The 221610-nt window shown below is 44.4% G+C and overlaps 1 protein-coding gene and 3 long non-coding RNA genes across 4 annotated transcripts; 3 read left to right on the top strand and 1 right to left on the bottom strand.

Annotated features, from left to right (window-relative positions):
* Positions 1-43775: 43775 nt before the first annotated feature.
* On the top strand, positions 43776-67068 carry LOC138189048 (uncharacterized). The gene is made up of 3 exons (XR_011175835.1): positions 43776-44026; positions 66524-66735; positions 66802-67068. It is a non-coding gene; the product is annotated as an uncharacterized LOC138189048 (long non-coding RNA).
* On the bottom strand, positions 57296-221262 carry LOC138189033 (Homeobox protein abdominal B). The gene is made up of 11 exons (XM_069131208.1): positions 221126-221262; positions 220759-220938; positions 204914-205255; positions 204722-204817; positions 182297-182362; positions 166133-166303; positions 141341-141433; positions 140882-140925; positions 133581-134557; positions 126219-128924; positions 57296-57307 (listed from the first exon to the last, which is right to left on the bottom strand). Exons 3-10 carry the CDS (start codon positions 204944-204946, stop codon positions 128437-128439), a joined length of 1968 nt encoding a protein of 655 aa, XP_068987309.1. The 5' UTR covers positions 204947-205255; positions 220759-220938; positions 221126-221262; the 3' UTR covers positions 57296-57307; positions 126219-128436.
* Positions 98468-101043, top strand: LOC138189083 (uncharacterized). The gene is made up of 3 exons (XR_011175869.1): positions 98468-98690; positions 98805-98945; positions 100736-101043. It is a non-coding gene; the product is annotated as an uncharacterized LOC138189083 (long non-coding RNA).
* On the top strand, positions 103930-153343 carry LOC138189051 (uncharacterized). The gene is made up of 3 exons (XR_011175838.1): positions 103930-104069; positions 104150-104275; positions 153228-153343. It is a non-coding gene; the product is annotated as an uncharacterized LOC138189051 (long non-coding RNA).
* Positions 221263-221610: the final 348 nt, after the last annotated feature.

Genomic DNA, 221610 nt, shown 5'->3' with positions numbered 1-221610 from the left:
GCGGTGCAACTCCTCCGGGCGCACGTACAGTCCGCCACCTTCGCTCACACAACTGTGAAAACTCGTTCGCGAACGCACACGTTCGTAGTGGAGAAGGATAGGTACAACGTAGGTTACACGAGGGGCGGCAATTCGTACGCGCGCCCACCTTCACCCTCCGTGATTTTGGGGGTGGAAACGATCGCGGGGGTGGAAACGGTCGCTGGATTATGCTCGTCCGCGGTCGAACTCGCGTGCAACGGCGTGCAATTATGCACACGTTATTGTGCCAGCACTCTCCGTTATCGAGCTAATGTCACCGCGCTCAAACTCGTTCCCTGCCATTGACTATATCAGACAGGGGTGGCGCGGTGCACGTTTACTCCGCGATGTCGTCAGATTCCGTGTACTCTACCTTCTGATGAAACGAGCTACACCGAGGATCTTCTATTTTGTGCTCCGGTGAATTTGATCTGTGTGATACGATGAAGCAACGATAACTAAGTGACGTTACGATACATAACGAGGATACGTAGGAAGCATTTTGTAAAATTAGAATTTAACGGTATCAGCTTCCGTGTACCTTGGTTTCAGCACCGGAAAAACCAGCCAGAACAAGAAGATTTTACATCGCGCACCCGTGTACTTGATTTGTGTGATACGATCGAACAATGATATTTAAATGGTACTATGACACGTACGACGAAGATGTACGTATACACAAGTTGGCAGGAATTTGTAAAGTTGGTGGATTTCTTAAGTGAAGCACTTAGTGAATTGCACGAGACGACTGTAACGAGAAACGGTCGAGAAGACGGAGCAAAGTGGTTGAAAAATATGTAATTGGAGCTATGTAAGTCGATGGTACAGCGAGTGGAAACTTGGAGGAGCGAGGATGGAACTCATCGTGGAAATGGAAGGGATTAATCTGCAAAGATGATCTCCTGGAACAGATATCCGACGTACAATTGGGATGGTTCCGAGCTGTGACCGCTACATCTTGTTACCGCGAGGTAAACGAGCGATACGTGACGATCACAGGGGGAACGCTCCGACAAATGGCCAGGGCTGGTTGTTTACAAGGTAACTTTATGCTTCTTTGCGTGGATATTAGAACGGTCACGGCGAGGCTAATACGAGCCCCTCGCGGGGTGCTCCGAGCGTTTGCTTATTTCCTCTCTAACAGAAGATTAGAAGACAAAAGCATAGGTGCCCTTTCTTATTTGATATTTTCTTATTTCTCTTGGGAAAGGTACAACTATTGCCTCGATTAGAAGGAACGCCTATCGATCGAGTCGCTCTTTTTATTAGGAATTTCGAGATTGGACCTTGATTAAGGCAGAATATGTGATTGTTCGGCTAACATTTTATCGATATTAGTATCGCGTTTTTGTTTCCAGTTATACGATTTCGTCTTTGCGTTGTTCATGACACGCCACCATCGATAGATAGGAAACTTTTATCCTCTCGTTTCGAGCAAGTAACGTCAACTTCCTCCTCTTTGATTATGTAAGTAGCGTTCTGTAAAAATACCGATATCGCGCTTTCGTTGCTAGTTGTACGATCTCATCTTTGACTTATGAAATCACGTATACAACGTGGCACATTACTATTAGTAAATGAAGAGCTTCTCTATCTTCGCGTTTCGGAGCTTAATCTTTTTTCAAATTTCATCTCCACTTTAGCCAAGTTGTTGCCAGTGGAACTTAACTCGCTAGTCCCGTCACGATCGCTGCGAACGTAAAACATCTGGCCGCCCCGTCCGGCCGCGTAACATCCGAAAATAGCGCCGTGAATCTAATAAGCCTCGTGGCGAGGTCCCGCGGACGCCTCCGCGTTTCGAATCTCCGCAGAAACTTTGATTACGCTCCGGCAATCTCTACCGTGCTCGCCCTAACCGTCGTAAATTTGTCGGAAGACCTAACCCGAACCTACAAGGAATGGCTCTTTGTTTCCTTTGCATCGATCGAATTACTCTTTTTGAGCTTAGGCTCCAGGTCGTCGGAGACTAGTTACCGAGGTAGATCCACTTCGTAGCAGCGGTATCCATACCAGCGGCGAGACAAGAAGGCCACACCTTCGAAAGCAAGGGTTCCTCTTCGAGCCCACGTAGTCGCACGCGCGCCTGGCGCACCTTCCCTCCGCCTTCGATATGCTGCCTCCGCAGCGCTACTACGCTCGTTGTTTATTCACGAGAAAACGCGTTCCTCCCCTTCACGATCTCCACCACCGTGTTCCACTCACTTTCCCACGTTGTCCCATAATGTCACCGGAGACTCCTTTCCCTTCTTATTCCTGCACCAATACCGAACGATAGCGAGGTCTGCAGAGAGGAATATAGCTTCGTCGAACCCCGTCGACTTTTATAAAATATAAGCAATTTCATACTTTCGGCTCTCGAGACTCGACTTGGGACCGTGTCGTTTTTACGACGAGCCACCTCGGATTTTGTCAGGTCTTCCTCTCGTTTTAGCTACCCCTCGCCGTCACCAGGATCGGTTGGTCTTCGTCGCACGTGGACGCGACGAGTAGTGTCGGATGGTTTGAACAAGTAGCCTCTTTATGCAGCGCAGTTTATTAGCCCCGAGATGGGCCAACCAGAGGAGCCAGGGAGCCTCGTTGCGGCACGTTAGTTATTATCCACCAGCGCCGTTTAATTATTCCAATCGCCATTGCGCTGCTACTATCGTAAAAATGTCCACGCGGCATTACCGTTTCTTATAATTTTCATTGCATTCTGCGCCGGACCCGACGGACGTTGCTTTCTCGAGGATGTCGTACCGCTACGCTGCCACCGTCCGCTTTCGTCCAAACGCTAAGGCGTAGAGCATTCGTTTTTCCGTAATTGTCTCTTCACGGTGGTACTACAGGTTCCGGACAGTTTATTACGGAGGAGACGACGTTACGCGTCCGAATAAAATCGTTGGATCAGCGTGCTTCTATCTTTGTAGTTTGGAAGCAGTTTCATGCAACGAGGTCAAGTCGATACGTAATTAGGAGTAATTTGGATTTTGTAGTGTAAGTTTCGAGTAATATATTTCGAAGTATACAGCAGCTACGGAAAGTGTCTTTTATAGGCACTTAATCATCTTCGTAACGTCGAATTTGCGTAGCTATATACCATTGAATGACGTGAAATTTAATATACTTGGACTTAACTAATTGTACGTAAATGCTACAATAAATATAGCGATGTGCGAATACATTTTGCAGGCAGTTTATTTTATAAGATATATGTACAGTATACGTATGGTAATGTACAGCAGAATATCGTTTACATGAATTTGCCAGAGGACAAACAGTTTAAAGAAGTCGCAAAGCAAGTTGTAACAAATAGCCTAATTTGAGTCCGCTGTTGGACACGGTTTATGCGAGCGAATTCAACAGACAGAAACTCATTTACTCGAGAGTACTGCCTCAAATTTCCTTCGAACAGATCAACTTCGGAAAAACGTGGCTCTACTGTACGATAATACGCTCGATCGCGTTGCCTGTTCGCTGTTCGACATCCAAAAGAAGAAACAGGAAGGTGTCGGACATTGCGTTGTAACGAACAGGCATGAGATTGCATGGTCAATCGGTCGTATGTAAATTTACAACCGCAAATGTCGCGATTACATAACGCAAGGTTTACGTTCGCTCATAAACAGAACTGCGAGAATCTATATTCAGCCAATTCGTTCTATGCAAATCACGACACCGTCGTTAACGACAATCAAAATGTACGTACGCACAGTCCGTTTTAATAACGCGCCAGGGTTAATCGATCTTTTCTTGGTAAACCAGCGAACCTCGTTTCCTCTGGTGGTTAACCAAAGCCATCGAATTCGTTTGTTCCGTTAGACGAAGCAAAATTGACTTCGTTGACCATGCTTATCGACGTCGTACCACGAAATCGCCTAGGACGATGATTTACGAGTCGCACGCGCGCTTCGTGACTCGCGCGTGCACGTGGTGCGGATAAACGCGACGAAGCCACCGGCGTTAATGTTCCATTCCTAGTCCCCCTCTGACGAACCTCGCCTCCTCCTTTTCTCTTTCTTTCGCTATCTTTATGCAGATGACGACGGGTGCAGTTAATTTGCGCTGGAGGCCACGGATGGTCTCGTTCGTTCTAATTTACCCTGAACGTCCATGATTGGGAGTTTGCCGGCAGACGATTTTCTTCCCCGCTGCTGCACCTGCATTCACGCCCACGCAGAACAGAAGCACGTATCGCGACGCGTTACGGATACATGGGAGGAATTTCGCAAGCTCCGTCATTGTTCAGCCGTTTTTCATCATCGAGCTCGCACACAGAGAATTCGTTCGTTCGTTCGATTATTTTTATTCGAGGAATGCTACGTTCCTCGGAATAACGAAGTATACACAGCATAGATAAAATATGCGGAGAGAACGTGGTATCGTACTCGTACAACTTCTATTTGGTTTACGAGTGTACAGGTAGAATTTGGAATTTTGTTTCCTCGGTAATTTTCCCGCACAGAAAGATATCCATACGTAGACGTTACTTGCGCCACGTTCAAGTATACAGCGTACGTATATAAGAAGCTTATTCTGTTCTGGCATTGTTTTGTGTCTTGGTATTTGTCTAAGATATTTCATATTGTATGGATCAGCGGTGGTCCCCAAGATGGCCGTAGTCGGTTACATATCCACGGTCGAATATTCAGACAGAAATATATACGAGAGATGTTAATATTCTTCCGCTGTATATTTCTCAAATGATACAGCGACGCAACGTTCCATTCACCTTTCGATGTGCAATCTTTTTCAGACGCAGAAAGTTGCTCCGGCTGCGCGATGGAACGCCCCGCGTCCTGCAGAAATATGGCAACTCAATTTCGTCGACGGAGCTCTTCACACTCGGAGGCTGCCGGCGTTATATCTGCCAGCATCGTTTCAGGAAGAAAGTCGAGTGTGCTTGCTTAATTTCCCGTGCAGGTTCCAAAGAATTGCTGCCTTATTTCCAGACCAGCCGTTCCGCCGCACCTGCACCCGCGTTCGTAAGGAAAAAAAGAAAAAAAAAACCATGGACGAGCGGGCGAACGTTCGATAAAGGGGAAGTCGAGAGGGAAACGACAGAATCGCGACGAACGAAGCTCGATTCTCGTGGAAAGTGTAGGTGGAGTCGAGTAGATTATCTCACCAGACAGCGAAACGGTAAAGTTCTCAGCCGACGGTTATGCGTGGCAGGGCAAAAGACGAGGCAAGAGAAAGCAGACTGTCTTCGAAAGAGGGAGAGACGGAGAGAAGAAAAAGGAGACGATCCAACGGGAAACAAGGGGAGAAAGAAACGGAGAGAAAGCTTTTTAGGCCTTTCCTCGGAACACTGCAGACACAGCTGTGCGAAAACTGCAATGACACGCCCCCTCGCCCCTATTCTCACCCCTGTGCCCTCATCTCGTTTCGTCTTCCACCCTCGAGACGTCGATGGTCAGGGATAGGTTCTCTCCTGGAGCTCGACGAGCTTTGGCTAGCGAGCCAGGGTCGATTCGAACCACCGTCGAGAGTTTCGTTCAGTGGTGGGGGACCGACATACGTGTACGTACATACCTCTACACCGACACATAGCTAAATATATATATAGAAACAAACCTGATGGAAGATCACAGAGGATCGTATTTTTGTTGAATTCCTAATTTTAACGTCACTTTATAACTGACCGGCAGAATTTTAATACGACACACTCGAAGATGAAGATTCGTTGATTTTGTAACTTTAACGTCGCTTTATAATTGACCAGGAGAATTTTAACGATACATTTGAAGACGAAGATAAGAGACTGGCTGCGCGAGAGAGGCTGGTAACACGATAACGATCTTACCGATCAAAATCTGTGGATATCTAATAAACTGTAGATACATAAATGTCATTTTAAGGGTAATCTTTGAAATTTGCGCTTAACCTGCACGGCTCACAGCCACCATTCTTCCCATCCATCGAAAGCTATCGTACGTTCTAAAAAAAAAAGTAACAAATTCACGATATCCTTTAAACTTCATTCTTCATACGTCCATTAGTCGTATGCGGCCACCGTTCACTGGCGTGTCGACGCTTTCCGGCAACGTCGATGTTGCCCCCAACGGTGTATTCCTCTTGGTCGGGCTGCTGGTCCGGTCTCGAACGTCTACGACCCATACAGTTTCACACGAACGCGCAGCACCTCTCATCGGTGATGCTACATCTCCGTGGTGACGGCGGATGCCGGAGAATGGCGGTGGTGGTGGTCGGTCGAACGTGGTGGTGTTTCACCCCTCCGGCAGGCACTGGCTGCTCCGCAGCATCACGCACAGATCGATACGCGGCCGTTGGCTTCACCTATTCTGCCAGACTCTGCCCGGTGCGAGCGTTCCCTCTGGCTACCACCAGCCGAGGGTTTCGATGCCGGCGATTCGTGTAATCGCGCCTCTTCCATCGATTGCGACCACCGCTCTCCGCACAGACGATCGTTTCGAGAGGCCAGCTGCTGCGCGAGAAAATTACGCCCCGAGAATTTCGCGCGGAAACTCCAGCCGATCGCTTGGCCGATGCTGCCAAGCTGCTCCATCAACGTGCATTCTCTCCGGGGAATTTCTACTTTTCTTCGGGTCTTGGCGTTCGTTATTGCACTGTTTCAGTATGAATTTGGCTGAGTCTCAACTTTGACTTTAAAAAATGGATCGGGGGACTGTTCGCCGAGACGCGAATCGAGGAGGCTGTGGCATCACGGAGGATTCGTTTTCCAGTAACTTTAAGCGACAGACATCGACTCAAACTCGATTAGAATTAAGTCATCTTCCCGGACGCGATACAAATTTATGGTTGATTAATGTTCGTGGTAATAAAGTTTTGGCTGGGTATCGAGCTTAATTTCAAGAAACGAATCGGCAGAGAAGGCTGAAACAAGGAGACTTAACTTTCTCGTAATCTTAATAAAGCGATAGATAGCAAATCAATATCGATAAGGATAAAGCGAATATCAAATTTTTCGATACAGAATCTCGTTGCTGCAGACTTGGTGCAGATCCTACGATCGTAGAGACGATAAATGGACGGATCGTGCGTTTGTCTGTCAAACGAGAAGTCCGATTTTAGCTTGCAAATGGAGCGAGATCGTCGATGAAGGATTGATTTACCGTTTTGCAGTAACTGTGTCATCAATGACGTCAGAAGAGACTCTTTCGTTACTTCGCTATTACAACTTTGTTTTCGAAACGTAGCGATACAGCAGCTTACCGATGGATGAATCATTTGCAGTTAACAACCACGAAGCAATAAAATCTGTACCAACCATCTTGTTTATGATTTCATCTTAAAAATCTCTTTCCACTCCATCTCCATTACCATACCATAAGAACTCGAACAGATGCCGCATCACATGTCGAGCTCTCCATCGGTGACGCAAAGTCGTACAAGTGTCTACTTCCGCGAATGACACAAAAGAAAAGAAAAGAAACGTTTTTCTACATTTTCCAGATTGCTGTCGGCGAGCACGACGTTTTCTCCCGAAGCCTTCAAGGATATAATAAAACGACGAATGAAAGATTTGGAAAATTATAGAGATCGACTAATTATAGAAATTAAATCAACGTGATAACAGTTAATAATAACGTTTAATCTTGCGGCGGTTGTCGAATTTTTACAATCCAACTGTTATCTATAAAACAACGTTTGACTTTCATTAACGATTAATTTTTCAAAATGTTTTAATAGACACTTGAACGAATAAAACAACGTGGAAAAGATTATTAAACGAATGCTCCCACTTCCTCGTCACAGTTGCAATGCCGAGAAGCAGCACTCGGTGATGTAAATCGAGCGAAATAAATAAAAAATGAAACGTTGCGTTAGCGCAAAACTGGTGCCTGATAGATATAGGAGTTTTATTAACAATAGAAAACACTTCTGCATGCGAACGGATCTAAAGGACGAATCAGGCCATAGATACGAATGGATAACTTCGTTGTACGATCCATATCGTTGCTGCATTGTGTTTAAATCATCGCAAATGCAACACACGCTTCGATTTGCTAATTACCGCGATATGCAGTTACACGTCGTTAAATAAACTCGCCAGGTGTTCACGGTGAGAATAATCAAGTAGTACAGTCAGCCTTGAAGATCGGCATGCGTTAATATCGCAATTGCAAAGAAAGGGAGGAAGCACTGATTTAATTAAGCCTCGCGTTATGCGTATCGGTTGCAAGAGCGCGTCTCGCGATTATATCGCCCCGAGCAAAAAGACAATTCTCTCTATCGAACCGGTGACTGCTTATCTAACCAGTGCAGTGGCCACCAGGAAGTGCAACTCCATTTACAAGTCACCGACGTTATCTGTTCCACCAAAAACTGCCGAGTGTCTTCGTTAAGCGCGGTTCGCTCGTCAGAGATAAGCTATCGATTTTTTACGACGCGCACTTCTTCGTACGATCTGCTATCGAATCGACTGAAAACGTTTCGTATCGTAATACGTCTACGTTCGAACGAAAGAGTTCATTTCGTAAGAGGCAATTTCTCGTAAATCGTTAAATGTAAAGTAACGTTTTGTAACAGTTAGCGACACTCCCTCTATGATATTCGAAGTACATACACGTATAAAAGCTGTCTTTAAAAGATTTAATTAAAATTCTGTACGTCTTAATCTCCTTTTCGTTTCGACGAATAAAAGGATTTTTAATATCGTAAGGGAATGTTCAACGTGAAATTGAAATGAAAAATTATGCGTACCAGTGACGATTCGTATTTCAGTATTTTTTAATATTACGTTAAAATCTGACAGATTCTTTATACGTCTAACGTGTAACCAAGACGACAACTTGTTACGTTTTATCATCATCGACCGAACAGGCGAGTTCTTAAAGTTCGTCAGGCCGCGGGACCATTAAAAAGACACGAAGAAACTTTACAGACGGCAGGTAGTCTAGGAAGAAGGGAGAAAAGTTTCGTTAAATCCACCCTTCTTTAAGGATATTTTTCCTTCCAAGCTGGGCCAAATAGACCATACGTGCGTTTATGCGCTTGTCCGACATCGGCGTTAAAAGCATTCGCTGATAAGTCATATCCTTCGAGAAATTTAACGAATCTCGACAATGAAAAATTGCTATTAAAGCATCGAAGATAAAGGCTGGCAAAGTTTCTTTTTAACTATGGTCAGGCATTCGTGGAAAAGATTCGTATTTATTGGGAAAGTTCATCGGGATATTTCTTTAAATCATCGCGCACTTTGTAACAGAACGTCACTAAACAGACTTAAACTAGGCTCATCTAGATAATGATCGGTCGCGTAGATTTTTCCAGTTTTCTTGCCTCACGATCGCTAAACCTTCGTCGATGAATAACGCGTGACTCGATACTGGAAAACTGACGAATCCGGCTGATAAATCAACGCGAAACAAATCATGCAAAGTGTCTTTACTTTCGATTGTATCGTTACATGCGACGTTGTAATGTGTTATTTTTATAGTTGACGACGTGTCTTGTGGACGATTCAGCACCTCGTTTTCCCAGCTGTACATAATGAATTTGCATTGTTTCGATAACGAAATGGGAAAAGAGGAAGAACAGTTATGCAAATTAAAAGGTTTCAGGTTGTAATAATTGGCTATCGGTTGCTGTAATAACAAATTATCAGTTACTTCGCGGTAACCGCGTATCGCTGTCGCGCCACGAGTCGCGCAAACTTTCGTCGGCATCGCGTGTTTAAAAGAGCGAATGTATTGAAATTTTGAGGTCTATGGGCAGCTGGAGCACGCGAGACGCATTGTGACGAATGCTTCGTTCGTCGATTTCCTCGATGGAGATTCGATTGTTCGATTTAGATGAATAAAAATCGATCGATAAAAGTCTCGAAGGACAGGAGGACAACTTCTGTGAGCGGAATATAATCCCTCAGAAAGGAAGATATTCCAGAAACTCGCGAGTAATGCTTTTTATTTCTGTTGCGGTACATAGATCCAGGAAAATATTCGAAGGTTTGTAAACATCTTCTATGGATATATCACGCGCTTTATAGGAAAACAAATATAATTTGATGCTCGAGTCTCGGTAACGCAACATGTACGATAAGGACATAAAGTTCTCTATGATACATATATTTAGTTCGACCTCGCAGTTAAGAAATGGGACATAGTTTACAAAAAAATTGTAAGCCTGTGCATATTCATTTCGATATTTTCCAGATAAGAGTTTTTGCTATGCCGCTATATAATTACATACTCGTCAACACGCTTATTACATTCGACCTTGAAAATGTGTCACGTAGCTATATAGGGGCACTTGCTCAACGTTGTACAATTAAACGTATCTATTTCTTTTTTCTTCTCTCGCATTCGAGGTAGCTCGAATTTAAACTCGCACCTCGTATTCCTGCGATACGAAAACGATCGGGGTTAACGTCTGTGGATCGACGCGAGAGCCGCGAAAAGGAGAAAAAGAAGAAAGAAGAACAAAGGGAAGAGGAAAAATCGCGTAATCGAAAGCAAAGGTAAAACGCGTTAATTTACCAAGGCGATTCATTAAAGCACGCGAGCAGCCTCGCAAATAGCCGACTGTTAGTCCTTTTTTTTACGGGCCAGGTTCTCGTTGCACGCGTTAAGCAGAATCGCGCACGATTATACTTTCAGATACAGCGTCGTTCGACTTTGTATTTTTCACACGTACCAGCGTTGTTTTCTTATCACGGAGCCGGAGTGGCTCGTAAGTCGTGCACAAAATCGCTTCGTGGAACTCGTCTCTCACACCCTGTCTGCTCGCCATTGTTTCACCAACCCTCCAGACGCGATTCGAACCGTCGACTTCCGCAGGAAGATCCTGACAGGGCTGGCAATCGAGGCAGCTTTCCTATCGTTTTTCGAGATCACATAATTTTCTACCTTTTCTGTGTTTTTCTTTTTAAGCTTGGAAGCTTTATTCGTCAAATAAGAATGCGTTCGCGAGCTCGTTATTAGCATTGGAACGTCTACTTTTCAAACAGAAATACAATGATATTGTAGCGATATTAATTGTTTTTTTTTTATTATTTAATTCTTTACATTCACAATTTGCCCAGTTTGGACATTTGGTAGAATTTTTTAGCTGTATATTAATTATTGGATAGGAATAGGATACGCAGCTAAGATTTCTGTTGTTTCGAACATTAAACGAAGTTACCTAAAATTTGTTAGAGTCCTTCAATGAATATAACGAGCAAGTGTGCCAATACGCCTGACGATATTATTCGTAATTATTCGAACAACAAACATTTTATTTTTTACTATTTATCAAAAGTTACGTAAGAATTTCTTGCCACTTTTAACACGTATTATCCTTTATTGGAACGGTGAACATTGATCGTATCGTTGGTTAGAAATTGCACGTGTCTTAAATGTAAATTATTCAAGAAATATCAATCGAGTATCGATGTCGTTCGAATATGTAATTACGAGTGGAAATATATAGGTGTATCGAGACGAAATCACGAGCGTTGCAGCACGACAGAAAATGTTGTACAACAGGACGTTATATAAGACGAAGTTGAAGTGCAGTTTCATGGCTAATCCGAAGCGAAGATCCGCGCTATCGATCGTATTTTGAAGTTGTTACCGAATCTATATATATAGGTATTTAGGTTTCCCGTAGTTAGACTTCGTAACTGTAAATAACATTATAATTTATACGATAAAAGTGCGAAGCATGTTGGAAAGAAATTCGTACAAAACCAGAGTCGTGTTCTCTCAATTTTCTTCCTCTTTTTATTAAATTCGAGATATCCGTTCGATTTGTGCCGTGGCATCGATCGATCGAACATTAATACGTTTAACGGGACCCGAAACGTGTCGCTCTAACGAGATAAAACAAGGAACGAAGGCAAGAAACACTAGAAATTGCTTTTTCTCATTAGGGTAAATAAATGAAGAGAGTAACGAATGGTTTTCATTCACGAGAATCGGAGGATGGCTCGATAAGTGGACGGCCGGTTTGATCCGCTTGAAAACAGGTTCAAGTAAAAAGGAAACGTTACTCGCGTAATTGACAGCGCTCTCTGGACACTCAGAAAAGGGCACACGCTCCAAGAGAAGGAAAAAAAGGAAAGAGAAGCAACTAGTGAAAAAAGGCCGACTTAATTCGTGGACAGATAAGAGCGGCGATTCGACTCTGAAATCGCTACCGCTCTAACGACCGGACGATCTTCCGATTCACGATGATCGTTAATAATAGAGAGCGTCGTATATAAATTTCACGTGGCGGAATCAACGTTACCACGCTCGTGTATTACGAGAAGCCGATTTTATTCCGAACCTTCTTTCATCGTTCCGATAGGCCACACGGTCTCGCATTTAATTATGCAGAGTCGATCGAACTCGATGTTGCCTGGAATGAACGCGTGGAACGTTCATCCGATTTTCGGTGGAATAAAATCGGTGAATCGCGCGAAAGATCGGACATAAGAATCGAGAGGCAAGCGAGTATCGTGAGTTTAATCCATTCGAGAAAAGTGCTGTCTTATATTTTACGAGAATGGTAAAGCATTTCGCCGAATGATCGAGATCGTCTCTTTCCCTTCGAGTGGTTTCCGCTAAAAGTGTTTAGCCGTTTTTGAACGGTAATTACGTATGCGCAATGGTACGACGATGAGTACGGCTTATATTTCCCGATGATATAACGTTAGAAATGACGTAATCAACTTCTACGTTGGATTTACTAGCTCACTACCTGAAGCTCAGAGCCTGAAGATACACCAACTTTCCAAACCGATCGTTTCTGCTACGTTGAACGAATTGAATTACTTCTATGGACCAAACATTCTCTATGCAATTGAGTACAATTGAGTATGGCAGACACATTTTTGTCGATTTTCTGACGTTTATGTCATATATACGAACTAGACGGATAAGGGAATAAATACGAAGCTTTTGAAGACGGATGATAGTTTCAGGATGTTTTCTAAAGGACAGGAAATATTACGTTTGATATCGCGTTAGCTTAACTGGACCAATAATAATCCGCGTAAGCGACGTTACCAACGTTCTTGAAATATTGAAGGAGGCGACAGAGACGCGTATTTAACCGCCAAATCAAGTGGTAACGCAGTACTTTGAATCGAAAAGTTGCCCTTTCATAGAACACAGAAAATATGACTTATCGCGTTTGTCACCTGCGATGTTCGACTATGGCCAGGTCCACCTTGGAGCGAAGGAATCGGCATAGGCAAAGACGAAAAGAAGTGGGTTGGCAGAGGTGAGCGACGAACACCAAGTCGGCGCAAACAGAAGAAATCGAGCGAAGCGTGGTCGACGCACAATTTCCGATCGCGAAGACAGAAACGACGGGGACCATGGACGCAACAGATGGGGAACGTGGGCGGCATCGCGGGTCCCGGAGTAAATAAACGAATTAGTAAATAACGAATTTTATCCGACGGCATTGGCCAGCAATCCGATAAGCTGGCACCGCACCGGTGCGCTGCGTCACCGTCACAGGGAGTAGGGGATCGCGCGTATAAAAAGTGCGCGTTATGCGTACCTGTCCGTCCAATGGGGTGGCTTCGCGAACCGGAAAGGGGGAACCAGCCTGGAGGATTATCGAACGACCGTGCAGCCAAGAATCGTGGAGGTACGAAAAGGTAAGAGAAAAAAGAAGACGAAGAAAAAAGGGGGAAAGGAAGAGGAAGGAGTATAGAGAGAGAGAGAGAGAGAGAGAGAGAGGGAGGGAGAGCGAAAGAAAAACGGCAGGAATCGAGGCATGGTTCCTTATGGAGAACGGGTTCGAGCGTCGGCGAAACGTACTGGGAAAACGAAGAAAACGAGCCAGTTCGACCGACTATCCGCGCGAGCAACGCACGAGAGGGGAAAGGGGATGAAAAGTGCGCGAGAACGCAAGCAACCGAGCCAACGACTCTCGCCGAAGCCTGATAACTTTAGAACCCTCTCGAGTCTTTATTGATACTTGGCCGTTTCCACTTGTCCCATATACATACCGGTGTGCGCCCCACGGATCCAGGCCTCGAAACGCGCCATGGAATGCCGGGATTACGTGAAACGCGTCGAGTCCTTCGCGAGTTCCTCTTCTCTCCTATCCTCGCGATAAACGGTCTTTGTTTCATCCGGGGGAAAGTTATCGGAGATGGCTTCGATATTTTAGCGACCATCGCGCTACGACCGCGACCAGTCGTTTCGATAGATATTCCAAATCGACAGGTTTTTCGCATATATCTGTCGTTTGCATAAAAGGCTACGCATTTGGAAAGCGAAGGTTATTCCACGAACGAAAAGCAATTTTTAAACCCTTTGTACTCGCAGGTGAAGTGTCCTTAATTTCGTTTATGCAAAACTTCGTACGTACTCGTTTTACGAATACGAATAAACGTTGTTTCACGTAACAGGAAGGCTAAACAAAAGATACTCTTTCCGAAAGCGCAACGAATTTAATCGTCGTTGTACGCGTACAATTACTGCGTATTGGTCTCGAAATATCGAAATATAATGACACACGAGGATAAATTCTTTAAAGGGAAGACATTACGTCAGCAGATATCCGCGTAAGTGGTGGAAGAGAAAGATTAAAAATAGAAAAGATTAGAAGGGAGAGTTCAACGTACCTGGCGACGCGGACCGCCGACCTAATTTCCTTCGCGGTACGGTAGGACCCGCAAAAACTCTGCTTTACGATTATTACGCGTTCCAGCGTCGGATCTCGATATAAATAGACGTTCGTTCCACATGCTCGAGAGAGCGCCGCTCTAAATCACGCTCTTCCGCGTCACGCGGCTAACCTCGACTCGCGTGCCTCGTTATCGTAATTCAACCCTCTTGCAACGAAGCCCGGATTGTCTCCGAGAGAACGTTTATGGGGCGAGCTTGCGGCTCGGTTTTTGCAACAATCGGCTGGGAAATGGGAAATCGAACGATTTGCTACGATTCCGTGGAGAACGAATTCTTCGACGATTCGCGAGACTTTAAATTTCGTTGAAACTGGTTAGGGGGTTGGTGAAATCGATTCTGATTCGAAGCTGAATGGTCGTCTTATTTTAAGAAGCGAAGAAATGGTTTTCAGTATGGATGAATACATTGAGCGTGGTTAAAAACTATTATCGAGTTTTCAGTCGTAATTTGCAATTTGGAAAAAGAAAGTAGTTCTCGTCCGACGAACTAGAATTATACGAATACAGCTATTTTTTATACAGGGTGGTTGGTAACTGGTGGTACAAGCGGAAAGGGGGTGATTCTAGGCGAAAAAAGAAGCCAAAGATATAGAGAAAAAATTAAAAAAATTTAAACACATAACGTCAATCGAGACAACGATCTACAGTGAGATCCGTTCTAACGAGACGCGGTAAAGTGCAGGCGTACCGAGCGAAAATTCAAAGTCGATTTTCTCGAAAACAAAGCCTCGAACGAACAATTCTTATTCTATATTTTTGACTTCTTTTTTCGCCTAGAATCACCCCCTTTCCGCTTGTACCACCAGTTACCAACCACCCTGTATATCACACACGATAGAAGATCGTAATTCGAGTCTCACGGTGATAAATATACTCGACATAAAAATACAACGATGTACTTCACGTAATTAACAGCAAACATGACGATCCATTTATCGTTTCCATTTCGTTCTTCCACCCGTAACAATCTTGTATCGACTCATTACGAAATTTCCCCTGCACCCATTTCCCCTCTAACACCATATTTAATATTTTCGATATTATTTAACACGTTCGATCAAATGGCGCGTGCTCGTACAATGTAAAAGGCGCGAGTCTCTTTCGCTCGCATCTATCACAATGTTATCTTTACTTCGCTTCGAGACGTATCGGCTCGTACTTGACCGAAAAGACTGGAATTCCTTCCTCCGGCATTTCCATGGATTCGCAGCGAGCCATGGGAACACGTATATACCCGTCTGCGAACACCCCAGGGACCGATACCTCCTGTCTTCATAAGACTGGCAAAGTTATGCCTACGTTTGCTTACCCTCGTCGCGAAGCGCTGTGATACGTTATCCCTTGGAACGACACGTGTTCTCCTTGTGATTCTCTCGCCAAGAGGATGCATTCGATCTCATTCTCTTTGCAAATTGCGTACAGGTGAAATTCAGGCGTCAACTATAAACTTCGTCGATGTTCCGATACCAGCGACAAGGATATTCTTCGTATGATCGTACAAGGCGTTAGAAGGTCAATTTCCAAGAGCGCAGTTCATTTCCTTGGAAAGAAGGAACCAAGCAGCGTGGCGTGGTTTGCATCGATAGATACGATTCTTGGATTGTGCGCACGGACGAGCAGGTAGAAGGAAGAAAGGGACACGTTAAAGTCGTCGCACGTTCTTTCGACATTAGACGAGCAGGTAGACGCGCCTCGTTAGACGACCAATGTGCGTAGCGAACGCAAGTGGCATCGTGCCAACGAACACCGTCTGGTAGCAGCCACGTGCGACCGATTCGTGGATCGGATCGAGCTGACACTTAATATGATCGATTGGATCGTCAGAGTTACGACTGCAATTCGTTACGAAAGATTTGTACAACATTTACCGCCTTTTCCTTCCACTCTCTATCGTTGCTGTCTCCATCAAACAAACGCGAAACACGACAAGTATAAATGTACGTATTACGAATAATAATTTGACACGATGATTTGACAAATATATAATATCAGTAAATTCACAAGCTACGGGTTACGGATTACGGGTTGACAATTTTGTCCCAGTAGGATTACCGTAGTAGCTCCGAAAACAACGTTTCTCGTTCTCAGACGCTTTTCCATGCGATGCGGAAATATTTGCAAAGTGTCGTCGTTCGAGATGAACCTTGGTATGTGACCAACGAAACAATCGACCTCGACCTCGAGATACCCACAGTCGAGGAGGAAATATACGAGTTCAGAAGCGAGCAAGCTAGGTGCAATAGATAGGCATAAGCATTATATAATACTAGAAGTGCTAGAGTAAGAGAAATATGAGATGTAAGGGCATTATAAGAGATGTAAACCGGAAGTCGTCCAAAGCCGAAAGGCATGGACTAAGAATAAATAAATAATAAAATAAAATAATACAAGTTCAGAAGCGGATATAACGCAAGAATCGACAACCACCACAACCCCAATAGTCAGTCAACTACTCGACGGACCAGATCCGCAGAGTGAAAAGAAAATACCCTTTAGATTGAAGCATTACATTAAACTAGAATCAACATAATGTAAATAATAATAATAATAATAAACCAAGTTATTGTACCGCGTCAAACGAAGTTACTTAAAATTCTCAAAATTGCAAATAGCCCACCAAAAAAAAAAAAAAGTGTCGTCGCGAATAAATATCGCGAATAAACGTACGTTATTCGATATTAACCTGTCCCGTGGTGGCGTCTCTATCGATAAAACCTAATCTGGTAGAAATATCGATACAACGCAGGGAGACTCGGTCTTCGTAATCCGTCGAGGTCCTCTTATCCCGAGAATGGCGGCGGTGGAACGCGTGTCCCGTGACTCGGCGCCGAAAATCGAGGATTCGCATGAAATATTCGGCGGTCAGGTGGGCGCTTCGACGTTTCCAAGAGGCTGCACGCGCCCAAGAGGCTCGCGCGTTTCACCCCCGTCGTTCCGACAGATTTCAGTTCCGAGCATCGAGTCGGTAATTTTATAACGTCGTAAACAAGACGCGCTCGTATCGAGTTACGTGTCAACTATCTTCCCCATTCTCCTTTCTCTTTCTCTCTGTCCCTTCAGCCGATCTATTCTTACGTCTGTTACGCGCGAGTCCCCGATACCCGAAAGCTTCTTTCGCCGATTTCCGCGGACAAATCGACCGAGTTTATCGCACCCTTCGAACGTTTTATTCGATCTGTGATTCGATGGTTTAACAGGCCGCGGATTTCCAAGTTTGTCCGCTTTCTAGGTAATTTACAGACCGTTAGTTTTGTATTTTAGGGGAGCGAGGCAAGGTTGACGCGATATGCCTTGAATTAGTAGAGTATTTATTTATGCAAATCTGTACGAACCTGAGGAAAAGTTCGTCTCATCTACGCACTGAGTAGATGTACAGCTACTATATTTTATTTTCCGTATTTTTATCGTCGCTTGAACCTGCCATAAACGCACGAAAGTCCGAAAAATCTAGCGAAGAGAACTTTCTTTAGACTATAACGTTGTTAATTAATCAGCTTTAATTAATTGGCTACCTCGAAGAACGAACTCGCCTTTTTCCGACCTTACGTCGTGCACCAGGTATCAAAAATTCGTTATATTTTCCGCACACATCCAGACAAACGTCTTATCTCGCTCGCTGCGCTTACCGTTAGACTTACAAATCGAGGAGAACGAGATTCGTCCAGTTTTTGCCCCGTAGAATTTTTCTTAATCGTTACACCGCGGCGCGATAAAATTCGCTGTAACGCGGAATTAAAGGGGAAATTAAAACGGGAAAATTACCATTTACCGGACCCTCGTCGGGGACTCGGCGAGATAGGAAACTCGGGCGGAATTATTCCGAATAGAGTCAGCTCGTAAAGGGGTAAATGAAGGAACGTACACGGCCGTTCTAACTCGCAAGGCGAAGTTTATATCGCGGGCTACGTTTTACATACAATCCTTGAGGGGGAATAAAGGTCTCTCCGAATTACCAATTCCGCGCAAAGGACATCCCGCTCGAAACCAAATCCCATCGAGGGTTGCTTCAGAGAATCCCTTATTTTCATACTTTTGGCGATTCCAAGTTCGTGGAAAATCTCTTTGGGAAACGACTTCCTTCGACGCGAGACGGATACGTTTTTTTAACGTTCGCGAGCTTCGCGATTTCGTAAGAAACGAGGACACGACGTTTTACTTTGTCCGAGGCAGGAGGTTCGAGAGTTCTAAACCTTGTTTTTTCTCTTTTTTATTTATTTAAATTTTACAATTTGTCCAGTAGGACATTTGGTAAAATATTGTAGCTTAGTGGTATAATAATATAACACGTGGATGGTTACCCCCAGCGGGGTTCCAAGTTGTTTATTTTATTTCTATTGCGAGGTCTGCGGAATGCTTCTTCTTCGGTCTATTCCTATTCCGAACTCGTACAAAATTTCTAACTTTACGAGAGAAAATTCACCATGCATATTTTCTAGCGCCGCTAAGATGCATTTAGCGAATGTCCAGCTGGACGAATTGTAAAGTACAAATTAAGTGATAAAAAAAGGAAAAGGGTAAGATGCTATCCAAGGAGTAAACAGGAGACGCGTAACTATCGTTTACCTGGCAAGGGTTTCCTCGTCGTAAATTTCGATCTTAGCAAGTTTAGCCCTCGCAACGAGAACGACGTGGCTTCTTTCGACGTTCCTTCGAAGAGAAGAGTATCGATTTTTTATTTACGTTCGAGTATCCGCAAGACCTTGAAAAATAGCGTGGACCAGTGGCGAAAGGCAAAGTCTGCCCTATTTCGGCTCGTTTCGTCGGGCATCGACGTCAAGGTCGGATTAAGGCCGAATTAACTTTGACTTAGGTCTGGGTTAAGGCCGTAGGAAACGCGTGCGCACCGCGTCTCTCCTCTTCGGGTCTGCCTTTTTCAGTCTCTTCGTATCCGCACGTGTTTCAAATTCACATCGGCGATCCCTCGATGCTTTCGAAATCGCACGGTGTTTCCATTCGCAACGCGAACGTTGCTTTCGAGACGAACGTTGTCCGATAAGGTCCCGTACGTTGCACGTCCAACGAGCCACCCTCGACGACTTCCCTTCCTCGCGATCTTCCCTCGACAACGCCATAAATCGACCCGTATCGCGCCGCAGGAAGCAAGAAGACCGCGACGTCGTCTCGAAGAGGAGAATAATTTTGCCGGTGCACGCACGGGACGAACGCTACAGCCAAGTGCAACGAACGACGATGAATTTTTCTCGGCCGGCCACACCCTGGCTCGAGCTCCGAGGGTTCGAGAACGAGAGGCGAGCACGACGACGCATCGGCCAGGTCCGCGACGCGAACAAAGAGATAGGAATTTGCATGGGAAAAGCAGCCAGCGAGAGACCAACGGTGGAGGATGGCGAAGCGAGAGGAGAAGAGCGTGGCGAGAAATTATAATAAGGGATCGATCGTGGGTCGATTTTTTCGCCTTTTCCAGGCTGGCCGAGTATCTGGCATCCGCGAAACCAGTCGAAATGGTCGAGCGGAAGGTCGGTCATCGGCAATTCCACGCACGGTCTTCTCTTCGTGGTCCGCCAGCGAATCGCGTCTTTTGCTCTCTGCCTGGTCGTTTTGCCAGAGAGCAACAGAGTCGCATAACCGGCCCTAATAAACACAGCGACGTAATTATCCCGCCACGGGATAAGACTCGCGTACCTGCGACTCGTCCCGACACTCGGCACAGTTGCTTCGCAACGATAATTTCGGTCCTCCTTCGACCAGAGTGTTTTATAAACTCTACCGAGATAATGTACGAATAATAATAGATATAACAGGGGCAAACGAGTGAAACGGTTTACGCGAATAATATATTTTATCTATGAGAATAACCGTGGAATGTTTCTAGAGACTCGTGCATCAGGTAAATATCTCAAGATCTTTACGCGATCGGCTATTATTACAACGTCGTTCGTAACGATAAATACAAGTAATTCGTAACACGGATTTCTAGCGCTTATGTTACTAAATTATTCGAGTAATTCCTTTCTATCACTTCGCGATATTAACAGTAGGCACATTCGTATAGAACGTAATCTCGAAACTTTCACTCGTACAGCATTCTTTTATATCAAATTGCCGAGAATCGTGGATCTTAATCGGCGAAATAACGGCGAAGGAACATCAAGGTTACGCCTGGAATTCATATTAAAGTAGTTTTAGATTCATTTGCTAAACGATCTCCAGGATCTTTGTCGATTTCGTCGATTTGTCTCGTCGTCTTCCATACCGCGCCGCCGAAGGGACAGTTACGTTCGTCCGTTTTCGCTGATATTCGCACACGCGTGTCACTAGCGCGCGGCTGATCCAGCGTAGCCACGCGAAATTACATTATTTGCAAGGAAATATAGGGCAGTTGATTACGCTAAGCGAAGCAGCGGAAGAAAAGAGTTTGCCGATGCTTGAGATTTCTACGTGAACGTTGTCTTGCATCGCTGGCAGAATTATCTTCTCTCAGCGAAAAACTTCGCATTGTCAAATTGTTCCGGGTATCGTAAGTACTTTGATTTGAATTTTCCCGCGCGATTGCATCGAGATGGGCGATTACAGTGAATGCGGTACGTAGGAAGAGTCGAGCAAACTGATAATATTTTTCTATCCGACAGGAGAAGTCTTGGCTCGCGGTGGCGGCTACGCGCGTCCTATAAATCAAACCTAATGAAGCTTAATGCGAGGCGTTGGACGAACTATCCGGCTGAATCTATTCGTTTAACGGCTGAGATTTACGAGCAGATTTAAGCGGCCAGATAAAGCGAAACGGGTTCTCGTGGCTGGAAGATTTAAACAGGGACGCGACTTCCCGCGGATAAAGGCGTACGAATTAGACGATTAGAAACGAGGCTCCGCGTGTAACGCGATTACGGCAATTTCTAATTGAAACGTTAATATTCATGAAATTCTTTCGAGGAAAGTGCTTCTGTGACTGTTTCGTCGTAAACGGGCAAGAACGGAGGAGATTTACGCGCGATTTCGAGTATCCAGGGGAAGCACAGCTTTCTTTCTTTCATTTCTCCACCTATGAACTTGCAAATTTAATTGCAAAGTTAATATACAGGGTGTCCGTAAGAGACGAAAGCTGTTAACGATAGAACTACCAGTCGAATTCACTGGTTTTGTAATTTCATTTTTCAATTCGCATAGTTAAAAGAATAACACGACGAATTTTATTTTGTTTCATAGGAATTCGAATTTAAAAGAAAGTTATAAAAATAGCGGTCGAAGTGACCGGTGCTCGACGAAGCGTAAGAGGGTCCTGCGATCTGTTCATCGAACCCCAATTTCTTTATTTATTTATTGATATTTACAATCAATTCTCGCGTTGAGAATTTTCAGTAATTTCTTCTGGCGTGGCGCAGTGACACGGTTACATATTTATAATAAGTCAATGCTTATTATAGATAAGTATAATTTATAATTTAATAGTATAGTATACAGGGTGGTTGGTAACTGGTGGTACAAGCGGAAAGGGGATGATTCTAGGCGAAAAAAGAAGTCGAAAATATAGAATAAAAAATAGGTAACCCTAGCGCGAACAGGTCGGTCGAATTGCCTCAAATCGGGATCACTGGCGTGCTTTCAAGGACGAAGGCAAGTTACACACGCGAGAATAACTAAAACAACGCGAAACGTGGTAGAATGGAAAATTTGCGAAATTTGTACAGCATCTACGGGAAGAACGATAAATTTCTTATCGATATACCGCGTATATTACGGGAAAATATGGTAGAAGAAAAGCGTGCAATGGAGGAATTTTCGAAGGAAAGCGTAAGCTTCGCGTTCAGAGCGCTAGGGGCATCTGTCGGTGAGAGAAGGAAGCTACGAGTTGCGGATACGCCCGCTAGAGAGCACGCTCGTCCCTCGTTCGTAATGGCTGCCGTCAGGGTCGCCGCTATTGGTCGAGAGCGCGGCGGCCATCGCGAATTTCGGGCATGAATTACATAATGAAAATCATGATGGCCGACTCGGCTGGCCAATGACACGACGAGGGTGGCGCTCGGTGAAAGTCGGCCGAAAAATGGCGTCCCTTCACCGCGCCACGCGTTTCTGGGGGAAAGCGATCGCTCGTTCCACAAGGCGATGGGAAAATGGAAAATGGCCGAGCGATCCGAACGAGAATCGACCTACTTCGTCGACTATTCGAAAAGAGAAAAATTCTCGCCGAGGAATAAATTACACGCAGGTTTACCACGGAATGGACGAAACGTTCGACGCGGACGTTCACGAAAACCTATCTGTTCTTCCCTCGACAATCGTCGAAAGGTCGATCGAAAATGTACTGGAAAAATTACCATATAACGACAATACGCGAGCGACTCTTACGTCGATACTCGATACGATTTCGCGGCCACGGACGATAGGAGAAAAGGCGAAGGCGAGGAAACCGAAAGGCGTAAACAAAGACGAGGAAGAATCGGCTCGTAAAGGACGCGGAACGCTCGGTCGACCTCGAGCTTGGCCAAGAAACAGCTAGCGCGAGGAGGGGCGAGCGGCCAGCAGGGACGCGTGTAAAAACTTTTATGATCGCGGTCGATAAAGTGACGTAACCGGAGTGTTGTACGAGCGGCGGTGTTGTGACGTCAGGGACGACCGGAAGTGGCGCGCGTAAACGCCACGCGCCGCGACACCGACCGTGCGGAGGCAGACGCGGAGGAGGCTTCCGCACGGGGTGGGTGGAGATTCGCGCGTGGACGAGGAGAACGAGGGACCGGCAGAGAGCGGTTAAGGGTGACCGTGGAGCGAAGAAGAACGCGGTAAAGAGAGTCGCTTCGGCGGAGAGACGGAGAAAATGGGCCGTCTCGCAGGACAAAGAGCGAGGGAGAAAGAAGGCGAGAACGAGAGGCGGAAAGAGAGAGAGAGAGAAAAGGAGCGAGAGCAGCTCGATGGTTTACGACGTTCCGTTGATGGCCGTAGCGGCGTAGTTGCGGCGTCGAGCCCATAAAAATGTAACGAGCCTGTAAACGTTCGTTTATATCGGCCTGCCTTTACACTCGTCCGGATTGGGATAGGTTACGGCATCGTCCTCTCCGTTCTGACGTCACGTAAGACGAACGTGAGACACACGGCGTTCAAACGCGTCCTGCGCCGCGTCACGCGGTTACGCGATTCCTATTAGGCGAGTCTAGCGCGATGACGAGGACGAGAACGAGGACGAGAACGAGGACGAGGACGAGGACGAGGCGGATGGCCGGACGAACGTTTCGGTGCAACGCCTCCGTCTGCCTCGCGAGCGTCGTCACGACGGAGCGAGCAGAGTTCCGTTGCTCGTCTACCAACGCGACCTTGACCGAAACCCGAATGAAAGAAACGTCTCTCCTGGCGGCGTGGCGGATCGTAAACCGGCGGCAACGAGTCCGGCGAACGAGACCGGGCTCGTCGTCGACCTTGTTAGCCGCGCAACGCCGTCTTCTCCTTTCAAATTGTCGCTCTTGCGCGTAGAGAGCGCGTAATACCTGGACGTCCCGTGCGTGCAACGCTTTCGCGGAACGTCTCGCAGGTGCGCGAAATTCTAGGTAAATCCGTGCGTGCAGATTCGATAGATTTACCGACACGCGTCTCAGCGTTCGCGGGAACGTCCCTGACGATCGTCTTTATCGCCGCGGTATCTTACCTCTCGAAATGTACGAATTGATCGTTATCGAATTGTCATCGAATCGAACGCTACGAATTGACGCGAGTTACGAGACCGGACGTCTCGTAGAACGAAGGTTCGTCGACGACGAGGAACTCTCGCCTCGAGAACACGTGGTCGACAAAAGCGACGGACGACGGCCGACCAAGCGGCAGCCTGTTTTACGATTGCTTGCGTAACGTTTTGCGGCGTAGCCGACGGCGACCTTGACATCGATCCACTTGCATAGGTAAGACGGACCACGCGTGATTCACGCTGCGACGAGAAGCCGCGTTAGAGGTGTTCCGCGGCCGCTCGTTTTACGAACGCTTAAAAGTTTATAGGCGGCAATAAACGGCGGCGTTTACCTTTGTTTCGCCGCTTCTCGGTCCTGCGGACGTCTCGTTTGCGGGCAGCCGCCAGCATCGCGTCTTTCTATCCTACGATTGTACGTTTCTACCGTAATACGCCGGATCCGCCTGTCTCTGACGGAACTAGATCTCTAGATATCGTTGGAACAACGAGCGCACAGTAGCGGCGAACGAACAAAGGATCGTTAAACGCGTAATTAGCTGTCTCGTTATCGGTGTATCTAAAGAGGTGCGAAAATGACGGACGATGGCCCATAGCCGAGCTGATATAGCGTGGCGCGAACTTTACGTCATAACGTGGAACGCGAGACGAAAGATGGTGCCAAGAAAAACGTTCCTGGCGATACGTGTAACGTTATTCCGCAATGTTACTACGTGTCGTTCGATCGGTGCGACCAGTGTCACCGAGTATCCATAAATTCGCTTTATTTCGTCCCGCTAGTAACTTTACCCAACGTAACGCGTTTATCGTATTTCATACGAAAATTTGTATAACGTCGCGATCGCTGGAAATTTACTTCGAGTAACGCGTCGTTCGATCGATTTAATCGTCGTCGTTAAATTCGCCTTGCCTCGCCTCTGCAGTACCACCTCCACCTCGATCAACGTAACTCGTTTGTCGTATTTCGTATTAAAATTAGCCTAACCACCTTCGATCCCAATTACGATCGATCGAAATTCACTCGGGGGAAACGCGTCGTTCGATCAGTTGACGAGATCGCCAACGACCATAAAAACTGCTCGACGCCACCTTAAATATAATAACTAAGAAGGATGGATGGAAAGAAGCGGTGGAAAATACCAGTTACGAAGCATAAATTCCGCTTTATTTCGTTGCTCTATCGACTCTACCTAACGCGACGCGTTTGTCGTATTGTATATTAAAACTCTCGTAACGTCAACGTGAATTTCGAAAGGTCGGTGTATCCGTATCCGAAAACTGTCGGTTCTTAGCGAGGCTGTGGCTCGTTTGGTAAATAGCCGCGTCGATCCAGCCTAAACCGCGGCGTTTAAGGACGAGCGCACGAGCTCGTTCGACCGATCGAATCACCGTTGAACGACGTGAATTATTGCCGCGGTTGGAGCGGCGCAGCGAGAATGATCTACGACGATCGTAAAGCCGGTGATCGTAAATCGCCGCGGCGCATTCTAAAGCCGTCACGTAACGACGGTAATGACCGATCGAAAGTAGACCGATGCGATTGCCATTCAGGATCCGCTTGTAGCATCGCGACCGTACCAACGAAACAAGTAGCAGCTCCGATCGAATCGCTGATCTCATCGATGAATCACCATCTTCGATCGAGCTTATTTTCCTTTTTGCGTTCGTTAACTGGGCCATCGCAACCGTCGTCTGGCCACTGTCTATGTCTAAACGTTGTTGCTCGTAAAAACGACCCACCGTGTAGCCGTTTGTTTTGCTCCGAGCTCGTTCCACAGAATCGTACGCGTTTCGTCATTGACAAAGATTTTTCTTTCCGTTCGAACATCGGTTACGATAGTTACGACACAGTTACGTACATACGTTTGCAGCTTTCGAGGTTTATGGTAATGGCACGTATCGTTTGTTAAAAATAAGAAAAATAATTTGTTAAAAATGAGAAAATAAGAAAAGATACCGAAGCCTCGTCGAGAAGATGCGAATTTGTTTGTTCTCTGTTAAATATAATTCGCATTGAGAGATCGTATCTACCGCGATTTTCTATTAAAACGTGCGAATTTATTTGCCATCGTCCCAACGATCGGTAATTAAGACGATATAAATCTTCATCGCACGTGTCGTTCTTCTGATCGTAATCGAGAGGAATTTAAACGTCGGTCGAAGGATCGAGGAAGTCCTGACGACGACCATTCCAACGATAGAAATTGCTTTCATTGCCAAAGACGCACAGGCAGACCTTTAAGCACCTTTCCTCGCTTCTTCCTTCCAAGATTTTACGCAAACGTTCGACAGATCGCTGTATCTTCTTCGCAAGGCGAAAGACGCGAAAAGCGAGAAAGAGGACGAGTCGTGACACAATGGTGACGAGAAATTTCCCGTGGAACGACGGCTGGCCATGAATGAAGCCCGGATACGTAGGATCGTAGAAACGGCAGTGAGCCGTGCGACCGAGGAAACGAGCGATTACGCGAGCTTTACGAGCAATCGCGAAATGGTATCTCCCGGAACAGCGAGACAGCCAGCAGACGATCAGACACGGGCCAACGCAACGACCTCGACACCCCGATAATGTTCGTCACGAGAGAATTCGTTGCGTATAATTCGTCGATGATCGACGATACTTTTACCACGACGTTATTCGTCGAAAAAATCAACCCCTATATGTATAAGCACATACTATAGCAGTTGTTTATGGCAACGATATGAAAGTTGCGGAAGAGATACATCCACCGATCGATTGGTGGCGGAGCAGCTTTGTTACAAACTGGGTGGAAAACTGACTTTTTCATTTCGGTGGCTTATTTTCTCCCCGCGTGTATGCGTCTCGTTTTCGTGTCCGAACGAACCGCTGATTCGTCGGACGGCCACTTAGGAATATCAAAAACAGGGAGCAGGAAGTTTTGCAAGGTCTCGTTCTCTTTGCACGTCGAGAAACTTGCAGGACGAGTAGATCCTCGAGAACGAGATTACTGCGGAGTGTGTAAAACGAACAAAGACGATGTAAACGAATAACGTCGACGTCTCTGGTTGTCGGAAAGAAAATTCCATACATCGGATATCCCGCTGCGCAACGAATTCTAACGTACTCGTCCTCAAGATCGTTCGAATAACCGCTGGATCGTTCACGCTCGACCGTTTTCAATCGACGAACTTTGTAATCGACGAACGTTGTTTTAGTGCGTGCGAAAAGGTTTCGACTCGTCGAGAGCCGAGCAGCGAAGGATCGCCGCAAATCGCCGAGCGTATTACCGTGTCCTTAGAGGGAGATCAACAACCCGTGGGACGCGTCTGTCTATCGCGTCGATGAAAATAACCAGAACTCGAAGGCTGGCGAACGTAGCAGACGTACATGCAAATTCGAGTGGCGATAAGTCTGGAATGGAACTTGAAATAGAAGAGTCGGAGGAACAGGGGGGAAGAGGTACTTTCGATCGAGTAGAGAAGCGCGTCGATAGAGATAGCGAGAAGCAAGAACCGGCAGCGTGATACCGCATTGCGTATAAAAGGGTTTCAAGGTGAATCGACGATAAGACGACTGGTTCGCCCCGCAGTCGCTTTGTTTTCTGGAAGAATCAAATTGGCTTGATGGGAAATTCTATACGCGGAACGCGTAAAAATTGCTCGATCTCTGACCGATGGATCGGATAAAATACTTGAAAAGGGGAAATCTGAAATCGATCGTTCCGATATCTCGAAATTTTCGTACATTAACGGATAAAGAATTCGTCCACTAGAAAACTGACTCACATACGCGGTACGTTTTAGAGCAAGGGAACTTTGTAGTCTAAAGAATTTAATAAACTCGTTTCCACGATCTTTATGTCAATTTTGTAGCTCGATTTACGGACTGACGGAGATTGCTATGAAATGTTTCTCCGTTTTCTACGTATAAAAAGAATAAAGTCCCTCGAGAGCCACTGCAAGTATCGATTCAGACTACTGCTAGATATTCTCGAATTTTCTTAATTCGATTCGCTTCGATCTTATCTCGCGAGTCATTTTTCCAGAGAGCTGCTCATTTATAACGCGAGTAGGATCAGGGCAGGATCGCGAAATTCTATCGAATATTCTTACGAAGAAACATCGCACGGTTTCTGCATATCTAAACGATCTACAAAATGTTTCTATATCAATCTCGATTCTTTAAATTCACGGTCATATACATATAATCGCACACAGTCGCGTTATTTTCATGTTCTGTATGATATAGTTAACAGAGTTTTCGGATATTATATTCGCCTCGTAAAGCGCTCTTTTTACAGTTCTTATTCTGCGCGGTGCTGCGTAATCCACGTCTCGGTCCGCGATGTAACGCGACTCTGAAAACTGTTCTCGGCGAGATAACGCGATATCGATAACGACGGTCGTTAGTCGCGATGTCGTTGAATTTACGAGCCCTGTCGAACGGTCCTGTATGCTTGGGCCAGTTCTCGAGCTAAGTAAGAGGAAGAGGAGTGAAACCGCGCGGAAGAGGACGCGCAAAGATTCTCGTGCAAGCGTCTACGTAATTGCGTCGTGTACGGTTCATTAGTCTACTCGAAGTTGGTGGACAGAGAGGGAAAGAGGAAAGCATCGATGAGAGGCAAAAGAGAGAGAAAAGAGAGAGAGAGAGAGAGTAGAGGGGAGAGGCGAACGTTTATTCGCGGAGCCAGCACGCTCGTTATCCGTTCGGTGCCTCGTAATATTTTGTGATTCCCTTGTCCCCATCCTTCTCAGCTTCTCTTCCTCTCTTTTTCTCTGCCAAAGGTTCTCTGCCGCGAGCACCCTTAATTAGAAACTTTACTTTGCGCGTTTAAATGCATTACTCGCCGTAATATTGCACAATTTATGCTCCCACGAGCTGTAACCGTACGCGCTGCAACAGATACCTTTTGTGAAAAAAAGCCGCACACGTTTCGCCACGATATACCAACCTGGCCGATATTAATTAAGCGTTAATCGAGCGTCTTTCTGAGATGCTGCGATCGAACCTTTTTAATAGGGTATGATTTAGTAATGGAATGGAATATATAAGTATTCATTCGGACGATGATCTACGCTCCGATTGATCTATATGTATTTTCGATGCTTCAGTAGAGTGCCAACACCTTTTAGAGTCGCCATACGAAACGCAGAGAATGAGAAGAAACGGGAGAAATTTTCAGCAAGAAATTCGATCAGCTTCTTCTCTTTCTCCCTCGATTAAAATTCACCATATCTTTTCATAACCCAAATAAAGAACACGAATTTCTATATACGTAATGTTGCCGGGACTTTGCTGAAACGCGCGAAATTCTCGTTCGATATTAATAAATTAGAGGAAAAAATCACACGGCGATAAGATAAGATCGATGTCTATGCCAGGCTCGCTGGATGACATCGTATTTTATTCGAGTTTCCATTACGGGGCCAGAATCTGCCCCCTCGGACTTTCCTTCGATCCTTTCGTTCGTTCCTCGCCCAAGTGGACAGAACGTTTATTGGCCGGTTCGTTTTCCAGGGCCGGATTCTCCATCGAAACGCCGAGACGTCGAACCGTGAATAACAATTTTACGCGAAGATTTGCCCCGAATGCACACCACGTCGGATATTCCCTCGCCATCCGAGTTAAAAGCGTTCACGCGACTGGCCTTCGAGTCTGCGGATTTCGCCACGTTTCGCAGGATAAGAATCGACTACTTTGATTTCGACCGCTTCTACGATTCTTTTCGTTACGTATGCTAACCGCTCGAACATTGGAAAAAAGGAAACACGGCTAACTGCTCGAGCAGAGACACTTGTACCTTTTTCTCGGCTAGATCGCCGGTTCGTTTGGAATAACGAAGCCTCGAAATACCGAAATGACGCTGTGATTTTATTGGAAGAGAGGAACTCCATTTGCTCTCGACGCGCGAGCACGACGAGCTTCTACTTTTGTCGGGCAAATCACCAGGAAGCGAGGAATGTCGACGAGCGTCGTGACGAGAGAGTTACGTTCCACTCGTCTCGATCGTCGTCCAATCCTTCCTTCGTTCGACGTGCTAATTGCTCCGGAGGACAGCTACGATTCGAATTCACGATGGTGTGCAGTTTTATGTCGCACGGTAGTCGTTTCTTCGAGATACCGGTCGCTTCGGAACTTTTTCTCGTCGTTTGGTATCCCCTGCTTGCGAAACTCTGTAGTCTTCCAAGGTGCAGAGTTTGTTTTTTGCCTCTTATCGACCTGGTTAAACGGGTCATTTTCATAAATAAATTTGAGTACGCTCATCTCGAATACCATTAACGATTCCATTTAGCAAAATGATACATTTTAAAATCACTGTCATTTATAAATAAAGTAGAAGCATCAATGTAAATATATTCTTGCAATATCGAACACTCCGTGCCACATGTGCATTATCATATGCGCATCTTTTAATCAAGAAACGACGTGAAACGACAAATTCTTAGAACGTATCGTAATTTATTCGAACAAAATCGTATCGTAACATCGGTACTGAATATCGTAGACCGTAAAGCTAGCAGCTAGGTCTTATCAGCCTCGCAAAATGGATCCTATCGAAGGACCATTGTACGTGCATCTAAGTATAAACCACACGAGTACCTATGCTCGTAGTTCGAATGGACGAAATATATTTCTAGAGACCGACGAGCACGATGGCCTCTCAGGCAAATGTCCTTGTTTCACGACGGCCACAAATTATATTACTCCTAGAAATGTACAGCTCGGTCATTTCTGTGATACGATTACTTCGCGTCCTTCAAAAATTCCGTATGACGCATGAAAATATTTATTGCACAGTACACTCAATTCTGATATTGATTTTTATGGTAGTATCTCTTTATCGAGGCTTCAAACCAACGTTGGTCCAAAAGCGTCTCTTCTGTTCCCTTCTATAGAAATAGCTCTCTGTGACACTCGGTCGATTATTTTTATAAATCAGAATCCTCCTGCACGATTGAACCAACATCGTTGATGAAATTTTACGAATCGTCTGTACTAGGAAATTCTTTCAAGTGAAGGTAAAACAATGGCTTGGCGATAAAACAAATGAAAGTGTACATTTAGTTAAATTTCCACAAATTAGCCGAATATCGTATTTAGCGTAATGCCATAAGTTTACAAAAAGTAGTCTATGACCTAGCAATCTATAATAACCATCTAGCCTTTTCTAACTCACTAATACAATTATTATAATTGTTATAATTGCTAAATCATGGCGCGAGAGGACCCTTCGAATACTAACGAATACCGATAATTACGTTGAACCTTGCGTCACATTGGTAGCTTTAGATCAAAATTGAAGAGACACTCTGTGCACCGTTGCTCCGCTGGTTTTTCGGATCTCGGAGGGAAGTAGCCACGTCGCTGTGCACCCAGGCCCACGGAGTCCGTGAACGCTCATAAATATTCCTTCGGAGTAAGACCCATAAAGAAACCGCTCGCGGGCCTCGAAAGGGTTGATTTTTTCCTCGGTCAGAAGCGAAAGAGGGAACGTGGAAGGAGAAGAAAAGAAGTCGGTCTCGCTGTCCGAAGGAGGTAACCACTCTCTGAGGTAATAACCGAGGAAGGACAAAAGGCCTTGCTGTTCGTTTATACGGCTGGTCACGGCAGGATTAAAAGGGTTGCAGCACTCACACGGATTCGCTCGGTGCACGCTTGAAATCCACTTCGCTTGTCTTCGGACCGAAGGAAAGAAAGAAATAGAGAGAGAGAGAGAGAGAGAGAGAGAGAGAGAGAGAATGAAGTAGAACCACGGTGAAAAGAAGTCTTTCAGCGGAATTGGAACGCGACGATCGAGAAACCGCCCCGTGAAATGAAATAGAGCTGGCGAAGAATCGAGGACGCGGGGTGAAAATAATTTTCTAAAGAAAGGAAGCTGGAACGAGCGGACCAATACCGAGAGTGAAGCACCATCGGCTCGAGATCCTGGGCCAGATCGAGTTTCGGAGAGGGAAAAGAAAAAAAGAAAAGAAAAGAAATATCGAGAGGGAAGAAGGAAGAGCTTGGTTGGTTTCGCTCGGTGAATTCCAACGTTCGGCTTCTGTCTACTAATTAGCCTCGGACCGAGGCTTCTCGAGCTTCATCGGTTCAGAATGTATTTCCATTACGATCGCTTCGAGAATATCGTATAGATCTACTCGGAAGGTAAGAGGAATGGAAAGATCTAATTAAGTCTATCGATCGTGGTGGCTGTAATTAAACCGTATGAATCCCTTGACGCGACCTCATTCGCTCGATCATCTTATCGAACTTTGCTATCTGTCATGTTGGCCTGACGTTATCTCTGCCATGCTCGATGTTTGACGAGCTCTCGGCCGTATTTCCCGCTTCACTCAGGGTTTAAACTGTGCAAGATTCTGTCGCTATCCTAAAATAATGGCGATATAATTATGTGTGGGTCTGACTGACTTCTCCATTGCTCGTGATGACAACGATAGGGTGCGATGATATATGTAGATATAGATATACTCGAAGCCTAGACCCTGTTGATCGGCACGATAGAAGTAATTGTCGAAGTAAAAAGCAAATTAAAAGTACGAGGCTCGTATCAGAGGAGCGTTACGTTCAAAAATACATACAAGACTTTACCCATACAATTTACAAGAAACCATCCAAATCTCCAAAAATACATTTTCGTAAGACCATAAGATTTTAAGATTTATTCTGATAATTTTAAAGTCAAACTACCGCATCTAATTAACTACGGAAATTAATTAGTAATACGATATCGAACTACGTATCTTCTTCTCATACAGCGGAAGCAATAATATCTAATAAGATATTTTTCCCTTTCGATTCGTCTCGAGCCGCTGAAATTTCCAATAGCAAGTAGAATCTCACGGAGAAACGCAGTCAGAGGATTACGCGGTCACGCAGCAGATGATGTTAATCGCACGCGACGAGAAACGTTAACGACGGTTCGTTGTGTAAATATTCACGAAGCTTCGGAACAATTTCCTAGGCTGGCTAGGTGGTACAGCGACCGGGCGCCTAGACGATTCTGGAAGACGCTCGAAGGGCAAACGTGACCGGCTTCATTGACTTTACGACCACTAAAGCAAGTCTTTATAGTTCGCGCTGCGAGTGGCCTGCAAAAGCCGCGCACGCTCGCACCACATTGTGTCATCGTATTCGGAGTTACGTTCTTAAATATGCGACATGCTGCTCCCGTGCGCCAGTCGATAGACACGTCGCTCCAACCATTTTCTACGTCTCGTTGATTTTTTTGAAAATTCAAAATCGACCGCGATCCTAATGAATTTGAGAAAGCTCGAACACGAAGCGATTAGACGGTGTATTTTATTATATCTCTTTTCTTATCGATCTTCGATAAACCGCGAACGTCTATGTATTTACGAGAAACTCGAAGAAAGAGAAATGCGCGGAATAACGCGAAAAAATACGTAAAGTATCGACAACATGGGTGAAATAAATTTCTAAGTTTCCATTTTCTAAATATTCATAAAACTATAAGAGTAAATTATAGTAACAAAGTGAATAAAATGGCTGACCAAACTTTTCATGGAAAAGGTACATGAATATCCCGATTTTCGTTTATTAATATATCATGTATTTATCTTTTAAACTAAAATCATTCAAAGTTTATAGGTTTCTTTCTATGGACTCAGATATTGACTATTCGGCAGTTACTTAAATTTACTAGAATATCATTCGCAGATATTTTCATTATCGGAATCGTCCCTTGGCGTTTCATATGCGTCGACCTAATCGTTTGATTAAACCGACGGGAGGTCGTAGTAGAGAAATGACCGCGCGAGTTGCATAGGATGTCACAACGTTCGATGCAAACTTTTCGCCGCAGGATTATATATATCGCTGTGTAATATGCGACTATCTTGAGGAAAGTTACAGCAACGGCGCAGCGGGTCCCCTAAACAGCCAACTGCCGACTAAGCTGCGGGTATTCATCAAACTTTGAAACTTTGACGGACTTATGTTAAACCGTCCGACATCATAACACGAGATCCAGCCAACTTTGTTATCTGCGACTTGTACAGCGCTCTCAGAATTCGCGATTGCAGTCGAGAGATGGGAACAGGAATCTTCCTCGATTAGAAGGAAACCACGTTGCTCAACCTTCTTCACCTCGATAACGTCCATCCAACCGTCAAGAATAATCAGCAACTCACGATCGTTCGCGAATTTGAAGACCCATAATCTTTCGTATATCTTATTCACGATTTTTTAGATTTCCACTTTATGCCACTTTGACTAATCTTCTCTGAACTTCTAGACTCCAGAAATCATAAGTATCAGGGTATCCGCTGTCATTTAGATGTTTTCTCACTGCTTCTGTTATTCGATTGTTTTATTCTAAATCGAACGTTTCATTCGTAATATAAAATTCCCTTACGAAATAAAATATTAAATAGAACAGACTTTGTTAACGTTTTCTGATAAATGTAGCGGATAAGTATGTAATTATTCTAATATACATGGCTCACAGTGTACGAGTACGCATGCACGTTACTCACAGCTTTGTAATCGATCAATCGTGAACACGCGATACAATGTAAACGTTCTATCCGCATGTACCACGGAAAGTACATCGCGTACAGCAGTGAGAGGATAATGCGCAAAGTTCCACTACGCTCTATCTGTCCAATCGGTTAAAAAGGATTCGTGGGAAGGATACACGTCCTTCGGTTTTTCGGGCTAAAGAGTTAAAATAGGACCCTCGGTTAAACTACCTCGCGCCGAGGTGTCCGAAAAAGCTATAAAACTATAAAGTAGCTAGCCAGCAACGGAAGGGTTGTGAATAGCCGGGGTCGCGCGCCTCGTTTCGACCTGCGCTAATTCCATTTATTTGTGAATTGCTTTTCAACGCAAGTCCTTCAAGGATTCTGTGCCGAGATGCGCTCGAAAACTCAGTCGGTAGTCGAGCAACTAGGAGGAAGGGTGCACAGATATACGCGGAACACCATTGAAAATAGCGAACGAAACACACGCGGCTCGCTTCCAAATTTCATCGTTTCCCTTCGATTGCGCAACCATAAACGGAACGTAGGCTAGCGTGGCGGAAACTCGGGTGTTTTTAAACGAATTCCACGGCGAGTCGATACCAAGAGAGAAGAGACGAGGGAAGAAGTTGGATTCGTCGAAGAGCTGAACGGTTCGAAATATTCCATTGGATCGTGGTCGTGCTTTCTTTCCTCGCGCGGCGATAACGATAACTTCCACGCGGCTTGCTCGCGTCGTCGAAAAACCGAGGCCTCTCGAGGCTACCGTCGATGGGATGGTTCGTTGGGATACGCGGGGTTTGCACAAATCCCTCGATTCGATCGCTGACATCCGACCCTGTCCTGGAAATAGGACCGGACGATGGCGTCATACCCACAACGCTTCAAGATGGCGAACAGTTGCTTCAGACTCCATCTAATTATAGCCAACCTTCGAGCAAATTGTGCGGATCGTTCGATGCAGAAAATAGAGGAAATAGCGGATAAAGACATTTTCAATCTGGTATTCTTTTTTTATAAGTACAAGCGGATCAGACAATCGATGGTGATTTAAAAGAAGACGTCGTTCACGGGCCAACCTATTCCGTTCCGGGATGGAACAGTGAAATAATTGAACGGCTGACTGAGTTTCCAAGTAAACCGGGAAGGAAAATTACCCGGGTCCGGCATTCTTGTTAACACGGGAATTCTTATTACGCGGAACCCTCGTGGTAACGAGATCCTCCACTTAGCGAATGCAGCCTCGCGCGATTTTACACTCGTCGCGCTTCAGAAAACCTTCGTTGTGTTAATGATGAACTCTCGGGCCAAAAATACCCCGCTGAAACTCGGACACACACGGCAACGCGAAGGCGAATTCCACGAATTTTTCGAAAGAAATTGCCCTTCTTGCAATTAGCATCGCGGCGAATTTTCGTTCGTTACTTATGCTAATTTCACCTTTTACGTTTACGTTTCTCTTGCACGATGGAAATCACGAAAGTGGAACACCCCTCGTGAATTTAATTTTTTTTTTCTTTTTCGACTTGCGTATAACCAACGCAAAACATAAAAAAAAAAAAAAAAAATAAAAAAGAGAAAAAAGAGAGAAGAACGTTATATGAAAAAGTAAACTTTAAAGGAGCGTCGTAAACAACGAATGGAGAGTTTGGAGAAACAGCGGGAGATTCGAATGTTTAAATTTGAAAAGAATCACGGGCATTAATCGATATGCAAGCGGAATATTTTGCCACTTGAACAGCTTCTCTCTTATTTTCTCTTTCTAGAGATAACGCACGAATCGCACGATTTTTAAACCGCATCGTGACGTATCTGCTGGTCGATATATTTTAAAACGAAACGAACGTACGAGAATATTTGTTATTTATGCCTGTTATTTATGCGCAAAATATCGCGATATGACGCGAGCCATTGTATTTGCAAGTTAATTTCCGCGCGATTGCAGCAAAATGAAACGTTCCATCGGGACGCCGAATTTCGCAGTGAAATACGTCCCGATCGTTGCTCTCTTAATCTCTGCGGCTATTTTTACAGTGCCGACGGGAAACAAGGATATCGCGGACACGATGACAACACTCGAAAAGTTTCATCTCGCGAATCGACCGTCGCACGCGCGTAACGCGTTGCAATCGACTCCGCAATGGAAAATTTACGAACCACCGAGGGTCGACGAATTTTCACTCCGGAGGAATATTTTTATTTTTTTACTCTTCTCCGTTGAACAGACGAAAGCTACGGCCACACTGGACCCTTGTGGAAACCACGTCGCACGACGTAATCCCTGGGGAGTTATGGGAAATGAATTATAGACACGGAGACTGACGCGAGAAGGGAGCAAAAGCATACAAAATGGAGCTCTGAAAGGAATGTCGACTCCATTCCTGCTTATGTTTCCGACGATGCCTTTTTTCTCAGTGTCGAAAACTTTTCATATCATTGGATATTACTTTGTCGAAGAAGAGCTTCCAGTTCGCACAGCCGTGAGAGATAAGTTTGATTGGAAAGCAGGGAGACAGAACATTTCGGCAAGTAGTAGATATATTTCCTGTTTTTTTAATCAGCGAGTCTGTGTTTTATCTCGCGATAAACCTTGCAATATCTAAGCTGAAATCCGAGAGATCGTGGATTCCTGCGATTTCGGATTCTATTTAGAATTGCTCCAGGGCTCCTCTTTCATTTTTCATCCAAATGCTCAGATATTTTCCAAATAGCCCACCGTGTCCGATATCGATCCCTACATTCTATCGCATACGATTTACATTGTGTATTTGAATGAAAATTCAACGTACGCGTAAATGCTGATATCTTGATCGTGTACTTACAGGCAAGGCGTGTATGATTTACTCGGAGTAGTTTTTGAACGAATAAAAAATTAGCCATTGGGCAAAATAAGCTCGCAACTCCGGCGAAGAAGAACCCATTTTGATAAAAATTCAAGGGAAAACACAGTGATCGAGTATCTATTTCTTTCTATTACTATTACTATTACTTTCGAAATGTAAAATTCCTTCAATATGAATTTAACACAACCGTTAACCCAATCATCGAAATTCTAACACTCTCCCATATCGAATTGCCAGATTTACCCAACCATATAAATAACATCCACCGTTATGTAAGCTTATCATTATTTTTCACTCTTCTCGGCCGACATTCCTTAACAGATCAAAGTAATTCCCGCCCAGAGGATGGCTATTTAAGACTATAGATCGTGGAAAAGGTGAACCGAACGAGCAACTAACCGGGTTGTCACTTCGATCCGATGGTTTGGTTGGAAACAGTCTCGGATGGGGTGAACCGTTCTACACGATGGACTCTCGCATACTCCCCAAGGACAGGTACTACGGAGAGGTAGACCAGTTACCGGCGGAACTGGCGCACCAGCTAATTAGGACTTGATTGGCACTCATCCCCGCCACTGCCGCGCCAGAACACAGCCGTTAGAAACCATCAACCTATTTTCTCTTCGCTTACCCTTCGTATTGCCTGCCTTCTTCGTGCGACTCGTCTCTCTTCCTCTCTTCTTCTTCTTCTTCTTGCCTCTTCTCGCCTCCCCCTGTAACTGGCCTCCCATCACGAAGCGGCCATCGGCGCGGTGTAGCTCGCTCCGGTCTCGCGTATAATTGTATAATTTACTCGGCAATTTGGCCCACGGTTAATTTGTATAATTTCCCCGTGGCCGTGTACGTAAATTCGACGAACCCCCTTTGTAAGTTGGCGCACCGCGCCGCGTTCGAATACCGTGGCCAGTAACGGGGGAGGCTGTTTCCACCCGGGCCGCTCCCGGGGGATTATTTCGTGAGATATCTCATCGTTGACCGTTTCTTTCCTCCGCCGTTCGATCGTTTTATTGGCCGACGCTTAGCTACTCGACGTGCTGCGTTTGGCCATCGGGTTCAACGACTCGGGATGATTTCATTCGCACAATGAAGAAGCTTCTTTTACTTTGACTTCGGTTACTTTGATCGATTGTATCGATCGGTTCATAAGAGAGAAGCTACATGTTCGTAGTTTTGAAAGAAAGTTTCAGCTCCGTCTTCGGTTCTTCTTGCTCTCTTTCCACGGATTCCCGACGGGGCCAATTTCATTGAAATTCGCCAACAGACTCGTATCCGATGGAAACTTATAGAGCTAAGACGAACCTACGTCTCTCCGCGAAAAAAGAAATTTCGGTGAGCTACGGCTCTCCGTTCCTGATACGTGCAACTTTATCGAGCAGAAATTTTTCGATTTGCCTAACCTTCGCTACGTGAAGATATACATGGTAATTTAAAGTTTTTAATTTAATTTAAGAAAATGAATAAATTTTGACGAATATATATGCATATTTTTAGGACGTGACATCTCGAGTGACATATTGGAAATTGCTGCACGTGACCAAATGAGAACGGAGTGCACAGATTTTCAAATCGAATTTTCCCAGAAGTTCAAATTGGCTGCAGATGCAAGGAATTGGCACGGAGCATTGCGAAATTTTGTTTCCGTGTTAGAGGACCGAGCCAATATTATCCGAAACGATATTTTTCATATTGTATAACGATTGTTGCGTGAGATTATTGAACGAGCAAAACTTAAAATTACATTTCTTTTGCATGAATGTATCAGTATTGCGTCATTCATAAAAACAGCTCGACTCCAGTGTTTTATTATTGGTATTAAATAAAGATTATCTCGATAATAAATCTTAGTAATAGGTCTTGTTCTTTAATCTTAGTCAGGTATTTTCAATTAAAAACTCGAGGTAGAGCATGTAACGCCATCGCAATAATAAAAGTGATCTATGAGGACCACGTGAACAACGTTGATCTCATCACTGGATTTTGTGACGATCATCTAGACGAATGGAATGACAAAAAGTAGATTTTACAGTTCTTTGCTACGACGATATTAGGCGAATAAAATTTATACCGAAAGATATTTAATCCAGAAGGAACAAAGCAAAAGCGAATACTTTAATCTCTGTAAGTTTCATAAAATTCTAGTTTCTGTGCGCGAATTCTTGGAATTCTTTCTCACAACTGCAAAAGCAGAATTTAACGAAACGATGGAATAAAATTTCGAATGCCGTTTTGTACCGACGTGGAGATATTTTCGAAGAAAATCCAAGTTACAGTTCTCGAAGCTTCTAACAGCCCCAGTAGCTCGATGATTCGAGTTCCAAATAAGCTACCTAAAAATGTCTAGGCTTGGTGTTTTCGTGTGCCGTCTCTCGTTTTCCAAAGTCTCCTTTTCCCTCATCGATCCTCTCATAAAGACCAGATTGTCGTATCGACCCATGTCACGTCGAAGCCGAAGGCAAGAATATCCGACGAGAACACATCTCGCTTGCTCTCCATCGTTCGCTCGTTTCTCCGTTCGATCTCTATTCCTCTGTCGGATATTCACGCCGCGTACCAGGAAAATATGGAACGTGACAGAAAGGGCGAGATTTACGGTGGCACGGCACCATGAACGACGCTTAACGTCGCATAGCGGTCGCGACCACTACAGATTTCTCTTATCTGGCGTAGCTAGTCGTTTCCCCGACCGTGCACATAGACGAACAACCTATCAGCTAGTGCATACGAAAGTGCACCTGCTTGAGCGAGTTCAAAAAATAAATAATATACCTACACGACGCGATTTACCCACGAGGAACGCATTTTCTTCGACGATGCAGGAAAATCTTTGCGACACTTTATTCCATCAAGTTACGCACTCGCGCCCTTTTCAGCGTGTACATATCAGGGTATTTACCGCCTATTCTTCTACTCATATTTGGATTCCTGTCGCGTTTCGTTTATCAAAGTAACCGGAGGATATCGCGTAAACCTGCGAATCCTCTGTAGTCCTTAAATCGATCCACGATGATCGTCAGTTGGAATCGCAATTAAGAAAGAAAGGAAAGGGATTCGTCACGGAGAACAAGTACCTCGCGGCTATATCCTTGGTCTGACGGTAATATTCGTTCCGCGTTAAGGTCTCTCGTCGCGGAATCCATTTCGCTTTAATGCAACTTGCGTATAGATACCATGGACGTTGGAAAACTGAATGGCCGTCTCTTTCTCTTCGTCTTCATCTCCTTCCCAGCAGTGTCTCTATCACGAGGACATTAAAACTTTTCTCATCTTCTCCTAATCTTGAAAAATGGTCTCTTTCGGAGGTCGAAGAGGAAGAAAGTAAGTAAGTATGTATATGTATACATATCTATATGGAGACTGTGATCGTGGTAGAGCAACCGCCGAGAGACAGAGACTCGGACGAGATACCTATGTAATTATTCACTGGGGAGTTCGCCTCGTTTCGCGTTATTCCCGTTGCACAATTCCACCCCTTGAAATCACTGCGCCGTTTTCATTTCGGATTCGTGCAGCTTTTCAGCCAGCGCTTGAAATATTTACCTACCAATCTAAATTCAGATTGATGGAAAGTCGTCGGTCGAACGAGTTTTAGAAAAATGCGGCATGTATTCATGAGCAATCACTGCCAGATTCGTTTACCAAACGAAGGTAAAATATCACATGTCCCGCGGAGCGAACAACGTCCATCCTCGTGGTTCAGTTTCTTCTCGATGAAATTCGAAGCGGTCCGTGGAAATCCTCGCGTTCTGGCGTAACGAAGAACCGTACAGGAACAGGAAGGAAAGAACGGGGAAGACAGAGAGGCAGAGAGGAGCGTATTATTCGAGCGACGAGAGGGATCCATCGAGTGCAGATAGAATGCCTTCCCTGGGCTGAACGTGAGGAAACTTCGTAGGGCGGTCTGACGATGGAAGAAAGGCCGACGAGGGGCATCCGGGCGGAAGAACCAGCATCGAGCAAAAGAATAGACGGGATGCATTTTCCTGGATAGGAGGTTCGGGGGCAATCCACGCTGCTGGATGGCATGCACACACGTGGTCGAGCAACGAACAGGAGGCCGGGTTAGAGCGGCGGTTGGTATTGAGCCGGTGCGCGCGCACTCTGCCTTCTTTTCAACCCCGAAACCTCACGGGGGCGACCATCGTCTCGATCTCGAGGCACACGGCCGTCCGCCCCATTGCGTCGCTTATGCATTTCGCGTGCGTTCGATCGCCTGCCTCAAGGTCGTTCGCCGTGCGAAGAATGGAATCCAGACGCACCTCGAATCGACGTATAAGCGAGAAATTGCTAGCCAACGTGATATCCACTTTTTATTCTACTAATATCGTAAGGTTATTCGTAATATGTATTTATCAGTCGGGATGGATACACACGGGCCGAAAGTTTAGTAGCTACCGATTCGTATTAAAAAGGGATACGTGTATGGATTTTGACGAGAGAAATCTTCTCTGTTGCTCTAACGAGAGGGTAGCCAAGGACGGAGTATCGGTATTCTTCAGGGCACGTCGTTCGTTTATTGCGATCTCCATTTTTATGTGGATCTTCCGCTTCATAAGCGGAATCTCGTTGGCGAAACGGCTTTCTACCCTACGAAATATTAATGTCGTTCCAGAAGACTGTAGTCACATCCACCTATGTCTCTGTTTCCCGATGCCCCCCGCTATATTTTCGTTAGCTTTTATATTCCGCCCTTTCGTCCGGTGTTCGTCGTCGAATTTCCACTGGAAATATATCTGCCTACCGTTGCAGTATTACCTCGACACGTGTCTCGGGTGCAAAGGGTTTAAAAACGCTTATAATAAAGCAAGCGAGGCCGGCTAAACGTTGACGCGTTGACGAACGGCAATTTAAGAGAAAAGAAAAGAAAAAAAAAAAAGACAAGGAGTAAGGAAGGAAAAAAAAAAAAAGACTCAGGCGAGTCGAAGGTCTCCGGAAAAAGGGGTAGACAGAAGAGGCAAACTTTTATAACCCTTTCCACGGCACGCCGCGCCGTTGGAAATAGCAATGCAACGACTGTTGTTTACCTGATGCTCACCTTGACAATAAAACATCGTCGAAAGGGTTCAGCCTGAACACGCGAGGTATAATAAACGAATTTAACCGGACCACAACACGAAGGCTAACCAGGAAGGACGTCTTTTTTAGATGAAAAAAATAGCCATCCTTTCGAAACGAAGCAACGAAAGGGGTACGATGACCATTTTACTGTTATCTGCCTGACGAATCACGATGGACTGCAAAGCCATCGGAATGACAGGTGAAGGCTTCGAAGACAGTCTTTGCTCAAGGTCTTGAGACGCGACTACGCGAAAATCTCTATCCGTGCTCGTTCAAAGTGATATATTACGTATCAAGGTTCCAGGATAACGTGCTTGCTTCGTATTTTTTGGCTGCGTCGCGCTTCCGTTCGAGGTAAGTTTCATACTCTCGCGAAATTTGCATATACATAGGTGTCCTTGTTTCCCAGTGAAGCGTAATTTTACCATTTATCAAATAAATTATCGAACGATGCGAAATTCAATGTATTTTGTCCGCGCTAATTAATGTAACAGTGTGCAAATATTTTCGGCAATTACCGTATACGTTGTTGCTAGTGCTACGAATCGGAAAACTCGAAAGAAAAGATAAAACGGATAAGCTGATAGCTAGTCTGTATCCTAATAAGTAAAAATTTCGAATCATTTTCTCGTATCTGTTCGTTTCCAATCTCGTCTGTCGAAAGGTCCATTACGGCGGAAAAGCAAGGAGACATTTTCCGAAAAACGGAAAACCATCCCACTATGGATGTTTACGATACCGCGAGCACTCGAAGCTCTGAAACAGAGAACATGCCTGCCAGTTATCTAACCACCATTAGCCTCCTTACGTCATGCTGTGTCCGACAGCTCGATCTCGAAGCTGCTGGCTGTTGCCGTACTCGTAGGTAAATTACACGTAGCCATTGCAGTTGTGTTACGTTACACGGTCTCTAATGTTCAGAATATAATGCGGAGTTTATTATAACGTGGCTTGTACAAGCTACACCGCACGCGGCAGCCTATCTAGGGACTAGGGAAACTTGTTATCGCCATGGATATTCAAAGTTGCACGTCCGTGCGCGCAACACGGGACACGAGAATCCTCGTAAATTGCAATTCCACGCGTGGGCAGCCATTGGCGCGGATCACGCCGGGGAAATTTGTAAATTCCCTTTGTTACGGCGCTCGTTCAACGATAAGTTCCTCGGGCTATCTTACTTTGTTTCCACTTGGACGTCCGCATCGACGGAGTGTTCGGACGTTCGACGAGTTTCATCAAGAAGTGGGTGTTATTGCCGATTGTTTTTAGTCTTTTGTAAATTTTCTTTTACATCCGATGGAACTTTACTTCACGAGTCGAATAGACACTTTGGAATTGTTTCGAAGAGCTGCGATGTTGCAACGTTAAAGTGGAAGTTAGGTGTTGCAGTGTATAAATAGAGGCACGAAATGGAAGTTTGTAATTTATATCGCTCGAAATGGAATCAGCGTAGAAGCCGAGGTTCGTCCGTATTCTATTTAAAATGAATAAAATATTTCTAAAATTCCAAGTCTTCGAAACATCTATGAAAACGTACAGAAACCAGACGTATCCTCCAGCGTCTTAACGAACGTAAATTAATCACGCGTTAGAAACTTGCGGCAGAAACATTCCGCGATATCTCTTTGTCCGTTTCCCTAAAAATATCCGAAGTGGCTATTACGCGACTTCTCGAATCCTCGCGAGACACACGTGCCTTTTTAAGAGCGCGGGAATAGCAAGAAAGTTTTCAAAGTGTCAACCAGCCACGTGAGCCGTCAGCTTTTCGTAACTCGGCTGACGAGAGAACAGCGAAAAATTTTCGCAGTTAGAAAACTTCTAGCAGAAGCTTCTTCTCGTAGAATTTAGGGCGAGGGTGACGCTAGCGAGAAAAGACGATGATTCGCGCACACGAGTACGCACGCCAGCGTGACACAGGGTGAAACGGAAGCATTAAAGGACATTCTACCATTCAGGGATGAAAGGGGAGGGAAAAAGCAAAGGTGAGAGGAAGATACGGCGTCGAGTGTGACTCGGTACGATGGGGTGAGACAACAAAAGTTCAATTCCGAGGAACGACGGAGAAAAATCTTTCCCGTGATTGCATTTTCTCTTCTCCGGCTGTGTCACCCGTGTCTGTAATCCGCTCTCCTCTGGACGGAAATCGCCTTGGCCCTTTCTGTCCAAGATATTGGAACTCGATCGCGACGAAATTGATATAAATATTTAAAAAGAAGAGCCCCTCTTCCTATTTCTTATATCCGAGAATCAGCGAATATACTAATACGGTTATGCGATGGAAAGAACGAATTTTCCTTTCTCTTCTTGATGCAATTCGCACCACCGTTTCGGAAGTGTCACAATTGAAATTTTGTTAGGAAGACGACAAATTATTTAGAAAATTACGAAAAATTATTCGTGGGTACCGAACACAGAATCGGCAAAAGGAATAGCCTGCAGGTCGAATATTACTTTCGTAATCTTCCATTCTTGGCTCTTGCAACGTTCCCGCGACGATTTTGATCTTCTTCTAGCGCAGAATCGAGTTGCTTCAAGCCATAAAGCTTCTCAGCGAACACGTGCGAATTTTCTATGCCAAAAGGAAACTAAATATCTACTTCTTTCGGCTTATATTAACAACAGGATATAGAGCACGTTCTACGAATTTTTTAAAACGCCGAGAAACACCGGTCGAGACAAAGGGGATGCATAAGCGGGATTCGGCTAAAATTTAGCGAGAGGCAGCGTTGTTATTTGCGTACGGCGTGGTTGGAACAATATTTCTCTAGTATCGAGCTATAAAGGGGCGCGTGTAGAGAGATCGCGAGGAACGACGCAGAAACGAGATTCCATCGACCTACGAGAATACCTTGGAAAATAATTTGACAGCTGTGTACGTTCGCCGATAACACGGCGTTTTCTCACTTTTCCGTTTTAGACAGGAAGCATAGCATAGACCGGAATTCTCAGCTCCTGGATTTTCGGCTGGAATTCGCGTCTCGACAGCTTCGCCCGAGAGTTACGGCGGCTAAGAATTCTATACGCGCGACGGCGAGGAATCTCGAAGAACGTATCATCCGCGCGGTATTCTGACGCGATACTGTTAGGGGAAGGAGAGAAAAAAGAGAAAAAGAAGCGAAAGAGATCGAGATTGTTCGACGAACTGAGAAGATTCGACTGGATTTTGAATACTGCTTCCTGTATTATCCCGAGAAACTATTTTCTCGTTTTTTCCTCCGTAGGTTTCCACCTCGATTTCCTTCCTGTCGAGTATAACTGGAATCCGACGGTAAGTCTCTGCACGCTGTAAGCTCCGTTGCTCTTTGAACGTTAGCGTTTTCTTGTCGATAGTAGATGGAAAATTAAGTTGGAAAATTGCTGGCAGATTTCCGAGGACAAAATAGAAAATAGCCATCGAGTAGGTATGTTAATATTCCGTCGTATAAAAGGTTTAAAAGAGCAAGATACTATGAAGTGAAAAAGCGTAATATTCCGTAAAAAAATCACGTTACGTGACGGTAGATGTTACGGTAAGCTGTTGACTTGTTTCAAAAAATGGACCAATTTTTATTTTTCCACGGGTTTCCTTCTACTTCTACCTCCATTTCATTAATCTGCGTCATCCGTCGGACGCTACTCACTGCCGAGTGCAATAACTTTCCTTCGACGTTTGCCTCGATCAACCCTTCTAATTACCTTCTCGTTAGACAACCCGAATCGCCTATGCAGATGAAACAGCTCAGTGTAAAATGTAATTCAATTGGGAAAACTACCGTCTACAGTCTCGAGGTCGTGTCGCGCGAGAAACAACAGAAGAGAAGAATCTCTGAACGCTGTGCTGGAAATCTCTTCGACGAGATTCTTCCGGGATGCAAGATCGTTTAGTATTCGTAGAATATGTTCTCGTTGCCGAGTCTCCTAGCTGGCAAGTTTCTCGCAGCGATCCAACGCCAGGTGTTCTCCGATCCGACGCCCAAAGAAATTCACCACTTTTGGCAGATTTCAGAATCTTCTGGATTAAGAATGCAAATGGCGCGGTTCGCAGGCGACTGCCATCTTTAGCAAGAAAAAAAAAAAAAGAAAGGACGCAGGTGTACACGTGGTGGGGTGAGGAAAGAGAGGGGCTAGTCGACGTGGAATTTTCTATATTTTCGGGCTGATGTTTGAAATCCGGTTCTCAGGGAGGATATAGGATATGCGTAGCGCATAGCTGATGCGCGGCGCACAGCTGCGAGGATTATATTTCTCGGCGAGCAAATTTTTCTTCGGGGGCGTCGCGTAATCGGACGTATATAACGAAGTAAAGCTGCCGCGACATCTGCGACACCGGCAGCGAAATCTTTTCCTCCGCTCGCTTCCGGTTAGTTGGCTCCGTGGCTGGAAATTAATTAAAGGCGATTCCCTTGCGACGAGCTTGACCTCTTTCTATCGAATTTTCTTCCAAGAAATACTCGGTTGCTCGAGGTAGCGTTTCTAGCTCGGCATTTATTTTTAGGGAACATTGGATCATGCAGGAAGGTGCAAGAAACTCAGCGACGAGTTAATCCGTCCGCGTTGATTAACAGATCATCGATGCTTCGTTGACTCGTGTTAGCAGATTCACTAAAAATTTCCTCGAAATTTCACGCGCGATTCGTTTTATCGCTTACTTTAAGGGCAATTTTACAAATACGAGAAATTCCAGGCGAATTAGAGAACGAAATAGGAAGATGTCGATAGTGTTTCGACTAAATAATCAGATTCGTTTGGATATTACACCGACAGTTGCACGCTTCTGTCGCGAGTAACCGACGATTAATCCGTAAGCTTCTCTCAGGATTTCTTGTTCTAAGAACTCCCTAGAGAAGAAATTCTCAGCGAAAGTCATCAGTGCGGGTGTAAATTCAAGCAATCGCCGCTCGATCCATCTATCGCTTGGTTCCTCGACGCACGTCCTTTCAGTTCTGTTACTGGTTTTCAAACGCGAATCCGTAGACACGTATTCTCCATGACTAAAACCGCGCAAAGTACGCAACGAGACTGCGAATGAATCTGTGACTCGCGCGGAGTTCGTTCGGAGCGAGTAATTTACGTCGGGCGCGGAATAATAATTTCTTCTTTGTCGTGGGGCGCCGCTTTCGCCTAATTACGCATATTCGAGAGGCGCATCGACGCGTGCAAGTTTTTAAAACCAGCGAAACGAGAAACACCGTTGCAACGAATTAGCGGCAGACGCGCGTTTCATCGTACATTCGAAAAGCTCCGTTCGAGCGAGTTACAATTTCCGTTAATACGACGAAACAGCTTCGCGGCTTTGTCTCCGGCTTCGGTCCAACGGCTATTTATAAATAGGATTACACTGGCCATCGTAACAAGAGTAACGCACTCATAAATAACGCGCGAGCCTATCTCTTTAACCGAGTACGCGTAATCAGGCAACGTTAATTAGCGATTCTGCCTCGAGATCCCACGAATCACTCCGCGTATAGGAAAAAAACAGCATCGGGTCTAAATGATTTTAGTATTCAGGTCGTTACACCATAAACACATCTTAACCTTGTTCCATAGCGTAATTGGTAAGAATGTAGGGAAAAATGTAAATTGCGGGCTTCTTACGATTTCCAAGAACAAAACACTAGACGATTCAACTTTGAAATTATCCCGTATATTTAAAAAGTTATCCAATCGAGGCTCGTCTTTTATTATGGATCCTTTTGTAACAGCGAAATTGTCTTCGAGAAAGTTTTAAACGATACTCTTCCACTTTTTTTCTCCGTTTTTATTATTTTTTATGTTACTAGTGCTTATGCCGGACGGCACGTAGATGACCCCACTGGACGTTAGGGTAATTGCATTCAGGTTTCGGGAGACTGAAAGGATACAGCGGTCGCCGAGCAGCGCAATAAAGGCGGTCGAAACTAATAACGGGTTGAATTAGGGGTAAGCTATGCGGGCTATTTCGTACCGAAGGAATTCTTTTCACCGTCAGCATAGCGTACGGTTTTCTTTTTAACAAGAATTTACCCTCGCCAACATGATCTTTTTGACCGAGCTTTGCCAGAAGCCAGATACGAAGTTAATTTTCTTTAACGTTCCTGGTCACAGGTATTTTTGTCTTCTATCATTTTCTTTTCTTATCGTTCTTTCATTCCAAGAGCAAGAAAACAGAAGGTGGTGAATAAGAAATGATTCGTTTACAGGCCGTTTCAAATCTGCAAGTTGGATGTTCCTAGGTATTACAAAACTTATACGTATCTATCTTGCAAGAAAGATTTATAGGTATCTTCAAAATAAACGAAACTACATTTAGGCAGCTATTTCGATTATTTAGTCTGACAGCTTCTAACATCTACCAGGTTGTACTGAAATTAGCGTGTGTATCGAACGAAACGGAATGTCTTTGAATTAATTAGACACTAGTAGGTATATATTCTACTCGTTTAAAAGCTAAGAATCAACGACCCTTCGTTTCAATTTCAAACGACTGGGGCGATCGATGGCAAATCATTCAGGCTCGCGATAATTAAATGACACCGCTTCGATATCCATTTCGGAAAGAACTTCACCACGAGGATGTTCGATCCCGTGAGAGAGAACCTCTGAAAAGAATGGGAACGCGTTAGGCAAAGCGTTTACCGTTCGTGCGTTTCCTACGTGCGTGAGGATTCCTCGATGATTCCTTCGTTACCTAACGCTGGTCGAATAATTTCATCGAAAGGACGCACGAGGAGAGTAGAAAATTCGTTTCGAGTCCCAAGGCAACACGACATCTGGTTGTTACACAGCCGAGATTAATTAACCGAGATTATTGACCGGGAGAAATTTATTCGATCGTGAAACGTCGGCGAAATCTGAACGTAGCGATGAAGTACGTAATCAACGTGCGTGACAAGGCGGAGAGGTTTGGTTCGGCGGGTTTCCGCTAGCGGACAAGTTTTCGTAGCTCGCGCAGCACGTTTGTACGGACAAGGTCGTTAAACGCGGGCCAGGCACGCGTTAAACCTAAAATCAAAGCTGACCCAGGCGAATGCAACTACCCTGAGCCGTGTTTGCGAATCGCCAGAGGTGAAAGCGGTCCTATTTCGAGCCGTTTATAAATACTCGACGTGGACCGGTTACAGTTAGAGGACGGAGGGACCAGAGAAAGACGAAAAATTCGATGGAACGTTACGAAGGCGGATAAAACGAGCGGAGAGGAGGATCGCTCTCTCGACGCCATGTCCGAGCGCCATGTCCTCGATCACGGAGCACGCGATTCGAGCTACGGCTGGACCACTCGGCTCCCAGACATCGACTGATTTGTGTCGCCATCTAGCAGCCAAGCGGCCAACTTCGTAGCCGAGCCTCTGTCACACGAGGCCAAGCGCTTCTATATGAACTCGCTGCAATTCGGCCGCCGATCGATCCGGCAATCTTTTTCGGCACAGACTTAGCAGCGAGCACGCCCGAGGAATACTTTTCCCTTCCATTTTTGACCCTTTCGCTCCGATATATCGTGGCAACTTTACTGCCACCGTCGGACCAAACCAACCCCGACTGGATCGATGGAATTTCTTCGCGGGATCCAGGCATTCCTTATTCGTAGAATCGAGGTCGGATAATACGAAGGGACGAACGGGCATTTTTGCCAAGGGATGATTTAAATGGCCGGGATAGGAAACTGGAAAAATTTCAAATCCGCGATATGGAAGTAGAATTACGAAGGGCAGGAGTCTCGCGTTTCTAGTGTATCGCAAGGCGATATTTGATCCAATAATCGGGCTCGATGGTAGGGTCGATAAAGCATTGCAGATCGTTGGTTACGTTTATTCTCTGACGAGAGATTCCAGAGACGATTTGCGAAGGATCTCGCGACAAGGATTTCTTGGAATTAAATTTCCTTGGTTTTATAAAATCTGGTAGCTATCCGGCGTAACAAACGCAGGGATGATGTTATTAATTTCAAAGGTACATCTAGTAAAGTAATTTCAAAGAATAAATTAAAAATCCTATTCACAGCTGGCTCTTACATGGGAATTCAAAATTTTCCCCATCTTTCTCTGAAGCCACTATGCTCGGCTCAACGCTCCAACCATACCAAAGTCTAGTTGGATCTCGCTACCACTCAACGTTCGAGTTTCCACTAAAAAACTTCGCTAGCATCGATATTAATACCGTTTCGGGTGATGCGATCTCCGAGGAAGACCGCAGCAAGTAGCCTCGTTGCTTCAACCCCGACGAAATTATTCCAAGTTGGTTAGGAGAATCTCGTCGGTGTTTGGTCAAACCATCCATATACGCAGACCCTTCCATCGTTCGAGACACTAAGGCCTCCTATTAATTTAGATATTTTTTTAAATCGTCGTTCCTCCTAATTTATTCCTCTTCGCAGATAACGAATCTTGCAGCGAGAACTGGTTCTAACAGATCTTAGAAAAAGTCTGTTGAAAAATGTCCAAAGAAGATTCTACGTTTCTTAATGACAGTATATTTACACGTATCGACGTAGTATGCAGTAGGAATTGTTATAATCGGATAATTAGTTATGAAGCCAATAGAGTAATGGAAACTATCGTCGCGTCGTTCGACGACGAGCACGAGAGACGGCATAGTTTCTCAATCGTTCGTGCGTCTGAAACCTGAATTTTGGGACGACGATTTCGTGTAACATGGACACAAGGGATCGATACTGACGTACTTCCCCGACACCTCTCGGGTCATAGTAGTGGGATCGTAAGGGTTGGGCAGGGGTTGTAGGGGCGCGACCGACTGGTCTCGACTGGTTGACCCGTCTCGCCACGTCTCAACCCACTTCACCCTGATTCCGAGTCTCCTACCCTGCGGCTGGCCGTCACCACCCCTTTCGTTCCGTCGCCACCACCCCGCAAAGCTTCCTTGAAAATTGACTAGAGAGCCCGTCCAAAGATGGCGCCACGTGCTCCGGCCAGCAAAAGCTTTCGGTTGCTAATCAATAAAAGTCCCTAGCAAGGGCGTGAATGGCCATGTAGGACTTTCAGGATTTTTGGTACGATTCGCTGTTATTATCGCGAGTCAAAATCGTTTAAACGGCGCCGGCGATTATCTGTTATCAGTCCCGAAGCTTATCGAACGAGCTTTTGATTTTGCTTTTCGAATTTGTCTACTGTTGCTGGCTTCGGGTTTACGCACCAAAGGTACGAAATTAAAACTAATACGATTCGGGTTCCGTTTTAAAATCTTTCCTAGGAAGCACGTGATAGAATCAAGTTGTTTGAACTTGAGCGTTTTACTAGATCGAAACGACGAATGAAAATAATTAATCGTCGTTACAGGTACTCGCGTTTTAGATTTTTGGTAAATCAAAAGAGCGACAGGACTAGTCCACGTTGGCGATGCGGCATCGATAGAATCCAATTTGCGAAGTGAATGCAATTTCTCGCCTTTCCGCAGGCCGATCGCTTCGTCTCACGCACGGGGGGAAGAGTCGCTAATCTCCTCGTTGCTCCGTTCGACGCACTAATAAAATCCTTCAGGCTCGAAACGGTTTACGATTTCTTAAAGCGGGCGTTCGGACGCGACCATCGAAAAATCTTAATCGCGAGCCGCATAAAGAATTATAAGACGCCGCTGCCGACTGGAATAGCCGCGGTATAAAGGATTAGTTGCGTTGGAAATTGATCTGCCGCGCGTTATGAACAAGCCTTTTTATGAACTGCCCGACAGCACCGATCCTTCGATAAAGCTTCGCGATTAACCGGTCCGGGGTGGTGTAATAATAAACGCAGTCGCGTCGTCGCGTGGTTGTTCAAGCAGACCGCGATCAGAAGAAATAAAGAGACGCGGGAGAGCAGAAAGAGGGTGCAGAGCAAAAACCAGAACGGAATAGAAGCTGAAGCTGTATCCAATTAACGTTTCGTGTGTTGTCCAATCGGTAGCAGGCATTTAAACGACGATTCATTGCGATTAATTCATCGGAGCAGGTTTGCAGGATCCATCTAATTAGAATTCTCAGCCCCCTGAACGAAATTTCGCGGAGTTCGATGCAAAAGCAATCGCGTTCAGTGTCGTAGATTCTTGTTCGCGTCTTCGTTTTATAAACATTTCGTCACGGTAACCGTTGGTAAGCGAACCGATCTACATTTTGCATCTTTCCCTTCCCAAATTCTGTTCTTTTTTTAGGTTGGAAAGGCTACTGGTAATCTGTAGCATTCGTGCTGTAAATCCTATAGATCTTAAAAGAAAAAAGACAATGCCGAAGTATACAGGAAAGGATAAAACTAGCAAGAATAGCGAACGAAGGGGTGAGGAAATTGTTTGAAAAGCTGGCGGAGTCGGAGTAGGGATAAAGTTCTGCCGGTGCACGAGTTTCATTGGTCGGAGATAACAGAAGGTTACCAGAGTTAACTGAAATGCTGATTTTCTCCATCTTTTCCGTGCACCTCCCTTCGCAAGAATATAAAATATCCCGTCTAATAAGACGAACCGAAAATGAAAATTTCGATTATTACGCTCTACATATTCACTTTATGTAGAATAATTTAGGTAAATATTTTCCGAAAAAAGCACTCAACGCCGTATTAACGAAGCTTCGGCTTGTCGAACGTCTTTGAAGAGATTATATAACGTTACGTAACAATTAGAAATTCGCCGAAACATATGTAAAAGAGAAATTTTGAAAAGGGAATGTCTTCGATAGTAGGATTTTAATTTTTTAACCTTTTCAGTGTTCAATCGAGGAAACGGAAAGAACGAGCAATAAATTCGAAAAGAATTCCCAACAAATCAACCGGAGAAAGTGACCGCGTAAAATCGGTTCGCTGAGTGACGACAGACGCTTGAACGTTCCTCTAAAAAAAAAAAAAAAAAAAACGTCTCGAGGGAATCCTTTTCACGACCGAAACAGCGACTCGAGAAACGCAGATAAGAAACAATTTCCTGCCATCGTCGATACGCGATCCTTTCGACTTCCCTACGCTACTATTTCCATCAAATCGTTTCACTAAACAGCTCTGGTTTCTTTCTTTCCCTTCGACGCCTCCTTGTCGATCATCCGGGCGTCTCGATAAGAGTTTTCCGGAGAAAAAAAAGGAACGCCTGTTCTCTATGGTCATTGATACTCCACTGCAACTTTCGACGATTTCTTCTTTAAGTATGTTCTTAATCTGTCGACAAGTTTTAACCTTTCAACCTCCTCTCGATTATTCCTCGAATTATATTCTCATATAGTTCCAAAGAATACGATAACCGCAAGGACGAACAAAAGAAACGAACGAAATGAACGCGGATAAACGAGGTGTAGCAAGTGAACCAGAGGTGGTAGCCAAAGGTGATCGGATGGTGATAAGGGATAGACTCGTTCCAAAGTAACTGATAAACCTTTCCTCTCTCTCTTTTCCTCCCTCGCTAGTCGAAAGTAATTCCGTCTCTGACCCATCTTGGTACACGACCTACGCACTGAAGCAATCCACTGGTTTTCCATTTTGTTTACTATGTATTCTCCGTGTCTCGCCACGAAACGACCCGCCCGTCTATCTCTCTCGCAAGTTCGAGTTGGTTCGACATTTTCGTTTTACCGTTTCCCTCTTCCTCCCTCTTGCGCGTGTGTCTGTCCGTCGTCTCTGTCTATCCGAGAGCAAACTCCCTCCTCGTCGGTCGTCCGTTTTGGCCGGGCTCGTGGTTGCTGTTCAACCAGCGGAAGCCAGCTAGACAGCTCGGAAGTTCGGCTCTCTTCGTTCCGCCTTGCGAGAAAGCCGTCGACGCGACAAGGACGCGCGGTCTGGGATAGCCAATCAGAGCAAGGCTGTTCTCCTGGCCGCCGATCAATGCGAAACCCCTCTGTACCGACGTGCACAGGGTGTATCCGTGCTCTTTGTCGGGAGAGAAACCCAGCCCAACCTCTGGCTCCTCCGGCCAGCGGAAGCGGCGCTCCTACGTTTCGACACGCTGCCCGATGCATCCACCATGTCACTTTGTATTGTCGTCCGACCACGTCGTGCCGGGCAAACTTTTGTTCCCTTTTTCGCCGAACGGCGTCCTCCCTTTCTTTTTCTCCTCGTTCCTCTTTCCCTGTCGATCCCCGCGATCGCGATACGTCGGTGTATCCACTCGCTCGTGCGAGCGGATCCCAGCCTCGGCCATATATACACCCTTTCGCGTTTCCCGTTCTTTCTTGTTCACTTACGTGATAGGAACGCCGATGCGATTCTTGACTGGCAAGCGTTTCCAAGTACATCGAGGAATGCGTCGAAAGCCGCGTTGAATTTTGTGTTCCTTGTTCTCTGCTCGGCGGGAAGTCTTCGCCTTGGTAAGAAGTGTAAATTTCCAAACGGACGAGGAATAAGATTCGCGTGGGAAAATAAGTGGATTTCGACGATCGAAGGGGATTGGAACGATCGCAGTAAAGGTCTGGTATCTTACCTAATATGGACACCGTGTGTACTTACAATGATCATCAAAGGTAAATGACGATTCTTCACGGTAATTTTCGAGTTACATGTTTAACCCGGGCGTCGTTCGGAAGTCGAGGAATACCGCGGCATCGTGAACGACCAGTTCGTAAAACAAGGGGACCAAAGATTACAGGAAACCATCGCGCCGGTCCATTCGTCATGTTCGAAAATTCCGCAGTCCTTTACCGTGGCTCCATCAAATTTTATTCCGGGTAATACGCAGCGGCAGCGTCGTTCGGAATACGTGACCTTTCCAGGCAACTCTGTATCCATCTAAATTGGATATCGCACCGAGTTGTTATCGGCGTGACTCGACTGTGTTATGCTATAGAATGCACCGAGCGGGACAGCGCGCGCGGTCCGAACGGATATTCCATGTGCTTCCTAAACAAACGTATCCATAAAGGCTGCAAGCTGAAACGGTATAACCGCTTGCGCTTTCAGCTTAATTAAACGAAGAGTTCCGAAAGTGGCCGCGATCTTATTCCGAACCCTGGCAAATAGACCGAAGCGGATCTCGCGAGTTCGAAACCAGCCAAGATAACGAGATCCTTTCCCGTTTTCTATATCTCCGCCCCTTCCTCCCTTTCCTTCTCCCTTCGTCATTGTTATACGAGACATTTTTTTTATTCCTTCTTTTCCACGTTTCGCGGAGTTCCAGCGATCGGTCGCGAACCGATACCGTCGGACGATTATTCCTATACCTATCGTAAAGCAATTTCTGAAAAGCTATTTCGCGAAGAATATTTTCAGCGCGATGGTTCGTACGGATAACCGACTCTCTCTCTCTCTCTCTCTCTCTCTCTCTCTCTCTGCCTCGCACCAGCGATGACCTATCTATATAGAAAGTCGGCGTTTCGCCAGCCCCCTGGACCGGTCTTTTATACACGCGTGCACCTCTACCTCGACGTGGCTGGTCTTGCAACTTCCTGACCTATCTGTTCCACGGAGATAGCCTCCTTCCTTCCTCTCGATTGTTCCTCGATGAAACTGTTCCTAAAGTAGCCGAACGTCTTCGTGCTACGCCTGATAACCGACTCCATTAATTCGAACAGGGCTCTTCCTCTTGTTCTCTCCGCTTCTCTCTCTCGCTATATAAGCTTTTCATGCTTCTTGAGACGCTCGGTTTTATTTGCATTTGCAATTTTCGAGATTGAACCGTGTTGGAAAGTTTGGAAACTCGTCGCGGATATCGTACTTGGACTTCCGGACGGTATTCTTGTTATTTGTAACTTGAATAAATTTCGTCGTTCGTGGGAGGACGGCGTAACGCAGAGTCGAGGCGAGGAAAACGTTCATCGCAGACATCGAGGAGAAACGTTATCGCGTCGAGAAAAATAATGCATTTCCAAAAACAGAGTGTCGCCTCGTTTCGAATTCCTTTGACGTTTAAACGATCGCTTTAACACGCAGTGCTTTACGTTTCGGCGCAAGACTTTCGATTCCATCGAAAAACTCTAGCAAGAGTTTGCCAAAAATAAGATTCGTTTTCGCGAATTTACGCCAAACATTGTCGCGGATATCTAGCTTCGTATACACGATAAAATAGTTATCGCGTCTACTCTACCTGACTAATATAGATATGAAAACTTACCCATTGGATGCTGAGCCGTCGAATCCTCGTTTCCAACAACCTCGTCACGTACCACATCTGAAACACTGGACCGAGAAACAAAACGTTAACGCTCAGTCTAAAATAAATCTGAATGTTTATTTCAATTTTATTGATAGAAATCTTCTTCAAAATGGACAGTATGCCGATATAAACTTGTACGTATAATATCTTAGTTAAAAGAAGGGAAAGGTGAAATTTGTATAGCTCGAGATTTAAGCAATATATCTGTTCGTTCGACGAAAAGAAGGACCAGAGAAAGCGAATTCCCGCGACACGGCGGTAACCATAGAACCAAGTTGAACAAGACGCGCATCTTTTCCATAAGAATAAACCGCATTCTATCACGATCCTTCTCCGTATTATCTGGAATCTCCACTCGACAACAAAATATTTGCGATCGTCATCGAGGAGATTTCCATCATTCGTACGATTGTCTGAAGCCATCCGGAGCGACGTTCCTCGACCATCATTGACACGCGCTATTTTTTATACATTGCGAATACATAGATCTTGTTTGGATTCCTTTTAGATACGAAAACCGAAAAATTCAGCAAGCTTTATCCAATCTGCAATTTCTATTTTGAGATCTAGTTGAAACTTAATGGAAACTTACGAAGTTCGATGCGCCGGAAGCTCACCCTCGAACAAACGAATGTTAACGATCGGCCGATCGACACGAACGAAAAGTATTATTTACTTGGATACGCGGGAAATCGGCGCGGGGAGAAGCAACCGGGTCGAATACCAAAGCATCGATCGATGCTGGCCAACTCGATACATCACGATATCGCATAGGCCACACGAAACACGATGCGCACGCGTACATCGGGCCGTTCATTACTCCGATTCAGCATGGCGACTTTGCCACTTTTTCTATCCCTACTCTGTCCGCTGGCAACTGTTACCAAACTGTGTTACACCCAGCCACTCAGCCGCGCCATACACACCATGAATATTTAGTACGCGTGCCGGTTGTTGCATGGGCGACGCACCCTTTCGTTAACCTTGGAATTCTGATTCGTCGGACGGTGAGCTTCCCGCAGATGATATCGAGCAAGAATTTCGATTTCCTGTGAAACGGTGGCACAGCGGCGAGAATGTTCAAATTTTCATGGAGGAAAACTGCACCGGCTGAGAGTAGAAATTACGACCTGTGATGCAACGTTGCATAGAAGAGGTGACGCAAAAATTTTACTAGAAATTTAGTACGTATTCTGGTCGTACGTGAAATTATCTATTTCTCAGCTATATTTAGAAACGAAAGATAATTAAAAGTTGAGCAACGATACGGTATATCTTTCACGTTGCTTGCGATTATGCGAGATGCGACAGCTTGTTTCCTATTTAGATAACGAACGAGATACGACAAACATTTGTTCGACGTTCGGTTAATAGCACAGACATGCTAATAGAACTGGTTCTATGAATGAAGGAAGATGCAGCGATGGAACGCTATAGATACGGTACATTTTATCTCTCGCTGTAATTACGCGAGTCGTTTGATCCGAAGGCTCAGCGTATCCATTGCAATACGACGATACTACGTAACCAGAAACTTTGAAAGTAATCTCGCGTTAGACGCTACGACTGGGAAAGCTTGGCAACTTGGAGAAATAATCTCTACAGACTGTAAGTACATGGGAGAAAGCGCGTAACGCAACCCTGTGCGATTTAACATTTATAAGCGACGTAAAATACGCGTATTAACAAACAGTCGAGCAAACTCTGGCACAATTTGGCTCGCGATAAAAAAAGAGTACGCACGCCCACGCCAGGAAACGGGACATGAAGAAAACAGACAAACGAGCAACGACGAGACAGCGTGTCAGCTCGTTAAGGCGGCCATCGCGTCGAGAGGGAACGCTAGTCGATCGTTTTCGTCCAATTTCGTCACGATGCAACGAAAAAAGCGAACAGCGCCGCTAACAAGTTCATTTAGAACGTGAATCGAATCGATATTTTGCTTTTCCTGCTTATTCCAGGCGAATTGTAGAAAAGGTGCGGGTAGGCAGTCTCGTCGAGGGAGTATAAACTAGAACGAACGGTGACACGCTACACGTCGAGTGATTCGGACGCGTCTCGTGTCATTAACTTTCTCGCGCGGCTAATAGAAAAGTCCGTTTCCATCGATCGGTTTCGTCTCGTTGTAATATCCGAAAGCGTACGATCGAAAGGACTTTAAGAGAATCACAATACATCGTCGAAATGTTAGAAGAATTGTAATATATTACATTGTAAAAATTCCTTGGTCGTCTATTGATCAAAGTTATATATACACAGGTATTATTGAAAGCAAAAGTTAACGAAGATAAATCGTTTTGCACATGTAGATATTATGTAAGAATGACTAAGAGGCTAGGAATCCTCTAGCGAGACAAATTAACTTGTCTTCTCCGGTTAACAGATTGAAAAAAAAAACGTGTTTCCATTTGGAAGTCCATAAAAATCGATCGATAACGATATCCAGCCGTTTTGCTATGGCGCGACTCGCGAGCAAAAGGACCAAAGGACTAATTCATTTTCAGTCGGTCGTTCTGTTTCGTTTCAATTGGTTCGATATCGGAGCGGAGAGCCAGCGTCGAACGGCTGGAGAGCAGCGGATCGCTTTGATATGCAGGTCGGCTAAACAGCCAGCGTATTTAGCCGCGCGGACGTACCGAACATAGTAACACATATATCGGCAATTCTTTTACCTCTTTGGCCGTTTCGCTTTATGCACCCTGCGAAAGTGCAGGAGCCGCTTTACTGCTGGAGAAGTTGCCGCCGGGTCGGCGGTGAAACGGCCAGGGCAGGGGAGGCGAGCATCAGAGAACAGCAACCACTAGAATTCGCCCCGTGCAACGGCCACGGCCGCAATATCTAAGCAGGAAATTTCCGTGCGAGCCGGGAAACGTAGCCAGAAGTGTACGCGAATCCGGCGAATGTAAAATAGATGTAAATGCGCAGCCGGAGAGATGGACTGCGGAAGCTGCATATTTAAATGCGGATAAAAAGCTCCTAATCTCGAACGGCGACGTCTTTGCCCGAGGTAATACTTCTTCTGTAAAATTTGTCGCAATTCCCCGGCTGCCAATGGTGACACGCATCGGCCAACAAGAAAAATATCAAAGGACGAAGTAAAAAAGTACCAAGAGTTGATAGGAGCCAGGCTTGAGAGTTTTCACGGAGTACCAGGTACTCGGTTGCGAGCTTATAATATACGGACAGGCTGAACCGACACTCCCACCCCGTGGATTTTAATAAGGTGGAAACAGGGCCCTCGGAGAAAGCTGAAGTTTAAGTTCATCCGTAACCTGGCGTCAACGACCAAACGACCTGAACTTTGACTTATTAAAAATATTCTCGCATCCCTGCCACCCGTTCTCGTTAATTCCGTTTTCCAGCTCTTGCCGGTTGCTTCGAAAAACATTTCCCGTCATCGCTACGGAATCACGTAGCCCGACCGACCCATCCCTATAAAAACCAGCCGGAAAATGTATACGCCGTGTGCATACACGTTCGTGCGCCGACATGGATCTGCCGGTTTCTGCCGAGAAGAAGTTGCTGGATGGAGGATACAGACTTAGAGATGGATGTTGCTTTCTCGCGTTCGCTTTACGAGAAACGCGTTCCGGTTTTTTCGTTAGGTTCGAGCTGTAATAGAGGAAGATGGGTTTCCAGTGTTTACAGGTCGAGCCACGAGCCCCAAGATCCTCGTTGCTTCGACCGAGAAACAGTCATAGCTAAGATGTATCATCGGAGCAGGTCAATTGCCTTCCAAAACCCCACCTCCGGCCGCTCTTCATCGGCAACCCACCCTTAAGTCGACTCTATCCGGGCCAAGAGAGCCAAATGTCGGCGTTGGTGGGGGAATGGCGATGGGCCGAGTGCAGGGTCGGGTAAAAGTACGGAAAAGCTAGCTAAGGCAGCCATCGTTCGACCACACCAGGTGCCGCCATGTTTATTTCCGAGCTGTTGCTTCTCCTACCTGTATTTTTCTAGCTTCGTAGAATCTGTTATATGATCTATAATCTCTGCCTTTTCTTTCCTCTTCCCTTCGTTTAGGACGAGACGTTCAGGTCTTATCCCCTTTTAATTAATCGTTTTTGATTATCAGCTTTTATCGACGTAGGTACGGAAACGTATAATGCGCGAGAATCGTGCACAGCGCGACGGTTTTACTCTCTTCGTGGAATAATAAAAAAAAATTTGCTGGAACTGCACGCATTCAGCGACTTACCAACATGCGACTCGCGGATGTAACGATGCTATCGGCCGGCTCGGGAAAAAATTGTTACAGCGGTGCATGTTTCATTAAGACTTTTTACCTTGAAACCGGCACCAACGTTCATCCACGAATTAACGTGCATGTGATGGAAAACGTAACGTCAAAGTGCAAGATCATTAGCCGCTGCAATTTAATAAAAACAGTTGCTATTTTATATATCGCTACATAACGAACTATATACTGTATGACTGAAAGAAAAAGAGGGGAAAACAGGGCTCCCTATTTCTATATAAAGGGTCAAGGTTTTCTCGGAAAATCTGGCGAAAACTTAGCCAAGATAAATTGTTGGTAGGGACGCGTAATTGCGTGGGGGACTTTCGTAATTCGGCATCGAGTTGCAGCGTGTATTTCCTTCGGTGTTTTCCGCGCGCCATCAAAGTAACAACCGCGGTCAGTAGTTCGACGTATTTTCTGCTAACTTTCCTACATACCGTGCATTTCCAACGACGACGAATTTTCCACGCGTGACAACGAGCGCGTTATTCGTGCCGGGCGCACACGCGTCCGCAAAGTGCAAGACGAAACGACTGCACCTTGGCGCATGCTTCGAGCTGCCTGCATTTCGTACGGCCGATAGGTACATACATACACGGTGTTACGATAATCACGAGTCAACTTGTCCTTCGAAATGAGCACTCGAATGATCAATGAGATGTCCTTGTTGATGAGAGAGGAATAATTTCATGCTTATAGTTTTTTCCATCTGTACAGAAGTTACTTCATGGTGCGTTGAAATTTATCACTGGAAAGCAACGGGACGAATCAACTGAATTTCGAAGGTTAATCAACATTTTCAACTTTGAGAATGTTTACGTGATTTTGAGAAAGAAAATGTGAGAACAACTTTTCAAAAACACTAGAAATATTCATGGCTTGGGAACAAGGTTAAATAAGCCAAACATTTACACAATTTTTCTTCTAACTTTGAATCCTTTGTATTTACAAACTAAATGAAAATGTCTTTACTTTGCTAGAAAATGCACTCGACATCTATTTACAAACAGAGGCTTTCGCGATAGGTCTATGGATCCTTTTTTCAAGAAGTAATCTAATTCCATCGTCCTATTGTCTTCGGTTTTAGCCAGAATGTACGATCCAAAGAAGAGTCAAAAAACGAGATGGGACACCTTGTATATTGTAGCTCGAAATAGTATTTCACAGGTGTGGGTTTGCAACAACTGCGTGAAAGTAAATTGATGTAATCAAATGGATGTGTGTAGCTCACCGCGCGCGCAGCAATCTCGCGCAATATTGCGCATGCAAAATTAATAAATTGGAAATTCGACGTGGCGATTCGCGTGATGTTGTCGGAGCCACACGTATCTATGCATCTATGTACAAAAGCATCGATAAGAGACAAACCACCGGTGCTATATCGATCCACGGCCCGGTGAGCGTTGCATTTTCTACCTTCGATCTGAAATTACTCTGCTGCTGCTCTTCGTTACACCGCGTTCCACGGAATCGCCGCGTTTCGCGCCTCGTATTCTTTTTCCCGTCAACCACGTTTTGCCGATTTTACGAGCTCACTCTATACGCCCATCCGCGAACAGACCAATCTCTCTGTATATACAGTTGCATTTAAGGCCAAACGTTTGCATACTATACGTTTGTTTGATCAACCGATTTTAGCGCAAATAGTTTCTCAAAAAGCAGATCAACTCGCATCTATTATTCTGACTTCTTTACAAGCGAACGTTCTTTTAAATTATCGATCGTAGGGATACATTTTTCCGGTCTCTTTGCAAACGAACTTAAACGCGCTGAAATTAAGGCCAGTTTTACCGAAAATAAATACATTCGTCGTATAAAATACAATGTTTATACGCAGCATCGAATGTGAAATACATTCTTTGGAAGTCAACGAAGAAGCGTTATATCGTTCCACTTATCTAAATCTCTCAAAATTTTGTAAAACATTCACCGATGTTCCCTGTAGAAAGCATCTCCGGCTGGCGAATTTAAAACATCGCGCAGTTTCTGTTTGATAGGAGCCCGACCAAACGCAGGATTTTTAATGAGAGTGGGTAAATGTCATTTATCCTTTAATTACAAAGAAATACTTTTATTCCCGGATCGAAGAGACGCAGATAGCCGTGCGCCTCGAATGAAATCTCCGCGGAATAATTTAGCGCGCGCCACGACGAATAATTTAATTATCGTGGAATCGCTGCGCTTCGTTCTTCGTGTTTCTCTGTGTGAAAGCTCGCTCACAAATTCACTTTCTCTATCTCTCTCCATCTTCTCGAATCAGTCTTAATTCCTGCGCGTTTCGAACACTTTGCCTGAATTACGACCGACGTTCACTAACGTCCGCGGGATAACCTCGATCGTGAAAACTCGGTAACAAAAGCGACGTACGCGATTGCATTTGTTGCAAAATATCGTTTAATATTTTTGGAAAACATATTATTTTATGTATCAATTATTTATTACGTACACTAACGTTCCAAAGACATTACATATTTGGAATTCGTAATTGTTATTTAATATTTAGCAGAAGGAGCAAATTCGAGAAAATTGTATGGAAAAGCGTACAAAGTTGCGTGAACGAATGAAAGGAAGGTAATGTGAAAAGCGAAGACTCGGAATTAGCCACGATGTATAATACTCACGTTCCTGTAATACGCCTATTCCGAGATAACAGGATGACAACGTGGCGGAGAAAAAAAAACGTATTACTAGAGGATCAAAAGGAATGTATAAAACGGAATGAAAGAGTCCGGTCTCTCGATAGGTTGATAGCTGGCGCGACGAAATGTCGAGACACCGGCTTTCTGCAAAGACCGAGCCTATCCATTGCAGGATATTTTACGTAGGATCGAACGTTATATCCTAGAGTCTACGATACTCGCGGAATAAATACCTAAGCCTGGCGTAGCCTCGTGGTCTAACCACAGGCACACGTGATATAATTTGCGGCTATCGGAGCGACTCGAAAGTAAAAATATTCGCTACGTTCTACGCCTATAAAAGGATAAGACGAGGAGCCATGAACGTCAACGGCCCGTTTATGCGCGTATCTCGACAGCTATAAACGCGCATTATGTAACCCGATAGAACTTATTTTTCTAAATTAACTCCAATTTGGATATATAACTCAACTTCGATTCCCCTTTATAAGAAAGAATTCCGATGCTACCAAAAGAATCGAGAAACATCGTTAGTTTCCAAGTTATTATACGTCCAATCTGACCGCCGCTTGCTTCAATAAACACTTGAACATGTTTTGCCGCAGAATTATTATTTAAATAGCACAAAGTTGAGGAATAAGAACGCTACACGGTTCTGTTACCGTTACTGAACGACCCTGGTATAATTATTACGCAAGAAATATCTGTTTACCGTGCTTCGTTTAATGATCCATTCAGCGAGTTACGTAATCAGTTATAATACATATATGGTAGATAAACAAACGATAAAGTCCGCTATTCTATTACAGGCTCCCAGTTAAAGACATCTTACAGCTTCGAAACTAACGATATTTGCGCCTACGTTCGTGCATTTCGCAAACGTTTCGTTCTTTCAAGTCACACTGATTTCCTAAAGCACTTCTCATCGTAAATTCTAACTTGCCCCGCTGTTCTCGGAGTAGTAAGACGACAATGTGTACGGCTGCCAACGACTCGCGAGAAACGCGCAAAGATTTACAACTGTTCGACAGGAAAATACTTTTTTTTCTTGACTGACCAAACAAAAATTGCTACCTAGAACGAATGGAAGGATGCTATTGACCGCGGGTTTGCCGGAAACCAGAAAAAATCATGAGAAAAAAACACAGCGTAACCCTTTCGTCCGAGGAATACCTGGCTGGAAAAAGTTTCTCGGCCGGCTTCGATCGACGGAATGGAGAAAACCACGCGACGAATAATCCTTTCTACTCGCGCCAAAGAGAACCATACCTGTCCGGTATTTGAAAATTGATCCCGTTAGGTCGCTAACTTTCGCTCTTTCCTCTTTATTCTCTTTTTCGTTACTTCTGCTGCCGTGTCGAGCTACTGGAAGAATTTTCTGCCAAAGTCCGGGAAACTAGTTTCCAGAAGTTCTCCCCGAGTGGTGCTCGTGCTCGGGGCGCAATTCACACGATCAAACTTTCCAACTTTTTAAATCTATTTCTTTGTAGCGCAGCACGACAGAGTCCAAGTGGCGCTGAGTTTACGAGAAATCGCGAGAACGAGAAAGTACTTGCGACACGGTTAAAAAGAAATTCTTTTAATTATAAAGAAAGTAGCTGGTGTTTTTACATTTAATTAAAACCCCGATAATTCAACAACTGTTCTCAAAATTATTCGTCGCTCGTAGGAAATTACATATGCGATCGATTAATTTCCAGTAAGAAATTATTTGATTTGTTTCTGTAGTGTGAAACTTCCTTTCTTCTTTATCCAGCACAGTGATTGGCGTTCAAAGTGTACCGAGTGTCCGATAAAGCTACCCACACAATGTACCGGAGCGCGCCCATGTCGAACGATCGTAGGACGAGTCTCTTAACTTTCCTATGCCGATATTTTTCGAACATCGTCACTCCTGAAATCGATAGATAGCGACGCAACCCTTCCATGTTGCGTAGCAATTCTTCCGTACACCGCGCTACGTTTACTATTCCATGTGCTGGCTTCATTGCCAGCTGCTACCGGTTTCTTCGAGTGGAAAATGTTAACTGCGAACTGTTGCACAGCTTCGTTATCACGCACGCTACGTCGAGGAAAAACGACAGTTTCTATTGGAAATGTAAATCGGTAATGGAAATTATCGAAGCATCGTCGTAAGAAAACGTAAAGTAGGTCAAGAAAATTAACTGAAACGAAATATTTACGTAACGTTTAAAACGTACCACGTAGAAACGTATTCGAAACTTTGCGTTAATACTTCTGCATTCTGATCTTTTTTAATGAAATATAAATTAAAGGACGCAAGACAATAAACGATATTTCAATCGGAATGGCTTTTAGTTGTTGCCTATTTAGATAAGTTTTGTCTCCCCTTTCACCTCAGGGGGAAAAACATTTGTAAGTGTCGTAACCTTAAAAAAAATAAGTTACACAATTTACTTGGACAAATGCAAAGAAGGAAATGAACATTCGATGTAAGTGAAACGATAACGTTCAACGTTTATAGTCCTATAATATACGATTTCATTACTAACAAGATAGCCGATGACGATGATTAATTCAATGTCGCAAAAAGTTATCTTTTATCGAATGAAATTCAATTAAAATGTTTTGCACACTGACAAAATGTGTTAACACGAACAACACACCGCCATTAGAAGCGTCGGTGTTTACGATTGCTAGCTTTGATTCCATCAACTCTGAGATAGCAGAGTAACAATACTTTTTATCGAGTTTGCCTTTAATTAATTATTCGCGTTCTACGTTTGTTCGCGACGCGATTATCTCTTATCGATTCCCGCCTCGCGAATGCAATTACAATCGACCGATTTAGCTTTATACGCCAAGAACTTCGGATTGATTCGATTTCAATCTGTGATAATTATCCACGTTTATAGATTCTAGTCCATTCGGTAACGTTCTCTATGTAATAACACGTTACAGCGTAAAAATATACATAAGCATGTTAAACAGATATTACTGTGCGAGCATTCGTTGGATTTTATCAGTTTCACTTTGTACAACGTTTGTTTCATTTCCAATCATCGTTCGATGAAACAGCGAGGCAAAACTGTGCTTACAAGAGTCTTCACTTTGCAGATGGCGAGGGAATAGAAGAGCGTAATCGGGAGAAAGCAACGAAATTTCTGAGGAAACTGGCAAATTTACGAGAACTAGTCTGTATAGGTCACGTTTGCTCCAAAGATCTTTCGGATCTTCTACTTTGTGGAGATTGGAATGCACGATGGTCGTTTCCCTTTGGCCCTCGCTGACCCCGCCCTTTCGTGGCTACGAGGAAAATGGACAACAGCGTACGTCTGTCTTTTTCTCTCCCTATCTCTCTTTCTACATTTACTCTTTGTCATTTTTGTTCTCAGATATGAAATTGCCTGGTATCCTTTGGGAAATGCCAAGCAATGTCAGCTACGAACCATGCTAACACGTATAGAAGAAGGAGAGACAAACTGACCAGTCGGAGAAACGAAGATGAAGCAGCTAGCGCTCTGCCAGAACGAGATTGTATTTTCGTCCGTACCCAACGTCCATCCTATTCGATTGGACGTTTCGTTTGCGTAATCCGTACACCTGTGCGTTCTTAAAAATCCAGATTCCACCAACATCTGCCGTACTTTCTTCTTATGTACTGTTACGCGCATAAATACAATATGAATATATATCGGTTTACATTCAGCAACATTCATATACATTCATTTACATTCGGCAACAACATTCTACGAAGCTGATAAAACCCTACCTGGATCGTCGGCCATTATCGCCAATGCATAACGAACACGAATTATAAAATCATCGCGCGATCGCCGCGAGGCGTCGTTGATCTCGTTAGGCTCATCGAGCGCAATTGTAACTCTGACTAGAATGTGTATGCGGTTAAAGCGAGCTGTTGACCTTTGTTTACCGACCTGAATCTCACTCTCTAGCCACGGCTAGAGCCACGTATCTGTCACTGTCAGATCAGAAGTACCGTCAATTTTTCCAACCGTTTTCAACCTCTATCTTTGCCGAAAAGCCGCGACACGGTAAGAGTATCGACAGTGAGAGTACTCTTTTGGCGATTCTGCCAGGATTTATGACGCGTTCAGCTGGCCAACCACGAGGCAGTAACATAGAACTTTCGTAACTGCAACGCTGTTGACGTTCGATCACGCTGGTTCGCGTCGTTTCTCTCAGAGTAGACGCTGTATTACGTTCAAAGCGATTAGTATACAGCAAAGTAGACCAGCAGATAACGAAGGAAGAATCTGCCGAAACTCTATATCCGCATCCGGAATCACCGTCAATTTTTGCAGAACGTTTTCTCCATTTTTTTATGTCTCAACTCTGCCGAAGAGCTGTGACATCACGATATCATATTTTTCAATATCGATCGATGACGTTAACGGACCTACAAATAATCCCAAGAAATGTAGCATTCCTCTGTGAATTTCGGATTTTGTCGAACGAAGCAAGAAAAGATTATTTTCATCGAGTGGATGTGGAGACAGAAACGCGTCGAGATTCTTCATTCCCCCCGTCTTTTTGACGCCGTTGAAACTCCCAGCGACTCTAAATACGACCAGTGGATGGCATAAAATCGGTACGTAACGTCGCCGATGCCGCAGGAAATCCGCAGGATGAAAATTTCGCGGCGAATTAGTCAAGACGCGGTCGAAGTTTCCGTCGACCGTAAACGTGCCATTTTTCCATGGGCTTCGAGCGACGCTCGTGGTAGCGGCGTAAAACGTGCAAGTTCCTTTTATCTCGACCTATAACATCGATATCTATGCGTGTATATCTATTTATATGACCTCCGGCTCGCTTCTTGGGAACAGGCATTTCCATTCACCGACTATGGTTATCGTTTCACGCTTACAAACTTCCTTGTACTTGCCGTCGGAATACAACAGCGTTGTATAAACAGCAATGAAAATTGTATTTTGCTACCGTTTCCAATACCTACGTTTCGCAGTTGACCAAAAGTAGAATCACGGTTCTAGCGTCTCGATTCATTTCCTTTATAATCGCGAGATGTTGTTCGATGATTTTTTCTCGCCTTATTTCGCGTTTCGGAAAATGAGAAAGAAAAGGTTGCAACGTAGGAAATCTGTGCTTCGTTCAGAATACTCTCTGGTCTCGTTTGAAGGAGGAACAGAGATTCTTTCTACGCCGAACGAACGAAGGGATGATATGACTTTTGGCCATTCTCAACGTATCCGCATCACGAGTTTGACGAGCAACCTTGTTTACGGGCCAATTTCGCGCGAATACAGGCTGCGCCAAATACTATTTTTTTTTTTTGCACGTAAAACTTCAAACTTGCGCTTTAGCCCCTCACTTTCGGTATACTTTCCTCGACATACGATTCCTTTCCTTTCCCTTCCTTCTCTTCCGCGCCAACGTTGTTAACACAGCATGAACATATAAAACGTACACACGTAGTTGATGCGTAATAAGCGCAAGGTTCTTCTCCGGATACACAAATTTTTCCGCCAATTAGAAGAGAAAGAAAGACAAAACATAAGAAAGAGAAAGAACTACTATGCAAATAGTAGGTCGTTTTATTTAAATATCCTCGATAACGTTTCCTCGGACGAGTGCTATTTCCATACGCTTCCTATGTATTTCAACTCCTCGTTCGCTGTTCTTCGTTTACGATTTCCATCGATTCGTCGCGGGTATTTTCCAGTTAATGACCAGAAAGGTAATTTATCTGGTCGCAGCAAAGTTTCTATTCGACTGGAAAGCCCGCCGCCCCTTTCCACCCGTGTCGCTGGCATTACGTGACGCCGGAGTAACGAAGAAAAGCATATCGTGAGATATACGCGCAGGTAACCCACGTAGTATCGTCCTCTTTTCTACCGGTGTACGTGTGTGTTTACACGGATTGGGTTTAGCGAACGTACGTGTACGACCAGCTGCTGGAATAGAAACTGTGTGTTTGGCTAGACCACGTAGAGAAGTCGTCTATATATCGGCGTCAGCAGGGGATCCGTACTGCCATTTTATCCAAACGTGATCCCAGACAAATACGAAAATTCGTACGTGGCTGCAGTGTATACGAGTGGCTTGTTCGATATTTTCCCGAAGAGACTGACGGAACGAAGCAAGATACGATGCGGGCGGAACCGTGGGAGGACTCAGGTAGGAAATATGACGAGCAAGTTCTGGTATCCGACTGCCCACGCTAATAACGTCGTTTTCCTCCGCTCGAGCAACTCGACGTACTCTCGCAAATAAAAGGTCCGCGGATCCTGCCTCCCGATCGATCCATTTTTCTCTTTCCGTTCTAACTCCTCCTTTTCTTCTCTCTCCTCTGTCAGCTTCTCCGCGTTTATTATCTTTGCGTCTTTTACTCGTTCCTTTAATTTCACGACTGACGATATCGTCCCGTTTTTCCAAATTCTCTTTCTCGAGATTGGAGCGAAGGGTCGTTACGTACAGCAAGAATACTCGAATATCTTCGATATCCTGCGCGTCCCTTGCAAGTTGATCGAATAAAGAGTATTTTACCATAGGACATCATTACGTGTTCGATCGATATTCGGAGAAACCGGCTTCGATAAACATCGGAGAGCCGCCAGAGGAATCTTTTCTCGCTTTCATTGCCGAAATATTTCCGCGGTGTACAGCGCCGCGTAAAAAAGGATATCTACGCTGTGTACAAATTTAATTAAATTTAATTAAAGGGTTTTACCGGGAGGTCCGCGATCTTCGTCTCAACGAAGACGGTGTAGGATAAAACCGACGATGGTTGATTAAACGTCTGCGGGAAAAAATCCTTTTTAGGTTCCTGCAACGAACGGAGCTCATAAGCAACGAATTCTTCGGCGAATGTGGCGAGACATCGTCGACGAAGCAGCCTGATTTATATCTATTATATATATATATATATATATATATATATATACACCTGTCCCTCGTTCTTACGACGCTTTTCGTTCATCTTCCTTCCTCCTTTCAAACGTTAGATCGAGATTCCGACTGCGTCCACCGCCACGTAATTAAATCCGTGAACAACTACTTTTTCCAGCTTTCCGGAATACTTTGTAGTATCCCGATTTTTTCCGATTCGTATAACGATACTGACAATGATTTCCGACTTGCTTTTTTATCTACATTAAGCTTCAAAGAACGTCGCTCAATTTAGGAGAATCATTTAGAATGTTCCAGGTAGTTATGATTTTTCATTAATAAATTTTCCAATTTATGAGAATTATTCAATTTTCTAATACGAATATGATATTTTGGTTCGCGTAACAAAAGTCAGAACTGTGTGAGCGTTACTGTGTGAATTATGTACGTGCTTTACGAGCAACTTAACTTACAAACCGGCGAAAATTTCGTGAACAATGCGCCTTGCAATAATCCGTAGCATTGCACATTCGTCGATGAGAATTTTTATTTATACGTCGTCCGTCGTTATTTGATATATTAAATATTCATTGTTGCGCTAATATGGCGCGTTTTATTCAAAATTTTCGTGGCTACGAGCGCTACGGTCCTCTGCCCGAGCCTCTCGAAGCCACAAATTACGCAGTTCGATGCATCGTGGCTCCTTTCATACATATTTATGCCGGCCTCTTGAGGACGAAAGCAAGAAAGTCACAGTAGATGCACATAACGTTCAATATCTCGTCGTAAATTCATTTTAAATATCGCCAAGTTTGCTTTAACACATGTAATTCCTATTTATGAATATCACTTGTAAATAAAATAAAAGGAGTTTTCACGTGATACGCGAGCAAAATCGACAGAATCAACAGAAGATAAGTTAAATAAATGACAATCGGTTAAGCACGTACATAAAAAAACCGATCTCTATAAAATGGATTATTATTATATGGATGTCCATCGATTATTCGGGACAGAAAACGTAGGTAAGTGGTATTAGAAGCAAGGCGAAATCGTTAAATATCGTAATTAAAAGGTCGTAAGTATCAGGTGTGTTAACGGTCTACATGCTTTGGAACGCAATGAAAATGCAAAGGTGTTTTCATTGAGAGTAAAACAGCGGGTCAATAAAGAACGACCATTCACTGCCAATTATTTTAAATACTCGATGTTTAATTAAGTAAGTCGTGCAGCATAATCATCCACGGGGAATAGTATGTTAATGTTTTCCGTGAAAACTTCTAAATGTGTATATATGGAAAGAATGAATAAGAATTGCTTCGGAACGAAGTAGCTAGTTCTTAATTAAAATTGAATCGAGTACTTGCGATCCGGTTATTCTCTCGCCGCTATTCCGTTAATTCCCATTTATGCATTCACGTATCGAGGAACGATAAAGTTTCACAAGCTTAGTAGTAGGTAAACCGCGAAATTCCGGTCTGTTTTACGAAGAAAAAGGGAAGAAGTTGCAAAAGCACGAAGGCAATGAAAACGCGGCAAGAAGTCGTTCCGTCCAAATAGTTTTCGGAACATCTCGATGTTCATAAAACACTTAACGCTTAATGGGATACCTAAAGACCAATTAGAGAGCAAGCTCGAGTGTTAGCAGCGACATAAAACTTGGATTACAGACTGTAACAGGTGCTGTGTACTCTACCGATATACACGCTTCGAGAAACCTCGAGAAACCATCGAAATTTCAACGAGTACGATAAAATGTCATCGCCGTGCAACGACTCGAAGTGGAAAACTTACAGGCGCGCGCGTATTGTCGAAATTGATGAAAAAATGGAGCAAAATGTCCGATTAACGAGGTGTCGATTCAGCCACGGTTATCGTTATCTGCGTGTACGTTCTATTGGACACGACGATACGTCGCGGTAAATGTCGTCATTGAAAACGATTAACGCGTGAGAACGATGTCCATTGTGTTCACCGATTGGAGGCTAAAGAAACGGATGAACGACCTGCCTATAAATGTGTTCGCACCTAACAATTAGCGGGTACACATCAGGGAGCACGTAATAAAGCAATGATCGTAGTTTACGAGCGACTATATACCCCTGCTAGAAGACTCGTCCAACCGCAGACTCTTCTCTCTTTCGCCTATCTCCTCCCTTTCTCTACCTATCCTAACGACGAGCACAGTCTGTCCGTCCATTGCACCACTTATCACGGAAGAAACACTTTGTCCTTCCGTCGTAAAAGTAATGCCTTGTAAATTGCCGAGGGGTGGCTCCACCCGGTAGTCACGCTCCCTCTTTATTTCAAAAACTATTCCAACATCCTTCGCCAGGGGTCTTATTTTCCATGTACGGGCTTCTTTCTTCCTTCGTCTCCTCTTTCTTTGGGAATCATTTGCACGGAAAATTTCTAACGGAAATTAGACCGCGACTCAGTTGCGAACTAGTCGCGAAACAACTGTGCTTGCGCGCGAACGGGACAGAAAATTTTAACGGATAGGATCGAATGTGGCTACGTACAGGCTTGTACAAATACGAACGGTGAGTAACAGTTTGGAAATTGATGGGCGAAAGAATCGGAGAAGCTTAAGCCGCGTTTATATTCCGGCGGAACTGGTGCCTGTTCGTGTTGGGAGGAAGCTTGGGCGTGAGTCGGGTCGCGTCGAAAATTACGCGATCGTTTTTACTACGCTCACGGTAGCAAACTCGTAAATATTCCCGGTGACAAGTCCGACTTGGTTATTCGTTATGAAGGAAAGAAGGAACATGGAGGAAAAGGCGGTGGAAGATGAGTAGAGGGATGGAGCAGGGAGAGGGAATTGTCGTTAATTGGGATTGACTGAAAGAGAAGGACGAACCACCACGGCGAGGCTGGTCTCGGCGCCGAGCTCGCGGAGATATACAATGATGTAGCAATATCTCTGATGGCAAAGAACATCTACATTTTATATGCTACGTGGCCGAGTGTCTGACTGGTCCTATCCCCTTTCGCCGTCGCTGCGCGCTCGCCGAGCCATCTGCTCAATAAATTAGGTTGCTGGAACCTGGCCTCTCCGCGCACGCCTCACGAAACAGAGAAGGAAGGAGCACGAACGAAGGATGGAAGGGGTAATACCGAGGCTTCGACTCCTCGGACAGAAAAACGCGACTGGGACGACGAAGAAAGAACGAGCCGAACCAGTGGGAGGAAGATCGCGAGGAGAAAACGAAACAGTCTCAGACAAAAATAAACGAACATCCCAACACAGAAAATCCACTCTCGGTCTGAAAATGAAACGAACGATTCCCCATGGCCCCTCCGCGCCACCGTTGCCGATTCCACGATCCCCTTCTTCGTATGGCCGTCCCACTGATATCGTCTCCTACCACCACGACACCGTCGAGTTCGATGCCACCGAGTCGATGTCGTTTGCGAAATACGTTTTAGCTACAAACTCATCGTCGCGTCGTCTTCGTTGTAGTCGTCATCGCAATGGGTATATAGTAGTGGTTAGACTTGCGGCGACTCGTTTCGCGGAGATACCAGAGAATAGAGACTCGAGGATCGCAACATCGCTGGCCAGAAGGGTCGAAGAGGGGCGAGGACGTGGCTTGCGATCTCCGGTTCTCGATCCTCCTCGTGCACTGCTGCGTCGTTCCGTCTTTCTCTCCAGACATACAGACCCCTTACGGAAATAAAAAGGCAACATCTCGGCAAACCCAGTCTTCCGTTTCTTCGTTTTTCTTCTGCCGCGGCTACGCCCGCTCCCGCCTCGCCGATTTTTCTTCCATCTTTCTACGTAATCCTCTATCCTTTCCTGCCAGCCTACCGCCTTCGTCTTCGTATACGGGTGCGAACATGACTTAGAGTAATGTCACCGGCGAAAGAATAAAATCCGCGGCTCCGACATCGAACAAATAACTCGAAATATCATGGCCGAAGCCGACGTCTGTGTTACATTCTGCTTTATCCCGATGCCTGGCTGGCTCTAACTTGTCCGCCTCGTTTCGTTGTTTTTTTTTTTTTTTTTTTCGATCTATTTGAATATATTATATTTTTGTTGGATGGACAACAAAATTGCAAAAGCGAAAAATCTGGTAACGGCGAGATATAACGACCGAACGTTAGCGAACGAAAGTGAAATATTATCTACGACCGTTCCCCTGAATGGCGACCATAACGCTATGCTAATATTTCCGTATCTTTAAGTGTCTTATCACGCTCACCGAGGGTAGTTTGCATAAATATATCGTTGCAGTTATTCTCATTTCGATAGAAATAATTTTATCATCATCCGTCCGTTAACAAACTATTTCCTCGAATAGTTTCGTTTATACACATAACATAACCTACCATATGTGTTGATTACGTATGTATCGTCATAAGTAAATGTTAATGGCTTACCAAAGAAAGGCACGAACTCGCGATAGATAAAATTTGTCGTTTGAAATGTTAAATAGGTCACAGTCGTAGGCAGAGGTGCACGTTTCAAGGGTAGTAGTTATCTACCTTTATGAGGGAAGGTGGTAAATGGGTTAATGTTTCGTGCCAACAGGTGGCCGCTATTGGACCGCAAGCTTATAGCTTTACGACGACCTAAAACGGTATTCTAGCATTTCCATTGATGTATGTACGAATGGCAAGAAGCAGTTGAAGAGAATCGTTTTAACGCGATATCGAGTCATCAACTGCTTCCGAGCGAAGAGTACACAGCGCGGAAACCACTTCCAATAGCACGTGTATTTATAAAGTTCGTCGTTGGTTATATGCGATATTGTAGATTCGTCACGAGAAAAAGTAAACTAACGTAAACTATCTTCGAATATATTCAATATCAGCGTACATATGCGCGTCAATACGTGCAACTATCAACGATAAATGCAATTTGAGTCCCTCGTAGTAAAGTTGAGCCAAATACACGCTCAATTAACCTCTATAATCGTTCGAAGTATCGCGTGATCTTTCGTTTGGCGGTCGAACCTTAATTACAATTTCAAAAGTGCATATTTACCTGTTTCTCATCGTTGAGCGTACCATCGTGAGATTTACTGAAAGTAGCTCGCGTTCGTATATAGCTGATTCGCTGTATCTCGTTAGTACAATGTATTTAATCTTGATTTGTCATTTGAATGCTTATGGTCCGCCATTACGATGCACATTCGAGACACGAAGTTTTGATGACGATCTTCAGAAGCGACAATTATCGCAGCGGCATCTGTATGGCGATCATTGAAATAGGTCGTAGAGAGAAGCGCATAAGACGGTTAGCCCGGGCCCATTCCGCTAACGGTAACGACCGACTCGTTGGTTCGAGTCTCGGCTAAGCTCGAAAATGAATCGAGCTATCATGGCGGTGTTCCGCTCGATTTTTTCCCTCTCGCTCCGCGACCAAGTCCATCGGTACACCGTATCAGCGCGCATGCGCACTCTCCACGAAATTCCAAGATAGATCGAAGAGACACAAGAGAAACAGAAAGAGAAAGAGAGCACGAACAACAGAAGGTGGGAATGAATTGCATCGTGAGCAGAATTGAAGATTTTCTAGTTTCCATCGTGACTATACGGTTCCAATATAGGATCGTATCTCCTTCATTTTGATACGATATGAAAAGTACAATGGAAAAGACGTAAGACGAAATCCTACGAATGTTATAGTTTGTATGAATATCTCTTTTTAATTTTTCAAATTAATCCAACATTAAATATACGGAAGCATCAGAGTCTTTCTTAAAGGATCGTTATTAAAAGTTCTGAAATTACTTAACCGCTTTGCATAGAAAACATTTTAATTTAATTAAACTGTTTTGCTAGATTGATGTGATCGAGTTATGCGAATAGGCAATTGGTCTTAAGGACGTAGAAATTGGAAAACTATAGCGACCCTGCCGGTAACATCCAGCGGCTTTTACGGACATCCACTAGGTGCACTTTATTACCGACGTGGCGATCGATTCGGCCACTCAAGCGCTCTTGAACCTGTTAATGAGCCATTCACGAGAAACGTTACAAATTAACTCGTGGATTCTCCGTAGCTGTTACCAAACAATATTCCATTTGAACGATCTATTAAAACTATAATTTTACAATGAACAGCGGTATTTTTTTTCTTTAATTTGAACATTAATGATATATTAACGAATCAGTAACAATATTTTTGTTCAAAACGTAAGATGTAAACGTTATGCTTTGAGAGAATATTGCGTAATATATCAAAAAATACGAGCAAGAAAAAGAAACAGAAATTTCTTTCGCGTTTTCCGTAGTTTCTTTTCTATAGCATGTTATCGTACCCAAGTCGGTGGCGTTATCAGCTTTGACCGTCAATACACGCTAATGAATATCATAATCTCACGCAAAGATACGAAGTATAATTATTAATAATTAACCTCGAATAGTTAAAACGCCTGTACGAACGAAATAGAGAAAAGGATAAACAAATAAATATAAACTACAAATGACGATAGAAATTAATTTCTGTATCTCACATTCAGACAGATTCACTTGCCTTGTCTTTATATCCAATTAAGAAATATCACAATCAATCTGAGATAGCTAGAAGGTATTAATTTGCCAATATTATTTGCAACCTTCATTCAATATATTTTCCCTTCTTTGAAATACATTAAAATAATTGCTGTACGACGATGATATCTCGTGAGACACGGATGCATTTTTATATCTATTTTATATAAATACCGCATTTTTGTACCAATTAAATTAACTTCGTCAGCGGCATGTATGTAACAGAGAAAAGGATAAACAAATAAATATAAACTACAAATGACGATAGAAATTAATTTCTGTATCTCACATTCAGACAGATTCACTTGCCTTATCTTTATATCCAATTAAGAAATATCACAATCAATCTGAGATAGCTAGAAGGTATTAATTTACCAACATTATTTGCAAATCTTCATTCAATATATTTTCCCTTCTTTGAAATACATTGAAGTAATTGCTGTACGACGATGATATCTCGTGAGACACGGATGCATTTGTATATCTTTATTTTATATAAATACCGCATTTTTTTACCAATTAAATTAACTTTATCAGTGGTATGTTGTTATGAAATTCTGTTTTCCTCTTCAATCCCTTTGAATTTGTCGATAAGTAACCTTCGTGAAAGTGAAATGAAGGCCACCTGGTAACATAATTTCTTGCTAAACAGTATCTAATAAGTTTAACCAGTTTTATTTATGCATTCGTCTATCAGCGTCTATTAGCAATATCTTCATTGCGCCTAATAACTTAATTGCAATCAGTACAAATTGTTGGCCATCAATGTACTTTATGTGGATATTAATGAACTCTATTAATAGACCTTACTAGAACTTTATTTGCATTCAATATTTCTATACGCTAACCTTGTCACGTTGCATCAACATATTAAAACGTTGGCAATATTTTTTCAACGAACGCATAAGATTTCACAGCCAAGTAATTTTAGATTTTACTATGAAAAAATATTAAAAAATTGTATAAATTTACTGTAGTCGACGATGCTATCTTTTTAGGGTTGGCAGACGAAAAACCAATGAGTTTGCAAATTTCCTACACGGGAGGAGTGGTGCATTGGAAAAAAAAACGTGGATGCAATAACTCTTGCGTCTGGACATTATTATGTATCCTGCTGGATAATATCGGCTCGCGTGCGAGCAGATCTTACGTCATTTGGTTGAAAGTCAGCCCCTGTAAAGCGATGTAGAAAGCACACGCAGCATGAAATCCAGGAATGCGCGTATACACGGACCTCCTGGCTGCCTAACGCGACGCGTAGACGTTTTTTGAAAAACCACGTTAAACATCGACGACCACGATGTGTATTTCTTCCGACTTACGTTCAATATGCGTCAAGGGCTTATGATCCTCGGTCCATGAAAAATTGCAACCAGTGACAACCAACGAACCTTTAAGAATATTCGTATGGCAGACGAACAGTAGAGGAATGAGATACTGTACGTCTCTCACGATTGGAATTTTAAGTTAAACACAGGATCGTTAAGCGGAGAGGTTGATACACTGGAAATATGCTTACGCGTTTCTCTCGTTCAACGAAAACGAAAACATGGCAACGTGAAAACGTTAATAACTTCTACTTTGGGAAATCAGTTACTGCGTGTAACGAACCTTGGCGTTAAGTGAACCGAGAGGCACCGAGACAGAAAGCGACCAGAAAGAAACAAGGAAAAAACTAAAAGGAAAAGCTAACGGAAGGTCAAGAGGGTGGAGACGCTGGCTGAACGAGGGTGGAGCAGCTAGGATTAGGATTGGACTTCGTTAAATGCATCTGACCGAAACGAAAATGGTAGACGTCGCCTGGTTCTCTCCAACTTTGCCTCTTTTTCTAACAAAGTATACAATTTTGAACAAATATCTTAATCCCTGAAGCCGGTTCAAATTTATGGTCGACTTTTAACACCCAGATGCGTGACATCACGGCAACATATTATTCTTAAAATATTCTCTCCACTCTCTATACGTATATAATGCTATTCCCCGAGCTTTTTTCAATTTTGTTTACGCTTACAAATGACTATTAAAAGGTTCTAGCGTATCTCAGGCGGGAGACGACGATTTAGGAGAAGGTTTCACGCGATAATCATCCCAATAAGAGTACGTAGGTATCTCTGCTACAATGTACGATAATACAAAATGTTTATCGCGAGGCTAAACGAAAATTAGACATGCTGATATATTTAACCTTGGTATAATTTCACATTACGAAGTTCTTGAATGGGGACACAAGTACGTTTTAATAATTCCTATATTATTTTTTGCAGACTTCACCCGAGTAATAAACGTTTATACGAGCGACAGGACTATCGTCCTGTAATAATTTGTACGTACTATTAACTAGCGGGCATATTGGCAACGATACATTAACAACGAGATATCCCTTAATTCGCCGACGTAGTAACAATCGGACGTGTTTCGGCGTTAACTTTATTACAGAGATACCAGAAGACATTCCAAATTGTAAATACGAACACGAGCTAATTAGCGTCTGATTGATACGAACAGATTATCGTTTCCTATCATTCTGTGATATTTGTAAAATGCTAATAAAATCCTACGATAAACGATTACAGTGAAACTGAAATAACTTAATTACCGATCGTATTGAAAAATGAGTTTCTCTTTACGCCAAGCAGTTACGAAATAAATCATAAAGTTTCTGCATTAAACATGTACTTTTTTTAAACCATAAAATACCATAAAACGAGAATGAACTTATCGTAACTTTTCCGCGCGATCTTCGAATGTAGAAATCTCTGGGCAAAGCAGAGAGAACGTTTAATGAATGCGATCATTTGAGAATCGTCGAACAGAGAAACGATAAAAATACAATATTCCTACAAGCGTTCTACGCTTCAACGATCCTCTTTTCCTCACGGACCACACCCTTCCAGATTTCGGTCCTCGACTGTACAGCGTACCTCACCGGCCAGTTCCAGCATATTCTTTTTTATAACCATCCGAGCCAACACCATTTTTTGCTCGAACCTATCCCTGCCGCTCAGGTCTGATGAAACGCCCAATTTGGATTCCTTATGCCCATGGTTCCCCGGCGGAAAGTCGAGTGTCCTGAGATTCCTCTACTGTAAATGTGACTGAACGTAACCTAATATTTTACTTCGTACCCTGTTACACGATCGTCGCACACGATTGGAGCGTGATTCTCCGCCTCTCCAACTATTTACCAAGAACCCGCTCCAAGTATCTGAGAAACATTGTCTCGAACCGTATCCATCCCTCGTCACCCCCAATGTTATATAGACAAGTCGATCGTTTATTTAGAAACGTCGACGAAGAATTGGATCGTGGAGGGTAAACTGACGTGTTTACCAGAGGAGAGGCTATCGATAACAACCTAAACATCGCCAAACGCTAACAATGTTACATGTACTTACGACGGTCTGAAATCGTAGTGGTGTAGATGAAGCTTTTGGCAATTTATATTTATATAACCATATATTTTTCAGCCCCTAAAAGCATCGTCCTGTTAATTATCATAAAAGTTTCGTAACTAATTAACTCGTTAAAAAGAAATGATGCGTACAAGTTACCTTAATGGGTCGGGTTATCGTTTTATTCTGTGTCGCGTTGTACACGGAGCTGTTTTCATATCCATGCGAATCGCTGCAAAATTATTCGTAACCGAATTTCCGCGAATTACAGGGCAAATGATATACTCTTAGCTCAAGCAGTTATCAAATAATTCTACCTTACGCTATAGAGGGTTATTCGAATCTATAACCTCCCGAAACATCTTCCTGCTCTGGTATCGATATTTCAACGGTACGCGATATGTATAGTCCTATATCTTTGCTGATTTAACTAATTGGAAGTTCTCGTGCGTGCAGAAATCTTGATCGATAAATCACGAGGGAGAAACGCACTGGGAGGGCGTGGTCTTTTCGAGTTTCCCGCGGTTGAAATCGCGAGCGATATTTGTGCGCGCGCACACCGACGCGGGAAAGTGTAGCGCACTGTGCAAGCCCTCTAAATTCATATTCGCGAATAAGTGTTCCGTGACTGTTGAGATAAGTGATTGGTCGGCGGAGGCCGGTAAGAGAGGCAAGGCGAGGCAGGGGAACGCCAAAAGGGAAATAACAGCAAACAGGATGCGAAAGAGAAGGCGGGCTGTTCGCAAAGGTTTGCGTGCTTCGGCGGCCGAGTCGCTATTTTCGCATATTTCTATGCGCTCGCCGGCGCGGCCCAGCCGGGGGAGAAAGAACGGCGAGGAGGATCGCGATGCGGTTTTACGAGTTATTCCATATCCGAGAGAGAAGCGTAATCCGCGCCAACTTCGCGAGAACTGTCCAACTTGAACGATTACAGTAAAATTCCGGTAGCTAGCCGACCAGAAGAGAGGAGCAAACTGATTCCGACGTGATTGACAGAGAGTGGGGACAGAAGGTAGATACTGGAAATCGTCGACCAAGCAATTGGAGATTTTCAATACTAGTGGGAACTCCCCTCGACTAAGGGATTAAGTTGCGTTCACGCACGTTCTGAACCTCGATTATCGAGTATGCCTACATTTTACCTATCGTACCAAGAATAAAATAACCGGGTAACTTTTTATCGATTTTTGTATTCGTCGCATCGTACGAAGCGATTGCAAACAGTATTTGCATATACCTACTCTTATTTTTCAGCGAGGTGTATTTCTATCGAGTTCTACGTTTCATTATCGTACGAAGTATCAAACTTTTCCAACTCGCACGAAGCTACTACTACGATACGAAATTTAATTGCGTTCGAACCTAATTGAATAGTACGTAAACGTCACAAATAAACGCAATGGAGTGCAACTGCTTGATGTATGTTCATATATCCGATACTATCCTTCCTCCGTTGCTCGTCGTTTAGAGGAATGAACTTCGAAACAACACACGGCTTTGATCGATTATTTCCGATAGACCAAATGGAAATCTAAAAATAGGCACGCGTATTGGTCGAAAGTTTCACATTTACGAATAAGATCGAGCCGTTTTAAGTGCCATCTTCCGAACGACGAAGATTAACACGAAGGCTAACAGAATACATCTACGTGGATAGGTATTTGAAGATTAATTTACATTTCCGAAGAACCACTAGTCGATGTTATCTGCTGAATCAAGCAGTTCGGGCGTAGTGAAAGTTTGCAGGAACGGTACGCCAATAACAAATGTAACGGTTAATAAAAGATAACCAGAGAAATAGCTATATGCTATCTAACGATCCGTGCGTTACGATGGAATTGCCATAGGAATGGTATAAAATGAGTGAGAAATACGTGTGGCAGTTTCGAGCAATCGAAGCCCGATTAAACGTAACTCGGTAGAAGATGCTATCGGTACACGAAGACAACCGTTCCATCAGGTAGAACACCGAAGGTTACACGCAAGTGCGTAAAAAGTTTATCGCCGCGGGAAAGCACCTTTTAAAAACGCATCGCGGCCGTTTATGAGGCAGCGATTATGTTCTAACTCGGAACATCATCGTACCACCATCGCGGCCAGCTATAAAGAGCAGTTGGTACGACGAGCTTTACATCGATCCTTTGAAATACGTTGCTCGAGTCCCTGTAACTGCAGCTGTAAACGAGTCCCCTGAACGCGGGGGCGTGACGCGATTCGATTCCGCCGGGAAAAATGTTCGCGGCACTGTGAACGCGGAAAAGCTGGCAAATCGAGTGCGATTAGGCGCGCTCGTGTCATTCTAATCTAAGACCTACCTATACGTAGATATAGCTACGACACGCTACGTTGTGTTAACGACGAATGGAACAGGAAATCGAGAGGCAAGAACGCGTTTCCCGTGGCTTCGATACACCCTTATCGCCTAATTCCACGACTTCTTTTCGAAAATATTCCAGTTTAACGTGTATCGCGCGACGGTAGCGTTCGCTTTACAACGGGCGATAATTTAACGCATAACAACGGGATCAGGAAACAAAAGGAATTTATTGGAAACGTAGATCCGTGGCTTAAAGAGACAATTCCAACCAATAGCCATAAGCTGCCGATTGAAATATCGCGTTTGCTCGTCGGAATTCACCTACTTGTAAAAATATTTTACGAACGTACCATGGTATCGGGTTGATGCTTGCGATTTTGTTACAACCATTGGTCGTATACCATAATTCAAAACGAATATGAATACAGATACTATTACACAGCTGGAGAATTGGCTCGGACCTCGCGGAAACGACGGTCGATTCGCGTTGTTGCAATTATAAAAGTGTCAGACGTTATAAAGAAGCAATCGTTCGTTTAAATGTATCAATCGTAATAACTCATTGTCCGAAACGTATCACTGGTGTAATCGATTCTTTCCGCTGTAAACGTTGCACGTAATATCGCGCGTAATATCGCGTTAATTAACGACGCCCAATAGCCGGACTCGAAGGATCGCGCGAAAGGCCGAAAAGGAAATCGGCTTTCGTTGATCCGAGCCACGTTATAGCTGATGCGCCGCGACAAACTTTACCACGAGAACGGAAAAAAGAGTCGGCTTGAAATAATAAAGAGCCGACCACACAAGACGATCAGACCGCACGCTGCGTGATTATTGGAAACGTTATTTCTTGGCCCCTGACTCGTAATGAACGCACGGAACGTCATTGGATATTGCATTCCGGATGAAAATCATTTCGGAAGAATTTTGAGGCGATCCGTGTAAATCTCGGATAATTAAGCAATGTTAGGCCTAATTAGAGGAATAGTCTGGAGAAAGATAGCTAAATGGAAGCTTCCGCTTCTGTATTTTCTCTTCTTCTTTCGACGTTCCATTGGAATTCGAACATGAAACGCGATGGTTAAATCATAATGTAATAGCGACATGTATTTTGACAAGGATACGTTGTTATAACATTCGGTATGATATATCGTGAAAGTTTGGAAAAGCGACGACATAATAAGTTTGCCAATGGGTAAACCAGATTTTTAAATAGACACGGAGCACGTTTGGTAAACGGTATTTCAAATAACAGTTGATACGTCAAAAATAGAAATAACGAACGATCAACGAAAGATCTAGCCGATAATTTTTAGATTTCAAATGGAAAATTGAAACTTAAAGTTTGAAATTTGTAATTTAAAGATCAAATATTAATTGCGAATACGTTACGTTTGGATAAGATCTTCTTGACCATTTGAACTTCTTCGTATTTTTCTAGAAATGAGCTTCGATACCCCCCGTTTCGTCCACCACCGTTCAAGGAAGAACGCAAAGTCTGCTTTTAATAGATGCGACGGAACACAGTTTTTCTATCGCTGTGTATCTTCTGCACTTCGTCGGTTCGAGCGGTTACCTGCATTTTTTCGTGCAATTTTTTTTGCTAAACAAACCTTCTTCTTTTCTTTCGCTTCTCTTTGTGAAAGAGCTTGTTTTTTCCATGCGTGGTTGCTATGGTCTTGCGCTTCTTAAAGCAGAAAATCTGAACGACTTTGAACACTCGCCTCCGAAATTCAAGAACCGTTCTAACACTTCTTTTACAGCGAATATTCTGTTATTGCTTATTTGTTATTCTGTTATAGTTTATTTAAACTAACGTGCATAATTGTAATAGCCAATAATCGGTGGACATTTGTTCCGATCGAGAAGCAGACTTTCACCGTACTAAGAAAATCGCGATTACAGAAGAAATTTTCTAACACAAGTAACGATCAATAACGAAAGAATGCAATTCTCTCGGGAACAAGCCAGGGGATGTAACACGATCGATTAAATTTTACAACGATATAAACTTCTGCCTCTTAAACATCTCCATTCCACCTAATCAATGATCAGAAAAGTTCAAACGTTCAAATCGGGAGGAAGAATTTTTAGCAGAGCACGTCCTATCCACGAGCCAAAGAAAACGGTAATTGGCCAATGTGTTCCTAAAGCTGTCGCTCGCAATTGACCACGGCTGCCCGCAACCCGTTACCTGGCCCTTTTTTTATATGTAATTTCTTGCTGGAAGCTGGCCGCGAAAGAAAAAAAGGACGGGCAGAAGAAACACGAGCGAGCAGCCGAACGAATTCCTGTCGCTGTTTACAGTGCTTTATGACGCGGAGGAGCAACGCGCGATGGAGACGAACGGAGACGGAAGGACGAAAGGAAAACGAGAGCTACACCGTTATGAATTCGAGCGCACGAAAGCCACCGACACTGGGCTGGACACTTCTCAGCTTCCCCTCCGTCGTTCGAGCTTTATGGTGCACCGGTGCAAAAAAAGGGTTGAACTTCCTCGTACGTATACAGAGGCCCTAAAGGTCTCGCTGCTTCGAGGGTTACCGTTATTATACGAATGCAAAATGTCTTTCGTCTGTTGCTCACTCAAGTTCGGACTTTCGAGAGCAACGCTACCCCATCGTTTGCTGCGAAAGCTCGTTTGTATCCTCGCCATGTCATTCGTTGTATTGTTTTCACGCGTGCTCCGTTACTTCGCGCCTGGTTCCACAGTGACAGTGAAAATGGTGGTTAATAGCGAAAATGGTGGTTGATGAAGGCGATGACGAACAAGAAGACAGTGGATGGGTATATGAGATAAGGGTGTGCTCGTGTATCCGTGTGTGCACGCGTGCGCGTATGCGTACGACGCAGACTCTCGAGTGTCTCGATGTTTGGATACTCTTATCGAGATTGGTTCGACAAAGAACACCTTTCAGAGAACGTCACAAATTGCATTGGTTTCTCGCGCGACGATCGGATCCTCCTCCCTCGACGATGAGTTAAGGGCCAAGAAGTGCTAAGGAGAACTGCCAGACGCGGTAATTAGCCAACGTCCTTCGTCTTTTAATAGAGAGATTCGTTGTTCCCAGCAGTTCAATCTACCCGATCGAGCCGAGCAGTAAATTTTCCTCGAAGCTTTACTACTTCTACCCGAAGTGCGAGTAATATCCGTGTGAAATTCTTTGGGAAGATTAAACTTCTATACCGCGTCTAATGTAATCTTAGAGATGTTCCACTTCTCTCCTGCTCGCATAAAGCGATCGCGATATTTCTCACGAACGTTATCTCATTTTCTCTATAACCGACTTCGTCTCTGAGTTGATCGATTTCAATTTACATCTACGCGTTGTTTAAAAGGTAGAAGCTTATTCTCAGATATCCACGTTGGCAATCTAATCTACTTTAAAAGGATCAAAGAAGGAGATACGCTTCTTACATCAACTGATTGAAATATCCACGAACTACGAAAATATCTACTTCGATTAGCGTGTTTTCCTTTCTCGAATCAACTTTAAAAATTGCAGACTCGCGTAACTATCCTTTCTACGCCTTTGCTGTACGTATAACGACGCGTTCCGCTCGTCTAAAAATAATATTCGTGATATAATAATTTAATGCAACGATTTAGAACGAAGTATTGGATTGCGACGTCTTCTAAACGCAACGATCGAGTAACTACGTAAATTTTCGCGAGAACTGATACGCGCTTTCGACACGACCTCGATCGCCTCTAACGTTGCATGTAACACGTGTTCGCCAACCCTTAATGTTTACCGTGTTTTCCATGCAGCAGGGGAAGATTTCTGTCGGTGTTCTCTTAAACCGTTTCTAAGTTGAACGTTTATTTCTGGGTGGTTTCCCCTTGCGTTTCGAAGCTGTGTGAACCCGACGCAGCCCGCCGCTAGCTGCTGAAAGTGGATCGCTTCGTGGAAATCGCGTATAAATGAGTTCCGAGTACCCTAAAAAAAATTCAAACGATCCTAAGAGTCGCTAGGAATTGAATCATACCGCTGTTGAAAAAAGATCTTAACGAATTTCTTTGTTTCTACACGATACCGACTATTCTTCCATGTAGTCTTCGTTTTTCCAAATTATCTTTGCCAGGAATAACGAGCAAAAAGCGCGAGGATTAATTGCACGAGATGACGCAATGGAATCCAGTCAGAGCAGTGCGGATGTTTAAACGTTCTCTACGGTTGTCTACGATCCTTTTTTATTTCGTCGGTGCACACCGAATCGATTACTACTAACTGGATGTCGTAATTTTCGAAAAGAAAAAAAAAAATCACGCGCAACCAGATTCGAATGGGAAGCAGTCGATTTCAGAGCTGATACCTCCGAGCGGAGGCTGGAGATCGATGTTGGCAGGTGACGTAGGAGGAGGGTGAACGGTGGTAATATCTTCATTTGCATTGATGGCCTTCTTCGCCGATACGATCCTGCTTGTTAGCCCTCGGGCTCTCGAAACTTCCCGTCGATCGTATTCCGCCAAAGAGTCTGGAATTCGCGAGTCACGCTTCTTCTACGTAGAATCAAGAATCGAAGAGGTTCGCGTTACGCGTATTCTTATGTCTTAACGTAATCGCGAATCGAGTTGCCGTAGAAAAATATTTCCACGAGTACCTGTCTTCCGTCTCTCTCGATCAACAGGCACGAAACACTATGTAGCAACGTCTTCAAATTCGTTGATATTCCCGTCGTTAACTCGTCCTTAAAACATTTATACGTTTCAATAACAGAAACGGCGAGCGGTCGATATCTCGTTCGCCATTCGACGCTGGTTTACGCGGCGATTAAGCGGAACAAAGTCAGATCCGCGAAAGGCGAGCCAGGTCGAATTCAGCATGTAGGGGACGCGCGTTAATTCAATAATTATGATAATGCCGATAAAACAAAGCAACCGTGATCGGATATCGGGTAAAGGAGCGCGCGCTATAACTTTGTCGGCAATTACACGCGAATATTACACGGAACAGATACAGGTGGCCCATTTGTTGGGCCGAGGACGTTCGCGATAAAGAGGGCGGTGCCCCGAAGCTCGTTAATGGATCTGGTTTTGCTACCTTGATCCGGTTACCTCTCTGCTTCTTATACCCCGATTTCTCTCTGACCTATCGTATCCAATCAACTCTCACCACACCGAACCCATCCCTTCTTCTCGTTGCCGCCGCATCTCTTTTCCCCTCCCAATTCAGGGTTACCTTGATCCACCTCTCGCTGCCGGTTATTACAAGCTATTCCCCTAAAAGGAGTAAAACCTGAAATTAGTTCGGAACTTATGTCTTCGCTACGCCGTGGAATCCACCGTTCGGAGGGATCGTCGCGATGCCTTCGGAATCTCGTTTCTTTTCGATTCCGTCGTTTTTCTGGTTGCGAGGCTGGCTTCATTATTTTTGGGTGGTTCGCCATTCGATCGAGTAAGCCCCGCCGAATCGTATCGCCGCGTAACATCGTATCCTCGGATCGTTATTTAAATAATCCTCCGGTAGAATCGTTATCCGACGATATTTTCACGTTTGTCCCTCGTTGCTCGTTCCTCTCTTTCCCTTCAGATCTTCTTTATATACGTTTCGAAATATTCCACGGATATTTGTCGAGTAACCCAGCACTCGTTTTTCCGTTATAGACGGACGAGAGAGTTATTTTAATTAGTCCTACCCGTTTCTATTATTCCTTTTCCGTTTTCTTTTTTCTTTCTTTTTTTTTTTTTCTTTTATGGACAAGCAGCGCTCGATCTCCTCACGGCTGTTTCGGAGGAAACATCTCAGTCGAGCGGATCGCGCCGACGTAAAAATTTATCGCGAACTTACAAGCGAAAAGCGGGAGAAGGGTTAAGGTTGAAATTAAATTTTCCAAGGGAAACACGCTGCAGCCTCTGTGCGGCCAGCTTTGTCTCGCTTCCTCACGACGGATCCGAACTTCTCATTTCTAAATTTACTTCCTTGCACTCCGGCATGCTCTAAACTTTTACGAATTTAAAGGCTTTTCCTTGCTCGCTTGATATCCTAGCCCGAAGGATGCAGTCCTTCTTTCTTTCTTCCTTGCTTCCTTCGTTCCCTCCCTGATACGCGCTCGAGCATAAATCCTCCAAGTGCTTTTAAGCTTTACAAGTTCCAAGAAAGAAGCAGAATGTCGCCGACTCCGATCTCGAAAACTTTCGACTCGAGACAGCGAGCAGCTCTCGCGCAACTCGCGTGAAAAATTTTTCCCCCCTTTTTCCACGCAGCCGCACGATATTGCCCGCTTTATCGTAAAAACGAGACGGAATCCGAAATTAGTTAGGAACTTACATCTCGCCTGAGATATTCAACGTTCAACGTGGCCGTCCTGATACCCACCAGTCATCCCTGTAATCTTTTCCAGCATTTTCTTCGAGTAGAATTAATAGTCGCGGTATTCTACGCAGTTTCGCTCGTAATTTCATTTGTTACTTGGCTGGAGAAATTCTTGCAACGTCGAAGCGGTCTTTGTCGTTTATCGCAAACTTCGAAATCTTGCTCAGACTTTGTTGTACGTACTTCTTCAACGACACTGGCTCGTTTTTAAGCTTCGGTCGCTCGACACGAACGGAGAAGGACCCAAATTGTCGCTGGCCTGGATCTTGAAAGTTTGAAACCGCGCGAAAGCTCTTACGACCGAGCGGAAAGTTTTGCTACCGGGAAATAGCTTCTACCATGCGATGCTTGCAGCATGTTGCCGCTAAATTTCCAACAGAACTTTTTCCCAACTGTACAGTATCGTTAAAGTTACCAAGAGAGATTCGGAGTTCGATAAGTTTAATCCGAAGGAATTACCATTGCGAAACTTTATGCAGCCCTGCGCGTTCCTGAAAATCATTCGTTCGCATTGATAAACGCGCTACACACGGTCCAATTGCTTTAAATAGAAACGGCGATGCACGGATTTGCGTTATGAAAGTCTAGGATGATGTACAGCCCGTGTTTTAGGACGTGACGTCTCTTAACGATGTTACGTGACAATGTTAAAATCGAAAGCCAAGTAGAAATATCATTACCGTTGTCAACGTGTCCGTTCTGCTATAATAGATTGCTCAAAACGATTAGAAGATCTTTATTATGAATTACGTTCCATTCCATTGAACGTTGAGGAACAAACGCCACGAAATTCTGTTGTACATGATAGATTAACGTGTTATTGGCACCGTGACAGAGACTAATTTTAATACGATGATTAAAACACTACGCTATAGGTAACACTCATTAGGTAACTATCTTGCTCAATCGCAAACGAAGACCCTAGAGAAAGATATAAGATGCAGTTTCGTATTTTATGGCAGAGTAATTTTTAAATTCAAGTTCGTATTTCAAGGCATCGCTTCTTACGTGTTGTTGCTTTTTATTTCAAAATGTTTAGGTATATCTTTGCATCTAACTTGTTTTCTTCTTCTTGACTATGTCAAAGACGGACTTAGCACGTTTCTTCCGTGTGTTCTTTAAATAACAATGGAATTTCAACGAAGAAGGACAAAATTCGTGTACTTTGCTGTGCAACAGTGACCAATTAGGGTAGAGTCGAACGAAGAATTTTCCAAAGAGATGCCAACGGGTTTCCACGAACGAGAATACTTTTTCTATTCGTAGAAAACAAATTGCAATGGCGATATCGTTCGATAGCGTGGTTCTATCGTGGAACAAAGGGTTAATTGGTAAAAGATTACTCTCAGCAATCAACGACGCGAACCGCGACGATACCGTTTAAAAATATATCAACCGCGGGAAGGACGCTCGTAAATTCCGCGAGAGGGTTAATCTGCAGTGAACCGAAGCGACGGACCAATGAAGCAGAAAGCAGCGGGAATTGGCGGGCGGCGCCATGGCTCCTCGAAATTCTCCGCTGCTCGCCAATTTCCTTTGAAAAATATTATTCCTAGAATTCGCTAAAATTCGATGAAAATTACGATTATAAAAACTACCAGGCAGAAATGATTATCGGTTTGCAAAAACTTCGTTTGAATTTCATAGAAACTGCCCGGAGCTTGAAACCGTTTAGCCGTCGCGCTGCTTCTCTCTAGTTAAATACGGACCGTTGTTTCTCTTTAGTTAAACACCTACAACGCGTTGTTTCTCTTTGGTTAAATACAAAGTGTATTTGTGTCTCGATCTTCTCGGATGTAAAATCAATTCTAACTTTCTAGATAATTAGACATTTCTAACAAAAAAGTATGGTAAAAGTAACGGGAGATTCCTAGATAAATATGGAAAGTGATCGTGACGCGATTCAGCCATTGGTCAAATAACGAAATCGTCGGAAAATAGGATCGTTGCGATGAGTTTTAAAGGGTTTGCTCTTGTTATTCGACAAAAGCTATGGAAATATGCTTGTTTCGGTGCTGATCTTTCGCGAGCTCGTGCTACGAGATAATCGTAAGAGAATTTATGCTTTGCCTGCTGACGCAGTTTCGTATCTCCGATGTTCTTCGCCGATGGTTTTCTCGATTGTGCATAGATAAAACCGCTCGAGATGCATTCGAAAGTGGAGGATAAAGGAAGACACGCAGAAGGCTGTCCATTTTATCGACCCGTCGCGCGACGCGCGCACGTCTTCTCGTTTGCTTTGTCAGGAAGAGGATGATGGCGGCGGCGCACTGCGAATCTACCCAAATTCTCTACATTGAACTCAAAATATTCTCGTACTTCGTACGAAATGTCGTATCGTAAACGTTATTCGGTTATTCGCTCTCTAGTTTCGTCCAACAACGAGATCCATTAAATTTCCGCGAAAACTCCAGTCGAAATCTTCAAGTATTTATATTTTGCTCGGATCAGACCTAAATCCGTTTATATCTCGTTTTCGATAAAAAGACCTACAGAACTTGGAAAACAACGACACGATATCTCCGTTGGAATAATTTTGCGATATCAAGACGAATACGTTGAAGTTAACGTTGCATGCCTATGCGCTTAACGATCTTTCGTCTTCTTACGCAGCTCGTGATAAAATTCGATATGTTTCGAGTAATACATTTTTACTCCCCTTGTTCTCGATTGTCCCAGCTGCGACCATTCGCTTCAATCTACATTTACGATAGTCGCTCGTTATCTGGCGGCGCTGTTTTTAAACACGCTGTTTCATCACTTTTCAATATTCCAGGCTTAAATTAATTTTCCTCAAGAGGGCATAAATTTCTCGGTCGTTTCTCGCAATGCGACACCGAGAAGAAGAAAGAGAGAGAGAGAGAGAGAGAGAGGGCGATGCGGAGAAGGGGTGGGGCGAGGGTGGAATGGAATGAAAAAGAAAGTTTCGAAGGTATTCGAGATAACGCGGCGCAGCTCGGCGCCGTGTAGCCTTAAATTATTGCAACATTTTAGGCGATACAACGTGAAATCTTGGCGTCGACATTTCCTCGTAGAACGGTCGTGGTTACGTCACGAAGCTGTATGCATTCTACATCACCTCTTGTGTGTGTTTAACGTAGAGTGCTTGCGTGTGTAACACGGAGACGATTAACTTCGCTTTTCGCCGCTGTCATCGCGTACCTTTTCGTCTGTAAAAAATATGACAAGAAAACTGGATTCCGAGTCGCGAATATATAAGTATTTTACATGCAACGGTCCCATGTACAACGCAGATAAGTGAATTCGCTGTTGGCGAGCGGCGTCGGCGTCGCCCTGGATGCTGCAGTTTCTGCGCATTTCACTGGTTCGCCCATAGCGCGCATGCACGCATTGTTCCACCTAGATATATCTAGGATGTATATTGTGCAACACAGAAACTGAAAAGGCCACGGCTACATAAAACATTTTACGTATATATTTGCCGACTCGCGAGTGCCAAATAATAAAAAGGAAAAAAAAACCGTATGGCACGGTTAAATGCCAGAGAGCTCGAGGATTTCAAAAATAGAATTGGCCGCTTTACGAGCAAAAAAGTTTATGCATTTTTCCCCATTCTATTTTTTTTTTCGCGCTACCTTTCCTTTTTTCTCTCATCTGCCTTCCCCCCTTTTTTTTTTTTTTTGGTTTTACGTTATATTCCTCTACTCTCACACTGTATTCGCGAAATTAATATATTTCTTAGCGATATAAAATGAGGCGAAAGAAGATAGCGAAAAGGGAAACGAATTAAAGTCGTCTACGAAGAAACCCTATCGGGGTATGCAGTTTTATGAGCTTCCTTACGTTCACCTATTACGCAAGACTCCTAGCTTGCCGATGGTTATCATTACGGGTCAACGGTCCACGAAATTGTAGGATCCTTCAATTCCGTAGGGCTTTCGAAACTACCGAGATTCTGTACCTTACCTTCTATCGGTCGATGTCGCAATTAAAAGTTTCGTCGAACGATCGTTCTACCGTTACATAGTTCTTTTCCTTCAGATACCAAATTTCCCTCAATCCTAATACATAATCGCGAATCCTAAAATTTCTACGTATTCGATTTATAGGGGCGTAAGGTTTCCGAGCATTGATTAACTCGTTCGAGTAAAGGACTTTGTAATTAATCCCAGCGATATAATTACGCGAGAATATCTACACGTTTCAACGATTCCGACATCCAGAAAATTACCTATATACCAACTACGTACGTACAGGTATCTCACTGCGTTAACACGTGAGTCAGACTTTGCATAGAAATACAGCTACGTTTAATACGTTCCGTTCTTCTATATTTCCCTCTAACCATGTTGATTATCAGCAATGAAACATCGCGAAAGAGAATCGCTCCTAAAAATGATTCGAAAACGAAACGAAATGCTGCGATACGTATCTCGAAGGATTAATCGAAGCTGGCTCAAGTACACCGACACTTGATTAATCGCGCACAAGGAATGGAATTACGCGTTCTCTCGACCATATCGTGAATTTCCCTGGAAAGTGTAGACCCTGCGCGTTGCCTGGCCAGTATCCGAGACCGTTCAATTCAGAGGCAGACATTCGTCCCGGCTTCCAGCTCTCATCTTTCTCGAAGTGTATTAGATTGGCTTCGAAATACGTGACCTCGCTCGAGAATCAACCTCATTCCCAACCTTTCTCGTCCCCTCTCGTCCCTGCCCTCTTCGCCCACCTCCCACGTCGACGTTTCTAGCAAAGCGTCGTTGCAACCTAACCCAACCTTCCCGGAATACGCCGGTCCTCCCACCCTTCGAGTCTTTGCCCTCTTCCAGAGCTTTTCGGTTTTCTTTTTTCCATCCCCGCGCGCCTTCCATTTTCTTCCAAGCTTTCAGGAAGCATGGCCGGTCGCGCGAGGAGGGGATTCCACTGTTTTTTGCCGATCCAAAAGGGAGTGGTTAATGAAATCTGTTTGTCCGGTCAAGCAGCCATGCGTTTTTCCCCGCAACCCTTTTGCTATTTTGTACGGATGTGCGGAAGAATTTTTGCGAAGGATATTAGAGAGGATAGAGATATTTTCCACTCTTTTCGAAGGAATACACTCCGATCCTTCTTCACACAGCGTGTCATAAAAGAAGTTTTATCACTTTGTTGCTGAGTAGTTTTTAAACGAAACTTAGATAGATATTAAATACCTGTTATCGATAGTTTACCGAATCATTGCTATTAAGTACGTGCTAAATATGATATCAAAGAAACGACTACCTAGCACTTAGCAGTTTTACAAATTTATGCCTTTCCAATAATACTTTTTATAACATTTTCGCGTGTTTCTTGAATTCTTTATTTTACTTCCCAGCGAGTACCTCTTTCCCCTTTTTCCTAAAGAAAACATTATTTTTCTATATAATTCGAACGATCGATAGTAATAGTAAATTTTTGCTACAACAACACCTTGTTATGGTGTCAAGCGTCTCACGATAAAATTGGATGGTGCACTACGCGATGCCACAGAATTGCAAAACGTCGATAGAAAAAAATAACGACGAAATAAAAAGGTAACACGCTTCTTTCGTAACACGCTGTCAAATGAGAACACGATGCGAAAGATTTCAAAGTTGCCTGCTTAGAAACAGGACACGGCGATTTTGCTTCGAAAAAATTGCAACTTTGGAATAAGAGACGCTCGCCTGAGTTTTCGTTCTATAAAGGCGGATTAAAGTGGAAGACGCCGTGGCGTAGTTAGATCCAACGCAATGACCAGATCGGTTATAAAAGTTCGAATTTCATGCAGCTAGGTTGGTCTGTGCGCGGGCGCAGGGCTGAGCTTCGCCCTGCAAAGCCACATGCATGTGCAAGTGTAAGCGTAACCCCGAAGTTTAGGTACCTAGAGGAGCAAACTCATTTCCAATGTGTTCGCCTCGAACTCCGCTCTGCCAGATCCAAGAAGCAATTCCTATGCCAACGACTTTCCGTAAAAACGTCTCATATCGTGAGACATTGTTAAATATATTACGCCATTGCCTTCTCCCGGCCAGCACTGTGCTGTAATATATATGTATGCGAAAGCAAGAACACTCGTTGCCGATACGGGATCACGTGGCTACAAAGTTTTACAGTCCCGTGTGTTGATCACTGTCTAGACAGTCGTCCCGTTGATGCGACCTTTTTTCGCAAGCATCGCCGGACTAGCCAGCCACAGGATTCCAAATTTTATCACACGGCTACGAATTCGTCAACTTTTTCCGCCCTCCGACACACTCGATCCGACAGTTTCGAAGGGACAAATATTATTTTCTTATTCGTCCGAGTAGAAATTAGCCGTATTATTATTCCTTCTCGCGAAATCTATATTATTATACATGTCGATATCATTCGTAAATATACCTGGGTACCTGGTGCAATTCGATCAGAATTATTTACTGCATCGTGTAAATTCTACGCTTACTTCTAACAAATAGTTGACCTTTCGTAAAATCTATATAAATATTTAGAATGTGGCTATACAGAAACACGTATCTTACTAACTCATACTTATTATTGCTTCCTCATTTGTTCTAGTTAATATTAATAATATGTTTCATCGACATCCACTAGCAATAGCTGCATGGTTGTCCGATACAAGATCAGAGACTAAATTTAGATTACAGAGTTTCGTCTGACAAGATTTCCAGCTATATTTTCTATAAAGAATTTCATTCATAATCTATCTGTGTCGATAATTTAAAAGTATCCAGATATTTATACCTGCGTTGCAGTGTATAAACTTTCTTTGTTCTTTATTTTGGCTTCGAGGAAAAATAATTGAATCGTCCTGGTGGCTATGTCGTTTCGATCGAAACTTCCCCTACGCTTTACTCGCAACAGTATAGAAGATAATGAGCGTTTAAAGACAGCATAAAGTACGTCCGAAGGGAGTTAAGGTAAGAATACAGCGGCCAGAATCTTCGCTGATTCTCTCGAGGAATATCTTTCTTCTTTCCTTTTACCTATCGTCCCTCTCGACTATCCGTTTATCGTTTTCCTCCCATTGCTCGCTTTTCTATCCCTCCGTCCCTGCCCGTTTCTACACCAACCGTCGCTGAAATTCTTGCATTTTCACAATCTCCAAGTTTTCATGTCTTCCTTCGAATATCCGCGTCGCCTCAAGTTTCCTCGTCTCGTTCCACGAGACTTTGGTCTAATGAGACTTCTCCACCGTCGCCATCGAGGTAGACGCATGGATAGATATATGTACATATAACCCGTCCCTAATCCCTCGAGTACATGGCTTTATATAAAGCCGTAGGTTACATAGCGATGAAACACTCGGACACACAGGACCAAGCGTTCCGCACACATTCGCGTTCACCGCGTTCTTACGTTACCCTGAAAATTCGTCGACGACATTCCTGCCGATGTCCTCGCCTCGCCATTTCTAGCTCCACCATCGCTCTTCCTTACATCGTCTTGGTTTTACGTAGCCAATCTTCGCGTCAACAGTGTAATACGCTTTGCATCTCGTCGAGAGCGAATAAAATTTCGCGAACGAAACCCGTTCTTGACGAAGGAACTTCGAACCAGCCCCTCCAATTTTCCAATCGTCACGAGGAAAGCTACCTTCCTTTGTTTCATTTCGAACGACGATCTATATCGCAGAGAAGAAGAAATTTCGCAAAAAAATCGGGGGATATCGTCCGAACGAAAATATCGAAAGAAACACTGCTGGTTCGCGCGTAAAATATCAAAGCGAGGATTTTGCGGAACCCGTACAATTTGTCAACGAGGAAAATATTCGTTTGGAGGCGTACTCGATGATGAGTGTCGTAAAATCGGCCGGCGAAGCCACAGTCAACGATATTCCAAGAACGAGGGAGGAAGAAAAAAGGTGAAATCACGGGAGTGTGATCCCGTCTTGACGCGGTTGGAAAGATATGCCTCGAAAACATCGTCGATTCATGGCATCGTTTCATGACGCCAACATTGCAACAAGTTAGACATCCCTAAAAATAATGAGGAGAATAATGGGCGAAAATAGTGATCAACAGCTGAACCGAGGCTTCCCTGTACAAGCATAAACACCGGACATTGCGACTGCCAGGCCAATCAACCGCGAATGAGCGTAAAGAATCCTCTTTACGATATCGCCGCCTGCGTTTTGAACGCTCGACTCTGGTTATACTTGAGACCAGCTGGCCCAGACGGTTAATTGAGAAGTCCTAGACGCCCTCTTGGTTCAACGACGACTTCAATTTACGTATACGGATCTTCGAGACTCCTATGGTTCGTGAATCCAAGTCTGCCATTGGCCGAGGGCTCGAGAGAACACTGTTGCTGGCACGGCTCGATAAAAGCTGTACTAAATAATCCTCGGAGTAAGACTGGTTCAAACGGGGGGAGGCACAGTCCGCCAGGCTTGCCCGCGTTATTTTCGCGTACTACGCTCTGAGAAATTGGTATTAAATAATTCGAAGAGCTTGTCTACAGAGAGGAACTCGTGCAGTACTTGGGCAATATTTGACTCCGAGGTTCGAGTTGGCCGAGAGTCGTCGACAAACAAAATCTTTAAACAGATATATATTTCTGAAAGCTTGTGTATGCCTCTCGAATAATACTTGAGTAAAAGACAGAAATTCATTTTGTTGTTTCTCTAAATTCGATCTTAACTTTTCATCGCCATAGATTTTTGTCGGCTACGTACGAGAGCAATAGATTCTACAATTCTGAAAGCTGCGAACTAAAAGAAAAAAGAAAATAAGCGGGCAGGAAATCGATACGATGAACGATCGACGTGCAATGGAAATACGATCGTAACTGGAGCGAAATATCCTCGCTGGAATCGATGCAATAAGTTCCGGCAGAAGGTCTACTACGGAGGCCTGAATATAGTTCGGCAAATCAAACAAAACCGAGTCCAAGTACACGTTATACTCGCTGCCCTTGGTCCCGCCAGCCGCATGAATCAACATTCCACGAACCCACACACATACAATTATCCTTTACATGATATAATTCCAGAGAACTACAAACTGCTATGCGCGCAGGTGAAGATAATTATCTATAATGATCGCTCATACATATTCACGTTGCAAAACGGAAGAGTCGTTTGCAAATGCAAAAAGATACGTCGGTGTGTACGGATGTAATCTTTTGCGGTAAGACGACCGTGTGTACAATAGCCGGCGAACTGACTGTACAGGTGTATTTCACGAATACATAATTTCATAAACGTCGTTGGTATTCTTTAATTACAACATCCTACGTCTCCGCGCGTGATCGTCTTTGTATAACACAACGTAAGATAGGATAACGAAGGCCAATTTAATTTAGAATCCGCGTATGATTGCATTATAAGTTTGGTTTATCTCTGGCGTAACACAGTAGTAGGTATATCTAAATATCATATCACAACGAACTGTAATTGTATCTAACTACGTGGGAGAATACTAATTTATATCACGCTTACAACTACAAGCATCGTACATACACCTAATCGTCAAAATTTTTACATTTAGTAATTTTGCTAGTGCAAATATTCGGACTACCTTTGGCCAAGAAATATCGGACTATTTCAAACGAATACATTCAACGTGTGGTTTGCAACGAAATATTTTTCACGCAAGTACGAGACTTTACACGCGGATATTGAAGCCGTGAAACGAAAACCACAGGCTTACCGGTCGTACGGTCTTGGTTGCAGGTTAGTTTCGTGAGAGATGACCATGATCTCGTTTCTAACAGGAAAGCAATCTAGCGGTATCGTTGGAGAAGACCAACGGTATCCTTCCCGGTTAAATGGCTAGTCGAGGTATAAAAAAGGGCTGGCCAATTTTTTTGCTCGTTGGCCGTTCTCCAGGAAGGACGACGTAACCCAGCCGCGAGCCGGTCGATGCGGAAGAACTTTTTCATGCAAACTTTTTCGCATACCCCTTTGCTCTTATAGTTGCTGCCAGGTAAGGCTCGCTTGTTACATAGTTCCACGCTACGGAGAAACGCTGCAGCGGGAATTCTTTCGTTATATTCGCACTAAATTTTACGTACAACGCTGATCTCTCGACGTATTGTAGCTTATCGAAGCGGAAGCGCCGAAGAGGTTGGAGGAAAGAGGAGCGAGAGAACGAGGCTACACAAATGCTATAAGCGAAGGAGAGTGGAATCGCAAGAAGAAGTTCCAAAGGAACCCGTGCATTCACGGTAATTTGGCAAAGGTGAGACTTCCTATTGGAAGAAACGTAAAAGGTGGCCTTAAGGGAGGGATGGAAGAGAAAAAAAAAGGCGCAACCTCCTGGTTGGAAGACTGGGAAGAAAAAGTGGGGAGCACAGAATGTCAGCGTAGGCGGGTAGACCGACGGAAAGTTTCGTTCAACCTCTCGTGAGAATGTTACGATATTCGAGCATTGTCAACGAAGGCCACTCAAACGGTTACGCTGCGACGAAGGATCGATAAGATCTTTGAAGAATTCTCCTCCGGTGAAAACGTTAACGAGCACTTGGAATCTTTCGTATCGATGCCTGGACGTACGTACAAACACGCCGTGGCCTTTCGGTAAGTTTATCGCGAAGTAAACCTATTTGTCAAATAATCCGAAACGGTTCTATACTATGTCGGGTGGATACATCGTAAATGATCGATACGAAGAACGATTAGAAAAAAAGTAAAAGTAAAGTAAAGTCCAATTAAGTAAAAAATGCTGACGGTTCCCAATTAGTTCGCGATTATAAATGGCAAACGTTGGCTTCCACGTTCCGCGAACCGCTACTTTACTATCTCGCGCTAACGACAGAGACCGTGGCATCTACTCAAGGGCGAAGATACGATCTGGCGAGACAGTTCTATTAAATCGCATTTATCCTCGTTGTATTTTAACGTCGATTATTTAGCGTTCATTGACTCACAGCGACGAATAATTCACGCACATTGCATACGCGCGCGTATAGTCTCGCGTATGCTGAAGTTACAAGACTAATTAACAAGATAAGGCAAATTTTGTAGTCGCGAGTACCTACGAACATTAAATATCGTCGAGAACCAAGTGCAGTTCGCAGTAAAAGACAAGTAGGTACGTTATTGCTCAGCCAGGCTGGCTTCGAAGAAGAGGATCAAATGCGGAGGATGCGTGACGAGCGAGTTCGGCAAACAAATGAGAAAGCACGGATACGCAGGCGACGAAGGTGGATAGACGCTTCGTATGGACGAGCCTCGTGAAACCGCTACAACGACTGCATTATGATGGAACTACGGTTCTGGTCACTGCGGCAACGCTGCAGCTCCGAATTTATTCATGCCCGGCAAAATATTTCGTGGCTGCGTCGAGCGCCTGCGGTTTTCGTTGGATTATGCACCGGGGACATTGTACTAGCTAAAATCGTCCGGCTATCAACGTTACCTCCTTTCACCGCACTCTCGCCGCTTCCACTGTGTACACCGCGTCACCGACGCGAGTCTAGAAGAAGACACACCCAGCAGATCTTTATCCATCCCTCTCACCCTTTCATACGTTGACAAACATTCGCGTGATCCACGAACGTTAGAAGGCTCGACGATCTACCAAAAGAACGCTGCATCGGGATTTCGCATCCCTCGCTACACTAGTTGTTTTATCGCGGACGTTAGCTGAGTGCTATTGTCACGCTCGGCTGTGTTTGACCGAACCTGCCTCTTTTATCTAACGCCATTTCGGACTGGACACGTAACCCTTTCAGGTTTATTGATTTCAGGAATCGGTAGAACGTAGTTCTTGGAATTCTACTTTGCTTGTGTCGGTGTTAATATATCATGTGTATGTTTGTATGGATTTATAGAGTTTTAGGAACGACTATAAAATTATCTACTGGCATGATTTTAGTTTCTTGGATAATGGTAAATAATAGACATCTTCGCGAAGTAAATAATCTTATTCTCTCGTATTATTATGCATTTCTGCGTGTATTGTTATTAAAAATAACATCAAATAAATGTTTAATATTTATAGCGTATTAATATTTGACGTGTTTTTAGTTCGGCTGTTATGGGCTGTATCTCAAGGCTGAATTCGAGACGCGAGGAAGGAGGATGAAGAAGGATGGAACGATAGAAGAATTTGGTTTTCAATTTCTATCACGTCTTCGCATCACCGAGCTTCCGTTCCCTTCGATTGCGTTCTACCATCACGTGTCATTTACGTTTTAGTTCTTCTTTCTTAATTTTGTATCTTTGCTCGAGAATGTCTTTCGGTCGTGCAGGTAGAAAGGAAGATAAATAAAACGATCGAACTTCACGTATTGTATCGCGATTGATGTTTTTAAATTATTACGACTATAATCTTCGAAGCGCTATATACGCTTATTATTTTCACCTGCTGGGATAAAAACTGTCCTTTGAAATAAGGCTTAACGATAAATTAGGACACATTTTAATTACGTTTAATTACGAATAAGCATAGTATGCGAGCGAGTGTTAATGAAATTGCGGCATTATCGCGACTTCCTATTTTCTCTTGCAAAATTCGCGACCTTCGAAATTCGTAATTGCGTAAACGGGCAATCTGCTTGAGATAACACGAGATACGAAATGAGCGAAAGAAACGCATGTACGCGTGAGACGAAAGCCGAGCCTATTTTGTATTGCGGCCGCGTAATCTACATGGCGTTAAGACGAGAAAAAGGCAAAAAAGGGAAAATCCAAAGAACGCAGAAAAGAACCTTACTCCGACTTTACTTTACGTACCAACTGGCCCTGAATGTCAGCTGCTGCAACGTTGGATGTACACGCTTCGTATGACATTCTCGAGCATAAATCAGCCAGGATGCGTGGTTAATTGTACAATTGTGATAAATCAAACGATCAGCGGGAGGCCGTAATTACCCGTATGTGGACAATGATAAATCAAATGTAAGGACGTAGAATCATAAAATGTAATAGCTTACAGCTTATGAATATTACGGTAAAACTGCGTATCCAACGTTCCCTACCTCTTATTAAGCCTAAACAAAGTGTTCGTGTATAAGGCAGGCTCGTCTGCATCCCGATTGCATTTCCGCCATTTTCATCGTAAGATTGTATATACCTATGCATCGAAACATGCTTATATATACCTACAAATAAAATGTATAAAATTGTTCGAAATAACGTTGAACCAAGATAACTTAATCATTTGTATGAAAATATAGTAAACCATGAAATATACCATTTTCCTATTGACACACACCTTTCCTTAGAAAATATGTAACCTAAATCTTTGTATACATTTTAGATGGTTGTCACTTTGATTTCTGCCTGTCAACGAATGATTCGTTATCTCGTATAAATCCGAAAGGTGTGCTTTACGAAGATTTAAACGATTTGCAACATCCCCACTGATTCGGAATTAATCGTGACTACGGAGTAATGATTCAACAGGAGCAAAAAGATTTATATACTGTCGTAAAGATACCCCGATCGAATATCTTGGCGCGCCATCGTCAGGAATTTATCCTAACTACTAACGTGTTCTCAGTTGTTCATGAGAATATATAGTAGCTTGTTAAGCTATGATTGTCTAAGTACGCATTACGTTCACGGAATGTAATTACAATTGCGTTTGATGAACGATTGGTAATGAATGCAAAAGCCCCCTTGACAAACGATGGAGTACAACGAACGAGAACAGCGGTATTCTATTTGATATTCACGATGTTGAACGCGAAAACAATCATATGACAATAAACGGAACATAAGAAACTCTGACGTCGTTTTAGTACCGGTAAAACTTACATCTTAACAATATTATTGTAATAATGTTAAAGGAGACTAAAATCACGGTTTGAGATATTGTTATGTTCGAAGATCATGCGTTTAACTGCATTATGACTACTCGGAACGAGAAATGAACGTCAAGAGACAAAGACGATAGTATAGGTTAGGACATGTAATATATTTTGACACTTGTCAACGTATACATTACAATGATTTAACGTGACTTTTCTGCCCGTTCCGCATATTGCATCGTCTTCGTTAACTTGTTGCCTATGTTAATGACGACCGTCTGAAATGTCGGCATGCGAAAGTTTGTTCGTCTCTCATGGACTGTCGAAATACGTGACAACGTACGTGAATGACATTCGGCAGTTCGTCGATAGGAGACAAGTTCCGAAGAGAGCTTAGGGCGTGAGAGAATCTATGTTAAAGCATAAAGACGGTACTGACCTGTATTAAAGCGTGTTGGTAGAAAATTCCGATATAAACTGTGCATTATTCAGCTCCAAAACTAAAGTGGTCACGTGGTTGTATAACACGCATGTTGCCACTCCGAGAGAAGGATACCATATTACAACCGCACGCATGCGCATTAACAAGTACGTTCACTGGCGTTCGCGACGTGCATAAAGCCGATAGAGTCCAAGCAAACGAATTTTCCGGAAATACTATAGCTACGAATAGCTTTACAGTCCGTCGGACAATATTTAATGAATCTCACGATCGACCCGGCTGCGTGTCGTGGCACGAACTGGTCACAGTTAATCCCTGCAGAGTTCCTCCTCTTCTGTCCTCGCATACATGTACGCATAGAATACCAAAGAACAGCCGCGTATCCCCCAATATACATGACGAAGGGAATCATAGCTTGATTAACCGTCAAGTTTAGGCGCGCGCGCGCGCGCGGGTTTATTCTAACCAAGAAATGTCTCATGCCGCGACGTTTTCTTAATCCTACTTTTACGATTAATCAGCGTACGTATTTCCAGTCACTCACTTACGCCCCGATACTATATTCTCATGTAGTTTACGACTTCGACAGATCAATGTAATGTTTTCTCAGAACACACGCTAAAGTTGTCGCGAAAGTTAATGGCTGAGCGCGCGCTTTCGCGGGGTCACATCCCGATGAAATATGTAGTCTATGACATAATCGAAAGGCGGGCGCGGGAGCCCTGTTTATTGGCGCTGCCGTCGACGTCGACGAGTCAACGTTCCAACCTACGTCACTTTCGTCGTCGAAGGTGTTGCTGCCGTAGGTGGTGCGCGGTCGTTTCGGCCCTAGGTAAACGTAACGCTGTCTGAAGAAGCGTCGAGAAGACCCGGACAAGGTGGGGGTTTATGAGTTTGCAACCTATGTACTACATCGTATTTCTAGTTATGGCTCCACGACAAAACCCACCTATATAACTTCGCGACATTACTATGTGTATCGAATGTACGAGCCAATGTCGATCTACATACACGTATATAGATGCAACATATACACAACACAAACGTATAGATGCAACATATGGGATACGTATTATAGGTATGGATGTAGTTTGTTTGACATGGCGGCTGACACGAAAGCGAGACGAAGCAGGAAGACTGTCTGGCAGAAAGTAACAACGTACAGGTATATATGGTATATAGAATATGTATACACGTCTCCGTTGCCACGAGAGGATTTTAGTAAAATTGAGTTTCCCCACCCAGCCTATTTCCGAAGTAAGCCTTACTCGCCTCTGGCGCGTATCCCGCGTTGACGCCAATATGCTCGTCGTCATCAGGAGGAGGTGAAATTGGAGCTCATTTTTTCCCTCGAAGCTTTCGTATCTCCAGGTACATAGTTTATTTTTTCTTTCTACCCGGATCTTCTACCTTAGATTAAAATTTTAATGCGAAGCTCGATGATCAACCGAGATTTTTTTAAGACTGAAAAGCATCCCAAGAGCTATATCTTATTATCATTTATGCATACAAAAAGCAGGCAAAATAAGGAAATGTAACGAAAAAGTTTTTATAAGTTTCTTACTTAATCTCGATTAAGATCTTGATTAAATCCACGAAATATATAAAATCATTGTTTGCTAAAACTGCAACGTGCAATATGAAAAAAGTTGCAAAAGTTTTCAAGTCATTACATGTACAGTGGATTGTTTGGTTATGTTTGCCCCAATTACAAATCTAGCAGGCAGTACTTATACGATCGGTAAAGTAGGATGCGATAGAAGTTATCGACCCATATCGTACATAACTGAGCAACTCCAGAACTATACATGTGTATGTGTATACTTATGTAATAGTATAAATATATATACGTACATAAAAAAAATAAGAGATAAACTAAGTAATTTTATATAAAATTCTTACGTCAAACTTAATTTTGGTTTTATGATATAATTTAAAAAATATAAGCTCTCCAAAAAAGCTCTCCATCGTTTCTATCGGTTTGCATTGGAATCACATACACAAAATAGAAAATATAACACTAAATTACCATAAATGGTATCATTTATATTGAAGTACGACTCGATTTAAAAATCGTATCGTTAGGTAATTATACTTAACGCTATTATGATAGCTATAGTCATCGCATTCGTGTAAAATATAAATTTCGAGAACTAAATGCATCGATTGTAAAAATTACAAAATGTTACCTGCCCACGAGCGAAGCTCAACTTGGTATCGTCTTGCTTTACCCCCGAAGGTTTAACATACGCAAGGATAGAGTGTCTCGCTGGAGGGATGGAAAACGCTGTAGGTAGTGGAATGGTGGGGGGAATCCTGGATAGAGAGCGGCCATGATGGTTCAGGCGACCATTCAGCGTGCCGCATCGTCCCGTTACGGCGTAATGGCCGCGGGACGCCGCCCAATGTAAAACTCCGTGGACGATACGCTTATTGGACACGAAGGCGTTAAAAGTTTTATTGCATGACTGACAGTTACACCCCGCATTTCAAACCCCGCCACGCTCGTCTTTCTCCCTTAAATCGTAAAAACCAAGGTGCGGATCTGTCGTAGCCGCGGATATTCTGGAAAACCCTGTATGACTGAGAATGCCCCCTGGGCTACGCCCTACGAACTGTGCTTCATGTTATTTGGAAACTCCATTTTCTAGTTACTTTTCCATCATTCTCTCTCTCTAATCAAACTCGCACGCGAAATTTAAATTCCGACAGGGGTTGAATAAATTTGTTTCTAGCAATTTTGCAACTATACCATTTTGATTCTTTTTTAAGGCATGAAAGCTCTAACGTTTCTTCCACTTTCCCTCGTTTAATGTTAATATTGACACGCGTGGAATACCTATAGCGAAACTACTACAGATGCAGCTTGGCTTGCGTAACATTAGTTAGACTATCCAGAGTTAACGAACTCAATGTAACGTGTTCGGAATCTGTATTTGAATAATCTTACGACCTAATCGTGTTTACATCGACAACTGATAAAAAGCAAGCAACCTTTTGTTATAGATTTCATGTTTATATTGTGGATTGTAATGTTGTTGACATATCAGGTAGGTCTAATAAATTCGCAGACATTAGATACTATAACTATGCATATTACAATAATAACGAGGTTCAATAACAGACAGCTAGAAAACCAGTAAAATGCACGCGTAGAAAATCTAATTTCATCGAATGTTTGTTTAATATCTGTCCATATTATATAATTACATCGTATCGCTGCAAGTAGATTGAATGGGCATTGTACGTACGTATGCTCAAATTATTAATTATATGGGTAGCCACAGATGATAGGTCAGGGTTAAGTGGTATGAAAGGTATAAGTGGTGCAGCAGACGTTATATCTACAATCGTACAATCAACTAACGATTTCACCTACCATTACAATGTATTTATTGTTTTATTGGTCGAAGTTTTAAGCGATGTCGTATACGTGAATTAATTTCGAATTTTTAATACAACTCGCTGTAACAGACAGTCACTTGAAAATAAAACGTCGCTATATAGATAGTTAAACGAATTATAGTCACCTATCTACATAATAAATGAAGTATCGTATATAACAGTAAAAATAGATTAAAGAAAATTATTTAGCAATTCGGTGAACGATTACGAAGATCAACAGGCGTATATCAGTTTACTCACCCTTGGTTTCGATCGATGAACTCCGATCTTGTGGTCTTAGGACACTGCACTCTATTACAGTCAGCACGCGAATGTTCAATAATAGATCACTACCGCACTACGGTCTTTTTCCAATATCGCAAAGTTCGTCCATAAATCTTAAGAAACGATAATGTTTATTTACGAGTTGTACCGGCACAAGGAGACTTCATTGACGACTTTTTGCCCTGGGTCAAGGACGTTTAGTTCGCGACTTCCCATAACTCCTACGGCATGATTCTTCGGTTAAATCATCTTCTTTTTGGAGGGGGGGGGGGTGCGGGTAAACGAAGTTTGCCTCTCTATTTTCTTGAAAATACACTCGTTAATTCGACCTTTCTACTTTTCAAAAGTTAGATATATGCAATAAATATTGTATCCCTTAATTTTTGGAAATTTAAGATGTTCTCTTCTTGCACGAATTTTTTTCGTACGTTTGTAGTGTCCATTATTTGAAGAATTAAGTATTTTTATAACTGGATAACCTTCTGGAAAAGACATTGGGTCAAAGAGAGCGACGGTGTATTCCATAACTCTATTTATTTCTCCTCGAAGCCAAGGGGCAGCATAGTGCGTTTCCATTAGCGCTCTATATTTATAACATCACAACATCTATCGGGTTTATGCACTGAACGACCATCTACTCTTCAACGATTGTTGCTCCTTTTCTCTTCTCTCGCTTCTTCGAAGAACGTTCTCTCCAAACACTTAATATAAACCACTTCGATCAAAGTCCTGATGGATCCTTTTGCGCGTTCCCCACTCTCGAAACAAGTGTCATTCACTGATTACTCATCGTCGAGTTCCGAACAACGTGAACAACTTACAAACCTCGTAACCTTGTCTAAGAATACAACGATCTAATCGAACTTTGAATAAACAACGATCCTTGGCCATCGCGTTTTCTAAGTGGAATTCGAAGGATTATTCCTCGAGGCGTCCCTTTCGTCACGGTAGCCCGTCTAAGATAAACAAACACTCTTGTAAATAGAGCTGCGACTAGGCAAAGTAATTATTTACACGGTTCAAGCCCAGAGGAAAGATAGGAAGTCGAGACAGGACCGTGGAACAGGAGTCAGGGCGACCATGTGCTTCGCGAGTCTCACGAACATAACTGCGCTTGCGCCCCTTCCCTATGACTGACCCCTGCAAACGTCACACAAGCTCTTTCGAACGCTCTTTTTCCCCCCTGTCCTCTGCTCGTTCTCGTCCTCGTCCTCGTCCTTTGGTTGGTATTCTTTGCGCCGGCTACAGGAGACGGATATGCTGTAAAAGCATACGTCGAGTGAACTGTTACGGCTACCGTGTCGGCCATCTAAGCGTTGCGGCCTTCGAGAAGAAAAGGGGTGGCTGACGTGGCTGCGGTTGTCCGAGGTAACGTACTTACCTACACGCGTACTCGTCGTCGGATGACTGTATTTCTTCCTCTCGTCAAGACGACTCGTTCACTGTCCACTTTAATCGCTGCTCTGCCGTGCTCGCATACCGCGTTTACCGTGGCTAAGACTTGTTCGTGCGTCAGGCACTTCACCGCGCGTCCTCGTAACTGATTCGAAAGGACAGCAAGCGAAGGGTAACCGTTCGAGTGGGCGTTATTTAATGGATCGCGTTCTAGACGAAGACATCAAAAATAAATAGATTAGACTCGGAATCATGGCGACAGTGACGAGATAGTTCTGTCTGCCAACGATAATTCTATCAAATTTATCGATAACACCAACACTAACTTTCATTTACCCTCGGCTCTTCCATTTAATCGTCGGTGAAGCCGAATTATTGAAAAACGAAACGTCGTAATTGAGCCAATATCGCGAACCACCACCACCACCACGATCGCGTTGTCTTTATTTCTGCTTAGAGCAACCGACGTCTCTCGAATGAAAGCTCGATGTCGCTATCTCCATCGATGTACTCATCGAACCTATCTCCCGTACTTTCTGGTACATATCATGATGGTGCGCGATCGAAGTCGCGGACAACACCAACACTGGATACTTGTGGCGACCCTTCCACTGCGCTCGAGGCGCATCCTGTGCACCCGATGCACCCCCTTTTACGCACTTGCTCCGGCTGCCGGCGTACTTCCTTCCAGGTATACCCATGCGCACTGCACGAAAAACGAAAGAGGCAGCATCGTGGAAGAAGGTGAAGCTTATTCGTGTATCGAACATTCGCGTCACGTTGGTAGTCAGTAGGAAGCCAGCGGTCACAAACACGAAAGGTTACGAACCAATGGCGACGAATGGGCGTTTACGCGATGCCTCTCTTTCTGTCTATTAAATCAGCAAGATGTTCATTTTCCGCCAGCCCGTTGACCGTCGATTAAATTTTCCAAGAAGTAGCTACGTCCTCATTTTACCCTCGCGTTCTTTTTAATCGATTCCGCTGCACTCCGCCGACCGCGGATTAATATAAGTAACCTTCGTCATCTCCTTGGTAATTAACGACTCATTGATACCGGCGTTCTTTATTTACCTTCGCGAACGTGCATTTATTACTTTAGAGTGGAACGATCCGTGTCTTTGAATTATTTATCGAATTCACGCATAAACTTCGAAATTCATACGATTTTACTCTTGTAGATTGCAAGACAAACATCTTGATGGTATAATCGATTTTTTTATTTCTCATTTATCTTCCCTTCTCTTCTTCGTCGAGGGATTACGAAACTGGTGCTAAGTATTCGTAGATTACAGGCGCAAAGAATTCGTGATAAAAATAACCCGAAAGAAGACCCTAATGCTTGCAATTTGAAACTCGTTCCTCTGTGCCTCGCGACGCCAATAACTTACGCGAGTTTTCTTTGAACCGACAGAATTCTCCAGACGTAGACATTAAGATAAACATGGCGTTCTATAGTTTCGTGGATCGACGGATTAGCCATTTGGCTAATTTCCAGCTTCTAAAAATGTTTCTGGATACGAACAAAGTGAGAATAGTCTTCGCAAGACGACGGGGATAGGGATATTCCCTTAGATCCTATTTCGAATACTCAAGGTTCGTGAAATGGGAACAATTTAGCGGGCAAAATCGATCGTCGAGATGTTCGAACGTTTGGCTGCAGGATGGTCAAACATCGTAGACATTTGTTCGAAGATTGTATTGCTGGGAACCGCTCGTTTGCGAACGGATAGCGACCAAGAAACTCGTACAAATGAAAAAATACACAGAGACGGGAAGTCGTCTCGTAAAATTTGTGATTTGCATGCGTTATAAATTACACGATAAGAGCATAAAATCCTGATTGCTTCATACGCGTTATAAACCTGTTGTCATGCACGATCTTTGATGCAAATCGTTGCGTGTTATTGCCATTGATATGTTCGTGTGCGGGGGAATAGAACACGCCTTTGTAGTTACTTTGTCCGTCGAACAACGCGAACACAGCCGCTTACCGACGCAAACGGTGACACCGATGCTAAAAACCAACAATTTAAACGTTTCTCCCGATCGCGATAAGAAATTGTTACCTCGGAACAATGTGGTTACGCGGTGACTAAACTTAGTTCGAAGAAATCGCGCTTCCGGCTCACTTTTCCAACTCTCCATAACTATAATTTGTATTTCTGAGACTTTGCAACGAGAAGAATCTAACGTTCCATCGAACGTAATCGGTGGAAAATTTCGTACGAAATTATAGTTTTTCAAGCGTGTTATACTTTCATATTTCTTCGGAACTTTGGACGCGTAAATGTTCTAGAGTTCGCGGAACACGGAAAGGGAAAGCGCAAGGCGAAGCTCATTGTCTGCGATTCGTGTAGCTTTCGGAAGGATTGCCGCGTATAAAAACCCAGGTCGAAATCGAAAACATAACCTACTTTCACTTCTAAGGATTTAGCTGCATGCCAGACCAGCGTTCCATGAAGAGAAACAAAAAAAGAAAAGGGGGGGAGGCAGGGGACAACAGCGTACAACCCCGACTAGACGAAACAAGGGAGAACAAGGAGAAAGTACGGTACCTGCGTGCATGCTTCAGAAACCAAAAGAAACTATCGATGCCGATCTCAAGAGCGTGCATAACTCGGGATTAAGAAACAGGTTTCAAGGAAATAACTTTTCTTGAAAACTCGCGAGCCTATGGAAAACGTTCGGCGAGGATAATTTGCGATTCTCTTCAACGCGCCGCTGTTGAGGCTTTAATAAACATCTATTTTTTATAGCCGCCACTTTTTTCACTGTTACCAAATTTTTACAAACATTTAGACAGCCCACTGACTTACGCGTATACCATTTTTTACCAAGAAAAAATAATCTACCGATAAATCCAAAAGGTAAGATTTAAAAGACGGTCGTGAAAATTAATTGCGAGAAGAATATAACATACGTCGGAGAACTTAGCGTCAGATAAAATCTGTAACACGCGCGGCTGGAACCCTTCGTACCAGAATTCCCGCGTAATTTAACGCATCTAAATGTCGCCCTCATTTAACACCACACGGATTTATATCGTATTCGACCGACAAATGACGACGAGCCATTGTTTTTATCGCGCACCGTGCTCGCTTCGCTTTATCTAGATCTCTTGTGCCGATCGAGATAAAATAAGGACTCGAATTTCCATACGAATTAGACAACGGCGATAACGCTGGGTAAATTACGATGTTAAATTCGCAGTTAAACGGTCGTGGGCGTTATTTATCGCGGTGTGAACGGCGCGCGACACTATCCAAATCCGTCTCGATCGTTCCTGCTACGTGAAAACAATCGTGCTCCCTGCTATGTTATTCCGTGCTAACAAGCTACCGTTTTGTAAACTTTGTTTACTCTGTCGGAACGTGTGGCTGGTCGAAAGACGAGGTTGCGTAAAGAATTACGCGCGAAAACGAATTCGCAACTGAATCCGAGTTGTTTATCAAACCAACGAATTCTTTGACAAAGAAGAAAAAGAAATATAGGAGGAATTATACGAGCCACTTATTCGCCGTTAACTCCACGAGATAAAAAGTAGAAAAAGTCGATGAAATTATAGAAGAATCGATAAAATACTTTGATGGTAAAGTTTCAGAGATCTCGAAAGTTGAAGTTAACTGTAATAACATAACTTATGGCTCGTATATTACGCGGATATATATACGAGTGTTTTCATATAGCAATAGACAAAGAAATTCACAGAAAAACCTCTACACAATCTGCGAACCTTCGTAAAAAGCAATATTATTTAAACGCGCCGGTTTGTCCGAGCAAGGTGATCTCAGCGACGGCATTCGGATCACCTTGAGGGTTCACATACCTTGCCTGGTAGATGCGTCGAGGTTGTTCAACGAACGAAACGTTGCGGTTATACGATCGGCAAGCAAGTTGATTTGCAAACGAGCAGAGGGTGGTGTATCGACAAGGAGCTCAATCTGATCGAGGACTAAGGGAGTCGGACGGAGAACGCGTGGGGAGGATGAAGGCATTGCTTAACATTTACGAGTACTTTGCATCCGGTGGTCGATAACGCGGTGATCCCGACCTGCGCGAGTATTTTCCTGCATCGAGAAAATGCACACGAGAGTCACATGGCGCATGGTCGCGATACGCGAAAACGGCTGACGGCGGCAGCCGATTGGGCGTGGCCAACCGCGATACGACCGTTCCGCCAATCGATAACCGGCTATCCCCACTTTCGCTGCCACCGCCGCGACAACGATGCACCGTTTCACGAGGAATTCGCCGTGTTCCCCTCTCGCGTTGCGATCTTCCTCGTTGCCGTTCTAGCCCGGCACGCCACGTTTCCCGACCGCGAAAAAACTCCGCTAATTGAGTATTTGGGTGGCAGCGTTTGTTTATCCGCCGCGGCGAAATTCTCTTCGAAAACAGAGACACCGAACGCGCCGACGGTCGTTCGTTGTGGAACAAGCAGCCGAGGTAACCCGTGGTTACTCGTCGAATTAAGATATTCTCGGCTATCAACCTGCGAGAACTCGATACGTTTGTTTAGACGTTACGCATGCACGGTTCGGTTAGACGAATCAACGAGAATGTTAAATAATCGAGTCTGTTCGATTTGGTTGATCAAAGGAGAACTTTGATCTTTCGTAAGCAAAGACGCGAAAATATTACAAGACGGACGTATGTATTCTATAGAAGGACTGATTTTATTTGTTTGTCATGGTACACGAAGAAAGAAGGAAGGGAGGGACGCGATAAATACCGAGACTGTTTGGTTACGTTAACTTCGTTCAAGTATCGCTTGACATCGGCTATCAAATTCATTTAGGCAACAACTGTCTGAATACGTTTAGCAAATGGTCGACCAGCGAACGATAAAGGTGGAATCGAGTGGGAAGCGTTGCACGCCGCAAAAGATACGTGATCGTTGTTAGAAAGCTTACCGTGAGGGTGGTAATAACCTGGTTGGCATCCCGTTGCTCCGACGGCGGCGTTGGCCACGCTCGTCGCGACGCGGCACGCACTCAGCAGCATGCAACGGGCCAACTGATCCACGATAATAGCGGGCAATCACGTGACTCGGGTTACTTTGCAAGGCAACTGGAGGAACGTTGAACTTTCCCTGGCACATCACTAACGTAACACGGTTCGTGTTCGCGAAACTCGATAGGGAAGTGGATCGTGAACCACGAGACGCGCACGTACGGAAGCTTCCGACGAGTCGGTTTCCGCAGTCGATTTTCGCCGGCGATTCGCTCGCTGCGAGCCAAGCTGCGAGACGATGAGAAGGGAGAGACGGTAAAAGGGCTGGCGCGGTACTCGAGCGAGAGGAAGCGTAGTGCTGGCGAACCGCGCGAGCGTGCTCCGGAGCAGCGCCCTGGCGAAAACGCGAGAGGAACGCGGCCGGCCCTGACGGAAAGGGCGATCGTTCCGCGACTAGAAACCGAAAATACCGGCGAAATACTGTTGGCTAACGCGATGGAACAGCCGTACGTTCGGCGCGCTATACGCCTTTGGCTTTGCTATACTATAAGGTAGTAAGTGAGTGAGAGACCAAGCGGGACCCCTACCGGCGCAGCCGTACATCTTAGTATTATGGGCAACTCACATTGGAAGATACGCCATCAAGCATAGCCCTAGCGAGAACGCGAGAGCGAGCGAGCCAAGCCGAGCGATTGTAAAAGTTTTAGGGACACTTTGCGAACGCTCTCCCCTCTCACCCTACCCTGCCGTCTGTACTGGAACGGCTTCGGCTACTCTCCTCTCTCTCTCCGCTGCACTCCATTCCGCTCTCGTCCCTCGTCACCTCTTCTCCTCCTCTTCTCTCCTCGTCGCTCTTCTCTCTTTATTCCTGCCCGCTCGCTCCTCTCCTCTCCGTTCCCCTCTACGGGAGTACGGAGCCGCGCCCCGGTTCTCTCACCCCGCAGATCCCAAGCCGATCGCAAATGTATATACGTGGGAACGCGAGCGAGACGAAGAGAAACTACGCTCGAAAGCAACTTGGAAAACAGAGACGGTCGCCCCCCGTCCAAATAGCCGCCCGCCCAACCCTCGTTCTCCCTTCTCCGAGCGGCTGGCGTTGGCCACCGCTGGAGGAAGATGGCGAAGCCGGAGGCAAAAGCGAGATAGGATCCGGAGAAAATGATGATGCTCGCTTCTCTGGCCGGTGCTGCTGGTTGCCTGGTTTCGGCTTGCCAGCCACCATAGACAAGCCGGACCAACAAGGACCGAGATACCTTGTCTCTTGTTTCGTTCGTTCGATACAGAACAGGATGACGCGCCGGGCCTCGACGCTGCGCCGGAATGAAGACAACAGACCGAGAAGAGAAAATTATGTGTCGCCATGACCTCCCTCGTTGCTCTTCCTCCGACGTTGGACGAAGAGGACGCGTTAGCGCGTTCTCCGCCGGATGAACAAGGACGTCGCGAAAAGGGATGCCTCGAAGGGGTACGCGGACGAGATGGAGAGAGTGCAGCGTTTGTATTTGTCCACGTCGCGTCGACGTCGTCGTCGTCGTCGTCGTCGTCGTCGTCGTCGACTTGGGCGCGGCACCCGATCAGAAGAGGAGAGTAACCGACCGAAATGGCAAAGGTGAGGCGGTGGAAGAAGAGATATTCAAGAAATCGCCAGAGAAGGGGATTACGCTGGATAGAGAATCGCGAGGCCGAGAGAGACGTCGCGAGAACGTCTCTCCGTCCATCGTTTGTATCGAGGCGAGAAGGGTTCGGAAAGAGACGACAGCAACCGAAGACAAAGAGAAAATGTTTCTTCGGCGGAGGTGTTTCTTGTCACTGTGCGGTGGCGCCCTCCGCTATTCCTTTTCAAACACGCGTAACTAGTAAGCATTTTTTTAAAATACCCTGTTTTCCAACGTGTCCCATACGGGAGATACTTCGCTGATATCTGGATGAAGATCTGTGGCGAGCCACGGGACAGAAACCGTTGGAACGTTTCGAGCTTGAACTTGTATCCACGAACCGCGAACCGAATTTAACAACCGCGAGTTTACGCCAAATGTACTCATTGGATATTATCGTTAATAAATATTTATTGTTAAACAAATTCGAGTGTTCCATCAATCACTATCACGCCCTATCACCTCAGATCCTTGAATGCCGCAAACCGTACGACAGCTACGCTCGATCCGCGTCCGATTCTCGCGACGCACGGTGTATTTTCCACTTTCTGACTGATATCTCTTGTTAATGTCTCTCTGGAAGTGTCCAACATTCGAGATATACGTATAAGGTATAAATATTTATCGTAAGCAGGGTGAAAATTAGAAATCATTTTCCGTAGAATAAAATTTGCCGATCTGCATCGGCGATAAGAACGAAGAATAATAAGTGGACGCAGCTTGCTTCTACCGTTGAAATTTCTTCGCAAAATGGAAATTGCGTGGCATGCTATCCGACCGGCTTACTCGACCGTGTCTTCGTGCTCTGATAAATTTCAAAGTAATGCACGACGAAGTAGTGACGAATTTTCGGAATCGACTTTCACGCGGATAATCGCGAACAAATTGGTACGAGCGATAACGAATTTACGATTCGTAAGAATGGTATTTCTTTCGCTTTATGACGCTCGAGTCGAACTATTTAATCTGCGGTATGAAATTAAAGCGCGACCCCTGGCTACTTTTAATTACCTATATGGAATACGAATGTCTGGGCGTGATTAATATCCTAATTAGGCGTGCATCCATCTTGCCCGTTTTTACTGTTTTATAAATGAAAATATAATTTTATAACGCATTCCTCGCGTGATGCTATCGCCCTGTTGCCATTTCAAGATTTCCAAGAATATGATAGTCGCTAATTACTTACACTAATTTTAACACCAACACCACGACGTTAAAGCGAAATATATTTCCAGAAAATTGTGAGATCGTAGCGTAGACTTCCGATGGCGTATAAAGTTTGTCCCAGCGTATGACCCAGTACGATTCCAAGAAAGAAATTAATGTACCGCGACTCCATAGGCATTGTCCGAATCGATCGCATCGTTGTGTTTCTTCGAACCGCGCAATTCCTGGTAATGGTGTTCTCCCGTGGAACAACGAACGAAAGAAACGTTATTTTCTCATTCCGTTCATTCTTCTTGTCCTCTCCTCTTTCTCTCTCTCAACAAGTTGTCTTTTTACAAACATTTTTCTTCCAACGAAGACGACACACCGTTTAGTAGGATTCGCGAGCTAATTAATCATATAGCTGATCTCAATTAATATCTTATCGCGTCAATTTGCATGTCCATTCGTCGCATTATCGCGTAATGACTATGGTTAAATGGCTTTAGCTGATTGCCCCGACGCACATTTGCGTTCCTCAGAACGCGTATCCATTGTAACCATAGTCTTAACACAGGTTTAACATCGTCTCAGATTCCTTCTTGAATGCAGCGAAATTAAATCTGATCCCCAATAACCAAGAGCTTGCCTGTCCGTATAAATTTGTACGAAGATCCAGCAATATAAGCGAGCCCTGTCTCGCGAGTAAAGCCGGCTTTGCGTTCCAAAGTCTGGAACAAGCGGCGTGAAACGCTGGAAGGAAACGGCCGAGGCCTCGTGGGAAGCTCGAGCGCTCGGAAACCATCGGCGCTCGAGGTATCGTCCAATTACAAACTTGCAAAGTCGACGTGGAGTGGCTGGCGGATGGTGTTTCGCGGGCGAATCGCGAAAAACGTTAAACGTCGAGCGGTAGCTCGGACACCGGTTCGAATTAAAACGTGAAGAAGCTTTAAGCACCCGATGCACGCATACAGGTGAACGATTCGGTCGCAACACATGTCGCGATCGCCGTTCGTATTAATCCCAATTAAGGATACCAGAGGTGCACGCTTAAGCCGCGTCCGCGAGGGGAGGACAAACGGCGATATAATAAAATCTCAAAATGACGGCACCGACCGTCTCTCGGCGTTATTATCCGGTTGCTGGCAAGAGCACCGGCCACGAGGGAGACTGTATCCTACACGAGGAGCATAAAATAGCCGGTTAAATGCGCCGAAGGAATACGAAAAAGTCTAATATGAAGAACCCTACAGCAGAAGCGGCTCTCGGCTTCAACGACGGTCCGAGTTTATATCGCAGACCCTAGACGCATCGACCAATCGGAACGGTGAATTTCGCGGACAAGTAAATAAATCGGACGTGTCCCGCGACTGTTTCCCCGGAACCGGTGATACACCTCGCACGATTTTAAGTCTCTTTTCAATGGAAATCTATACCGAGATCGAACGACGATGCCGTTGGCCATTGAATCCAACGATCCCTTCTCGTATTCGTAAATCTTCTCGACCAAAAGCTACCCCGTGGAATTGTACAGTTTCGTTGACCAAAGGACATCTTTCATCTTTCCAGCGCGTTGTAATATCCAAAGAAATTGGCAGTGGCGAGAAACGATTCTTCTCCCTAATTCGAATGTTCTTGGCCGTAGTCAGGTACGGGCAAACGTGCAGGGGAAGAATGCGAGGCGAAGAGCGGAGAAATCAACGAATCGAGAAAGGCAGGGAGAAAACGATGTCCCAGGTTACAACGGGCAACATGGTGGCCGTGACAGCGATGATTTCGCTCTGGCGAGAGAGCCGAACGCTCGACGATGGTCACGTCCCACCCCATAACGCCCCATATACTCGGCAATTTATGCGCCGAAACGTATTAAATACCTTCCTGCCCCCCACTACGTGTGCAATCTTCTTCGCTGCGTATGGTTCCAGCCACCACGGTCGCTATATATTAAAGGCAATATTTTAAATGCGGTACACCTACATTGTAAATACGGCTGTTCTCGGGCGATCCTTTTCTAAGAATAGAGTCGCTCGCAAACATTCACACAACGCAAAGAACCACGGCTGTGGGCGCAAAAATCACGCCTCCTTGCTTCTTGGTCGGATCCACTGTTTGCTCCTCTTTTAATATCATCCATGTTCTTCCTCATTCCTCTTAGTTTCTCGATTATTTGAAAACATTCAACGGTAGAACGATGATCGATCGAGATTCCGCCGATCGCCATTCAATTCCGCTATTTTTATTTCGTTATTTTCACAAGATATTTTCGCGTCTGAGTTCTATTCGTTTTGTAATTTATTTAAAAACACGCAGCGTGCGTACAGAAATTAATTGAAACTCTGGACGGTCGTTGAATCCTTTCCCTTTTATTCCATTACCTTCGCGAAACGAGCGAAATTCTAATAGTTTTTTACTTATTCGAAAACGTCCGGCATCGAGGAAAAATTAATGGAAATTTCACCAACGGTCGCTGATTTCTTCTATGTTCGTCTCTTTGCTTCGTCGAAACGAGCCCAATCTTTCTCTCAGCTTTGATTTCGACTTTTCTCGAACGATGCAACACGAACAAACTAAACGATCGCCACGAGGAATTTACTAAAATCAAGCTGGAGAGCGATGCTTCGCGAATCTGACTCTGATTCGGACTTCCACTTGCCCGTTCACCTGAAAAAACGCTCCTGTCTATCTACGGTAAAACGAAGTTGCACGTGCTTGAGCGAAACGCCAATTCGAACAGATTATTTTTAGATGACCGAGGAGTTCGCGGCGGACGTACGATAAAAAGTCTGTCGCATTCGCGGAGAAGCGTCGTTACACTGAATATACCAGTAATTCATTGGACGCTGAGTGTGGCATCGCACGAAAAAATGTCCCGCCGAGAAACCTGCTCGCCGAATGAATTATTTATGAGGCAAGCAGAGCGAAGTTCCGAGATAACGAGCTCGATCGTAAGTGCTTCTGAGTCCTCTTCTTTCGCGATCGTGATAAAAACGGTCGACAGTGCCGCGATGCAAGTATGTTTTCAGCTAGTCGTTAAAACGACTGTTTTATTGTCGTTACAAAATTATCAGACTCAGGTGACGAATGACGCGCATAATGTTCAAACGAAACCGCAATCTTAATTGAATTAATGACCGGCGAGCCACTCTTTTTAACGCATTCCAACGTTGCTTGGCTCCCTCCTCTTGAAACGTTCCATCTTTCGGAACACAGTTAATCAAGCAAACTACACTGGCACCCTACTTTGTTAAATTTACTCCTATGTAGTACTACTTGTTAATTTTTCACATACGTAGAAATATAATATCTCACGTTCGCGTTTTTACTTTATAAGTAATATCGTACGGACCAAGTGCTTTAAATTGACCGTAGAAAAATAAGCAAAGACGACGCAAAAAAGTAATGAAACTTCGGTTTTCTCGAACGTTTCGAAGGTCTACGTTTTAACATACGTAGGTACTAGATGCTTTCTTATTTTTAGCAACTAACTGCGAGCAATTTGGACGAACGCAAATAAGTCGAATATGAAATTCCACCGAGACAAAGAATCGATGCAAACAGATTGAAAAATTTCACTTGAAGCGGACTTTAAATTCTATAATTTACGGCTAGGAGTTTGAAACTTGAATTGTTAGGGGGATTTCATGTTCTCCGCCGTGACTATTGGTCGGAAATAGCGGTAGAGAATCGGAGAATCCTCGAATAACGTCTCAATCGGATACACGCAGAAAACCCCACCCCGATCGGACTGGGTTCGCGACTCGGTCGAATTATTCTCTGACCCTCGTCGAGCCATCGGACTCTCGCCCGCCTCTTAATAGCATTGCTCTGTTATACGCGAATAGGATTAGCTGAAACAAAAATGAAACTCTTCTCCGATGTTATTGCCTCCAGCCGCGAGGCAATAACATCGTTTCATCCCTTTCGTTATCGTGTCCTTTCGTCGGTCATCCGTTAAATTAATATTAATCTCGCGTTCGATTGTTTCTGGGTAACCGGCTTTCATCTCGTTCGTCCCGTGAAACTTTTCATAATTATGACGAACATCGACGATTTATTACTATGGTAAAAGTTTGTCCGAAGTAAGTAATGTCGAATAATATAGAAAAGTTACAACAGGTATACGAGGTACGTATCTCTTTCTCGGTTCAACGTTGACTTCCATCTTGAATATTTTGTTCGGACCGATATGATATTCAAATATTCCGTAAAAACGAACAATATTTTTCTATCGTTTCTACGCAAGCAACCCTCGAGGGGCCAACTATCCTTATATGAAATTCAATTCGAGAAGAAGAATAAAATTCGCAGTGGTCATACGAATGAGTGGGCGTTCGTGTTCGACTGGAAGATACCGGGTGCCGGCGGTCGTGGCGAGTTCGAGTCGAATAGGTGGAACACGGTGGGCGGGTGTCTTCGTTGCCTCGAAAAACTGGCTCCTCCATTCCGCCTGAGAAGGACGTTTGGTCAACCTTTTATTAGTCCGCCGGCCGAACGCCTCTTCTTGGTCATTTTCCGCACAATGTTGCAGATTCCAATCCCGTCGACTCGCCGATTCCGAATTTTTATTTCGTTGAAATATAGCCGTGGAGACGATGAACCATTTCTTCCCTCGACATTAACGACTTACACTGGCAAGGAGATCGACTTTCATCCCGCAACCGCCTGATTGTGCTCGCGATGAAATTTCACAGGAATATAATAATATGGAATCTTGCGGTAAAGTTCGATGCGTAATCCTATGGCTTTCTGGAAGCAGCGCCATTTTGTATTTCGATACAAAGCAATCGAGAAAGATCGTATTTTTGCATCTTTAGCAGTTGCAAATAAGTTGTTACGATCGACGTTGCCGATTGCCTGCTCTCTGATCCGATATTTTTCGCGAAAGCTGCGCTGAGAAGGCGGTACGTTCTGCTTGAACGTTCCTCGTTTCGAATAACGAGGCGAACAATCGACCTCCGTTACGACAGCCAGATAAGAAGGTTATGGTGTCCTTCGCATGCATTTCGCGTGCCGGATGACGTGTATGCGTTGCGACAAAAATGTGAGAACTTTGCACAAAGGTATTTTTCTCGTAATTATCGGTCACGTTTTCGCAAGAGGTTATTTTTCATATTACATAGCTGTCTAAACTCTGTTCCGAATATTTCAAGGCCAAGAAAATTTACACGATACCTCTAACGCAAGAAAGCTTGGAGTATTTTATTTCGAAAATTTTTGACCGACGAAGTTAGTTGAGTAGCTTTATAGAAATAATATTATACGAATTCTAGAGATATTGGATTGAAGAGAGAAGTGGGTTATGTAAGAACGCCTATGAGATTTCATTTAAGACTTACTTGCATATCAACGTGGGAGTGGTAATCATGAAATATCGTCCTACAAATTACACCTACTCAATCAGTCCTCGTTATTAGACCTTCCGTTACTCTGGTTCAATGTTTCTGCACATGTGTGCATTGTACATGTTTAATATCGTTCGATGGTTGACTATGATTACGTTGAACAAATAACAATTTCCAATGGAAAGTAAATTATATACCGCATGGACACGTAAGACTAAACTTCAAATGTAAAGTCGGAAATAAAAAATTTGTTTAATTCAGATCAATTCGAAGATCAAACTTCCTGCTTTCAGATTAAATATAAAATCTATGAAAGTAACAAATTCACCTACACACTGGGCGCATATTACTCTTATGTCTCGTATCTTCATCGCACTGATTATTAAACACCTCACATAATTATCTAATATGATCTTCACAAACACCAAAGCACCAATTTTTCTGTAGAAACGCGAACGCGAAACTCAAAACGCGAAACACGAAATTCGTAAGATTCTAATGAACGTCGCTGTCCTTGCTAATTTTCTATACGGAATAGCAACATTTTGTATCGCGTGACTAGGTTCGAAAGTCGCGTGGTGATCGAGGAAAGCGTTTTGCAGAACTGAAGATGTAGGTGAAACGAAAAGCGGGTTAGAAAGTTGGGGAAGAAGTTTCCAATTCTTTTTTTTGCTTCCCCGTCCGGATATTCAAGGGCTGCGCCGTTCCTATAGAAAGTAATAGCACAAGCAGAGACCGGTCAATTTTTTTTATCGATAGAAAGTTGGTCATTTGACTCAGGCACCATGTTCAAGTTTCCAGCATGTGGTTCCACAATTTCTTTCGTAACATCTTGTCTCGACCTTCATACTCACCACCATTCGTTCTATTCTTCTCGTTATACGCTTTACTAATTAGTTAATTAATTATTAATTTCTAGAGAAATATCCATATGCATATAACATTGTTGATCGTGTTAGTATTATAAAAGCGATTAAAGAATCATCTATATAACATGACTCGATGACTATTCAAAGTTAATTTATTCCTATTTACTGCGAGCTGGTGGTCTCAGTTTCCTCCACCGTAGGAAGATTTATCAGATTAAGCACGATTAGATTGAGAAATAAAAAGAAATTTATCGATAAGTTTATCTCGTACGTTTAACTTACATACGTTTAAACGACCGGAATAGTAAGCAAGGCACGATACGATACTAATCTATGAATTTTCAATAAGATCCGACATGCTCGCTTATCCTCGAGCAGTCCGTGAATCGAACGTCACGCGAATAGCGTAGTAGGTACTTTTCAGTTTATTATGAATGACGGTAAACACATGGGCTCATAGTAACCGGTTGTTAATTAACATGCATATGCGTTGATATGAAACCGAAGGAGAACAGGTTCGATTTAAGAGCAAACTCACTAGTCGATCATGACATTAAGCGTGATTTAAAAACTTCCCTCGCGTCCCTACTCCGACACGGCGTATTTTTACAACTTTCGTTTAATATACGATGATTGCTAAATCGTCGCTTAAGATAGGGGGCGTGATTAAACTTCTGAAATTACGTACGTACGCCGGAGTGGCTGAAGTTTCATGGAAAACCGTTTATCTTTTCCCGTTACTTGCGCGATAAAGCGGCGTGCTTTATAAAGGTACTTGTTCGCCGTTTCCTCGGCGGAAGCCACGAGATTCCGACCGCAGGAGGAGATCGTGTGTTATCTTCTTATCTCTGCAATTACTTTGGCACTAATTAAACATGTTTTTATTATTGCACTTCAATACAGGATAAATCTTGTGTTTTTATTTACAAGTAGCGTATAATATCTCACTTACGACCATAATTAATATCGTACAAATACAACTAAAACCAGACAGATTCGATCACGAGGGGCGAACATTCGTATCTTTCGTTTAATGAAACTCGTTCTTCCTAAAAGTATGGAAACAATTCCCCCGGAGAACTTCGTACGGCTCGACTATCATGGCTAAAATAATACCAACGGACGATTACATGGACTTCAACGCGAAATAAAGCGACGTGTACGTTCTAATTATATGGAACGCGGTTCGTTCATTTCGTTTTTCACCGCAGAATACGTTAATCTTTGTCGAGAACGTATGCCTTTGTATTGATTAACGATCGGCACGTGTACGGGCATACTCGTACAGAACACGTGTCAAATTGTAAGCATAAAAGGAAGAATAGAACACGCTTATCCCAACTTCAACTCGATTACTTACCTCGCAGCGAACAGCTCGTTATCGTACTGGTCGATTACAGGTACAAACGACCGCAAACGTTATCAGTACGTCGCGAATCATGTACGTTCCAACATTATTTGAGCCATGAATTCTCGCGAGGTTTGCAAAGGGAACAAAGTCTCTGTAGCGTTGCTCGTTAGTTTGTACCAGGAATTCATGAGGATACGCCGTTAAGAAATATGCAACGGAGGATGAATCACTTAAAAATTAGGAGTTGGTGAGGGTTCGTGACAGATATACAGAGTAAACGCGGAATATGTGAATGAGCTTCGTAAAGTTACAATGGATGTTCGTAGAAGTGGAAGGACGTTAATTTTTCGTGTTCAAGGTCCGGCATTCGTTGATCGAGTAAATGTAACAATATTGAGCATGAAACAATGATATAATTATAATTCTCTTCACATTTCCTTTCATCCAGGAGAAATTATAAACGTGACTTGATCACTTAGACGTCAATATAAAAAAAAAAAGAAACGTAATAACACAAGAACAATTTGTCGCTTCTTTTCGTTTTTTTTTCATTTAGTAACTTGAATATAAAAAAAATAAATTCGCGTTCTCGCAATGTATAACATTTTCTTCCTCTTTTTTCCCTTCGAACAAACGAGATTGCCTGGCGTTCCATTCTCGCGCACACACACACACGCACACACACACACTTTCTCATTCTCTCCTTTTTCTTTCTCTCTCGCTCCGTCTCTTCCTATCTCCTCGATTACTCGAGAACATAACAAATTGTCTCCATTGAAACATCCTCGTCGATCGTTCTCGCAAAAATGCTTTCCCGGAGATGTTCGGATCGAATTCGGTGGAAAGCTCGTCGATTCTAGTTTAAACGCGTCTTAAAGCTTCCGAAACAAGTCAAATTTAATATAAAGCTTCCCGTCGCGGGTTTGAGCAAAAAAGGAAAAATTTGAAAAAAGGTAACATAAAACATAACAGAGGTGAAAATAATTGGGAAACGTAATCGAAAATTCGGAGTATCGACTGTTTCGTTGATGAAAGTAGCCTATTCGATACAGATTCGAGGATTATCCCGCAGAAAATGAAAATTAATCAGATTCAATAAAACCGTGTTCCTCTGTATACTTGTCGAGCTGTGCGCTTCCGCGTACATGTATACCTGCAGGCCCATTCGTTTCGTTACCATTTTCTAATAATAATATCATGATCGTAATTGGCTGATAGGTACATACAAAACAACACACAATAAAAACAATAACATAATATTAACGTGACGCTCACAATAATAATAATTAATATAATAATATAATATAATAATAATGATATAATAATGATGATAATAATAATAATAATAATCGTAATAATCGCGTTGAAGATCGTCAGCGGGAAAACAATTAGCAACTAATTACAATCGATAGTTCACGTTGAAACCCGAATGGTGCGCCGACTGCAATATTGACCTTGACGTCGACCCCTGCGAAATTTTCCTGTTCTGTCTTCTTTTCTTTTTTTTTTCTTTTTCATACGATCTCTGGTCGCCTCGTTTTCGCATCTCTATTTCCATCTTACCTATACTCGTGTATTCAATACTTTATTCGTCGTTACATAATTAATGTATTAATAGTGTAGTCGCGGCGGAATCTATATATCATCTATCCAAGATCCAATCTCACGGTGTGTTTCGCGTGTACTTCCGTGCGCAGACGTACGTCTCTGTGTGTGTGTGTAAGTACATTCCGTTTCTCCATTTTTCTTTCGTTTAAAAGTTACTCTAATTATTACAATACATATTTTTCGCTGCTTCGTTGCTTCCTCCCTTCTTCTCTCCACGCTTCTGTTTATCGTTATTTATAACGTTGTTTTTCACTTTACCGCTCTCCGCATCTTCTCTTTCGCTCAATCTCTATCGCTCTGCGTCCCGTCGTTCTCTTCTCTCGCACGCATTCCACTCACGCGCCGCGCTCACGCTCTCCCTCTCTACACGCTCGCAAGTACACAACGCGCGCGCGCCTACACTTTTAAAGAAATTCCGATCCTCGCCGGTCCTACTTTCTCTTTATCGATTTTTCTCGTCGATGTAAAGCCCGCGCTTACATTTCGTCGGTTTCGTCATACGCTGCACATGCATACGCGTATACACACATACTCACTCACTCGCTCACTCACTCACTCATTCACACACACATACTCGCACACACAAGTTTATATTGGGACGTAGGCGCGTGAGCGCGCTCGCACACTCGCACGAACATCCAGAAAATACGCGTGTATGTGTATGTAATATACCGTAGGCATGCACACTCATTCAGCGGCCCTTATAATTTAGATAATGTTGCACCTTAGAGAATAGAGATCCATTGGGATATTTATTTTCATTTAACATCCGATTAAATTACCTACTTACTCGCTGACGTACCGATTAAAAGGTAAACCCTTCGTCTTCTTCGCTCTTACAGTTAAAGACCGCGTTTAGGACTTCGTTGGTTGGCCCGTTCGGTTCGCTCGTCTCGCGAGTCAGTCGTTTTCCCTTTCCATTCGGCTGGCCGAGATAACATCCGTCCTCGAATCTGGAAAGAGGAATTTCGGCACCTGCCACGCTAGCTTTTTCACGTTGAATTTTCTTCGGTGTCGTGAACTTTTCGAACGTTCGATAAATCCACGTTCGAGTCTCGGAGAATCGAAGTTCGTTGCCAAGTTACGATATAGCTACGTAGATACAAGGACGAATATTATGTCGAACGCTCGATGAGGAAAATGTTTAAATTTGGACTTTCGATTAATTGATTCTTTCATAGATGTATTATATATCTATATATTTGTAAGAACTCTGGAATTTTTCCAAACAAAACAGTAATTTCGCATTCAACAAATAAATAATATCGAAATGACTAACAAACAAATTCCTTCTGTCTCGATGAAAACATCATTCTCAACATCGCGATTTCTTGTCGATCGTGAGGACTCATTGGCGTACCGCTAGTTCCACAACGGATATCCTAAACTCAGTCTCGGAATAGTACTCCCGACCACTCCACAGTCCACTAGGTATGCCTTTAAATCTAAGTCGATTTTTTACATATAATATAAGAATTATAGGTACTAGTTTGCAATCCTTGGTAGGCGAATACAACACTCTGGACATAATTAGACTAATTCTTCGAACGCATGGTTGCTTTGGACTAGGTCCGCCTCAGACGCATCCTCGACCTAATCGTTTGCGAGATGGCCGTGACTTTCGTCACTTTTGTCCTCGCAAGTCGCTGCATCGAGAACTACGAACGGGCCCAGTCTTAATTTCTCACTTTGATCTCTCTGATTTCTATTAACGATTCCCTAGCTGATGGCCTCCCGCAGGATGAAACGTACAGGAAGTACAGAAGTTATCTACAAAGATCCAGAGTTTGGATCTAAATCGTTTCACCCTGTTGCAAGTCGTCAGCGATCGAACGAACATGCGCAAATCGAATTCGCTAATGTTTATCGGGATAGTACAGAATCGGAAATCGGCCTACGTCCCACTGTTCGGCTGAAATGTCGAAAAAGGAAAGCGCATTGGATCCCATGACAACGACAAAGTACACCGAGAAATTAAACTAATACCGGACAACGGTCGAGAGATACGATAATAGTAGTTCGATCAAGATCGTCTCTGCAAATATTAGTATTTTCCGCGAGATCACAGACAGTAGCGATCAACGTTTCGCGTGTCGAACAAACAAATGTAAAATTTAACAAAACGAAATATTCCAATTTCTTAACAACACCGCGAGTATCTCTATATCCGATAATTCGAAACGCACGCGCTATCGATCGAATTTTTAAAGATCGCGCTTCTTCTTCCGCTTCGATACATACACCTTTCGATACATCTTTCGATAGACTTACCCCTAAGAAGAGAACTTCCCCAGCTGTGATCCTAGGCGAATCGCAGTGTCGTAACCATGGGATCCAATGTCGTCGTTTCTTGAACCGTCCTTGCGTAATTGTCACCGATCGATGTTCTCTTTAAATCGTTCCCGATGGACCGCGCGAGCTGAACAGTACAAGACAAAGCAAACGTACGATCGAGAGTTTCGAGCAAGTGGTACAGACCGGTGTTGAAAGAGGAGGAGCTTCTTGGGAGTAAGGAGGACAGAAGGTGTTCATCCAGTTAGGGACAAAGGTTGACGAGATGGGGAAGGACAGACACTAAGTGACACTAATTTGCTTTACTATATATATAATATATATAATTGGAGGAAGTACTACCGAATTACGAATTGGACAGATTGCTTGGTGCCGCATATGGTAATGCGCACTATTCGAAGAAGACTGACACCTGATACCGACACGCGGGAAAAGAGTCTGATGGTTGACGTTTCAAGGACGCCGTAATTAGTCACGCTCTTCTATACAACAGTATTCCTTCCGTTGGACAATAAACATGGGTGACGATAAAGATGACGATGATCGGCAATAATAATATTAATAATAATAATAATAATAATAATAATAATAATAATAAAATAATATTATAATAATAATATACTACTCGCGAAACATTATCTTTCCTTACAAGTGATAGGCAGTCTTTGAATAGCTGCTGAACAAATTTCGATAAGTGTGCGGGTACATATCTATCTATCCGACGTTGTCGTGGATGCCGATTTCCAGTGACGACGACGACGACGACGACGACGACGACGACGGTGATGAAGAAGTTGCGTTGCAAGGTCGAGCCGTGTACGATGGCACGACTCATCCACGATTTCTCTGGGGCGTCGAAACCTGAAGGATCTCGCGTTCAGGCAGCCAGGCCATGAGGCGTCTGATGAAGAAGCGCAGGATACTGCTGAGCCACGTGCGCCAACTGATGATGATGAGCATGTGCGTGAATGTGAGGATGAACGACAGCGGTGGGGGGCGTGACGGTGTTGGAGGCACCGGCGGCGTGGGTCGGCAGAGGCGTTTGAGGTTGGGGCGCGTGAAGCGTGTGGCTGTGACCTGTAACCAGACTCGCGTGGCCGCCGGAATGACCAGTGCCGTTTCCAGTCCCGGTTCCGGTCCCGGTCGTGGTCCCGGTCGCGGTTCCAGTCCCATTTCCGACGCAACCGTTCGTTGAGCCATGGCTATGATGATGATGGCCGAAGACGACCCCAGAGAAGGCCACGGGTCACTGATGATGCTTCGCGGAACCGTTTGCGTGGTGCGCCTGCGCGACCACGTGGTGACTCGAGGGTGGCGCATGTGCGGCGCTCGGATGGTGGTGGCTACCGGTCGCCGCGTGATGATTCGCGTTGTTGGCGCTACTGTTGTTGTTGTTATTCTGCTGCTGCGACTGCCGTTGACTGTTCTTCTTATTCTTCATTCGTCGGTTCTGGAACCAAATCTTCACCTGTCGCTCGGTTAGATTTAGGTTGCGCGCGAGCTCCCAACGCTTCTGCTTCGACACGTACGCGTTGAACAGGAACTCCTTTTCAAGCTCGAGCGTCTGGAACTTGGAGTACGGCTTGCGTTTCTTTCGTACCGTCACTTGACCGGTCCATTCCAGAGGGTTCGAGCTTCCGCAACCAACGCCCATCCCGGGTACGCCGACACCGACGCCGACTCCCGCCAGGGAACCTGCGGGAAACAACGAAGATGGGGAGGAACCCCACATCACTTAACACAATTAGTTTGCCGGTAACAAACAACCTAGTTGCTAGCTAGGAATATAGCTGATGAATAAATTTGCCTCGATATTGAGATTGCGCTCATCGAAAGTAATCAAATTTTCACAATAATATATTTATACGAGATTAAAATAATAACCTTCACTCGATCCGTTGCTACTCGATAGCAATTACCATCCCAATCTGCCCCGGACAAAGAAAATCACCATACCCGTTCCCTTTTTCCGCGGCTCGTCGAATTATTAGATCCGTACAAGTGGACAGAAACGAGAGCAAACACATCGGTTCGTTGGTCGACGTATCGGCGCGTAACTATATAATACCGTTAGTCTTTGTTCCTAGTGAAATCTCTATCGACACTGGTTACGTGTTATAAACCGAACCAAACAGACCGATCGATACCGTGATACTGTCTCCCGATTTCCCGACAGATGAACCGATCTGTTTACTATTTGGAATTAGTACCCTGAATACGACAACATATCCTGATGACATTAACAAGAGAGAAGAAAATCTCAATTAAAAGTCGATAAGCGTAATACTCGAGTGATCGTATTGATCGACGTATGTATATTCCAATATCGTGAGCGATGCTTTATTGATATTTATACAGGCTTCTGGAATTAACCCTTTCGAAACGAACCTTTTTCCCGTTAATAACCAACAACAAACGCCATATAATGATATTTTAACGTAGTACGTTGGGCGGTTAAAGAAGATAAGGCCGAGCATATTTTTGAAATTGGGATATATAATGCGATGTGTCTTTTATAGTAAACACTGTTTACACAATTTTTCAAGTTATGTTATGAACCTGACGCTATCTGCGTGAAATACGTCACGAATACCGGTCGTAAACAACTTATTCGGAAAGAACTGAAGTTTGCGTTGGCATGTATTTTTCCGATAGTCTCGAAGGGGTTAATTAATTTAAAAGTATCTCTTCGCGATCGTGCTCCGGTCGAGGAGAGGGAAAACTGGTACAGTTATAGTCGATATTAAATTTTCCGTGAGAGGTTAATAATTGCATTTACTAGGTACGAGTTTTAAACTGGTTTCTCAGTACAGCATCGTAAACGTGCAAGTGAGGCTAATTCGATCTTTAAAATATCGAAAACGGAAGAAGAAAGAAAATTGTGATTTCAAATTCATACGACGAATATTGACATAACGAATATAATAATTCCAAGGGGTAAAAGGATCCCTGAAATAACGAAGTTTCTTTGATTAAAATTTCGCTGATTAAGAGGATGCGAGGTCGGGAAATGGTGAAATTCACACCCAAAGCGTTTCCTGGCGCTACAGCGTGCATTTGACGAATGCGTGTATCGTGTAAATACGTGAGGCACATACTTGCACAAAGGGTTGGCCGCGACGCGACGCGACGCGACGCGACGGGCCGAGGAGCCGATATAATTGGACCGGGCGTACTAACCGGCCGGAAAACATGAAATGGAAACGCGAAACATGGTACTGTTAGTACATTTCCCGTCGTAGCCGGTGCAGCGGTGGTTCAAGACCGTGCACGAATCGCGCGATCGTTTGCCTCGCGAATTTTTCTATTTGTCAATTAAAACGTTCGACGACGATAACAACGTCCAACGACTTCCAGGAATCGACGATAAATTTCAATTTTAAAAAAAGAGTTTCGTTCCTCTCGTAAATAATTTTTTTTTTTTTAATTTTACGACAATAAATTCGGATATATTGTGTTTTAGTCAAAAGTAATAAGTCGCGTAATCTAAAAATTTATTTACGGTCGTGAGAGGTTAATCTCGTTCGTATTGTATGTTCCGTCTGTCTTGATTCGCGGTACAAAAGGTACTGTACGATCGAAACATTGTCTTATCGTTCGTTGTTCGACGTAGAACTATTATAAAAAAAGATCGCCGATGCTAGAAGTCCTTGTAAATTAGGTGCGTAGTAAAGGTGAGATATAAATAACGTCTTTTTGGAAGAGGTCGCCCGATACTCGAACGTAGCGTGCATGAAACGAAGGGATTACGAAAGCGGTCGGCCTGTCCGTCTATCTTTAACCCAAGTACGGACAACGATGGCGAGTAATCGTTGCAAAGCTACGAATGCAACAGCCTCGTGAGCCTGGCAACGTTACACGCTCGTGAGCGCAACTAAATCGCACTTTCCCACCTGCTATTATTCCCCTTGTTGAATCTCATCGACGTTATTCACAACCGTGTCTCGATTCTCAAAACGCTCCTATGTCCTCCTCGGGATTGTTATTTCCTAACAAACACGTTCCAACGAGGAATTTTATTAAAGCAACCGAAAATAGGTGAGTTTATTTACAACCGAAATAGCGCGATCGTCCAGAGACGAATAAATTTTAACGTGCGGCGGTCGAACTTAAAGACTCGCTCTTTGTTATCGTTTTTTGAGAAAATCTTCCATCCTTCTCCTCGGCCATAACTTTAAAAATGTCTTATTGTAAACGATCGATTAAAACATAGCAAGATCGGGAAAAATGTACCAAACATTTTCCGCTCTCTTTTTTTTTATAGAGGATTCGGAAACTGATCCGAGTTACGTCTTTTCTTCCTATCTTATTAGAGCGCGTAATATCCTCCCTCTGGTCATCCGCCTATCCTCTTCTATTCGTTCTATACTTATACTTTCGCTTTCGTTCGTTTCGTTTCGCGAACCCGATTGCATAAGCGAGAGAAAAAGATGTATCGCCCAATAAAATGTTGGAACACGCTGATCGTTCTAACGAAGGTCGGAACTCTTACGAATGCGAATGCACGGTAGGGACGTGTAAAGGGGCACACGGAACTGCGGGATAAATGACGTATCGATTTGCGGCAGGCGTGCTGCCAGCAACGAGCGTGTTACGGTTATCGCGCCAACCCTCGAAACAACCACTGTCCACGATTTACTGATATCAACGCGACGAAAGCTTCCCTCCTCTCTGACCATCTAGATACGACTGTCTGTTGTAATTTCAATTTAGCAGAACGGTTTAACGCGAAAGACGAAGCGTTAATTTCGAAGGTGGACGAATCGAGTCTTCGATCAGAAATTAACCGAATAGAAACTGGAAAGATAAAACATCGGGGACGGTGTACGATCAACGATGGCTCGCGCGATCAGATCGTAACTCGAAATACCCCTAATTAGACACGACCAAGGGGATCGAAAAGCGCGCGATAAATTAAAAAGCGAAACATAGGACGTCGTTTAAAGTTGCAAAGTGGCTTTTAAACGGCGAGCGCGCGTCGTTTCGTTGCAACCGGTCTTCTTATGACGATAACGTTACCCAACCAGGAAGATGTTATCTGATCGGTCGCGAACGGTGGATCGTGAACAGCGGCAGCTGTCGCGGTCTGCGCAACTTGTCCGAAAACCGCGCTACCGTTTGGTCGGAAGCATTCGGGAAAAGCTACGTTGAAGACGATGCCGCGACGACGCGGTCTCGTATACCAGACAGACGAACAAAGATAATGGAGCTGCCATCTATTGGGGGACGGTTAAACTATACGCGGCGCTCGTATTCTGTTACTTTGTATGGATCGCACGCCTGCGCGTGCACCTCCCTACCACGCATACGATTAACTTCGGGGCCGAGAGTCGAGAGGATCACGCGAACGTTATCTCGTTTATCGGGCCGAGCTTGGCCGTATGAGCAACTACCGTGTCTCGTATTTTCCTATTCTTTACGATTTCGAAGAGCGACGCGCGTACATTCCACCGACCTCTGTATAATATTCTATTGCCGATCAAAATCTCCAGCTCGTAGCTCTGAACCGAGCCAATCTTCCCGTTCCGCTACGACTCTTTGGCGACGAGGAAAATACGATTCGGTCATGGCATTGAATATGTCAGCAGTACGTTTGCATATGTTTTCAACGCCGACAGAGTTCCGACTGGTTATGCAAGTAGCCGAGCAAGGACCTACAGACGTTCCATAGATGTACAACGGGTGAAAATTATCCAAACGAATTAAAAGCTGAAACAGGACGAACTGAAAGATGGATGGATACGCGGAAAGAAATTGGCGACAGCGTTTGCAAGAAGGAAAGCGAGAATGGCCGTCAGTAAGAGAAGAATGAACGGCTGCACGGGTCATGGAACGGATCAGCTGATCGGAGGCGCACGCCAGAGTTTACGAGTTACGGCCGCCAATAAACCTGCCGTGGTTCGTTGTTGCTCATGCGACGTTTCATGGGTTCCAGGATCCCGAGGAAAGGACGTCGAGTGGGGACGAAAGAGAACGACCAAATACGTGAATGAACGATGACTGAATCGCTAGTGTGACAGGTCAGGATCTTCGCGAATTTCGACCATTTAAATTTTCTGTACATCCCTCTCGATCTTACTCTTTTCTCTCTTTCTTTCTCTCTCTCTCTCTCTCTCTCTCTCTCTCTCGCTGACTCGTTTCAAGGCCGAGCTAGAAGAGATTCGAAGCACGATCTCGTGACTTTTGGACGACGTTTCGTTTCCCTGCGGACTCGCCGGAGCACGTACAGTGGATGACCTTGCGTTTACGAGCAAACAAATTTTGCGCGGTTCACGAGTTACGTTAGAACCTATTCCATCGAATGAATGTATACGTTACCTTAGCGGCGGATCCTACTGGAAGGAAAAAAGGTAGATTAAAGATGAAAAAGAAGACAGAGTCGATGCTTACCTGGAGGTGGGTACGGACTGGAGGTAACAGGTTCGGGCGCCCCGTAATTCCTAAGGCCACCGTATCCGTCATGCGGGAAAGCGCCTTCGGCGGCTACCATCGCGGCAGTGACCCTTCCTCGGTCGTCCGCCGCGGACGGCGCCAAATACGGGACCCCGGCTTGCGAGTGAGGATGATGATGGCCAGCCGTGTCGACCGGATGATGATGCCTAGCCGTGGTGTACGGCGCGTAATTGCACCAGCTCTGAGAGAAGCTCTGATGACAGGAAGAAACGGCCGGATCCGTGGCACCCGTAGCCGCGGAGGAAGAGCCAGCCCCGCTGGAGGAGCTGGTGGTGGCGACACCGGCCGAGTTATAGGACTTGTAGTCGGAAGTGGAGCCGGCGGTGGCGGCGGAACCCGCTGTCGCCGCGGCTGGCGACCAGAAGCTGAGCGTGCTGGCTTTCCGGTTGTCCCTGGAGGATCCGGAAGTGGAGGTAGGGTCAGCCGCCAGATTGTAATAGGTCGGGGGATTGTTACCCCCGTAGGTTTGGTGATGATTGAGGGAGTCAGCCGCGGCTGCGGCAGACGAGTAGTGAGAGTCCTGGGGATGATGGGGACTGTAACTCCAACCTCCTTGGGAGCCAGCCGAGGACGAATGGGAATGACGAATGACACCCGCTGGTCCAGCGGCGGGCGCGGCGGTGGACTCGACGCAGCCGACTTCGCCGTAAGAGGAAGCGGCTGGTGTGGCGGTCAACCTCTTGGCGGGTATATGGAGCGGGCCTGGCGCGCTGTTGCTCGCCACCGAGGAGGCGCTCGGCGATGTCGAGCTGGCGCTGGCTGTGGGCGCCGAAGGCGCGCTCGTAGCCGAGGAAGCCGGTGCAGCTGGTGAGGTCGGTGTAGTGGCTTGCTGATGGGAAGCCGGTGTCGATGTAGCTTGCTGTTGTTGCTGGATCGATACGAGGCTCGAGGCTGTTGGCGGGACCGGTGGCGGGCTGTCCTCGTAGAGGGAACCGTTCATCATGGCCCACCAGGTCACCCCGGTGGAATTCCCCGCTCCGGTGGCTGACCCCATCGGCGTGACGGAGCCAGGGTGGCCCACGCCGGAGCCGCACAGCGGCGCGGCGTGAACATTGTCGTACAGCGTCGCCGTCGAGCAAGCCACGTGATCGGCGATGGTGCAGATGGTGACAGGTGATTGCCGGTGTTATAACGACGACGCCCGGGACGGTGGCGATGTCGACGTGGAACGAGGGTCGCGACGCGGCCGATTCCGTGGCCGATCCGGCCGCGATCGTCGGCGTTGTCCGGGAGACGGTGGCAGCGGCGGACCAAGCGCGGGAATACCGGATCGATTTTTCACCAGTCGACCGGCAAACGCGATCGCATCGTCGTTTCACGCGGTCGCGTTTACGACGTGCATATGCGATCCAAGGACGGACACGAGCGAGCCGATATAACGTCGCGAGTAACGTTAGTCCGACAAAACGAGACACCGTACGCGATGAAGGAGCAGCAGGTAGAGGAAGGCAGGGGGGAGAGGGAGGAGGAAGAGGAGTAGGAGGCGAACGAGGGGCAGAAAGAGAAGAAAACGGCAGAGGCCGCGAGAATGACGGCGACGAGGAGGGAGGTGGGGGAGCGAGAGAAGCAGCAGAACGGTAGTTATTCGCGTCGATTTTACGAGACGGTCTCGTCGAGCGTGGCCGACGAAATCGGCAGCAAATGTAACCAATGGTCAGGGAGCGAGACCAGTTGGAAATACCGCGGCGAGTCCCGTGCACAAATTGGCACGCGAGACGACGATTTCAAAAAGGCGAGGACGGAAGAACCGCGCGTTTCATCGTGTGCGAAGCGTTGCGTTGCTCCGTGGAATCGCGGAATAAATAAAGAAAACGCGTGCGGAAGGTAGAGAAGGCGCGCGGTAGGTGGGGATAGGGAAAATTGTACGGGTGTACGTGATCGTGTGAGTAGGGTTGGCGGAGGGTAGAGAGGGTGTGCAGCGGCGCGGCAGACAGGTGGAGGGGTAGGTAAGCGTGGGGTGGAGGGAGACGGCACACGGCAATCCAGAAAGAGAGAAACCGAGGCAAGGAGAGACGAAGAGAACGCGCGAGGGCGAGAGCGACGAGAGAAGAAGACGGAGCGAGACAGGGATAGACAGTGAAGGAGGCGCCCAGGGGCGCGATAAAGTGCGTAGCAAATCCGTCGAGAAAAGGTCCATGCACCACCACCACCACCACCACCACCACCGCGACAACGCGTCCAAGACGACGACCGAGGTTGATCGAGGTTGACGGGCGGCAAGCAGGTCGAGCCACGTGCAGAAACGTCGTCGATGAGGATCGGTCAGCGGGTCGAATTCCGATATCGATGTCCAAACGATCCAGCGATCGAACAGCGACGACGATGACGATGACGATGACGATGATCAGGTCCAACGATGAATGCGCCACGCGCGACGTTGGAACGAACAAAAACAAAAAATGACACAGCACTCCTTTAGAAACGATCGTTCGGGAAAATAGTTAACTTATCTAGCCGATAAGTCGTTGCAGCTTTGTTATTTTATCAACGCGTAACGATATGCGTAACGGGCGTGAAACTACGATTTTAATTCGGTCTCTTCTTCTTGCGATCAGTCGATCTCGTTTCGCGCGTTCCACGTAACTTCGCGATCGCCGGACGTCACCGGCGACGATGGATCCTCGAAACGATCAACGAGCGGTACGCGGTTGAAACATGTCGCGACCAGGACACTTGGCAATCGTGGTCTTCTCGGGTCCGAGCACGTCACGTCGTCCGTACGGCACGAGCACGTTTCTTTCACTGCTCGACCGATCTTGCTATCGTCGTCCCGGTCCGGACCATGCTCGAGCTGCATGTCGTCCCGTCTCCTTCCTCAAAGGAAACTGTCACGCTGCTCATTACTCTCTTCGAATACACACGCGACGTCCACTTCAGCGCGCACTTCGTCTCCACCGGCCACTTGTTCTCGCCTTTTCACCCTATCCTCCTTAAATATCCTTCGATTTCGATTCGACGTCTTTTCTCCTTCTATGCGACCGTTCACGAGGCGAGAGGCGCGCTATCCACGAATCGCAGAAATCCCAGTAGACGTGCTCGCGTCAAGGATCACCGCGGCCAGGAGAAACGGTACGTTCGTGATCGGACCGAGTGTCTCTCTCAGCGCTCTTTCCTTTTTCTTTTTTTCCTCTGTCCTGAATAGTCAGGTAACAGATCCCTGGAGAGGTATCGTGGGGTGCACGCGGCCTTAGATATCTCAGGTAGAGAGCCACACGATCGCCGTGGAACCCTGGCAGGCTACGATGATACACACACGCGCGGTGTTTACACACATGAAAAGACTCCCTTTCTTCTCTCTGGCCTCGCTGAGCCGAACTGAGCGTCAACTGAGAGCTCTGCCCGCGGCTCGACGCGCAAACGGGCAGAACGCGACACGAGCGCGATCTCTCGGATCGTTTGACAACCAAACCCTGGACGGACACGTCTCTCTTCCCCCTACCACTTCGTGCTCTGCCAAGCCGTTAGCCCCGAACCCCTTTCCTACCCTCGTCCATCGCACTCTAATCTGCCTCTCTCCCTTCTCTGCATCGCGCGAGAATCAGCCTGCATAAACGCAGCGAAGCACGTATACGCGCGGGCCTCTCCACGAAAATCTCGATATCGCGCGAGCCACTTCTTTCGCGCTTCCAAGCGTTTTCTCCACTGCGAGCACGACTCTTGGCTAAAGAAAGAGACGAAAATAAAACGAAAGAAACGATTTGAACCGGATCGTAATCCGATCGTCGAACAGCAGGTGCCTCTTCGACTATCCCGCGTACAATTTTCGCGTCCCTCGGGTTACCACGAATCAAAATTTTCGCGTCGGTAGTCTACCGCGCCTTTCCACTTTTTTCGCGCCTCCAACGCGCGATAAATAAGACACGGGAGCTCGTAAAATTTCGTCCTTAACCAAAGAAGTAGGTTTCGTCTTTCTCTTTCTCGATCGTTTGCTTCTGTCCGATATTTTAAATCGAAATAATTCAATTTTCCAAGACTAACGTCATTTCGATTGTTATACTTATATCGCGGTCGTTCGTGGTCGCAACTTTTGTCGATCCTCGGCAAGTTCCGTCATCGAACACTGCGTCTTTTACGATACCCATTATCTCGCGGAATAACGACTAGCCGTTATCGTTGTTAAATTATTTGTTTACAATCATGTGGCTTCAACACCGAGTAATCGTTCGAATTGCCCGAGTTATCTATCGTCCTGATTTTTACTCCAAATAGTCGCTGCAACTATTCGTTTTAGTTCAAACCTTATATTTTTCAATCCATCGAGTCTAAACTCAACAACAACAACAACAACAACAGAATTATCGTGATAGTGAAAATATCGTAATCGTAATACGTTACAGTTCCATATCGGTAAATCAATGTTCAGCAATTCCTCGTAGACGCGCGAACATAATTATGGCCACGTTCTCCGACGCAACCACACTGAGAATTGATTGAAGGAGTCGCGCGGACGAATGACCGAGTCCTCGACCGTTTTCCGCTGTTCTGCACGCGTGACGTCACGCGCGAAAGGAGGAACGGACGATGTCTCGCGACCGCCACGATCTCACTACGGTGCGTGAATCGACGCACACGTTGTAACGACGCGTGTACGTGCATACGCACACAAGTGCCGACAATACGTCATGGCAGTATTGCAGTCTAAATCTCGGTACTTTTATGGGGCAGTAAAGTAAAACGGTCTGACAACAACTCCGGTGGCACATACGCCTTCCATCTGTCCATCAGGCTCGCGCGCCACTAGATCGCGCCTCGACGTGTGATGCTTCTTAATCGGCAAACGAATTATCAAATTATTCGAACGCCCGTTAGGTTTATCGGCAAATCTATACAACGCTGGTGTCCATCGTCGAGCCTTTTTAAAGCAACCGAGTCAATTTCAAGTTGCGACCGAGTAAAACTTTGGACTTTAGAACCTATTCGTTTATCTGAATCCATCGAGGAGTAAACTGTTCAGGTAACTAGAATACATATGGTCAGTGTTCAGATAAGCAGAGCCAATGAGCAAGAGTTGATTCAACCTTGCGGAAACTAACATTTCATTGCAATAAATGGAGATTCACCGTGCATAGTCTATATTTGGATAGTTCCCACGGATTGACATTTTCTGTATACTTAACTGTACGATTTGCATCTTTTATCGACGGAAGGGCAAAGGCCTTAACATTACGTAGCAACACAAAAGGTGTAGATAAAAAAGTCCTCGGTGAAATTGTGCAACAGAAGGCATATGAGTATATTTGAATGAGATACTCGACGTGAGTAAACTTGACATTAGAAGCTCCTTCGGACTATTTATGAACAGATTGAACTTGAAACTAGTAATAAACGATGACGTTAAAAGGTGATTGAACCTGACTTCGATATACATACCTGCAAATGGACGATAGCCTTCGGTTACGTAATTGATCCATTAGCGAGAGTTTATTATTGGTGCAATAACTCGCGAGAAATCTATAAATTTCTCTTTTGAGTTCCAACGTCCACACGACTACGACGTTCACGCTGACTTCGTTTCTAAACGGTCACGATCGTCCCTCGTAACCACGGGCCTCTAACGATCAACGTCAAATATCGAAAAGGTGGCAGCCTCGCGCCGCGGAAAACTTTACGACAACTGCACGGACTTTGCGAGAAGATTACGTAAAGAAATGGTGGGTCAGAATTTTCCAAGTTTCCAAGTTGTAATTAACATTTCATTCTTCTTTTCGCATAATACATAAAATCGGTACCTCTACTTGTCAAGCCATTCCGTTAACAAACCTCCCTGAAGTAAATTTATGAAGGAAATCTTGTTTACAATAAGTGGTATTTAAAATGTAGTACCGTGGAAAGGTTTTTGGGGATAATTCTAGGATATGTCCCCATGTACTTCAGAGAAAAAGAACAACATAGGCTTAATATAACAGGACTGTAGACCCGTTTACGATTTAAGGGTAATTAAGAAAGGTGTGTTTGACTACGAGTCGTCCATACCGTTTGCACACGAAAACGTAGTAAAATAGGCAACTGCTAAACAATTGCGAGGGTTGCAAGAGAATTCCAGCGGATTAGAGTAGCGTAGAAAACAATGTCGAGAATTGTAGGGAAACACGGTAACTAGGATCGAAAAGAACATTGTAAACTGTATAAGTTGTATATCACTGTCCTAAGTTCGTGTTACCTACCGAATAGCGTTGAGAATCGTACCGAGAGTGGTAACAAGAGTCGAAGAAAACACTGTAAGCTGTATATGTTGCATATCACTGTTCTAAATTCCTGTTATTTAATCATTGTTTCCTGTTTCATAATAGGTTAACTTGGAGAGACAGACGAATAATATCGTGCTAAATAATTTAAATATTGAGTCATGCAGTTAGGATTGTATTCTTCTCCTTGCATTAATATCTATTAGAAAATTAAAACTTTCGCTATCGGAACTAACCAGTTGGCGAATCTCGTTTTATAAGATTACCAACCAAATCGATTCCCTTCGTATAGTAGTCAATAATATATCGTTGCTTTGCTTATTCTTAAATAATGTACTACTTCTACTTGAAGTAGAATATATCGAATCACTGTCTGCACCGATATCGGGGTAGTGTGTTATTGTGCTTGCGTAGGAAGTACATGGGAAGCACGAGACTCTCGTTCGAATAGAAGTGCGATAAATCGCGGGGGAGGCGCGAGCCACCTGACGTTTGTTGTACAGACGACGCGATCATGAATGGGCTTTATAGCAACCCGCCCATTTATAGGTAGTATGCGCGGTTTAGTAGCTTTTAGTGCGACGCAGTTGTATACAATCCTCTGTTTACGGCAAGTACGTACCTAGGAAACAGTACGTTATCGTCGACTTTTTAGCTCGAGGTTTCGAGGTCGGCTACAAGCAACGAATTAACTCGTCTAGTCCGAACGAGACGTCGGGGGTGATCGTATCGCCTTAAAAATTCACGATATCACTGTTTTCTTCGTGTTCCTCGCTTCTTTTCATCGTTTCGCGCGTCGATTCTCTTTCTTTTTTAATATCCAAGTGTGTCTGTCGCTTCGTTTAGAAATCGTTTCATAGTCGATTGCCAAGTGTCACTGCGATCGGACATTTTCCAGGTGCAACGAGTTCGTAAATTCAATAAAATGAATTTTAGGGATCGGTGTTAAGAGGATTGAAACGTTTACCGAACGTACCGTGGGCGAGTAATGGTTTCATTTGAACAAGAAGAAAAGAAAGGAATATAACAGAAATAGACGCGTGCGCAACTCACCTTGTATACCGGCCAGTGTTCCCGGCTGGAACACGCGGGAAAGCCTGAAACATTAGCAAACACCATGAAACGGTGACACATCCAATCGAAAGTGTTTTATAGATATCGCGTCTCTCGGATCGATCGCCACGTTACGTTACTCCCACGTGTCTTACTTTCGTCCTAGGCGCGTTATCTGTGCCACTTTCTTCTCGCAAATTTCAACAATAATATTTCGCGACAATCTTATAATTTTATGGCTGGTATCGTAGACTCGATTTAAATCAAACACGCGCTTCTAAATTTTACAACTGCCATCGAACGAGGAATTCGATCAATTTCGTCGAAGTATTATACGTAACTAAGTATGATATATATATATATTTTAAATGTACAGAACATTTTTCAATAAATCATCCACTTTCTGTTAGGATCGAAATTATATGAAACGATCTAGGCTTCCAGAAAGATTTGACTCACCTGCTGCACAGCTCGAACGGGTGAAACGTCTTCTCCACGGCGCCGTACACTTTGAGGCCTTTTATTTACAGGTTTATAAAGAAAAACATCAGCCTGAAACAGAAAGAAAGGGAATACTCATTGACAATGCCATACCTATATCTCGTTAACGTGGCTGTATGTAAATATTTTTAATATATATCGCTCCAGGTATTAAGTTCGGTACCTTGTACAGCCGTTAACCGACCTATAATATGGCCTCTTAGCTTGCTACTTTGGAAAACACGTTCCCGTTCCTATATCGATGATGTTTCTCGTCATTTTGGCCAAAGCAACCATGGCGATGTCTTTATTATTAAAATCATTTTTTACGAATTTTTCCCGTTGGAACGATACAGAAAAAGTCGAATGCACGGAAACATTTTGAGGAGATTCAGTCCATCACGGTTCTTTTCTCAGGTCGGCAAATTCAATCGTGGGCGTGCCTATGAATTTCGATTCGTCGCGCTGAACGTAAATATCGAAATCGAGACTGCAGGTGGAAAACGTGGAAATGCTCTCTGGAGGTGTCTGCGGAGCCAAATCTCTGGGGGTGAGTTTACGGCGAATCGGTGAACGACGCTTGAACGGAGAGAGGAAACGCGTCGATTCAGCGTGTAAGAGAGAGACCGTGAGACGTAAAGGAAAATATTTTCGCAACGAAGTACTTTAAGAATTTTCATATCGATTCAATCTTTATCGTTTGAAATCAAAACAAGTCCGTATATTTTGAACTCATAATCAGATACCGTTCAATAAATTAATAGATATCTAAATTTCCACATAAAAGTTGGAACCAGATTACAGCTAGTGTCTGGTCAAACTGGAATTGAATCTAGTCACAGAGATAGTAGGAGAGTACATAACTGGGAAAATCATTGAATTCTTATTGTATGAACTGTTCATCTCCCGATAAATTCAGATAAAAGAAATTCCGCTGTATATAAAATAATAAATTGTAAGAAAGTAGCAGAAAAGCTTGTAATTATATTCATATTCCGTAAACGAGCTGTTCGACACGTATCTACACAATGATTCCCAACAAACTACCGTGTCACGATCTTCTTTCTGGAAAGCGAAACATCTTATCCCAATGGTCGATACACAAATCCTGACCATTTATGCGACACAAAAGGTCGACCAGTTTCTTGAGACGATAGGTAGAACGACACGGACCTACGGAGAAAGCGAGAGAGACGGTAATGGTAAAGCTTGGCGAAATGTGGGCAGGACGTGCCACGAGGAATATTATCGTCGTGGGGCGAAGTAAGGGCGAAGAGAAGGGGTGGTCGCGTGAAAAACACGCTAGCCAACATCGGTGTGTACAGAAGAGATTGGTCGAGGGTGCGCAACAGCCGGACACGAGAAAGCTCTTGCTTCCCTGCCGTATTTAACCCCAGCGAGGGGTAGCTGTGTTATGCCATTTCTATGAAACGCTTCGCAGAAGCCGTCCATTTACCATTTACGTCGTCCAGTTCAGCCCTGAGCACGCATTTCGCCGTGTAATCGAATTAAAAATCCCATGATTCTCGACGATTACGCGCCATCGCTGTCACAACGATCGCAAGTCGAACGAAATGTTGCTGGCTTTATGCAAATTTTACAGTAGTTCATGCGAGAAGCTTAAACGAAATCGAGAAAGTCAAAAGACAGAGCATATTTTAATTATGTGACGAGGGTGTAAGATGGTTCTCTAGATATTTAGTTGGAAATAGGTTTGTTAGATTTGTGCCTCGAAATTCATGGAAACGTTTATGATAATTATTTTTTAAGAGCGACGAACAGAAAGCTAAACAAACCCTCGTAAGATTTACGTCCTTTGGTGCGACGATAGTTAAGAATTATCGAGTGGATGTTAAAAATATAGGATTCTTAACCTTGACCGGTGGATTACAATGAAATTTATTACCCTCAAAGTTTATTGCTCTCAAACGCACGTTTTCGATAACACCCTCTGTCGCTGTAATGGGTCGATATTTATCGCCTCGTTATCCTATAGGGGTGTTTTATATGGAGCAGATAGATTTTCCAATAAATACAGACTTGTGCAGATACAACGCTTCCATGCCGATTCGAAGATTTCTTTTTATCAAATCTTAAATATTCCAGGCAAAAGATTATTCGGACGATGAGTACCAGCTGCGTGTCATTTATCGTTGCGAGACGGTGGGAGCCGAGGCTCCACTCAAAAAAAAAAAAAGAGAGGCATAACGCAGCTAAGATAATTAAAAAAAATCCGATCCCAAAGGAGCCAATGGCAGTCTTAATTCACGCCAGGCAACGGTACTAAAAGTTCAGCAGAAAGGGTTGCACTCATTACGCGGAAACCCCTTACGAGAGATTACGAAACTCGAATCGTGAAAAAAGTTTCTTGCAAAATTACACTCGACGGGGAAACTCTGGCTATTAGAAGGGTATCTTGAAAATGATGGAGATTACGCTTCAACTTTTATTTACTTAATCTAATTCCATTGGATTATATGACTGAACACTCCAATAGACTTCGACATGTTCTTAATATGTATTATATATTAAATCATTCAAGCAGCAATCCCTCGGTCGTATACATTTTAATAGTAACTCATCCGCAAAATATATTCTCTTTTCTTTGCTCGAACATTCTTCGACCTCGTTTCGCATTAAACTTCAACGACCTCGACATATCTTACGAGGACTATAGGGGGAAGAAATCATATTTTCTATTCTTTTTTCTCTCTTGCAAGAAAACAATTTCTAGATTCAATTGTATCTCGCGTTAAACATGTGCTTTCTCATCGCCTTTACAATCTTCAACATATCGTACTTCGTCGTATTTTTCATCGTATTTTCAATACGATAACCCACCCGTCTACCCCTTTATGCTAGCATCTTCGCTTTCCTTCAAAAATTCAAAGCTGAGATTTTCCATAAAAATCAACCCTTCCACGGATGCTAACAAACGGATGCAAATGTTCATCGATCGTACGTACAGTTACTCACCCTTCTCTACTACCCCTAAAATCGCCTGTTTGCCTCTTCAAAAATTGCAACCTGAAACTCAACATAGATCGTTTATGGAAGTCAACTGTTCCATAAGGTGCAGCGTGCAAAATGCTCGTTAATCGGTGTCGAGAGAATTGGAATATATCGCGTTGGCCGCGAGGGGTCGAAACCCGTCGTCTCCGCGACTCGGTAAACTGGTTCTGGCGGTCGTCTGGCAGGAGGGGCGGAAAAGGGGTTGAGTCCCATAACCATGTGACGTGACGCGTGCCGTTTTTAGCAGGGCGTCGGGACGCCTTCCGCGTGGAACGCCGCCAGCACCGGGACGCCCTCTCGTTTCCACAGGCAGACGATATGGCCGCGCGACCAATCCCGAACGCCGCTTCCGACATTCGCCTCCAACATGGCAGTGGCGTGCGCTCTACGAGACCGGCCAGACCTCCAATTCCCAGTCTGGGTTTCTCCCTGCGATTCACTAGCCGAGCCACGCTGACCCGAGTTACCGTCGACTGACCTTCTCGTGCTCAATTATCTCCAGGATCCGTCATATACTCGCGAATCGATGTTTTCGAAGATGGAATCTAGATTTTCGAATTTTCCAAGGGAAAAATATTCCATGCGAGTCAAGAATAGTCTCGAGCTCTTTTTCAAATCGTTTGAGAGACCAATGTTATTGGTGATTTTGTTCAATAATTTGTCTATGCTTGAACGGTTTCTGGCTTTAAGATATATTAGAGGGTGGAGCATTGGTAGATCGGTATTTCGAAATCTTAGAAAGAGATTTCGAAACGGCATGTTTCCTTAATATCGATCGAAATATCTACCCTCGTCGTAGAACTTTTTCCCGAATACCTTGGAAAGGAACCGCCCTCTCGAGATAAGAAACTTTTTTACGTCGTTGTGTGATATTTTCGACGACGAAAAGTCACAGGATATTTCAAACAAAGTGATAAAACGATGGATTACTCGATGGTATCGATTCTCAGTGGAAAGTCAACGAAGTTTATCGAGATAAAACGAAGCAAAGAAAAATAGAGCCATAAAGCACGCGATCTAAGGACGACGATGTTCGAGAAACGGCTGATGTGTTTCTCCTAAATCGAACCTTTCGAACGAATGCAATCGCTACTCGCAAATTCCGAAAGGAATAACAAAGAACCAGAAGCTAATTATCCCAGTGATGGCCGATTTATCTCGCTCACGTTCGCTCTTTTCCCAGGAAACGTGTTCGAATCGGCAAAAGCCGAACACGTCCAAGTTCGGCGACTCCCTTAATGCCGCAATTCCGAGTCCGCTCGCGCTTTTCCTTTTCTTTTTTCTTTTTCCGTTAGCACGCTCGATCGTTTGTATTCCGCGCTCGGCCCGTCGCTCACACGAGTAACCACGTACACACGTGTACACTGTACACGCGAACGGACGATATGGACCCGCAGATGGAACAAAGTATAAGCGTGGGATATTCCATTTGGCCAGGGACGTGGCGGTGAAAGTGGGCGGAGGGGGCAGGGGGGCGAGGGACGGGGCAGGGGACCAGCCAGAGCTTAAGAGGGTTTGAAGACCGAAGAAGTGGTGGTGAGGTTCGATGCGAGCTACGTGAGTATATGGCGAGCCGGTATTGAGTCAAGGATGGCTAGACCGTTTCGTGTTCCTGGGGTTGCGTCGTCATGGGAACCGTCCTCATCAGGCAAAGTCTCCCAAGATCTTTCTTCCCTCTTCTGTCCGCCAACTTGCCTTTACCTTGCTCTGTCTCCTTCTTCTCCACCTTTAACTCCTCCTCGGGCTACTCGTCGATTTCCCCTGCAGCTTGTTTTTGCGACACTGTTTTGCATTCTATCGTCGGCTGGCCCGAGATAAAGTCCTCCGTGATGGAGAAACCTCCTCGACGTTCCCAGACTCGGACGAAGACCCAATGATAACGCTGATGGAAACAAGGGTTGCTCCGACCGTCAACTTTACAATGTATCGCGTTCTTGCAACCTAATCGTCCGAGTTTTAAACTCTTGGCGTCTTAGTTTTTATCTTTATTCAGGCACGCTATATTTAGACTTTGTTCGGTTAGGACAACCTTTCGAACATCGCGGAATTTGCATTCCAGGATTCTGATATTCTTCTACTGTCAGATTTTTCTCAACTAAGTCGAATCTTCTTCTTCTTCTTCTTCTTCTTCTTCTTCTTCTTCTTCTTCTTCTTCTCACTTTCGTTATACAAAAATAAACGAACGCTTGTCTTACGGATGGTCGATACAGCGTTAAATAAGATTAAGTCGTATATCGAACGAAAAATATTTCCAGACACTTTCAGACTGATATCGCTATCGTAGGATCAGGCACGGAAGCGATGCCATAGATGGAGAAGGAGGAGGTTATATCACAACCACGCCTCGAAAGATATCCAGATGCCAAGCCTTCGATCTCGCTTCCAGCCCCGACCGGTTTTCTCCACCCTTTCGCTCGAATTTATCGGCGAATTCCTTCGTGTCTCAGCCAGCTTTTCAAGCGATACGCGAAAATACCGCAACACTCGGAAACTCGGCCACCGATCGAACGAACGTTTATCCTGCGGGAGAAGAACCCTCGAGATTTCGTAACGGCCCTCGTGTCTCTCCGAGAGTATTTCCTTGAATCCGAAGGTTGGATCAGCCGCAATTTTCTCTCAACTTCTATTCTCGTTTCGCGAGGACACGTCGATTTCCGCTTTCTTCCTCTCTTTCTATTTCGCCCCCTTCGCGCCAGTATATTTTCCTTCAGGTGAAATCTTCCCGGCCAACGAAGCGCGTGCCTTTTTCCTGCAACGTTCTATAAATAATTCAACTAAAATAATACGATCCCCTCGCTTGGTCCTAGCCTTTCTTTAGCATTCAATCCTGGCTTTCACCGCCGTGCGTAAACACCATAACCGTAGTGGAATTGCTCGAAAGCTGCACGCGGGGAAAACGTGGCCGCTTCATCCTTCCAAGTTTAGTCGTTCTTATTCCTTTTATTTTCTCTTCCGACGCAAAGAAGATCTATTTATTCAAATTTTGGAAAATAATTCTTTCCGACACGATAAAGGACAACATTATAAAACGTGAAATTTTTATTATCTTCGGATTCTCAGGTGTCGTTCATCTTTGTCAAAAGTTCACTTGACATTTCGTTGACATTACTGCTTCTTTAACGCCCCGACAACCGGCTTGTAGCTTGAATTCCCGCGTGTTTTCCGAGCGATTGGAAAGATTCCAAGCGACCAATATTACATCTAATATATCGATAACGATCTCATATTATTCGTATTATTATTTTAAAAACACGCTCATAACGTTTTGTTTGTGGCATGTATCGCTCTTTTTACTGTTTTATTTAACGCTAGTTAACATTTTTATAGGATACCGTATGAAACATGTAAGACGCGAATTCGCGTCTTCGGTCTTCAAAGTGTTAATATCAGATAACAACTGTCAGTCCGTTGCAAGAAAAACAGAAGACATAGGAAACTAAATTGTCCAGTGCAATTAGAGAATTTTGTTACATAAATTAAAGGAATAACAGCAACGGAATATCCTAAAATTATTATTTGTACGACTTTAAGATAATAATTGGAAGAGAATATACAGATCGCCTAATTGTTTCGAGCAGTTCGTACGTAATATTTTACGATAGCACTTGTCGTTGTTATTACTTTGTAAATCAATTTTATTGCAATCCAAAGTTATTTCCTATTATCGTTGTATCGTTTAACATTCGTCTGGAAGCGTTGCATAACTTCGACCAAGAGTATCGAAGCTCGGCTCTTAGAACGGATAAACTATGAGTACGTTCCTCCCTTTGCTTCACCGTCGATCGGCAGTCGTTCGAAACTTTCACAAACGAGGAATTTCCATTGATCCAAGACTCGGACGTACCGATGGTGACCCGAATTTTCAGTGAAATCCTCTCCGATCGGGACCCAAGAATTTTTTCATACGAAGAGAAAGCTGCAACCCCAAAACCTCGAGAAAGAGAGAGAGGCGCCCGACGCGTTCCACCGGTTTCATTCGACCCTAGTCGCTCGGACCGTTTGCCCGATCAAACAGTTTACCGTGTTTCTCGACGACACGTTCGTTCGTTAAACGGTAGCTCGCATCTTTCAACGTTCGACGTGTCTACGACGATAAAAGCTGGACTGGAAGATTGCTACGGGGTAAAGGTGGCTCGTGTGTTCTCAATTTTATAGAAGAACTCGTTGAAAAGCCTTAGTATTGGCTCGGACAGTGCAGTGGATAGTAATTCTTTCTTGAAAATTGTCTTATCTCGTAATGTAAGTATGGAATATTTCAACGTTTAGACTTCCGGCGTTACGTAATTTTAGAATATTTCGTATATTGCACGCAGAAAGAGATACAGCGTTTTTATTAACGCTACGACGACCGTTGAAGCCTATATCTGTTCGTTTCTTTAGACGTTTCTTTGATCATTCATTTTTCTACCTTCTTACTTTCTAAATATTCGGAGATATCGAATTTTTAGAAATCTAGTTTTTCCAAGAACACGACGAAAATCGTATCTTTCTAATTCTTGGTGGGAAACTAGCCGTCATAGCGTTAAGCTCGCTTGGTCTAATTCTGCATCAAGTTCGTGCCCAGATAAACAATCACGATATAGTAGCTGACTATGAGAATGGTATTTTCGGCATGGAATAGACCAAGGATTTGGCGGGACAAGGCAACCGAGTTTCCGAAAACGATTACAATGTTTCGGTGACGCGTATGATGAAAGAGGTCTGTGACGAGTCGACACGAGCCGAGTCGCGCAAAGCACAGCTGCGAGAAATGCACACCTATAGGTACTAAGCATCGACGGACCGCGCGCGACCATAAAATGATCGTAAAAACTTAATTTTACGAGAGGCATAATATATTTGCCACCACCAGCGCCGTCGCCGCCACCACCGGCAGCACCATAGCCGCCCAACAACAAACGGTTAACCAGCGCCGGGGTAGAATTTCGTAGACGAACTCGCGGCACGCGCGACCAACCAATTCCACGGAATTCTTCCAAGCAAGTGATTTTTTCTGTAAAACGAGAGATCTCTTTCTATAACTCACAGCGAAGAGTTTGAAGATCCTCTTGAAAATCCTATCGAGATCAGACAGTTTCTTCGAGCTTGCTTAGAAGAAATTTTATCTCGTATTCTGTTTTCTTTCGCTTTATTTTATCACTGAATTTCAAGATCTAGAAACTTCAATTTATAGTCTCGTGTCTTTTACCTAAATTCGATTCGCGACAAGAAAGGTCTTGGCGCTAATTCATAATCTTGGCAGCGATCTTAATTGCTTGACCGATTCTATAAGATGAAACAGCCAGATTTGAAATTATTGGTCGAAATCTCATTACCGAAATCCCCTTGGTCTCGACCAAGGAACCTTCGTTTAGCGAACAATACTTAAACGAACTCGCGAGATCGTCGAACGCGAAGAAATCTCTACAAAGAATCTAATTCGTGGATCCGGTCCGAGTGATTCCCGCGCAGCGAGTAGCGCAGTTCGCCCGAAAGGACGAGGCCGGAACATAATTTCCTTTACGACCAATTAGTAGATCCAGAAACACATCTACGCCATTCGATGGCCGAGGAGGGAGAAAAAGAAACGAGGAAGATGAGCACCCAGAGAAAGGTAGAAGGGGAAGAAGTTTGTGGTAATCTCTTAAAACGCGTTCCAAGCCCAAAGTCTCACGACCGTTCTCGCTTTTCGGATTTTTACCCGATGAAATGCCGCGAGAGCCACGAAGTTGGAACGTCGAGAACGACCGAAATTGAGGTATATATAATCAGCCAGCTCCATGAGGTGGGTGGTCCCGACGCGCGAACCTCGTTTAAAATGACCGCCGCGTCATGAGAACGTGAAGAGGATCCGCACCGATCTCTTCCTCTTCTGCTTTCTTGCCTTTTCCGTGCCGCGTGTCTTCGGGGGGAGTCGATAATTGCGGATGTTCAGCGCCGCGAATTTCTCCTGTATCTTCCTGTATCCCATCTTTAGTCGGCTCTTCGATTTTTCTTTAACCACGGAGCGGACGATGATCGTCCAAGGATGGAAGGATTCTAGGAGAATTATGTAACAGAGGTTCGGAAACTGTCTGGTATACTAATTTTGACGTTATAGGGTTCGCTCTATCCAACAATCTCTATTTTAAGCGTGTTCGAAAGGTTCTACCATGTTCCATAATCATCCTGCGAGAGTTAAAGAAATCATTGTAACCGTAGTCGGTCGGACCACGCGAGTTTAACTACCTTTATCGAAGCGATAAAGTTGTATTATTTACAACGCGCAGTAAGATTAAAAGAACATTTCTCGAGCCGTTCGCGGCCGATTAATTTCCATTTGTCGACGAGCTGAAAAGAATTTCTATAAAGATAAATTTCTTTCGATGCAACGTTTCCGAAACGGCGATCCGCCCAGCCTTCTTTGCTCCACGACCGCCTTTTCCACGAACAGGCGAGAAGCTGCCACGGTATCCCATTAACCGTCCGACAAAGTAGTCGATTTCACGAGTAACAAGGTAATGAGTCGACGATCGCGATTAATCGACGATAAGCGCGTCCTTTTCTTCTCTCTTTCGGAAATCTTTCGTTTGCCTTGGAAAAACCGCGGAATTATCAAGATCTCGTGACTCTGAAGACCTCCCGATCTTCGAAACAATCGTCAACAGTCGCCTGTGTAGTTCGATTCAAACGATACTGTATAAAATTATCAGAGTGCCGAGATTCTTTCAACCTCTAGACACAGTCAGCTATGTAATACTCATTCGCAACTTACGTCCATTAAACATGCGTATCGAAAGAAATAGGGTGGACCTAAATCGCTTTGCGATAGGATTCGCCTCGGTCTTCCGCGAATAAAGAACATGCAAATTCCGAAGCTGAAGAAAATTCGCGTTATATCCTGCTGTAGATATTCGCAGAAAAGTTCTCTACGAGCGACCAAATACCTTCGCGAGTCCGCGTACGTACAAGAGGACGCTAAGAAGGCGATGAACGAAATATACAACTGGCTGTAAATAAAGACGTTGCGGGTGCGTGCAGCACGCGCGAATGCCTCTCCGTCCGAATCGATTAATCGGCGTTACAACCGCGAAGAACGCGCGCAAATTGGGAATCGCGTGTCACAATCGTCTATGTCCGCGTCTAAGATGGCTAAACGGGCCATTATAGGTGCGAGAGTAGTCCGCGCTACCGGCAATTACTTTAACGACGCATATTAATCGGCACAATAAAGCCTGTTACGAGGGTATAATTACAATATTGAATTATGGCCGACGTTTATTCTTGTCACGCGATATTAACGGCGCCGTTGCTCACGCAGGCCGTTGTCGTTTATGCGTTCATTCACAACCTCGTGGACACTGGATTAGCAAAAGTCAAGCGAGAGACTCGTCTTCCACCCACAAGCCCCTCTTTTCCCGGCCATTCCCTCGTTTCTATCTTTCTTCGGCCGTTTCTGTCCCTTCTTCTCGTCGTTGGTTCTCTTTGTTACTGCCGGATTCATTGGCCGCGCTGATGTCTCTATTTCAATGTCCACGGAACTTGACAAACTGGTACCGCTTCGCGGAACGACTTCCCGATTTCTTCTGGCGCGTTTAATGGCGGCGCGTTGCCAGTGATGGCCCTCGACCATCACGTAGCAGTTCGTAAAAGCGTCCGCCGCCTCATTCCTTCGTCCGTTCTCGCTGTGTCGTCGATTATCGACGCAACGCGTACCTTGAAAAGAGACTCGAGTTCGTGAGTCAGGCGATAAGCATGTTGAACAAGTGAGAGAAGTCGCGATACTAATTGTAGTACGTGTCGAGATGCTCTCTGTTTAGGGACGATCTGTATTATTTATTATAACGATACACGAGTTCACCCCCTGTCTATTGTCACGGAGCTGATTCTCTTCGTCTAATACAAAACTTACACATCCTTTCGTGTTGGTATCGTTACGGGTCAATTTTCCTTTTACGACGTGTTTCTGTTAACAGCTTCGCGATACGATAGATACGTTCTCCGTTTACATCTCGTCTGCAGCAAGTTTGGGAAACCTATTGTCCGTTTCCTTGGTCAGCATTCTATGCATATATACCTTTCTTAATCTTCCGTAATAGTACCCGCAGGTTTCCACGTTTCAGACTGTGATTCATCAAAGTACGCAGAAACAGTAGAAAATGTCAAAGCGATGGAAGAAAATCACGCGACAAAAGCGAATCGACGGAAAGGACACGTAGCAGGTAGAAAACGGAAAGATGCACTTTTGCCAAAGGACATTAGCCCAGTCGCTGGTTGAACGTCTTGCACAGAAGCCCGCTTAAACATTTTATGAGGTGGTCGGCGTAATTTGATGGCCCATAAAAACGCCTAGTCTAGTTTTTCCCGGGGCATCGTGATCCATCGTCGTGGCACGGGCCACGCGCCACCTCGTGTCCCTGACTTCTTCGTTCCGTCGCTCACGGATTTATTCCTCCTTAACCTCCATTAAGCCGGTAGATGCGTGGCCTAGATTACTCGATCCTCGTTTCAGCGCCAACCTTCTCTCGATCGCGGACTTCGGTTTGCGATTCGCTCTCGTCCTAGCCAACTGTGTTTCGCGTTGAAAGTCCACGCGACGTTTCGAATTTACGATCGCTTCGGATCTTCTCTCATACGCTTTGGAAATAGAATCTCTTTGTAGTCGGTGAACCGGGCGATCCAACTGACTCTCAAATTGAAATATGGAAGCGCTTGGATGTGGAGTTCCGCGTTGCCTAGATCGAAACTTAGTTAAAACGAAGATACATACGCTCGTGTCTCGCTAGACGAGTACGAGCAGTTTCAAAGAAACGAAACGAAAGATTTCTTTCCTTTAAACGATACCGTTTGTACCTGTACGCTTTTACAACTTTTGCAAATTTTAATTGTTCGACAGGGCTAAAAGGACAGGATCGATGAATGGAGGACGATTAAGCGACGATTTTTCCTTTCCGTGAACGGAGTGTTCCTTGTACGCCCTCGGAGGCTGTATAAACGACCGTAAAGCAGTTAGCTCAGGCAGAGCCAATGGAACGAGCTTCCACTATGACGAAAGCGAGTTCGGCTAGGCCAGAAGCAGGAAACGAGGAACGTGGTGGAAATTGAAAATGGGATGGACGACTAGGCATGAGGGACAGATGGCGGCCCGGATATAGGAACAGAACTAAAAGTCTGCGGAAATTACGTGATCCGCTTTCAAGCCCCTACAATTTTCGTGGACGTGACCCACGGATTTATTTCCGAAATCGATCGCACGGACGTTAATTAACTAGCTACGTACGAACATCGCAAGTCCGGTATCTAACGATTTCCGTATGTAACGCATCGTGTAACAATTCCTTACAATTCCAACGAATTTTTAACCCTCCGTAGGCAAGCCGAGTCCGTTTATGCTCCTCGATATTTCGCCTGTGATTTCTTCGAAGCGGATTTCCATTTTTTCGTGAAATACTTTTCAAAAACTTGACCAAAAGATCGATCTCATGGCGGAGACTTCGGCAAGTAACTGCAGGATTAGTTTTCGATCGTGTTAACCATTAAATTTTTCTTCAATTTCAGTATCAACGCCTGCTGCAACCTACCAACGACGGAGTTATGATCTAACACCTTGGATAAAACACGATTCTCGGTATCGTAACAAAACGAATATTTCGCTGTTCCCCTCTGCTGTCAAAGGCAAATCGCAAAGAGGATTCCACGACGCTTTGTCGCGGGAACAAAGAAGAAGGAGAGAATACCGTCGAGCAACCAATAAGTCGTGCACCCTACGGCGGTTGGTACGTTACATATAGTGATCTAAGTTGTGTTTATGGCTGAATATATATGCATAGCAGTCCGGCGAATCGTGGTGGCGCGAGGAACTCATTACCCTACGTCGAGGGTATTAGCATATTTAGAGGCAGCTCTCCTTCCTCGTCTCCACGTTTCCACCTCTTATCAAACCTCCCTACCTCCGTCTGCTGCTCGTTCCCCAACCTCCGGCTCTTTCTTCTCCTCTTTTGCCTCGCCCTGCTGTATCCCCTTTCCTTCGCGTCGAAACTCACACCCGGTGCATCCAATCTCATCGACCAAAAAATAACAAAGAATAACTCTAGCATCTTCTCTAGTAGTAATTATCCGAACTTCGTTTTCCTATCTTCTTTTTCCTTTTCTTTTTCTCTTTTTTTTTTTTTTTAGATTATCGTAATAAGGAATTTTCAGAAGGAGAGAACGCTTTTTAAAATAAATTCTACAGAAAATAACGAGCATAAATTGCAAGCAAAAAAGAAAAAAGAAAAGAAAGAGAGAAAAAACACGAAGGAGGAACGACCTCCCAAAAAGCACGTCTGTGAATTTTCGTTCCTTCTTAATTGCGATTCGACCTCAGGTATTTGCGGACCAGCGAGAAGGCATTCGACGAAGAGCGCGTACGAGGATCCAGTCTCGCGAATAAAATTTGTATCCGCGCCGGTATGCGCGAATAAAAGGCGAGACATCGGACGAGGGGAGGCAGCAGGATGGCGAGCCGGGCTAAGTAATTAAGGAAGCTCATCCTCAGAGACAATTTAACTTAATGAGAGTCAGCCAGTTCCACCCTAGCTATCTCTGCCAACTCCCGCAGATCTCCTTCCATCCTCCATCCCCTCTCCTCCATCTTTCTCTTATTCCATCTCAATCCATCTAGCTTTACCCTCTGTTTTCTCGTTCGTAGTTTCCCCTTTCCGACGCTCGTCCATCTTGGAAGTAAAATGTCTACTTTCCAGACGTCCGCCCCTTTTTCTTTTTTCCTCTGTATCTCACCTCGCAATCCGTCCAAGAATTTAGATAAGACTTTATTTTATACCAGCACGCCAGCTACTTCGCTTCTCCTCTGTTTCTTCGTTCCACCGTTTCCATTTACGTCGAGAATTGGATACGACGTCCGATACGTACAATTTACTTATACAGTTTTAATCGGCACAATTTTTGAAACAATTTTCAAGCAACTTCATGTTAGATACAAAGATTGGATCGGACAACGAAGGACAAACTTTTCCTAGAAATTTCCAATTTGTCGCGTTACCGGTTATTCTGCAAATTATTGCACAAAGCGCATTTATATGCGCTTATATTATTTATATGCTATTATATAATTTCCCTGTTCCAAAAGTACGCGCTTCATCGTAGCAAAATCGTGGAGAAACTCTTTTCAGGGTACGGTAAACGCTCGATCCTCGACGATTCGACGGTAGGCTTTTTATATACGGAATTCGTTGCATCAGACCGTAGGAAAGCCTGCGTTTACATACCAGGAATTTGTGTTTAGATCGCTACATTTGCCGTTCAGCTGTACCGCTCGCGAAAGTTTACTCGATCGTAGTCGCCGCAGACAGATCAGAGAATAGATAGTGCGCCTGAAATACGAAATACGAACGTCCAGCCGCCAAGAAAGAGGGAACTCGTTTAATTTTCCATCGAATTTAATTGACAAAAGTGAAACTTACGAGGAACCGTCGAACGAAGCGTCGAGTTCTAAATCTCGACGAAAATACGTACGTATTCGTTCGTATCGATCGTTGAAAATATATACACCGGTGTGGAGAAATCGCGCAATCTAATCTCATAAATATTAAGCGGAGTTCATTATTATACGGAAGATATTGAAAAATTCCATTCGTTGACGTTAATTTCGATCCTTAAATTTGAAACGTCTTAATCGAATCGATGTTAATCTCGCACGAGACGTTCTTCGCTTTCGTACAACGGAATTCAGCTTCTCTTAATTAACGATCTCACGGTCGTTTAAAAATAATCCTACGAACTCGGACAATGTTCGAGGAACCGCGTGAACGTTCTTTCGTTACGTAAACGAATTCCAAAGTTGGAAATAACTGCCACGACAGGAACAGAGACGATTAGTTATATTTTCCGAAGGGTGTGAAAAGTCCAAGACGAAGGGAAACGCGCGACTCCTCGAATTCGCCTGTCGACCGCTTGAAAACGTCTCGCGTTATTGGTCTCTGCTCGCTTCGATCCACTATATTCGATAAAACTCCAGACGCGACTACGAAACGCAGAGAAGGAGCTCTTCAACCACTCGACCGGCCGTTTTGTATCCTTCGAGAGATCATTCATCGTAAAACGAAACCCTAACTCTTAAAAAAAAAAAAAAAAAAGATGGGCAGGCAGAACGCGGGTTCCTTGTAAAGTACACGTGTGATTTATGTAGTTCGGAAAATGCCAAATTATCTAGGGAAACTTATCTCGCACTGACAGAATAAGGTTTGGTTAAGCGAAGAAACATCATCGCGCGCTTGCTGTACAAAATGCACGCCGAGAAAAATTCTTACGAAGGTACTTCGCAGAGTATCTGCTTCTTCGAGACGCTATCGAAGAGTACGGTGTTTCGCAAGGCTGTGTGGTCGATGAAATGTTTGCAGGATTATCGGGAAAGATCACGAGCGCAGGGTGTGTCGTATCTTCGCACTTGTTGCGTTCAATGCCCTTCGACTTTATCGCAAAATAGGCAACGTCTGGCTATATTTTATCTTAACCACGACAATTTGTTTATCGCTACGGTTTTCCATAAACAAACGTTTCTATACGATACCGATTGTCAAAGCAAATAAATTACGATATATCGCAACTATATAAGCGATACATTTAAGCGTTTAACAAACGATCGAGGAGCTTTCGAGGGGAAAAAGGCTCGCAGGATTCTACTTCTGCCTCTTTAACATTAATTTTTAATACCAGCTCGAATTAATAATCACGATAGATCCGAAAGAACTCTGTTTTGTTCCATATTTACCAAATGATTGAGAACTTTATAAAACAATGCAACTACGTATTTCGCTACGTAATTGCGAATGCAATGACAAAAATCCGCCGTCAAACGCAAGCAGATTTAAATGGGAAAAACGTGCCTCGTCTGGAACGACGTAATTATACGAAAGCGTGGTAAGGGGTTAAGGTTTAAGGCAGAACCGGAGAAGGATAGGGCAGGCGATAAATAACCTTGAGATCGGCTACTTTGCATTTTTTCCGCCAGTAAGTTAGTCGAAGCGAGGAAGATGGGAACGTAGCTGAGTCATTGGAACTGGCTACGGGACGAAAGAAGGGATCGATTGGACGAGAAGGGGCAAAGGGCGGAATCATTGTTACGGAAAATGGATGGAGATCCGCGATGAAATCTTTTGCGAAAGGTAAATGGAACGGAGATGGAAGTCGGGGCATAAAAGATGAACGACGCGATTGCGAACCGCGTGTACCTATATGCACCGCTGAATCTCAACCGTGTCGACGTGCGTTCGCTTGAATTACGATTCGTTCAACGTCGATGGAATCTCGCGAAGGCGGCTTCATCGTACGATATCGTCGATCCCACTTCGTTTTCCCTCTTGCGTCTCGTTTTAATAAAACATAAGCATACTCTGATTACGACAGAGTGGTGAAACTGATCAATTAACATTCAAATTCATCGATCGGGTTGTTCGTCTAATACGGGGCGATCTATCTCTTGTCCTCTTTGCGCGTTATACCGTGTATTTAGGTGCGATGCTCTTGTCACCTTTCAAAAATATTCTATCGAGATCAGAATGCTAGATTCGTCGCCCTGAACGGATAGTCCCTTCGAGAGGCAATAGATCAAGTAAATGGAGGTATTTTTAGGAAATGTGTCTTATCTATAACTTTTGTATTCTTCGTATTCTTTCTGCGTTTGAAGAAAAAGGACCAAAGGTTCCACTTAACGTGGAATAAGCTACAAAGGTTTGCGTTTTTCAAGCTAAATGAAAAAGAAGTAAATTATTGGACCGTACACTTTCGATATCACGGGGTGGCGAAAGCAAAGTGAAAGGGAGGGTTCGAAGCTGGGATTCGATCGTAGCGCCATCGTACGAAGCACGTCAAAGGTCATTAGCCGAGAATCGATAAGGCAGGGAAAGGTGGGTCGATAAGGTCGGCTGAAAGAAAACAACCCCATTTCATTACCCGTATCGCGACGGCAAAGGGTGAGGTAATATAAATAAAAGGCCTGTTCCACGAAGATGAAAAGTTATTTTCCCGGCGAAGAAAATAGGCGGACGCATAAATGTTCTTTGAGAGAAGCAAATAAACGAGGCTTCTAGAAAAGACAAACAAAAGAGGCGAAGAAGGAAGGGAATAAAATTTTCGTGTTGTATCGAAACAACGTTCGGACATCGCTCGCTCGCGCTTCGTATGAAACGTTATAGACAAAAATGCGATCGAACGTGTGCTTTTACGTATTTATATAATACTTTTTTTATTCTCACGTTATATTATAATTCGTCAAAGTGAAACTGGTAACTGGATTACGACGAAATTCGCGACATTAGAAAAACATTGCTAATTTATACCGTATCGAAACTGCAAAATTACACGCCAGAAAAGTCATGGTTAGAGCTGGAAAGTTTGAAACTCGACGATGGAAGGTTCCCTTAAGACGGTAAGGAAAACAGGTGCAAGAATTCTCAGCGCGATAATTGTCGCTGATAATGCGGTTGGCTCTTTCGAGGAACTGGCATCTGGCACGGAGTTAATTTCGCGATCAATTACGGCAGAGTACAAGACGCAGCTTCGAGTTAGAAGAACAGCTGAAACAGTGGTTTTCAAGCTGTTGCGCCAACTTCTGTTCCTCCGAACATCTCGCAGCTATAGCCTCGTTGAATTTTGTTTTACAACTCCGTGAGAGGCCGGGATTTCCACGTTGGCCTCCCTCGTCGTTCTCCGCACACTTAAATCGAACGTCGACATTAATCAAGCTAACGTCAAGCATCTAAAATCCCTACGATCGTTAAACGTTAGTATTCCCCCATTAATTGACCTCGTAACTAACTGTCCAATGCACGACACTCTGGTGTTTTTTCGGTCAGCCATCGGTAAGCTCTCCGTTTAAATGGAACGCTCCCAAATATTTCTAATCTCCCTCGCAACGTGTCCAGCAATGATGGTAGTATACACGCTGCACTCTGCCTTATACCCTGTCCAGTGTAAATCAACCTTAAGCACGCTGCATGAACGTAAATTCTGTATATTTACAACGCGCACACGGAAAGCTTTCTAGCCCCCGTTTATCTCATTTGTAATTCCAAGCGGATCCTCCGCGATCCTCTCTAATCCACGCATAACCCTATCATTCTATTCAATGTGGAAATTGAATCGATCCCTTTACGCGAATTCGTGTTTAATTTCATTTATTCGCTATACCATGGATACCGTAACGATATCGATCTCGAAAAGTTATACAGGGCGGTTGGTAACTGGTGGTACAAACGGAAAGGGGATGATTCTACGCGAAAAAAGAAGTCGAAAATATAGAATAGAAATTTAAAAATTTTAAAAATTTAAAATTTTAAAAATTTGAAATTTTAAAAATTTGAAATTTTAAAAATTTAAAAATTTGAAATTTTAAAAATTTAAAAATTTGAAATTTTAAAATTTTAAAAATTTGAAATTTTAAAAATTTAAAAATTTGAAATTTTAAAATTTTAAAAATTTGAAATTTTAAAAATTTAAAAATTTGAAATTTTAAAAATTTAAAAATTTGAAATTTTGAAATTTTAAAAATTTGAAATTTTAAAATTTTAAAAATTTGAAAATTTGAAATTTTAAAATTTTAAAAATTTGAAATTTTAAAATTTTAAAAATTTGAAATTTTAAAAACTAAAAAAATAACGTCAATCGAGACAACGATCTACAGTGAGATCCGTTCTAACGAGACGCATTAAGTGCAGGCGTACCGAGCGAAGATTCAAAGTCGATTTTCTCGAAAACAAAGCCTCAGAGGAAAAATTTTTATTCTATATTTTCCACTTCTTTTTTCGCCTAGAATCACCCCCTTTCCGCTTGTATCACCAGTTACCAACCACCCTGTATATCTCTGTAACTCGTAAGCAGCTGATTTATACGTAAAATTGGAAATCATATTTACAATTACAAATCAATCAGAGACACGTGGAATTAGTTGCTGCTACTGTACGATAGAACGCGCGAACGAACGATATCGATAGGAAATCTCTGAAGTTTGTCAGGTAAAGAGATAGTCGGCGTTTTCCTTCGATCGTATCGCGAGGATGAGTCGGGTAACGAGCGATTCGCGTAAACTTGTCGTCGCTCGTAAAATTCAACGTTTACAGATCGGCCGGTCGATCCGCCGGTTTTATGCGCGCGCGCGCGCGATCCCAAACATAGGAAGTTGATATAGAAGTCTATTCTCGTTGAGTAAATAATCGGTCGACGCTCGGGAACACACGGCCCCTCGTGGCAGCCGTGCGATTTCCACCAGACCCCAAGCCTCTCCGACGATCTTCGCACCGCCCCCGTTTTTTCGGAACATCCTCCACCTCATGGAGGATGAACGGAACTATGGATGACTACCGATGACGAGTCTGGTTGCAGGAATTTTTATTTTAAGACGATCCCAGCAAGGCGTTGTTTGATATCGAAAAAAAAGATACCGTGCGATAACAATTTGTACGTATTAATCCTACATTCTTTGGACCATCCTCGATTCAATTTCCTCCTCCTCGCCGATCATTCTAGTTTTAAATAAATTGGGAGAAACGAAAGAATCGTTAGCGACAAGTGCGAAATATATTATTAAAAAATATTCGAGAAACAGTGTTAAGATGTAGAGGTATGTTTAAATATTCCTCTTCATTCACGGCTTCATTCCGGCTTCATTCCTCTCGTAAGTAGAGTAATTTTTTACTAAATGGACTTAGAATGCGTTATTCTGGCAGCGAGTTCGTAGAAAAGAACAGGAAGAATTGTCTGGTTTCGCTACGAGCATCTATTGCCTGAAAGGTGCTCTATTTGCGAGGATCTCTCCAAGGACGAAATAGGAAACTTCCACGAAGTACGGTCGTTCCGAAGAAAGAAGCCGCGGGAAGAGGGGGAGGCAGCAGATTGAAATTTACAAGGGTCCGGTTGGAAAAACTACCCTGCAGAGTACATCGATATGGAGATAACCTTGACGCTTCGGTCGATCGATTTCCGAAGATCCGTTTCAGACACAGGTTCGAGCGATATTAATGTTGCAACGACGATAAATTACGCGAACGAAAAATTACGAGTATCGAGCATCGAGCGAGGTCGTGGACGGACGAAGCCGAAGGAGGAAAAATTCGAACGGGTCTGATAAACGAACCGGTGGAACACGCGTGACGCGTAATAAGCATAGCACGGTGAGGAAGGTTCGTCGCGAGGAAAATAAATTCTGCAGCTTATTAGACACGAAACCATGGAAGAAACAAGAGAAACGACATTAAGGAGCGAAGGGGAAAAGAAAAGGAGAAGAAGGACGAACCGATCGTACCGTGGAAAGCGCAGGAGGCCAGCTCGCGATGAAGACTCGCTGCGTCGAGGCGGAATACGCGCGCGGTTCGCGTAGAAAATGGTGGCCGAAGAAGCACGGGGAATTCAAATAAATTCGAGGTCGTTGCGTAAAAACACGGACATGGGACAAACTTTACGACATTATACCCCGTAAGTTATGAATATTGCGGCTCGTACGGTTGATTAAGTGGACGAGCGCGACCGGGAAGCTTTCGTACTCGGGCTGCTCTCTATCTCAGCCGAATCGCAGCCGCCATTAAGTGGAAGATATCCGACACCTCTGGCGACGCTGTGCTCTAGACGCGTCCAAAGCTCTCTCTTTCTCACGCCCGTGCATCTAGCCGCCATTACGTTATCCAGGCTAACGGCAAACCATCTAGCATCCTCCGTATGCAGCACGATTAAACGCGTCTCTACGTTTATGCTCGTCTCTGAATCTCTATCATCTAGCAGCGTTTTCACGATCGTAAAACAACAGATATTTAGGGACTCGGTAGACGAAGCGGCTTCCATCGACCTATTAACCGCGTTCGTCTTATCATTTATTTCGTGTAATTACGAAATCAGAAGTTAAGAGGACGAGATAGAGTTGTAACTTCCACGTCTTAGGATTCAATCTTGAACTTTGCTCGGAATAAACAAATTTATACCTAGACAAAGCACAGTTTCAGTCAGGTGGGCTTTGATTTCTGCTCCTGTCGACACGATACGCTTTCGTCTTCGATAGAAACGCAATCTCGAGAAAGGAATTATTATATCGAGCGGATGATCGGTGATCGAGGGACGAGTTAACGCATCTTCTTCGAGCTAGTAGCTGCTTTGTTGGCGCTTTCGATCTCCGACGTTTGCTTTCGGTAGAAGTTGGATTTCAAAGTGACGATTCGAGGAATCGCAGGAGGACAAAGAGCGGAGAAGCGTGGGAAGGAGATCGGAGGAAAGCGCGAAGCAAGCTGGTAGAAAAAGAATCGACGGGAGAAAAGAAAACGGCTCTCCCGCCAAGAAGAGCGCGCAGCAGTCGAGCCCTCGAATATAGCTGCAACATCAAGTATCAACAATATTGCCTCGTGGCCTCGGTCCTTTGACATCTGAAAAATAAGACGAGGACACCGTATCCGCAGGCTCCCTCCCTTTCCGCCTCGGCCGCTGCAGAAAGCCTGCTGGAATTCAAAATGGCTGGCTCGGGTTGCAGCGTGCGTGGGCAACCCGGTAACACCGTGGTCGTTCTCTCCACTACGCGGCACACGTGTCTCTCCTTTGGCTGAAACGTTTCTGTTTCTCCGCGTTGGCATCGCGTTTCACGAACGCCTCCTTCGCGTCGATTCTGCTTTCTCAATTCCGGATACGACTACACCGTTCTATGGAACACAGAGTCGTAGATAAAGTGGAAAGCTATGGTTGCAGCGGATACGGTGCTCCGACCAACGAAACGTCCGAAGACGGAGATGCGTACGCTCGTAAGAATCTCCATACAGTGGCTACAGAAAGTATCGACACGCTGTAACCATTGCATACCAATTAATTAAGTCCCGATACGTTATTAAATTCCATACGATTTAGTGTCTCAGTTGCGTGATCTCGTACGACCACGAGACTTTCACACAGCGAAAATAAAAATATTTTATTATACCGCGTCGTTGGAAAATAAGGACGTGTCTCGATGCTTTCCATGGCCAGTATATAAATACTTCGTCTCTTCGACGTATCTGTCAAAACGCGCATCTACCGTGGCCATAGCCCGAGTCTCCATCGTAGACGATGTTTCGTTTGTTTCAAGGAAGAAGAAGATGTTCGGCAGGTTCCATGAATACGTAACTTCCTTGCGATTCGTGTAACTTTCATCGAATCTTAAAAGACACGTAGCTTGGTAAGGGAATTGGCCGAAGAATAAGTTGGACACGATCCAGCGTTACAGATACGGCTGTACGAAGCTGTTGATCGGGTTAGGTTGGGCCTGGGCTGGGTTCTGGATTCCCTGGTGCACGCTCGTAGGTTCGCACCAAATCGTGATTCCCCGAAGTGGGGATGTCGAGTGAAAGGAATAGCCGAAGGAGGTAGAACCGAGAGAGGAACGAACGGATCGAAAGCGGGAGAACGCCATAGTCCGACGGCGGCCATGCTTCTCAACGCGCGCCGCAAAATCGTTTCCATCTTTGAACACGTTTCCCATGACCTCCTCGATCGGACAACCCGTTCGCGATAAAATCGAAACGGTATAGCGCGTACCTTTTATCCAACCATATAAAAACCAGAAATCGATAAGTTTTTGCGACGACACACGCACGCACACGGTTTACCAGGATCCAGTATAGGTCAACTTCGCGGTGACCGGGATCAAGCGTCGTATAAATAAAGGGAAAATTGGAAAAGTTTCGAAAAAATGGCGAATTCTCCTTCGATGGTTACGCAGCAGGCGTTGCACGTGATCCATCGAAGCGGTAACACGCGTTCCACTTTATTACACGCAAAATAAGCCGCTAAACTACCACCCCTGGTCGACGGAAGCGTCGCTCTATTCCGTTGCTGTTCGAACGAAACTATCGTGTATCAATTAGGTGTCCGTAAAAAAGAGAACGGAATCGAACGATATGGAATTTCTGTCGATACGATGGCAGAGAATGTTCAATGAACTTCTCGGACCTCTTCTGTCTATAGGTAGAGCTTGCTTTCGGCAAATAATACAAAAAGGCAAGAGAAGAGCGAGCTTCGTCCGAATCGGTGTTTTCATCGCGACAACATAAACCAACGTTGTAAAAACACGTTAGTCATATACGGCAACGGTGTACACGCGGACATCAGAATATCCATTTTTCACATACAAACAGAAACACAACGCGCCGTAACCGCCTACCCATTCGACCACCCCTGCAACACTATCCGTCTCCTTTTCCAACCTTCATCCCCCTACTCCTGCGCCCCTTGGCTATTCCATCTCGTCACGCGTCCCATTTTTATTCAAATTCATCTGGGAGCTCCTCCGAGCGTCGGTCGAGGGAGTGCTGGCCGGTTCGCCAGTTTACAGGCCGGTCCTCTCCCTCCGATTCCATCTCGCTTCTCCGACCTGCGACGTTCACCTTTCTCTTCCCCTCGTTTTCCATAAATTTTGTATTTTATCTAGTCTACCCGGTTGCAACGTCGCTGTATCGCGCCTTTATTCTCGTACCGGGCACCAGCAGACTTTGGACCAACGGATTGCCGGAGTTCTCTGTGAGTTCAAAAGTCTGGTTCGTCGACGTCGAGGAGGAAAGATTTTATCTTGGAAATTATAGACAGTGTAAGATAGATTTATTCGAGCCAAGTTAAGCTCGTGACTCGTCGATATCGTTTGTAATTCGGCAAATTTGATTATTTTGCAAATATATATATATCTGAAGATGGTCTATGTACGAATCATGGTAAGTGACATCTCTACGAATAGTACGACCAAGGCGTAACTCTTCCCAATGAATAGACAAGTCTGTCGTACGACTCGAACTATGGGCACTTACCCATGAACAAGATACTCGTACGTTTATTTCATAAATTTCGAAAGACGAGAAGAGAAGGTAAAGTCGAAACAGCAGACACAGAAGAACATAATTAGTGGCAAACTTTAATTCAGCTTCGAACGTAACTGTCTATCTATTCGACGCATGATTCGTGAAGTTTGAGGGGCATGGCCGCGCGTGCACGTGGAACAGGATGGCGTGTGCGGTGCGTGCGTGAAAAGGAGTAAAATAACGCTGAACATGCGCGCACCATCGGTCGATCGTAAAAGCAGAGGGACCGGAACGAACTGTACGCGTTGATAGTTCCTACACATACGGTTTTCTTTCGGTCGCGTTTAATGAAATTGCCTTTTCGTGGCGGGAATTCCGGGGCCCTAATGAAGATCATACGGCCAACCTCGCTGAAATATAGCCGCTGATAGCCGATGATAAAACAAAGCCCCGCTGGATCGCATTAAATCCATCCTAGGAGGGGGATGGACGAAGAAAAGACGCCACGACATCGACGACGCGGACGTGTCCGACCGTTAATCTTCGGATTACGACGACCGCCTTCTAGAAACGTGACGTGGGATTTCTTCTTCTCAACGCTGCGCTGTCGCGGGAAAAACGAATCGCTCGAAGCTTCCGGATGCGTACTTTGCCCTCCGAGGAAATAAATCTCGCGTTTCGATGGGATTACGATGCTTATAGGGGTTCCGTTTAGACAGTCGAAAAATTCGACGAAGATTCCAAACTATTTTTCTACATACCTACGACTCTGCTTCTCCGATGGAGTTTCATTATTTTCATGACTTTAAGAAGGATAGAATCGGTAATCCCCGGCTCGAGGAGAAAGTAATGGCTCGCGTAATTCGAGTGGCGAAAGAGTAAAAACGCGTAATACGCGCTTTTAAGAATGTCGAGCAACGGAAGAGAAAAGCGTATCACGTAGATCCCTGTAATTCTCGCGTTACGATGGAGAAGAAACAAGGCGAAACGAAATGAGAAATCGACTCACCTTCCGGCTGAAACGACAAGGGCGATGAGATGGTTGCGAAGCGACGACGGTGCAGCGTCGTCGAGCGTCGCGACGGTTGCAGGGCCGAGGGAGGGGATGCCGCTGCCCTTTTCCCTTCCAAGGGTTTCCACGGCCCGAGCGGCTAGTCCATGCCGTCTCGTTTTCCAGCTGCTGAAACATCCAATGCACGTTCAAGCGATTCGTAACGTGGCCGCCGGCCAAACACATCGGACAGTGCCGCTCGTTCCTCGGCTTCGCTCGTCCACCAATGCCTCTCTCTCTCTCTCTCTCTTTCTCTTTCTCTTTCTTTCTCGTTCGCCGCGCTCCAAAGCAGAAGAACCAGCCTCGAATCGCGTTTCTGTCTCGAATCACGATCCAATCCCGAGAGAAACGCTTCCTTTCATCGTTTCTTCCTCCCCTTCCCACCGATTATACTCGGACACTCGTGTTCAACTTTTTACACGCGATAACCTACGCGGTCGTCGGGCCGATAGCGCTTTCCGCGTTGCACTTACTGTAACGCGAAACGCTCGCACGATCGAGGTTCGCGAACCGCGGCCCTTGCTGTCGCTGCTTGATCCAAAGGTTACGTAGATCGCGTAGATCGTCTATGCAGACTGTATACTCGTGAAACGTGCAACTGGCCAAGCAACGACCCATGTCCTTCGAACGATCCTTCGCCGAACCAAGCAGAACGAGGCACGAAGCGTCTCGTATGCACACGTGGCGTCGATTCGCGATAAGAAAAGCGAACGAGACGAAGAGCCGCAAGACTGGAATCGAGGCGAAGAGCGATGAAAACGCGCGAATCTGACGTTAGCGAATCTGGCGATGCATCGCGTTGGCTGAGTTCCGACTGCGGCTGCCGGCGCGGCGGCGAGTAGCGAAGCGAAGAGATGCTACAGCTCTATACACGCATTGGCGAACGTAACGGAACGGAAATACACGCGAGGCGAGCCAGGCGAACGAGTTAGCTCGCTGCCAAAGCTTGGCAGGTCTACACTATGCGTGCAGCCCAGGCCAGATCGCCGGTAGGTACCGCGGCCAACGGGATCTACTACTATGCTCCAACTGTACCGGCCTTTTCTATCTCCCTTTCTCCTCTATTTTCCTCTCGCTTTATCTCGCTGGTCGCCGCGTCTCGCGGCGGTCGGATCTCTCGCCAAGCCGACAGAGCACAGGCCGAGAGCGGATTTGTTGCGAGCGACACGTAATAACGACCGCCTCTCTTTGCCTCGCACACGCTAGCGTCGCAAAACCGTAGGATGGAACCCGGTCGAAGCAGGCCAATCAGGCAGCCACCGTATCTACCTGCGGACTGCCTTCTGTGTAGCACCTGCGGCCAACGTGGCCAGGCCTTGTAGGTACTTTGTAAAATGCCGGCGACCGTCGATGACAGATCACCTCGGCCTCCTCTAACCCCTAGCCCGTCTCTTTTCCTTCTGGCAATACCAACCGAGCCCTTCGCCTTTCTCCCTCTCTACCTTTCCCTTTGGCTTTCTCGTATAATCTTACTAAAACTTTTATATCCTATTTACCAAGGCTCGCGTTATCGATGTTTCTGTTCTCTATGTTAACGTCGAAGAGAAAATATCGAACCACGATCAATTGCTGCGATTTCCCATAGTCGATCTCGGTTTTTATTTCGTTTTATCAGTCGCGCGTTTCTTCGGTAATTAACTTCTCATTACGATTAAAATTATTCATCTACTTATCTGCGAAACAAGGTTCTTCGAATCGTCCAAGATTAATCCTTATCGCGATACCTTCTGAACGTTACCAAGAGTTCGCTAACCTTTTACCAGGAGTGACCAAGATGGAGATCGTATTGCCAGGGTTTCTCGGAAAGCGAGGAACTTCCAATCCACCTCCACGATCGCGAGGACGGAAGATCTCGAGAATCGAACTAATTGCGAAGGGAAACGAGTCGCGGCGTAGAACGTCGCTTGATTGAGTCACTAGCCGCTTTTATTTCGTTGCCTATTACCCAGCCTGGAGGCCGCAAATGCGAAACAAAGGCTCCCTCGCCATTGATTGAACTCGCTTGTCTCTCGGAAACGTTTAGCGGTCGAAATTGGCGGTGCTTTGGCGCTTTCTCGCCGCGATGCCGGCTCCCAGAGACCGCTCATTATCTCCTATCATCATCGTCATCTTCTTCATCGTCACGGGCATCGTAATCATCATCGGTATCGTGGCGAATCGGACCGCGAACGCGCCACCCGTTCTTCGATGCCTCCGCGTTGCTCGTAAAAATATCCCAGGCCGTTTGCGGAACGCTTCGAACGGGCATAAACGGTCCGCAAAGCACATGGAATGTCAGCGTTTATCCTGGATACGTGTATCGTTCTTATTCGTGGCATAATACGCGTGCTTTCGTCAGTTACTTAACTCCCACCCCCGAATTCTCCATTTTTTTATATAGCCTGCCAACATGTAGCGATCGGTAGGAAACGGGAGTTCTTCTCTAGAATTAAAAAAATTCGTTCTATCTGTTCGACGCTCTAATAATTTCAGGAGAAAGAGACACTAATTTTCGTAGATCATCTAACTTTCATCCCCGAATTCACGATTACAAGAATTTTTGTCCATCATTCGTATTTGCATTTGATTTTTCGATTTGCATTGAATTTGATCTTTTCCTGTTAGATCGTAAAGTAGAGTTTCCCTCGTCGGTCTCGCATTCTCCTCCGATATTTGTAAAGGAAGAGACGATTTTTGAATTTTGTAAATCGTTCGAGGAAAGTTCGAGGACTTGTTTCCCTCTAACGAAAGCACACAGGTTCGTATCGAGCCTATCGGCCAAACGATAAAAATGTCAAATATATTCGTTGCCCTTCACAGAGCGGCGTACAACGTCGAATACTTTAATTAACACGGTTGAAAAGGGAAACGGGGCTCTCTGTGAGAAGGAATTTCGAAAGAATCACTGGCACGGACCGCGTGCGGATTTTAATGTTAATTCCAGCGATTGGCTCGCTCTGGCTGTGTCGAGATTTCAGGTCCAACCCACGATATCTTAATAGGTTCCCTGCTACTCCGGTCGCATGATGGCCGCTCGTTTATTTTCGATCGCCTGCTTCGCTCTCCGACAAGGCTTCTATTCAACGAAATTATTCACTACGAGGATCTGTTACCGCTATCAAGAAGAAAATCGAGAACACGATAGCGATAATGTTTTCGTCGAATAACGTCATTATCAAGAAAATTCCTGCCTCAGACTTTGGAAAACATAAAGCGTGAATACTCTCCACTCTGCAACAGGAGCGTCGTCGTTTTACAATTCTATGAATTTTCGCGATTCTTCTAGATCGCGGATGTTCGTGCATCGTAAAAATACCCGCTCGTTATGATGTTTAGCGAGCGAAACAAATCATTGATCAGGCGTCATTTCTTCAATCATATTTTCAGAAAGAATAAACTTGCCTAAAGATTGTCAGACTATAATAGCGACTATTAAATTTCGATATTCATCTCGTTTGTATTTCTCATACGGATAGTACAACATCGAGCGATTACAAGAAATCCAACGCACGCTATTTTCTTTCGAGAAATTAAGGTAAAATTCAATCGTTCGCCGTTATAAATAATTCAATACGTTACGAGCTTGGTACAATTTAAACTGTGTGCTATTTAAAGACTCTCAGGGACTCGATAAAGATATGTATATGCAAATCGAGTAGACAGCCTTCTTTTTTGTCACGTTTAAAAGAAACAAACGGCAGAAAACGATAAAAAATTGACCGCTTAATTGTGCGCGAGAAGTGGCCTACTCGCTTTTACGTCGATCCGCCGCGTGTTTTATGTTTATTATTTTATAGCAGTGTAATCTGTGGACGGTTAGGCTTAAATAGACGGCCACCGCGTTTAAATAATGACACTCGGCAGGTTTGTAAAGTCACGATTTATCGTTGATCATCGTTCGTCAAAGCAACCGTTCAAATACAAAGTTCGAGGCTATGGATTTGATAAATTTACAACCTTAGGAAGGAAATCATAAAACCACGGTATACCTGGCGAGAATACCGGGCATGTACCCAAGAAACTCATCGCTAATCTCTTCGTATACCGAAACAGCTATCCTCGTTAAACGTTCCTCGTTATACGTAGATTCCTCGAAAATGTGAAACAACCGAAAGCACGGAATTAGAATGTAACTAGACTAAGTAGTATATTTCGATGTACCTTAGAAATGTCTATCACGTTTCGAAATCATTCTCATCGTTACGTCGAAATGACAGGGTCTACGTGTGCGCAAGACGCTCGAGGCAATTGAAAATGAGCTGGAGATGGACGTTGACGGTGCATCAATGACCGTTTAATGGATCAATGGTCAATAGGTGTCAATTGGATGTTACAAGTCACGGAAAAGGTCGACAGGGGTTTGTTCTTAGCGCGTTACGATATTTATGTTTGCCGTGGAGGGTATTCGTCGCAATTATCGGCTGTTTAAATCGACGCCGACTGATTCCTGTTCGGTACACGAGGATACGCTAGACGGTGTTCGCGACTCGGTCCACTCCTGGCATGCTGTTGCAGACCAGAGAAACAGGGAGAACATAAGAGCTCATAAATGTGAATTTAAGAGGCGCAATAAAAACACATTGAAATTGAGAGTGAACGAGCTAGAGCACGTGCTCCCACCGTAAGATTCTCTCGTTTCCTGATATTCGAAATGTTTAGGAAACACATCGTCGTCCCCCTTCTCTGCTTGCTTTATGCTCGCTGTATTCTTCGATCGATCGCATCGTCTTCCATTATAAACCTCCGTATCGTTCAAAAGTATCGTATAATCGCTGTTGGCTGCGGAATGCAAGTTTCCAACGACGAGTGAAACGAAAGGATCGCTTTACAACCCCCGCTGCAGGGTCATTCGCACCCTAAGCTCGCTCAATGTCGATCGGGATATTTCGGAAAGCCATAATATCCGCATATTCTTGCGTCCCGGTCGAAACAGGCCGTTCGAACGCGAACAGGGCCACGATCGCCTCGTAAAAGCCCGACTAATGCGTTTTCACTTTCGTCGTCTCGGGGTTCTATGCAAAAAACGTCACAGGGAAAAGCTCAACCCTTACGATTGTTTACCTATGTCGAAACGATGTTTCGCCTTGAATTTGTCACGATGCGGTTTTTTCTGCGGCCGACCTCGAACCAACACCATTCTCGAGACGTTGTAAAATGCGTTGCTTATCTAAAATCGACCCTGAACGATCGCTATTGTAGTAATGTCACGAATGATTTATACGGCGCTCTAATTTTCTACTATCTGGCAATTTTGGAGGGAAACGTTAACAAGATATCTACGTTTTCCAATACGCGTTTTTGTCAGATAAAATTTGGAAAAATTACATATTAACGAAATATATCTCGGCGTTTGGTCGAACGCATTTTTTATACAGTTTGAGAAAGGATAGATGGTGGCGAGTAACGTAGCCTGGCAAGAAAGTGCAAATTCCAGGCAAGCCAGTTGGCAACACTGCTTTCCTCGCAGAGACGCAGTATCGACCGCGGCCCCCAAAGGCTAAAGCATCTCAACCTCCGAGTTTCTCCTTCCTTCTGCTGTCTGAGCAACCTCCAGGATCCTCGACCCCTTCACCCTTTTACGGCCTCGACGGCAAACAAGACGACTGAATTCCATCGAATAATTAAAGCGAATTAAACGCTTGTCATTCAGGCACTCGCAACATTTTGCCTATAGACTACTTCGTTTGTTTATTTATCCACGATCTTTGCCACCGATTTTAACGGAAATTCCTCCGATAGGTATGTTTCGGTAAATACAATAAAAATATTCGCTTACTTTCTTATCCTACACTTACAACGGGCAACGATTTTTAGATTCTTTATTACGTATTCCAAAAGAATCCACATTTTCTAGCACTTTCATCGCCGTTTCCAGAGTTTCAACGTAGCGTTTAATTGTGTCGAGACAACGAACGGCACGTCGCATCCTAAATTACGCGTTATTCGCAGGGAAAGCGTTAAACACCTTCACGACGATGTAATCCGTGACAACTTGTAAAGTAGATAAGACGCGTGCACAGGTGTTCACGAATATTCGACATGCACGGACACAGCCGTGCACGAAACCGTTGTACGAACGACACTCGTGCACACGTACGTAAGTACGCAACGAGAAGACTCTACGACCAGTTTATGGTCTCTCAACGTTATATCGTCTGTGTATATCTCTGACAATTCGTCGCTAATGCTTTCGCCATTAGTTCCGATTGCATGGCGTGCCTGCCGTGCCGCGGACACGCTTAACCGCCAGAAATTATGCGCACGATTCACCGGGTCGGATCAGTTGCTCGTTAACAACCACAGAACTTTCGTTCGATGCTTCGTCCGACAACGAATTCGCCAACTGCGGAGGTTCGATCGATGAAAGTCCTTCGATCAGACGGGTCGATAATCTTGAAATTCAACGTTCAACTTTACACGGAATAATCGAGTTCGTTACATACTGCGAGACACCGTTAATCTTTCACGTAACAACGAGCAAATAAGACAATATCTAATACTTAGAGGGAAACGTATCCAAAATAAGAAAATAATTCGAACAACCCTAGTAAAGAAACTTGATAAAATAAACGATATATCTTCCTGAAATAAATCAATACCCGTATCATGATAATCGTTGCAATGCCTCGTGCTCCGTCCTTATGACGGTATGACGCTTTTGTTTGAAGAGAATATTTGACGCTAGACAGAAGGATACGTGAAAGAAAAATACGTTCAGGTCACGTAAGAAAGTGTTACATTCACAACTGCGAGCGTCTGGACTTTAATCGCCCATATTTCATATCCTAACAATATATGACAAATTCTTATGGCAGACAAATATCATATTACAAGTTGCGAATTTTTTCTCTCGCGTCCTCGGCGAATCAAGTTGGAATGCCACTCGTCTCGAGGAGAACATCGAACGCACGTAGCTGGTACAAAAACCGCACGATCCGAATCCACGAGAGGGTAATTGATTACACGAGTGGAGACAGAAGAAGAAGAAGAAGAAGACGGGCGAAAAAAAGGCGAGGTAGAAAGAAAACGGGCGGCAAGGGCGAGCAGAATGCAGGCGTAGGAACCGAGCTATCTAATGGATGCGAATATATCGCTGTAATAAATTTCGCAAAAACCCGAAAGGGGGAAGAGAGGACGAGCAGGGGTTTGCTCGGTCGGCCAGTTTCGCGGCAGAGCGGCCTAAGGGCACGGTTCTTGCGCGAGCAAGGAGGAACGACGAAGAAAAGCCGAAGGAAAGCGGTCGAACGAGAGCGCGGCGAGGAGGTCACGTTTCCGGTACGTAGACCCGACGGCCATGTTTCCCCCGGCTCGGCCAATCGGCTGGCTGCTTTCGTAGAAGGGCTGAAACAACCCTACGGCCAGTGAAGCTCCACCCCTCGGGAACGTTCCTCCGACGGATCAATAGAGAGCTGCAACCCCCGTTCCACCGTCTCCCCCGGAACACGTCGTCGAAGCAACGCTACAGACTATCCACGTCGTTTTCTAACCGTTTCGAAGGGAAGAAAGCCTGCAAGCTGACTTTAAAATGCGTTCGCTTGGCTGGAGATTGTACCGCTTCGAGGAAACGTTGTTGTTTAAGCGCAGCTGCTCGTTTTTTTAGCGCCGTTTAACTGCAACTCGCTAAGCCTGCACTCGATAAATGGATACCACCATCGTCGTCCAAGGGATGACCGTAAAGTCGTAGATAAGACGGCGGTAGGAATAGATGGAAAGTGGGTTGAAGGGTAACGGTAGAATAACAAATAGCAGAGCAGTGGTTTGTTTAATATTCGTCAGTCTATACGAGCAAGAATAGAGCAGACAACTTGAGAAATGACTTTTCCTCGAAAGATCTTCGAAACGGGCTCTCCCTGCTTTAAAAACGAGAGTATTCTTCCACAAACAGTATCTCACGCCTTCGTTCGAGCCTGCATTTCGATGAATGAAAATATTTATTTTAAGCTCGGAACTGGTGTCGACCGTTCGCAGCTAGAAACTCTCCCCTTAATAAGATCGTATCTATCCAGAGGCGGTTTGTATCTGACGGGAAACGAAGTGGGCGACGTTCGCTTGAAAAATGCATGGCCGACGTGGCGGGGTGCTGGCTTGTATGTAGCAACGACACCCCATGGTATTTCGAATACGCGGCATACGGAATACCAACAACGCTGGTCGCACGTTCCCCCGCGTGGGACCTTTTTGCTTTGAAATGGAATTCCGTCAGCATCCACCACCCTACCTTCGCGCGACCTCGCGCGGGAACATGGCGACCGCTTCCACGAACGCCGCCGCAGAAGCATCAACCGACGACCACGTTGCCTCGCGAGACGTGCAACGTGGAAACGAAGGGGTCGAGGGGTGGGTGGTTGACAGGGCGAAAGGTAGCGAAGCGAGGGGAGCAGAGGGGAGAAGCAAGGTAAGAAACTACGGCGAAACAAGGCGGATCGTCTTAATTTCAAACGATTCGCGTAATGAAAACTTTCCTCGTTAAGGGCCCCCTTAATGTTCGTCCGCCATCTTGCTGCTAAATGCAAGACAAGAGTTTCGGAGTTCCTTGAACGCGCCAGCTTCACTCGGACTACAGAATTTAGTTGGCGATTGGATCGCACTGGTGTCACAAGCATACCGTGAATATTCAGCTACGTAGCTCGGAACCGACAGATTCCGAGCTACGTTTATTTAAGGTTTCGCGAACCTTGTACCGACGAAAGAGCCTGGAAATTAGAAATGCCTGCGATATGTAACTGAGTTGGCTGTTGAAGTAAGGAAGAATCGATAGACAGGACGGAGGAAGAAGAAGAAACAAGGACGAAGAAACGAGAAGATGCCTGTAACAACGAGCAGCGACCGTGCGTAGGGACCGCTCTTTGATTATCCGCTGCTTGCTATAATAACGAGTTCATAAAGATGTTGAGGCGCATGCGCGTGCAATCGGCCGATCTCTCTTCCTCTCTTTCCCTGGCAGACCGTGTTCTTTCGTGCCTGAACTTGAAGAGCACTCACACGCGTCGAAATAATATTCCCCATTTACATACTTATAGGCTCACACAGTCGTGAATCGAAGTAGAACCCTCCTACCGAGAAGCTTACTCTGTCGGTTTACTCTGCTCTTCCATTCCCTCGTCTCTTTTCGTTCTCACCAGCGTGTTCTGCCCCTAGATCTCTCTCTCTCTCTCCCTCTCCCTCTCCCTCTACCCTGCACCACCATTTTTTCTTCTTTCTCCCTCTCGGAATCCCCTCCAGATTCTACTCTCGAGCCGTATTCTCCCTTGCTCGTGGTAAACGAGTCGAACTTCTCGTCTGCCTCTTCCCTCTCGATCCTCTTCGTCTTCCATCCTCGCTTCTTTCGGCCGAGCAAGCTCTTTTCTCGGTCTTATTTCGTCTTTAATCTCTATCATACGTTTATGAGGCCGCGTAACCACGAATCGAAAAAGAATCCTTCGGACGAGCAAAACCATCGCGATATTCTTCTCCGTTCTTCTTCCTGTTCATTTCCTTCGCCTTCTTTTTCTCCCTGCTTCCAAGTCTTCCCTCGTCCTTGGTGGCTTCGACTGTCTCAATCTCACCGGCGCGCTTATTCCCTCCTCTCCAATCTTTAGCAACGTTTCATTACACTTTGTTAACTCTCGCCTTCCTTCCTCCGACTCTCGTTTCCTCGCAACTTCTCATCGTATCCTCCTTTACTTTTGGAAGCCATCCTTTCCGCTCGAGCTGCGAGCTACCTCCGTGGTGAATAGACGCCGCACAGGTCGAGACATCTTATTTGAAACAATGTTCCTGGCTCGCCCGTAAATCCTCATTTCAAATCCCGAAACTCATATAAAATCTGGCTGCGCCAGGTCCGAACCCTTTCCGTTAGTCGTTCCTCCTCGACCCTCGCCATGACCTTCGTCCGATTCCACGGCTCTCTCCGACCAGCATCGTCCATTTCGCTTCGTTTCTCCTTTGATATATCGTTTTTGTGAAACGTGGCCACGCTGTACCTACTTTGCGCACGGCTCCTTGCCTCTCTCGAAGAAAACTACGCTCGATCTTCCACTCCAAGCGACCAACGTATCGAACGAACAAGTAGAAAGATTCGGAATGACGACAGAATGGAATTGCCGTGAGCAATCGAACAAACGTGGCAAGAAAAAGTTCGAGGGACGACGATAGATGAGAAGACTTAATCTCGTTTAATGGCGAGTTGGCTGGTAATAGGTACGATGGAAAAACATGCGCAAAATGTATCGTAAAACGATGTTATTCATGCAGAGGACGATACGAGGGAAGATCGAATCACGACGAGGGTTGAGATTTATAGAATAAACGACCAGTCGGAGAACCACTTAGGCTAAGTATAATATGGTGGTCTGAATAGAACGCTGGATGATGGAATGTGCAGTTAGAAAGATACCATTAATCAACGATAAACGAGCCGAAGACTATAAACATTAAGTAAAATAAATCCTTCGATTAAATTCCGCTCATAATGTCAAACCATTTAACAAAAAGGATCGTTTGAAGCAACGAAACGAAACAAGCCACGGACATAGAGTGTGACGCTGTTTGAAAAAAAAAAAAAAGAAAAATCACATTTGGGCACGTATCGCGAGTTTCCTTGACACGCTGGTCTCCTTGTTTCATTGAGATTCCTTTCCATCCGCGAAGAATGTTTCGCTCCAGGTGAACGTTTTACTCGATTGGAGAGAGCCCGCGCCGTTCCGTTACGTCATGAAATCCTTGCTGCGATAAATCAGCTGGGCCGAAACTCCGCGACACGTGAGTCGTAATATTTAAGTTAATGACTCGGTATAATAAAGTTAATGGCTTTATGATAGCCGTCTCGTGGGACAGCGCGAGACCGTGGCGACGACCGTCGCGGAGACACGCTCGAATACCCGCGATGAATGCGCTGTTAGCGTACGTATCGCGCGAGTACGGGTCGCGAGCAAACGGAAGGACTTCTAAAGGTGGAATGAAGCTGCGATCAGATTAATTCAATTTGCTTGAATTCAAGCGACTTGAAGTCGAACGTCGAATGATTTGACCGAAATTTCGAAGAATATTCCAATCGTTTCTCGAACATGTAGCAGGATGGAAAAAATAAAAATTCAATTCCGAAATCAAATAAGAAGACAAATAAGAAGATATTGGATATTAAAATTGTTTATTGTGTTTTTCCCCCTATGGTCTTCGTAAAATATTCTAAATTAATACCGAGTAGGTGAAACGAATCTCTGCTTAGATTTCATTTTTCTCAATTACGATCATAAAACTATGAATTCGTATAAACGCATCCGCGGTCTATTAATAAGAAATTCCACCTGAAGAGCAACCATCGAGAGCTCGCACGTTCCAGACTACTTTCAACGACGTTATACAGAGATATCCTTTTCTCACGCGGCGACAACGCACCTCGAGTTTCGTCTTTATCGCCTTATAAAACGAACGTCTCTCGCACGCGCACGCGACCGTAAATAACGCTTGGCGATTCTTGACATTCTCTCTTCTTTTCCTTATGCGTGTACGCACGCGAAAACCTGCAAATCCTGTCTACGCCATGCCACGTAACTCGGCTCTCCTTCCGATTTCTCTGCTCACGAACCGTGGAAATCTGTGCTGATAACGAGCAAACCTATTTGCTAAGCTTCGGATGGCAGAATGTTACACCAACTGGACGATAAACGACGCTGTTAATTTTTAATTCGCGAACAAGGCGTGTGAAATTATGAAGATCAAAGAGAAGACAAGAGATTTGAGATTAATTAGCAGAGATTATTACGTATCTTCATCTTTCGATTCATAAAGAATTTAATAAAATGCTTGATACTCGTATTACAAGAGATAAATGCGGTGGAATTGTGCAGAGGATCGATAAAACGGTAACGAAAGCTGGCTATTGCAACCCGTCAAATATATTTGAGATATATCAAATAAATTATAAGTAAATATAGACAATGTCCAAAGTCGCTCGTACAAACGTATTACGCTACATAAGAATAAAGAAGACCCCTGAAATATTTTGCAGCGCGTGTAACAAAGATAACAGGAATACGAGAATTCTCTGTGTTCCACGTTGAATCTTAATGTCGTACAGCTTACAAACGCTATATAAGCACACGAGCCCAGTTACCTTTCTAACCTTCCATTTAAAAAAATACTGAAAACTCGGAGCAGCAGACAAGAAAGAAGGGTTACGGTAGCAGTTCCCCGAAAGCCAGACAATACACGGTATTCCGTCGGCGAGTCGAAAAAAAAAAAATGTAATTTGCAGCGTACGCGAAACCGGGATTTTATACAATCGCTCGCGCGTTAGCTCGTAAATATCGCAAGGCAGCGGCCAGTGGATTTTTTCTGCTCGGTTTTACGATGCAACGCATGCAACAAATCAGTAGTTTTGCAATCGCATCGCGATCCATCCGAGTCCACGAACCTGGAATCCAGCTTCGGAATAAACATGCAGATTGCGTGAATCTTTCCATTTTTATTATTATTAACTTGGCGTTATCTACTCCATCTCGGACGAGTCTGGATAATTGCACTGTCGACAACGATGGATAACGATGCATTTATGGGAAACAATTTCCTTGCGACGCGAGTAACTCGCAGGATTCTTTAAGACGCGCGTGCTTTTGTGACGCGGATAATACGACGATGCGTCATAGCGCCGGAGGGCCTCGGATTAATTTAATGAATCTGGCATCAAGGGAAGAAGATACGACTGGCTATAAATAAACCACGTCAGCTTATCACGATACTTTCCAACTACCTCGATGATATTACCACGTACACGCAGGTTGCGATGATTTAAGGACAAACAAATGTTTATCCATGGTATCGACGTTCTTTTCCTTGTTCGCCAATTCGTACAGTGATCTCGAGTGAGTTTGAAAAAATAGATCGACGGTGGTTGCAGACAGTATTTGCACGTGCCTTCATTTTTTCATTTTTTATCATTTTCGCGGTATCAAGTCCTGGTAGTAAAAATATGTACATAACGCTAAACAATATAGAATCTAACACGGCTAGCTGTAATTAATCAGGACGTAAATAACATAGTGAATACAGTGGAGTGAAAATACTTTTTGTAGCTGGCGTATGCATTCCAGTTTGCGAAATGTTGCACAAAATATAGTTTCAACTCTTAGCTTTGTTCGTTTCCTCTTTCGATGTGGACGATTGTCGATAAGAAAAAAGTACGTGCGGAATAGTTTTCCAAGAACTGTCCCTCGTATAAGTTTCATTCAAGTTGGCGAGTGCAACTTCGAATTATCAGACTGTGCTTGATGTATAATTTACTTTGCTTAAACGCATGTTTATGGCCGAGATTTCCACGATAAGAAGTCGAATAACAAATGGGATGAGAATCGTAAAAAGACTTTAGCCGTACGAGGTCAAGATCATCGTTACCGATTTTTCTTGATCAACGATAAATACATAACGTTCTTTTTACCTTCGCAGTCACGTTTTCCATTGTTGGACATCGTTAACTCGCTCGTTGTATTTTCAAGCGAAGATGTACGATTTGAGAACGTCACAGAAGTTCGTTTGTTCGCACAGATAGAAATCCAAGTCCTCGAGTACGAGCAGACGCACACGTAGAAGCACGAAATCCCGCCACGCGTGACACAACCTGACGCCGGCGGAGAATATAACGCACTGACTAATACCATATTCCAGCAGCCCTTATTCGAAGCCCTATACCCTTGAAGGTGTGTCTCTGCAAATTTACGGGTAGGCACATGTGTTCAATTTCGCGGACCTGTTTGTTCCACTCCTTCGACCTCGGAGGGGAAGAGTCCTCCTTCGAATCTGTCTAAATGTTTAAAAACGAACCGCCTGTACGACTTTCCCTCGTTTTTTTTTATATTCTTGCCGCAAAAACGCAATCCATTTTTTTTTCAGCCAACGATTGAGCAACGCTTTTAAGTAACTTCGACTTTAAATTAAATCGTACCTGTGAATATTCATCGCTCGATCGAAGATTCGAAATTATCCGACGCGAACGCGTGACGAAATTTGAAGATTACTTCGTGATGCTGAGAACGCAAACTGGAAACCTCCTTGAAAGATAAAAGAACGAAACGAAGAAAGTGAGAGAAGGCTGTGCATGTATTAGACGAATTAACAGTTAGAAGCGGAGGCCGCGTAAATGTCACGGCGGTATCGAAAGAGCTACGTGTGAAAATTCTGTTAATATCCGTCGTTAGTTACGGCTAGTAAAATGCGACTTTAATAAACGCGAACCGCTGAGAAACGATAACAGGAACGCCGCGACGTTTTACCAAAACCATGAATATCGCGCACGGGTCGTCGATCGTGTTTAGCATAGATTCACGAGAGACGCCATCATTTTTGGCTACCAGTTAGTAACAGATTTGGTTTCAAATTAATTAAAAACGATTTATTTTTTATTATTAAAACACACTCGTATACTACGAAAAACAGAAAGAGCTGCTACGCTTTCCTTGCGCAAAATCGAGCAAAATATTGAAAAATGACACGTTAGTAAAGTGGCGTATTCTCCGCGTCTTGTAGGAGAGACGCCATACATACTAATTTCTCTTTTTTAAACTCTATTCTGCGCTTACTAATTAATTAGAAACCACGTTAAACGATAAAGTAGATAAGCGCGTACCTTATCCTGTTTCCATTGCGCTTATAAGCATTAACATAATCATCGACATAAAATTTTAACGTAATTTTTCGTACAGTTGTCGCTTTAATCTTCCACAGACGACACGTGCAGCGACAGCCGAGCAGCCACTAACTTGTTTTCCCAGGCACACATGCAGGGTTATAACAAGAAGCAATATATACAGTACTCTTTCTCTCATCACAAGATATTACAAGTGTGTCGGCTTTTTGCCTGTGGCGTCTCTCCCAAATTTACCCTACGAGCATATTCTCGCATCTGCCCAAACTTGATACAACATTTGTATATCTTTTTACTCGATAAGAAAATAACGACGGCAAACATGAAAAGCCTTCTTATGATTGCGAAACGGTGAATTCTTTATCGATGAAATCTAGAATTTTAATCCAATTAATTAGCTTCTTAAACCGCGGTGTAAATTTCTTCGAACGTCTCAACGCTCAATTTCATTTTCGTTTCAATTGAGAAAAGGCCTTCAGTGCCGAGCGATCGCTTGAAAGAATTTTCCAACGTTAGAAAAGTAGGATTCGGTCGAAGATCGACTCGAAGAAGCTTCGTTGCACGCAAGCTTGCGTCTTCGTTTCCTAGATTACTATAATCACCTGGAAGCATCGATTCAGACGAGCCTCGCGTCTTACGTGTTCATAACTTTCGCCGGATGCGTGTTCCAGTAAATTGCGCACGATACGATACTTTCCAAACATTTTGCCGGTTTTACTCGCGAGGTACAAAATCTAGTTAACCAGTGCACCAGAAAATAGCCTTCGCGTTTAACGCGTCCAAGTTACCGCTGTCTAAGACTTCCGAGTGCAACCCATTCGTTCTTCCGGAAAATTGTTTCGATCCTCCATCGATATTCCAACAATTTACCACTATAAACATACGCTTGCTATTGCAATTCTTTTCCAATAGCGCGCCAGTTGGACGAGGAAAGCTCGAGCAGTAAATTACGCTCAGCCGGGTTAATCCTGCGCTTCTATTCGCTCTTGGTGAGATTCTAGACCGTCGGAAGAGGCGAAACGGAGGCAGCCTCGAACGCTGTCGTCGCGCGAGCACGCCGCCAGAATTTTACGATACGCGTATTAATCATGCCGGACGACGTAATGCACGAGTCGACCAAACAGTGCGTTTACGTCGAAACAGATTTACGACGAACAACGTCGACAAATTTGCGTTTAACGAACGACACACGACGAAACGCGCGAACCGTCCGCGATAGATAACAGAATTCGCCGTGCATGATCAGCGTGATCGAGATTTCGACCAACATTCGTCTTATGATCAAAGAATACTCGCAATGGAGAAGTTAATCGTATAACAGACGTTAATTAGCGACCGTCGATTCGTCAAAAGGCGATCTGCTTCGTGCTTCCAAGAGAGATGCGTTTTCCACTCGTTAGCGTTAAAGCAAGTTCGTTACCAGACACGCGATTCGTATTCGACTGGTTCCGTTGCAATTAAGTATCCTTCCTCTCCGCCGCTTTGCGCGCACCAGTTATAAATTATTCTTTATTGTACACACTCACCTTTGATGGGCCGTAGGTGAGGCGGTGAACGAACAGCGATAACTCTTCTTCGCCACATGGGGAAACCTGCGCCGCACAAGTGACCAACAATTAGATTTTTCACCACTTTAACGAACATTTTTCTTAATCCTTTATTCACGGCTATGGTTACAGCGCGTGCAAGTTGCGATAAACCGCGGTTCCGAAGAATACGCCGAAACAAGATTCGATGTACAGATTCTTAATACATGCATTTGTACGTAACCATATGTAACTGTAACTGTAACCATAACCCTATACGTAATTATCAAGCCGTACAACGCTCGTGATAGGAATATTTAACAAAAATTCAACGTAGACATATTCGTGACAAAGTCCAAGCTTCGATTCTTCGATAAATTTGGAATTATCCATTAAACCTGGAATTATTCGATAGATTGGGTTATCGAACATAAATTATGCACAGGAGTTGAATATTTTACACCTGACAGAATGTAACAGCAGGGAATATAAAATAGCTATTGAAAAATATCAAACGATACGAAGTTTACTATGCTCGGATCTGATTAATTAGTATATATAAATGCTACAATAAATACGATGGCGTATCACTATATAATACTTCGTGTAGTCACTGTATTCTCTTAACTCTAATACTAATACACGTCATCGCTATTAACGAAGAATCGTTAAGACAAAGTTGGTCGTGCAAACCGACGAGATTCGGCAGAAAGAGACGGGTCGATAAGAGATTAATGCAACTAGCGACACATTGCGCAGCCGCTGTTAACGCGGACATAATGTTTCCTCGATAACGCGACATATTCGCGTTCAGTTAAGCGGGTTTATTAGCGATAGCGAGCTAACGGGCGTTACGCGATGAGCGACGACACATCGTAAAACCGTGGTTCGGCAAACGTACGCAAACATTTTCACGAGCGACTGCGATGTAACCGGGCAACGTCGAAGTTAACTTCTGCCGTAATGTTATCAAGGAGCGGCCGCGCGATGCTGTCTGGCTGCTCGCCGATCGCGACTACGATTACGACGGACCACGGTCTATTCTGAGCCTTGAACTAGAAACAGACGTTCTCGAGCGATAAATCAAGAGAATAACGAAGGCCCTTTGAATCGGAACGAAAATAGGCAGCGAATAATTCACCTCGAACTAGTACAGATTGTTACGTTGAAAGAAAAAAGGAAAAAATAGCGATCGAGAATTGATTGTAATCGAAGAAATAAACGGGGCAGGTTTCGCGTAACCGTAAACGACGGATTATATTTATTTGTACGCGGTTAATCACGGAATAAACGTAAAGTAAATCAATTGCTTAATTTTTTATGCATTTCGGAAGAGTAATTTAACTTTCTTCTTTATGTACTTCGAGAACGGTGAGTTGTTATCAGAAAAATTCTCGTAAACTTTATTAAGAAATTACTTTGCATGGAGACAAAAGTAATTTCAAGTCGACCAATTGCCATTCTGCGTTTATTTTTACTTGCTGCTGTATATCGATGCTTCGAGGAGAAAGTTGGCATAAAGCTAACGAGGCTGAGGTAATATAGTCGTTGTCTTAATTCTCCTTGATCATGGTTTCTTTAAAACGTTGTTCCAACTCGATCGAGCGGCGCAAGAAACTTTAGATAGCTGGCGTCTCGCGTAAAACTTAAGTGGAGGGATAAAAACTAGTCGAATAATATATTCTAGCTTTCTGAGATAACGATTCCTCGTTTTTCATTGCGCGTTAAAAATAAAACGTCTACCTTGATGACAAGCGTAGATCGCCGATTCGAAAAAATGTTTCGACAAGAAGATCGATCGAGAGAACCCGACGATCTTGGAAAATACGCAGCTAACAAAAGTTACCTTCGACCGAGTCGCCATCGCCATCGGCGCACCAAGCACGAAGAAAGTAAAATGGCGTCGCACCGTGTCCGTCGGATAACTTGCGGCGATCAAAGACGCAAAATTGTTTCCTTGATTCTTCCGTGGGTCGATTCGCGATCGCGTCAGCTCGTCGTGGCGACGAGACGAAAACTGAGCAGACCTCGTTTCTTAGGACACGAAATACGTGCCGGGGCACGAAAGGGCAAAAAAAATCAAAGCAGGTCGTTACGACACGACCTTGGATCGTTGTTAGTGCCGGCTGATATCCGACGTTTGGAAAAAATTGGAGTATTGACGGAAGAAGACCTTCTGCGGAGAAAAAAAAGTTGAACGGACATTGGGCCCCGTTTCGATTGTTCGTTCGACCTTCGAAGGGGATATTCGGAACGATTCCTGCGTTGAGGAAAATTTTATCGCCGGTACCGAGACGTCCTCTTGTTCGATGCCGACGGAACAACTCGATGGCATTCTTCTTCGAGATTTTTGTCGCACCATGGACCGCGATTATCGGAATATTTATCAACGAAACGGTAAATCGTTAAAATATTACCAATGAAAAATTTGGAAACGATAAAAAATAGCAGAAGGAACTGTTTGAACGAACTGAGAGTTTGTATTCCCAAATAATATCGACTCTTAAAAAATAGTTCTTTTTTCATGTGCAAAGTTACTCGATTATCCGAAGAACGTAACATCGTTTAGATTAGTTGCGATAACAGAGATTCCAAGCTATTTGTGCCAATGGAATATTCTTGTTACTGCGTAAGTTTTCGCTAAATGCAGCAGGGAAATATATTGCGATTAATATTTTCGGAATTATAAAGAACATAATGAGATTGATTCTTTGGAAGCTACTAAAGAGACGTTTATAAACCGGATTTTTAAATCTCCGTTTCCAAGATCATCATAACGTTACTTTCATTAAACAACGTATTTCATGAATTTCACGACCGTTAATTTTTTACGATTATTCTTTTGAGTTAGAAAGAAAATTATGGCCGAAACGACGTCCGACGACCAATAAATTTAAAGCGCAATTCGAATATACTCTAAATGGACGATCCATCGCGCTATTTGGAAACAAAGTAAACCGAATTTTTCGAGCATACTGGAAAAAGCAGAATTTAACCTGATTCTTAACAGGTGATCTCGGGAGTAATCACGTTTTCGCGCGACTTCATCGGTCGAACGTCGTTTCGCCGAGACAGTAGGCGGCGCCCGGCGTCTTTTCCTCGATATCGATTCCCCCCTTTCAGTTTACTTTCGCTCTGCAACCCCTTTGCCGTTCGGATTAGCCAGAGTTAGGAATCTACTCCGTGGATTCGACGGGGGAGACGAAAGAGGCGTCTCGGACGAAAACATCGTCTAATTTTCCATTTCCTTGTTTGCTTCCCACAGCGACGACGACCATCGACTGGACATAAAAGGAGCGAAACATTTTCGGCTAATTATAAGCGAAGCAATTCGCAGCGCGACCTCGAAGTCCATCTAAAACCAATTCTGCGAAGGAAATTCGTTCACGTATTGCTTTAACCGCGCCCGACTGTTTCGCCAATTCTGCAAAGTCTAGTCAATCGAAGGCCTCGATTTATCGATCAGACGATCCTGACGAGAAGCTTAATTACTGGAGATCGAGTAATCGCGCAAAAATAGATTCCTCGATAGCAAGGATCCGTTTGTTCGCTCTGTCGAAACTGCAATCTTAATAATACTCGGATTAATAATACTCAGAAGTGCATAAATACAGTGAACTGCATCCTTTTAATAGTTTTATCTATAGGTAAGTTCATCTTCGTAGTATCAAAGTGCTACAGTCGTGCTTACTGAACGATAAGAAGTAAAGAAAGTTACTCTACCTACGCTTGCATCTAATTAATTAATACGATAAATGGTATAACGAACTCAACGACGTGCAAATACTTCTTCGCGACGCAGCGATAGAAGGATTAATCCTTACGAAAGTCGAGCGAATCGAAGATAGATTTATCGAAGATCAAAGGTAACGCTTAAGGACGGATCGTCTGCTGCTTGAAAAATACAGAAGCCTAGAAACGCAGGCGTATGATTTAAGAACATCGCGGGTGAGAGATCGAGCCGAGGATCCGCCACGTTTGCTCGTGCCGCGAATTCGCCAGAGAACTGGAAAGGGAGAAAGAAAGGAAGGAACGGGGGAGGAAGCTTAAAAAGAAGAGCGATTTGGCATTAAAATTCAGGTAGACGAAAATCGAGAAAGGAAAGGAAGGATCCGGTTGGGCAGAGGGAGGAATGAGAACGGAGGAGGGCTTTGCTGGTAGGAAGGGCACCGCGAAGCGAGAATTTCTTTGGGTAGCTCGTTTACTCGGGGTAGGACGAGAGAGCAAAGAAAAAAGCAATCGGTAGCATGCGAGGCACGCTCAGGAGCCTTCGCAGCGCGTACATTCTCGGCTCGTAATATACGACTTCCGTACGTTGATGGAATATTCGAAAAATCCGAGAGGCCGTCGGTGATAAAAGTATGGAAACACTAGGGACGGGGATTTTGCTACGCGTGCGGTCGTGAACCGGCGGATAGACGCGTTCCGCGATCTCGTTTCCCTCGGCATCGACGATCTAACGAATCGTCGAGCGCGAACTTCGCACGCCCTATACTCCGACAAATCCGCCATGAATTTTCTAGAAACTAGCAGCTCTCCTTTATTACCTTCTTTCGCACTTCTGCCGTTCTAACGTGAGATTTTTCGACGTACCTTTCGCTAAACAAACGTTTGCACGCCTATCCTCCGCCGTTGATCAAACATCGGCAGCCTTAAACGCCTCGATAACTCGTTGAACAAACCGATTGAGAAGCCGGTAATTTCTTAAGCAAGCCGGAAGGTGCGTAAAATGAGAAACAGAGCGAAGAACGGAGAAAGATTCACGGAATAATCGCAATATCAGCCCCGCAAAGAGAAACGAACGTACTGTTACGGATTGAGTTGCTCGACTCGAGGCCATCGCGGAAAAGAACGATCGGCCGACGACCACCGAATCGGGTTGCCCGTGACCGGAGCCAGCCTACCAAAATCTCGTCTTATCTGCGACACGACGCGTATTTTAACGAAGGAAGCGGCTGCACGCTCGCGCGTACACACGTAGGTCGACTCGTGGGCGTATAACAACCGATACAAGCGTACAACCTCGGAGATATTCTTTCGAATATACGACGGTGCCAAGTCTGTTTCCGTCACACTCGCGTTGGTACGCACGAGCTAACCGTCCGTTGGAATGCGACGTATCTTCGGGCTGAGAGCCTATCCACGGAGAGACAACGTAAAAGAGGCAGAACCAAGATAATCCGAGTGTTTATCGCTCGACCAGCGACGAAATCCTGGTGAACGTTCCTCGCGGCTCGGTCACCGTTTTTAATGGAGAACCTTCCGCTTATACGCACGGAGTACAAGTCCGTTTGCCTCGCGATCGCGAACAGGGCTTACCTTCGAAGATTCATTCTGCCATCTGACAACGACGCTTCTATCCTCAATTTTTTTATAATTTAACTCGTTCGCTGTGGATGTAAGTTTCGTTACCTGAAACGCATTGCCCGTACGCCAACGAATAATCGTTACACGATATCTGTCCCTAACTCGTGATACTTAACGCGCGGCTGTGGTATAAATCGATTCGCTGTTCTTCGTAAAATAGCGTTCTATGTTATTAGTAAAAGGGATCGATTGTTCTTTTCAAGCCACAGAAACGCATCATGGCAGAGAGCAAAGTCGTGACTCTCCGCTTCGTATTTTACATCTCGACGCGCATAATCTAAAAATAAATACGTGCGTTACAGTTTTACAGTTACAGATACGTGCGCAAGTATTTTTAAGAATTCCTAACTTCGATTCGAGTTTTCAGAGAACGTCACCGTCCATCCTACGTTGTTCGCGAGATATTTTCACGGCATCGTTGTTCGTTCCAAGGGACGTAAGACGCGGTCTCGCGCATTCGTTCCTCGGCCTCCGTCGACGAACCGGACGCGTTATGGATTATAAACTTCTTTCCTTCGTCCGTTAGATCCCGCCTACCCTCCAACTCCCCGATGATACCGATGATCGCATCCTCCCCTAGAAAAACGCGATGGACCGAATGCCACGTGAATACAATTACGTGAAAACTTAGGTCGGTAAACACACCCTCCGGACGTGGCAACCGGGATACTGTCTCCGCTTCTAGATCGTATTTTACAACTATCGCACCCGCCTCGCTTCCTGTTCCTCTCGAACGCAATGGTCTCTGCGCGATTTCCACGAGAAATACTAGGAAACATGGAATACAGAGTGGAGGGAACGTTACGAGAGACGCTCTAGAGAAAGACATTCAAATATCTGCTTCATGTCGCTGGTTCGTCGCCTAACAACTTCAATTAATTTGATTTAGATTTAATTAAGAAATTGTCGTAAGAGTTGAATAAATCGAAATTTGATCGATAAACCGATATGCCGAATTTTCACAAAGATGGACGCGTTATCGTTTCTCTCGATAATAAATTCAGATAGGTAAACAGCTTTCTCCGAATGAAACTTCTCCGTTGCGCTTAAAGAGCACGTGCTGCTTTGATCACGGTGAAGAGGATCCTACTGGTATCCATTAACGATATACCGTACATTCGCACATTCACTGTATCGCCATGTCAGCTGTACGAAGCTACGTAAGGACAAATAGCACGAACAACATCTGCAGTATCACACCGAACATCTGAACGACGCAACGTCCGAATCGTATTCGTATCTCGTTCGCTTCTTCCACCCCTTCCAAGCACGACGAGCCAGCCTCGCCTTCGTCCAGATACCTGATCGTCGAATCGTCCAGTAGGGGGACGTATAAAGATGACGAGGACCTGGGTGGAACCGAAAAAGAGCGCGCGGCATGGGAAGGTGGAGCGAACATCGAACGAAACCCTGAAGAAAAAATAAAAAAAAGGGAGGAAGAGGGATCGTGAGCGAAGGACGAAGGGCGGAGAAGGAAAGATAGGAAAAAGAGAAGGAAAAGGAAGAAACGTAGGAGCGGAAGGTTGGAGAGAAAGAGCGACGGCGAGGGAGATGGAAAACTCGGCTGGTCTCTAACCGTAAGATAGGGAGGAGAAATACGTGGTCGTAAAAGACGAAGCGCAGTCCCCAAAGAAAATACGAATTAAAGCCGCTAACCGGTGATCCGAGAGACTTCTGTATAATCGAACAGAGACGTCAGCGAACCGAAGCCCGTTCACCTGGAAACCAACGTATCCAGCGAATGCGACAAATTGGATTTTTCCATCGATTTTATTTCACCGTCGACGTTCTACGTGCCTCTACGCGAGCGATCGTCGTTTTCGAAATATCTTTTAACAAGAACAGCTTAAACAAGAACCAAATGGGCAAACTCGCTCGAGACGTTCGCGCGACGTCATTACGTCGTTAACACCCGGAAGCTGAAACGGTAACCGGAAAAAACCAGTAAAAAGGTTTTGTAAAAATTCGTAGACAACGTTGTTAATTGAAATGGAAACTCGCGCGAGTTTGCCGCTTCTCGCTGTTTTCGTCCGAAGCCACGCAGCTTGGTTAAAACTTGCATGGGAGAAAGGGGACACGGCCCCTCCGGCGTTTAACTTTAAAGCCTCGTGACTCCGGTTACACGCAGCGAGCCGCTGTCGAAGGGATCGAGCTGGTTGTTTCACCGAAAATGTCGCGGATCCTCCGCTCATCCGCCCCCGAAAGAGGATATTAACTGTAGATAACATAGGGGGGACCCGTGTGCTGCGAGCGCCTGTGATACGACGGAATGGTATCGCGCGGTTTCAACCCTTTCGCTCTCCCTCGGTCTCTCTCCTGCTCTCTCCTCCGTCGTTCTGCACCACCCTGTCGTGAAATTCACCCTTGCGTACAATAACGCTGGAACTCGCGGCAACGCCCGTAAAGGCCAACCCCCTCCGTATTTAATTTACTGAATAATTGGAATCAAGCTGCCTCATTTGTGTGCCGCCCTCCTCCTTGCCCCTCCCTTTCTGATCGCGGAACAACAGAGGAACCCGCCCTACGATCGCCAACCCCTACGTAACTCGGATCCTGCGAGAGTCTGATGAGGAGATTTGTGCCCGTTCATAAAACTCTCCTCAACCTAGTCTCCTCCGTTGGTTGTTCCTCCTGCCGACAGTCAACGACTCCCTTTCTCCTCCCTCCGATTCGTCCATTACATCCGCCTGGCTATGGGGGTGAATAAAGATGGCCAGATAATACGAACGACCGACTAGCTGGCGAACGGGATTACTCTTATCCAGTCAGCGGGAACGGGTTCTCGATTTAAATAAGTGTCGGAAATTTTCAACCCTCCCTAACCCTCGTCTAATCTCGACCTAACTCCCTATTCCAACATTTTTACCGATTCAGGTAGACATTTCGATTTGGTAAATTACGAGGGTTGTGTATCTTTGTGTGTGTGTGTGTGTGTGTGATAGGATATTCAGAGAGGATGGAGTATAAATTAAGAGAAAATTCTCAACTCTTCAAATTTGACAACGTGAAATCTGAAAAAGTACGAGTCCGAATTCCTGGCGAACCGATTTATAGTAAGCCAAACTACCAATTGGAGAAGAAGTTTCGCAAAGGCGTTTTGTCTTTGATAGAACGTAATGGGGAGTTCTTTGATCGCTGATCCCTCCTTTGGCGCGCTACGAAAAAATGCGATCTCGAGTTACCGATGAACCGATCGCACGCTGACCCGCGAATCGGCTGTTTCGTAAAATTAAAACGAACGTAAGAAAGCGCTTTAACGTTCGAAGAATAAAAATTCTCCTCGATATCGGAGGACTAGCGTGCATCTACGTATTTAAAAGCTCGCATCGTGTCAGACAGGTGAACCGTGCGTAGAAACGAATCTTTCGTTAAAGAAACTGGCGGATCGGAGACGATTGGTTGAGAAGTAGCCGATAACACGGTACAGGATCTTGGAACGATCGTCTAGCCGTCTAGCGGGAAAAGAAGCTGGCAGAACGAGGACCCGACGACGACTCCTCGCGAGTGAAGAGCCAACGTTAACCACGCATGCGTCTCTAAAGTAAGCAGAAATCGATGGCCGCTAGCTACTCTTTACCTTCGTACGTGTATAGTATGCGCGTAGCGAATGTGGACGGTAAACACGTAGCCAGACCGCTATAGAACGAAATAGGGTGGAAAGTCGTAGGATACGACGCGGTGCATTTCAAATTCTCGAAACTCGCGTCCCACTATCCGCATCGTGGGAACTTTGAATGCCGATTGTTCAGCGAGTCACGTGAAACGATATAATTAAACTCTGCCTCGAGTATCTATCTATGCAAATCGACGCCGAAACAATCTTCTCTTACAGGATATTCCAAAATCCGGAGGAATACGCGAAGACGAAGCAAATTTTCGAAATCGAAGTAGCACTACAAAACGATACTACATAGTATCATACGTAAGCAAATAACGTAATTCTAAATCACTGCTAATTACAATCGACGCAGACAATGCCAAACGTTTGCAATCCAACGAACCAAATCGGTGTTTTCTTCGATTAATCTTATTCGGTGCAGTTTAACTCGCAGAGAATCGGCGTAGAGTCGTCGCGACGAAATCATAATCGAGGAAACGGAGACAAAGTGGACAAATCGTGAGCAATTACGCGTTATTATTGTCAAGTAGCTTGGACCAAAATTAACGTCAACGTCGGAAAGAGGCCTGTGGCGAAGGTAAATGGCAAATGGTCCGATGTCTGGATCGTACCGGCTCATGGACAAGGTCGTCTCTATGCGACGTTTCAGCCACGATGTTTTAATCACGACGTGCGTCTAGAACGACATCGCGCGATTAGAGCGTATGCAATTCGAGTTACGTTCGCGGCGCCAATCGTCTACCTCGAATTTGTCACGTTGCGATCGACGGAACGACTCGCAGATATCGCGAAGCGTAAACAAACGAGCACCTGCGACGATTCTGTTTCGTGGTCCCGCCTCCGCTATCCCATGGTCACCGCGTTTTACAATCGACGCGAACGTCGGCAGGTTCTTGCGATGCACGCATCGACAACGACTCTGCGCGCGTTGTCTTACTAAAAAAAATTGTGAAAAAAGTTATCGACGAGTTGGCGAGACAAATAGCCTTTCTGAAAAAGAAGTTGGAAGATGAGATTACCTTCGTTGCGACCTGCTAATGGGAAGGGCACGCGAGGGTGAGATCGTGACCTTCGAGGGTAATTGCACCTGCGAGTAAAACTCCGACCTCGCGTCTTTTATTGCCGCATTAACAGGGAATAATTTAAAATGTAAAAGACGTGCTCCACGAGAAATCGTTGTTCGCGAAAACTCGTATCGTCCTTTCGTTGCATCGTACGAATTTTTATTTACGAGGTACGAAGCTATTTATAAAAGTATGTATAAGAATTGCTATCGATTTATGGAAAACGATATAGTTCTCTGGCAGCACTCCTAGCGGAGTCTGCTTCAACTATTTCCGACTTTGCTGCCGGTATCTCGAACGACTGTACGGTCGATACAGGAAATTTGATCTGTTTTACCATCACCGTATAGGAAAATATTACAATAGTTTTGTCAACTGTGGATAAATTTACGTTGCGTATTCACAAATGCCGAAAACAGCTGAAATTTCCCAATATACACGGCGCTATTGTTCGTCCGCGTATATTCGAAATCGTAGGTATCTTGGAAAACAATCGCGTCTTAAATAAATTGTTTGCGAGGTACATCGATCTTTCTTACTTGTTTCAACTGGTATTATCGACGAAAGTTAAAGTATCCAATATGCTACTTTCCATTGTACGAACGCGTGCAAATAAACGTTCCACTGAACGTCGATTAAGTGGGACGAAGACGAATTCACCGAGACGTACTAATTTACGAGAAGAGATCTAAAATAACGCACTGTTTAGGCTTCCTAGTATCGATATATCAGCGACCTGTTATATCGATCAAGTAGTACTCTTGTAGAAGATATAACCTACCGTGATCGATCAAGGAAACTATCTTGACAACACGAAATAGAAATTTTAACGTACGAACGATAACGATTTATATTTACGCGTTTGTTTATACATAATACAACACAGTGAAATATAATTAACGAACGCGATACAGACTCTATGAACGTAAACCTACATAAAGATTTCCTATAACAACCACCAATTTTCTTAATCTTCGAACTCGTTAAAACAGCCCTTCTAACAAGGAAGAAAATTACGAATAACGAGCTTTTCTGCCGCAAGTTTTAAGCGTGATCCTTCCACCGTAGAATGGGACGTGACGTCGAAGAACGGCGGATGTCGACTGCGCGCGCAGACGATGCATGATGGCCGCCGCGTTCGATTCCGTTGGTGGGGAAGTAAGTGAGTGGGGAGAAGAGAAGTAGGAAAGGATTCGCTAGCGAGGAAACGATAGGTCGCAGGAAGGGGTGGGTAACGATACCATCGTGAAAGCTATTGGCAGGACTTCCATGGACCTAAGCTCTGGCGCACGAAAAATAAGGGCGGCCATCATGGATTTCAACATGGCCGTTGCCACCTCGAATAGAGCGTGTCCTAACTTCCTTCGATCGTTTCTCCATCGTAGAGAACAAATCGAATCGACTAACGCGACGTATATCTCCATTAGGGAATAACGATGCGTGCAACTTATTACGAATTTTAATTCGAAATGTTTTTACGAAAATGGAGTAAAATTGGAAATTATTAGCGTGATAATTGTATTATCGTTTTAGGAAACGGCTCGTTTCGTTTAGAAACTATATTACGTTTCGTGATGCGCGTTACGTATGGTCTCATATACGATTTACGAGCAATTAACGAAACGATTAGGTATATCACTGAGAAACACGGGTTTAGATCGGTAAACTCGTGAACTGCCGTAAGAAAACAGGTAAACCAAGCCTACACCTGTTTGTTGGCCGCCGTAAAAATTGTAAGATCTTTACACAAACCGAATGATTCGTGCATCCTAAACGCAAAGACAACAGTCGTAAATTTTTAGTATCGCCTGCTGCATTTGCTCGGTCAATACTTAATTCATTCACCATGTTCCCGTTAACTATTTGGTCAACAAATTTCCACTCTACTTCCAACGACTATCGTTTAAGACTATTTTTTAAGACCGTGTTCCATCCTTACTCGCACGGGTAACAGGCACAGGTAACGCGAAAAGGATTCGCGATTCTTTCACCCGTATGAAAGCTTCCTTCTCCACGCGATTATATTCCTCTGACGTTCAAAAATATCCCCCATCTAATTTCGACAAAATTACGAAAAGACTGTTTATCGGTATACCTGGTGTCCCGTCTCTATTGTGCGTTAAACGTCTTCGCAAAACGCTTCGTATCCTTTCTGTCTGCCGAAACCAGAGAGCAAGATCGAAGTAGAAAAATGCTGTATTTCGACTTTACGTTTAACGCGGGCGAATAAATTTCGAAAAAGAAATTCGTGGTACCCGGCGAAAGGGTTCGCGCGACCCGAACGAAACAATTTCGTTTACGCGACACCGGAGTTCCGCGGGACGAGAAACGAGAATCATCGTTCACCTGTTCATAAGGTCAATAGGTAATGTGATAACGACCGTTCATAATGGTTACGGACGAAGGAATTACCGTGCAAACCGACACTTAAGGTTTATCGTGTCTCTTACCACCAAGTTATGTATACTGTTCTCTTAAAAGTGAACGGTAGTGAGTTGTAACGAGATTATTGACTTTAAATCCTCACGAATGACCCTATAGGAGATTGAAGCTACAAATATATTACCAATACCAGCCGGCCTAACGGCGCGGTCGCGTGCGCCGCTTGCATACACAAATCATTTTGCCACTTAACGTCGGAAAAATGTGCAAATAAACAAATCGTCTTGGCATCTTTCCTATACACCGTCGTATAACCGCTCCTCTAAACTGGTCTTAATCGCGTTAATCAACCAAGAACCCGTTCGAATTAACCGCGTTTCATCCTGTTCTTTCCTACGGAAGAAGCTTCGTGCGAAACGATCCTGATCGTGCTATCGACGATTAAATTAATCTAAATTAGCGACAAGCTGCAACTAGGTACGAACGATTCGTCACAGTGGTCGCTGTTACGAAACGAAACGAAGATCGCGATATCCGATGAAACGATCTCGTAAAATATCCGTACGAAGCGTGACGTGTCATTGCGCGCTGGGTAAATACTCATTCGACCTTCTACGGTATAAAATGGACAATTTCATCGAGTTCAGTTTCGTTGAACCATTTTAACCAAAAACGTAACAACGCTACGGCCCCAACGATACTACTGGGCTCTGTTATGGGAAAGAATGCTAATAGTTTCCTACGATAATTCAGAGGTCCAATGTCGAGGGATACGGCGGTTTGGATGAAACGGAAACGACGGAATCATCGTTTTCGTAGACCCTTCCCAGAGATCAACGATGTTCTTCCTGTAACCAAAACGTACCCACAACGCAAACCACGTCGATCGTAAGTGTAGAAAAATTAGCTCTAAGCACCGTGCTAATCGTTTCTACGTACATTCGACGAACTTTGAAATACGCGTCGGACGTTTCGAGAAATACTCGAAGAAGAGGAAGATGAAAGACGCGGGGGCATAGAAACGAGGTAAAGTTGGCATATCAGACGGTCTTACGTGCTACGATCGAAGATAATTTCCGTCACGAAGCACGCAGATATATCGTTTATTGCCATACGGCAATAAAGATTTCATGCATTCTCGTTTAAACGTTCGGTCTGGACGTGCAGGCGATCAGCCGAATCTATCGGAGGTCGTGTGCATTGATAATACGCTGGAAGGAAGAAGAGAAAAAAAAATACGCTTTTTGAGATACGCGGACGCGAACGGATGACGTCAGACGGCAATAAAATCGCGGGATAGCAACGAGTATCGCGAAGCGCGATTCGAATCGACGCCGAGTGTAATTTCAAAGGAAGGTCGAGCGATAATATTTTTCGATCTGCAGCGATTAATTGGTATCGCGAGCCGAGCAGACTGCTTGGCTATAAATCGACGATAGAATTCGTGATAATTGCTATACGATTTAAACAATGCGTAATCGACACCGTCCAGTAAATCAAAGCGCTACGAATTGAATTATGTCATATTTCTGCACATTATCGATAGACCGCGGATTTACATCTTATATCTTCGTAAACGGAACCAAAGAAATCGGATCTCTGGATAGAGATTTGTTCATCCTGCGAGCGGTATACCTAACGTACGATACAACTTGTTTAGATACGGCAAAGAAACGTTATAAGCATCGAAGATTAAGAATTAAGCGTAAAAAGAAACTGGCAATTCGACGAACCGAGTGAGAATATTAAGTCTAACTCTGTTTCAGAGTAGATCTGAATAGCGAAAATATGCTTTATGAAGCTTAAAACGCTTCGAGTTGCAAGCGAGTAAAGTCGATGATCTCGCGTCCTCGTGGCCATCCATCGTTAGGAAGACTCGAAGACAGCTACCAAGGAACATGTCGAGTTAAGAACCAGAGGTCGCGGGAATAATTCCATAATAATTCATCTCGTTCTTGGAAGTATCGTGGGCGATACTGTTCGAATAGCCCGCTTTTAAGAAAACTCGTGGTACCACGTACTTCGATACTGTATTGTTTTTCCTATGGTAGAAATTCGATCGTGCGAGCGGAAGAAAGGAAGGATAACGTGGCGGGAAATCGTGGAAAAATCGGCGTCCTCTGACGAATATGCAAGAGATGCGTGGCGATCGACGAAAAAGCACGTTCCGTTATGTGTAGAGATTCGACGACGGCGGTTTACACAGTGACTCTATCCTATCTCCGGAACTGTTGCCTAATTGCTAAAGCAAACACGCGGATGAGAAAGTCTAACGCAGAGGTGCAGCGACGACCGACGCCTGGGATCGGTCAATTTTGTTTCTTGCTGGCCGCACGCGGTCACATCCGGCGATGTTGGCGTTAGAATTCGCACCTTCGCGGAAATTATCAGCAGCGAATCCGTTAATAATACGATTACATGTTACGAAAGAGAGACACGTGGCGCGTACACGCGGAGCACCTACGATCGTCCTCTCGATGTTTGTCACCAGTTTGACCAGTTCTTCGCGGCGGTCTCGCACGACAGAGCGTTGTTTCCACGTTAACACCTCGAGCGTGAAATAACGTTGCCATTCGTTTGCTCTTGCCGCGGGATTACCGTGAGACAATGTTATCGTACGTAACGCGAACGAACGTTTAATTACAGCGAGTTTGTACGAAAGGCTGTAATCCGTAAAGATTCGATCAAATTCGAGCATGGAGAAAAAAGCTTCGATATAATATATTTATTATCTTAAAGGCGGTATAATACTATTTTTGAATGATTACCTTAGCCCTGAGTCGCTGGACGAACCATTGGACCACGTGTCAAACGGACGAACGTCGATATTCCAAGAAGATCACAGCCGGGCCGACGTATCACTGCAAACAGCGTGTTTCTCACTCACACTTCTGTCCCGGCCATTTCTCGAAACAACGAATCGACGAAGACCGAACCCGTGCGTTATCTGCTTCGTAAACCTACATTACACGACGGATCCGTCGTCTGAAATGTCAGTTATCGTCCAACTACCTCTTCCATGTCGTTATCACTCAACTCGCCGCCACTCACACGAAAGAACAAGGTATCGTCGTAACGAAGGCCACTCGATTCTCGTCGGAAAGAACGATTACAGTTAGCAGAATGGTCGACGATCAAGGACTCGATATAGAGTGGAAACAACGCGGCAGAAAAAGACAGAGCGAGAGAGTGGAGAAAAGAAAGGAGAAAGAGGGGCAAGGCAGAAGCAGCGATGTCGCGGTTGCTGGAGATGCGCTTGCCGCTATCGTTTGTCGGTGGATCGGCGCGGGAAAAAGGAATTTGCCAAAGGTACTCTGCAGCACGTCTACGAGAACGTGAATCACAAAAGGAAGAGGTGCGCGCCTGCGTGTCGCCAACAATGTACTCCGCTGTTACTTTTCGAGCGCATAACAATGGACCACGTTGGTGAAACGGGACTCATGGTTTCTGGATGGGACGTACCGCGCACTGAACCAGTTGTTCGGTCGCGCAGATTCTACGCCCCACTCTTTCAACTTCCCCTCCCTCTTCCATTCTCCACGCGATATTCCGGAGTGTTTCTCCCTACCACTGCGACCGAACAGCCGATGAACAACTTCGAATACCGATCCCCACCATTTGCGTTACGCTTCACCCTACCACTCACGCTACTCGCTCCTTGGATCAGCAACCTTTTGCTTCGACGCATCGCTACGACCGACCGGAATCCACCCCACCACCGATACGCCGATTGCTGTTCCACCGGCTCTGTATACCGGGTGTGCGAGAACAACATCGACGAACGACCAAGTACGTTCGTGTTCGGTTACGTAGCGATAGCGAAACATCTCCAAAGAATTGACAATGAAGTTGAACGTTTATATGCGTATGAAATGCGTATCCGATCTTAAAAACCTATCCTGCAAAATTAAATCGATTGAATATCGATCGAGCATCTATCGATCCAGTGTAACTTGCTTCTCTTCCCAAGTAGGTCTAAAAGCGAGCTTGAAAGTTTATACACATGGCAAACGTGATCTTAACGATCGATTCTTGAATTTAAGGTTTATAAATACACCAAATGTACAACAAATACGCAAAATATACCAACTTGACGGTCGATTCAATGTAGAAAACTAAGTGATCGATCGAAGATGATCGATAATTATAAAAAAAAACGTAAATGGCAGAAATAGGAGATTTTGAAAGTCGTGTTGTTGTACGAACGGCGATTTTCGTTTGCCGGAAAATATCCTTTGAAGAGAATTTAAACGTAAATGACGAAACGACAGATGTAGAACGTAATTCTGTCCTTTCGTATTTTGGGAACGAGTCACGCGATTTTAAGGGTAGAAAAGTAGAGATACTCACGTGTCAACGTTAAATAAAGACGTACGTTTTCTGTAACCTAAAGATGGATGTATTTTTAACGCGCGCAAGTGGACGACCCTTAATCGACGCCATTAAAATTCGTCTAGACCCTGTGCATCCCTCCTCGCACTCGAAAGCAGACGTCCGCGATTGGAATGGCGACTTTTTCCACGCTCGACTAATTTTAAAAAAGTCAAACCTGTTTTCTAACTACCTCGAGGTTGGGCTTAAAACGTCGACCCAACCCCGATCGAAGGCGACGCAAATGTCTATTCCACAGGGTGTGGTTTCTCTGGAATCGACTTTCGGCCAGGGTGGATATTTATATCCTCGGCTAACGAATAAAAGAAGAATCCATAATTCTATTTCTACTTGCCAGCCATTCGTGTAAAACTTGACATTCTTTTTAATAAAGAAAGCTTCGATAAATTTTTAACGATACGAATAGATAATTAATCGGTCGAAGAAACCGACGATCTCTTTCAAACAGCGTATTTTCTCATCGTATCGCGTTCTATTTTCGATGTTAAATCGCCTGCACTAGGAAGAAACACATTGTCTTGATTCTTCGTTTCACTGGTTTTATTATTCACGCCATCGCTGATGTCGGCGTTGCTCTTTTTTCACTTTTCTTTCTTTTCTTTCTCAGCCTTCGAACGAACGGAACGCTCTCACGCAGAGTTCGAGCTCGCGAGGGGGTTTGACACTTGAAATAAAATACGAGCCAGTTCTGTCTCATGTCACGGGCCGCGCCTACATATCCAGTAGAGTTGGATACGAAATACAAAAGAGTCGTATACACGTATCGTTCGTACACACCGAAATTTCTTTGTAAATATATCCAACGCTATTTTCACCTAAAAATCCATAAGGATAAAGATTTAAGTCTGCTACAATACCGAAAATAGTTCGTTAATACGATTACTGCTGTTTTCGATTCTCAATCGTCTTATAAATCGTCCTAATGATTACAGCGAAGATAAAAGTTCGTATATCATCACAGCACGTTTAAAAAGAAAAATATTAGACATTCCGACACGCCGTCGATCGTTAAAACTCTTGTGAAAAAGCTCCGATCTATTGGAGAAAAACATTGGAGTGGTCGAAAAAGACAGCGACGAATACCGCGACGTTGGTTGTCGAGAGGACAGAGTGCTCATACGGAGAAGAGAAAAAGGGAGATTCGAGGAAAAAGGGGGGGAAACGACGATACAGGAAAGCAAGCTGCGGAGGTTACCTCGTGCTGGGTACCGAATCGATCTCTCGGAGCCAGCCAAAGCCCCGGGTACAACTCGCATCCCCTCTTATTCCTCTTCGTTGCTCATCTTGCACGCAGACGTGCAGGATACGCGAGACACGCGTGCACAACCTCTTCTGTACGCTATAATTTACAAGTAGTCGATCGTTGCGCTTCCTCGAACAGGTATTACACGACGCCAAAGTTCGAAATTCGCGATGTTTGCATATCAACCTCAGTCGCGTCTCGGAAGAACGTTCGCTGGAAGAAGACAGTAGGATCGCCAATCTTTCTTACGATTATCGCATTACTGTATTTATCTCGTTAATGGGAGCTTTAACAACTCCAAAGACGATTAGACGATTAAAGATGTACCGAAAGAACCTAGTCAGAACAAAGTCAGCATGGTTTTTGGAGAAAAGTCTGCACAGAGTGGCAAATCATTTGGCGAGGGACAAGATCTCAACCGGACGAAAGAAACGATTATTCGCAGCGTGGACACGCTGTATGCGGAAATGCTCGGGTTATTCGTGAATTAGTTAGATCACTTGGCATTGTACAGGTACGAGCGGTCAAGCATGAAACGTTAAGATACAAACAGCAAGAGTTGTTATATTTATCGTGATACTCAAACCCTCTTTACGATCTATTAAGCACCACGTCAAACATTACGTGTCGGGTCTACGACAGCGGATCTTTTCCGCAGGTATTGCATTCAAACGCGCGATTATGGTCCCAAACTCTTTCTAGTTCTCCGTTCGGTCCATACGTATCGTGCCGGACCGTAGTCGCTTTTATCTTTCAGAGCGATCATTTAGTGGATCTCGGCAAATATTCTTTATCGATGGTAACGTGCAAGTATCTAATAGGTTGTCGAATATTTATTTCGCTGTAAATAAGGATAGTCATTCGCCGTATTAACCGACAAACTTGAATTTTACGTACACTCGATTTTTGACGACAGGTACGTTAAATGGAAGAAACAAAAAATGAAAGGTAGTTTCAATTATTTACGATAGATTCGTGCGAGAGAGTGGGCGATTAAGACGTCAAAAGGAATCGATTCGCGACAATTCAGCGATCGCGGGATGCATAAAAACGAGACATGAAATATAAATGGGTTGATTTAAAGCGGTAGATTATCACTTGGCGAGCGTAACTTATCGCGTCTAACCGAAGGAACATTAACTGTACCGGCGGAGATAGCGACGAAGCCCGCGAGCGAACGCGCTTATGCGCCTATTTCTATTTAACTTCTTAATTAACATAAGCGCGCAACTTCATTATTGCCGTCACACGCGAGCCTATTCACGTTCAATGGAAAACGCGAAGCCTTTGTAGCGCCTCCGTCTCTCGCACCTGCTATTCCAAGTCCTCGCTCACCTGACGCCTAGTGCCTGGCATAATGAGCACGTGCCGTTTCTTTACTCTGTTCCGATGTATTCTTGTGTTTCGAAGCACTTTTCAACGTTACATACGTTGCTCGAAATACTTGAACAATCTCGAATGGCTTTATCACGTCGAGTTAAGTACTTTAGAATACAGTAGCAAATCCTCGGTGTCTCTGTTACTCCTGACGTACGACTCGCTTTTTCGAAACATTTATTATCACGAGTAGACGCTTCTTTCTCGTTTCAAACAATGTTATTATTCGGGTTATTAGTCTAACTGCTCGAGAAATAAATTATTTAGCTACACCTATACGGTTACTCGCTACAAGTCCGAGGATATTTATGCATTTATAGGAAATTTGAAAGTAGAATAGACAAATTAAAGTAACTCGTCGTAACACCTAATATGCGAAAGAAATCTCTGCTTAGGCTCCATCGTTTCAATTTTATTCGCGGTAATGAAAATTTATGCAAAGGTACGCAATCTACCTATCACGAAAAGTTCCATAAATAATCATAAATTTTAAGCGAAGAAATTTTACTAAGTACTATGACACTATTACTATTCTACTTTCATAATTTATGGAACTGATTAGTACAGCTTCTGAACGGTTCGTGTTGCCTCAAGGTTTTTCCGAGTAACTCCTATCCTCGATACATTCGATGAAACGTTCTTGAACAGTGGCCAAACCGAAAGGATTGTCTGCTACCTAGGAAAGGATTGCGGTTGAACTGTTGCCGGAAACGGTCACGGATTTCGAGAGAAACCGAGATTCGAGACGAAAGAATAAAGAACGACCTTGTAGAAATTTAGACAAGCCTTCGTCGTGCGAGTGCTTCCGCCTTTGTACAATAAAAAAAAAGGAAGAAAAAAAGACTGCGGCCCGAAATTCTCACGACGGAAAGTGAAATCCGGCCACGTGAATTCTCGGTGAAACGTCCCACATTTTTAGGAAAAACGTGCCAATGATCGTGCCTCGTACTCACAGCGAAAATACGCTGCGATACTAGAATTTTTCAAACCTTTTATTCAGCTCGGAGCTTCGTAAAACCTTTTCCGCTGATTTATAAAATGTTGGTGAAGGGACAATGGGTATCATTGAACGCGCATTGTTTCTACGACATGTTATTGCACGATTTGCTTCGATAGCGACCGGTCGTTTCGTGCGTACGTAATCTGGTCGATTAAACGGTCGTGACTGCGGCGGAACAGGTGCTAGAACCAAAGTTATTGTCACTGTAAAAGATAACGATGCTCATGTATCATTCGCCGAACTTCAACGCGCGTACTTTTGCTTTCTTCCCGCGGCACTGTCGTTCGATGCAGCGGATGAAAGAACGTTGTCGAATACCATCGTGCACAGTGTTAAGTTTTATCACACCTGTTGTGCGATGTATCCACATATAGAACATCACGTGACGGAACGTTCTTGTATTATTAACGTCGTAAAAATAAGCGAATGTTGTATTAAAAACGATTTAAATTTCCCGTTAAACGTGCAGATTCTTCAAGGAAGCTTGCGATACCTTATCAAAATTAAATACGCTGCTTGTCAATCGATATCAAGCACGACACTTTAATAGGCGTTTAAAGGTATTCGATCGACTATACAGATTTCTGTGATGCAGTAGAAATTGAATACTACCGTAGATAAATATAGAAACTTGAACTCGAGATATTTCGATTGCGTCGGTGTAGTAGAAACTGAATTATTTAACACCTATAATTCCATAACAGTTTAGAAGCACATTCGTAGAGCGAACGACGTTTAGTAGACTCACTTTACGCGGCAAACTCTGGAGTTATCGATACATGTTGTTAAATCGAGTTACGATATTTGCCCCTTAACCCGAGCTTACGTAGCACTCGATGGCAGAAGACGACGCTGAATGTCGTTGAAATGTGACGAATCTGGAATATTTACTCATTTCCTAAACATCTTGAACTTTACGATCCATCCGTCCTCCTACGTGCGGCATTAATCTCTGTTAGATGTATCGTATATTTGCATAATCTGTTATAATAGCATCACGATCGATCAAGCATAATAGCGACTGCGAATTAACGTTCGGTAGAGTACCTATCGATGTTGAAAGCCGTTGATTTCTTCCATCAGTGTATACTAAATATTTATAAGAAATAACGAAGTAAAACTTCGGATCGTTCGAAAGCAATACGGCTCTTCTAAAAACTTTATTTCAAAATACCCGGCGGCTGGTTGTAAAAGAATTATTAAGTAGTCTTTGCTAAGGACACCGTACACGCGTTTAATGTGTACGAATTTGACGGCAAATAAATTTCCCTTTACTGTGACATAAATTTCGGTCGAACGAGAAGAAACACACTCGCGTTCGCGTCCTCGGAGCTTGCACCGGTCGAGAAACAAAAATAACGAATCGAAGAGTTGCAGGCGCGGGATTGAAATCTACCAGCTCGAACGATTACGTATTTCTTCGCGTCAAAACGATTCTAGGCGAGCACATTCGAGCAGTAACCTCTCCACCAGCAACTGCCATGAGTAATGGACGCCGACGCGACGGTCAAGTACAGTTACGTCTAAAAAATTCAGCGGAGACGATCGTATCGTAGCGACGTTTTCTCTCCTGTATAGTCGTTATCATTAATCACGAACCGAACCGCTGTTGCATACATCTATGTCATCGAGCGCTGCTTAGTCACATTGTTCGCTAATTTACAGTGTTACCACGGTATGGAACGAATGTTCGAAAAGATCTAAAGCTTAAAAATCTCGAAATATTAATAAGCTAGAGCTCTGTTTATATAAATTTGTCGATGGACAATTAGCGTATGCAATGAAAGTCTATTCGGATTTCTCTCTACCATCTATTACTTTTCGTTCGTATCGCAGGAATTGACAAGTTGCGACAAGCGTAGTCAGCAAGCAGAATATTATTTTCGTTTATTCGATAGCTAAAATTCCCTTTTACCGCGTAGATACATACGAGCACAAGATTTTCAAGACCCAAATAAGAAACGAAACTCGAAACACTCACCGTTTGAACAGCAGAAAGCGAGGATCGCCGGATTTCGCCGCAGCAACTCGGGGAACGAACGGTCCTCTTGAACAACGCGACACAACGACACGAGAACTGGTGGCAAATAACTAGCGAAGTTTATGACGTTACCGAGGATAGACGGCGATAGGTTCGGAACAAGCGATCCGACATAAGTAAAAGTGTCTTCACCTCTCGAATCGAGTGAAAATGGTGTACGGGCATCCCGGCCGCGGTTCCGGGTTTCCGTGGATCCTGCGTCGGCGTCGTTGCACCCTTGCGCGGCTGTCACGGCGCAAATTCATCCCATTCCCCTTTCTCAGCCACCTCGTCCCGATGGACGTCCGCCCTAATCCTCCTCTGTCGCCCCTCTCGCGATACCATCCTGCCTCTATTTCCACCACCGTCGCTCCATCGTGATCCTGTGTGCGTTGCGTGCGTCATACAGGACCTCTTCGAATCAACCCTCCGATATCACGATCCGTTTCGTGCCTCTTTCTCTCCTTTCTTTCCTTTCGAATTAAACAGACGCCTCTGAAACGTTCGAATCGTTATTTCAACCATATATCGTTTATCATTTCTAAGAGAAGAGAGTATTTTTGGATATTTGAAGAATTTGTTGAAATTTGTTCGTATTGATGGTTTCGGGGGAGAATCAGGATTCTCGCAAACGGAAGGCACGAGCATAGGTATCGATAGACACGTTTCGAGTGCACAAAAGAAGGTACGTAAGGTATAAAAGTGGCGCGCAATTTTCTTGTAACTAAATGAAAATAAATTCACGACCGACTAATGGTATTCCCTTCGACAGGCTTCGGCCGAGCCTTCGTGGGGTTTTATGAACGTAAATTACAGAGCTCGATGGCCGCCTCCTGCCAACGCTGACACTCTTGGTGTTCCAGGGCCTTGGCAACTTTTTCAATTTCACGGTCACCGACCCCCTTTTCCAACGCCTCGTGAGCGCGTATTTCATCGAGTCCTGCTGCAAAAATATTTATCGTCCGCGTTGCGATACAGTATCCCCGTCGTAAATACGAGGATTCAATTTCCTCGGTACTTTTACAAGATATTTTTCCGCTCATAGTATTCCTGGTCCATGGAACGATGGAAAACAAAGCAAAATTCGACTTGGCCGCCGCGGAAATTCCACGCGTCACAGTCTGGTCGTTCAAAGTAAAAACTTCACCGCGCTACGAACCGAAGAAGCATAAAAGAGTTATCTCGTTCGCGACTGGCATCGTATCCTTGCTTTTACTATTTCCTAGCGGGTTCACATAGCCATCGTATTCGCGATCTGGATTGTTCTTTCTCTCTTCGTTTTCTCCCCGTCCATTTTCTCATCCCACCCTATCGTTCCTATCGCCGAACGCGATGAGAATTCGAGCAATTTCCGTATCGAACCTCGTCCCACAGTTCAAGCCCGTATACTGCCGCCGTTTAATTAACAGGCTATGGAAACAAGATAGCGAAATAACGACGAAGGGAAAGGACACGTGGCTGAGATACCGACACCCCGTTCGCGTCCATTTGCCCGCGAAGAATTAAACGTGGAATAAACGAACGAGAGGTAACAACTTTCGGCGAATTCTCCGTTGAAAATATCCGTCAAACGATGTTTCCGATACAGACCTTAAATCGAATTCAACCCTCGTTCCAAGATCAAACCATTTGGAGTTACTCTAAACGAACTTTTTTTTCTCCCGCTCTCGAACACGAAACGGCGGCGTTTAATGGGTTAATGAGCGACGATAATTCCGGCCCCGCGGACTAGCCGCCATAAATCGGCGTGTAAACCTTTTTATCGTCCTCGTTGGTACAAACTCGAATATCATTCGCACCCAATATAAAGAGGAGCGTTCGAGCCGGCGTATAAACGAAAATTTCACCTGCGATGTTCGCACCACGGTATACTCTCCTGCGCGTACGGTGCTGCTTCCACCGATTTCAATTTATTAATATTGCACCGATCGATATCGGGACTCGTGAAGCTCGCTATAAATTTCCGCTGGATAGAGGCGAGGCTCGCGAATCGTTCAGGGTGAACCTACAACGGGCGTTGCAGTTCCACGAGGTCGTTGTGGTCGTAGGCGAAGGTTGGCCGAAGTTGGGTCGATTTTGCGTTCGCTTCCCTGCTCTCTCTCTCTTTCTCTCTCTCTCTTGGTGTCTCTGTTTAACGCCAGCATGGCCGGAGACGACAGGGAAACCAGCCAGGGGGAGGAGAGCTAAGGGTGAGAGTCGGTGAGGCTGTATCGCAGGCCAGAAACACGGAGAACCAGCGGAGGAACAGCCAATGATGGCGGAGAGTGTGGCAAGGCAGGGCAAGAGAACGGGGGGATTTATGCCGCTGTGCCTGTCGTCGGAGGCTGGATTGAGAGCCGCGAAGCATAAATAACGACACGTCAACCCCTACCAGGGGATACTCGATCGTGAGTATGGCAGAGCTACCCAGCATGCTCGAATTTACCAAGGTGGGCGAGACGATGGACAGATCACAGCGATTCTCTCGTAATGAATATATAATTAAACGTTGTACGCGATCACTACTCAGGTTATAAGTCACATTTTCTATCTTTTTAGCAGGATAGTAGTTTTACAAATTCAGCATACCCAGCATATACCCACGTTGTTTTCGTATTTAATTCTGGAATCAAACGTACGTGTCTTTTCATCCATCTAACATTTTTGTAATATGGCTCGTTGTGATATTAAAATATTACAGCTTATCGGGTAATTTTAAAAGATCTTGCGTCTTTGGACCAATCCGTATCGTATTTAAAATTCTGCTGTTTAATCATAAAGCGACGATACATCGGAGGATCGATATACGAATGTACTGTGATCTTCGTATTTCTTGGACGAGCTTATAACGTGTTAATGTGTCGCAAAATTCATCGCTGATATCGAGAAAAATGATTGATCTCTCAGCGTGGTAAATATTATCGAAAGAAATAACGTTTATGAAAGATCGTGGGAGGTAATACAGAGAAGCGATATCGCTAGGTGTTATAGCAAAAACTATGGAATTGATTTCTTCGTGATCGTAATCAAAGGAACTATGGTAATTCGTATGATAATAACGTATGGTTTATCACGAGCGCGGGACTATATTCCACGATTATCTACTCGCGGCCGAGCCGTCCTCGCGGTATACCTTTTTCATAGCTTGTTTAAGATCTCATAAACTACCGCTTACTGAAACTCTAAGTGCTTCCAGCCGAACCGGCAGCTGATATCGGTATGCGACGCTCGGGAAACTGGAAAAATAACCAAACTCGCTGCATAATCACGACCTGCGAGGACTTCGTTATATAAACAGATCGCTGTAATTTCATTGTTTCATTTCGCTTGATATTAAATTCCAAATTTTCCCGATTGAACGTTATCTTCAAGTCGCGTAACAATTTTTTGAGCGAAACAGCGAACAATGCACTTTTGTCGCCTGGGTTGGCCAAGCCACGACATAAAATTCATACTCGAACTTTGCGTAAAATAATCATATTTCTCGTACGCTATAAGGCGCTATCAGTCTATAATATAATAAGGGAAAAATAAGAAAATACCGTGCGTTACACAGCCAGCAAGAAAGAACGTCGAAAACGAGAAAACGACTGAAACAACTTTATCTTGCCGTACGCGAAGACAAAAGGAAAGTAAGGAAGATTCCGAAGGACCTCCAATTAACGCGCGACGTCGAAAAACACACGGTCGTTACGGCGAATCCGAGCTCGGTAATCAATATAATCCTTTATGTGGACGTTGTAGAATTACGTTTATCGTTCCGTGGGACGTCCTGTACAGTACGGTGTTCTTTTAACAGCACCGCTGTATTTCTTCTTATCCCCCTTAGTTTCTCGTTGGCGTCGCTTTCAGAATCATTTTCGTTCCTCCTCACGAACAACGTGGATCCAGTCCGCCCTCGGATAGCCTCGTGTCAGCCAGCCTTAATTCATGGCCATCTTAGTTATCTCCACGAGTTGGCAGTATCTCCTTATTCCCCCGACGCGTCGGTAGAAAACGAACGCGACAAAAATCGAGGAAGACACGGTTCGGCTCGACCCGTCCCATAAAGTAACATTAATTGAAAATCTCGTATACTCGCCTCCGCTGTGCGCCAACGCGAGGACAAAGAACTCGTCGAATACGGCGCAACGTTTACATGTACCAGATGAAACTGTTAACGATCCTACCGAGACTAGTGAAACATCGAACGTGCAGGATAACGACGCTGATCTTTTCTCTCGACCAGTTTTTCTATCGAATAACGCAGTTTTGGTTTTCGGTGGTTCGACAACCTACTAGAAGCTACGTTTCGCTGGACCTTACAGGTCAGAAGAATATAATCGATTCTTAATTTCTCAAAAACGTCCATAACTTTACTTATCCATCGCGGGAACGTCGCACAGTCGATCGTTAATTCCAGGATAAATTTTAAATATCGTTTCGGTCACCATTTCGTTCCTTTATTCTTCAAGTTATGGATCGGTACAGCTTCCGAGTTGGCTCGTATATGTATCAAGCGTATCTTAAAGTTTTACGCGTTTTCTAATCTACGCATAGATAAGTTAATCTTTGCATCGACTTAAAATACAACCTGATAACCAAAAAGAAAACTACCAAACTTCCTCTAAGCACTGGCGGTGCGACATAGGTAACCGTCGAGACGCGCATCACGATCCTCCTCTAATCTCGGTGATAAAGAAACGCAATAATCCGCGCAAGTAGAACAATCCCGGATCCACCCCCGAGGTTTGTCGTTGAATAAGGGAAAAGAGAGGAGAGAGGGGAAAAAAAAAGAACGGATGAGAAAAATCTCTCGTGAATAAGGGATGAGACGAAATCCCGTAGTAGTCGTGTCAAACCGAGGAGTTTGAATGACGAACGTAGCCGGACGAAGCGGAGGCTTGGTTTCGGTGCGCGCTGCTCAGCTTACGGCGCCATTAAAATAAAATAAAGCCTTCCTCTGCCTCCCAACTCGCACCCGCCGCTGCTTCTTCTCCTCCCCGTCTCTCCCTTTCACCCCATCCCACATCCGTTCCTTTTTTTCTCTTCTTTTTCCTCTTCTTATTCTCTATTTTGCCGTCCGTTCGGCGATTCTGTCTTCTCCTCGCCACGTCGCCGCAGCAGCTCACGTTTCCTAACCTCTCCCTTCCGCTCTCTGAACCTCCTCTTTCCGACTTCCTCCTGCCATCAGCGTTTTCAGAATGTTGCCAGCGTAGATAGCCAGGGCGTAAACGTAAAATCATTGCTGAGTATACGAGCAGAAGAGCCGTCTACGCGTTTCTCTCGAGAAGGAGCCACGTCGTTCGTACAGATCACGACGCTTATAATAACACTTAACCACCGACATTGAATAGCCGCAAGTTGCAACTTCTCCTCTTTGTGTTCCTTCCCACCCTTTGTACTTCCTTTCACCAGGAGTATCTTCTTCGGTTCCTCTCGGTTTCATAGTTGCCCTGCCGACATTGTCCTCCGTTTTTTATTTCTGCTTTCGTCGATATTATTCCTTTTTCGAATTACTCGATACGTTTCTCTTGGTAACGGATATTTACGTCCATTTCCGACGACCGCCCTTTGACCGATGTCCCATTCTCCGAACACTTTGTCTTTTTATCTATTTTAGTAACTTTGCTTGGCGACAAATTCGCCAAGCAGTGGTGAACGTTTTGCATAATGTAGAATTATCGAGTCGCTGTGTGTCCGCGGCCGGTCCGAACGCTATGGAATAATCAGGTAAAATATTTACTCTTCGACGTGTACTTGAGAAAAAGGTTGTAAAATTCACGCGAAGTACGCCGAAATACGTCACATTCTATCGGAATGAAATACTCGGAAACGTATCGAGCGTTTTAATCGTCCGCGAAGGTATGTACTGTATTATCGAACCTTTCGAAAATCTGTTCGTCATACGAGAGGAAAAGGAAAAAAGAAGACTAAACCGAGAGAACCGTTCGACGACTCGTATCGTCAACGAATTCCATAGCGAAGTAGCTTTCATCTTATCACGAAAACAGGAGGAACGAAGCGAAAGATAAGGCGAAAACGACGTTCCACGTTCGAGGACCTACTTCATACGGAACGAGCGAAATGATTCTATTAGCGATACCATTAACGAGTCGGGTTTATTATGCTTGACGCTTGGTTTTATAGTTATAACTCCGGCCACGTTCTTTTTCGTTCCCCTTCGGACGATAGGGGATGACCGACACCAATTAGGCCCGCTAGATGTATCCAGCGATATCCATTTTCCGATCCAAGAGAAACATCGTTTATCCTCGCTCTAGCTTGCATTCTTCTCCGTTCGGAACATCTTCTATCGAGATCATCGCGTAAAAATAATTTTACTATAAAACCACAGTTATGTAGCGTATGACGAGGAACAGTGGAATCGTTTCGCTCCTTCGAGAGGGAGGAAGAAATTCAGCTTTTATCTTTAGACGAAAACAATCTCCTAGATCAAAGACGAGTTGACAAGATTTCTTGAAAAAGAGCCGGAGAAAGATAACACGGTGAATCGAGTAAATTACATCGAAAAGAAAAAATCAAATTAAATCGGTACAGTATTTCGTTGGAATTTTTAAAACGTTCCGAAGAAGATATCGTCGTGCATTCCTCAGAGACGAGTACGGTTTCAGTTAGGACTAGATTGTTACGTCAAATAAGAGATGGAAGATTTGTCTTAACAATCCCACGCAGGGGTGGGATTTGTATTCTTAAGGGCGGTAACGACTGGGGGAATAAAATAGGGAGAGACGAGTAACGTCCGGGCCTGGAAGACGAAAAGCTAGCTCCACGAACTGAGGGAACACTCCGGATATTAGAAACGCACACGCAAACCGGGACCACATGCGACCTATAAGGGTTGCTTCGTAACTTCTATTTCCTCTCGTAAATCTTGCCTCTTGGCTACGCGATATTTCCCGTTTCTGCCAACATTGTGCGTATTAAGTCTGGTGGAAAGATCGCGCCACATTTCGCAGGGACCCGCTACGTCTCTTTTATATTCCGTTCGTGTTTCATCAGAATCTTCGCGAAATAAGATTTAACGTCGTTGAAATACGCAAATATCTTCTTCATTGATTGGTTTCATTTTTCCAGCCAGATACGCTATTAAAGTCGTCTGTTCTCCGTACTAAAATATGTTTCCTATTATCTGGAGACGAAATTTCTCATCTTAAAGAAAGGCTTGTATCAGAAATTGCTACACTGCGGAATAAAAATACCACGAAAGTTTAATCAATTAAAAATTACAGATTCTGAAATGTAAATCGTTACGTTTTACTTCGTATCACTTCTTGACAATGGTGAAACAAATCCTGAAGAGCAAAGATAACGCGCTGTCTGAAAGGGTAACTTTACTCGTTGCTTTACAACGCAATTATCCTTGTCACTTTCAAATGAAACGAAATAACCGAAACACCCACAGCGTTATCGTGTGATTCAAACATCGTGCAACTATAGTTTCGAGAATTTCGAGAAAGGATCCGGGAAACGTGACGCGTTGACGTGTTAAAAATCGCGGCGAGGAGCCGTGAATGGACGCGTTAAACGACGTTAGATCGCGACGAATTGTCACATCAAATCAGGCGTAACAATATATTTTTTTACTCCGCAAAGACGCAACTTTCCGATATGGAACAGCCCTTTTAGAGTATAGTGGCTATAGCAGGGCCACGTAGCGAACGGCCTCGACTGTTAAAACGGAGATTGCTAAGGGAGAATCGTGGACAACACTCGAGGAAATGTCGCCGCAATTCAACCCCTTGAATACCTCGTCGTTGGTACTTACGTCTCGTCGTTGCATCCTTTCGTGTCGAACACGAAGATCGCAAAATCGAGGAAACGACAGCCATGATTGCTCGTCCGCATTCCGGAATATTTTACCATCACCATAACGTTCGCCTTACCCCGGGAATCGTTCTATCGATTTTATCGTTCTATCGAAGATGCCGCATAGAAATATCGAATGCTTCCTTTGATTGGAATAAATGATATCCAAACTACGCGACCATTTTCGAGAAAAGAGAATCTTAGTCGATTTCACGCGTTCAAAAATAATATTACAGTCTCTGGCCATGGACATAGAACGACATACAGAAATTTTACTCTTCTATTCTATTCACGCATAGATACTATGTCCTTGGTTATCCAAATTAACTACTGAATAAACGAGCAATTATATAATTTATATAATTAATTACCAGATCGTGTCAAAGAATAGCTCCGTACATATTTCCATCCTCGTTGCCCAATTTTATTAGAGAAATAAAGAGTATCGAACGTTTCGATTTGCTCTAATTCGATAAGCAAGGACTGCGATAAACCGTGTTCGTTGGAGAAAACGGACGCTACATCGTCGAATGAGGAATCAACGCGCCAAGCTTTTTAATTTACAAGGAAACCACGAGTAACGGCTAACAAACCTCAACGTTTTGTTGCAACGTGCATCGAATAAACGAAAGGAAACGTCCGACGCATCCTTAGATTCTGATTGACGAACGCAGCGAACAGCCCTTTAAATCACCAACATAATGACAATCCGAGTATTGTTTCACGGAAGTCGATCCAACCGAAGCGCGCTCGTTCGACTGGTCGTTTGATGGGCAATAGACACTCGGTGACCGTTCGACCGGTCATCCAGCACCGGACGACCGCCTCTCCTTCTCCCTCTCTTCCTGTTAAACGATTATTTTTGTTGTCGTCGTAAATCCTTTTAAACGCGCCACTCTTCTGGATCTTCCACGTATGTCCACACCTAGCTACGTCTCCCCCGACGACTATCGCCTCTCGTTGATGTCTCACTTAGCCCTTCCTAGCCATCATTTTGGCGACGACGGCGACGAACACGACGTTCCACACGACGACGACGACGATGTCTTTCCGCACGACCGATTCGAGTTTCGCCGGTTTCCGTGTTAGCCGCGAACGTTTTACCTGTTCTCGTTTCGCTTCTCTGCGCCGCGTGGAAACGACTGGCTACCCTTCTTCGTTCGACAAAATAATCCACCGGCCGTCCAACCACCGCCGCCCCGATTTCACCTCGTTTTCTCTCGAGTTTCTACCCTTTTTTTTTTTTTTTTCTTGCTACATTTCCCGCAACTTTGTCGTTCTTACGTTCTATATCCAAGTCGGATGCATCGCACGCGTGTTCGAACCAACTCATTCGGTAAGCTGATTCTCGATCGAATCGTATTTTGCTATTAACGAGAATTCCTTAGGAAAGAATCGATCGATTATACAGATTTCTTTGTAATATTAAGCTGTCTGCTAGATTGAAACTAAAGAGAGACCGAGATAGACAAAATTCGAGGACCACGTATATTAGTCCACGATAATTGAATCGAATTTTTAAAAGGCTTTAAGCGTCAAACGTTACAAAAGAAAAGTTACACGCTGTGCGTGTCGATATCATTAGCACACTAATGAGAAGTACAAACGAATTAAACGAGATCTTTAATTGCTCGGCCGCGTTAGAAGCATCCGTATGAATCCCTATTTGACTCTCGGAATTAAATACGTTCTTATTACTATCAGCGTATTCCCACGTGCAAGTTTTTGCCCAACCGTTCGAAATAGGAAGACTTTATAGACGGAATCGAGTTTTTCCAATTGTTTTATCGAGTCTAACATACCGAGAAAAATTTGCCAGATGCGTCTCTCGCAAGTGTCGGGGGAATTCGTAGTTCCAAGAAGAATTTCTATTAAGAAACGATCACAACTTTCGAATTTTAAGTATCTCTGTACGTCAGTCCTCGTTTTCTTCTTGTAAAATGTTATCGCGGAGGCAAGGGATGGGATTTTTGAGGTTAACCCGGAAACATTTCGAAGCGTCCGTCAGCCCGAAGACCATTCGGCAGTAAAATAGGTAGTCGAAAGGTTCCCGATGACCTTAATTAGTTTATTGCTAGGGATTACGTTCTGGTCGGTCGGTGAAAAGCCTTTTTTTCCCCTCCTTTCCAGCATCAAAGGCTGCAGCATTTCCTCGTACCCTTTTTGTCGGTTGTTTGGGATTTTCCCGGTGGTCGAGACAGTTTCACTCGCATTCAAACGCGGTGAAATAAAAGGCTCGACAATAGCGTCTCGACGTTGAAACACGACATCTCACGTAACGTCCTTTTACATTCTGAGAATGCGATTTTTATAAGATCGATCTAAAGAGACATCGTCGCGATACGAATATCAACGCTAACGCGAAAAGTCCCTTTCTTTTAATTTCTTTCCGTCTTCGCGCCTTGTAATTGTCAGCGTCATTGGTATCCAATCATTTTGATCGTCGACCGATATTTCCTTCGCTGGAAATTCAACTAACCGTTTCTTCGTCGATCTCCTCACTACAGTATGAAATCTCTCGCGTCAGAAGAGTACAAGTGCAAGTGCGAGGAGTAAAGAGCGCCTGATCGCTCGAAATTCGTTAGAAAACTGAAACAATTTCACTCGTACACGAATATCTTTCAAATCAGACACTCCGTTTCCTAGTCCTTGCACCATCGAAAAGAAGGAGAGTGTCTCGAGTGTTGGAGCATTCGAAGCAGCCCGTATATCCGTCGCGTATTCGATCATAAAAATGTATAATAAATATTTCAAAGTAAATCGTCCGTGAGAAAAGGAATTACCAAAGCCATATGTGTCTTCCTGCCGCCACTTTTGAAGTTTGAAAAAAAGGAATGGAAAGAAGAGAGGAAACAGAACGCTGCAACGTCGTCGACAAAGTAGCTTCTACGGGTAAAATAGTTCGCCACTCCCACGGGATAAGAGGAACAAGGGGCAGTGGAAAAGTCGAAATCCCACCCACTCTACTTGCTTTCAGTCGCCATTACAAATTATTCGAAAACCAGTTCTCATCGAGGACCACGAATCGCTCTTGCCGGGTGTGTCGCTTTAATGCTCGTTTCGCTAGAACGGAGCGCGGTGTTCCTAGACGGAATAAGATCGTTAAAGCTCCTTATCTACGGTTGAGAGATTCCATTGAAAAACGACCCACTCGACGAGAGACGGGGCTGCGTAATTGAATCTTTGCTTCGACTTTCTGGCTCCTCTGTTTCGTTTCAAAATTGTGAAGATGAAAAGTAACAGCCCGCTCTTCCGAGACGAGCAGAGCTACAATTTTTTAACCGCAGAAGACAATCGACGAGCTTTAAGGCGTCTGCGAGAAGCTTCTCGTATTATAGCATCGACGCGTTTTCCGAATTAGCCAAATTGCTCGAATGCTAACGCGAAACGTCCAAACCATCGACGATTTCATTATTCGCTCGACTCGAAATATCCTTCTCGTCGATCGAGTCGCCTGAATTCGAAGCTAACTCGAACGAGGCGTAAGATTTAGAACGGAAGAGCAATTTAGAGAATCGGTGGAAAAGTTAAGAATGCGGGTGCGAGCGTTCCGGAGAAAACGAACGAGCATTGGAGAAAGGAAAACGGTAAACGGGACAGTTGAAAAAGGCCCGCGCGAAGAAGTAGGATGGACGGGACGTTAAAAAGCCAGTTGAAAAACGAATCTTAAAAAAAGGGGAGGTGAGAGAGAGCAGCGAGCAGTAAAACGATGAGCGACTGGCCGTCAAGGAGATCCCGCGAGTAGATAATTGTGTAAGTGGATCCCGTTGGCCGTGTTCCTGTGGCGAGGCAGCTCGAGGGCGGCTCTGACAATCAGTCGAGGGATTACTCCCCGTGGAAGATCGGATGAAACGCCGAAAACTGCCGAGGGATCGTCGCCGATCGTTCGTCCGAGGTACCCGTGGAGTTGATGAACAAATCTCCGCGAAATGATCCGCCATAAATTTTAGCCAGATCCTCTGCTACGTTCGATAAATTTTTCCTCCGAAGAAAGATCCGCGTACGAACCAACACGACAGAAACGAGGAATGTCTGTTCTTTGTTCGATCGTTAAACATTTGTTCGCTCTGTCGTTCGGTAATTTCAATTTAAGCGTGGTCGTATCTATTAAGAAAAGTATCATTTTCATAAAAAAAGAAGAAATGTCGCTACGTAAAACTCAAGCTGAGACTAATTAGAACGAAACGATGTCTGGAAACGTGTAAACGTGCTCGATTAACGGTATAAAGAACACGACAACGAGACAGGGATACCATTTCCGACCGCGTGATTCATGGTCCTGATCATCAACGTTGAATGCAGGATGCCCGGTCCGCGCGATGCACGCTGCAAGTCCTCGAACATCGTCCACGCACACGTCGTTGCGTCGTGCATAGCATACGAGCAACACGATACAGCGGTAGCATTTATGGGCATCGCCAGCGTGAATATTTATGCGGGGACCATTATCGTCTACATAATAGCGGGTATGGCGAATACGGATAAGCGAGGCTCTCTCGAACCTCACGCACGATCGTTCTCGTGCTCTTGAGTTCTCTCGTGTCTTGAAACGAGACGAAGGCAGCAGGGCCGTAGCGAGAACGATTCCACGATGAATATACATCGATACATCTACTTTACTTCGATCTATATATACGCTGGCGCTATAAATGAAAAAAAATTCCGTTCTAAAACCCGTCTCCTTTGCGTAAAAAGTTCCTGTTCTATCCTTTCGCTATTTCCATTGTCGATTCGATTTGACATTCCGTATACTTCTGTTTTATTACGCTTGTTGGAAATTTAAAAATTCCGCGATTCTCGAGAACTTGATAGCTTTATGGACCGATAACGGTCGATCGACGCCATCGATAATTCGTTTTAACGTTTATGTCCTTTCTCTTAGCATGATCACTGTAAATTAAAAAATCCCGTGATTCTCGAGAACTTGGTGCTTTTCCGTATGCCGCCGATGTAGTCCTTCGAATGGACGTCGTTCCCTGTTCAGCTTCGAAAAAAAAGAAAAAGAAAAGAAAGAGAAAGAACGTCGTCCTTAGCCAAGACCACGAGGCAGAACCGTAAATAATTTCTCTCGTATCGAAAATCATATTTCACTGGTTTCCATGGTAGAAGCTGCGGCGTCGCCATTTTCTCGAAAACTGGCTCCAGCTCCGGTTCTCCATATCGTCCGCGGTTAAAATGGAATGGACTGGTATCGGCGAGTGCTTTGAAAATTTAATCCCTTCTACGGTCCTGAAAACGCCCATAGTGGCGGCTGGTTGGAGAACTCCGGTGCACCGCGGTTGGTATCTGTCCCGAGGAGATACGAAACGCCCATGGTGTTTCATGGTGAGCGGCGTAAGGCCAAGATCCTAAATCACGTTTGACTTTGGTAATAGGATTGCTTGGAAAGCCTAAACCCTCGAGGAATGAAATCCGTCTGATAGTAAATCTACCTCTTCCTAAATCCCCCCACCCTCGCCCATCACGCTTTTTCTTCTGCGGATTGAGCGCGGTTCAACGTTTCACCCGCGCATTCCACGAGCGTGGAATGTCGGTGTTTCAGGGCGAACACCGTCGTGTCCCTGTTGTTACCTCCGAGATGAAAGACATTTTTCGGCTGCCTAAACTCCTCGCTTAATTCTCCCTTGCTGGTCTCGCGTTACATTTTTTCTAAATAGTTGGAATAAATACGCAGCTAAGGATTTTCAATCCTAAAATACCTGGTCCGGTCTTGCCGTGTAATTTTCATCGTTCCTTGAAATTCGTCCTTTAATTCCTCCCCTTCTTAGGTCTCGCGCTCTTCGGAATACTTAGACGGGGTGCAAAATCGAGAGATTTAAATCCGTGTCGTTATCTTGCTCCGCGTATCGTCTTCGTTGTTTTTCGACCACCGAATGCGCGAAATAAAATGTTTTCGGTTGAAAAGACACAAAGAGAACAGCGAAATCTTCGAGTCGGAGGATCCTTTTTGTTCGAACTCGTAAAATCCTTCTATACCGGCAGGAAGTGAAAACAGGATGGAATGTAGGCCAGCAGGTCAGTTTTTTCTCGACGAAACAACAAACGATACCGAGCAAGATGTTTCCGAGCAAGAGATCGTTGGGAGGAAAAGCCGGGGAAAATCCAAAGCAAACGAAAAAACTAACGCGATCCAGCGTGAAAGAAAACGTTTCCGTCACTCTGAAACCCTTCCTAAGAAAGCTAATACACGCTTCGTCATATATTTGGAACATCCGTCTTCTCCATCGTCGATCTCGCGACATTCCAGTCGTTTTTAACGCAGAGCGATTGAATTTACGCTACATCTTCTCCGTACAACGAGGAGAATAAGATGCAGCAGCGAGTTAACAAAAAGTACGATCGCTTACAGCGACACGGTGACATGGACAAACAAAATGCAAAGAAAACGGAACAAAGAAGACGTTCACCTCGTGTGTCGGACGTATTCGTTCGCGAGACCTATAACGTCTCGTTTCACGTGTTAATAAATAGCCGGGTTATTACCGGCAAGCTAATTCCTCAGTCACTCTCTTCATTTAACGAAGCCAATTATGAGAGGCATAAATGTAAGCACTTAATAGTTGTATACACACAAGCGCCAGGCGCGTGCAAAATCCCGCTGTTAGACGAGAGAAGCGTCGTTCTGATTCGCTTCTGTCACCACGTTTCGTTTCGATATCTACGCAAACGACGAGATAACTTTCGCTGTTACGCGTGTTCATTGGTAGGCCGAGAACTGGTTAAATTCAAACATCACTGTATCGCTGTTTTGCGTCTTGACTCGAAAACCTTGCGGTCCTCGAACAACTTAAGAAAGTTCATAGAGAAATTTCGTACCGTATATCATGTAAAGTGTTTACATAACTTCGTAAAAGTTGGCGAAAAACTTAGTAGAAAAGAAGTGGAAAGGAAAATGCAGGAGTAGCTTGCGTAGAATATCGGAAACGTGGAATTCGCAAAGGAAACACAAGTATGAAACTTACGAAAAGGCACAACTCCGATTCTTGTCGATCGAAGCGACGGTGAAGAAGATCGACGCCATAGCAAGCGGAACGTCACGGCGAAATTAAAACGATCGAATACTGTTTGCGTATCATTCATTCGGCGCTCCGAAGCGAGACTGAACCATCGTGAGCGGTTCACAGTTAAACAAGTGCTCCGCTTAATTGCCATCATGATACTTTTATTGTACGTTAATTCCGTGATTGTCGTTACGAAATCAATTTGCCACGATACTTGAGGCCTCGTAAAGTTATTTAACGTGTATTATAAAAACAGCGTGCTTGCGTGGTCCCCCTGTTGCGACGCGGCAGTTTTCTTCGTCGATTCCCGACACGGCCATGAGGCATCGTAAAATTCCGCACGTATCGACTTGTTTCGTTGTTCTCTTCCGCGGTTCTAGCTGTATTTCACTGGATTTACGGGCTCGCGTAATTCCGATAACCACGCGACACGTTTTCGTCGCGGAACAAACTTCGTCTATCGGAGTTGCGACATTTGCAAAGAGAGAATACTTATTCCTCGATTCAAAGCATCGAAAAACATACCTCGATCGAAGAGGCTGTTGCGATACGGAGGTAGCTTCGCCGTCGAGTAGCTTGAGCAAACCGATGAAAACCAACTCGAGATCGAACTGAAAGAAATCGTTGTTTGTAACACGCTTTCGATTCGTAGTCGAACGATATTCGTATAATATTCGTATAAATAGGCTTTCGAATACGAAACCTGTATCTTCCTCTCTCTTCTAGTAAGCGGATAGTTATAATTTAAATATGGGTGTTGCTTCGCCTTGTTACTGCTACAAACTTTGATTCGTTGAAACGCTCCGAAGATTATAAATCTTAGCACCGTGACTGTAAAATTCATGACGGACAATACGGAAACAGAAAGGAGAGATAATAGGTAAGTAATGTATGAAAGGAAAAAGGTTAGCAAGAAAGTACCTCAATAATTCATCGCGAGCAACTAACGTATACTCGACACGAAGCGTCCGTTGCTTGAGACATCACTGCACCAAACACGAAGCAGCGTCCATTTGCCTTTTTTCAAAGGTTACGCGACGGAACTGTGAGACGCAATGCAGTTACACGTATTGCCCGCGAGGAACTGATCATTTGCAACGACTTCGAATCGTTCGTGGTCCGAGGGCCGTCGCCGGTTATTTGTTCGACGAATTAACACGGCTCGCAAACAAATACGCGGTGCAGCTTTAAAAGCTCCGTCGTTCGTACCTTTCGGTCAACCTTCGCCGTTAGCCTTGTTGCCTTTTTTCCATACGCGCCGTCTCCAAGTAGAAACGACGCTCGTGAAATTCGTCGAACGAGGAAAAGCAAACATTACGACTACTCCGTGACTTGAAATGCGACGTTGCGTGGAACATCGATACCTCGTACTATGCGATATCTTCTAACCTGTATGTTTGGAAAAACGACTACTTTTATTTACAATCTAACCTGAATTAATTGGTTACATCGAATATCGTTACTTCTACGAGCACTAAAACTCTATGAATAATAAAAGAAATGTGTGTATATTTGTTAATTCAAAATTTTGCGGATAATATCATTTATAGGATAAAAACAAATATGTCTGACTTACGTCTATCGATCCTCGATCGTTTGAAATCGTTGTAAATACGTGTACACAGTCCATCCAACGAGACGAGACAGTAAACGTAGATAAAATTTGATCGCCGTGGCTGCAATCAAGTTTTGTTTACGTTTACTGCCACGTCTCGTTGGGTAGACTACGCGTATCTTCGAAGAATTCTAAGGCATTCTATAACAGGTTACTATTGCCTTTTTTAAACGATGGTAACGTAGGTAGCACGCGTCCTACGTGTCTGCCCTCTTACAACGATTCTCCCAAACTTCTTTTCTGCGGAGCGAACAGTCGATAATATAGATTTCTAATACGTTTCGCAAACTACATATGTATTTTCTACGTTATATTATCAAATATATAGAGCATAGATACAGACCTAGCGTGCATATTTACGCTACGCGAATTAAAATATAACCAATGAAGAAAATTAGAGATCTTTTCATCTAATTCGAAATATCCTTACACATTATACACTATGT

Source organism: Bombus flavifrons, chromosome 18, assembly GCF_040668555.2.
Source record: "Bombus flavifrons isolate JBK064 chromosome 18, iyBomFlav1_principal, whole genome shotgun sequence".
NCBI classification, from domain to species: domain Eukaryota; kingdom Metazoa; phylum Arthropoda; class Insecta; order Hymenoptera; family Apidae; genus Bombus; species Bombus flavifrons.
The sequence above is the reverse complement of the archived record's forward strand: the minus strand, read 5'-3'. Positions and strand labels throughout refer to the sequence as shown.

What these genes read in the sequence shown, in the direction of transcription:
- LOC138189033 (XM_069131208.1), bottom strand. Translation starts at nt 204,946, where the DNA reads ATGCCCGTACACCATTTTCACTCGATTCGAGAG. An exon ending in CGCTTTCTGCTGTTCAAACG is followed by an intron (nt 182,363 to 204,721) that starts GTGAGTGTTTCG and finishes TGTGCGGCGCAG; the next exon opens with GTTTCCCCATGTGGCGAAGA. An exon ending in TCACCTACGGCCCATCAAAG is followed by an intron (nt 166,304 to 182,296) that starts GTGAGTGTGTAC and finishes TGGATGTTTCAG; the next exon opens with CAGCTGGAAAACGAGACGGC.